A 272,347-nucleotide genomic window follows, 5' to 3' on the forward strand; every position below is an offset into this window, starting at 1 on the left:
CTGAGGCAAGGTCCAGGTAGTATGGCAGGGGCCAGACCAAATCCAGGTATACATATGGTGGCCAACTAAAAATGAAGGGGGAAAAAAACTTGGGTAGCAGGGGAACAGGGCACTAACCCACCCAAGGGGAGGGTGTTGTTTATATTTCCACAGGGAAAGAGGGACCAGACTTCAACCCAGTGTGCCAAGACGTGAATGCAACATACTGGCACGAAGCAGGGAACCAATAGAGAGGTCTGAGGGGCCGGCTCCAATCCCAACTAAGTGGACATCTCCCCCTCCTTGCAGAAGAATTCACTTCAGAGGACAGCAGTGAAGCTACCGCTCAGGGAGAGGGACACTTCTGATCAGAAAACACAGGCGCAAACGAAGGAGGAAGGAGCAGAGCAATGAAGTCCCCAGGAAATACCAAAACTAGGCTGTGGGGCCAGGGTGTGGCACCCATCAGACTAGACTAATTGGGAAGGGTGTAGGAAGCCTGGTAGGGCTTGATCAAGGGCAATGAAACTGAGAGGAATTACTGAAACCCAAATGAAGGCTGAACATGATAGTGGGACAAGAGTAAAATAAAAGGAAATAGAGGAAAGAACTAGGAGGCAAAGGGCATTTATAGAGGTCTAAATACAGGCATGTACATATGTAAATATATTTATATATGACGATCGGGAAATAGATCTATGTATGTATAAATATAGGTTTAGTATTAAGGAAGCAGATGGAATTGGACCTCTACTCAAAACTCCCTGAAACATTTAGTTCACCCCCTGGAGCACTCCAGCAAGCCCAAACCACATTCACTGCCATCCAGTCCATGCTGACTCACAGTGACCCTATAGGACAGTGCATAACTGCTCTGTGAGTTTCCACGACTAACACTCTTTATGGGCGTAGAAAGCTTCCCTTTTCCCCCACAGATTAGCCAGTGATTTTGAACTGCTGACCTTGTGGTTAGCAACCCAGCACATACCTACTGTGCCACCAGGGCTCACAGTGAGTAATAAATCCGTCTCCAATTCAGCCCCTGGCTCCAGGGCACTCACGGAAAGCGTCCCGCCCCCTGAGATGCGGTCCTCCCAGGCCACCCCTCCCCTGCCTGGAGCAGGCCGCTCCCTCGGGTCCCAGGTGACTCTGCGCAGCGCGGTCGGCAGGGGGCGGCGTAGGCGCGGGAAAGGTGCAAGTGCCGCCCAGCCGAGCTGGGGAAACCCGAGAATTCGCCAGAAAGACTTTTTTTATTTCTTTTTCTCCGCCACCGTGCAGTGGTGTGCGCTCCGGGTTTTGCCTGCTCCAGGTCTTCTCGGTCGGTGCCCGCGGCGGAGCGCAAGTCCCGGAACGCGGCCGCGCGGCTGTTTCGCCCGCGCGGGAGCCTGGCAGCGGCGCCCTCCCCCGGGGCCGCCCTGCCTCGCGGAGCCGGACGAGTGGGCGGCCGGAGGGAGTGGGTGGCCCAGAAGGCCAGCGGCGCGACTCGAGCGGCGAGGCTGCGCTGGACGCCGCGGCCGCGACGATCGGAAGCGAACGAGGAGGAGGAGGAGGAGGAAGAGGGGAACTGGAGCCGGAGAGGGGGCTGTCGCCCAGTAGGGAGGCGGATCCTTTGGGTGCCTCCCGGAGCCGGCTGCCCGTAAGGTGCTCGCCAGGTAGCGCTGCTCCCCGAGGCCCCCGCCCTCACCCCTCCCCGCGAGCGCGCGCACCGGACGGAAGGAGCTGGGCGCCCCGTGGAGCCCCAGCGCGCCGCGCAGGTCGGCGGGCCGCAGAGAGGAAGCGCGGTCCCCCGGCGCCCAGCGGGGCGCCCCCAGCCCTCGCCCCGTCCCCCGGGCAGCCCGCGAACGGCGCGGCCACGGAGGCGCCGCGGAGGGGCGAGCCGCCGCCCGGGAGCGGCGTGCCGCCGGGCGAGAGGGCGCCCGAGAGGAAGCGCCGGCGCGCCGGGGAAGGCGCTGCCCGCGATGGCAGCTGCTTAGCCGGGCGCGCGCGGAGCAGCCCGGAGCTGTGGCTCGCCAGACGGGCCGGCGCGGCGGGGGAGCCCGCCGCCGCGCCGCCGGGAGCGATGAGTGTGGAGGCGAGCGAGGGCATCACTTTCTCCGTGCCACCCCTCGCCCCCTTGGGCTTCTGCACCTTCGGCGAGGGCGGCAGCTGCCGGAGGGGAGGAGCGGCGGCGGCGACGGCGACGACCGCGGAGGGCGAAGAGAACCAGCTGGAACCACCGCCACCGGGCAGCTTCTGGAACGTGGACAGCGCCGCCGGCCCTGGCACCAGCTGCCCAGCTGCCAGCTCCGCGGGCAGCGCCATTCGGAGCCGGGGCAACTCTGGTGGCGGGGGTGGCCGACGCACCACCGTGGCATATGTGATCAACGAAGCGAGCCAGGGGCAGCTGGTGGTGGCCGAGAGCGAGGCCCTGCAGAGCCTGCGGGAGGCGTGCGAGGCTGTGGGCGCCGCGCTGGAGACCCTGCATTTTGGTAAACTGGACTTCGGGGAAACCATGGTGCTGGACCGCTTTTACAACGCAGGTGCGTAGGAAACCCCTGCCCGTCGTGTTTGGGGCCGCTGGCCACAGCTTTCCTTGTTGCCCTTTGGAATCCTTCCTCCCGACCGCCCCAAGCAGGAAGCACACTGGCTTGCTACTTATTTACTTCTTGCCCCACCTTGGGGACAGCGAGGAGGGGCGTTTCGTGACGCTCCTCGTGGCGCTGGCCGCAGCTGGAAGAGAGAGCATGCGCTTGTGCAAGAGCTTGTGCGTGTTTGTGCGAGAGACCTGTTGAGCCGGCCAGCGCCGGGCGCAGGGGCCCTGCGGTTCCCGGGTCCGTCCTGGAGACCAGTTCTTCCCCAGAACCAGACGTTGGTCACCGCCAACCCCGTCTATTTGGTGGCTCGGTTTCGCTTCTGTTAGGTTTGCCCCTTGTTTTACTTCAACCTGTTTTACCGCGCTGCGTTAGCCAGCGTTTCTACAGAATCTAGTCATTCAAATTTGCATGTCATGTCATGACCTTCCCAACTCATTTTACCTCCAACAAGTTCTAATGATTTGAATCTGCCGTCTCTTACTACTTCCCGACGGGTTTCATTCACAAATTTGTGCTGGGCGTTTGAAGGGAGAGCCAAGACCTGTTTTTTCATTCCCAGGCACACCAAGATGTGTGTTTGTTTCTTGGGCTGGGAATATTTGCAACTTTGTTGCAAATGCTGATAAGCTATCTTGATAACTAAAATTGAATTGCCCAGTAAAATGATTGCTAGTACCATCTATTAAAAAATGCCCCCCTTTCAACCTGTGCCAGATTTCTGGAAATGTTAGGCCAAGTGCTGGGATCTGAAGCAATAATGACCAGTTAGCAAATGTCAGGAAGAATAACGTGGTATTGCAAAGAGCCTTCAGTACCCTTACAATCTATGGAGAGCATTTTCGGATCTCGTTTTAGAATTACAGGTGGGAAAGTTGATTTAATTGTGGTTTTGAAGAAATAAGGTCCTGCGGCAGAAAAGGACTTTCTTTTCCAATCCTGCTTTCAGTTCTTTTCCTCTGCAGTCTCTTTGAAGCACCTGAAGTTGGCTTATGCCAGTTTGGGAATTCAGCCAAAGCGGAATATTTTAAGAACAAGAGGAGCTTCATGTAAGGAAGCCAGACTAAATAAACCCAGGCTTTCTGGACTGGGTTTATTTTGTACAGCCTTAGACTTCATAACTGAACATGAGTGTAATATATTATATCTTGCTTCTTGGGGTGGTTTGCTATAAAAGTTATATAAACATAACTTTCCTAAAAGTTATAGCACCCTTATTTTGAAGTTCTCATTTGGAAACTACAAAGGAAGCATCAAAGATGTGGGCGAAAAGCACCAGTGATGGATGTGCTTGAACCTATTTTTATTGCAGTGAGAGGTAGGTGGTGGTTGTTGGGCCCCCCACTTCTTTCTTTTTAAATAGGCCTCTGCAATCAATCTTAAACCTTAAGCTAATTCAAGCAAGTTTCCTAACAAGATTCACTTACTGTTTATCCTCCAGAGAGAGGAGAAAGGACAAGGAGAGAGGAAGATTCCAAAGGCCCTGACATTTCAGCTGTATTTTATTTAATCTCCCAGAGCAGCCTGTGAAGGAAATACTTGTTACGCCTGTTAGATGAGAAAAATGAGGGACACAGACCCAGTTTGAGGGCACAGTAAGAATCCTAGGGGTACAGTGGTCAAGGGCTTGCCTGCTGACCTGTAACAGATGGGCAGTTTGGACCCACCAGCCGCTCCATGGGAGAAAGCGGAGCAATTTGTTTCCCTAAAGATTCCAGCTATGGGAACCACCTGGGGCAGTTTCACAATGTCCTCTAGGGTCACTACGACTCAGAATCAACTCGACATGCCTGAGGTGTAGACGACACCTGCTGTCAGGGGTCAGATGGAGCAGGATTCCACCACAGGTGTCGTCCCCGAAGATTATGCTTGGGCCATGTTGCCTGCACCGAGATGGGCTCCTGTAGTCCAAGAATCCTGGGAAGGGACTCGTGGCAGGACCTTCTGAGCCACTGAGGTGCAGTAAGGAATAGTAAGGAGGGCATCCCTGGGCAAGACCCCCAAGACTGGGCTGCTTCTGTCCCATTGCTTCTGGTAATCTACAAAGGCCCCAGCTGGCCTGGGTGACAGGAGCGCTGCAGCCTTTGTTCAGCATGAAGATGTGACAGCCAGGTGTTTGTGATCCGGTGTGTTTTTCTAAACAGAGGGCTGCCGAGTTTGAAGTAGAACCGATCCCCTTCTGCCTTCTCAGATAGAGCTTGCTGCTCTCTGCCAGGGGTGGACAGGCTTTGTCCCTGGAGGCTCAGACTGAACGGCAAACCCACTGACAGTGAGCTGATTCTGAGGCACAGTGACCTCGTAGGACTGAGTGGAGCTGCCCCATCTGCTTCCCTAAGGGGGAAGACTGCCCCGCCTTCCTCCCACGGAGGGAGCTGGTGGGTTGGAATGGCCAGTTTTGTGTGCTTCACTGTGGAGCGCGTAAGCTCCTTTGTGGGAGCACAGTTGGGCTTTCCTACTCCGGCAGGTACTCCTCACAGCTACTCGACTTGGCTGTTCTGAGAGGAGCCAAAATAAGACCGGAAAAAAAAACAAAAAACCAGTGTTGTGTTTGAGTCAAACATTGGAACTTAAATGTCCATGGGTGATCAAATATGACTCTTTTGATCTCCAACCATTTGAAAATGTAAAAGTCACTCTTAGTTTATAGGCCATGCCAAAATGTGTCACCTGCTGTGTTGAGCCCGGCCCGGGGGGCAGGGGGAGGGGTTAGGGGGAGGATGGAGGTGGGAGCACAGAGCACAGGGACCTTTGCTCTTCACTACCTCCTCCTTGAAGGCGGAATCATTATGATATGGTGGGAGATCGAGCCTCTGAGTGTTGCTCAATTCGCTCTGAATGTTGAGTAAGGCCCTTCATCTTTTCAAATGGTGGTTCTTTGCCTGTAAAATTGACAGGGGATGGAGATCAGTGGGGAATTGCACTCAGTTTACAAGCTTGCTTCACATCGGCCTGGCACTTAACAAAGGCATGGCAGGCGCCACAGTGCTGGGACTGAGCATAGCAACTGGAGCTTCCTGGATTTTCTTTCTTGTGGAGCAAGTCACTAGATTGCAGGAAGTAGTGGAGGGTATATGACATTCTCTCTATCTCTGAAAGCCTGCACTTGAAAATTACAACATGATTCATATTGATGGGAGGACTCTCTGCTCCCTGCCCACTCCCCTAGGAGCTCCCAGTGCCTGGGAAGGGCAGGCTGTGTGTAGTAGAGTCGTTATGCGGGTCCATACAGAGTGAGTGGAGGGCCGAGGTCGTTGAGCTTCTGGAATAAGATCGAAGGTGGACTGAGTTTGAGGGCACCTACTCAGAAGAAGTGACCTTCGAAGAGAGTTTGCAGGGAACAAACGTAAGAAAGACTTGAACCCTGGATTTAGAAGGGAAACAATGGTGCTGAAAACTCAAAGCGGTGAATAAGAACACGAGTCTTGGCTATGTTTTCACAAAACCAAATGCCGTACACAAAAACATACCCTATTTTTGTTATCAACCAGAATAACCCCAAACCTGCTGACATCTAGTTGATTGAGTCATAGTGACCCTGTGAGACAGCATAGAAGTTGCCCTCCCCCGTGCCCCCCCCAAGGGTTTCCAGACTAATCTTTACAGAGATCATCTGGTGGGTGTGAAGTCTGAACTGCCAACCTTTTGGTTAGCAGCTGGGCACTTAATCATTTCGCCTCCAGGGCGCCTCTTATCTTTGTATATTGATGTATTTTACTAAGAATAAACTACCTTCTTTAATGATTTTCCCTGATTCTTCCCCATTTGATTATTACTGAATTCTGCTCCTCATTTCCTTGACTTTCTCTTTCGTCATCATTCTGAGAAAATGCTTCTGCTTTGTTGGTGCTTCTGTGAACACGCTGCGTCTCTGCATATGTAAGAAACTGTGACTCAGGCGGCAAAAGCCAGGACAGCAACACCTCTTCCTAATCCCCAGCTAAGAGAGGGGCCGATCTTGTTACAGGTAGGTAGACCCCAGCTGACAAGATCTCAAGATCTCAAAAACAATTTTTTTTTAATAAAGCGTCTCTCCCTTCCTGTGAGGAATAGCTAGGATGTTGTTGAGTTGGATGGAGCTGCTGCGTTGATTTCCCTCAGTGAGCCTATGTCTGACAGCATGAGTCCCAGTTCTGTACTGTCCTCAGTGACGTGTGAGCCCATTGCTGCAGCCCCTGTGCCAGTCCATCTCCTGGGGGTGGGGACTTCCTTTTTCCCTGAGCCTCTTCCTTACTGCCATGCTGTCCTTCTCCCGGCACAGGTGCCCCCTGCTACCCTGTCCAAAGTACCAGGAGCCTAGTCTCACCGCCCCAACTTCTAGGAGGCATTCTGGCTGTACTTCTTGCAAGAGAGATTTGCTTGTTCTTCTGGCGTCCACTGTACACTCAAGCTGGAATTGCCTTTATTATTCTCTCATTTCACTGATAAGAAATATTGAAGGACAAAGGGTTGTAGTCATTCATTCATTCTTGTGAAACCACTTAAGGTTGATTCCTGGAGCCTGGAGCACATTTGTCCCAGGAAATGTATTATTGATGGGAAATTGTGGGGTCTGGGAGGACCAATGGGAAGCTTTGTTAACTCGGTGTACTCCAACTCTGGGACACATTTACTGTTTTAAACTGTGTTACTATGGAAACTTATATTCCCGGCCCCCAACTTGGAATGCACCCTTTCCTGTGGAGGCATTGGTAGCTTTTACTTTGGATTTGCTATCAGAAGCACATCGGCATGATGCAGGAGCATGAGCTTCGTTTGATGGTGGTGAGGTGGTGAACAAAGCCCTGGAGGGGGAAAAGAGTGTTCAGGGAGGATGCAGGTGGACGGGATGCCAGTGTGAGTTCCGTTGAGGGACCTGGACTACCCCCTTGTCAGTGCTGTCCTTTCTGCTCCTAACCTAATGATTGAGCCTTCCTGCTGATGGGGTGTGATCCAGGATCACTGCTCTGCTCAAGGTCACCTCCCTCCCTCTCAGTGGGCACGTGGATTCCATAAGACTGTCACCAGCGCGTCCATCCCCATCACATCCTCTTTCTTAGCCCTGCTCTCTGTAAACTTCAATCCCACACTCAGTCGCCTGCCCTCTAGCAACAGTGGACAGGAAGGAAACAGGCGGGTTGAAATGTTAAGAACTTGACTTTGATATTGTCACGCCAATTATTTTCCTCTCAGGTTCAGGATAGAAGTGGGGCGGGGCTGGGGTGGGGCAGGGTTGTGTGAGGCCTTCACTTGGACTTGGACTCCACCTGTCCCCAGCAAAGCATCTAGGCCTTCCCATCTTATTTGGTAACAAAAAAACGAAACAAAACCCTGCTACTGTATCCCCCCAAATTGTGAAGTTCTTGAAGGTCTCCCACCCACTCCTGCATGTCCTGCTTTCAGATCCATGGAGGGTTTTGTATGGCCTCAAATGCTTCCAGGGGGAGAATGAAGTCTATGTTTCCCAGCTAGTGTTTTCCTTGGGCCACTGCAATTCAGTGAAAAAAGACAAATGGGAGGACTAACATGTTTGTCAACCTTTTCATTGTTCCAAGTACAGATATAGAGAAAGAAAAATTCCTTAACTAATCAGCTATGCAGGAGCCCTGGTGGTATATAAGCCCTGGCGAGGTTGACAAGCACGTAGCCAAACAAATGTGCAAGCCCTTCCAGGGCACCTGCCAGCCGTTTCTGTCTCCCAGGCTCCTAGGTGGTGTAGTGGGCATTGAGTTGTTGAAGGCAAGGTCAGCAGTTCAAACCTCTCCGCTGCTCAGTGGGAGACAGATGAGGCTTTCTGCTCCTGTAAAGATTTACAACCACGGAAACCCCAGGGAGCCCGATAGGGTCGCTGTGCATTGGAATTGTTCAGAGGGCAGTGGATTGGGTTTTCAGCCATCTGTTGCCACCGTTTCTTAAAAAAAAAAAACCCAACAATCTTATGTTAAGAAAAGTAGAGAGGACATAACCTTAGAAAAGCAGTTCCTGGGCGTTGTAAACAGTATCTACTCTTAGCCCTAACCAAAAGGGTTGGCATTTGGCTACACTCAGGGGATAGGAAGGTTGGGTTAGGAAGAGAAAGGCAAGGTCATGGTTGAAGGAGGTGAAACTATTTGTGGAACCCCTGCTGATGTCCCTGAGGTGGGGGGAGCATCGGGGCTGTGCCCCCCCCACTCATTTTTCCCCCTCAGCCTCCCAGCCCTTCTTTTGCATACAGGAAATGTCTCAGGGCATGCCAGTCACCCTGGCAGTGTGAAACTAGCACACAGTGCCTCCCGCCTTCATTCTTGTATCCCTTCTTCGGTCCCCCAAGAAGCCAGCTCTAGTTAGAGTTGCAAAAGAGCAAAAGTGCAAAACCTCTGGAGAGGAAGAAGTTAAAAAGAGAAAGCTCCCAGTCCCCCACACGGCAGCTGCGGGCCACCCCACGTGAAGCCAGCGCTCTGGGCTGCCTCTTGCTTTCTTGGATAAGTTGTCAGTTGAAGCCCAATCAGGATCTGTCCAAAAGAACTTCAATAGGGAATCTGGGAAAACAAAAGGAAAACCCAAAGCCCCTAAAACAGACTCTGGTTTTCTGAGTGCCCGTCTCTTACCCCATACAGTCAACTACAGATGGTACTGACTGGCCCGCTTCCTGGCTCCTCGTGCCTTGTTTGTTCGGCTTGTCCATGGTTGGCCGAAGTGAGGCATCCGTTCATGGTGGTCCCACCTCTACGGGAAGCTTGTTTCTGGGTTGGCATTGTGACTGGTGCCAGCCTGCTGGGAGTTCTTGCTACAGTTCCCCTCTGGTGGCTGCAGACGTTGCCTCCTGCTTCCTGTTTCTGAGACCTGGTTAGGGGCCTGCTCAGTTCCTGTTTCTGGTTTGCAGGATCGAGTTGGCTTGCAGCCCCTTTGCGGAGCTGTGTGAGATTGACAAGCACAAAGCCAGATGAATGTGTAAACCCTTCCAGGGCACCTGCCATCTGCTCCTGCCTCCCAAGTACGACTTGTCCCTAGTTGACCCTTCAAGCGCCACTCGCAACCTGGAAAATCGTCACAGCAGAAAGCATGTGGCCAGGGGCTACAGGCCTGAGAGAGGCCGGTGCCACAAGAGAAGCAGTTGCAGGGCACCTTATCAGCCTCTGCGTTTTCCCCTGGGCCTGCGAGATAGGCCAGCCACTTCTCCACTCTGCCCTGAGCAAGATGAGAGATGGAGATGTGCTGGCAGTGGGCACCGTTGCAGGAACCCCCAGTATATGGCTGTCGGGGAGATATGGGGACCCTATAGCTTTAGGAAAGCAGCCTCACTTGCTTGTAATTTGTACATAGGTAAGTTGGGGAAACTACCTGCATTTAAGAAAGATAACCTTGATCTTCTGGGTGCCAAGTTCAGTCGGCAAAAAATGTATTAGTGATGATTTCCACTGAGCTATTAACTCAATCAAACATTGCGGGAGTAGAAAGCCTCATATTTCTCCTGAGAAGCAGCTGGTGGTTTTGAACTGCCATTGTTGCACTTGGCAACCCAACACATAAGCAGGGGTTCAGTGCTTCGTCAAAGAAAATAACAAAAAGAAGTCAAGGCAAGACGATAAATGATTTAAAATTCCCAAAGTTAATCGTTGTTGTTGAGGAGATACACAGTAGAACATGCACCGATTTGGCACATTAATTTCTTGACTTGTGTTAGTCAACTTTTCTCTCAGGCTCGGGGTGTTGACTGGAGAAGTGGGTCCGAGGACATACCAGATGGTTACAGGAGGAGGAAGGATAGGAGATGAAATTGATTTTAAAGTACGGTGTAATTATTTTTTTTAAGTTTTTAGAAAAATGAATGCTTATATTTTAGGATAGTTTTATAGAACGCAAATATGAAAAGCTGCACAGCTCAAGCTACACTGATAATTCTCTTAGGGGACCCAGAAGGAAGGAGAGAGAACTGACATTAAAAACCACGTCCTACTTAATAACATCCTAGCTGAGATCTGTGCCACTTCAATTCCACAGGAGTGACACAGACGACAGTAAACATTCTGTTCCAAGCAGGCATTCCCTGTGGTACTAGTTCATCAACAATGAGGAAGGGGATTTCTTACTGGACGGAGTTAAATTCCTTTGTACAGGAAGTCTCTCAGAGTGGTTTGTAACCCGTCATATCAGCATCTCCAACACTTGTAGTGGCTTCTCTTCCTCTGAACTTGGAAAATGCGGAAGCACAGGAGACACCTCCCCCAGTGAGTGTGGCTGTCAGGGCACCTGCCCTTGACCTGCACACCATATACAGCCAAGTGTTTCTCTAAGCCAGAGGATCCCCCCACCCCATTTAGGAATCTTGATTTACCCATTTCTTAGTTTAAAAAACAAACAAATACCAACAAGCACAAGTAAACACCTGCATCATAGAGTTTTGGGTTTTTTTACTCACAGTCTCTGGTCTGTTTATTGCACCAAATCTTAACTTCGAGGTCTGGCAGCCCGAGGGCTGGGAGCATGACTCTTGATGTTTTTCCCTCCAGCTGGGTGCTTTCCAACTCAGTGTTGGTCAGAAAGGCACCGAGGCACTGAACGGTAGCATCGGTGTCCGCCAGTCGTCATTACTCTGTGGCGGTTGGTTTGGGGTGACCCAGGTGTGCAGGGTAGACGAGCCTCTAGGGTCTTCAAGGCTCAACATGCGTAGAGCGGCCTTTGTGGAGCAGGTGTGAGTGTGGGTGTATGCGTGGTGTGTGTGTGTGTGTGTGTGTGTGTGTGACCTGCTAGACTTTCAGTTCGCAGCCAAGCTTTCAACTGCCTGCACCACCCAAGCAGCCTCCGTGCCAGCTCACCCTCCTCCTTGGACAATCTTGCTAACTGCCTAAAATAAATAGATGTGCTGTGTCATTGCTTGTACTCGACCTTTGAGGAATTGGGAAACGCCTCGTTGGAGAGTGAGGGCATGTTTGAGCCACAATTCCCCGGTCAAATGGTTGAGGAAGACTAACTCTGGTCCCCAGCTTCCCGGTCCTCCAAGTGGCCTCCCTCGTAACACTGTCCCATTGCCCGTGCGACCGTGTCAGAGCACGTGTTCTGCGGAAAAGGATCAGTTCTATACCTTTGGGCCCTGAGAGAGCCAGGGTCGCCTCTTGCTGACGACCTTGCGGTGACTTCTTGTGAGCCTGTAGCATTAACCATCAGACAGCTGACTTGGCTATTTCTGCATCGATATCAGTGAAGGAGCCCAGTGGCCCAGCCAGGCCCTGCTCGCCAGGCTCTGGGCCTGGAGAAAGATGGGGCTTTCTCCAAACAAGTCTTTGGCCATTTGCTCCGCAGAGAAGCGAGAGCCAAGTCAGAGACTTAACACACCTTTCTCCAGTGACAGAGAGAGCTGGCGTTGCAATAACATTTGGGGGCAGTTCTTTCCGTTGACTCTTCTGGAAAGTTCTGTCTTCTGAGTCTGACTCGCTTTCCCCTGATGTGAGAGCAGAATCAGAGTAATTGAGTTCTGGTCACACTTGTCAGTTCACTCAGTAACTGCGCAGCAGATGCTCTGCAGAATGGAGGGAACGAAAGCGTGGGTCTGAAGGTGGTTTCTGACATACATCTGTTTCCATGGATCTTTCCGGATGAAGTCAGGGGGCATCAGCTAGATTCCTCGCTCCAGCTCATTACTTTAAAAAAAAAATCTTAAAAAAGTTGCAAGGGCTAGCACAGCTTACTCCTTTGTTAGAAAGTGCAGACAGGAGTGCAAAACCGACACTTGGATAGCCCCTCCCAAATATGAGAGAGGCGTTAAACACTTTGATGTGCTTGTGTTGCCTCTCCTAAAAGAAAAGAAATGCTTTGGGTACAACCTAAGGCTCCTTTCTACTTTATCAACTTTATTTCTTGTTCTTTATGATGTGAGTTACGTTATAATTTTCAAAATGTTAAAATTAGGAGTAAACATTATAAACTCTGAGGAGGGCTTCAAATATTTGTGGACAGATGCCATTATCTTGGAGTTCCATTTTTCCAGAGAGTTTTTGATGCCTCCTCGGATGGGTCAGTTACCCAATTTTTATATGAAATTACTGCCATACCCATTGAAAGCTATCTTAAAGAATGTGCCTCATTTATGAGAAAAAGTTTAAAATCTTTTACAAATGCTGATAGGATCTCATTGTAGTGACTTTCAAAAATGTATTATCATTTTTTAATTAAGGAAAAATCTAGCATAGTAACTCGTATGGAAAATGTAGTCACTGCCTGAACTTTCGAACTTTTAATTATATATAATATATATTTACTAAATATATAAAATATTTATTATAAATATATATATCTTACTAGTTTAATTTGACCTGAATTCAAATTCTCATATTTATCTTTTCACTTTATAAAAATACATATATAGGCCAATTTAGCTCATCATAATATGCCAGCAATACAATTTCAATGTAGATTTCTTCAAGCCTATTGTCTATCATACACTTGTGTTGCTTCTTTGTTGATTCCAGGAGCTTATGATCCTTGACCAACAGGAAATTGTCACCCCAAATACCAAGTTCTTGAAGGGTTAGGCCACAATGAAAATAGTAAACCTAAAACCAAACTTCCACCTAGTTCTTAGATACAATAGCTGTATCGGAGATACCGTTGGTAAGGACCCGGTGGTTTATATAACAATGGAATGAGGTGGAAGCTGGACTGTCTCTGATGGCTCTAAATAACATTTATGAATGTGTACTTTATATAGCACTTCTTTAATTTTGAATCATATATATATATCCTTAGTGTAGATTAAGGAGCCCTGGTGGCATCGTGGTTATACATTGGGCTACAGTCTGCAAGGTCAGCGGTTTGACACCACCAGCCACTTCCAGGAGAAAAACAGAGTTTCTACTCTTGTGAAAAGTTACAATTTTGATATTGAACTTGTTGGAAGAGGAGAGGCCCATCTCAAAATAAAGGGTCCTGGTCCAAGGCAACCTGAGCAGTTGTGAAAGCTGTTTATTGATGGTCTGAGCTTTGAAACTGCAGCTGATCATCTAAGAGGACATTTTGAGCAGTGCAGCATCCTCAGATTGTGTGGTGATGGAGACCCCGAGCAAAATGGTCCGGGGACTGTGGTTTTGTGACTTGCTCTCAAGTTGCAGAGGTAGATAAAGGCACGTATGCCCGGCCACACGAGGATGATGGGTGCGTTGTGGATCCTAAGAGAGCTGTGTCAGGGGAGGGTTCTGTAAAGCTGGTGCTCAGTTAGTAGGGAAGACGAGTTTTGTTGCTGGCTTGAAAAATATGGCCCCATTGAAGCCATAGACGTCATGGCGGACAGGCAGAATGGCCAACAGAGAGGATTTGCTTTTGTAACTTTTGATGATCACCATACCATACAGTTGGCAAAATAATTGTTCGGAAATCTCACACTGTAAATGGGCATGCTTTTGCCAAGGACCCTTTCAAAATAAGAGCTGCCATCTGCTGGATCACAGAGAGGCCGTGGAGGTGGGTCTTTGCTCCCTAGTGGTCTGGGAGGGAATTGGTGGAAGAAGAGGCTATGGTGGTGGAGGTGGTGGCAGCAGAGGAAGTTAGGGAGGGAGTGGCGCTGGCAGCTATGGTGGTGGTCCTTGCTACAGTCGTGGAGGGGCTATGGTGGTGGTGGAGCAGGGTATGGAAAACAGGATGGCGGTGTGGTAGCGGTGGCGGAGGATAGGGTGGTTCTAATGAAAGAGGAAAGTTTGGCGGTAGTGACTACGGTGGTGGTGGGAACAGGTTTTTGGAAATTACCGTGAACAACAGTGATCACATTCTGAGCCCACGCAAGGGTGACTTTTGGTGAAAGACGCTCAAGCAGCCCTTATGGTGGTGTTTATAGATTGAGAGGGGAAGGGGTGACTATGATAGAAGGTTCTAGAACTTCAGCATGAAGAGCAGCGGTTCTTTGCAGGAGAGAGGGTGCTCGGAGCTGCGAGGAAAGCCGCAGGTTGCTCTGATACAGTCGTCCCAGATGCAGGAGAGGAACTGTTAGTCTGCCAGCAACGAAGTGCTCATCTGTAGTTGGAAACATCACTGGAGCTTCACCAGGAAACCCCCCTTGTTGAAGGGTTTTGCATAAATGCAATGTAATGTCAAGTCCATGTCATTCCTAAGGTCTTTATCTGTTGTAGCTTTGTCTTCCCATCTCCTCAGGTATATGGCCCTGGGAATTATGGTAGTGGTACCAGGAATCAAAAGTAAGGAATGTTTAACTTAAAAACAGGTACCATCTCAGAACCCCGCAGGGGCCGTTCTGCCCTGTCTTAGACGGTTGCCCTGAGTCAGCATCGACTCAATGGCAGTGAGGTGTGTGTGGGTGGGGGGGAGGGGACTCAGTCTCTACAACTGACCAAGTCCAAGGGGCATTTGTCTAACTGAGGGATAAATTAAAGGAATAACAGATAAGACACACAAGGGCTCACCTCTCCCATGGCAACTGGAACCAGAGTGCGGAAGTAATATATTCTCTCAGACTTATATAATCTCGAGCATGCAACCCATTGCAAGCACATACGTAACCGGAAAGGGTTGTATGTAAGGCATACACGTAACAGGAGGGGATGAGCTAGGGCTATATGCGCAACAGGAAGGGGAGGTACTGGGATCATACCCGTGACAGGAAGGCACATGAGATGGGCAGGAAGGCATAAGTTAAGATGGCGGCCTTACCTTGGTCATGTCTGAGCTGGCTTGACCTTAGGTGTCCCTGAGTTCTTCTCCAGGGGAACTATCTATGATCCTTTTCAGAAGGGAGTGGGCCCTCCTTAGGGTGGGACAGACAGTAGGGTCTCATTGCTCTTCTTGGCAGACAGCCTTCAAGCAATTTCACTGTCAAGCATATATAATAGCAACCATGAGCTTGCAGGCAGCACCTTAAAATTGACATTATCATGGGAGACATTGTGGGGAACGACTTTTACTTAGGAGAATGTGTCTGGGATGCATCTCTAACCCGTGAGTGTGAAGGCCTCCCTCCAGGAGAATCCTGGCCTCCCAGTTTCTTAAATACGAGTGTCGACAATTTGTCCACATCCGCTCTCTTCCTGGTCCTCAGTTTGCCACCGAGAGGGCGAGAGTGAATGTCGATTAGCTCTATCAAGAGCACTCCTAGACTTGGGGGATTTCATAGATTTGTTTGGTCCAGTGAGCATTCCTATCCGAAGATGTCTAGGGTAGGATTTTAGTTTCAAAACTGACCCCTGGTCACTTACCCAGATATCTTGGCTCGGGGTTTACTGTTTACATACAATCAGAGTCGGACAAGGGACAGACCATCTGGAGGATCAGGGAGACTGTTTTTCAGACTTTCCGCAGGGTGTGCGTGCATGTCACTCGCTGCAGCGTGTGCCTGGGGTACAAGCTGCGAAAGTAGAGAACAATGCTGTAGCTTGCGCGTGAATTCTGACAATTGTTGGCAGGGTATTTTCTTGCCCAGCCACTCAGTGCTGCCAATATTTTACGTGCTTCAAGTACTCTTGGCAGTTGGATGATCTGAAATGAATTTGGAAAGGAAATCTAAGCTCAGACTCTGCTGAACAGAATTCCAGACTCTTCTTTCCTTTATAAAACCAGTGGTGTAGAAAACTCATTTCATCATTCGCTCTGCTACAGGAGAGGGTTAGCGGGGGCCTGCCCCTGCTGTGATTCACAGAAACGCATCCTGCAGGTCTGGGTGTTGGTTCCCTGGTCTGAACTACAGAGTTGCTGGCCCTCTGAAATCTTGGCCCAGCCATCGCTGCTTTTGAGTTGACTAACAGTAACTGTCTAGGTGTATTTTGTTAGTATCTGTATGCCTCTTTCCCATATAAGAATCCCTAGGGGGCTAATGGCTAAGTCCTGGGATTCTAACCCGAAGGTTAGAGGTTTGAGCCCACTAGCTACTCCAGAGAAGAAAAGGCCTGGTGGTCTAGTCCCCTAAACAGGACGACAGCCTAGGAGAGTCATAGGATCAGTTCTGCTTTGTGACACGGGCTCACCATGAGTTGAAAGAGACTCAACGGGTGCGCATACACACACACACACACACACACACACACACACACACACACACACACATTTAGCATATATTCAAATGAGCGACACCTTTGTTTCATCGTATTTCATTTTGATTAATTTATAGTACAGCAAGGTGTGACACAAATCTGTACTTTGCATGAACAAAGTGTGTTTACAAATTCCCTTTTAAGAAGTTCTTTTGAAGAAATGAATTAGATGCAACGACACCTTCATTCAGAAGGCAAGTTGTAGGAGCCCTTAAAAGCTGCTGGCCTGTGTAGAGCATGCACTATTTTTTTGTAGGGCGGTGAGATAGTTAAAGTCTATTTTGCCAACCTGGCCGATAAACACACGTGGGGTTAATTGAAGGGCAGAGGGATAAATGGCTCAATGGGCCTTGCCTTTCTAGTTCTCTATTGCTTTGTGATGATCAGACCGGGGTGCAGCTGCCTTAGCCAGTTCCCTGCTTCAGCTGGCAAGGCTCACTTCCTGCAAGACATCCCCAAGGAGACCTTGATGCAGCCCTGGGTGCTGGAGCAGCCGCATGAAGACCCCTGCCAGCACTGAGATGCTTACACATTCACTGACTCGGCTTTCCTCCTGCAGTCGGCGTCATAGTGTGTGTTTTGTGAGATAGAGGAGGACTTTGTGGATTGGTGTCGGACATATGGGTTAATGTTGGATTTGTCGGCTCGGGCAGCACTGGGTTGGGATGTTTTCTTGATGTGCACATAGCAATTACATAAAACTCTCTCCTACCTGGGTTTCTGTGGATTTGTTTCTCCAAAGTACCCAGACTAACACAGGCAGTGACACTGCTTGGTTATTTTGCAGCAGAGTGGTACTGTGAGATGCCTATATTGCTAGGTCTGCATTTCCCTCGTTACAGCTGTTTTAGTAGATTTGTGCTTTCCACTGAAAGTATGTCTCAACATACTGGAGTTAGCTTGCAGGGGCAGATACATGAAGCCACCCTGGTTTGCTGACTCCAAATTCCAATGGTCTTTGGTTTGCTCTCCTGGACTTATTTGCTGGGGGATTCAAGACCATGCTGCCTAAAGAGAGCTGGGAGTGTAAGTCACACTGAATTTGAGAAGATGTCCCAAGATCATAAAAGGGGAACTCGCCTTTGACCGGAAGTCCAGGCCCTAAACTGCTGTCGGTTTTTGGTTACCTGCCCTAAATGCCAGAGGCTCAATTTGAGACTTGAACTTGGCTGCCAGCTTTATATTTAGACTCTGAGAATTACCTTTTCAAAGCCTATCATTATGCCCCATTTAGCCACAGAAGACGGCATCACCCAATTCTCAGCCGTAATGTGTGCCTAACACGTGGTCACCACGGAAATTTCGTCCGGAGCCCAACATACTGCATCATTATTTAGGAGCTCCGGCGTTGAAGCGCAGCATAACCACGGAAATATTTCTGTTGTTTCTTTTTTTTTTGAATATTCATAATGAATGTATATATATACATATTCTTAAAATTTATTTATTTATTTATTTATTTACATTTTATTAGGGGCTCATACAATTCTTATCACAATCCATACATATACATATACATATACATATACATATACATATACATATACATACATCAATTGTATAAAGCACATCCGTACATTCTTTGCCCTAATCATTTTCTTTCTTTTTTAAAATCTTTTTATTGGGGCTCATAAGGCTCTTATCACAATCTGTGCCTACATCAAATGAGCAAAGCACCCTTATACATTCGTTGCACTCGTCACTCTCATAATTCACCTTCCACTTGGGTTTCTGTTGTTTCTTTAAGAGCTACACAGGTCCTCTCTTCTACCTCTTAAAATCTCTTAAGCCCTATTAAATTATTGAATTGATCTTGATTGTCTTTAAAGAGTCGGTATCCAAGGCATACTTGACTTGGTGGACACACACACACATGCGCACACGCACACGCACACAGAAGTTGTTCTGCAAGCATTGCATCATATTTGGTCTGACTAAGAAAGAGCAACTGACAAAGTCAAACAAATGCTACCGGGTTATGAGAAATCCTTTCTAAGAATTTGCGACATAGAGAGCAGTTTCAGGTCCTGGAAAGGATCATTAAATATAATTCCACATCTCTTTTTTTTTTCCTTTTTGAAAAGTAGTTTCGTTGGCATGTACTTCACATGCCATACAGTTTAATCGTTCAATCAGATAAGGAAGATTTGTGTGATCATCAGTGCAATCCATTTTGGAACATTTTCTTCCTTATTCATTGTTCTTAGCTCCCCATTTCCCCTCATCCTCCCCTGCCATGCCCCTAGGAAATTATCCATCCAGTTACTGTCTCTGTGGAGCTACCGTAATGACTAGATAAACATAGGAAAACCAGTTAATAGCTTTATAGAACTCACTATCCTGGATTTCATGTACAGAAAATCATACAAAACAGACAGGAAGCCAACCAACCAACAAAACCCCAACAACAATGACTAGACAACATAGACTAACCTCAGCCAAAAAGAAATTAAAAACTGAATGAGTAAAAATGATAAGGTTTCTTATCTGTCATGTCTTCTTAGTCTCTCTAATACCCAAACTGGGGTTTGGTCCATGTTGTTGGGTGCTGTCAAGTCAATCACAACTCGCAATGGCTCCTCTGATACAGAGCAGCTTTACATGGTCTCCAGGGCCTCACTTCTGGAAAGCAGATTCCATGTCCGCCTTCCTAGCTCCTTTCGGGGGCAGGAGAGGCTTTCCAGTGGTCAGCCTTTTGGCTAGTAGTTAACTGGGTTTCTCTACTCAGGGGCTTCTGCTTGACGCACACTAGCCACTTGATACATATTGACTGATGGAGTGTGTGGGAGCATGTTCATCTCCTGATATTTTGTTACTGGTTTGGATGTCTGCCTTTCTTGCCTAAGTGTGAGTTAAACTCCTAGGTGAAAAAGATCACATCTTACAGATCTTGATAACCTCTCTGCCCGCCTGTGCCCTTTCCCCCTGCCACTGGCCTTCTGTATCTGTGCTTCATCCATAGAAGACACTTATGGAATAGATTTCAATAACACTAACATCATCCCTTCCCCGAGAGCCTGAGAGGCTCAGTCTGATGTGGGAGATCTTAGGCCTCACATGCACTCATTGTTGTGCCAAACCAGTTGTTGTCTAATCTGTTGTGACTCACAGACACCACAGAACTGTACTTGAAAGAGGGCGGACCTTTCTTCTCAGGGGCCTCTGGCTGTGCTCATACCCCTAACCTTTTGGTTAGCAGATGAACAGTTACCTGTTGGCGCCATTCAGGGACACCCAGTTGCTTTAATAGACGTCTATATGAGGAAGCTAATTTTGAAGCCCTAATATAAAGTGCTCTGAGGACCCAGCTGATGGGAGATTCTTGCAGGGGAGAAGGGAGTGTGGACCAGGTTCGAAAGGTGGTTCCATTTGAATTGGGCTTTGATCAGACCAAACTCACTGCCATCGGTTCGAGTTCATAGTGTTGCGGGTCCAAGTAAATGACAGCCCCTACAATGTCTTGACATTTAGAAGAGTCTTTTACTCAGCTAGCTGGGCTGCAAAACACGGAAAGTGTTTCTCAGGCGTCAGCGGCCAGAGAAATTACTAGCCAACTTATAAAGGCAAAGACCATAAAGATAATTTATCAGGGGCTTTCCTATGAAGCGAACAGCGGTAACAGAGCAAGCTTAGTAAAATTTATGTTAATGTTCTTTAGATCATACCAGGGTACATCTGCCCCCCCAAAGAAAACCCCAAACAACAAAATAAAACATAATAGCAGGATTGATGATAACATCCTGGTTAACAAAATAAGAATAGTAAGATTAATTATAACATTCTGAAAAAAGAATAATATTAAAGAATAACAAGATTAATGACAACATCTTGATCCCAGGCATGCATGAGTATATTTTAAAAACAATCACCAGCGGGCCTTTTTGAGATGGGAGGGGGAAGTGGGCAGGGCATCTAGAAGTCAACAAAATGGAGTTATTTTGGTCAATTTGCCTCAATAGCAACCCAATAGGACCAAGGACTACTGCTGTAAATCTTTCAGGAGCAGGAAGCCTCATCTTTCTCCTGAGGAGCAGCTGGTGGGTTTGAACATGCTGATCTTTTGTTTGTCAGGCCAACACTTAACCTACTATACCACCAGTGTTCCTGATCATAGTGAGAGCTAACATTAATGAGCACTTACTATGTGCCAGGCCTGGAACATCATGGGAATCAAGAAGACCTGCCATAGGAAGGGAGTAGACTTTAGAGGGGACTTCATGATGGAGCACTGCCAAATAGCAACATTGAAAGGTGGACAGAGGAAACCATCAACTAGTGAGGCCAAGAGAGGACACTGAGGGGGGGACACTGAGTGGGATGGGGCCGGACTTGGGGGAAAGCACGAGAGCAGGTGAACCTAGAGTTCCGAAAGCCCTGCTCATCCAAGAGCCAGTCGGGTTGAGTGTTGCAGAGAAATCGGTGGATGTGGAAACGAGAAAGCATGCCTGGGAATCCCTGGTGGGCAGACTAATAAGTGCCACGGATCTATGGAAAACCTGGAGGTTTGGGTCTACCCAGAAGAAGGTGCTTTGGAAACAAATCTTGGGGATCTACTTCTGGAAATCGACCCTTGGAGACCTCTGATGCACATGAGATCCTCCCAGGAGTCAGGATCCACAGCCTGGCAATGGGGTTGGTTGCTTCTTTGCGTTTTGGCATCTTTGCCGGCATGCGGTCCAGGAGATGAGCAGAGGTGATCTCAGGGGACAGTGGCCTGAGAGGGTGCTGTTAAGCCAGGAGGCACGGCCTGAGGAATCTTATTTCAGGAGGAGCGTTGGGGAGAGAAAGAAGAAAAAGCAGCCTCCAGCCCGGCCCTGCACTGTTGTGATAAGGTCAGAAGGCCGTTGTGGGTTCAGGTTTTATTTAAGATGGCTTCGGTGGAACACAAATGCCTGGGTCCTTTCTATACCAAAAAAAATTGGGGGGATATGACCCTCTTGGTACCTGCACAAGAGATCTTCAAAAAGTTCCTGGAAAGTGTCCTTCACCTTTCAATTCCTGCTTCCCAGGAACTTTTTGAAGCCCCTCACGCTTGCTCTCGTGAATCTGAAAGCCCCACGCTCGCTCTCCCGTGGTAGCGTGGGGCTCCCAATTCACATTGCGGGGGTTGCTGGGTTGGATTCAGTTTGCTAACCAGGAAGTGAAAGCAGACGTCAAGGAATGGACAGCACAGGCTTAGAAAAAGGTCTGCTTTCTTTTCTCCTCCTCCTCCGTCTCCAGGGGCCCAGTTTCACAGCCTTTTGAAATCTAAAGAATAGGAAGTAGAACCCCAAATGCTGTTATTGTTGTCTCAGCACAGGACCACCTGGCTACGTAAGACCATAAAAATTGCTACGCTTGAAAAAGTGCGCAAAAGAAGATTGTGTGTGTGTGTGTGGCTCAGCCTTACTTTGTAGACTTAGAATGGCAACATGGTTTTGTTATCCCCACCCCCCACAAGGGTCTGTTTGCTGTTGACACATCCTTCTTTTTATCTTCTGGACCATGGTAGGCAGGGGCTGGGCTAGTTTCCTGGAAGCGACGCACAAAGTAGCCCAGACACTCTGACGAGTCTCTCATTTCCATCAAGCTCATTTATTTGTACTGCCTGTTCATTTGCAAAGAAAAAAAAAAAGAATAAATAAGTAAAACCATCTCCTGAGAGACTCACTTGCTTTACTGCGTGTCTTGGAGTTGGCTCCCTTATCTTGTGCACCAGTTCTATGTTAGAAGTATTTTAAAGAGTCACATCTGAAGTATTGACTTGTTGGCTTGCTAGCAGCCAGGTCGGCAGTTTGAAACTACAAACTGCTCCTTTGGGGAAAGATGAGTCTTTCTTTTTTTTTCTTTTTTTTTTTTAAGATGAGTCTTTCTACTCCGGTAAAGAGTTACAGTATCGGAGACAGGGGCAGTTCTACCACGTCCTCTAAGAGTCACTGTGAGTCAGTGTCCACCTGATGGCAGTGAATTTGGGTTTGGGTCTGGTTTTCTGGCGTCACTCCAAATGGAGGGGGAGTGTGTGTCTAACTTTTGTCATATCTCCCACAACAGCGAAGGGAAGACATACATTTGCTAAGGGATTTTTGTTGTTGTTGATCCGATTCTTTTTCCAATGTTTATTTATTTGTTTGTCTATTAATTAATACTTTTATTGGGGGCTCTTACATCTCTTATCACAATCCATACATTCATCCAGTGTGTCAAGCACATTTGCATATATGCCGCCATCATCATTTTTTAATAAATCATTTTATTGGGGCTCATATAACTCTTATCACAATCCATATATACATCAATTGAGTAAAGCACCCGTATACATTCGTTGGCCTCATCATTCTCAAAATTCACCTTCCTCTTGGGTTCCTGGAATCAGCTCATTTTCCTTTTTTTCCCTCCCCCTCCCTCCCCACTCCCCCTTCCCTCACGAACCCTTAATAACTTATAAATTATTACTCTATCCTATCTTATACTGCCCGGTGTCTCCCCTCACCCACTTTCCTGTTGCCCATCCCCCAGAGAGGAGGTTGCATGTAGCTCCCCAATATCGGTTCGGGATTTTTTTTTTTGTTTAAGTAAGAAATTACGGTTTTCTTGGGCTGCTAGTTGCAGGATCCCCAGTTTGAAACCACCAGCTACTTTGGAGAACAACCTCAGAAACCCACAGCGGCAGGTCTGCCCTGCCCTCCAGGGTTACTGTGAATGGGAATCAGCTCAATGGCAGAGTGGAATTTACTAAGAACTGTGAGGTTTTTCCTCCCAGCCCTATATGGGGATTATAGATCATTACAGAGCCCTAGTAGTACAATAGGTGAGTGCTTGGCTGCCAACTGCAAGGCTGTTGGTTCGAGCCCACACAGCCACTCCATGGGAAGGAGACCTGGGGATCTGCTGGTAATGACAACCTCAGAAACCCAGCCATGGAGTCTCTGTGAGTCTGAATTGACTTAACAGCAATAACGATGACAACAACAACAACACGGTCGTTTAAACTGTTTTGGCAATCAGCTTTCTGGGTGAAACTTGAATCTTCTAAAAGATCGTTTTTAAAGAGAGCAGGTATTTGAGTGTGGGCTTGTCAGGATAGTAGGGGACTTTCTTGGGTAGAGTCATGATCTCATCAATAAGCGCTAATGAGAAGATTAGGATAGCAATCTAGTTGTGCAATTTTCTAGCAGCAATCTGTGCGAAGTGCCTCGGTTTCCTTCCTTGTGTGCCTGTGAAAGTGGAGTCAACATGCTTTTTTGAAAATCAGATCATTTAGAAAGGGAGTTTGTGGTCCCCGCGCCTCACGCGCAGACCTGTGGGCGCATCTCCTGCTGTTCCCGCCATCTGGCTGGCTCACGGGACCTGACGCTGGTTTCCCTGCACAAACGACTTCCCTTCTCCAGCTCCTAATAGCACACCAAATCACTCGCAGATTTCAAAACCAGCAATGTGTTCTAGATTCCTCTGACATAATCGTGAATGGCTGGTGGTGTCTTTGCTTGTTCTTCTTGATTTGTGTACATATTAAGGAAAACATCTTTCTGAGAGACTTCTGGGAAGGTGGGGTCCAGGTAGCTCCCCTTCTATTCTTCCTTCCCCTTGCTCTCCAAACCTGACCTTGACTCTTCCGAGACATCTCTGAAGTCCTCCAGCCCAATTAGCAAGAAATACACACTATCGTGTAAGACCCTGAGTTACTGCTTACAGCTGTGCCATTCCCCCCAACCCTGTTACCCTGCCAACCTGATGAGAATGTGCCTGCTAGTTGGAGATCCGGAGCAGGCCAGAGGGAGATCCATGAGCTGGCCAGAGTGCCGGAGCAAGCTGGAGATTCATGAGCACGCCGGAGTTCCGGAGCAGAGCTCTTGTCTTCCCTTGGCTGTGGATACCAAGCTAAGTCAGTTTCCAAGAACATCCTCAGCCAGTGGCAGCCAGGTGGTCAAACTGACCACCCTTGTATCCCCTACCAATCCCAAACATCAGAAATACAGCCAGTGTGACCCTGAATCTCCCCCCTCCCCCACCAAAAAAGAATGTACAAATTGTCTATAATTTTCTGTACTGATCCTCAAAACAACTAATAAAATACCAGTTACCAATAAAAAAGAATAACATCTTTTAGAAAGATTCCTACTGTCTTAGAATTTCAGGTGAAAATTGTTTCAAGATTTATTTTAAAAAATTAAGCTAGAATTCCACAGAACTTGAACTCTAAAATTACAGTCTTTGTTAGTTTTTTTCCTTTGTTAGTTTTTAGTAGATTCACAGAACTGTGTAACTCACCGATACTTGATTCCAGTATATTTTCATCACCTCAAAAGAAAACGATACTGTTAGGCGTCACTCCCTGTCTGCCCTCTACTCCGCCTCTGGCAACCATCCATCTGCTTCCATCCCTATGAATATGCCTATACTGGACATTTTATATAAATGGAGTCATAGAGTGGGCCAGCCATCTAAGGTGCAACTGGTGGTCTCTCTGCTTCCGGAGGAAAAAAGAATGATCAAAATGGAAAATCATATGGAAACACGAATTTCAATGGGCCACGCAAACACCTCCACCCATGAGCCCAGAAGAACTAGATCATGCCCAGCGACAGCTGTCCCCTGCTCTGAAAACGATCACATTCGAAGGGCCTGAATAGAAAGCATGGAAATGTAGAACAGAACTCAAAGCCATGAAAGAAACAAGGCTTATACTACGATCCTGAAGAATATAGCCTTTAGCCCTCGGGTGTGTAACTGAACTCACCTCCTTGTTAGAATACCCAACGATTTAAGAGAAAGGGGGCAGCATTTAAACAAGGACAAAGTTCAGAGGGTTAGGAAAGAAAGGAATAGAAACAAAGCCCAGGGAAGAAATGGGATAAGAATGGTATATAGAGATTATAATGGACGTGTTGAATCATAATGTGTATGCAGTGTTGAATATGAAACTATGATCTGCCCTGTACACCTTCACCTAATTCACAATTAAAAGTTAAGAATGAATAAATGGAATTGTACACAGATGGCGTATTGTATCTGGCTAGTTTAGCACGGTGTTTTTAAGGTCAATATAGCACATCATTCCTTTTATAGATAAATATTGTTCTGTTACACAAACATAACCATTTCTGTTTAACATTCCCTAGTTGATGGGAATATAGGTGGTTTCCTCTTTGGGGCTGCTATTAATGCTGCTGTAAATATCTATATACAAGATCTTGGATAGACATATGCTTTAAAATCTCTAGAGTATATACCTAGCAATGGAGTTGTAGGACCAGCAGGTAACAGCTCTGTGCCTAACTCTCCGAGGAATTGACACTTGTTTTCTGTGTGACTGTAACACGTTCGAGTCTCGCCAGCAATGTATGAATGTTGTAATTTATACACCTTCTCACCAGTACTTAGTACTTTCCTCCTTTGACTACAGTCCAGTCGAGTGGTTATGAAGTGGTACCTCATTGTGGCTGTGTTTGAGTTTCTCCAGTGACTGATAAAGCATCCTTGGTGGTGTGGTAGGTTAGATGTTGGACTACTGACCTAGTGGTCAGCAGTTGGAAACCACCAGCCACCCCCGGGAAGAACAAGGAGGCTTCTACTCCTGTAAAGGGTTACAACCTCAGAAATCCACAGGGGTGATACTTCATCCTATAGGGTCGCTGGGAGTTGGGATTCACTAGATAGAAAGTCAGGTTTTTTTTGTTTAATGACTAAAAATGATCAAAGACCACATTCAGACTTTAGCATGGATTACACCAATGTAACCAAAATAAAAACTCTCACAACTGGGCCAATAAACAACATTATGATAAATGGAGAAAAGATCGAAATTGTCAGGGATTTCATTTTACCTAGATGCACAATCAACGTTCACGGGAGCAGCAGTCAAGAAATGAAATGATGGCTCTGTATTGGGCAAATCTGCAAAAGCTTTATTTGATTAAAGTGTTAAAGAGCAAAGATGTCGGGCTTAAGTGGAGAGCAAATGCTTTGAAAATGATTAAGGCAAAGAATGTACAGATGTGCTTTATACAATGGATGTATGTATGGATTGTGATGAGTTGTATGAGCCCCTAATAAAATGTTTATAAAAAAAAGGAGCAAAGATGTCAGAGGACTAAGATATGCCTGGCCCAAGGCATCGTGATTTCATTGGCCTCGTGTGCATGTGGGAGCGGAACAGCAGGAGGAAGATCGGAGACGGTGGATGTGTTCGTCTTGTCATGCTGATGACGACTATTGGAAGCACCCCGGCTTCCAGAAGAACAAACGAAGCTGCATCATGAGTACATTTGGAATTCTTCTTCGAAGCTTTAAGCATGTTATCACAGGGAGGGCCCAATCTCTGGAGAAGGACATCATGTTTGGCAAAGTACAGAGTTGGTGAGAAAACCTCATTGAATTGCATTGACACAGTGGCTGCAGCAGTGGTCTCAAACATCACAATTGTGGGGACATCACAAATGCTGCAGTGTTTTGGATTTGTTTTTTATAGGGTGGATGTGAGTTGGAACCTACTTGATAGCACCTAACAATAGTGACTGATGATATTGATCATTATTAATGTGCCAATTGAGCATTTCTATGTCCTATTTTCTGAATTCAGTTTGAAACTGAGTGCTCTGTGGGAGAAAGACGGCTTTTTTACTCTGGTGAAGAGTTACAGTCTTGGAAACTCATAGGGGCAGGTCCACGCTGTCCTGTGAGGTTGCAGTAACTCAGTGGCTTTGATTTGCTCTATTAAAATCCTTAGCTCCTTGGCATGGATTCAGTTGTGTCTGTCCCTACCCCCACCCCCACCCCCAAGTATGTGCCAATTTGACCAGGCCATGATTCTCAGCGGCTTGGTGGTTTTGTAATGCCGTAGTTCAGCTGTTACATGATGCTGTAGTTTAGCAGTTCTGTAACAACAAATGGCACCCACCCCAATGATGTGTTCTGCAACTGTTGCCCTCCCTCCCTTGGTAATGAATTGTAAACCCCGACTAGTATATCAATGAACCTCTCTGTGAAGAGCAAACATCTGTTTTAGAAGAAGTACAGCCAGATTGCTCCTGGGAACTGAACATGGCAAAAGTTTATCCCTCGTACTTTGTAGAAACCAGTCCCTGGGAAAGGACACCATGCTTGGTAAAGTGGATGGTCAGTGAAAGAGAAAGACACCCAGGAAGGCAGATGGACGCAGTGCTTGCAGCAGTGAACTCCAACATAGCAACAATTGTGAGCAGGGTACAGGACAGGGCTATTTTGTTATGTTATATATGGGACCCCTATGATTTGGAGCCAACTCAATAGGACTTGACCCATTTCATTACCTCAGTCCAGTGTGGGAGGTTTCCCTGTGGTATAGCCTCCATGGCCTTTTATCCTACAAGAGAGCCGAGCAGAGAGAAAGATGGCTGACAGCCACTAATACAGAAGCGCAAGGAAGACAGTCTTTGAACCCAGAGTCCCTGCACTAAGCACCCCCCACTCCCAAGGGAAGCTTGATGCCCAGACCCGTGGAGATCTCCAAGGAACGGTGGGCTCACAGGTGCAGAAGGAAGACAGGGCAGTTCCTCCAGAGCCAGCAGAGAAAGATGCCGTCCCCTGGAGCGACGCTCTCAATTTGGGCTGCTTGCCTCCTACAGTGTAGTGTGACTGTTGGATTTGTTCGTCGCAGCCATCCACTAGGGTATTGCTTTTTAGCTGCGCTCGACAACTAAAGCTATCACTTTAGCAATTGTCTTCTTATGGTTGAATTGTAATGGCTCTTCATCTGTCTTGGGTACAAGACCCCTATCAGATCGATGATTCGCAAATATCTTCTCCCCCTTGTGAGCTGCATTCTTCATTTACTTGAGCGTGTCCTTTGAAGCACAAGACTTTAATGTCTACAAAGTCCAGTTCATCTTTTATCTTATTGCTTGTGCTTTTGATGTCCTATGTAAGAAACCATCGCACAATCCAAGGTCATCAAGATTTGCAGTGAGGTTTTCTTCTAAAAGTTTTATCTCTTAGCTCTTCCATGGAGTCGTTCAGGTATGCTGTTGTTGTTTCATACGGCACGAGTGAGGTTCAGTTTATTCCTTTGCATATGGAAATCTAGTTATCTCAGTACCATTGTCGAAGAGGTTTTTTCTCTCCATTGGCTGGACTGGCACCCTTGTCAAATATTAATCGGTCATAATTAACGAGCTCCTTCCTATTGTCTCCATTTGATTCCATTGATGAATGTGATCATCATTGTGCAAGTTTTGCGAGCAGGACATGTGTCTTCCATTTTCCTTCCTTCCTTGTCAGTTTGGCTCTTCTCAAAATTATGGGTGCTTATTACAGAATGTCATTTTAGAAGAAATGAGGCATCAAACTGCTTTTGTCTACTTATTCCCCCAAACTTAAAAAAATTTAAGTAGAAAGTAAAAATATTTCCCCAAAGGGTCATTGTGATGATAAACTTCTCCTTTCTTCCCTGGTTTCTTAGAGAACAATATGTTTTGATACAAAAAATAAGAATTTCAATTAACAAAATGAGCAAAGAAATTTTATATAACGTATTTAGTATTATTAATTCACGTTCTTTTAAAAAGGAATTCCTCTCTGTATAGTTCCAGGGGAGTGGTTTATCAGTCTGTATTTTGTAGAACTATGCATTTTAGGATGAGTATATTAGATGGAAATGGAGTTTATTATAGATTTAAATTGCCCAGTATAACCTTATGTTGATCTAACATGAGGCTTTCTCTGAAATGCTACTTTTATGTGGGAGATTTTATTGAATGACATGTTCATTGCTCTGTAAATCTTTTAATAACCTGTGTCCCCAACCATAATTCCTGACCTGTCCAGTTTGTCTGTTTTTAAAAAAATTTTTAAGTCCAGATAGCTTACTACCTCATACCACACAAAATCTACTTATTAACTGTTAAGCTTGTGAATAAAGGAAATCTTGTCAAAACCTCAGGTCATCCACCGCTCTGCTTGTTACTGTGGTTGATTTGAGTTTAAGTGGGCATGGGAGTTTGAGCCTGGCAGGGGCCACAGCCTTGGCCTACTTGGCAATGAGACTGCTCAGTGGTGCCCAGCTATGTTCGTTTTAAATGATGAAGCGACTCCAGAGGTCACCCTGGTAGACACGTCTTTACTGAGTTCTTTCTGGGCCAAGTTTTGAAAGGTGAACTGGAGCATCACCTCAGCTATGAATTTATCCTGAGGACCAGTTGGTACGGGCCTGCTTGTGAAGTGTGCATGTCATCAGTCTCTGACTGCTGCTCGGGGTGGGGTGAGGCTGGCTTAAGTCCTGGCTTCCCCTGCAGCACCATGGTCTCATGTCATACTGGAAAGATTCTTGTCCACCTGTGGTACAGCTAAGATTTCTGGGAGTGTGGCTGATCTAAGCATGTCTACATTGGGACTTGTATCTCTACTGATAGAAAATGAGAAAGACTTACAGTGTAACCATCCCAACTTGGAGTGTGGACCTGATAGACCCCCATGGCATGGTCTCCTCTAATCCTCAGTTTTCCCCATTTGTGTGATGAAGCTGAAAGTATAACTTGGAGTTTCAATGAGCTAAGGAGGCGGAGGCCAGGCACTCTGCACAGTGCTTGGAAGGCACAGACTGTTGGAATGAACAGGATCTTACCCCGCCATGGTTGAGTCTACTCTGACTTGCAGTGAGCGACCCTTTAGGACAGAAGAGGACTCTCCCATAGGGAGATCCTTATAGTGGAGCCCTGGTGGAGCTCTGGGTAAGGACTCGACTGCTAATTGAAAGGTCACCAGTTTAAACCTACCTGTTGCTCAATGGGATAAAGATGGGGCAATCAATGTTCATAACAATATACAGCTTTGGAAATCCCACGGGGCTATTCTGCGCTGTCTTATCGAGTCCCTATGAGCTGGAATCGACCTGACCACAATGGGTTTAATGTTGGAATGTTAATCTTGGTGGAAGCAGGTTGACACACTGTTCTCCTTCAGAGCCACTAGTGGGTGCCAACTTCTGACCTTTATGTTAGCAGCTCAGCGCTTAACCCCCGCGCCACTGGGGAGTCTTCTCAAACCAAACTCACTGAGTGGGTTCCAGCTCGTGGCTGGAGGTTTCAGAGAGGCAACCCTTTATGGGAGGAGAAAGCATCTCAAAGGACTTTAAACCCAGCTAGCTTCTCCTCGTTTGTGTGATTTATCAAGGGGTATTTAGAGGTACTTTGGTATTGAACATTTCTTTGCCAATTTGGGTGCTTTCTTCTTTACCAGGGCAGCAGTAGTGAGAGGAATCTGACAGTGAGTTTCCAAGTTATGGTTAGCTGGTGTTAAATGATGATCTTCACTGTCAGGGCATGATGGGCTGCCTGGCAGAGAGACGGAATTGTGGAAGTGGCAGTAGATTATGTAACTGCCACACAGGCTAATGCTGGAGTGGAGGAGGCAACCAACAGTTTCGGAAGTCCTGTTTATAATTGAACTAGTCCATCTTAGCTCTCTTGTTTCACACACAAGTCAAGATGATTGACTTTGAACCACACAAACAGACCAAAAAAACCCCCAAACAAACCAGTCCAGCTTAACTCGTAAAAGATATCTCCCCTGAGCATTATATTCTTAAAAAAAAAATCATTTTATTGGGGGCTCATACAACTCTTATCACAATCCATCCACCCACCCATCCATTGTGTCAAGCACATTTGCTACCATCACCATTCTCAAAAAATTTGCTTTCTGGTTGAACTCTTGGTATCAGCTCCTCATTTCCCCTCCCTTCTTGCTCCCCCCTCATGAACCCTTAGTAATTTATCAATTATTATTATTTTGTCATGTCTTACACTGTCCAACGTCTCCCTTTATCCACTTTCCTGTTGTCTGTCCCCCAGGGTGAGGGTTATATGTAGATCCTTGTAATCGGTTCCCCCTTTCTACCTCACCATCCCTCCACCCTCCCAGTATCACCACTCTCACCTCTGGTCCTGAAGGGTTCATCTGTCCTGGATTTTCTGTGTTATCAGTTCCTATCTACACTAGTGTACATCCTCCGGTCCACCGGATTTTTAAGGTAGAATTGGGATCATGATAGTGGGGGAAAGGAAGCATTTAAGAACTAGACTTATTACAGGGCAGTTGTATGTTTCATTGTTGCTACACTGCACCCTGACTAGCTCGTCTCTTCTCCGTGACCCTTCTGTAAGGGGATATCCAGTTGCCTACAGATGGGCTTTGGGTCCCTACTCCCCCCTCTTTCACAATGATTTGATTTTTTGTTCTTTGTTGCCTGATACCTGATCCCTTCGGCACCTCATGATCACACAGGCTGATGTGCTTCTTCCATATGGCTTTGTTGCTTCTCAGCTAGATGGCCGTTTATTTACCTTCACGTCTTTAAGACTTCAGATGCGATATCTTTTGATAGCCGGGCTCCATCAGCTTTCTTCACCACATTTGCTTAGAGCATTACATTCTTTTACAAAGTATCTATGTGGGATCAAATTGACGAAAGCAGCCCAACAACAGATTAGAACTTTAGGGAAGGGTAGGGAGAGTGAGTTTGTGTTCACTGGGGAAACAACCATTCAGAAAGGTAGGGGTGGTGGGGGGATGATGGTGAGAATGGCTACTCAACTTGAAGAGCAGAGTCAGTATCACTGAGCCATCCATGCCGAAATGCACAATGTACAAATGTATAAAATACACAGTGCTTATGTTGCTGTGTACATTTCGACAGCGACAAATTAGACAAATGAACATGCATCTGCAATCCCCTCTTCCGGGGGTTAGCTTCTTTAGTGTGAGGACAAGGATGGTTCGGGGGTTGATTTCTTGCTTTCCAGACAGGAAACCCAGGTTCAATTCCCGACAGTGCACCTCATGGGTAGCTGCCACCTGTCTGTCCATGGATCTTGTGTGATGCTAGGATGAGAAATAAATTTAGCATATCTTCCAGCAGAAGGTGATTGAGGAGGAAAGACCTGGTGCCCTATGCTGAAAGCCAAGCAGTGCACACCCTACTGAGCCCAATGTGCAGTTCAACTCTGTCCTCCTGGGTTGCTCTGAGTCAGAAGTGACTTGCCAGCAGTGGGTTTGGTTTGGGTTTGCGCTGCGTGGAGGGCAAGCCAATGAAGGTCGATGTTTACAGAGGGGACCCCATCATGGCAATAGCATCTAACCAAGAGGGAAGGAGAGAGGCGCTTCCTGGGGCCAAGGACAGACAGGACATACAGTTCATGGACCTGTTTCACCTGCAGACAGCCTGCTTATTCCCGGAGTTGTCTGCAGCCCATACTGAAGGGGGGGGGGGGGGGAGAGAGAGAGAGAGAGAGAGAGAGAGAGAGAGAGAGAGAGAGAGAGAGAGAGAGAGAGAGAGAGAACAGGAGGTACTTTCCCCTAGTTTAGTTTCCCAGGGTGTTTTCCCCTTGGCGATCACACTCAGCTTTGGAAATGCAACCACGAGGTTGCTGTTTGGTTTTGCTAGTACTTTCTTCCAGTCCTGACCCCTCCCTAGTCTTTGCCCACAGAACGAGCACCTGAGAGTCACGTGCAAACACCGTGGGACAGTGCTTGGCTGAGTGCCCTATCAAATGTACCGTGTCTGTTTGGAAGCAACACTGGCTCCTGTTGTAACCGTGACGGAGCCAGAAATGCTGTCTGCTTCTGTCTGCTCGTGCTCCGACCTCAGTCCCTACGACCGAGCGCTGGAGGGTGGCCACCAGCACAGCTTTTCCTCCCAGATTTTAGACACTGGTTCCAAACGGGGTTGCCCTCTGTTCGAGTGATGAACAGCGTGCACAGGACTTTCTGTCTGGATTTTAAATCTTACAAGACCGGAGAGTTTCATTCTATGTGCTTCCCCTTTAGAGTGTTTTTCTGGTGAACCAAAGGAGCCTTGGTGGTGGAGTAGTTACACATCGCGCTGCTCACGGCAGTTCCAAACCACCAGCCGCTCTGAGGGTGAAGGATGAGGCTTTCCACTCCCGTACACAGTTACAGTCTCCGAAACTCACAGGGGCAGTTCACCTGGCTTAATGACAGTAGTGTGAAGGGAGGGGAGCGGGCTTGGTGAACAAAGACCCTCTCAGACTCTTTAACTCTTGGCAGGCAGGCTGGCTGGCTAGGAGACCTTGCCCACTCTTGCCCAAGTGGGTCATGCCACTGCCAGGAGCCAGCTCCAATTCCTGGCAACAGTCAGTGTAAAAGAGTCTCTGGGTGGGCCTGAAACTTACACGCGGGTTAACCTCTGTTGATACCACCCAGGGATGGCCTTGTGTCTGCCTTAAACATGAGGTCCTTTCTGTTGTCAGACAGACAGTGGGGTGGCCTGGACCTGCTCCCCTCCCCTCCCCTCCCCACCCCTTTGCCCTTGGACTGGCTGAAGGACATGGTTTCCGGATGAGCAGTTTTATTCTGGGAATTCACCAGGGACTCCTGACTTGAGACAGGCACTGCCCAGCCCTGGGGTGGGATGTCTGTTTTCTCCCAATGCCGGCTGCAGGCTCTGGGCCGCTGTCCCTCTGCGCTTACCTTGCCATGGCCATTCCCTCCTCGCCCATTCTCCACTCTCACTGTGCTGACAGTTGAAGAACCGACCATTTGGGAAGTGATGGGATTCTGCTGTGCTCCCTCCGGCTCATCTCCCTCACTCCCTGGGGGAGCTCCTTGGGAGACTCCAGGGAGCTGTGAGGAATCTCCTTCCTCACTGCGCCCCAACCAGAGCAGTTCTCCCTGCTCACGAGCAGCGTCTTCCTGGGCTGTGCTCCTGTTCGCTCTTTTTTCAGTTAGAGTGAAAAAAATTTTTTTTTTTTTAATTTCGGTGGCCCTCATGTTCCTGTTGCAAGGGCTCCATAAATCTTGGTTGCGTACGCAAAGTCGCACAGCATGCATTCCGAGAACTCAGGGGACGTAGAAAAGCCACGACGTGATCACCTCGATCCCCTGAGTTCAGAGCTGCCTCCCAGGATCCTTTGGTTCTAGTTGTAGCTTGTCACTAACTAGGAAAGCTCATGAATATGTGAAATGACCTGGGCCTTGATATTTAGGGTAGATTTCTTCGTTGTATCAGTCTTGGAGTACTTTACTGTTGCTGAAATCCTCTGTGTATTATACATATGTATTGCTGATAGTTGGAACCCTGTGGGTGTAGTAGGTGGTTACGTGTTGCTTGCTGCTAACTGCCAGCTCGGCTGTTTGAACCCACCAGCTGCTCCCTGGGAGAAAGACAGGGCTGTGTGCTTCTGCCCAGATTGACAGACGCAGAAGCCTGAGGGGTCCAGTCTGCTCGGTCGTGGAGGATCACTCTGGATGGACTTGGTGGCATCAGGTCCCTGGTATTCTTAAGAATGAAATGAGTTCAGAAACGAGGACATAATTTTAACCCTGACTTAAACATCTGCTTGGCTTTAAGGCAGTGGTCTCAATCTTCCCAATACAGTTCCTCATGTGGTGGTGACCCCCCAACCATAAAATTATTTTCGTTGCTACTTTATAATTGTAATTTTGCTACTGTTATGAATCGTCATGGAAATATCTGATATGCAGGATGTATTTTCATGGTTACAAATTGAACATCATAAAAGCATAGTGATTCATCACAAAACAATATGTCATTATATATTGTGAAACATTTATTTCTAATGACAAATCGATGAAGCATGGTGTAGCATGGGTAACAGTCTTCACACTGGGTACTCGTATGTCTTCACACTGGGTACTCGTATGTGAGCGGGTCTGCATGTGGGCAGATCTGCCTGGAGACATAGAGGAGCAGTGTCTTGGTTCCTAAGACCATCAGAAATATGTGTTTTCTGATGGTCTTCGGTGACCCTTGTGAAAGGGTCATTCGACCCCCAAAGCGGTTACAACCCACAGGTTGAGAACAGCTGCTTTAAGGTATATAGACAATTAGGTGAAAACCTAGGGGGGAAAAAAATCTACTCTCTGCCTCAGCAACACAAAATGTGTAAAAATATAATTTTAGTTTTTCTTTTTTAAAGGTTGGCTTGTTTTCATTGCTGCTTAAAGTATTTTTTGACTTTCCTCATGACAGTAGTAAAAACCACCAACACCAAAATCTGCCATCTTTCCATTCCAACTCATAGTGACGTTATATAGGGTGTCTGAAGAGGAGTCCTGGGAGTGTAGTGCAAGGTCAGCAGTTCTAACCCACTAGCCGTTCCATGGGAGAAAGATGAGACTCTGTGCTCCTGGGAAGAGTATGGCCTTGGAAACCCAGTTTTACTCTGTGCCCCGTAGGGTCACTGTGAGTCACAATGCACTGGCCCATCAGCCTCGAGGTGGACACTTGAGTCATTGACGATCTAGTCTCGATCCCTGGCCCATGTTCTTCACCGGTTTCTCGACATAACGGAAGTCTTTTGAGCAAGATCGGCGGATGTCAGACATGAACTAGACGAGCCTTAGTTTGGTCTCTGTCGTCCTGAGCCTTTCGGTAGCTTTCGATGGGACTGACTGATGGAACTGCCTGCTCCCTTTCCCTTGGAGTGTTCTCTTCGTAGTTGAAGTGCCCGGGACACAAAGATACAAGGTGCTCAGTACTTGAGTAGTCTACTCCGAGGGAGAGAAATTTCAAGAGATCATTTCAAGCACTCTGACTTAGCCATAGACGCTCAGCTCCATGAAAGTGACTTCTAAATCCATACATTTTTTTCCAATCCACTCCTACATCTTTAGCTCCATTTCCACAGTTTCAACAGTCTGTTGAGTATCTTTTCCACTTGAATAGCCTCTTCCCTCTAACACCCTTTGCCTGTCAGCGGTAATACTGTCTTTTCGGCTACTTAGGCTGGAAACCATTTTGACCCCTTGCTGGGCCCTTCATCCCGTGAGTGCTTTCTCTGTTCAAGACACGGTGCGGGCGGGCTCCTCAGTATGGAATGAACCGCCCAGCCCCAACTCTGAGGGAGCTAACCGAGGGGGAGCGTTGGGGCAAAAATCTTCCAGCTACAAGGGGGCTTCGGAAAGTGTGTGGGGAAAATGCCATGATCTTCTCATTCCACTTTCACACAAGTTCTTGGAGCACTTTCATATTCTGCTGACAAGATAGCGTCTGAGGACTTGGGGAGTAGCCTGCCCTATTCTGGGGGCCTGGGTGAGGACGTGGGGGGGGCAGCAAGCACCACACTGTGCCTGACCATTCAGGAGGAAGCCAGAGTGGCAGGGGCAGAGCTGCCAGAGAGGAGCTCACTGTGGCTGGTGCAGAAGGCCAGAGCAAATGGAAGCAAGATGAACCGTCAGCTGAACTCAACCCAACTCAGGGTCATTGAGTCCATTCCAACTGCTAGCGATCCTCCAGGACCGAGGAGAACTGCCCTTGTGGGTTTCCAAGACTGTAACTCTTCGCAGGAGTAGAAAGCCTTGTCTGTCTCCTGCGAAGCCCCTGCCTGATTCGAACTCTAGGTTAGCAGCCCAGCTTGTGAGCACTGTGCCAGCAGGGCCCTGAAGCACAAGGATTCCAACCTGGTCAGAACCCTAGAGGCCTTGTTCATGCAAGAGCGGGTCATTTTCGGCTTAGCATTTTTACAAGACCAACCTGAATATCAGGTGGCAGGTCGACTGGAGATGGGTGAATTAAGAAGCCAGATGCAGAGAAGCAAACATGATTAAACAGGAAGTGAAATCTATGAGAGTTGGTGTCTGGGAGGATATTGGGAGAGGAGGAGAGAAAAGGTTCAAAGATAAACCCTTAAGACTTGTGGCCCCAAGCAAGTGGGTGCCTGGAACATCCAGTTAGTTTCCCGTCTTGCAAATGGAGCCCAGGGTTATGTCTCCAGCCTGGTCTGGTCCCTTCTTTCTGCTGACACCGCCACCCCTGATTCCCACCCTCGGTTGCTGTGCCCCGTCCTTGCAGTCTCTTCACCTGTGCTTTTGCTCTCCTCCGACCAGGTGCCCGGATAGTGCTCAAAAGCACTCCAGTGCGGCCAGATTACTGCCCTGCTGCAGAACTTGGGGTGCGCCCCCATTTCCCAGATGGGCATATTAAAATGCACCTTCAGACTGTTTTCTAAAAAAATTTTTTTTTAGATCTCCCACCAAATTAAACTCATTGCAGCCTCTGACAAACCCTTGCATTTCTACTTCTGCCCCCATGAGTCTACATGCTCTAAAGCCCTCTCTGCTCAGCAGGGCCACCTTCTCCCCACACTTCGGGACCCCTTCCCACACTCCTGGTCCCCTGGGGCCTTTCCTTTGCGTCTCTCGCGGCATTTGGCATTTTCAGTCTCAGTATTCTTATGATCGTCAGCTGCTTAAGGTCTGGCTCATCTTGGTGTCTTACTCGGACCTAACCCACATGCTGAAGCAAGACTGGCATTTTTGTGGAAGAGGGAGGGAGCACTTGTAGGGGTTGTTAGGCGCTGCTGAGTGGGTTTCATCAACGAGATGCTGCGTGGTCCTTCACCAGCCTCATAGGACTGTGGTGCTTGAGCCCGCTGTTGCAGCCACTGTGTCAGTCCATCTCACCGAGGGCCTGCCTCTTTGTCGCAGACCCTCTGCTCTACCGAGCTTCATGTCTTTTTCCGAGGACCGGTCTCTCTTGGTAACACGTCCAAAGTACATGAGGTGAGGTCTCACCATTCTCACTTCTAGGGAGTTTTGTGGCTGTACTTTTTCCAACACGGATTTGTTTGTTCTTCTGAAAGCCCACGTTCTTTTCCATATTCATTGCCAACACCATAATTCAAATGCTTCAGTTCTTCAGTAGCCTCCCTATTCCGTGTCCAACTTTTGCATGCGTATGAGACTTGAAAGTACCATGGCTTGGGGCAGGTGTAACTTAATCCTCAACATAGCCCCCCGGCTCATCAACACTTTACAGAGATACTGTGGGGCAGATTTGCCCCACTGTGCGGCAGAGTGTCCTTTGATTTCTAAACTGCTGCTCCCACGAGCATTTCCAGGATATAGTTCCATCTGGCGTTAGATTAATTAGTGATCAGGCAATTTATTCTGCGTCTTCATAGAAGATCTTGCTTTCCTTCTTGTGTGCAGTATTTGAACAATGATGAAAATGCTTTTTAAACCTCTCAGACTCGGGGCGGGAGGCTAGTGCTCCTTCGCTGCCACTGTGGAGGTCAGGAGAGGCACCTGCCCTACCTCACCATCCTGCACACTGTAGTCAAGGTGTTTTCACTGCCCTGGCGGCGGCCCGGTGCGCATGGTGACCTCAGCTGCGTCAGAGTGGAACTGTGCTCTAGGGTTTTCCAGGGCTGATGTTTCATAAGTAAACCGCCAGGCCTTTCTTCTGAGGCATCTCTGGGTGGACTTGACCCTCCAACCTTTTGGTTAGCAGCCGAGCATGTTAAGCATGTGCTGCATCCTCCCCACTGCCAAGCCCACCCCTGCCCCCCAGGACTTCTTGTTTAACCCAAGGAGGTATGATTTAACGGTGAGGGAAGGTAGGAAAATTCAGTGTTTATATAATGAAAGCAAGTAAGGCTTTCTGATCATTTTAAGGGCTGGTAAGTCAGCTTTATTTAATCACAGAGCCCCATATATGAAAAATACTTTAGATGTAGATATTCTTTATGTACCACCAGCTGGTGGTGTGGTGGGTTATGTACTGGGCACTAATCACAAGGTCAACAGTTTGAAACCACCAACTGCTCAGAGGGAAAAAGACATGGCTTTCTACTCCCCTAAAGAACTAGTCTCAGAAACTCACAGTTCCACCCTGTCTTCTAGGGTCCCCATGAGCCCGACTTGACTCGACGGCAGTTAAGGGTTGGGAGAGCGCCTCAGAAAAACCTCACTCATGTTCTTGGCTACATTTGCCAGGGAAACCTGAGGACAACCTTCTTAGAGTAATGTGTGTAAGGGCCGGAGGTTGGTTCCTCTCTGATGTTTCCTGTGGGAGCCGTGCGGGATGTCAGAGCCTGCAGACTCTCGCATATCCACAGAGGCAGTGCTGTGCTTTGGAAGTCAGTCGTTTTCATCACAGGCCAACTGCAGATGTGCCGGGAACCAGGCCGCACCGTGGGAGCTGCTCTGTCCGCAGTGTGGGGTGGGAGACAAGATGGCAGAGCAGAACTTAAGTCCTGTGCTGCCGTCCATGGGGAGATGACCGCACCGCACCTGCGGTCCCTTCTCTCCGTGTGAGTCTCCGTTTTCCAGGCTGCTGCAACAAAACACTGCAACACGGTGACTTTTCCAGAAGAGCAATGGATCATCTCCCAGTTCTGCTGGCTGCACCTCCAAAGCAGGGCATGGCCCTGTTGGTTTCTGAGAGCACAGCAGGCGCATGATTGGGGACCACAGCTCCCACGGTCGGCAGACCACGTGGGTCACCAACTCCAGGCAAGCAGGTGGGCGCAGAGGGTCAAGCAAGAGAGAGAGTACTCCATAGCAGCTCTTATTAGACGGCAACACCCCACGGAGAGGTCATCAGGCCGTGACCTTATTGACTCCTCCCCTACCTTCACAAAGGTGCAACAAGTTAGCCCAGAACCCTAGGCACCAGATTAAGGCAACGTTTGTGAGCATTTGCAATTGCTCTCCCTGCTGTGCTTTCAGATGCTCATATGGGGGCACCACTCGGGCGCGGTGACAGAGATGCACCTGTGTGTGTGCACCCTTGGTGACCCCCTTTTCCAGGCTTCTCTTTCTCAGAGTCCGTGGTACTCCACTTAGGTTGCCTTTTCCATCATGGAGCTCTCCTGGAGTCAGGAGTTGAATGAAACAAAAGCCACACACCTGATCTACATACGTTTGCTTCAGAGTTCAGCTGGTGCGACTCTGTGCCGGGCACAGCTAGGTGGCTGCTCCCAGGGCCAGCAGGAGTCATAGGTGCCCGGCCGCACTTGCTTGTGATGAATAACCAGCTGTGTGGGTGACTCGTCCTTTCAAGGCTGGGACTGACTTCAGAAGCAGATCCGGGTTACCTCACCAGCTTTGCACGGCACCACGGGGAAGACTCGCAGGCCCAGTCACCGGAGTGTAGATTCCTTCCAGTGCAGGCCGAGTGCTACTTGTGCCTCAGGTGCTTTCCAGATGGCTCCACCCCCTAGGCTGCCTCTAATTTAAGGTAGGATTGTCTGCCTGATAAGATCAAAGGTTTGGCTGGAACCAGCCTGAGTTCCATCCCCCATCTCCCCCCTGCTTCTTGTGTGATCCTATGCCTTTGTGTCTCATCTCCAAACCGTGGGATGATACTATCCACTTCCCACAGTTAAGTCAATTAAGTGACAAGGCCAATTCCTAGCCCAGCCCCAGGCTCATTATCCACCCCACGAATGCAATCTCTCTCATTAAGTCCTTCAGGCAGAATAATGACCCGAGAAAGAGAAGGTGAATTCTTTTGAAACAACTGCTCTCTGGGAACAATGCTAGAAACCAAAGTAGAATAAGGAGTGTGATCAGTTTGTAGGTCAGTGCTGCAGAGATCACCTAGTGTTTGTTGATTATAATGGTAGAAAATACCTGATCCAGACACAAAGATTCAAAGAGGGGATATGATGTCTCACATGTAGTTATCCTCTAGAAATAGGGGTACAATTCCTGGAAGCCATTTTTACCACATATGGTCGTTGGCATGAGCTCTGGTGATGGTGTGAATTCCATGCCAGGCCGCTGACCATGAGGTTAGCAGTCTGCAGAGTCGCCAGTGACTTCCTACTCCATACAGAGTCTTGAACACTAAAAAAAATAGCCTTGGAAACTCACAGAGGCAACTCTACTCTGCCTTGTTGGGTCACCACAAGTCAGAATTGACTCAGTGCCAGTTAAGTTGAGGGGGTTGTTTTCATAGTTATTGGGCATTATGCCCCAAAAGTCATTGCGGCATTCAAGAATTACCACTCCACGGGTGGGGGCGGGGTGCTGTTTAGACGAATACCACAGGGCGAGCATGCATTTTTAAGTGAGTTGCAAAAGTAGGCTCCCTGGTGGCCCAGTCTGTTGAGCAATAGCCTGCTCTGACATGCTTCCCCCCACAGCACGCTGGTGGCATACAGGCACCAGGAGTGGCTCAGCTACATCTATCTCAGATCAGCTACATCCCAGATCAGCTAGATCAGCTAGCTACACCCTGGTGGTGTACTGGCGACAGGCTGGGCTCAGCTACATCCATCATCCATCGTGCTCGCAGATCTGTACAAAGGCTGCCAGGAATGCCCTGAAGGCCAAATCCAAAGCCAGTGCTGAGAAAGACTTCCAGCCACAGCGTGAAGATTGTGAAAGTGAAGCAGGACTAAACCCCCCAGACTGAAGTTTGAAATGCCACCTGACCAAGGTGAAGGTGTGTGGGCACATCTGGGGGCAGATTGAAAATGCTCTCTCGGGGGTGGGGCTGTCTCCGTGAGAGATAGCTGGGACAAAAGAAAGGAGAATGGTGGTTCGAACTCACCAGCCAGCCGCTCTGGAGGAGGAAGTGTGGCAGTCTGCTTCTGGTCCAGATATTACAGCCTGGATGACCCTGGGCAGCTCTGCTCTGTCCTGCAGAGCCACTGCAATGGCAGTGGGCATGACATTCCTCAGGGATTCCACTTTCAGTAGTGTCGGACATACACAAGCAGTGCGCCGTTATGAACGAATTGAACCGAACAGGCCTAGATGAGAGTTTGTGGGGAAGTCAGCCCTACAAAGACCAGCAGGGTCACCTGACTTCCTGATCCTAGAAGAAGAAAATATGGGTGGCTGGTTGTGGTTTCAGGGCCGAAGATTCATGCTAACAAATTATTTCGGCATTTTTTTTTTAAGTATGCCCTTAGCCTAGATTCATGGGATTGCTCTTCGGTCCTCCTTGATGGTGTAATGTGGCATGTCTGTGAGGAAGCTCCTCACTGAGGGAGCCACAGCCTGCGGAAGCTCCCAAGGAAAAATCTCCTTCCGAAGGGCGCCCTGCCTCCGGAGGGATCACTCTCTGGCCAGTGTTGCTGTGTGCTGTCCAGTCGATTCCGGGGCTCGGCGGCCTTGCATGACTGCGTGGCATGCCCCGTGGGGTTTCCCAGGCTGCGATCTCTGTGGGAGCAGATGTCCAGGCCCTCGCGTCTGCAGGGCCACTGGGAGTCCAAGCTGCCAACTTCTGGTGTAGCAGCCAAGCCCCTGGGCTTCTGATCTGTTGAATAAAAGCCACCTCCCACCCCAAACAGACCTACTTCCATCCAGTCGATTTTGACTCCCCGCAACCCAATGAAGGGTGTCTGTAGATCTTTCCGGGAGCAGACGGCCTCCTTCCTCCTCCTCCTCCTGCAGGCGGCTGGTGGGTTTGAGTTGCCGACCCAACATCTAACGCACAGAACCTTCCCTTCTTCCGGAAAACTCCACAGACTGAATTCATTGGGCCTGCCCCTCTCTGCCTCTGTGGAGTCCCCACGTTTTCTTCCTGCGGGGCCCTCCCTTGGGATGCTTCCAGCTCACCTCTGCCAGCTCTGCCCTCTCCGCCTCCCAGCGGGGGTAGGGCAGCACCACTCTGAGAAGAGTTCAGGAAGGGAGGTGATGGGTGCAGTAGGTGGTAAGACTCCCTGAGCGTGCCCGGCCCACCAGAGTTGCCCCTTCGGAGGAAAATGGAAAGGACCATGTTGCCGGGGGAGGAATGAATGGAAGGCGGGGCCACACCAGGCAGGCCAGAGGAGCTGCTTGTACTTAGGCCAAGGGAACAAAAATGAACAGAAGTAACAATTCAGAAGTATTTGTCACTCAATGGACGAACACACCTGAGGCCGACTGTGCTCCTGGCGCTGGATTGTGATCCGGATAAAGCGCTGCAGATCAGCTCCGACCTGATGATGGGGGAGGAAGTGGACCAGCAGACAGATAGGTCCATCTGGACTCCTGATTGGGATGAACCATCGAGCATCCCGGGGTCGAGGTGGGTTGAGGATGAAAGGTTGCAGATGGACGGCTAAGAACTACGAGGAAGTGGTGTTGGGACAGGGCTTGCAGGGTACGGGGGAATGACCCTGCAGAGATCTGGGGGGGATGCCCAACATTGGTATCTGAGTCCCAGACCCCTCACAGTTTTACCTCTCCCGCCTTTGCCTTGAGCCGCCCCACCATCCCCAGGCCACACGGGACTCCTTCCCTTGCACAGGTCTAGGCTCCGCCTTATTTCCTGTCTAGAGTCCCCTTCTTTCTCTTCCTGTGGTGAAAACGCACTCTAGAACCCAGCTGGAAAGTTTATCATTCTCCTACCCACCCACCGTCCGCCCTTGCCTCCCTAGCCTGTGTCTGCCCCCCCCTGCCCCCCCCCCCGTGCTTCCTAGTCTCGAACCCTATTTACAGTTGAGGCTTTAGTGGATTGGCGTGTGGGGAGATTTCTCAAAAATTTCCCATCCTTCCTTCCGTCTAGACTGGAAGCCTTTGACAGCAGGGACTATGACCGGATCATCTCAGGGGTACCCGCGCCTGGATCCATGGGCGCCACCCAGAGCCTGTTGCCAAGTCAGCTCCACTCATGGTGACCCCATGTGTCTTGAAGTAGAACTGCACCCCGGGGTTTTCAGTGTTTGACCTTTCCTACAGGAGGTCGTTAGCTCAGTTGCCTATGTGTGGACTCCAACCTGTGACCAATGGTTAGTGGCCAGGCACTCGACCTCCGCGCGTCCCAGGGATGCTGGGGACACCCGTCGAGGTTGAGGTTAGGTTCCAGGGCAGAGCGGGGCCTTGTACAACAGAACGAAACACTGCCCGCTCCTGCACCATCTTCACAATGCCCACGTTTGAGCCCACGGTGGAAGCCACTGTGTCAAACCTTCTTATCGAGGCTCCTCTTTTCCAATGGCCCTCTGCTTCGCCAAGCACGATCTCTTCTGCTAGCATGACCGAAGGACATGAGATGGAGCCTCGCTTTCTAGGAGCCTTCTGGCTGAGCTTCTTCCAACACAGAGTTGTGTTTTCTCCTGGCAGCACATGGCATTTGGCACGTGACAGGTGTTCCATCACTGCGGGATATCCTAATGAGTGAGAAAGAGGAAGGGCAGGGCGAGGGGCAGGGCATGAATGTGAGGCCTTCACCCCTTTCTGCGCAGGTGTTTCAGGTGGAACTAAAAGTCAGAAGGCATGAACAGAATACCAGAGACGGTTCCCTAAATGTAGCCAGCCTGAGTGCTGCTGGGCGGCCGAATCAAAGTGAAACTGCCTGGATGTCTAGGGTGGCACCCTTGTGAAAGTAGGAGTGGTTCAGCTTTGCTTTCTTAAGTCAGTGTGTTTTTGATAGTGCACAGGCTTAGCACATTAGACTTCACGAATGCAAACCTGCAGCTACTTTCTGCATAACCACTTCCCTTCTTCAGCAGCCTGGGTTGGGAAATCATTCTCCTCCCCTGAAAACAGAAAATAATGAGAGGCCGTCTTCTTCGCAAGCTGTTTAAACAGCTTTTTGAGAAGACTGAGCACACATTTTTTTTAAAGCTTCAAGACCATTCATTTCTGATTGGCGGGCAGGGTTGTGAGGGGGCGTCTCATTCAGCACCTACGGGCGATCGCTGGCAGCAGATTCTTCATCCAGAAGCACCCTCGTATTTTGGTGTTCACTGGCTGGGAGAAAGAAGCAGAAATAAACTTCATCTATCTGAGTGTCCGTCGTGAAAACCCTCAGATTTGACCGGAATTCTTATAGTTGCTACTAGGCAGCCTACTGGAGGCCTTCTGCCCCTGGAAAGAGTTAGTTTTAGAAACCCTGTATGGGGCACTATGAGTTGCAATCCACCCAATGGTAGCAGGGGCTCTTTGGGTCTAGTGTTTTTTAGTGCTTCTCGACTGCTCAAATGTGGACGAGGCTCCCTCGTACGTGTTTTTATTATTATTTTTGTCTTTATACTAATATGTTCTTATCCTGATCACCTTAGTGCGCGTTGCCTCGCACTGTTTTCGGTTGGGGTTCCCAGCTGTGGAGCACACGGAGCGTGAATGTATAATGATCATAACCGGCACACGGTGTGCCAGGGAATGCGGGGGTGGGGCGTGGGCGATAGGGAGAGAAAGGGGATTTCGGGAGTAAATTTCGGGAGCGCGGAGGGAGCACTGGAACTGATCCTGATGGCACAACTCCGTTTAAAGGAGATTTAATCCCGGGGCTTGGCTCTAAGGAGCGGTTCTGATTGTGCAGTTCCCCTTGAGAGGATAGAACGATTGAACTGGGCAATCATATGATATGTGAATTATGTGCCAATAAAACCGGTGTGAGTAAAACAAACAGGCTCCAGCTCTCACACAGTCCTGCCCCTGGGTGACCGCACTGCCGACCCGAAGTCAGCTCCCCTTCCAACCCTGTGGTTTAGATGACAGAAAGATAGTGTGGTGATCCCAAAATATACAACATGTGTGGGAAGATGCAGGGTTACAGGGCGCTTGATGACCTCACCACAAGGGAAGTTGGCAGATTTCATAAGCCAAAAATTGCAGCCAGACCCCAAAGGGAAGCCAAGTTTGTGAGCGGATTGCTGTCCAGCACTTGAATTAGAGCAAAGGAATGTGGCTTTGGACAGACTAACCAATCAAAAGGGGGGAGAAACAAAGCCGGAGCAGAACTCATCCACCGGGTTAGAAGTCATGAGAAAATGTGGCCAGCCAAGAGTCCCCACAGAGGAATGAAATTCTGTGTCGTCATTCAGACAAACACAGTGGAAAAGTCACATCAAGAAAAACCCCAAACTTTCAACATCCCTGGAGACTAAAGAAGAGGTGCAGTGGACCGTTGTGCAGGAGACCGTTGCTTACATACACTGCAGGTCTACAGCCTGGGACTGCCGTCTTTGAAAAGAGGAAGGAAAGGAAAGGGGAGAGAGACAGACTTGATCAGTTTAAGGCCGTTTCCAAATAAACCAACAAATAACTCTTTAAGTCTAGAAGTACCTGTTAAAAGCAACACGCCCTGCATCGATGTAAGGATTTCACGGGAGCTTGTCGAAGAAGTTCTTTTGACAATTATTTTATTTTTTGACAACTATTTTTAAAAATCAAAATACCAAAACAACCCTTCCCCCCAAAAAACCCAAAACCAAAATACCAGGGTGCAGTTCACCCAGTCAGACTGCGAATTACCCGTGGGCCCTGGGTAGGCCTTTGCAACACCTAAGCAGTCATTGGACACGTTTTCTCATGACTTCTAACCCCAAGGAATGAGTCCTTCTTTCTTTCCCCCCTCTGATGGGTTAGCTCTTCCAGAGCAGCATTCCTGTGCTCTAGTTCAAACCCTCAAAGTCAGAAGTAGAGGGATGAGTTTTCTCTTAGGCGTCCACAAGGAGCTCTGGTGGCCTAGTTAAGTGTTGGGCTTCTTCACGGCAAGATCAGCAGCTCCAAACTAGGAGCTACTCCTTGTAAGAAAGAGAGAGCTTTCTACTTCCGTAAAAAGTCGCAGTTATGGAAATTCACAGGGAGGTCCTACCCTGTCCTGTAGTGTCACTACCAGTCATCTGTGATGCCATGGCAGTGAGTTGGTTTGGGGTTTTGTATATAGGGCCTACAGGAAGTGTTTGGGGCCCCTTCTACATTGGCTTATCAAAACCCAGCAGGCTGAGAGCTGAGCCTTTCAGCAAAGTCACAGAGAGAAGGGAACCACATCACCTTTGTCCAGTGTCTGCCTGGGTGAGCTTGTTGGGGAAGAGGCATTTGAACAGTGCTTGCCTGTTTGTGTGTTGGGGAAGAGGCATTTGAACAGTGCCTGGCTGTTTGTGTGTTGATAAGTTGGAGGAGGATGGATTTGAAAGGCTCATTAGCATCTGGCGGGTTATCAATAAACCTACAAGACCCGAGATACCTTAGCTCAGAGTGAGAGCTCACCATGAACAGCAAAAGGCCCCCTCCGTGGGCTGTCCCCAACCTCTGACCTCCACGCAGCCCCTCAGTGGACATCCATGTGGCTTAGTGGGGCCAGATAAATGAGATCTAGTGCCTGCTTTAAAACTCGTGTCCTATTAGACATGACTGATAGTAAGTATAAGATTTATTTCTTAAGGAGTCAGTAGTTAGTGATGATCGCACCTCTTATGTTGTAGCTGGGAGGAGATCTCATCAGAAGTGCTATTTGAGTTCCGTCGTTGATGCAGCCTAAGCGAGCCTTCTCCCAGGGGCTGGAAAGCCTTGTGAGCGCTGCATCTTGTAGTGGTTGGCATGGCAATGTGGCTGAGACATTCAGGTCAAGCTTCTTACAAGAGAGCAGCAACTGCCGGCTGGGCATCCCAGAGGGAAGGCACTTTCAGGGTGGCCCGAACATGAACCCTTGTAGGAGGCCCCAAAAGGGCCCTAGTGGAACTCTGCGTAAGGGTTGCACTGTAACCAAAGGCTGCTGGTTCAGACCCACCAGTCCCTCCACTGGGGAAAGATGAGCCTGCCTGTGCCTGGAAAGGTGCACAGCCTCGAAACCCTCCCTGGTGTTTCAACGACGCAGCGTCGACTGCGTGGCACTAGCTTTAGGGTGGGGGCCCTTGGACAGTGGCACAGCTTTTGACCATAGCCCACGACTCCCTCTGCTGTTCCACCTTTATTTCTTAATGAAGACCAATAACTTGCTCTTGTGTCTGAAAAATAGTAATTAAAACCTCCTTTCTGAATTATTCTTTGCCTTAAATATACCACACACACATACACGAGGTTTCCAAAAGTTCCTCGAAAATGGAATGAAAAGTTTATGTGATACTTTCCCAAAAAACTTGAAGCCCCTTCCTATGTGTGTTATGCTTAAAATAAAGCCATCTTATTTATATCTCCTTCTGTCACAGCCATGAAGTCGATTCTGACTCATAGCACCCCTATAGGTCAGGGTAGAACTGCCGTGCTAGGTCTCTGAGACTATAGATCTTGATGGAAGCAGAAAGCCTCATCTTTGCCCAGGGAGCAGCTGGTGGGTTTCAACCACTGACCTTTGGGTTACATCACCTAGTCTTTTATATGTTTCCCAAGGCTTTGTTTGCCCCATTTTCCTTTGCTTATGTTTCATAAAGACCCTCATTTCCCCTCCCCCCAAAGAAACATTTCCTCCTCTGTTCTTTCTAAAAGAAATATGTCTGTACACATAAATAAGTGTGGGGATGTTTTTATGGAGAGTGACAGGATCCAGATGTAATTCTCTGTTTTCCAAAAGCTTCCTTCATCTGATCACATTTCAACAAGCTTAACAGCTAAGTCACTCCCTGCGTGACATGGTACACGTAGCTGAGCGGAAAGGCAGTCCCTAGTTCAGTGTGCGTACACTCTCAGTTCTTTTTTTACTACTGTAGCATCAGTTACTTTATTCTTTAAAAAAAACATTTTATTAGGGGCTAATACAACTCTTACCACAATCCATGCATACATCAATTGTGTAAAGCACATTGCTACATTCATTGCCCTTATCATTTTCAAAACATTTGCTCTCCACTTAAGTCCCTGGCACCAGGTCCTCTTTTTTGTCCCCTCCCTCCGCACTCCCCCTCCCTCATGAGCCCTTGATAATTTATAAATTATTATTTTGCCATATCTTGCCCTGTCCGATGTCTCCCTTTACCTCCCCCCTCTGCTGTCCATCCCCCAGGGAGGAGGTCACATGTAGATCCTTGCAATCGGTACCCTCTTTCCAACCCACTCACCCTCTGCCCTCCAGTATCACCACTCACACCCCTGGTCCTGAAGGGATCATCCACCCTGGGTTCCCTGTGCCTCCAGCTCCTATCTGTACCAGTATACATCCTCTGGTCTAGCCAGACCTGCAAGGTAGAATTCGGATCATGATAGTGGGGGGAGGGGGAAGCATTTAGGAACTAGAGGAAAGCTGTATTCTTCATCGGTGCTACATCGTACTCTGATTGACTCATATCCTCCCCTAGATCCCTCTGCAAGGGCCTCTCCAGTGTCCGACAAATGGGCTTTGGGTCTCCACTCTGTACTTCCCCCTTCATTCACTATGGTAAGATTTTTTTGTTCTGATGATGCCTTATACCTGATCCCTTTGACACCTCGTGATCGCACAGGCTGGTGTGCTTCTTCCATGTGGGCTTTGTTGCTTCTGAGCTAGATGGCCGCTTGTTTACCTTCAAGCCTTTAAGACCCCAGACACTATCTGTTTTGATAGCCGAGCACCATCAGCTTTCTTCACCACATTTGCTTATGCACCCGTTTGTCCTTGGCGATCGTATCATGGAGGTGTGCACCCAATGATATGATTTTTTGTTCTTTGATGCCTGATAACTGATCCCTTCGGAACCATGTGATCACATAGGCTGGTGCGTTCTTCCATGTGGGCTTTGTTGCTTCTGAGCTAGATGGCCGCTTGTTTATCTTTAAGCCTTTAAGACCCCAGACACTATCTCTTTTGATAGCCAGGCACCATCAGCTTTCTTCGCCACATTTGCTTGTTCACCCGCTTTGGCTTCAGCAGTTGTGTCGGGAGGGTGAGCATCATGGAATGCCAGTTTAATAGAAGAAAGTATTCTTGCATTGAGGGAGTGCTTGACACTCTCAGTTCTACAGACGACTCAAGGAGTGCCACTCATGAAAATCCCTCACTTTGGGACAGAAAATGGAAATGTGCTTTTTTCAGAGATAGGGGATTTTGAAATCTATTCTTTAGATCATGATAACAGACAGTATGTCGGATAGAGCTTAAAAGAACACCACCACATAGCAATAGACTTGGTTAACCCCAACCTCACTGCCATTGAGTCACCTCTGGTTCATGGCAACCCTACAGAGTGTTTCCAACTGTGAACATTGGCCGGAGCAGACAGCCTCATCTTTTTCCAAAATGTGGCTGGTGGTTTGAACTGTCACCTTGCAATTAGCCGTTCCAAAGCTTCTCCCATTGCCACCAGGGCTCCAGGACATGGTTCAATTGCACTGCCATGTATATTTTAGATATTTCTTCAAGTTGCTTTGGCGGATTTATAATGAGTTCATTGTGTGGATATCTCTTGACAATAATCTACACCCCGGCTACTGGAAATGCCCCTGTGCCATCACCTGGGTGCTTCTGAGAAAAGCTGTCTCATCCCCAACCAAATTGAATCAGAATCTGCATTTTAACATGATCCCCTGGTGATGTATGCACCCAGGAAAGCTCAGGCACTCTATCTGCATTCACCAGTTTCCATAACCTCCCATTCACCCTTCACCTACTGTTTTTGCATTCACCAGATTGGCAAGACATATTTAATATAATACTTATAACAAAACTCGCTGCCTTCCAGTCGATTCTGACTCCTACCTACCGAGCCTATAAGACAGAGTAGAACTGTCCCTGTGGGTTTCCCAAACTGCTAACTCTTTATGGTAGTAGAAAGCCTCCTCTTTCTCCCATTGAGTGGCTGGCAGTTTTGAACTGCTGACCTTTTGGTGAACAGCCAATGGGCCATTACTATGCCACCAGGGGTCCATCGAATCCCATACAAGGGGAATCATATAAAATGGGACTTTTTGTGCCCGTTTTCTTAGCAGAATGTTTTGGAGGTTGCCCTTGTTGAAGGTATCAGTGCCTCTTTTTTGGTTTTTTTTATGACCTCTCAATAGCTAAATATTAACATGGAAACATGCACACCACCTCTCCACCATTCTCTTACATTTCAGCCCACACCATCCTAATGGTTCCTCATCTCCATTAGGAGTTACACTCAAAAGTAATTAAGACTTGTTTCTCCCCAGAAAATCCTTTTTGCAGCCTTTGGCGGGCCGTGAGCTCCTTGCGCAGAGTACATCCAGAGTGCAGGCCACAGGTAAACAGGGCTTGTCATCTGCTGGGACTGAGGATAGGTAACCTGACGAAGGAAAGGTCAGGGGCATTACAAACTGTGGTGCTCAGAAATCTGAAAGCTTGGGACAAAGAGAAAGTCTGATTTTTTTAAAGTTTATCATTAGGAAGGCAGAAGTAGAAGCAGTGAATGAGGAGAAGTTAGAGAGAGAGACTGTACCTAAATAAAGAAGGGTGTTAAAGAAGATTTGAATAGTCCATTACTGAAGGCGGGTTTTGCAAGTTGTAACACACCGAACATCTGTGCACAGAGGTGTCCAAGGCGGGACAGGGTGGGGTGTGGCCACCACTGGTGAGAGAGAGGGCTTGGGCATCTCCAATCCTTTCCATCCATATTGTTTTTATTTTATTATTTTAATTTTTAATCAATTTATTGGGGGTTCTTACAGCTCTTATCATAATCCATACATACATCTATTGTGTCAAGCACATTTGCACATATGTTGCCATCATCATTTTCAAAACCTTTTTTTTTTTTACTCGAGCCCTTGATATCAGCTCCTCGTTTCTTTTTCTTTTCCCTCCTTATTGTTTTTAAAAAGAAAAATACGCTACTCAGATGAAATTCACATAATGGAAAGTTAACCATTTAAACAGTTCCGGGTCATTTAGTAGATTCATGATGCTGGGCAACCAATCCCTGCCCCTGACACTCCCACAGCCGCCGAGTTGATGCTGACTCATAGGGATCCTATAGAACAGGGTTGAACTGGCCCTGTGGGTTTCCGAGACTGTGACTCTTTACAGTGTAGAAAGCCTCATCTTTCTCCCGCAGAGCGGCTGGTGGTTTCAAACTGCTGACCTTTCGGTTAGTAGCCAATGCATGACCACTACACCATCAGGGTTCTACCTCTGCCTAGTTCCAGAATATCTCCATCCCTCCAAAGTAAACCCCTGTACTTGGTAATCAGCAGTTCCCTACCCCACCCTCACCACTGTAACCATCAGCCGGTGTGTCTTGACTCTAGTCTCTATATTTCATAGCAATGGGATTACATGTGGCCTGTGTTTGGGGTGCTCACCCACGTTGTAGTATGTATCAGTGCTTCAGCTTCGCTGACTAAGTTTCCATGGAGGAGCCCTGGTGGGCCAGAGGCTAAGTGCTTGGTTGGCAACTAAAAGGTTGGCAGTTCAAAGTCACTAGTTGCTCCATGGAAAAAAAGACGGGGCAGGCTGCTACTATAAAGATTTATAGCCTTGGAAACCCAGTGGAAGGCAGTTAGTTCTACTGTGTCCTATAGGATCTCTATTGACTCAACAGAAATGGTTTTTTTTTTGTTTAATATTCCTATATATCACAATGTTTATATAATCAATCTATTAATGGACATTTGGCCTGTTCGTTTTTGTGACTAGTTAGGCTGTTGTGAATAGTTGTACAGTGAGTGTATACTTCATTGGACACCTGTTTTTGGTTCTTTATTACTATAACTTGTGAGAACCGTCAAGCTTTCTTCCTCGGGAATGGATTCATTTCACAGTTCCACCAGCAGTGGGTTCCAACTTTCCACACGCTAACCAATACTTGTCATTTCCATTTCTGAAAAATGATTATAGCCATCTTAAAGCCCGAGCCAAACCCATCGCCAGTGAGTTGATTGTGACTCATAGGCACCCTATGGCGATTAGTAGAGTTGGACTGCTGACCTTGCTTCATAACCTTGCTGTAGCCATTTCTAATGGATGTGAAATGCTGACTCATTGTGATTTTTGACTTACACGTCCCTGGTTATCTAGTGAGCCCTGGTGGCGATTCTAACCTGCCAGCAACTCCAAGGGAGAAAGACCAGGCATTCTGCTCCAGTCAAGATTTACTGCCTTAGAAACGTGAGGCAGTAGTCCTACTCTGTCCCATCGGGTCCTTATGAGTTAGAATTGATTCAATAGTAGTGGGTTTGGTTTAGTAACCAATGATGTTGAATATCTTTTCTTGCACGTGTTGAGTGTTTCCATCTCTTTGGAGAAATGTCTATTCAAATTTTTTGCTCTTTCTTTTTAAGAAATTGGGTTGTCTTTTTTCGCTGTTGAGTTGTAAGAGTTCTTCATAAATTCTGGCTATTAGATCCTTATCAAATATATGATTTACAAATATTTTCTCCCATTCTGTAAGCTGTCTTTTCAATTTCTTGGCAATGCCCTCTGATGTGGAAAAGTTTCCAATTTAGATAAAATTCAACTTCTCCAATTTTTCTTTTTTTTATGTGTTGCTGTTGTGTGTGTGTGTTGGTGTCATATCTAAGAAGGTTTTGCTAAATCCAAGTTAAGGAGGACTTAGCCCTAAATCCTTCTAAAAACTGGGCAGTGTTAGCTCTCATATTTGGGCCATTGATTCACTTTAAGTTAATTTGTGCATGTGGTGTGAGGTATGGCTCCATTTGTAGTCTTTGCATGTGGAACTTTGGTTGTCCTAGCACCATTTGTTGAAGAGATGGTTCTATTCCCAGTGTATGTGTTTGATACTTTTAAAAAAATCATTTTATTGAGGGCTTGCACAGCTCTCATCACAATCCATCCATCCATCCATTGTGTCAAGCACATTTGTACATTTGTTGCCATCATCATTTTCAAAACATTTTCTTTCTACTTGAGCCCTTGGTGTCAGCTCTTCATTTTCTCCCCTTCCTTCCTCCACCCTCCTTCATGAACCCTTGATAATTTATAAATTATTACTATTTTTTTCATGTGTGTTTGGCACTCTTGTAAGAAGTTAGCTGATCTGGGATGAACCCATACGATTAATTTCTGACTCTCATTGCTTCTGTTTCAAAAAAGAAAGCATATTATTGTGCATGCTTAGATGATTTACTATGAGTTTTTTCCTCATAAAAATTATCATATTGTATTTCTTGCTTGGCTACTAGAACCCAGCATGATTTCCTTTGTGTTGGTGTGCTACTCTGTACACAGTTGGTGACTAGAAAGAAGATATGTTCAATATCTTCTAGAAAGAAGTTTTATGTTCAATATTCATTCTGTGATGCTCAGTGATTCACTGGTCCTTTTAGCCTAAATATTCCATTAGAGAAAATATCTCCAGGGATCAGTCCTTGGTGGCTTCTGGGCCTGTAGCTTAATTATAACTAAAAGAATATATCTTATTTGTGCAGTCTGGATTTTTTCTCCTATGTATGTCACTTTTTCACAAATCCATTAACAAACACATTTGTGTTTTTCTCTTCACCCAAAAGGCCATGAGATTTCTTGCCTTTGACCCCCTCATGGCCAGTTTTTAATTTCATAGAGCTCGAGAGAATAAATGAAATAGTAGATAACAAGCTTACTGCATTTATCACGGCTGATGCCAATTTTGCTGGTGAAATTGAGATGGTAGCTATTTCCTCATTTTTTAGATACAGTATCTGGTCTTCTAGAATTTGTCGTGAACCAGCATGACTGTTGCTACGTTCCTTCAAGATCATCCTCTCCTGTCTGAGCCTGCGCCTCTGCCCCTCACTCTCCCACACGGCGCGCCTCACAGCTGTCAGCATGGCCTTCACACACTCCAGTGCCAATCGGCCTTCCCAGAGTCCGTCTGGGACGGAGAGGAAGAGAGTTTGGAGGTCAAGCTTCGTTCCTGGTCGGTACTGTTGAGTTGCTCTGACAGCACAGGGAAGCTCTGCCTGGTCCACTGCCATCCTCACATGGGTGGCCGTGTCGGAGCCCATTGTTGCAGCCGCTGTGTCCATCCAGCTAACTGAGCCTCTTCTTCTTTCATTGACCCTTTGCTTTACCAAACACGATGCCCTTTCCCAGGATCCCGTCTCTCCTGCTAACATGCCTAAAGTACATGAAGGAAGTCTGGCCATCGTTGCTTCTCAGGAGCATTCTGGCTGTCCTTCCTCTAAGCTCTGGACCATGGGCCCTCAAACTACGGCCCGTGGGTCACATGCGGCCCGCCAAAGACATTTATCCGGCCCGCCAAGTGTTTTTGCCCCGTTTTGTTTTCTACTTCAAAATACACTATGTACAGTGTGCATAAGAATTTGTACATAGTTTTTCTTTTTAAACTATAGTTTGGCCCTTCAATGGGTCTGAAGGACAGTGAACTGGCCCCCCATTTAAAAAGTTTTAGAACCCCTGCTCTATACTGCTTTTATGGTATTTCGCATGAAACTAAGAAATCACTGGATGGCACTGGCTATTCCGGAAATGGATTTGTTGTTGTTAGGCGCTGTTGCGTCACTCTGGCTCCCCGTGAGCTGCCTGGGCCTGTGTCACCATTCTACTCCTCGCTGGGCTTGCGCCCCTTTGTTTGCGGCGTCATTCCACCTCCTTGAGGGTTTCCCTCGCTTTTGGTGACTGCTCTGCCCAGCATGCTGCCCTCCTCCAGGGACTGACGAGGGTCTCCTGATGAAGAGACTGCAGCAGTGGGCTCCAACATGAGCACAATTGTGAGGATGGCGCTGGACGGGGCAGTGTTCGTGGTTCGTTCTGTTGTGCCTAGGATCGCTGTGAGTCAGAACCATCGCACCTGCTAACAACATAGAGGTGTATGACAACACACATTCTCAGGGGGTGGGGTGAATGTAATTGAATTCATAACTTCCTCATGTAGTCCAGGCGACATCACCTGCTACCAGAAAGGATGTGTGCTCTGCTGACAATACCATTGTAAAGCGGCACCTGAGGATTCTTTCTTTTGAGTGTAGCTGTCAATCCTCCTGGAAGGAACTATCCCAACAAACAACAGCACATGCAGGACACCTTCAGGGAGGAGAGACAGGGTGATGGCAGGAGTCAAGCTCATGAATAAAGGCATTCTGTGTTCCATGTTCCCTGTCAGCAGGGTTTGTGATGTTCACCATCCGAGCTGTTTGGGGAACTGGGAGTCTCCTGGAGAAGGGGAGGAGAGACCTTCTCTGGGGAGCAAGGTAGTGGCCGCACCCTCCCTCCCCATTAACTCTAGGTGTGCGCTGGACAAACAGATATTCCAGGTGGTGTCAGTGTTGTTTCCTTATTAGAAATTGTGTTCATGTCTTGAGGATGGGAAGTTGAAAAAATGCAGGGAAACTAGCTTTCCCTCTTAAAAATGGTGTGTGTTGTTGACAGTATGCGTCTAATTTTGCTTCTCACGTTTTTCAGTAATCTAATGGAAGAAATGGGAAAACTATTCCTATCTCCAACCAGGTCTTTACAGGAAAATTTCCCCAACAGGATGCATAACAGATGCAAAAGTTGCAATTAAATTGCTCAAAAATAAAAATATTTAATAACTGCCAAGTGTACGCCAGCTGCTGCCACGCCAGCATTCTAAACAAGGGAAATGGGCCCCCTTCCAAATTCCGCTTACACGCTGCTCCACTATAACAGTGAGTTATCACATTAGCATGTAAATGGGGACTTGTTGCCAAATTTCCAAGGAGCATGATGGGGCGGAGGAAACGCTGACGTAGGCGGCCTCTGTGTTGCTTCTAGACACACCGCACAGTGGGGAATTAAGTGGGCATCTTTTGTTTTGTTTTCCCTTGGAACATTGTAGTTTGGGCAAACGTTTACAGAGCAAATTGGTTTTCCATTCAACGGTTGCCTTCCTTTTGCTTCATGACACCGGTTGGAATCCCTCAGTGCACCAGCACTCTGTCTACCTCCTCCTCGAGCCCCGCTCCTCCATCTTTCCTGCCCCTTCCCACCTTTCAAGTTTTGGTTTTCTGTAAATGCTGCCCTGGTAGCCATGGTATTTCCAGTCACCTCATAGGCACGAGATGGTTGGACATTGACTAAGAATCGATGCATTTGAAGTTTAGTGTTGGTGAAGAATATTTAAAGTGCCTTGGGCGGATGAAAGGAGGTACCGATCTGTCTTGGAAGAAGTGTGGCCAGAGGGCTCCTTAGAGGCAAGGATGGGGAGACTTCATCTCACATACGTTGGACGTGTTGCCAGGAGAGACCAGTCTTTGGAAAAGGACATCATGCTAGGTAAAGGAGGGGGTCAGCGAAAAATAGCAAGGCCCTCAACGAGATGGAGGGACACGGTGGCTGCCACGCGGAGCTCAGCACAGGAGCAACTGCGCAGGTGCAGGACTGGGCCAGATGGCATCACTAGATTGTACCTCACTCAGAACAGCAACATAGTCGGTTCTATTGAGGAGTCTATTCCTCCTCATTGCTAGTTGTTCACTTTATGAGGGGGCTTCAAACGGCTCATGGAAAAATGAAATGAAAAGATAAGGGCATTTTCCCATGGACATATGAAAGCTGCCTGACATAGGCCTACCCATCTGTTGTTGGCTGAAAAGTGATCCCCATGGTGGGTGGGTTCATATTCAGTTTCTTTTTTAATTAGGAGCTCATACAACTCTTATCACAATCCATACATATACATACATCAATTGTATAAAGCACATCTGTACATTCTTTGCCCTAATCATTTTCAAAGCATTTGCTCTCCACTTAAGCCCTTTGCATCAGGTCCTCTTTTTTCCCCTCCCTACCCGCTCCCCCCTCCTTCATGAGCCCTTGATCATTTATAAATTATTATTTTGTCATATCTTGCCCTATCCGGAGTCTCCCTTCACCCCCTTTTCTGTTGTCCGTCCCCCAGGGAGGAGGTCACATGTAGATCCTTATAATCGGTTCCCTCTTTCCAACCCACTCACCCTCTACTCTCCCAGTATCGCCCCTCACACCCCTGGTCCTGAAGGTATCATCCACCCTGGATTCTCTGTGCCTCCAGCTCCTATATGTACCAGTGTACAACTTCTGCTCTATCCAGACTTGCAAGGTAGAATTTGGATCATGGTAGTGGGGGGTAGAGGAAGCATTTAGGAACTGGAGAAAAGCTGTGTTCTTCATCGGTGCTGCGTCGCACCCTGACTGACTTATCTCCTCCCCTGGACCCTTCTGTGAGGGGATCTCCAGTGGCCGACAAATGGGCTTTGGGTCTCCACTCTGCATTTACCCCTTCATTCACTATGGTAAGGGTTTTTATTTTTTTAAATTTTTTTTATGATGCCTTATACCTGATCCCTTTGACACCTCGTGATCGCACAGGCTGGTGTGCTTCTTTGATGTGGGCTTTGTTGCTTCTGAGCTAGATGGCCGCTTGTTTACCTTCAAGCCTTTAAGACCCCAGACACTATCTCTTTTGATAGCCGAGCACCATCAGCTTTCTTCACCACATTTGCTTATGCACCCGTTTGTCCTTGGCGATCATATCATGGAGGTGTGCACCCAATGATATGATTTTTTGTTCTTTGATGCCTGATAACTGATCCCTTCGGAACCACGTGATCACATAGGCTGGTATGTTCTTCCATGTGGGCTTTGTTGCTTCTGAGCTAGATGGCCGCTTGTTTATCTTCAAGCCTTTAAGACCCCAGACACTATCTCTTTTGATAGCCAGGCACCATCAGCTTTCTTCGCCACATTTGCTTGTTCACCCGCTTTGGCTTCAGCAGTTGTGTCGGGAGGGTGAACATCATAGAATGCCATTTTAATAGAAGAAAGTATTCATGCATTGAGGGAGTGCTTGAGTAGAGGCCCAAGGTCCTTCCGCCACCTTAATATTAAACCTATAAATATAGACACCTAGATCTATTTCCCCATCCTCATATATATATTTGCATGTGCATGTCTTTGTCTAGACCTCTATAAATGCCCTTTGCCTCCTAGCTCTTTCCTCTATTTCCCCTGACTTTCCTCCTGCCCCACTATCATGCTCCGTCCCCACCTGGGTTACAGCTATACCTCTTCTTTATGTTACCTTACCCTTGTTCATGCCCTACCAGGCCTGCCACTCCCCCCTCACCACCAATTTGGATCCCATGTTGTTCCCTTGCCCCTGGGTTATTTAACACCACTTCCTTACCGCCCCCCACCTCCCCCTATCCCAAGTCCCCCCAGAACTGTCGGTCCCATTGTTTTTCCTCCAGATAGTTCATCCAGCCTATCTTATTTAGACAGACCTGTGGAGATAGTAACATGCACAAAAACAAGACAGAGGAAAACAAAGCAACAGTATACAACAAAACAACAACAACAAACCACTGATAAAGAACAAAACAAAACACATCAAGAAAGAAAAGCTTGCAGTTAGTTCAAGGATCGTTTGTTGGCCTTTAGGAGTGTTTTCCAGTCCAGTCTGTTGGGGCACCATGCCCTGGCCCCAAAGTCCACTTTCAGCATTCCTTGGGACTTTGCCACTCCATTCCTTTGCTGTTCTGCTGCACTCCCCCAGTGCTTTGCCTCGGTGTGGTGGGATCAGGTCACGTGCAATTCCCACACTGTCTCCAGTGCTGTCCCCTGTAGCGCTAGTGGGGCCAGCCATGTTGTCCTCTCTGTGGACTGGCTGCTCTACTCAGGAGCATCATCCTCACGGCCTAGTGGGCCAGGCTGTGCTCCACTCTCTCCTCCTCCATATTCAATTTTGAAGCATTCTAAATTCTAAGTCAGTCTTGACTCAGAGAGACCTGAAGGACGGGGTAGAACTGCCCCTGCGGGTTTCCAAGGCTGTAATTGTTTGTGGGAGTAGAAAGCCTCATCTTTCTCCAGTGGAGCAGCGGGCAGTTTCTAATCGCTGAACTTGCTGTTTGAGGGGCGAGGTATCAATTCAATGGCAGGGACTTGAAAAGTTAGCTTCCAAGTCAGGGGTTCTCATGCTTGATCCAAAACACAAACAAAAAACACCTCACTGCCACTGAGTTGATCTCGACTAAGAGCGATAGGGCAGAACTGCCCCTGGATCTGAGACCGTACCTCTTTGCAGGAATGGGGAGCCCCAGCAGCTTGTGGTTTTGCAAGCTGGATGGGAAATTAAAACCACCTGTGGAGATGTAAGCCTCCTGCTGCCCAGGTCACACACACTACCAAGCAAATCAAGATCTCTCTGGCTATCAGTCACAAGACAGTGCAAATAGTTCATACTCTTGTCTGCAAACTGCAGGGTTGCTGATTCGAGAACACCATAGGCCCCAAGGAAGAGAGGCCTGGCTATCTGCTTTTGAAAATCAGCTGTTGAAAACACCATAGAGCACAGCGTTACTCTGGCATGAGGTGGCCATGCGTTGGATTGGCCCTGCCAGCTGCTGGAAGCTAGGGACGGGATTACACTGTGGGCCATTCTTTAAAGGTGAATCACTCTTGAGATGGCAAAGCCTCGCAGCTGCGCTTCCTCAAACCAGGGCTAGCAGGTGTGGGGGGTTGACATGGGGAGGTGCGTACCTCTGCAAATTGGATTGGGTAGGGTGGAGGAAAACGGTCTGGTGGCGAAGTGGTTAAAGCACTTGGCTGTGAGCCAAAGAGCCCAGGGTTTGAGCCAGCAGCTGCTCTGTGGGGGAGAGCCATGGTACAGTGCTTCTGTAAAGATGGCAGCTTGGAAACCCAAGGTGGCGGAGCTGCAGGGTCTTACATGGGGCTGGAGTCAGAGCAGACTTTCGGCAGCGGGTGTAGGGTAGAAAGTGCAGTGCCCCCCGGGCCAAGCGCTGGTAATAAGGACTGGCTTCAGCTAGTCAAGGGTGTCTGAGGTCGCTCTGTAGCTTCTGCCTGAGCGTTAAGAAGTCTTCTTTGTTACCCTGACACCATGAACACAGAGTCTTAGGATCCGGACTCTACAGCCAGTCGTGGACTTCCTACTCACACGTCCCAACAAGGGGCTCAGTCATGGCGATCCTTGTGAGGGCGGTGCCGGACCAGGCGGGGTTTCAGTCCACTGCACATCGGGTCTTGGTGAGTCGGCACTGACTGAATCCAGACCCCTTTTCAGAAGTCTCTTTTGTTAGTGACAGTAGGTACAGCTGGAAGCTCTGGGGTAGTACGAGAAATAATATAACACTCTCACCCAAAGCCAGCAAATATCAACAACTGACCTATGACTCCTAATAAAAAGGAGTACTAACTATGGGATTATGGATGAGGGAATTTTGGGGACATTTTTATAAATGATGTTAATCTTCATCACACAGGGGTAGAGGTGGCTGGGGAGAAGCTAGGCTTTTTGGATTTGGCTGCCCAGTTCAAACCAGTTCCCCAAAAGTATTTGGGAACTTTGAGTCCAGGGCTCTGGGGACACGTGGTCTTCATAGTAAAACCGGCTCTGACTTGTTGATTGATGGCCGCGAGAACCATGTGCCTTGCTTGGGCATTTTCAGGAAGAAATGCTAAGTAAACAGCTGAAACACGAGAGACCAGAGGTCAGTGCTTTGATGGAGATTGCGGATAAATCCAAATTAAAGGTGAGAGAGGGCAATATGAGACAAAACAAAAAAACCCAAACCCCAAAGAGACAAAGAAAAGTTACCCCAAAGCAGAATTTCTAAGAAGCAGGGCAACATGAAAGCATTTCACTGGAAGAAGCAGGAGGCTGACGCCACTCTGTACCATTCATACCACTTGCTTCATCACGCGGGCATTCCCAGCGCCCTCGGAGGGACTTGTAGCTGGGGCTGTATGATTCCACGCGAACCTTGAAAGAGTGACGGCAAATGCCTGGTCGTTTCCATAGGGCTGCGGCCCACTCCTGAAGATGTTTTTTCACTAGAGATGTCGTCGAGGCAGCAGAAGTATCCACGGAAGAGCCTGCAGCTCCGAGGACCGTCCTGTAAACGAAGTACAGGGGCCTATGTGGGAAGAGAAGAGGGGTCCCTGAGGTGGGAACAAGTCGTGGATGGGTGTCCAACACGACGGACTCACTCTCTCTAAGCAAGGCTGAGAGTCACACGGGCTGACGGTGGTTCAGCACTTTCTGTGACAGGCTCTATTTCTGATCTGAGTGGACAGGTGAGGAAATGGGCTCGGGGGGCTCAGGCCCTGGCTTCCCAGGAGCCCTCCCTGCACAGTGGAAGTGCAGAGAGAGAGAGAGAGAGACTCCAGGCACCGTGCCTGGGCTGAGGAACATGGTCATTTGTGAAGCTGGGCTAGCACCGACTGTGAAGCCAGCTGCCGTTGAGCTGATTCTGGCTGATGCAGACCCCGAGTGTGTCCGAGCAGGACTGCACTCCACAGGCTTGTCCTGGGCTGAGTTTTCTAAGGTAGGTTACCAGGCCTTTCTTCCGAGGTACCTCTGAGAGGATTCCAGCAGCAACCTTCCAGTTAGAAGCCCAGTGCTAAACTCTGTGCGCCCTACAGGCCCTCCGCAGACTGCCAGCATGACCCTTTATTTCTTGGCCAGTTCCAGATCTCAGAGCCCTGGGTATAACGGGTTGTTCATTTGGCTGCCAACTGCAAGATTAGCAGTTTGAACCTACCAGGTTGCTCTGTGAGGTAAAGATGAGGCTTTTTGTCCCCAGGAAGATTTGCAGCCTCAAAAAGGGACCCTATAGGGTCACCTCTCTGCCCTATAGGGTCACCATAGGGTGGCTATGAGTCTGATTCAACTCTATGGCAGTAAGTTTGGTTCTTTTGTCTTCAGGTCTTAGCCCCCAGCCCACAACCCCGCCCCCCCCCCCCCACTAATGAGTTTTCTCTGTTGTACTTTCTAAATGCTCTGGGTTTGATTACCCAAATACTTAACCATCCGGTACAGTGGTATTTGTGTATTCATTCGATTGTCTGGTTCCCCATGACATCATCAGCTCTGAGACAGCAGGACCAGTATCTGTGTAGCCGACTCCCGTATCCCTGGGGCCTGGCACAGAGCAGGAACCAGATAAATACACTTGACCTGCTGGCTGCTCTGATTATATGGCATGTCAGAGTGCAGGAACCTGTATGTGGTTTGCAGTCTCTGACAGCGGGTTGTTCTAAAGATGGGTATACGAAACCACAGAAACCAAGCAGACGGCATCTCTCCAATCCTCCCTCCCAGCAACCCTATAAGACAGGGCAGAACCGCCCCGGGGGTTTCCGCGCCTGTGACTCTTCACCCGAGCAGAAGGCCTCCTCTTTCCAGCTGGTGGGTTTGAACCACTCACCTTTAGGTTAGCAGCCGTGACACCAAGAAGTGTGTGGGGAAATGGGTTGAAGAGATGATGGGGTTTGCCCCCAGTCTGTTTTGAAGCCCACCGCTGCGTGTGCTACCTTGAGAGGCCGCTGCTGTTTTGTCTTGCTTTCCTTCTTAAGCACCTCCCCGCCTGTCCCTGCAGAAACAAATGCCCGGCTTCAGGAGCCGCCTGGCTTGCCTGGGAAAAGGGATGGCCTTTGTGACTGCTGCTGTTGGCAATAATCCGTCGCGTGTGTGCATGCCTCCCGCCTCGGTGTTCTCCCGGTTGCTGCGGTGATGATTTGTGTGTAGCCTTCTTCTCTTTGGGGCTGAGTGCTACCTGGAAGACGCCCTTCTGTTACCCAGAGGCATGTCCCGTCGTCAGGTTTTGTTGTCTTGTTCTTGCTCCTGCTGCAGCAGGCAGAATGAAACGTCGTCTCCTCCTCCTCAAACGCCTCCTCTCGGGGCTTTGCTGGGAGACCAGGAGTGCCCTCCTGGCGTCTGAGGGATCTCAGGCCTTAGCTGCAGGCTCGCCAGCCAAGAAGGGTCTGGAAAGGGTGGGAAAGGGCTTTGGACCCAGGAGGTAGAAACACCCAATTGAGTGACCCGTAGGGAAGTGGCTACATTCGGCGGTGCAAGTTGGGATGTGCAAAGGCTCACACGCAACAGAAATGCTTGCTCGGCTCTCCTACCCACCTGACGACTGGCTAAATGGATGGCAGTTGAACCCCTCCAGGAGCACCTCGGGAGAGAGGCCTGGAGATCTGCTTCCGAAGGACCACGGCCTTGAAAACACGATGGAGCAGTTCTGTCCTGTGTACTGGGTCACCGCGAGCCCCAGGCAACTAACGGCCACTTGGACAAATCGTGTTTATGAGAATGTGCATTTTATTTCCCTCCTGGTAAGCTTCCTGAAGGAGCCCTGGGGGTGCAGTGGTGAAGCGCTCCCCTGCCAACTGACAGGTTGGAGGTTTGAAGCCCCTCATTGACTCTTGGGGGCCACCAGTGAGTGGCGTAGCGGGTTACACATTAGGCTGTTAATGACAGGTTGACCGTTCAAACCCACCCGCCATCTCACGGGAAAGAGAGAAGGCTTTCTACGCCCGTCAGGATGTATAATCCCAGGACGTCCCGGGCAGTCATACCTGCCTTAGTCTAGGGTGTTGTGAGGCCAAGCAGATTCCACCGCAGTGACTTTGGCTTTTGGAGCAGCTCCGCGGGAAGAAGACCTGGGGGATTGGCTCCCCCAAAGAAGACAGCCTGGGAAACCCTGTCACTCACTGCCCGTGACCCTGGAGGACGGGGGACAACTGCCTTGCGGTTTCTGAGTCGGTAGCTCTTACGGAAGTAGAAAGCCTCCTCTTTGTCCCACGGAGCAGCTGGGGGTTTCCAACTGCCGAGCTCTTTAGATGGGCAGTAACCACTCGGAACCCTATAGGGCAGTTCTACAAGCAGCTTCCTGTGAGAAGGCCGATGAATGCAGTGATAAGCCTTTCCTCATTCCGCGGCTGCCGGTGCCCCCGTCCATTCTTCAGTGGCGGAGCAATGCTGCTCTGCTGGAGGGAAACTCGGCTATTCTGAAACATTACTGCCCCTCAAGACTTCCCTGACACCCCCAGCAGAATTAGTCACTCCTTGTTTTCTGCTACCATGACACATTAACTGCATTTGACCTTGGACTCCGGCAGCTCACAGGGCTGGCTGTTGCGTTGGATTATAAACTCATCGCAGGGCTAGTGCGGATTTCTCTGGCTCCTGTGCAGTAACTTGCAGAGAACAGACAAGAAACCCCTGCTGGCTGTGTGTGAGCCCAGCAAAGGATGCCTGGGATTGGAGCAGAGGCTAAGAAACCCGAGCCGCCCCTGTAGAAGGGTTCTCCTGGTGCCATAGCGAGGGCTCATCTGCCCACCCCGAGAGGCCGGTGGTTTGAACCCACTAACTAGCTGCTCCGTGGAGAAAGACGTGACCATCTGCTTCCATCAAAATTGTGCCCTTGGAAACCCACTCCTTGGGGCACTTCGACTGTCCTGTGGGCTCACATGAACTGGACTAGACTAGCTGGCACCTAGCGACAATGTAGTGTTGTCGTCTGTTCAGGATGGTGGTACCATCCGCCTTCTTGATCTGTCCCTGCATCGGTCGGGCAGGCTGATTCCACTTTTCTCCTTGGTAAAGGAGGCTTTTCTGCCTAGTCTCACCTCTGGGTGTACCCAGTGTACCGAAAGACCCTTCCTTGTTTAAGTGACCTTTAAACAGCCGTCTTAATCTGCTGCATTTCTTGTTAAGCACCTCAACTTTCTTAATGAAAAAATGAACTTCTTAAGACTGATGTGGACTTTTATTTGCAACAGCACAACAAGAAGACCTCCAGAAAGCCAGCTAGGCTTGGATTTCAGTCAGTTAAGGTTAGCCCTTTGGGGCTGTCAGCCGCAGCAACAACAATAGTAAATCTCTTTAGTCCTTCCCTTTCTCCCTCATGCCTCAGCCGCAAGAAAGGATCTTTTAACACTCACAATGCCAGAACACAGCAGCGAATGGAGTCACATTTACACATCTGTGTGTCAACAGCATTGCAGAGGCTCTTGGCAGGGTACGAAAATTCAGATACAAATGAGTGTCCATTTTGCCCAAGTGCCATTTACTTTCTGGGTGTTGAAAGTGAGTTTGATCTTTGCCAGAAGGAGGGGACACACAACCTCCCCTAGAGAGACTGATGTGTCAGGACCCTGGTAGCAAGCTTCTATTTGTTGACTCATTGTGAACCCTAAACCCTGGCAGGCTGCGGATGCTGAAAGCAACCCTGCTGCAAACTAGCTGGCTCACTGCGGTGTCTACTTCTGCCAGTAGTGTGAGAGCAAGACTGCACTGGCTTGACCACCCGTCTTCTTTCTGTAGCAGGACCGTCTAGCAGTTATTGCTTGCAGTTGCATTTCTTTCTCCAGGAGGAACGGCATTTTAACCATGTGTATTTATTTACTTATTCTGTGGTGAAAATATATGTATGCCAAAACATTTGCCAAACCCATTTCTGTTGGATTGGTTCTGACTCATAGCAAACTTACAGACCAGAGTAGAACTCTCCTCAGAGAATATCTGTGTTAGGCTGGGTTGACTAACGAACCCAGTGCCACTCATGTGTAAGAAAGAGCTTTATATCAAGAAGTATTTGTATATCGGGAAAACATCCAGCCCAGTCCAGTTCAAGTCCATAAGTCCAATAGTAGGCCATAGATCTGTCTTCAGACTCAGGCAGCCACAAGAAATGATGCAAAATGATGCAGGAAGATGACAGGCCAGTGGATGCAAAGTCTTGTGGATCCAATGGTGGCAGATGCATCTCCAGGGCTCCCACAGGTCTCAGCGTGCGACTCCTCAACAGGGAAGTGAAGGCAAAGAGAGAGGGTTGCCCACCCCTGGAGAGCCATTTATCTCAGTGATACCTCCAAATGAGGTCATCAAGCTGTGACTTGAGTGACAGGCTACATCCCACCCATATCTTCTTACAGGTCTCAGGTCAGCACACAAAAAAACCCTATCACAATATCCAAGGTTGCAAATCTTTATGGAAACAGACTGCTGCATTTTCTCCTTAGAGTGACTTATGACTGGTTAGCAGCCAAGCTAGGACGAGGACTTTTGAAAGCATTTGCAGGTGCAACAGTTGCTGTATTTACAATGCAGTGACATTGACTGCACTCTTCCTGCTGGGTAGCCATTCTGGCCATCTCCCAAACCACCCTACTATCCGCCATTATCATAAACTCAATACCTCCCCTAAGCAAAATGTTCCACTTTCCCCTTCTTGCCCATGCCTGGTAAGCCATTCATGATCTTCACTCTCTTTCTTTCTATTTAAAATCAGTGTATTGGGAGCTCATACAGCTTGTAACACAATCCATGTGAACATCCATTGTGTCAAGTACATTTGTTGCCATCATCATTCTCAAAACATTTGCTTTCTACTTGAACCCTTTATATCGGCTCTTCATTTTTTTCCCTCCCTCACGAACCATTGATAATTTATAAATTATTATTTTTTTCATTTCTTACACTGACCCATCTCCTTTCACCCACCTTTCTGTTGACCGTCCCCCTGGGAGGGGGGTTCTATGTAGATCATTGTGATTGGTTCTCCCTTTCTCCCTATACCTTCCCCTTCCCCTCCTGGTATCGCTACAATCAGTATTGATTCTGAGGGGTTTATCTGTCCTGGATTCCCTGTGTTTCCAGCTCTTATCTGTACCTATGTACATGCTCTGGTCTAGCCAGATTTGTAAGGTAGAATTGGGATCATGGTAGTGGGAGGTGGGGGAGGAAGCATTAAAGAACTAGAGGAAAGTTGTATGTTTCATTGGTGCTATACTGCACCCTGACTGCCTCGTCTCTTCTTTGTTACCCTTCAGTTAGGGGTCGTCCAATTGTCTACAGATGGGCTTTGGGTTTCCACTCCACACTCCCCCTTGTTCACTTTGATAGGACTTTTTGTTCTGGGTCTTTGATGTCTGATACCTGATTCCATCAACACCTCATGATCGCATAGGCTGGTATGCTTCTTCCATGTGGACTTTGTTGCTTTTGAGCTAGATGGCCACTTGTTTATCTTCAAGCCTTTAAGACCCCTGATGCTCTATCTTTTGATAGCCGGGCACCATCAGCTTTCTTTACCACATTTGCTTATGCTTCACTTTCTATCTGTGCTTACTTCCCTATACCTGAGCTCACCCAGCATCATGTTTTCAAGGGTCACCCAGGTTGAGGCATGCATTTCTCTGACAGGCTAAGTGATTTCTCCATTGTAGGTATACTCCTGCTGTTGGTTTTCCCAGGCATCTGTGGATGAGCAGTTTGGCTGCTTCTACCTCTTGTCTAGCATGAAAAGGTATAGTCTCCTTTTGATGAAGAATACGTGCATTTGAAGACATCATGAGTGTTTTTTCCTCCCCTTTCCCTCTGCCCCATGATGTTTTAGCCTAAGATTAAATTACAGTCCTACTCTTTAATCTCCAAAAGATAAGAGGCCCTACCACAGTTATTTATCAGACTTAAGATCACTAGTTTTTAAATATCATATATTCTGTCACTTGGAAATGTTCAGTTTCTCATAAATATTGTGATTTGGATGGAATTGAAGTTTAGGCAGGATCCAAGTAAGTCAGATACATGTTTTTAAACTACCGTATATACTCGAGTATAAGCTGACTCAAATATCAGCCAAGGCACCTGATTTTACCACAAAAACTGCATTAGAAATGTGCTGAAAAACTTGGTTTATACTCGAGTATATATGGTACCTCCTGCCAGTCTCCTTTAGTATCTAGTCTCCCCTTCTGAGTCTCATTTGAAGAAGACACCAGGTCAACGTTTTTTTCTCTTTTGGCAGGATTCTCCCGAATTTGGACTTTGCTCATTGCATCCCCATGTGGCACCACTTTGGTAACCACTGTCACTCATGACAGGAGCCCTGGTGGCACAGTGGTTAAGTGCTTGGCTGCTCACCCAATGGTTGACCGTTTGAACCACTGGTCACTCTACAGAAACCCCCAGGGGTTGCTGTGAGTCAGGCGGGACCTAACCGCACTGACTTTGCGTCTGAGCCGCTCTATGGAAGAACAATGTGACCCTCTGGGGGAGTCCTCTGCTCTCTAGGGTCACTACGTGTGGAAATCAACTCGGTGGCTGTGGGCTGGATGTTACTTGGTTGTAATGTTTATGGTGGCATCCCTGAGGGATGCAGACAGACTTGGCTGCAAACTTAAAGGTTGAAGGTTTGAGTCCACGCAGAGGCGACTCAGAAGAAAGGCCTGGTGATGACCTTGTGCTATTTTCAGAAGCTGTGTCTACATGAAACACAAAATGGCCATGGAGTCTATGCAGACACGTGGAGAGAGACCTCAACGGGTGTCACAGTGGAACTGTTTTCAGCGGCTGATTTTTCCAAAGTAGCTTTCCAGATCCTTTGGTTATCAGCCAAGCAGGGTCACTGCCCCACGCCAGACTCACCATGCACACATCATCGAAGGGATACACCCTTGGGAGCCAGTGCCTCTGTAGGGGATCGTTCTTGGTTCACCCAAAGAGAGTCATTGCCCTCATTTCCGGCGGTGGTTTCCTGCATTTCTCACTGACCAAGTGGTAGGCTTACTTCCCCTCCTTGGTTGCTTCTGTGGCGCCTTTGATGCACGAGGACGCTCATTTCAGTCTGCGGGTTCTGATGTTGCAGGTAGCCGATGCTGTGTCTGAGCCGCCGCCTTCATTCTGCAGAGCATGCAGCGCTCAAAACCTGCCTGTCTGTCCCACCAGAGAAGGCAGAAGCCATTTCTGTTTTTTCACTTTCGCCTCAGTATTTTCTATTACAGAGAGTCAGGTTACCTGTGGGGTTGAATGGTCCCTCATCATTGGACTGGGTCTTTCAGTATAATAGCTTGCGATGTTTTTGTTCATTCTGGAATTTAGGGCACCTTGGGGATGCTGGTTTGGTTGTTAGGTGCTGCTGAGTGTGTTCTGACTCGTAGAGACCCTGTAGACAATGGAACGAATCACCACCCGGTCCAGGCCATCCGGTCCATCCTCATGATTGTTGCAAAGTTTGAGCTCACTGTTGCAGCCCCCTTGTCCGTCTATCTCATTGCACACCTTCCTCTTTTTGTATACCTCCCCAGTGTTCTTGTTCCCCTTTTAGGCCTATTGTTTGGCTGAAATATGAGCGGCAAGGGTGAGCTGACTTCAGAGACTAAGGGCTATCGTCTGGGGATCCATCTATCTTTTGCTACCCAGTCCGCCTGGTCTATTTTATTGTTTTGAATTCTTCCCACTATTTTCTTGTACTCTGTCCAGTGCTTTCTAGCAGGATCCCAATCAGAGCAGGTGGCAGTGGTAACTGGGCGTCATCTCGTCCTTCTGGTCAGGGAGATGGTGACGAGGTTCAGGTGGCCCACTCGGCCAGTGGATGGATTGTTCCCATGTGCCTTGGAATTGCTTTTCTCGTCTTTGCTCTGGACAGGCAAGTCCAGTAGTTGTATCTTCAGTGGCGTCTCATGAGTTTTTTTGTTTTCTGAAAATCGCTTTTTGTTGTGAATTGGATGAAGGTTAATAAAGCACACTGTCAGCTTTATAGTCAACCACACACACACATTTTGGTTTATATTGTTACTAACTGCAATTCCACATAATGTAAGATCACTCACCCCACCTCTTCCCCGTGCTGTTTATTTCCATTCCTCCTTCTCCCACCCCGTTGGATCTCAAATGGTTGATTATTCTTTTTTTAATATTAATTATTAAAAGATCATTTTATTGGGAGCTCTTTCAGCTCTTATAACAATCCATACATCGCTTTTTAAGATGCCCCGCCATTCTTCACTAAAGTAGGACGTAGACCATTTTTCTTGGTGAATTATCGTATGGCAATTGGCTTTGGTGTCTCTAAAGACCATGGTCAAAAGGTAACTCACGATTAAGTCCTCCTTCAACTTTGTTTTCCACAAACGGTAGCTACTCAAGTGAAATACTTAACTGTATTCCGAAGGGAAATTAAATAAAGCAGCACCGACCATGAGCCACTGCTGTGGGTTGGAGTAATGATGCAAGCAGGCAGAACAGTTTTATTTTGTTGCCCTAAAATTTTATTATGCTTTCATAAACCTCGGCGCTGAACCTAACTCTATGCTCCTTTTACCACAAACAGTTGAAACAAGGAAACAGAAACGATACCTTAGGTAAAAATGGGACAGGTTCTTGTATTGTTGCCTATACTTTTAAATGGCAGACCTGGTGTAAAATTTCAACAGTGGCAGCTTGACTCGCAATATTGTCACCGCAGCTGAGCTTAGCACTTACTAAGAACATCTGCTTGTGAAGTACAAGACCGGAGCAGCACACGCTGGTCACTAACTTGATTTTCGCAGCTCATTTGTGCTTGGGTTTTGTGAACCTGTCTCCCAAGAGTGCCGGGTCTGGCTCAGTTAAGAATTAAAAGATGGACTTTAGAACCAGGTGGCCTGAGTTCAAATCCTGAGGCCACCATTTTCTAATCGATCTTGGGCAGATTATCTGGAGCCTCTCTGCCTCCTTCCTGCAATGATCAAATTACCTGCCGCCAAGGAGCAGCGGCGGTAGGGAGACTGAGTTAATATTCAAAGCGCCTCCGGTGGTTGTTTGACGCATACTGAATACAAATTCATGAAATATCGTGCATAAACTGCCCTTCACATCAATGGGGTTAAGAGTGGGGCATAGAAAGTACTTATTTATTGTAATCGCTAACATTCTTGTGCATTTTTGACATGCCGTCCGTAGCTTACTTAACAAGAAAGGTCATTTTCACCGGTTTGCGGCTTCTGGAGAAAGTATCCGTCAGAGTCAGATGATAGCCCTCACAACTTTATTTTCTTTGGTGCTGCTCTGCACTTGGCGTTGGTGTTTCTCTGCACTTGGCATTGGTGTTTCTCTGCATTTGGCGTTGGTGTTTCTCTGCACTTGGTGTTGGTGTTTCTCTGCACTTGGTGTTGGTGTTTCTCTGCACTTGGCGTTGGTGTTTCTCTGCACTTGGCATTGGTGTTTCTCTGCACTTGGTGTTGGTGTTTCTCTGCACTTGGTGTTGGTGCTGCTCTGCACTTGGCATTGGTGTTTCTCTGCACTTGGTGTTGGTGTTTCTCTGCACTTGGTGTTGGTGCTGCTCTGCGCTTGGCGTTGGAGGGTCCTGCGGAAGAAAGACAAGGCCATTTGTGCCCGTAAAGATGGACCATGTCGGGAAGAGAGGTAACAGAATGGCCGCTTGGTAGACACGACACTTGGAGCGCCCTCAACCGCGACAGATGAAACAGGTGCAGATGGTAACCCCAGAAGCCTGAGATTCAGAGGAGAGGATAGAGAAGTGACTAGAAGGAACTGAACAAAGTCGGCCAGGGAGGAGACAGTGAATTGTGGGCTGGCCTGACAAACTTTCGCCAGCAACTGTCCAAGAAAAACGAGACAAAATTTGGCAGTTTCTGTAACCCTCCGTGTGCTCTTACTGTGGTTTGGAATCGACTCCGTGGCCATGGGTGGGGCTTTCTTAGTTGAGATATGAAATATTACTGTTTCAAAATGCTGATGACTGAAAGCGTAGCAGTGCACGAAGGCAAAGAGGAAAGACCCCAAGAGACATAAGCAATAGAAAGGAAGAAGCAAACCATTTCTTCCCAGTGGTTCCTAGCTTCCAAGTCCCTGGGTGCCGCCAGTGGTGCCCAGTCAGCTGCCGTCCTGAAGGCTGGCAGGTGGACCCTGCAGACCAACACGGGAGGCGAGACCTGGCGAGCTGCTCCCGTAGAGTGTTGTGAGCTGCCCCCAACTCAGCTCCACTCGCAGCCTTCCACGGTACCGCAGAGTGAAATACTGCCCAGGACGGCGTCATCCTCACAGGTGCTGTTAGGTTTGACACCGTTGTCGCAGCCTCTGTGTCAGTCTGTCTCGTCAGGAGTCTTCCTCTCTCTTGCCGCCCTTCTGCTTTACCGAGCATGTGGGCCTTCTACAGGCGCTGGTCTCCGCCGTAGGTAGGGGAAGTCTCAGCAGCCTCTCGCGTCTAAGGAGCCATCAAGCTTACGGTCAAGAAACCCTGTGGGGTAGTTGTACCCTATGACCCATGGGGGCCACGGTGAGTGGGAATCAATTGGACAGTCATGAGTCTAGAAGATTCCCCAATGGATCTATTCCTGAGTGGATGCTGAGTTCTAATAAACGGCTCTTATCTTGCTTGGTCCATGTATTTTGTGCTTTCCGTTTCTGTCCGTGGCTCTCTAGGGATACCACGAGATGCTAGCTGAACTACTGGTGGTGTGACCCCCACCCCCCCGAGAACAGCTTGGCCGTCTGCTTCTATGAGGATCGCTGCCCGGCGGTTGTGCCCGGGCCCGGAAGGGCGCTAGGGGTGGAATCAACTCGATGGCACCAGCAACGGCCAAGAGCACTGCTCTCAACATCTGAAAACCGGCCGCAAGATCTGATTTAAGGATGATTCCCAAGAGTCAGTTTGGTGGCCCTAACCTGTCCCCCTCTCTGTGTCCCTAGTAGTAGTCTTTGCCCTCCTCTCACGTACTTTCATCAGCCAGCGTTTGGCTTGGTTTCTTCCAGCCCCGTTTCAGCGGCCTCTTGGCTTTCAAGCAGCGTGGCTGAGTCTGAGTGGCTGGCGTCTGTGGGGGACGAAGCCTGGTGGGCTCAGGAGACAGATGGTTGTGGGGCCCGTCTGAAGTGATTCAAGTTTTGCTTTTTTTGGTCCTGCTGATCTTTGAAGCAGACATGTTAGGAACCCCCAGAGAAAACTCTTTTTCTATCAAAGAGACCTTATGTCCCTTTGAGACCCTGAAAAGGGTACCTTGGAGCTCTTCGTCCCGTCGAGAAATTCTGCCCTGTCCTTAACCCGATTTCTTCTGGATGACTTCCCTCTTGTGGGATGGGAGCTCTAAATCATGGGCACTAGACAAGGCAGACTCTGCGCCAAGCAGCTTCCCCAAAGTCTCAGCTGGCCTCTCTGCCTTGAATGTAACTGGGCCGGCAGGTCCCCTTGGAAGATACAGGGTTTTATTTATTTATTAATCATTTTATTGGGGGGGAGGGCGCTCTTACAATCCATCATTCAGTTGTATTAAGCACACTCGTACATACGTTGCCATCAACAATTCCAAAACAATGCCTTTCTACTTGAGCTGTTCGTTTCAGCTGCTCTTTCCCCCCCCCCTCCATCCCCCACCCTTCCCCCCTCCGGACTCCTTGATCAATTGTCTATTATTATTGTCATTTCGTATCTTAAACTGCCCATTATCTCCCTTCACCCACATTTCTGTTATTCGTCCCCCTCGGGGGATGGGGCTGTATATCCAATCTTAGGAGGGGTTCCTCCTATCCCTACCCCCTCCCCACCATCCCCTTACCCTCATGAGATTGCTACTCCCACTGCTGTTCCTGAGGGTTTTATCTGTCCTGAATCCCATGTGTCAAGATCTCTTATCTGTACCAATGTGTATGCTCTGGTCTAGCTGGATTTGTAAGGTAGAATGGGGTCATGGTGGTGGCAGGTGGAGGAAGACACAGTTTTGATTGGATTTTTCTATGGAAGGCATCATAATGAGACTAAGACAAGGCATGCATATTATTGAGACAATTTGTTGGCAGCCCTCTACTCTCCCAGAGACACTTAAAAAAACAAGACCAACAACAAACTCGAGTGTGTGTGAACTGGAATCCTGGTTGCAGTCCTGTGTCACTTACCTTTGCAGATCTTAAAAGAGCCTCATGCCCACGGCAGACATTCTTTACCAGTTAAACGATTGTTTGGTTTAAGACGTAAGGGGACACTTGGGGTTTAAGGTTAAAGATAAGGTTTAGGAGGGTGGGGGGTCTCCAGCCTCCATGGCTTTATAAAGTTGGGATTCCATAGGAATGTGAAGTTTTGTACTGTTTTTCTCCCCTTTGATCCTGACTCAGTTTTAGAATTTGGATCACAATGTTCAGTAAGGGAGTCAGGTATCACCCTGTTCTGGTCTCCTGACAAAGAAGGAAGTTGTTCATGGAGGCAATTAGCTGCTCCTTCTGTTTGCTTGTTCCATTCCTCTCGATTGCTCCAGGCAAATAGAGACCCTTTGCTGTGCCTCAGTGCCTGCCGGCAAGCTTTAAGACTGAGGCACTGCACATTGAAGCAGGAGGTAGAACAGAGGCATCAAACACATTTCAGCTCAATTACCTGAGATGTCCCGCAAAACCATGACCCTTAATTTCCATTTGAAGGAATCGAATCCCAAGAGTTGTTTGGTTGTCCATAAGAAACTTAAGCAGATTCTATTTTGTTGTCATGTAACTATATCTATCAGTCAAATTTTGGCAATGCAACTTTTGTAAATTGGCTATGTAGCTGTATCTTTAAAAGTGCAGTTTTTTGGTTATCATATGTCAAAGCCACCACTTGTCAAGTTGTGGTGGCTTCCATGTTGCGGTGCTGGTTTACACTGTGACACTGGTACTTCCAACACCAGTGGGGTCACTAAGGGGCAACAGGTTTTCGCAGAGCTTCTAACCCAGTGGTTCTCCACCTTCCTAATGCCATGACCCTGTAACACAGTTCGTCAACCATAAATTATTTTCATCGCTACTTCACAACTGTAATTTTGCTACTGTTATGAATTGGGTGACCCTGTGAAAGGGTCTATATTAGACAGTGTTCTCTAGAAAGACAAAACCAGGACTCTAATGATTATATATATATATATATATATATATATATATATATATATATATTATATATATATAACAAAAGAAACAGTTCATTAATCTATAAAGCAGTACAAATGGCTCAGTGCAACTCACTTCCATGAGACAGCTAATACACTGGCAGCCCTTCAAGTCTATAGCGCATTTCCGGCACAGGCAGCAAACCGCAAGGCAGGTCAGCAAGAGTCAGCCAGATGACAGGGTCCGCTCAAGTGAGGTATACTCTAGTAGCATGGCAAAGCAGGTCTTGAAGGAACCTCAAACTGCAGCGACAGTCTATGGGTTAGGTGTCCCACCGGTAGTATAGCTTGCAAAATGAGGCAGAGAGCAAGCTATGGCAGCTGGAAAGGCGAGACCCACTGAGTTGTTTATCTCTCTGCCCCTGAATTAATCCCTCATGTGTTCATTGGCCATGTTGGCACAATGAACCTACCTATCACAATCCACCCCTTGGCAGCTTGGCACCTGTACACAATTCTTTAGCCATATATAATTTCCAGACATTAATGAAATCACACTTAACCTCAAACATCTATCATACATATAAATGAAAGCACACTGAGTCCAATTGTATCCGATACATCATACATGAACAAAGGAAAGATATTCAATAAGCACATATAAAAAAAACCCTGACAAACCTCACTTTTGCAATTGATCACGTGGTCGTAACTGATAGGTAGAACTACCTTCTTCTACTACCCATTCTGAATTACCTTTGCCCTTGGCAAGCAGCTGTGGCTGCTTTGGCTTTTTTTGCCGGGTGGGGTGACTCAGACCTTCATTCCTGAGGGATCTGGGTCATTAGACGTCCTGTCAGGATTGAGTTGCTGTAACTTACCATTTACTTTAATCCCAGGGCATGGTAGCACTAAGAGTCGGCCTATGGGATCTCCTGGATTCCAGACATGTTCTTCTTTACCTCCATATGTACTACCAGTCCAATTTCTCCTTGGTAATCAGGATCAATTTCACCACTCATTACAGTAATACTCTTCCTGACCTGTTGATTCTGAGGCATGAGAAGCCCAAAGTGGCCAGGGAGCATTCTCAGCTGCCGGTTCAGTGGAATCCATGCTGTGTTTCCAGGTGGGAGAGTTCCTTTCTTCGGGACCAGGACCTCCAGGCCTGAGGAACACAGGGTTGCTGGGACAGGAAACAAAAATGCTGCAAAGGGATCACTAGGAGTAACAGTGAGTGGTGCCACTCCAGCTCCCACCCCTTGATTCCTGGACCCATGAATTCTGGCTATTGGAGACACAGCACCACATATTGGCCGCTGGTTTAGAGCTTATACAGCTTCCTGGAGAACATTGCCCCAGCCCCGCAAGTTGTTGCCACCTAGTTGGCGCTGTAATTGTGTCTTTAGGAGCCCATTCCATCATCCTATCAAGCCGGCAGCTTCAGGATGATGAGGAACATGATACGACCAGTGGATTCCATGGGAATGGGCCCATTGCCGCACTGCATTTGCTGTGAAGTGAGTTCCTTGATCTGAAGCAATGCTATGTGGGATGCCATGCCGGTGGATGAGGCATTCTGTAAGTCCACGAATAGTAGTTTTGGCAGAAGCATCACGTGCAGGGAAGGAAATCCATATCCAGAGTAGGTGTCTGTTCCGGTAAGAACAAAACGCTGCCCCCTCCATGATGGAAGTGTCCCTATATAATCGACCTGCCACCAGGTTGCCGGTTGATCTCCCTGAGGAATGGCCCATATCTTGGACTTAATGTTGGTCTTTGCTCCTGGCAAATGGGGCACTCAGCAATGGCAGTGGCCAAGTCAGCCTTGGTGAGTGGAAGTCCATGTTGCTGCGCCCATGCATAACCTTCATCCCTGCCGCCATGTCGACTTTGTTCATGTGCCCATTGGGCAATGACAGGAGTGGCAGAGGAAAGAGGAGGACCAGTCTCCCCACAGCGCGTGTCATCTTATCCACTTGATGGCTAAAGTCCTCCTCTTCAGAGGTAGCCCTTTGGTGAGCATTCACATGAGACATGATTACATTTACTTTCTTGGCCCATTCAGAGAGATCTATCCACATACCTCTTCCCCACACCTCCTTGTCACCGATTTTCCAATCATGTTCCTTCCAATTTCCTGACCATCCAGCCAAGTCATTAGCCACAGCCCATGAATCAGTATACAATCTCACATCTGGTCATTTCTCCTTCCAGGCAAACTGAGCAGCTAGGTGCACTGCCTGAAGTTCTGCCCATTGGGATGATTTCCCTTCACCACTGACCTTTAGGGAGATGCCAGAAAGGGGCTGTAGTGCTGCTGCTGTCCACTTACGAGTGGCATCTGCATGTCATGAAGAGCCATCAGTAAACCAAGCATGGATTTCTGTTCTTCAGTTAAATTATCATAAGGAACTCCCCAGATGGCCATAGGTGCAGACTGAGAGAAAGAAGGTACTGTGACAGGAGTGGAGACTGTGGGCATTTGGGCCACTTCTTCATGCAGCTTACTTGTCCCTTCAGGTCCTGCTTTGGCCCAATCTTGTACATATCACGTCCAGTTAGCAATGGGGTGTTGCTGCGCACATCCAACTTTATGACTCTGTGGATCAGACAATACCCAGTTCATGATGGGCAGTTCAGGCCTCATGGTGACTTGGTGGCCAATGGTGAGGCGTTCAGTCTCCACCAAGGCCCAGTAATAGGCCAACAGCTGGTTTTCAAAGGGGGAGTAGTTGTCTGCAGAGGATGGCAGGACTTTCCTCCAAATCCCAATGGTCTACGCTGTGATTCACCAATAGGGGTCTGCCAAAGATTCTACACTGCATCTCTATCTACAACTGACACCTCTAGGACCATCGGGCCAGCTGGACCACATGGTCCCAGTTCCAAAGCAGCTTGCACGGCAGCCTGAACCTGTAGCAGAGCCTTTTCTTGTTCTGGGTCCCACTCAAAATTGGAGGTTTTTCATGTCACTTGAAAAATAGGTCGAAGTAGAACACCCAAGTAAGGGATATGTTGCCCCCCAAATCCAAAGAGTCCCACTAGGAATTGTACCTCCTGTTTTGTTGGTGGGGGGAGGGGGACCAGATGCAATAGCTTATTCTTCATTTTAGTAGGAATGTCTCGACATGCCCCACACCACTGGACGCCTAGACGTTTTACTGAGGTGGAAGGTGCCTGCACCTTCCTTGGGTTGATTTCACAACCTCTTGCCCACAGATGTTCTAACAATGAGTCTAGACTCTTTGATACATCCTCTTTAGTGGGTCCAATCAGCATAATGTCATCAATATGATGGACTAGTGTGACATTTTGTGGCATGGACAGGGGTTCAAGGTCCCTTCGGACTAAATTATGGCCACCTCTGGTAGCCACTGAGGAACTTTGGTCTCAATAGATTTGTGTGCTCTTGTCATTTTATGAGTAAAATTAAAGGTATTTGTCCTTGTGTGATTGAATCATCGTAGTGTACTCTGCAAGCTTCATCCATATTGTAGCGTGAATTAAGTCTTCCTCTCACTTGCTGACTAAGTAGCATTCCACTTTATGTATGTCCCACATTTTCCTTATCCAGTTATCTGTTGAAGGGCAGTTAGGTTGTTTCTGCTTCAGGGAAATTGGGGATAGTGGGACATTGAAAATCAGTATGCAAGGATCTGTTTGTGTTTCTGGCTAGCTGCCTAATGGAGCTCCTGGGTCATGTAGTAGTTCTATTTTTAGTTTGAGGCCCCACCACACTGTTTTCCACAACACAGTACCATTTTGCATTCCCACTGTACCATTGCCATTGGCCCTGGCAATGCAGAAAGGTTCTCATCCCCCTCATCCTAGACAGCACCTGTTATTTTGTGTTTTTGTCATTGTCGCCATCCGAGTGGGGTAAAATGGCATCTCTGTTGGTTGTCATTCATTGGGCTTTGTTAGGTATTTTAAAATCTCGGCCCTGTTGATAGGCAAAAGAAAACTACTACTTGATAATTGATATAATGTGCATTTATTAGTAGTGAGGGGTAGAATATTTTTAATGCTTTATATACTCTTACTTTGCACTTGTTTATCATTTTATTTATACTTTTGCAGATTTGCAGCTTATATCAATAGCCTCTTTTCTATTGAAATGTTTTTGTAGTTGACTGCTTATTCTAATTGCCCAAGAAGAGGTGATTTAGAGAATTGTTAACCTACATATGACACATATTTAACAAACTAGTATCCTCTGCTCATTTTGTTACAAATTTCATTGTGCTTTTAAGTAGGGTTTTATAAAAAAATTTACCATTATGTTTTATAAATGCTATTGAAATTATAAAGGATGATTTTGGTTTTCAGGATAATTTTTCACCCTGACATCTTACAATATCGTATTAGTGTCATGAAGAGTTATTCAGCTTATTCTGTTGGGTTTTTTTGTTGTTGATGATGACAATAATGTCTACAACTGAAAATCATCATATTTTATTTTTAAATGTTTTCTCTAACTTTAAAATAGTGGATTATTTTGTCCTGTTTTGTTCCTTTTAAATTTTCACTTGCTGGGATTTTTAGGAAGCCAATTTCTTTTTTTTTTTTTTCCCCAAGAAAGAAAAGCTTGTAGTTAGTTCAAGGATCATTTGTTGGCCTTTAGGAGTGTTTTCCAGTCCAGTGTGTTGGGGCACCCTGCCCTGGCCCCAAAGTCCACTTTCAGCATTCCCTGGGGACCTTGCTGCTCCATTCCCTTGCTGTTCCGCTGCACTCCCCCAGTGCTTTGCCTCGGTGTGGTGGGATCAGGTCAGGTGCAATTCCCACACCGTGTCTCTGGTGCTGTCCCCTGAAGCGCCTTTAGGAAGCCAATTTCTAATGGGAATAGTCAACAGCCTAGTCTTGTTTCTGATTTTCCTGTGAATAAGCATAAACTTGACAGTTGCTATGACATGTATATTATTCTTCATATTAAGAAGGATCCTTCTATTTTTAGTTTTCAATTACTTTGAAATGGAAATGGGACATCTCTAGAGATCCTACGGGTTTTCCATCGAGTAAGGTTTACACCCGTGGCTGTGTGTTCTTATAATGTATTTTAGTATATCTTTCTTTCATCAAGTCATTCCTACATTTCCCAAATAATTTTTAAACCCCTGATCTCATATTCTTAGAGTATAATGCTTGATACTTTTTGTCAGTTTTTGCTCATAAATGAGTGTGAGATGAATTTTGATTTCATTTTGTGACAAGACTGTTAAATTTCCATCATCTGGCTTATATTACCTGGGTACTCGTCATCACTGAACTTTCACGGATTGTGTTTCTTCTGTCGTCATCTTTTCCTACACCTTTCCCCAGGGACTTGCCATTACTATTGTTCAGTACCATCCAGTTGGTTTTGACTCAGCTACCCCGTGTGACAGCTGCCCCACAGCATTTTCTAGCACGTGGTCTTTATGGGACACATCACCCTTGGAGCCTCTGGGTGGGTTTGAACTGCCAGCCTTTTGGATCACAGCCTAGCACTTAGCTGTTGCACTACCAATGCTCCTTAGGCATCTGGTAATCTGGGTGAGTTCGCAAACTAACCCTTTAATAAAACCTCATTTTATATTAATCACTTAATGGTATTGTCTGTGGATCTACCTTTTAAGCCTTTTAGAGATTGAAACCTATATAAGCTTTCTTAGGGGGTTCTCTGAGGGTAGAGTGGTTACACCTATGGCTGTGATCTAAAAGGTTTGTAGTTCAAAACTATCAGTTGCTTCTCTGAAGAAAGACGAGGCTTTCTACTCCCATAAAGTTACAGTCTCGGGAACTCACAGGGGCAGTTCTACCTCTCATATGGGGTCTCTAAGAGATGGTATTGACTCAATGGATTTTTCCCCCTTTTAAACCTATTTTAATGGTGAACCAGGAGCCCTGGCGATGTAGTGGTTACGTGTTGGGTGCGATCCTCATGGTCGCTAGTTCGAAAACACCAGCAGCTTCGAGGGAGAAAGACGGGGCTTTGTAGTCCAGTAAACAGTTACAGTCTCTAAAACCCACAGCGGTTTTGTCAGCACTGACTAGATGGCAGTGAGTTTTGTTGTTTTTAATGGTGAAACAGCAGCAACATTGGCCCCTTTTCCACCATTGCAGACTCCTCTTCATTTCCAGCAACTATAGAGCCCCTTCCTTCTCTTTTAAGCAAGTTTGTGGGCATATGTGTAAAACCACATCCGGGTAGAAATGCAAATTCAAAATTCAGCGATAAGTGAAGAGGGAGAATCCCTATCATTTCCTCTCTGACTACTAAGTTGTTGTAACCAAAATGTGCTTACGGGACATGATACCAATGTCATCCTCTGGGGCCTTTGTTTTCTGGTTCCAGACATTGCAGTGGTGGAGATGAGCGACGCCTTCCGGCAGCCCTCCCTCTTTTACCACCTGGGCGTGAGAGAAAGCTTCAGCATGGCCAACAACATCATCCTCTACTGTGACACCAACTCAGACGCCCTGCAGTCCCTGAAGGTACCTCCCTTGCTTCCTCAGCGGTTTGTCCCAGCACGGCCTTTCAGGGTACCTGGGTGTCCACAAATACCCATGGAACTTACGCTTGTGAAGGTGTCAGATCTCACACAAGAGCTTCGACCTTTTCAGCTACTGGGTTTGATAATGCATTCTCACACAGAACTTGTATCATGTTCATGATTAAAGGCTTTATTAAGGAAGTGGACAGGCAAGAGTTCAGGAGACAAATACTCAAGATACAGGCCATTCAGCCAGGACATGTAATGAAGGTCTTCTGGGCTGCTGATAAATGGCCAGAGGACAGGCCACTCGACGGTACCTCTCAGCTCCAAGGCAGGCAGCTTTAGCTCCAAGGGCCAGACCCCAGCTCCCCAATTTAAGTGTCCTGAGGCACCACACTCTAGCAAGCCTCCATGTGGAGGGACTCAGCTCCGTTTCTGGGCAGTCACAAGACTCGACCTCCTACCCCAAAGTATTCCGCTCTGCTTGCACTGTGGGCTGGGAAGTCCACCGCTCTCGCAAGCTCTGGTTCTGCTGCTGCTCCATCTTTGTCACTTCTCAGGGATCAAAGCTGTTTTTGGATCAAGGAAGTTCACTGTTCAGGGATCTCAGGGTCCAGAGGACATGCTCTACACTTGTCTTTACATGGGGTTTCCAAGACTGCAAATCTTCATGGGAAGTCCGCCTCATCTTTCTCCTGCGAGCCACTACTGGGTTGGAACTGTTGACCTTGCTGTTCACAGCCCAACACCTCCCCCGCAGACTGCAAGGCTCCCTAGAAAGCCCTCCTGGGCAGTTCCACGCAGTCAAATGTGCCCACTGTGGGTTGGACATGGACTCAACAGCACCAGTGCAAAACACCGATGATGCCATCTTTGCCGACACCACTCCTGTTTTCCCTCTAGTTTTTCTTTATTAAAAGAAGAAAGTGCTTTGATTTACCTGTGACAGGGGCCAACCAATTTTTGAGACAGAAGAGCCAATCCTGTCCTGCCCACAATTTAAAAATTATTTAAAAGCCATAAATATATTTTTATAAACAAATGAAATCACCATTATCTGATTAATATTCTTTAAATAAAACCATAACAGCTTCATTTTCAATTTTACTTCAGAGCCACTTATACCTACCAAAAGAGCCCCATAAGGTATGAGAACCTCAGTTTGTTGACCCCTGATCTATGATTATATACATATACACATTTATATTTTATTCATTTTATTGGCAGCTCGTACAACTCTTATCACAATCCATGCATCCATCCATTGTGTCAAGCACATTTGTACATTTGTTGCCTTCATCATTTTCAAAACATTTTCTTACTACTTGAGCCCTTGGTATCAGCTACATGTTTGATGTGTACAACTGAGTGAGCTCAACCACATTGCCCCTGTGCAGCCAAGGCCAGTGCCCTTTGCCAAATGCCCCATCCCCATTCACAGAGAACACACCGCTTCCTACACAGCTGTGCCCTCGCTCCACACTCGTAACCACTGTGACTCTCTATACCTTCACGATTTCCCTGCCTCATGCTAGCAAGATCCCAGTGTCTGTGATTGTTTGATTTCTTCAGCATTGTTGGCAAGGTTCCGTTATAAAGGACAGGTGATAGAAACCTCCAGAATGTGTCTACAGAATCCAACCTGCCTTCATTGCATTATCTCCATTACTCAGAGCTCACGGGTTGGCAGGCACTTCCTGCACTCAAGAAGGATGCCTAAAATGCTTTCTCCAGGCCAAGGATTTTATGCTCTGTGCTCTCTAAACTCCTGCCGAGCTGAATAGGATCCATTTCTATGTATGAAGCTTCCAGCCAGCTGCAGGTGGCTTTTTTTCCCTTTTAAAATCATTTTATTGGGAGCTTGTACAACTCTTATCGCAATCGATCCATCCATTGTGTCAAGTACATTTGTACATTTATTGCCATCATCATTCTCAAAACATTTGGTTTCTACTTGAGCCTTTGGTATCAGCTTCTCATTACCCCCTCCCTCCTCCTCGACTTTTTTTTTTCATCTGTATCTTCCAGTTCCCAAATCAGAGCCAATGCAGGGATGAGCAGGCCGAGAATCCAGTCATATTTCTCATTGATATATGAAGATGCCTAACCCAAAATTCATGTGAAAAAAATTTTAAGTCTTTTGTTTTTATCTGCATCTCTTAAGCATGCGTGAGGTTCTCGGACAAACCTGCAGTATCTCATCCCAGCTACATTTGCTGCATGGCAGCCATTGTGCTGGGGGTGGGGGTGGAGGTAAGCATATCCCTTTCTAAGAGAGTTGCTCATATTATACTCTGCCTAAATCTGTTTTGAATTGGAATAACCCGTTTAGAAACTCCTACTTAAAAGCCACCTAAATTACACTTTTAATGAATATATCACAGGCTATTTGTGTGTGGTGGTTATATATATATATATATATATATATATATATATATATATATATATATATATATATATATATACACAAACACATATATAACATTTCCACTTCAACATTGTTTAGGTTTATAATTCAAGGATACTAATTGTGTTACGGAGCCCTGGTGGCGTAGTGGGTTATGCACTGAGTGACTAACAGCAGGGTTAGCGGTTTGAATCCACCAGCTGCTCTGCAGGAGAAAGATGAGGCTTTCTGCTCCCGTAATCCTTTTCAGTCATGGAATTCCACAGGGACAGGTCTGCTCTGTCCTGTAGAGTCTGTCTGAGTCATGGCTGACTCGATGATAGTGCGTTTTTGAGTTTTGGCATCGCATTAATCATGCTGCCAACCATCCCCTGTAGTATGCATCACCACGTTTACATCACCCCAAACAGACTCAACGGCTCCAAGCTCAACACCTCTGTAACTGTGTCATTCTAAAGAAACACTTTGATAGGCTGCTACTTTTAGCATGTGTTAGTGATTGATAAAGAAGTGTGATGACTTACTCTTGCTCGTCTTCATTTTTCTCAGGATTAAATTTATTTTGAAAAGGCTGGGTTGTGTCAGAGACTTCTCAATCTTTGTGGTTTTTATTCTCACCCTGCTGCTTTCTGGAAATTTAACTACCTGGTCGCTCTTTGTTAGGAGACATCTGTATGGGATGACAAGCCTGGCCAGGTTTAATGGCTGCAGTGCCCCTCTGTATGGGAGTGTTCTTGACTAAAGAAGCTGTTTAAAATGGCAAGCAGTCTCTACAACACGCTTTGTCTTGAAAACAATAGCTGCTTATCCGTGAGTGCTCACTCTTTGCTAGGCACCAAGAGTTTCACTCATATCCCCACTTGCACTTAGTTCAGAGTGGCGCCAGGCGAGGGATTACTGAATCACCGTTTTAGAGAACGGCAAACAGCAGTTCAAAGAACTCTCATTGTTTGCTCAAGGCGATAGAGCTGGTAAAAGCTGGGTCCAGAGCTGTGTGGCTCTAAAATCCATGCTCCTTACCCGCTGACTGTATTCCTCGGTAGGTCTAATTCCAGGCGTATTGCACAGGTCTGTCTGGTGCTCATTTAGCACAACCCCACCCTGCGGACCTTTCCTCCACCCTCTCCATGTGCGCTTCACGTGTGTCCGAGTAGAGCTCTGTGCCACTGGAATATTAATAGCTGTTTTTTCAGAAGTCAGTGGGCAGGCCTTTCTTTCGAGGCACCAACCCTGTGCTTCGCAGCCAAGTCCATCAACTAAACCATCCAGGCACTGCTTTCTTTACAAGGTTAAGTCAGAAAGTATTGCTCTGAGCTGTCCATCCAAACAACACGTGGTTGAATACACTCCGCAATCTGCAGACGGCTGCAGACACGTCTTCTCAGTCAGACACTGGTTTTAGTTTCATTCGGGTGCCTTCGAAATGAAACACAAAAATGTCCAATCAGAACCCTGGCTTCTGAGAGAATCTGCTGGGCCAGGTACATTCGAGGGAGAGCGGACAGCTCCGATGGTTATGGTGGCTGATTTGGGAGGATCTCAAAGGGCTCATGTTGGTAGATGTTCTCAAAGGACCGGGTGATCCCAGAGGTTTATGATGAAGACATTCATGCTCCAGTGAGGGAAAGGCCAGGAAAGTTGCCCCAAGGAAGGTTTTGTCCACATCATGACCATTCTTCTGCTGACTCTTCGAGGGTAGCCGCAGCTGCCCTGTGAGCATGGGGCATGGAGCAGGGAACTCCCTCCCTGGACAGCCTTGATCTTGCCCCTCTGGACAGGGTGTTGATACAAAGACGCAGAGAACTTCTCAGAGGACCATGCTTTGAGTCCTTTGTGAGGGCCTTAAAACTCTAGGGATCTTACAACTGCCATTTTTATGCGGTTTAAATGGAAGCGCATAGAGTTCTTTGGGGAAGGTTAGAAAGAAGCACCATCTTCAGAAATACATAGATCCAGATGTACATGATGCTGAGAATCAATAACTTCACACCTTGAGGTATTTGTTTAATAAAGGTTTCCGTGCTTTTGTATAGCAATGCCTTTTGATAGAGCCTTTTACTTGAGCTTAGCTGTTTCTTTATTTAGCCTGTTTCCAGGCAAGCAGGCCAGGGTGACTGGCTGCAGAGGGCAGAGATATCGGAGTGGGAAGTCATTATTTCCAGCCTCACAGCCTCCTGAGTTCCCCAGAAGTTCCTGAGAACCGCTGCTGCGGAGAAAAGTCTGGATGTGCTTTAAGCCGCTAGCCTCTCCTGCGGTTATTAGTCCCTTTCTTGGTTCCCACCATCTCCCACAAGAAAGGACGCGACTGCGAAAGAAAGGAGGACCAAAGCTATCTGCAAAGAGCATATTTTGTAAGGATTAGTCAAATGAAATAAAAATGAAATCCCAACCCTCTCCCCTCCCCCCCCAAAATTGCTATTCTTGTCACCGATCTAGCTTCACTAGGGTCAGTTCTTTGGACACTCAGAACAACTGCCGCGTCCGTGGTACTTTCAGTCCCTATTTTTTGTTCAAGAGGAGCATTTTCTCTTCAACAGGTTATTTTTAGGAAGAAATCATGGAAAAATAAATGCAGGTTGATGCTGAAGTTTAACCCCTTGGAGAATAACTGATAGGAACTATCAAAGTGTAGGAAAAAAAAATCTGTGACTGAGTTTTTATTTGAAAATGTATTTAGAATCGAGTCAAGCCATGTGCTTTTATTAAGAGTTGTAGTCATTGTTTTATATCAGGAATTCTGTTCTAGTAAGAATGAGATGTTTTGTTTATCAAAAACAAAAAATCATTATTGCCCCTTTGAGAGAGGGCAGTTGATAAGACGTTCGCTGGTTTTTTCGTTTTGTTTAGTACAGTGCTACAGTTTTCACAACGTTCTTCAGGTCAGTGTCATGAGAAGGTCATGAGAAGGTCATGAGAAGGTCTCGTGTCTTTTTAAAGAGAGTCTATGTTGGGACTTACATGTCCTGCAGATAAGAAAATGCCCAGTAGCAATCCTTTGCTGATTCATTTTCTGCATTGCAGACTCCCTCCCCTTGGGGTCTCTCAGTGAAGGGGAGTCTTGTGGACCCTGTGAGCTGCGTGGCAGAGCAGGGTGCGGCGGCGCAGGTGCAGGCAGTTCCCTGAAAGGCCTGGGACAAGGGCATGGCGGCTGCTGGGAAGAGTGAGGGTCTGGTGACTAACTCACGTGGGATTTCAGCGCAGATGCTTGGGATCGCCTGCTCCCCGACATAGACTCCTCTAACAAACAATGCAAAAGAGAAGGGTGAAATCGTTCTTCCTACCATAAGAAAACCAACAACCCCACACCCTGATAATTCCTAGGGCCGGGCGGGGGCGAGTGGGAGATGAGCACCTGCTAGTGGGGCTGCATCTCTCCCCCAAGGAGCAGCTGGTAGGTTTGAACCAGCACTTCCCCAGGTTCCCCATGTGCTCAACAATTCCTTCCATATTTAATTTAAGAATGAGCCTTGTGCATAAGGAATTGTCATCAAGAATGTTTACGTTAAGGTAATTTGAAATAGCCTTTAAAAAAAGGCTGTGAAAAATGATGTGAATAAATATCTTGAGATATTATAGATCACTTAAAGTGAATGAACTTGAGATTGTAATGTATTTCCCTTTGAATACTTCTCACAAAAACAACGTTGAGGAATAAAGTGACAACCACACGTTCAGTTTGATACCATCTACATAAAATGTAATCATTTGTAAGACAGTAATTTGTCCACATCTGTGTGGTGTAGGAGGAACTCCAGTGGCGTAGTGGGTTATGTGGTGGAGAATTAACCGGAAGGTCAGCAGTTCAACTCCACCAGTGGCTCCCATGGGAAAGAGACGTGGCTTTCTGGGTTTAATAAATAAGGTTAATTTTTCAATATGTCAGCCCTATAAATACCAGCAAACATATATTCGTATTTATATATATATGCACATATATGACACATTTTAGAACTAAAACAGCTATTGTTAAAGATTCATTTAGCCTTCCCAACTCTTCCCTTTCTCAGTCTAGCCTTCTCCAGTCATCTGTCCAGTACAGACTGCCAACCTCAGGAGCCCACGGGGGCCGTTCCACCTGTCTACTTGGGTAGTTAGCTACGAGTTGGAATTGCCTTGGTGACACTGACTTTGAGTTTTGAGTGTTATGAAAGAACAGAAGTGTACATGGAAATCATAAATAATAAATCCAGAGACAGTTACCTCTTAGGAAGGTAGGAGTCGAATAGAATTGGGAAGGTTGAGGGAGTCTTCAGTGATTACTATTTTATTTCTAAAGTTAGGCCATAGGTGTGTATTTGTGTGTGTGTGTGTGTGTGTGTGTGTGCCTGTGTGTGTGGAGAGAGAGAGATGTTGGCTGGTTCTTATAGGCCTGACATATTACATAATCAACTTTATTTGTTAAATCACTGTATTACTTGTTATATTTGTAGCCATCAGCATCAATTATACACACATCGGGCATTTGAATCCCCGGGGAGTCTGCGGCTCCTTTTCTCCTCATGTTGTAGGTGTGGCTGAAAACCTTGGGTGTTGCTCCCTCTCCACTCAGCGCCCGGCGAGGCTCTGTTTCTGCCTCATCCGTGCTTCTCTGGAGGTGGATATGCACATTAGTTTGCGGTGACTCAGCTTGTGTGGAAGCGTTGTAATTATGCTAGATTATTGCTTGTTCAAGACATTTAGTTGCATGTTTCTCTTTCACCATTGCTTGAAAAGACGCACTTCACAGATGAGATTTTCTGTAACCGACTCTTCTTTAGGGCCATCTATCTCTGCTGCCCGCTCCTTCAGGTCTCCCTGAACCCGGTGTGTAGATGCGTGCTGACTGAACCCCGGCCACTTCTCTGCCTGTCTAGATTGGATCTCTGGAGGCCGTGAGATGGTCACTGCACAGACCAGCAGTTGTAGCCCTCGTGCTGGACGAGCTCTGCAGAGATCATAAGCCTTGCTGAGCATTTTAAGGGCGAGAGGAATGAAACTCTAAGCCTAGGAGATGAATTGAGCGTCTGATTTGGTGCCTGCCTCCCGTGGATGCTAACTCAATTAATTGCTCCCTGTCCAGTTCACAGGAACTAAGTAAGGGTGACTTGTCTGGGCGTTCATCAGGAGGCCTTGGTGAGTATGTCCACAGTCCGCACATTTTGAAAAATTCAAGTCAGACCAGCTGTCAAGGTCTTTGGGGCAACATGGTAATGAGCGCGTCGACAGTGCCCTGAGCGGCACAGGACTAGAGTGGGAGGCTGTGCCCCTCCTAGTCATGGACCACTGAGCCAGCCCCCTGCCTTTCCGGTTGTTGACACACCGAGTGACAATGACACTGCCTGTGCCCTTTCCACATGGGAGTGTCGGACGAGAATATATGTGTAAACGTCTTTTGGAAAGTAATGAAACGATACAAGCATCATGCCCTTATTTAGCTTTAACCTGTTGCTGGCAAGTCGTGTCCAATCCAGGGCGAGCCCATAAATACAGTAGAACCGCCCATGGGTTTTTCAAGGCTGGGACCTTTTATACCAAATTGCCAGACATTTTTTCCCCAAGGCACCTCAGGGTGGATTCGAACCACCAGTCCTCTGGTTAGGAGTGGAGGGTTTAGCCATTTGTTCCACTCAGGGACTTCTGTTTAACCTGAGTGTCTACCTGTGAAACTAGACCCCTTCCCTTTCAAAGATACCCAAGTATTAAAGGAGACTTAGCAAATGCATACTTTGGGAACCCATTGGATCACATTTGGCAGCATACAGAAGATCTTATGTGATCTGTTATGTGCCCTGGCAAACAGTACTTGTAAAACTAGCCGAACATCTCATTAATTAAAAAAAATAGTTTTTTAATAAACAAAACAGTCTTTTTCGTCATCAAGATTTTAATATCACATTTAATTAAAGTAAGCTGAAATAAAATTCCAGTTATTATCTGCCCTGGATTTAATCTGTTTCCATACAGCATCCTTTGCCACCCACTTCAAAGAGTAACAAATGCAAGGACTCTTCAAAGAGTGAGTGGGAAAATCCCATCATCTTTTAATTCCACAACCTTTCTTAAGTGGTCACCCAGTCTCTCTCCCACTCTTTGTCTCTCAGCCACATGGTCCCTCGGCCTTGGCCTCCACGGGCCAGGCAGCCAGCCCACCTGTTACTTTGTAGCGCGGTTTCCATGGCCTCCGGCCAGATGAGGAGACTGTACTGCATGGTGTCGCCGCTGCTCCTTGGAGTCCCTGTGCCCATGAGTGATGCACGGAGCTGCACTCGGGCCTCCACCGCTTCAGGCCAAGATCTTGAAAGTGCTCGTTCTTGGTCCCCGGGGTTTCTCTCTTGTCGACTCCTGCTTCAAAGATGGCTCATCCTTACAGCCAAAGGGCTGGTCATGAAAACAGACTGATCCCTTCCCTTAGTGTGCATAGTCCCTCCCAAACTTTTGGTGGGAGTTACAGATATATGGGTGGAAGAGCCATAGTAAGAAATTTCACTCCACTGCTTACATGCATGTAGAATTCAGTCTGCTTAGCGGGGAGAAAGAAGCTCCATGCTGATAGATGGCTGTCGGCATGTACAGAACACGGTCAAGAGTATCCCCCTGGGCTTCCGATACAAGATGAGGTCCCTGCATGTTCACACCCCCATCAGCATTATCCTTTGGGAGAGCAGGCCTTTGGCGGCATCAGAAACTTCTTAGATGTTCGGTTCAGTATCTCAAGCCCAGAAAGGTGAGTTATTCTTGAAGGAGATGACATGGGATTTAACGGCCTCAGTTCATCAAGCCACAACAATTAAAAAGCAAGAATAGCAGAAAATGTGGATAATATCTATGTAGCTGAAGAGAACCATTCAACAGACCGATGATTAAGATCTAAGAATGGTCCTGCTATAGAGATGACACGAGAAGATTCTGAAAACTTTACCGGCAAACGTTTGATACAACAAAATTTGTCTGTATTACCAAAAAAGGTAGTCTAACGATTTATGAACCGGAAGCATTGGCCTTGCCCACTGTGCTAGTCTAGGTTGACTAGAGAAATAAATCCATAGACACTGACATGTGTGAGAGAGAGCTTTGTATCAAAGAACAGTAGCACATTGAGGAAACATCCCAGCCCAGTCCAGGTCAAGTCCGTAAGTTCAGTATTAGCCTATGTGTCTGATACCCGTCCATAAATTATTCTTTAGACTCAGCACATGTAGTGATGCTGAAAGCAGGAAGATCACAGGTCAGTGGGTTGAAAGTTTTGTGGGTGCATCACAGCGCTGGCCTCCACGTGGCTCCTCCAGCCCAGGGCTCTCACTGCCATCAGCTTGGCTCCATGTGGCTTGTCAACAGGGAAGTGAAGCAGAGTGTGTGTTCCGCCTCCAGGGAGGAAGACAGGAGTTTCTAGAGACATCATTGGCTGTGCCCTAATTGACATGCTAGACTCCACCCCTTCACTCCGGTTGATGGAAGGTTATGTAACTGCCACACCCCTTTTAATGGCACAGCCTCAAATTGCTCACTTACTTATGGCCAATGATGGATTCATGAGCTGTATAATCTCTTGGTTCAACGTCACCATCATGAATTCTTTTTATCATTACTTTATTGAACAATATTTTCCCATTGAGGGAAGAAATAATCAGTTTTTAAACCTGTAAATCTTAATATTATTTCATATCAGTAATCTTTCTGTTACATTCATTTCAGAAATGATATAACTTATCTAAGACATAAACATTTGTGGTAGTCTGGATAGACTAGAGAAACAAATCCACAGAAACTCATATATGTATGAGAGAGTTCTATATAAAGGGTAAGTGTACATTAAGAAAGCATCCCAACTCAGTGCTGTCCAAGCCCATAAGTCCAACATTAGCCCCATGTCCAACACCAATCCACAAAGCCCTCCTCCAACTCACAAAACACACACAATGACACTGACTGCAGGAGGAAAGCCGAGTCGGTGAGCGTGTAAGCATCTCAGCGCTGGCAGGGGTCTCCAAACCCAGGGCTGCATCAGGGTAGGTCCATGTGGCTTCTCCTCAGGGATGTCTTGCAGGCCCAGCTGAAGCAGGGCCATTTATCTCTCCGCCCTTCAATTAATCCCACATGTGTTTATCGACTGGGTTGGCACAATAAACCTTAACTATCTCAACATTCTGTCTCAAATTGGGGAAAGAAGGAGAAAAGAAAGCAAAACAGGAAGGCAAGAAAATCCCAGGGAAGAGCAATAAGAAATAACAAATGCAAGCCCTGCTTCTTGAAGATGTTCTCTGAAAATGCCAGAACTTACTAACTGGGGAGAGTAATTTATTGAACAGTTGATTTGCCAGTTGTCGACTTCTGGAAGTTTAGAAAGATTCCAAGACTTTCCTAAGGCCAGTATTTATGTGACAGCAGTATTATCTCTTCTAAGGGGTGCTTTGTGGCCTGGGCCAACTGTTCCCTTGCTTTGCTTCCTAAGCCTTCCCTCGCCCTCTTTTTCCCTTTCTTACTACTGTTTTGTCAGGGGGAAAGAGACATCTGTAGTGCACGGCGAATGGGCGATGTCATCACGATCGAGCCATTTGTATGGACGATTGTCACAGCCCCATAGCTTGAGTTCCTGAAGGAGTGAGACGGAAAACCTGGGACTCAGGATATGTTGGTCTAGAAGCCCTCTGACTTTCACGCTAGTGGTGCAAGGCTTGCTGAATTTGATTTCTCTTTGGCCTCTCTGAAAGAGATGCTGCTTTAGAAGTTGGTCTTTGTGACATTGTAGTTCATCAACCTTTTAGAATGCGTCCTTAAAATTATTATCGAGCTTAAAATAGAATTTAGTGTACGGAAGTTTGTTTTACCTGTAACTGTTCACAAGACAGATCTTTTCTAAAAAGACATACCTGCCACTGACTACTAGAGCCCAATTAGACGTTGCAGAAGGAAACAGCTAGTGCCAAAGAAGAGGGAAGTAATGATCGCAAGGACTGCGCAGCACAAGGTGAAGTGCGTGCTGAGGAGCTTTGTCAAATGCTGTCTGGATACAATGTCTCCGGGCAGCAGCCCAGCCCAATGTAAACTTTTGTCTTAAACCAAAAGCCTCATTGCCACCGAGCTCATGCCTAGCACAGCGGCCTCTGAGTTTCTGAGACCCTAACTCTCAGCAGGCAGAGGAAGCCCGTCTTTCTCCCATGGGGTGGGCGGTGTCTTTGAAGTGCTAACTCAGGATCACAGCCCAGTGCGCAACCACCATGCCCCCAGGGCTCCCTGGCTATGTGGTGATGCTCTGCTAGAAAATAGCACCCATGGCTGACTAGTCAACAGACACGGTCCCTCTCGCAGGTTTGCAGCGCAGGAGCCTGAAGGTGTTTGCTTCCCTTCAGCCTCGGCAGTGCCAGGGTCCTTGGCAGAGTGGCATGTGTCTTGGCAGCAATCTTCCCCTGAGTTTAGGAAGCTCCCAGAGCAGGGTCCCGGGGTCCAAAGGACACGCTCGGTTCCTCTATTTGGCGCTTCTTTCTTGATGGTAGTGGGTCTCTCTCTCTGCCCTCTTTTGCACCTTTCGTCTCCTGGAAGGTAAAAGCTGATGGGGGCCACACCCCAGGGAAGCGCTGTACCCCACATTAGGGTGGGATCTGGTGACGGGTGTTATGTCCCACCTGAATCTCCTTCCAGCTGCCTGGCTGATCACATCAGGTCCCCTCTTGGGGCATGATTACCCCTTGTGGAGCAGCTAATCATGGCCCAGCCACGCTGACACATTTGGGCAGTGGCCCAATTCAATCCATGGCATGCGTTGTCTACCTTAAAGGCTCAGCTGCTAACTGGAGGTTAATGGTTTGAACCCACCAGGGAGCTCTGGGGGAGGCAGACCTGGCAATCGGGTCCTTAAAGACCGCAGCCAGGAAACCCTCGCAGCATTTCCGCGCTGCTCCAGGGGCATGCTCCGAGCTGGAAGGACCCCCTGGCCCCTAGCAACGACGATCTACTTATTTCAGAGTCCGCTCACGCAGGCATGCTCATTTAAATATGACACCATGGCAGTGAGGCGGGAGAAGAAGGGACTTGGGAGTTTCTTTGAGGGTTGTGTTCCAGCACCTCGGGGTGACCCTGAAGGGCAGAGCAGAGCGCCCTAGGATTTTGCAGCTGTACCTCTGCAGCTGTGCACCTGACTTGCTGCCACAACTTCACACCAGCGGCTCTGCTTCCCCCTTTTCTCTAGCTGAATTTTCCTAAGTTTCAGGGACACAACTTTTTCCTATTTTGGAGACATTCATTTATTTATCTTTAAGACAACTTGCCCCATCTCCCCGAGTTACATTGTCCCAAATAATCTTTGTCTTCCCTTTGACTGAGAATTTGATTGCCGAGTACTTAAAAAACAGAAAAATTGAAACACATTTTTGGTGTGTTTCTGGTATAGTCAGTGAATGTGTTTGCCCAAAGATCCCTGAAGACTTCAAACAAGTGGGATGTTGTGGTGTGATGATGTAATACACTGGGCTTTAAGAGGGGGTACCCCCAAAAACAAAATTCCTACTAAAAAAAAAAGCTATTTTGTTGTTTGGTCTTTTTTAACCAAACACCTTATCACCTTCAAAGTACTCTCCATTACACTTACTACATTTGTCAAATCTGCAATTCCATCTTGGAAACATTTCTCAAACTCATCTGTGTGGATGACTGACAGCACCTCCCTCGTTTTTTTCTTTACCTCTTTTACGTTGTCAAATCACTGTCCTTCCATGTCGCTCTTCATTTGTGGAAACAAAAAGAAGTCACATGGAGCAAGGTCAAGTGAGTAAGGTGCTTGGGCAAGAGAGGCATGCTGTTTTTTGCCAAAAACTGGTGCACTGAGATGATGCATTGTTGTGGTGGCAAAACCAGTGCCCCGTCTGCCACAAATCAGGCCAATTTTGTCACAGAGTGGTATGCAATCTTTTCAGAACCTGTGAATAGAAAGCTTGATTAACAGTCTGACCTGGTGGAATGAACTCCAAATGCACTATGAGTGGACATTTTTGTCCCTTCGGGAAGTTGGCAGGTGTCCAGACGAGGTTTGTCATCAGTTGACATTTCACCATTTTTGAAAAGAGAAAACCACGCACACACTTGAGTTTTTCCCATAGTGCTGCCCCTGTAAGCTGTGTTCATCGTCACAACGGTTTCTGTGGTACTTTTCCTGAGCAGGAAAACAAAATTTCACAGCTACAGGGTGTTCTCTCAAATCAACCATCACAAAAAACGAGGTTTGAGCAAAACTGCTTTCACAAAAATATTCACTGTGACCAGAGAGAACCTTCCCAGGCAACGCCACTGGGTGCACTAATTCAGAGCGAGCTGCTTAATGCTTGCTTAATGATAAAAATCCATACTACAAAAACTCCGCTCTGCCCAGAGCAATTCTGTTTTTTTTTGGGGGGGGGGGGGTTACCCCTCATATGTTGATTTTATCTTTTCAAGTATAGGCATTTTGTACCATTTGTGTAATGTGGCATTTAGCAGTTGTGGGAAGCAACAACGGAGAGCCATATCTGACCTCCTCTGTTTCCCTGTTGCCATGAGACAGGCAGGGGCCAGACAAGCCTCCGTGGTCCAGCCTTCTTCACCTATTCTGACACCAAACATTCCTCCCACACCACTCTGCACTGATGCTGGGTGTGATGATTCATTGCAGTGGCCACCCAGAACCCACAGCCAATACTCACAATTAAGGGGGTTTCTTAGGGAAGTCAGTAGGTTACCACAGGTCAGGATCAGCAAACAGTAAGAGTTCACCATTGATCTCCGCTGCCAGCAGCCAAATCTCTCTCCGCCTCTTAGCCATGCACTAGCCGAGCTTGTGCTGCAGCCCCTGTGCAGTGATGTGCACATTTTCCCCGAACCAGCCCTTTGCTTTTCCTAGGTGCCCAGTCTGGACCCACCCCTGCCGGCATTCCCTTTGCAGGTCCTCTTGTCCCCATGGCTCATCCCGAGTGCCATCTTCTGGGGTGCCTTCCTAGGTGCCCTCAATCTGTAGTAACGTTTTCTTTCTCTGGGAAACCACAGCCCCTGCCCCCGACTTGATAATAGTGTTTCTTTTTAAATGTGTCCATACCCTTTTATCAGTCCATCAGAAGGTCTTGATAGAGTTATCAGTTAGGATTGTACATGGGTCTCAAAATGACCCAGGACAATACTTTTCTTTATAAAAGTTTCATCGATTCCTCTGTTATCATCAAATATTCAAAAATCTTACTGCTCTGAGCCAAAGCCTTCACTGGTTTTTCTTGGCTCCTCTGCTCAGGTCCAGCCCCAGTCCTGGGCTGAAGGAGGCCGCCAGGCAGCAGGGCCTGACATCACCACTCTCTTACCCCGCTGGACCAGGTCCTCTTTTTAGCCAACAGACCCACCTTTGAGACACCACGAATGCCTTCCATTTCCTGTTTCCATGACAACATACATGCTATCTTTTCTGCTCTGTCGACCTGTTTTCTCCTTTCTCAATGAACTGTCCCACCTCAGTGAAATCCAATTCCTCTATTCTTTCTAGATCATTTCCCCAAGCTCTCTTCCCTTTAGCCTCTAGGAATCCTGTCTAAGCCAGCTTCCTGAGTCCTGACCTCGAGTTGAGCCTGGTGGTCCACTTTGGAAAACCAGGCATTGAAACCCCTGTGGTGAACAGTGTGCAGAGGCCCAGAATTAGAAAACCAGCCTCATCTTACATGCTGTCAGGAGAGACCCGTCCCTGGAAAAGGACCCCATGCTTGGTCAAGTGCATCAACAAAGAGGAAGGCCCTCAACACGATAGATTGGCACCGCGGTTGCAGCGATGGGCTGAGGCGCAGGACCGTGCAGTGCTTTGTTCTGTCATGCATGGGGGCGCTGTGAGTCGGAACGGACTCGATGGCACCCGACAACAGGAACAGCAGCAGCCTGGTGCACAGTTATACTCCGACCCAAAAGCATCTGCTCTCTTTTTTACTGTGTGTCAGACGCGACATGGCTTCATTTCATCCATGACCCAGAAGGTGGTACCGTTGCCCACTGTCCTGCACTGATCTCATCTGAGTCCTCTGTGCGCGTGATGCCCAGGGCTGGGGTTTCTGGAGGTCCCCACCCACCAGGGCTAAGGGGTGGTGCGTATCCCCTCCCAGGGTGTGAGTGAGGTGGTGCTTGGGGAACAAACAAACAACAAAACTGTTTGGAACCTTTCCCCAAAGATATTGTTGCCCATCGTTGCCGATCGCTTAGCTCTTTAGCATGAATATCGGATCACTTAATTCTGCAGCACGAATATTCAGCAGAATGGATTCTCAGATTAGTCAGTTTGGGAATTTTCCGTGTGTGCTCTTTTCCTTCAACCACAGACGACGCGTTCTCCTGTCAGATTATAAACGTCTCCAATGCAGGAACGCCTTCTTCACTGTGAAGTCTCTAAGTGTTCATAAAATGGTGAAGGACCACTTTCCCACATAGAACAGTTTGATCAAGATTAGTTAATTGGGGAGGCTGCCCGGGATGGCGGTGTCCAGCGGGGCCGTGCACAGCGTGCTGCCGGGGCAGAGCCGGACTGAGCCACGGTCCGGGCTGTGGGGGTTCCGCGCTGGCGCGCGACGGTCACCCCGAAAGGCAGAGCCCAGGAAAATATTTGGATTGATCGTTTGCCACCCATCAAGAGTACAGACGTGTTTCCATCCTTTCCTTCTGTAAGCTGCCACCATGACGCTGACCCGAGGGTCCTTCACCTACTCCAGTGGGGAGGAGTACCGTGGCGAATGGAAGGAGGGCCGTAGGCATGGCTTTGGCCAGCTGCTGTTTGCGGACGGTGGCACCTACCTGGGCCACTTTGAAAACGGGCTGTTTAATGGCTTCGGGGTCTTGACCTTCTCAGATGGCTCAAGGTATGAGGGGGAGTTTGCCCAGGGAAAGTTCAATGGCGTCGGGGTCTTCGTTCGGCACGACATGACCTTTGAAGGGGAGTTCAAAAACGGCAGAGTGGATGGTTTTGGGCTGCTGACTTTCCCTGACGGCTCTCACGGGGTCCCCCGCAACGAGGGCCTGTTTGAGAACAACAAGCTGCTGCGCCGAGAGAAGTGCTCAGGGGTGGTCCAGCGGGCACAGGGCGCCTCCAAGTCAACCCGGAGCCTCACTGCCTGACGGGGCCTGGGCTCCCACTGGCAAGCGGAGGGCAAAGCAAAGGCCCCAGCAGTTCCCTGGAGTTGGACCGATGGACCGACCCATGGGCTGGCAGCCCTGTGACGTAGGTGCCCATCACCTGCCGGTCAGGAAGTTGCCACCCACAGAAAAGACACAAGGAGCCTGGCCCAGAGAGCCGGCGGCCCCTGTTCCCAGTTCTGCCCCTCCGTCTGTAAGTAGCCCAGATGTGCGTGTGTAGACGACAGAGGCACCTCCTGCTCTCACCTGTTGGTCCCCTTCTGTCCCCCAAACCTTGGGTTACCGAGGGTGGGCCCCATGCTGCCTCCACGTCATCATCTGCCTGGTTGTGCCCAATGTCTTCACCCTGCCCACATTAGGGGCAGAGCGTCCTGGCTCCAACTCCGGGCTAGTGCTTTGGGCTGCCCTGGAGAAGTAATAGAAAAAGAGGGTGGAGGTGGGGGTAACTTCGTACCCCATGGTGAAGTCCCCAGTCAGAGCTGCCCGGTCTGGGGGGCCTCATGCACGACTGGTGGGAATCCTGGCTCCACACCCTCTACCTTGTCTGCAGCACTGGTCCTCGTTTGCGTCTGCGCCTCGGGAGGGCTCTGTAGAGTGCAGTTTCCTCTCCACCCACTGTACAAGCCGCCTTCCTTACTGGGATTCCAGCAGAGAACCCCCAGCCGGGCCTCCCTTCCTCCTTCGACGTAGCAGGGTCCCTTTACAGGATGTCCATATCTTTCAAAGGCGAGGGGAAGGCCACTACAGGCCACGCCTTGGGGAGGGCTTGGTCTCATACAGTTCCTTCCTGGGTGCCCGACAGGTCACACCAACCTCAGCCCCCTGAGATTTAGGTGGAGCTGGCCATGTTGGGCCTGCCGTGAACTTTGAGGACCCCCGGCTCACTGCATCGAGCCCTGGCCATCAGGCCCAGGGACCCAATCACTTCACGTTACGTCTCAGGACCTGTGGTTACGTGGTGACCAGACCTGCCCCCTCACCCCTGTAGCCTCACTCTGAACGTCTCTTCAGCCGTTGTGTGGAATTCAGCCGTGTACCTATGTGTAACCTCCAAGCTGTACTGTTGGTACGGAATAAACGAGTCTCCAGAAAAAAAAAAAAAAAGATTAGTTAATTGGTAATTTTGGGTATTAACTTTTGTTTCACCTTTTTCTTTCTTTCTATTTTTCAGGAACTCATTTGCCAAAAGAATACTGTAAGTATTGTCTTACTCTATTTTTTTTATCAACTAATCCTGGGCATTTCCACCCCATCTTTACAAATCATTAATTCCTGTCTTGGCTATTTCTGTTTAGAGTTTGTGGCATAGTCGTATAAGGACCCGTTCTCACTGGGTCCCATGAGTCGTTTCCGACTCATAGTGGCCCCCCAGGCAATAGGACCAAACCCTGCACCATCCTCACAACTCCTGTCGGGTTCCAGCCCATTGTTGCAGCCACTGTGTCAGTCCATCTCGCTGAGAGTCTGGCCAAAGTATGTGAGATGAAGTCCCGCCGTCGTCCCTTCTCCACAGCAGATTTGTCTGTTCAGCTAGCGGTTTATCGAACTTTCAGGATTCTCTACCAAACCACATTTTAAATATTCTGCTTTTGTAAGACTTACTTCTAATATAATCATATTTTGGGTGGGAAAAGTTTATATCCAATTCTGTGGAATCATAAGTGACATGAAAACAGTATATAAACACACACAGGCATAAGTATTTATCTCTTTATGGATGTGTTTATGCACGCATTATGCAGATACAGGTAGAGAGAGAGCACAGACCCTCAGTATTGCAGTTTTCCTTTGCGATAATGCTTTAGAACCATCCCTCCCACCCAGATTTAAAAAAGTAAAAACCAAGAATTAAAAAGTTAAAATTTGAAATGCTGCGTAAAGGGAAAACGTGGACAGACGGTGGAAACAGCCTTGATAAACCCTGGGTCTTGTTTTCATTGTAGAAAGTAAGCCAGTTATTTTAAATCCTCCAAGAACATTTATCTTCAACTTAGGGTGGAAGTAATATACTACGTGAAGGCCTGCGCGTGATTCCATTTAAGACAGAGATGGAAAACACAGTGGGTAGGTTTTCCTTGGACCCACAATGAAAACATTTATTCTTAGGATTTCACTGGGACTGGGACTCTCGGCAGCATAAATAATATCCCATTATAAATGTTTACCCTGCACATCACAAGAGGAAATAAGCAGATATTACTTCATACTTCAGTTCAGGGTCGCAAAGCTCATTCAGCAAATATTGATTGAACATGTCCTCTCTGCCAAATTGTGGGCTGAGTGCCACCAGGGACGCCCAGTTCAGTTTGATTTGGAGGCTGGAAGGAGAACAACCATGTTGATAATTGCCCCATGATTTCACAAGAGAGAAGTCTCCCGGTCTAGTTGGGGAGGGAAGGTCAACAGGCAGAACAGATAAGAAAGCCAGCACAGGCGCTGTGCTACAGCTGGGTGGACAGTGTAGCAGGTAGTTGGTCGTTGAAAGGAGGTAGCATTTAGCCAAAGCGTTGCTGGGAGTGGCAAATGGTTAGCACACATGGCTTCTAGCCAAAAGGTTGGATGTTCTAATCCACCCAGAGCTGGGTTTGAAGAATGGCCTGCAGATTGCCTTCGAAAGAATCAGCCATCGAAAACCTTATGGAGCACAGCCCATGCTGACCCAATCCTGAGGTCCCCTGGAGTCCTAATGGACCCAAGTCAAGCGGCCTGGTAGTGTTTACCATCTGTAAGTTTCCCTGCATTTCCCCTCACAGACCCCAATTCAAAGTAGAACCCCACAAAAGCATCCCTTCCAGGCGGGCAGTGACATGAGGCCCCGGATGCAGTTGAACACGTATTTAAGCATATTGGAATACTGAGAGCATTTCTCCCCAAGAACTTGATTCATTTTTTCTGTGCATATGTGATACACTTTTTTTCTTTTTTTCCGTAGATGTAGCTTCTATCAATTTAAAAACATCCAGAATCATCATGATTAATTTTCATAGTGAAGACTAGGTTTTGAACAAAGGGTTTCTAAGCAAGCATGAGCCAGCGCTCCCTCTTTGTCTGGAAAAGTCATCATGGTTTCTGTGTGGTGCACACGGTCCATGTGATTGGCTGCTAAACCACCATGCAGAGAGCCCTGTCTGCCCGAGCCTCCTCTGAGGGGCCCTGATGGCGTAGTGGCTTGCGAGTTGGGCAGCTAACCACGAGGTCAGCAGTTCAAAACTACCCACTGCTTTGTGGGAGAAAGACGAGGCTTTCTACTCTGAAGGACTTACGGTCTTAGCAACCCACAGGGCGGTTCTACTCTGGCCCGTAGGTGCCGTTGTGGTCAGAATCGACTCGATGGCAGGGAGGGCTTCCTGAGAAGCTCTTCAGCGCATGGTCTGGGCATCTCTCCCCGAAACTCTGCCCTTGGAAACGCCCCGTGGCACTGCTTTACCCTGACATCATGCAGTTGCCCTGAGTGGAGTCATCTTGATGGAAACTGGAAATGGCTGGGAATTGGGGTGGTGGTGAGGGGTCAGTTGCCTCCGGAAGAGAGTCCTGAATGTGGGGAGAGGCCAGCAAGGTGGGTAAGTGTGACGATTTTCAGCTAGGCTTCTGAGGCCTGGAGCCTTGGGGTTGGAATAAGACCGCTCCAGGATGGGTTGTTTATTGTCTGTCATGACCCTGAACTCTAGTCCCTTTACCCCCTTGCCACTCAGCACACACCGGACATCAGCCAGCCAGCCTCTCCCAGAAGCAGCTGGACACCGATGGATTATCCCCAGGGTCACAGGGTTTCAATAACAACAACAACAACAACAATAATAATAAATTAGATGTCTTGCCTCACCAAGTGCAGGTTCCCATGGTGCTAAGGCTTCTGGGGGTGCAGCAGCAGGAGCAGAATGTTCTAGCACTTTGAGTGACACTTTTCTGGTTTCTTGGCTTTTCGTTTATTCTCATTTGGTGACTTGGAAGATTCAGAGTATTTTTGGTTTCTGATTTTGAGTTTTCGTACTTCTCTCAAATGGGAATGTTTGGTTCCGTCTTTTATAGACCACTCACCGTGTAAGCTCTAGAAGGCCCATGGCTTGGATAGCAGGATTAGATCCGGTGGGCCTGCTAGAAGCAGAACGTAGTCATTTTCCCCACTTCCTGACTGGTCTTCCAGTTATTACTTCCGAAGTGGCACTTGGAGAGAGCAACAGCGGAATGTATTTGACTTACAAACACATTGTGAGCTCTGGGTTCTTCTTAGGCTTCAGTCGGCAGTCACGCCCTGCTTCTGTTTCACTCTCGGCCGTTTATACCACCAGTGCCTTGGTGAGCAGTGTGTTCAGAAATTACATCTGTCAAAAACAGATACATAGATAGATAGATAGATAGATAGATAGATAGATAGATAGATAAAAATTGCAAATAAATAATTTAAAAGTTTTTAAAGACACGGTGCTTAACCCTCCTGACTGCTTGCTCTGAGACAGTGAGCTGGGCTGGTGAAGGGTGGACGGTGGAAGGTGACCTGAGGTGGAGGGTTGGAGAACAGGTATGCCAGCCAGGAAGGCCACTGCGGAATGTATGGGACTCCCTGGAGGTCATGGCATGCCAGAGAGAGAGAGCGCGCGCTCTTGGGGTTGCAGTCTCAAACAGTGTCGACCAGTTGCAGTCGCGTGGCCTCTCCAGCCTCTCCTGGTCCCACAGTTGAAAGGCGTCGACAGCCATTTTCTCCATGCGTGCTTGAGCCCCCATGGCATTCCTTGGTGCGGGCGCGGTGACAAAGGTTCGCTCTGATTAGTTTGGCTCTAAGGGTAAAAGTTGTGCGTTGTTCTCCAGAATGCAGATGTGGCCAAGTAGTCCCCCGCCCTTTGTTTTAACCCCCTGGTTGCCATCAGGTCAGGTCCAGCTCCGGATGCCTCAAGGTGTGCCAGGGTCGGCCTGTGCTCCGTGGGCAGTCAGTTTTTCAGCAGCTAATGCAGGGTCTTTCTCCCCAGCCACCTCGTGTTGGACTGGAACCCCCCACCTAGCAGTCAGTGGCCGAGTGTGTGAACCGCGCACTGCCCGGGGAGCTCGGGGACCGACCCACGGGGTTGGCCCATGCCTGTACCCTCACTTGCATCTCTCCCTGAGGCCTTTCCCGCCCGTCCCCTTTGGTTTAGCCACAGCCGATCCCTGGCGACACTGCCCTGGTGACACTGCTGGGGAGGCACTGGGCTGCTAACCACCAGGTGTGCAGTTCCAGTCCAGCAGCTGTCAGGCGATCTGCTCCCGTGAAGATAAGCAGCCTCAGAGCACCTTTACGGGAGTGGTTCCCCACCTTCCTAATGCCGCCACCCTTGCGGACAGTTCCTCATACATTTATTTTCGTTGCCACTTCATAAGTGTCATTTTGCTACTGTTATGAATTGAGTGACCCCTGCGAAAGGGTCGTTCGACCCACAGGTTGAGAACCACTGCTTTATGGGGTTGCTGTGAGTCAAGCCACTTGATGGCTGTGGGTGTGGCGGCTTGGGGTATACAGGGGAGCTTCTCAAAGTAGGGACAGATTCCAAGGTCTTTTGTTCTGTCATTTTGAAGCACTCTTATATTTTTGAAGTGAACCTCTTTTTCATTCTACTATTGGACCCTTGTACTTAGGTGTCCTGTTTCCCTTCAACACCGACTTCTCCAGAAGGGGCGTGCCGGCCACCCCGCAGTGGGTTGTGCTTGCTGAATGCTCTCATCCAGTTAATGATAACAGGAGTGCTTGCAAATCCTAAATTTGATGTCAGAGCCTCGGTATCTGAGGGGTGATTCCATCTGGGAATGGGTGGTCTCTGTCACCCCGTTGAGGTGGGACTCGCAGAGGGTGTGTCTTGAGTCAACCTCGCTCAAGACACAAAATAAACACAAGCTACAAGGAGGCTGGGAACAAGAGATGCCAAGCACAGGGGGCTTCCCTAGGAGCAGCAGCTCTGCCGGGACCAGAACCTTCTTCCAGAGGTCGAAGGGAGAGAAAGTCCTCGCCTACTGCCAGCACCCTGAGCTTGGGCTTCTGGCCTCTTCACCTGTGAGAAGACAGGTTTCTGTTTGTTGCAGCCGCCCGCCTACGGGGTGTCTGTGTTATAACAGCGCTCTCGCTCAATCGTGAAGACAGGTGGGGATTAAATAAGTCAACGACAGAAGTTGTTCCACGCTCTTTTGTTCCACCTGTAAGTCTTCATTGTTTGAAGTGAGGCATTAAGGGAATTAGGGAAGCGTCCATTCTCCGAATCCTAAATAAGAGATGAAGAAGTGGGTCGCCCCCCCATTTTCTCTTTGCATACAGACATGTTATTTTAAAAACGAGCCACGGGAGTGAGACCAGGGATTCTGTCCCTGTGGCGTCTCCAGGCTCACCCCTCAGCTCCAGGTGCCTCTTCTCTCCACAGATGTGCACTGGGAACTACACCTTCGTTTCGTACATGATCACTCCGCACAACAAGGTCTACTGCTGTGACAGCAGCTTCATGAAGGGGCTGACGGAGCTCATGCAACCCAACTTTGAGCTGCTGCTGGGACCCATCTGCTTGCCCCTCGTGGATCGCTTCATTCAACTTTTGAAGGTGGCACAAGCAACTTCTAGGTAAGTGTTCGTGGTGCCTCTCGGGGTAGGGTGTTGCGAGCTGTTATCGCGCCAGCTCCGACCCACGGCCACCTTGGGTACGTTCCGCAGAACCGGACACTGCCCCGTCCTTGCTGGCTGCATGATCACGGGGGTCCTTGAGCCTCTGGGATGGCTGTGGTGTCAGTGCAGTTCCTCATGGGTCTCCCTTGGTTTCCTCGGCCCTCTGCCTTGCCAGACATGATCTCCTTATGTAGTGATTGGCCTTTCCTGACAGCATGGCCAAAGGCAGCAAGTCAAAGTCTCGCTATCCTTGTTTTTATGGGTAATAATGGAGGGCTACTCTATTCGTGGTTGGAAGTCTAATCAGATGTACTTATCCATTCACCACACAGTTAAGAACCAGGGGAAAAATGCATGATATCCTCGAAGTGGGTAAGATAGAACCCGTACAATCCACATGCACCATTGTGTTAGTCTGGGTTGACTAGAGAAACAAATTCAGACATTCATATGATGGGACATTATATCAAAGAGCAATTGTACATTGAGAAAATATCCCAGCCTCAAGTAGAAAGCAAATGTTTTTAGACTGATGATGGCAACAAATGTGCTTGACATAATGGATGTATGTATGGATTGTGATAAGAGTTGTAGGAGCCCCTAATAAAAAAAAGAAAAAGAAAACATCCCAGCCCCATCCAAATCAAACCCATAAGTCTGATATCACCCTGTATGTCAGCTCTAGTCCATCAATTCCTCTTTAGACTCATACATCCGTGAAATGATACAGAACACAGGAAGATCACAGGCCAGGGGATGGACAGTCTTGTGGATCCAGTGGTGCTGGAAGCATCTCAGCTGGTTTGGGTCTCCACATGGCTCTTCCAGCTCCAGGGCGCTTGCTCTATCTGCATAGCTCCACGTGGCTTCAACTCTCTCTGCTTCAACAGGAGGGTGAAACAGAGAGAGTGTGTGCCCTGTCACTAGGGAGGAAGACAGAAATTCCCAGATTCTTCAGAAGAAGGCCATGCCCACACGGAGGCCTCATTGGCTACGGCCTGATCGACAAGCTAAACCTCACCCCTTCGAAAGTTGACAAGAGATTATGTAACTGCCACAATCATTTTGTTTATTTTACTCAAAGGAGAAGAGATGGCTCCCTCTCCACACACACAAAAAAAAAAATTAAAAGGAAATGCTTGCCAGTATTGGTAGAACTGAAATGCATGTAAGGAAATACCACCACCCCCCAAGAAAAAAAATCGCCCACCGTTAGAATAACTATGCAGGAACTTTAGTGGAAGTTCTCCGCAGAAGCTGCCAAGGGCATTAGGGTGCTCTAGTTACGAACAATCACTTGTATTAATAAATGATGGTGCTGACTAACAAAGGGAAGGAGCATTCTGTTCAGAGAAGAGGCACAGCTAATCTTTTCAGAACAACTTCTGGAAATATTAAACCGCAAAAACAAAGCTTTGACATTTTTAAAGGCTAAGTTGCAGCTTCTTGGTGGAAAATGTATGACTACAGAGCAGCTCCATCTTGCAATGTTTCTGAAGCCAGAAAGGGTATTGACAGAAGTCAGCGCTCCCTTAAGAGTCTTAGCAAGGCCCAGTGCCCGGGGCGTTCGCTCTCTGTGCCTCTGAACATGCCAGCCACGGCCGGATGAAAACCCGGCCCGACCTGCCTCCTTGAGAGCCTTTCTTGCTTGCAGCGAGTGACTGTGAATTGGTTGCAACGTGTGCTTTCTCACCAGCCAGTATTTCCGAGAATCTGTCCTCAACGACATCAGGAAGGCTCGGAACCTGTACTCCGGCAAAGAGCTGGCAGTGGAACTGGCAAGGATTCGGCAGCGTGTGGACAACATCGAACTCCTGACGGCAGATATCGTCATCAATCTGCTGCTTTCCTATAGAGACATCCAGGTGAGAAGATGCGCGGGCCCCACTCATTGTCACGCGGCTTGTGGGAGGCACAAGGGTGTGAGCTTCACCACGTGCCGTGAGCTATTAAGGAACCCGGGTGTGCTGGTGGCGGACTGGACCGCGTGGCGCGTGGGGCTGCCAACTTTAAACCCCCCTGTGGGATCCATGGGAGAAAGACGAGGCTTTCTGCTCCCGTAAATATCTACAGCCTTGGAGGCCCACAGGGGCAGTTCTGCTCTGTCTTTTATGGAGTCAGAATTGACTTCATGGTAGAGAGCTTTGGTAAACGAATATTCCATATTTCCGGTGTGATTTCGTCGTCGTTACAGACTCTCCTAGCTGTCTAGCCCTTGATTTGGGGACCATGACTGGGGGAAAAAGTGAGGTAATCACCAGCAATTTGTGGGGGCCCCTATGGTAAAAGTCGAAAGTCTCCTCTGAGAGAACGGACAGCAAGGCTTCAAGCCCCTCTCTCCCCTGTGCGTAGCCTCGGCCACGTAAGCCGCCGGTCCAGCCAGACAAGCTGTGCTTTGGCAAGTAGCAGGCATTTTTAGGGCTTGCTCGGCATATTTTTTTACCTCTTGAAAATGTGTTTCTTGAAATTGATAGGGCTGGGTCGAACTAGCGAGAAGTTGGTAGGAGGGAGCTTCAAACGTTTGTGAGAAAATTCTATCTTTTCATTCAGTTTTATGACAACCTTTTGAAGTCTTGTCTGCAACTGATTAATTACAAAGATAAAACTTTACGTGTGTACATTGCATAAAAAATGCTTGATCACATCATGTTATGTCATTTTCGTCGTTGTCTTGGGATTTTTAAAGAGTAAGGAGAAGCAAAGCTCTGTGGTTTGCCCAGCGGGTTTCTGCAGGAAAATGTCATTGGCTTCGAGCTTCTTGCCCCAGGGGCAGCCTCTCTGGGCAGCGAAAAGTGTCATGGGAGCAGGAGAGTTTCATAGACCACAGGCATGTGGGGTTCCGGATCCATGGCAGGCCTCATGCTGAAATGAAATGAAATAACAGTTATAACAGACATTCAATCAATCATTGCAGGTCCTTGAGGCGCTTTCCCTGCAAGTAGTTGATAGGAGACTGGATACCTAGGACTTTGACCATACTTGGACCACTTAACATTCGCATGCTTTCCCCCACCCCCATCCCCGATGTGTTAACTTTCTATTTAATCAGATGTGGTAATAAGCACATGCACATGCTAATATGCTGTTATTGCTGCTCACTGCTGTCCACTCGGCCCTGTCTCATGGCAGCCCCATGCAGGATGAAGGGAAATGTTGTCCCCCTGGGCCCTCCCCATGATCTGCTGCAGATCTGACCTCTGTGATCCACGAAACCTTCACTGGACGATTCCAGACATAGACTGCACGCTCCACCGAGCTTTCCCACCATCATAACAATACAGTTCTTGACTGGCAGTTGGGTGGTAGCTGGCTCTACATGAAGTGTATCAAGTAAGAATTAAACTGAGGCTCCCACACAGAAGGCAGGAATCCTACCAGTGAACCACCACTGCCTGGAAGTGCATATGTACATGGACATGACAAAAAGCATGGCTACTAGGACTTCATATATACACGGGTTTCTTCCAAACGAAGCACGTGGAAGCGTGTCTCTGCAGCCCGTGAATGGCTGCAGACACGCTCTCAGAGTACTGCACTTAATGTCCTTAGTGCCTCCAAAGAACAAGCCAGTCTAAGCAGTAGCTTCCACGGGGAGCTGTGCCATCCAACATCAAGGCAGAGGTCAGCACAGAAGGTTATGGCAACTGTTTTCTGGGATTTCAAAGGCGTGCTCTTGCCAGGTTTTCTCCAAGACCCAGGAGGGTCTTAGGGGATTATTGGGAAGAAGAAAATAGAAGCTGCATTGCTGAGGAAAAGGTCGGGGAAATTGCACCAGGGAATTTTTTCCCCCATCATGACAGTACACCTGCTCATTCTTCGAGGGCAGCAAGGGCTAGCCTGGGAGAGCTTTGCTTGGAAACCTTACCCCACTCACCCTTCAGCCTGACCTTGCCCCTTTCGGACTTCTTTTTCATTCCCCAAACTCAATAAAGAACATTCCTAAGGAACACAGTGTGATACCCTCTCAAACCCAAGCTAAACTCCCGGCCAACAAGTCAATTCCAAATCATCGTAACCCTATAGGACAGGCTAGAACTGCCCCCTCAGCGTTTCCAGGACCGCAACTTTTGGGGGACTAGAAAGCCCCATCTTTCTCCCATGGAGCAGGTGGTAGATTTGCACCAATGACCTTGCAGTTAGCAGCCCAATGCATTGCCACTGTGCCTTCAGGGCTCCTGGTTGAGACCCTCGGATGCCCAACCGTCCTCTTGATGTGGTGTAAGTGGAAGAGCGCACAATCCTCCAGAGAGAGGTTGGAGACGGAGTCACCACCTTCAGAAGTACTACTGTAGTACTGCTTTTTACTTACCCTCATAAACACACACACACACACGCACCAAACCATCCCCACCGCCCCAGCACCCTCCAACCCCTTTATAAGAAAAAGCAAAAACAGTTCGGCATTCTTCAAAGTGGTTCCTTGGATTCAAATTTCTCTCTAATGCCTGCCTCAGATTCCGTGGGTATCTGATTGTCAACAGGTATTTTATTGTCAGAGCTTTCTCCTAAGGTTTGATTCTGTGTCATTCTCCTCTTGTTTGAAAGGATTATGACTCCATTGTGAAGCTGGTGGAGACACTAGAAAAACTACCAACCTTTGACTTGGCCGCCCATCGCCATGTGAAGTTTCATTACGCTTTCGCACTGAATAGGTAAGAGATAAACATTCTCTTCCAGGATGTGCTAACACCTACTTTAGCTGCAATTCTTGATAGGCGCGGCTTTTATTGAAGCATTGCAGCTGCTCCTCATTACAATGCCACATTAACACTTCTGTGGAACGCATTCCAAATATAGGAATTTCTGATTTTCTGTCAGTATAAGAAGCTCTCCACTATTTTTGTACTTATATTCTTCTTTTGCTCCTCTGGCAAAGCTTGCACTTTTGAGTTGGACCTGACAGCAAGTAACAACAGACAGGAAGACAAAATAGAGCAGCCATCGAAGTTAGGCATCAGCTAAGTCCACTTGGAAGAAGCACATCAGTCCTTGTGATCCGAGGATTGTAAATAATAAAATCCAAACCCAGAGGAGGGAATGCTATCAGAGCTTGAATTGTGAATACCTGGTTTACAGAAGGAGGCATGTGAATAGCCTAGTCAGATTATGGTACAGATAGTTGGGTTAAAATGTAATCTCATTTGATCTCCCTTTTGATCCATTTCAAAGTTGGTTCAGTTGTTTTGTTTTTTAAGTGAGGAGGAAATACACGTGGATTAATCCTCTGGTGAATCCCCTCTGACCATGGACCATGTGACTAGCCTTGTCATGCCGAGTGCATTGGAAAGTGGGTTGTTGCAGATGGAGTTAGGTTACAATGTAACACTTTCTCATTTGAGCTCCCTTTTAACCTGTTTTAAATTTGTTCTGGTTTTTAACATTTTCTTCTTTCCTTTCAGTTGAGGTTTTTCTGTGTTTTACTTTGTTGTTGTATGTTTTTCTGCATGTGAAACCCAGGATAGGTACATCTATGGAATCAGTAACTAGATGAATGACTTCTTAAGGGTGTGGTAGGGGAAGTTGAGGGGGGATGGGGAGATAGAACAATGATTCCAAGAAAGGAGAAAATATTCTAAAATTGATTGTGGTGATTGTACAAGTCTTGATAGGACTGAGCTACTGAATTGTATGACGTGTGAGTTAGGTGCCAATAAAGCTGTTTACAAAACCAAAATCATAGCATTATAGAATTGCCTCTCAGCAAATCTGCTCAACACCAAATGATTGTTCACAGAAAAATCTAGAGAATAGTAAAGACAGTTATATCTGGGTGAACATATACCTAACGAGAGAATGTTTTCCTTGGGACGGCCCTGAAATTACAATCAAAACTCTATTGTCTCCATGTTGGAATTGGATAGGACCAGGCACGGCCTGCCTCCTTCCGTCCTCAGGTCTGGCCTCTGCGCCTTCTCCCAGAATCATGGCACCTCTAAAGGCTCCTTCCTGTCCAGAGTCACTGTGGTGAGCCCACAGTCAGTACTTCAGGTGTGGGACGGTCCTAAGCAGTGAGCTTTCCAAAGTTTAGTTGCGCTACTCCTCTCTGGTGGAGGGCGGATTACATATGTAATGACCACAGCGAATGATTTAGGAAAACAAACTTATGTGCTGGTACCGTGTGTCAGGTGGGGCTCGATGGTTCTTTTGTAGATGAAGAAACTAGAGTTTGGGGTGGTTGAGTAGCCATTCTTCAAGGCTCATGAGTAACATGTCGCAGAACATGTCCCAAACCAAGACCCGTGGGACACAGAGCCGGCGCTCTTCATCGTTGTGTTCTGCCACCTCTGACTAGAGCCGTGGTTCTCAGCCTTCCTCCTGCCGCGGCCCTGTCATACAGTTCCTCGTGTGGCAGTGACCCCCCCGCCCACCCAACCATAAAATGATTTTCATTGTGACTTCATCACTGTCGCTTTGCTACCGTCATGAATCGGACAACCCTTGTGAAAGGGTCGTTCAACAGCCAAAGGGGTGGTGACCCACAGGTTGAGAACCGCTGGTCTAGCAAGAAAACAGCCACCCTGGTGCTCACCCAGAGACCATTGCTCTCCTTTGTAGCCACACAGCCTGCAGAGCTTGCTCCCCTGCACCACGCGGGGGAGCCCGGCTACATTCACCACGCCTCTCACTGTGCTGGCAGTGGGGAGGTGACATGGAATTGGTTCCGATCTACAGACAACACTGCTTCTTGAGCATCCTTTCTTTTTACCCTTTAGATGTACCAGACTTAGATGAGCCTTCCAGAAATTATCTACCTGAACTGGCTTTCAAATAAGCCATTTCTGAAAAGTGAAATATACTGTGCTTTATTTTGAAGCAAAAGTCCATCAGAGCTTTCCTGAACATATGACAGACGTGTTTTATGAACCAGGATTCTAAATTCGAGGCATTTAATGCAAAGGGAAAAAGGGACATCATAAACAAAAATAGAAAGTGGGAGCTGAAACTTATCTTCTTTTTCTATAGCACAATGTTGAAATACCATACTATTTACTCATTCGAAGATGTTCTTGGTTTTTTAGTATATGCCCAGAGTGGCGTGATTGTTATACCAACAGTTTGGAACATTTGTATGCCTTGAAAAGAAGCCCCTACCAGCACCCGCTCCTTCCTCCCCAAGTCCTCCGGTCCTGCCCAGCGACCAATCTACTATGCGTCTGCTAGGTTTGCCAATCGTGAATGTTTCCTATAAATGGAGTCATACGTCAAGTGGTCTTTTGGAGCTAGCTTCATTCACTTAGCATAATGTTTTCAAGATTCATAAAATAACTCTTTGAGAACATTTCTATATGCTTTTGAGAACTGCCTACACATGTTTGCTATTTTAAAATTGCCTGCACGAAGCCAATTTCTTTGATTGTCGATGGATTACACTGAGATATTAGGCAACTCCTGGGTTAATCTGGGTCTGTGAGTGTGGTCTGTGAATGAAATTGTCGCCGTTAAAGTCCTTGGTCAGGCTTTGGTCCTGACTTAGGCGAGATGAGTTGCCACCACTTAATTTCACTGGGAGAAAGATGAGGCTTTCTACACTGGTAAAGAATTAAACAGCCCCGGGAACCCATAAGGGCAGTTCTACCCTGTCTCCTAGGGTCCCTGTGAGTGAGCATCGACTCAGTGGCAGTGTTTGGTTTGAGTTTTGTGTTTTTGAATTTTGCAGTTAGTTGCAAGTACCATGGGGAAGACTGAGTTGGCAGTAAACACCCAGCATTTTTACCAGAAAGCATCTCGGGAGAGATCCTTGTTAGACCCAGTGGACATACACTAAGATTAGCAACAGAATGCTTATTCAGGACAGAGGACTATGGAGTACCCTCAGAATCTGATGGTTTTCAGCCCAATAACCCTGATAAGAATCAATATATTAAATAAGCATTAAAAGAGATAATGGACCCATTGTTTCTGGGATTTGTATTGAAACGAGATGTTTTTACCCCTGTCTTAGGAGAAATCTCCCTGGAGATCGAGCAAGAGCTCTTGATATTATGATCCCCCTGGTGCAGAGTGAAGGGCAAGTCGCTTCTGATATGTACTGCCTGGTGGGGCGGATCTACAAAGATACGTTTCTGGACTCTAATTTCACAGATACCGAGAGTAGAGACCATGGAGCCCACTGGTAAGTACACATGATGGAAGTAAGGAACTCCACAAGCCGTGGCATGACCTGCGTGTGCGTGTGCAAATGCGATTTTGCATTGTATTTTTATGAACTCAGTCTTAGATTTTAGAGCTTTAATAAATTATTTGGATGAAATTTATGGAGTATGGCACAGTAAATTAGTGTAAAATTAGATGGAAATATACTGTATATATTACCATATTTTAAAAAAATATCTGATCCTTAATATGTACTGCAGTAGCTACATATCATTTTGGGGGGGGTATGTATAGGTTTACAGACAGATACTAAATATTACCTGAATGAATGGGAAAATATACCAAGTTTGTGGATGAACAGACTTGATATTTTAAAGATGTTAGTTCTCCCCTAGTAGGGTTTTTCATGTATCTCGCCAAAGAGATTCTATATTGTATTTGGAAGAATAAAGGGTCAAGAAGAAGCAAAGCTGTTAGATGTCTTGCGCTTGGCTCCGCGTGAGAAAGAATTCACGCCGGAGCCTGGTTTGTGATCCAAGTGAGTTTCTAGAGCATAGGGACAGCACCAGTACTCGAGAACTCCAGGGCAAAACCTCGTGCTTTTCAGGGCCCCCCTTGGAGGCGTGGTCAAAGATACTGGTCGACCCCATTGTGTGCATCAAATTCACCCAGCTTACATGGGCCAATCAGGTGTAATGCCTACCTAGGTGTACCACCCCTTCTTGGCCAGGAGCTAGAACCTAACAAAGCTATTTTGGAGCAGAGCAAAGTGGAAGGAGCTGGTCTACCAGATAGACATTATAAAGCTGTAACGGTTCGGGCAGTGGGTCTGGGATGGGTATAGACAGGTCAAACATTGGAACAGCAGCGGGATCCTGAGGAGACTAAATTCGTGGCAGAGTGAGCTCCCGCTGAGCCACAGAAGAAAGGATAATTACTCAATTAGGGGTACCAACAAAATTTATTTATCATTTTGGAGACTGTAAAATAAAATTGGGTCCCTGTCTTACACATGCACAAAAAAATTAACTCAAAGCAAATTAAGGACTTAAATATGAATAAAAAGATACTTTGGGGGAAATACTTCTATAATAAAATACACAAACTTATGTTTATTGGCTTTGGAATCAGAGAGAATTTCTTAGGGAAAGCTTAAATATAACATCCATCATAAAATAAAAGATTATGGAACTCTTGTGTATTAACGTTTCTTTCTGCTTATCAAGACACTGATCTATGGAAATATTAAGGTAGTTTTGGTATTATGCTAAACCTCCTGCCAATAATTATGATTAGATGAACATTCACTTTGAAACAAAGCCTGAAAGTGTTCTTCTCAGGGCACCGGTCCTTCCTCACTCTGTTTTTCTGCTGGGTTTGAGATTTCACTGCCAGGGCTCCCCAGAGCTCACTGTTCATGAATCAGGAGTGATTCAGGAAGTGAGGAGGTTACACTGATGGGAGGAATGCTCAAGGGACAGCTGTCCAGTGAGGACGTGCGAGAAGGTTCTGTTAGGGCTGCTAATAACCACACAAAGAGCACACCACTCTGCCATAAGCCTCGGCCGCAAGTTCTCCAGCTCTGTGTCAGCAAACCTAGGTCCCCCAGGGACATGCACAGCACCCCACGCCTTTCTCAAAACACTCAGATGCCCTTGTTCTGCGGGTCCAGCCTGGCTTCTGCTCCTGCTGCTCTGTGACTCGTTAGCTGTCCCGGCTGCCCTCCTGGGTCAAGGTGGTGCAGCGCACCGGGCTCTTGGGGTCCAAAGGCCCTCATGCAGTCCGCTCCTGCTGCTCCGTCTAGACGCAGTCGGGTGAATCCTGCCAGTATCTTCCCCCACCTTCTGCAGGAAAAGGTGGTTTTGCTCAGAGTCACCAAGACTGACTGGAACTGCAGAGTAAGTAGTGATTCAAGGCGTCAGAAATTGAAGGGCTTCTGACACTTGTTTGAAGAGCACCACACGGAGTAAGATTCATATGTAAATGACTTTTCCCTTGAGGCTCTTAGGTCTGTAAGGTACAGGCGGACAGAACCTCATAAACAAAAATCATCAACTGAGGAGTCAGAGGATGGGGTTTGTGAGGTCAGCCTGGCTAGAAACTGAGTAGGCTGTCCCCCAAATGAGGGACCCCAGAGAGGGGAGCTCCCCCAGCTATGTAGAGAGAGGGGAGAGTGAGGCATATATATATGTATATATAATTCTAATGCCCTAAAATGTTCCCGTGTGAGATAAAACCCAAAGATATCCCAAGAGAAAACTGAAGAGAAGCTGAAAGAGTGGAGGACTGGACAAATATTTTAGCAACTGTAAGGGGGGTTTGGAGTTCGTTCAAACTGAACGCAAAATCCAGACAGGCACCCTAATAAACCCCAAACCAGGTCTCACCATCGAAGAGAACTAAGTAGATAATTACTTGCCCGTGAAAACAAAACTCAGTCCTCTGTAAGAAGAGACCAACAGGACCCAGAGTCCCTACAGTATATCATCCAAAATGTCCAGTATGGACATGTGACCCATAATTGAAGGAAAGAAGCCACAGAATTTGAATTATCAACCAAGGACACCAACGTAGCAGTGATCCCGGTGTGGGAGAACCCACTGTTAGAAATGACTCCAGCGGGAAAGACACAGGCATGGTAAGAAACAGAAATGGAACAAGAACCAAATAGCAGCCTTAGACCTGAGTAATACTACATCTGACGTTAAAGGTTCATTAGATAGGATCGACAAAATAAAGACAGCGATACAAGAAAAAGTAAACTTGAAGCAGAGGGAAAGAGACGTGTAAGAAAGAAATGGTGAGTTCATGATCGGTGGCTCCATATTGAGGCCTAATCTAATTGGAAGAGAGGAGAGATGACAGCAGGAAAATGCTGAAAGAATTAGTGGTTAACATAATAGTAAACAACAACAATTCAATTGTAAACAACAACAGCAACAGTACAAAACAATAGCCACAGATCAAGTAATCTCAGCAAACTTAAAGTACAATAAATCTGTACATCAGCACACCAGAGAGCAATTGCCGAAGAGAAACAATGAAGTCATACATTCAGCCTAAGGAAAAGCTCCCAGATATGTGGACTTTTCACCAGACGGAAGACAAAGGACAATGGAACGACATGTTTGGAAGTGTTGAACGGAAAAAACAGACAGCATTCTGCGTCCAGTTAAATAGCTTTTACAAATGAAGCTGAAAAAAAAGTATTTTAGATAAACACAAACTAAGACACTTTGTTGCAACAGACCTTCAATGCAGGAAATATTGAAGGGAAGAATGCAGGCTGAGGAAAATGATACCACATGGAAACTTGGATTTCTAGGAAACTATGTAGAGCACTGGAAATGGTGAACAGAGTCAGTAAACAAAGTGAAAACAGAAACGGTAGTCAGGGAGCAGTATACGTACTCAGTAAAGGACGGGGACCATAATCCGAGCCTGTAAATGACTCCTACAAATCAGGGATTGCACCTTCAGAATTGATTACAACTCAATGTAAAGAAAACCGAACTCCTCGCAACTGGACCAATAGGTAACATCATGATACATGGAGGAAAGGTTGAGTTGTCAAGGATTTCATCTTGCTGGGCTCCACAATCAGTGCTCATGGAAGCAGCAGTCAAGAGATTAAAAGATGCATTATTACACTGGGTAACTCTGCTGCCCAAAACATCTTTAAAGTTTTGAAAAATAAAGAGGTTATTTATTTGAGAACAAAGATCCATCGGATCCAAGTCATGATATTTCCTTTTTAAAAAAAATCTTTTTATTGGGGGCTCATACAACTCTTATCACAATCCATATGTCTAGCCATTGTGTCAAGCGCATTTGTACATTTGTTACCTTCATCCTCAAAACATTTGCTTTCTACATGAGCCCTCAGCTCCTCATTTTTCCCCTTCCTCCATGCCCCTTCCTCTCATGAACCCTTTATAATTTATAAATAATTATTATTTTGTCATCTCTTACACTGTCTGATGTCTCCCTTCACCCACTTTTCTGTTGTCTGTCCCCGAGGGAGGGGATTATATGTAGATCCTTGTAATCAGTTCCCCCTTTCCCTCTTTCCCTCACCTTCCCTCCTTCACTCCACCCTCCTGGTATTGCCACTCTCACCACTGGTCCTGAGGTGTTCATCCGTCCTAGATTCCCTGTGTTTCTGATTCCTGTCTGTCCCAGTGTACATGCTCTGGTCTAGCTGGATTTGTAAGGTAGAATTGGGATCATGATGGGGGTGTGTGGAAACATTTAGGAACTAGAGGAAAATTGTATATATCATCATTACTACACTACACCTGAAGTCATGATATTTTCAATGGCCTCATATGCATGCGAAAGCTGGACATTGAAAAAGAGACTGAAGAAGAACTTACACTTTTGAATCATGGTGCTGACAAAGGATATCAAAAAGACCATGGACTGCCAAAAGAAACCTGTCTTGGAGAAAGCAAAGCCAGAAAGTTCTCTAAAGACAAGAATGGTGAGATTTTGTCTCTCATCCCTTGGGCATGTTGTCAGGAGGGACCAGTCCCTGGGGAAGAGCATCATGCTTGGTAAAGTAGAGGGGCAGCAAAAAGATGAAGGTCCTCAACCAGATGGATTGACACAGTGGTTGCAACAATGAGCTGAGACATAAGAGCCACTGCGGAGATGGTGCGGGACTGGGCAGCGCTCGTTCTCCTGCACATAGGGCCAATGTGACTTTGACCCGACCCACTGGCTAACACCACCACCGCTGAAAATCACGAAGAAAAAAGAGCACATGAAATATGAGCAGGCCACTCACAAAAGGCAAATATTTTTAAAGACTTGTAAAAAAAGATTCTTAACCTTCCAGGTAAACCATCGGGATCCCATGTACCCTCCAGGAGGAAGTGCCTGGGTTCTGAAAGAGATCAGTGTCTACCTGTATCTTTAAGTCTTCAAGAAGAATTTGTAGGGGCAGCCTCAACGCCATTTCCATGATTTAAACATTGCATATGCAACAAGTGAAGGCCACTGTACTGTTTCCTGTAGGCATTAGGTCAGTCTTTCCTCTGTTCCCTTCAGCAACTATAAATGGCTTCCTCTTCACAGCCACCATGTTACTCTTTGGGGGGTAAGGGAGGGTTAAAGGGGAAGAAATAAGAAGAATGCAAGGAACTAAGGGAGTGAGGGCCAAGTTACATAACATGTAAAGCTAACCACAAGGTTAGCAGTTTGAAACCACCCGCCGTTGCTCCGGGGAAAGACGAGGCTTTCTCCTCTGGTAAAGCGTGCCAATGCTGGGGACCCACAGAGGCAGTTCTGCCCAGCCTGCAGGGTCACTGTGAGTCGGAATTGGCCGGATGGCGATGTTGACTGTGCGTCAGATGTTCGTATCTGGGACCCGGCTTTGCCGCTCCTTATATATGTAGAGAAACTGTTGAGGAAGTCACGCAGCAGAGCGGCTGCCGCCTCAAACACAAAATAAGAAATGTGAGCAAAGCGAGCAAATGCAAGACGGACCCGTGAAGTACGGGATCATTTTTTAAAGCTGTGAAACAATCATGTGTACTTAATAAAAGTATGCGTTGATGGGTTCAATTACTGCGGATTCATGGCCGTCTGCTAGGAGGGAAGCATCAGATGAGATCTTGAGTCCCCTGCAGCTGGCCCTATTGTCCACGATGCTTGTGCTCCAGCACAGTGGTCAGCACCTGGTGTGGCCTGTCCTCTCGTCATGCTCTGCAAACCTTCTAAACGACCTCCTCATGCAAGCACAGTCAGTGAGATCTATTTGGCTCAGGAGTTCCTTGAGGATAGTCTTTAAAAACATAAAAATAAAAGTTTTAATGATGGAGGGATAGAGCCATTGACCGCATTGATGATTGGATCGTCCCACCCGGTAGGACTGAGCCGCAGACCTGTACGGGAAGGGATATATTGGAACGAATAATAGATGTCAATAAAAACATGATTCAAAAAATAAAATGAGAGTTGGGGGGAAAGCATTTACAAACAAAACAAATGGCTTTAATGGTGTAAGACCTCAGTCTTAACCTTTGAACCCGAGTCACTTGGAGCAGCTGAGCAGATGGTTACTTGGGGACAGTGGTTTCCCGCGCCCTTCCCGGGGAGCTTTGGCTCAGACTCGCTCATTGATACTGCAAATCTTTACCATGAGGCAGAGAAATCTTTTTTCGTGGCCAATTTTTTCTGCCGTCACAAAAGAATGTAGCTAGGCAGCATATGATTACCATTGGATGTGTACTTGAAGAAAATTCTTTAATAGTTGGGGAATTTCTATCTGATATTTGGAAAGCATCCTACCCAGACTAAAGTCTTTGATGATGATAGTGTTAATAAAAAAAATGTACCAGGAATCCAGAAAAGCCTGGTTTTCACGGTCAGTGAATTCAAATGGAATTCAAGCATCTTCTAAGGAGCAACGTGTATACAAATCTTTTCCCATTTGGAAATAAAGCAATTTAGAGCCCACATACCTTTTAAGGTTGCATAAAGTTAGGGATCACTGAATTCCATGGTTTCTTGATGTGTTTTAACTCCTTTACTTTCAGGTTCCATTTTCATGAATCCCGTGTAGCCTAACACCCCTTGTCTGTCAACATGTGCAAGACTTTGACTTAAAATGCTTTGAATATTTTGTCTGGGAGGCCAGTCCCTGGAGGAGCACATCGTGCTCGGTACAGTGGAGGGGCAGCAGAAAGGAGGAGCCCTCAGAGAGCCGATTGGCACGGCGTCTGCCACAGTGGGCTCAGACAGGGTGTAACTGTGAGTGCGGTACAGGACCAGGAATCGGAGCCAACTTGACGGCACCGGACAATGACATTTAGCCAGGCCACGTGAACTGTCTTTCTGCAGAGATTTGGATTCAAGGTCTTCTTGTTAAAGTGGTAAATCACCAAATTGCTGCCATTTCCTTCCCGGGGACTCTGTAGTTTCTTTCTAAGACTGGGTAGCTTTAGAACTCCAAACCTTCCCATCAGCTCCTTAAGAGGTGGTTTTCAATGGCCACTCACTGACAAGTCACTCTTAGGACAGATGAGCTATTCCTGACCTGTCACCACTGCCATTGTCTCCATCTATCCTGAAGCAGGACACTAGGATTGCCTCCCCACCCCACCCCTTTCACACTGACTATCAGGAAGGATGTGTTTAAAGACCTTGCGCTGCTGAAGCTGCTTCTCTAGCTGTATGAAGCTGTTTCTTAGAAAGTCGTTTCTCAGTGTTTTGACCCAACTTTCACAGTGGTAGGGACACACACTCATGGTGTCATTGTCCCTAAGCGCCCTTTCTGTTGGAGCTGAGAAGGAAATTCACCCAGGCCGAGGAAGACCGCGCTGAGCTGAGACACCCCCGGGATTAGCCCTCTCCTGAGTCATGGGCCCCTCTCCGTCTTCTTGGAATGTCTGCGCACCGTGTCCTTGCCAGGCACAGTGCTGGGGTCAGGGTGGGATGGCCATGTGGGAGGCAGTCTCTCACTCTTCCGAGGGGACACTTCCCATGGCCTGAATCCGTTTCTTTTGACGCCAATAAGCAGTGACTTAGCGATCGCGGAAAGTTGAGGGATCAGAGCTTGGACTGCACAGAAAAAGGAGCTCAAGCAGTTGTGATTCCCGAGGCTCATAGGAACCTTTCTTCGATTCCCCACTGTTAATACCAACTTGAATAAATGTGCCTTTCCTCTAATGCCGCGGTTCTCAACCTGTGGGTCGCGGCCCCTTTGGGGATCAAATGACCCTTTCACAGGAGTTGCCCGATTCATAACAGTAACAAAATTACAGTGAAGAAATAGCAATGAAAATAACTTTGTGGTTGGGGGGTTACCACTCCATGAGGAACTGTGTTCAAGGGCCGCGGCATGAGAAAGGTTGAGAACCACTGGTGTATAGGCAGGAGAAAGCTTTACTCTGCCGTGAACATACAAATTCTACGGGTCTAAGACACCCTTTTATAGTCTGGTGCAGGTCTGCTTTCTGACAGCTTGATTTGGGTTTGAGGAAGCGGGGCGACAGGGACAGGGAGAACATTTTCTGGTTAATTATGCACGTTTGCAGAGCCGTGGCACGCTATGACGACAGCACACTTGGGTTGTTGACTCTTCTCCGGGTTGGGGGGTGAGTCATGTGAGGGACCACATCCTCCTGATTGAAGTACAGAAACTGTGTTCTCTTCTGTTGGATGGGTTGTTGTGTTTGTTTGTTTTAGTGTCATGTTCTTGGTTATTTTGTCAATTGAAATAGTCCATCTTTTCTGTGTTTAAATGCTTATCGTTCATGTTCCCCACAAACACGGGCCCACTGCCATCGACTCAGTTCCAGTTCGTATGATGCTAGGCAGGAGTGCCCATTGTTCCTAGAGCAGCCCGCCTTAGCTTCTTCCCTTGGAATGACAGGCGGGTTCAAACCACGGATTCAGGAAAAACCCCTTTCTCTCGTTCAAGTCATTATCCTGCGTTGAGCTTTGGCAGAGTGGCTTCCATGTGGGCTTCTAGCCACAAGGTCAGTGGTTCAAAACCACCAAACTCCCTACTCCTAGGAAAAGTTCCAGTCTTGGAAACCCACCGGCACAGACCTGCAATGTCCTGGAGTAGGAATCGACTGGCAGTGCGTTTGGTTCTTGGCTTTATTAGCTGAAGGGTGTTAGAGGCTGGACCTTTGTTAGCGCTGCTCTCTCCAACATTTCCCTCCGTTACGAAGGGCAGGGGTGGTGCTTCTCCCGTGTGCTGCTGACAGGGCACGCAGGCTGATGGAGAAGAAAGGGCAAGATGGGGGAAGAAGACGGCGGGCAGGCGTGCGGCCTGACCCCAAAGCTCAGACTTTCCTCCTGCAAAAACACACTTTCAGAAGTGACCTGCATTGCAACCGGAAGGCCCCGGGAACAGTTCTAAAGGAGGCCCAATAGCACAGTGGTTGACGTGCTTGGCTGAGCGCTACCCCCAAGGCTGGTGGTTCAAAGCCACCAGGAGAAAGACGAGTCAGTCTGCTCCTTTAAAGCTCAGAGCCTTGGGAACCCTGGGGGCCAGTTCTCATCTGTCATAAGGTCACTAGGACGCGCAGTGGGATGGGATGGAGTCTCATTGGCAGGGTTCCCGCCATGTGTTTTTTTTTTAATCCTAATCTCAAAAGAAGTAGCTGTGAAATGGTTATGATCAGCTTGTATGCAGTGGGATTTAGAACAGTTTTTTATGCAGCTTTCACTTAGGTAGAAATAATGACCAGTTCCTTAAACCTCTGAGCTCACACAGGGTCTGTGAACACCTTATCAACTGCTGGAGCTTTGCAACAACCTTGGAAAGGAGGAAAAGCTGACTTCCCGCTTTGCAGCTGCGTGTTGGCGTGTCACCTTCGTTCGCACTCCAGTCAAACACCACCTCTTTGCCCTGCTCCATCCTCCCAAAGTGGTCTATGGTTAAGCCCCTTGTTAGAGTCACCTGTCAGCCCACCTTGTCAAGGGCCTTCCTCTTTTCTGCTACCCCTCTTTGACCAATCACGATGTCCCTCTCCAGGGGCTGGTCTCCCCTGGTAACGTGTCTACAACATTCGAGACGATGTCACCCCCATCCTTGCCTCTCAGGAGCTTTCTGACTTCGGTTGTAAACTGAAGAAGTGAAAGCTCAAAGAACTTAAGTGAATTTCTTGATACACTCTGATTATCATGACTTTGAACTTATTTTTTTAAGGTCCAATGTTCTTTTTTTTGCATTCCAGACATGTAATTTGGATTTTCTAGGATTTGTTGTTCAATTGAATGGAAAGGGCATGGAGTTTTGGTTCAGCTGACGTGTGATTAGGTGTTGACTCAATTTATTGTTGCCTCAAATTATTTAAAGACGATGTGACATCAGGGAAACGATATAGCCTTTAGGAAATTTAGTTTTTGTATTCAGAAAATAAGAATAATACCCCACTAGGTGAATTAAGATGTGCTTGGCAAGCTAAAAGCAGAAGAAAGCCTTGCTTCCATGCATTTTGTGACATGCCAAACCAGAAACAGGATCGATTTTTGTATAGGCTTCATAAGCAGCTTAAGATGCCACCCCAGGTCCAGCGCGTGTGCTCACTCGCGCTCTCTTGCCTTAAGGGGCTCAGTGCTTACTCTGACATTTTTAGGGTTGCAAGGTGGCTGTGGCCCTTTTAGGGATCAGTCCGCCTAACTACACCGACGTCAGGAGGAAAGGGGAGGCAGTCTTTTTCTTAGAGTGGAAAAAGACATCCTCCTAAAAAGTTATTGGATGCTCCTTGCCTTTCTTGATATACTGCCAGGGTTCTGTCATCTACCCAGGACTCCGCAAATAAATCCGGAGGACAATGGGATCCTTACAACTAACCGGTTTAAGCTAATTGTCTTGTGAGGAACAGGCTCTGTTGTGAGGATTACATGAGGCAGCTTGAACTAGAGCCTTGGGATTCAGCAGGCATGCAGTGCTAGACCCTTGGTGTGTAATTGTACAGACATCTTGTCTATCTTAACATGTTTGTTAAGTTGACCATGTTCAACAGAGACTTTGATTCAATTTCACTATTTCTTAAAATAGGCCTAGGACTTCTCTCTCTCTCTCTCTCTCTCTCTCTCTCTCTCGCTCTCGCTCTCGCTCTCGCTCTCGCTCTCTTGCTCTCCTCTCTTTTCCCCTTGTGAATCTTAGAAAACATTTTAGCAAATGGAGGGAAAGTGAAAAACCAAAACTCAATGCCATCAAGTTGCTTCCAACTAATAATGGCCTCATAGGACTTAGAACTCCCACTTCAGGTCCCCAGGTCTTAATGGGAGTCGAAGTCCTAATTCTGCAGAGAAGCTGTTAGGTTCAAACCGTTGACCTTCTGGTTAGTAAGCCTACATGGAGCACGCTGTATCACAGGGTTCCTTAGAGAAAAGGTATAGAGTCTATATGATACACAAGTTTTATACAAATACCTTGTGATATGGCAATCTCTCTACTTGGTATATCCCTTAAAGAAATAAAGAACAGATGTATGCACACCCATGTTTATCGCAACAATATCTATAATAGCAAAAAGATGGAAGAAAGCCAAGCACCATCAGCTTTCTTCACCACATTTGCTTATGCACCCATTTGTCTTCAGCAATTGTGTCAGGAAGGTGAGCATCTTGGAATGCCAGATTATTAGAATAAAGTGTTCTTGTGTTGAGGGGTACTTGAGTAGAGGCCAATGCCCATCTGCTACCTTAATACTAAACCTATAAATACATGCACAAGGTCTATTCCAAATCATCATATATAAATAAATTTCCATATGTACATGCCTATATTTAGGTCTCTATAAATGCCCCCTTGCTTCCTAGGTCTTTTCTCTGTTTCCTTTAACTTTCCTCTTGTCCCACTATCATGTTCAGTCTTCATTTGGGTTTCAGTAATTCCTCTCTGTTACTTGCCCTTGATCAAACCCTACCAGACCTCCTACACCCTCCTCGCCACTGGTTTTCAGTCATTTGTTGTTCCCTTGTCCCTGGGTTCCTTTCCCCCACCTCCTCCTTTTTCATGTCCCCTGACCTGTTGCCTGTTGTTTTCTTCCCCAGATTGATTATCCCACCTATCATCTAATCTAGATAATAATATGCACAAACACAAGACCGAACAAAACAAAGCAACAATAGAAAATAAAACAAATAACAACAACAACAACAAAAAGGCAAGGATCAAAAAAAAAAAGAAAAGTTCAAGGTCTGTCTGTTGACCTTTAGGAGTGTTTTGCAGTCAAGGGTGATGGGGCGCCATGCCCTGGCCCCACACTAAAGGACAAGGTTTTAAAGATTAGGGTGGGGCTGAGGCCAAGGGAGAGGGGCAGAGGGAAGGAACAAAAGGTAAGGGAAGAGGGAGGGAAGGGGGAGACAGAGGAAAGAGGGAGGGAAGGGGGAGGCAGAGGAAAGAGGGAGGGAAGGGGGAGACAGAGGAAAGAGGGAGGGAAGGGGGAGACAGAGGAAAGAGGGAGGGAAGGGGGAGACAGAGGAAAGAGGGAGGGAAGGGGGAGGCAGAGGAAAGAGGGAGGGAAGGGGGAGACAGAGGAAAGAGGGAGGGAAGGGGGAGACAGAGGAAAGAGGGAGGGAAGGGGGAGACAGAGGAAAGAGGGAGGGAAGGGGGAGACAGAGGAAAGAGGGAGGGAAGGGGGAGACAGAGGAAAGAGGGAGGGAAGGGGGAGACAGAGGAAAGTGACGTAAGGTACTGTCACTGTTTTGAGGAGGGGAATGGGCTAGGCAACTACATAGGATATGTTTTTCTTCCTATGTGTTACATTCCACAAACAGAAGGGAAAAGAAAGAGGACAGGACAAAGGGAGAAGGGTCACGGCCTCAGGGAACCCTCCGTACTTCCACGTGTCAGCTGCACAAGGGACTGCTGGCTGGAAAAGGAGGGAAACGCGACGCTGACTTCAATTCTTCTGTCGCGCACAGGCTCGTTTCAAACTGAAGTGTGCGTGCTTACACAGGCCCTGCTTTCATTGCACGTGCCAGGCTGGCCGGGGTGGGTGCCCTGGGGAGTAGTGAATTCTTGACGTTGCGTTTGGTTTTGTAGGTGAGGGCAGTCTCGTTCGTAAGGGGAGATAGGAAGTCATTTCAGAACCTGGAGAGGAAATGAGGTACCTGTACTGCATTAGCATAATCATGGCCTTGCCTTCGTACAGCCCCCAAGGCACAGAGCCAGGAAACGAGAAGCTTTGTGTTTGTTTGTAGCGCATCCATGTGTTCATTTTTCCACAGTGACTTAGGAAAGAACAGAGAGTCCCTGCCTTATCCTCTGGTCCGTTTACGTCACTCTCCAGTGCTGTTCAAACACTACTGTGTGCTTAACGAAGATTGGGTTTTTACATTATTGATGGGGTTGACCTCACTCTGGCAGTTACGTAACGAACCAGTCAAGATACAAGTAGATACCAGTGCCAGGTTTTCTTTTTGCCAGGTTTGCTGTCTTCCTTTGCCTTGTCTTTGAGATTCTGGCTCCCCTCCCTCCTCCCTTCATCTCCCCTGATGTTCTAGCACCCCCACACTCACTGACCTAGGCCTTGTTTTGCTTAGCACTTTATTGTGTCTATTATGTGTACTTCTGCATTTGGGGCAATTTTATTTTTAGAACTATCCGCTTGCATCATTCTCAGTAATTCAGCTTGTTGGAGCCCAGTACAGATGGTTTCTGTGGGACCAGCCGGGCCAGAATGACCTGAGATCTTGGGCAAAACACTGAGTACTGAGATTGCTTTGCGAGCAGCTGCTCAGGGACACGGGCTTTGTGCTTTGGCCTTGATTTAATACCGTGTTCAGCCGAGGACGGATTGGATGGAGCTCTTTTATGGCATGAGCACACGGCAGCCCCAGAATGAGAACACATCTCGGGCCACGGTGGGGGCTTGCTAACGTGGCTCACAGGCATGGAGGCCCAAGGGAAGCAAGGAGACATGCCTTCTGTGGCCAAGGATGAGCCGGAGCACTAGATGGCTGCCAGATTCGGAAAAGGACGCAAGGTGTGGAAGACTAGAAGTTACTTCACTTAGTGAGCCAAACCTGATGCAACGGCTCCTGAGCCTTTCCGGCGCGCTATCAATCTTTGCCTCTGAATATGCTGCTCTGATGGGTCCATTTTACTTAGTAGATGACCCATAATGTTTACTTTGTAGTGATTCACTACACTGACCAACACACCTGCTTGTGCCTCAGATGTGGGACCCGTTTCTGTAGGTGTTTGACATGGTGATTCCAAACCTGGCACCAGTTTTCTCCTGTCCGCTCTAGCTTTTGATATTCAGAACATACGCCACAGACTCCTCTGCTCGGTCATTGAAAAATCAGGATATTTTAATGTAGTTTTAGCTAGCCTGATATAGAGGAAATTCACATGGGCTGTATTTAAAGTAGTTTATATTGTACTAAATATTTGGGGTCAAGTTCTACTTCACATGGTATCTTTTAATCCAAAATATGTATTTGAACAGGGCGAACTACATGAACTTGGCATTTCTCCCAACTATCACTTTACTTCTCTTAGGAACTGAATAGCAGGCAGTCCAATTTGTTATCTTTGAAGGGGCCCCGAAATAAGAGTTACTATACAATAAATAAAGAGTCCTAATGGCCTAGCGTTGTAGGTATTTGACTGTCAACCGCAAGGCTAGCTATTCAAGTGTCCCAGCCACTCTGTAAGAGGAAGATGAAGCTTTCTGCCCCACGGAGATTCACAGCCTCAGAGACCCACAGGAGAAGCCCCAGTCTGTCTGATAGAGTCACCATGAGTCATAATTGGCTGTCTGCTAGTGAGTTTGGTACGATAGAGATTCAAAAGTTCAGAAATCCAAAATGGCTTTGTCAGAGTTCATATATATTGTACAGCCTCCCATATCAAAAAAGAAAAACTGCCATCTAAACAATTCTAACTCGTGGTGACCCTATAGGATAGACAAGAGCTGTCACTTTGGGTTTCCAAACTTTTATGTCTTTTAAAAGCCATAGAATGACTGGTGGGTTCGAACCACTGACTTTAGGATTGGCAGCTCAATGTGTAACCAACTAGCCACCCTGGGCCCAAATACCATATACCATTCCCGTGGAAGTCCCTTAATACCTCACGCTTTTTCAAATATTTCTTAGACTTGTTTTTTCCTGTAATTTGTGGGTCAGAGTTCTCCCATTTAAAACTATGATGATCAGTTAATAAATCAGTGTAACCTATTAGCTGAAAATATAATGGAATGCCATATCTAAGAAACCAGAGCTGATGTGACCTAGCTGATGTACCCTTCTGAATCAGTGCCCATACAACCCCAGGACACGTCAACAAAACCAAGACACCAAGAAAAAAATCATTGTTGGGCTGTGTTCTTAAATGTTTAGACTTTCCCCACAGTCATTCCCTTACTTCTCAACGCTTCCCCGTCTTCCCACCCTCATAAAGCGCTCCACTCTACATCTCTGCTGACCGACCGACCGTCGCCCTCCTTCCTCCACCCGGACTCTTCAGAGCGCTCTCAGCTGGGTCTGTCTGCTTCCCACGCTGTGTGACCTACGAGTGTGGCATTGTAATTTGAGCCTTCGTGGCACCGTGGTTCAGTGCTTGGCTGCTAATGGGTCAGCTTTATCTAACTCACCAGCTGCTCCACAGGAGAAGGGTCTGGAGTTGGCTTCCATAAAGATTTACGACTTTGGAAACCCTACTGGCCATTCTATTCTGTCCTACTGGATCACTATGAGCTGCAACTGGCTTTAGGACAGTGGCTTGGATTTTTCGTGTGTTACTCTGAGAGAATTGTCTGTTCTTGGAAGGAGGAGCCCTGGTGGCATAGTGGGTTACATGTTGGACAGCTAACCCCAAGTTGAGTAGTTCAAAACCACCAGTAGCTCTGAGGGAGAATGAACATGGCGTTCTTGTCCTATAAAGAGTCACAGGCTCAGAAACCCACAAGAGCAGTTCTACCCTGTCCCCTAGAGGTGTCGCTATGAGCCAGGCTTGATGTGATGGCAGCGAGGGAAGGATGAAAATAGATTGATGATAAACATGAAAATATTACCTTATTGGGACTCATCAAATAGGGAAAGTTAATATCTCGAGTTACACCCTTTTTTTGGGTGGTGTTGACAAAGAGGAACGTGCTTGATACGATGGATGGACATCCCCTTACAGAAGGGTCACGCGGAGGAGACGAGCCAGTCAGGGTGCAGTGAGCAACGATGAAACATACAACTTTCCTCTAGTTCCTAAATGCTTCCTCCTCCCCTCCCCCCACTATCATGATCCCAATTCTACCTTACAAATCTGGTTAGACCAGAAGATGTACACTGGTACAGATAGGAACTGGAAACACAAAGAATCCAGGACAGATGATCCCTTCAGGACCAGTGGTATGAGTGGCAATACCGGGAGGGTGGAGGAAAGGTCGGGTAGAAAGGGGCAATCGATTACAAGGATCTACATATAACCCCCTCCCTGGGGAATGGACAACAGAAAAGTGGGTTAAGGGAGACATCGGACAGTGTAAGACATGACAAAATAATAGTAATTTACAAATTATCAAGGTTCATGAGGGAGGAGAGGTGGGGAGGGAGAGGAAAAAATGACCTGTTACCAAGGCCTCAAGTAGAACACAAATTTTTTGAGAACGATGATGGCAACAAATGTATAAATATGCTTGACACAGTGGATGGATGGATTGTGATAAGAGTTGTATGGGCTCCCAGTAAAATAATCTTTAAAAAGAGAGAGAGAAAAAATAAAATAAATAAAAAAAATAAAAAGAGAGAGAGATGAGAATATTGTTTCAGCCTGGTGCAATGAGAAGGTCACTCCTGGGAATGTACATTCATGAGACCTTCCAGGAAAACAATGTATTTCAAAAGGCTTACAATAATTCATGCCTTTTTATTCTGATGCAATTTTATCTTTTGGAGCTATCCTAAAGAAATAGCAAATACAAAAGGAAATTGATATTTTCAAAAATGTTCGCTCCTCTGAATTTTATGGCGACCCGACACTAAAAGAAACCACGTGCCCCCAATTGGGGAAAATTGTTGGACAAGAATAACATCCCCTTGTGGTGGGCTGTCTTCCAAAGCATGGGCTTGAGACTACTGAATAGTGACGTGTATCTTGATAGAATGTCATGTAAGAGAGGAGTTATACATATAACATGATTACCTATTTTTTTAGAAGTGTGTCTAGTTAAATAGTAGAAGAATATACTGTATATACTCATGTATAAGCCAAGTTTTTCAGCACAAAAAAATGTGCTGAAAAACTGGGGTTCGGCTTATACATGGGTCAGTGGCACCCCAGCGAGGTGTAACATCTCGCGAGTGATTGCCGTACCACTGCTGTTCATTCAAAGCCCCACTGACACTGCAGGGCTTTGAAAGTTTGTTTACTCACATCTAACCAATCAGAGCCGTCCTATGACGTGGACAGCTCCAATTCGCAGAAACACCCATAGTGATTCACTTACCCCGGCAGCTGAACTGGTAAGGATGTGTCTGTGGCTGCGCTCCGTCTCTCCCCTCTGGTCTCTGTCTTAATTCACATCCTGCATTTCCCACCCTAGGCTTATACTCGAGTCAATCCGTTTTTCTGGTTTCCCAGGTAATAATTAGGTATCTCGGCTTATACTCAGGTCGGCTTATATTTGAGTATATATGGTAGTTAGAAATAGTGACTTCTAGCCTTTAAGACCCCAGACTCCAAAGCCCACAAAAAAGAAGCATACCAGACTGTGTGATCATGAGGTATCGAAGGGATCAGGTATCAGGCATCATCAGAATAAAAAATCTTATCATCGTGAACGAGGGGGGGAGTGCAGAGTGGAGTCCCAAAGCCCATTTGTAGGCCACTGGACATCCCCTTACAGAACGGTCTCGGGGAAGAGATGAGCCAGTCAGAGTGCGATGTAGAACGATGAAAAATATAACTTTCCTCTAGTTCCTAAATACTTCCTCCACCCCCCTTCTGCCTCCCCACTATCATGATCTCAATTCTACCTTGCAAGTCTGGCTAGACCAGAGGATGTACACTGGTACAGATAGGAACTGGAAATACAGGGAATCCAAGGTGGATGATCCCTTCAGGACCGATGGTGTGAGTGGCGATACTGGGAGTGTAGAGGGAGGGTGGATCGGAAAGAGGGAACCGACTACAAGGATCTACATGTGACTTCCCTGGGGGACGGACAACGCAAAAGTGGGTGAAGGGAGACGTCGTACAGAGCAAGATATGACAAAATAATAATTTATAAATTATCAAGAGTTCATGAGGGAGTGGGGACCTGGGAGGGAGGGGGAAAATGAGAGCTGATGCCAGGGGCTTAGGTGGAGAGCAAATGTTTTGAGAATAACGAGGGCAGTGAATGTACAAATGTGCTTTACACAATTGATGTACGTATGGATTGTGCTAAGAGTTGTATGAGCCCCTAATAAAATGATTTTTTAAAAAGAAAATAGAAAAACTTTAAAAAAAAAAAGAAAGAAAAGAAATGGTGATTTCTCCTTTGTGAGTTTTATGTTATAATAGGCAGCCAGTCCTTGGACCAGAAGACTATTGCTTGGAAAGCTTGAATGAGAATGTGTTTGTTATAAATGAAGTACTGAATTAAATATAAATTTCTTCCCTCAACAAATACTTATAAGTAAATAGAAAGGAAAAAATTTAATGGAAATAACTCCATGTCCATTATTTAATTGTAAAATTCTCCTGAAAATATGAATGTCTAATTCCCTCCATAAGATTCATTTCATTAAGTCTTTACTTTCCCTTTCATCATGACTAACCAATCTTCTATATTTATAGATACTTTTGCCCTGCTAATCAATGTTTATAGATTTCCTTAGGCAAGGGCTTTCTACATTTTTTTAATATCCATTGATCCTCATCCTTGTGAAACGATGATATTTCAAGGCGTACACCTTCTCTGGTGCATTCCCTTGGATTCATTTCATAAGTATTGCCAAGACAACTGCTCTTTGAAATATGAACATTCAGTCTAGTGAGACTGACCCAATATAGTTTATGAAAAGTCCCATTCTATTTTATGTACACTTTATCCCTTACACAGTTTTTCTCGGCTTTTCCTGCTCCTTTTGGGTTTTCCTATGTCTCCCAATTTCCTCTTACTAAAAAAAGAAAGAAAACGATAGGAAATGGGGGTGGGGGGTTGGAAACAACAACTGAAAGACAGCACACATACCGCAGAGTAGAGAGCAACGATGCAGAGAAAAGGGCTCAAGCTTTGGGATCTGTCAGAAGCAGGTAATGCTGCAGCTTAGCCCCTTCTAAGCCATGTGCCTTAAATTCTGAGCTTCACATTCCTGGTACACTGGAGATCATTCCATTTAACTTAAAGAGCTGGGAGACCCGGAAATACTATGCTGGAGGCCTCACACCTAGTTGTTCTTTAGGCATCAAAGAATCTGTTGTGACCAAACATGGTATCTTTCTCGGGTCAGTATTTTCTTAGCCATCCATGGTATATTCAGTGTTCTTCATCGGTATTGTAATTCAAAGACATGTAGTATGGCTCATGCCTCAATGTAAAGAAAATAAAAATCCACAGCTGGACCAAAGACAACGTAATGGTAAATGGGGAAACAGATCGAAGTTTCCAAAATGTTTGTTTTACTTGGAGACACAACCAGCACTCAGAAATGCAGCAGTTAAAACATCTAACAATGTGTTGCATTGGGCAGATCTGCGTCCAAAGACATCTTTAAAGTGGCAAAGCGTAAAGATGTCATTTTGCGAACCAAGGTTTCCCTGAGCCGAGTCCTGGTGTTTTCTGTTGGAAAGCTGGACAATAATTAGGGAAGACAGGGGAAGAATTGATGCATTTGGATGATGTTGTTGGTGTACAATGTTGACTATATCGCTGACTGCCTGAAGAATGAAGGAATCTGGCTTGGAAGAAGCTTCGCCAGAATGCTGTTTGGTAGTGAAGATGTTAAGACTTCGTCTCTCATGCCTGGGATGTGCTATCCCGAGGGAACAACCCCTGGGAGGACAGCATGCTTGGTAAAGGAGGGTCAGCTACAAAGAGAGAGCCCCTCAATGACACAAGCGGACACAGCCTCTGCCACAGTGGGCCCAGTGTAACAGCGATGGCGAGGTCGGTACACAACTAGGCGCTGCTTCCGTCTGTTAGCCTTGGGGGTACCAGGAATCAGAAGCGAGTCAGCGGTGGCTACCCACCGCCAGAGACCGAGAGGAAAGTGTTGGTTCATTGAAGCCACCCACTTCTCATACAGCAAGCAGTGCATGCTGAAAATACCTCCCCGTTTTGGTTGGTTGGTGTTTGCTGCCAAGTCCACTTAGACTCGTAGCAGCCCCGAAGGACAGGTCGGCACTGCTCCGCAGGGTTTCCTACACTGTAAGGTATACACAAGCAGACGGCGCGGTCTGCTCTCCTTCTAGCAGCTGATGGGTTCCAGTAGCTGCTCCCACTTGATACTGCGCCCCCAGGTCCCTGACCTGGTCTTGCGAGTGCTGTTGGGTCAGCACTTTGACTTCAGTCAGTTTGAACTCAGGGAAACTTCCTGTGGCGTCCTAGAACATCCTCAGAGTATTTCTATCAGTTCTCAAGAGTTATGTAATTAATTTTAACTAATTATTACTCATTGAAGTTAATCCGTATATCATTCCATAGTTCCGTCGCATCCAGCAGCATGTACAACGGCTCCCACGTCAGCTTCCACACATTCTTTTCCTTCCTGGACTCCTTGACGTCCTCTCCCTTTGACCCCCCTCCCCACACCACTGTACGCCCTGTCCCCCAAGCCCCTTATTCTAGTGGCTGCCCCTATAGGATCTTCTACCCTGGTATCATGTACCGAGAAACATATAACACAGCTTCAAGAGGGTGACCCCCGAAGTGACTGCCAGTTTCATTGGAGCTCACCAAGTCTGTCTTCCAGAGAGCGCTGGGATCCATCCAAGCAGCCTTTAACTATTGCACTACCAGGGCTGCGTTATCCCCCCTGTAGGAAATGATCCCCACCACATAACCCCGGGTTCGGCCACGTCTTGGTTCATGTGCAACCTAACCCAAAGCTTGGAGCCTTTGGAAAGTGTGCCATTTCCCAAGGAGGGTCACTCGTTCAGAGTGGAACAGAAATGGGCCACTGTCCCAGAACGGTGGCAGGAGCAGGAGCTGGAGCTCCCTGCCACTGGGATTTTCCAGTTGCTCGAGATTGCAGTGCAACTCAACCTGAAAACATCATCTTTCGTGAAACTGGATAGAGAATATTCCATTTCATTAGTTTCACATAGAGAGGGCCTGGTACTTTTATGTAGTTTGAATCTTAAAGAAAATATCTCATTGAGTTTGCACACCTATTACGTCTATTCCGATGGCCCTTGTGGGTTTCTGAGATGCTTAACCCTTTACAGGAGTAGGGAGTAGAATGCCTCATCTGTCTCCTGAGGAGCGGTTGGCTGGTAGTTTTGAACTATTGACCTTGTGGTTAACTACCCAGTGCATAACCACTGTGCCAGCAAGGCTCCTTCAAGAAAACAGAGAAGAAATTAGGAGCTTGGGATGGGACAAGAGAAATGATGACCAGGATTAGGACCATCATTGTTGCTGTTACTGAATGGTACTCACAGATGGAGAGGAAGCTCCTTTCTCCCCAGCAGTAAGTGAAAGGAAGTGCTCATGGAAGTCGCCATGTAGGTACCAGGGAATTATATATCTATTCCTCAGATTGTTATGATAAAGTAGTGGATTCCAATAATATTAAGATGTAGCACAGTGAAGGTGCTGTGCAAATCACCAATGTGGTCCAAGGATGTAGCGTTCTGATCCTATGCTTTGACCAAAATCAGGGTTCCGAACACTGAAGAAAGTGGATGGGAGAGAGCTAGGAAGCAAAGGGCATTTATAGAGGGCTAAATACAGGCATGTACATATGTATATATAAATATATTTACATATGACAATGGGGAAAGAGATCTATGTGCATATATTTATAGGTTTAGTATTGAGGTAGCAGATGGACATTGGGCCTCTACTCAAGTACTCCCTCAATGCAAGAACATTTTGTTCTATTAAACTGGCATTCCATGATGCTCAACTTCCCGACACGATTGCTGAAGACAAAGTGGGTGTATAAGCAAATGTGATGAAGAAAACTGATGGTGGCCGGCTACCAAAAAATATAGTGTCTGGGGTCTTAAAGGCTTGAAGATAAAAAAGCGGCCATCTAGCTCAGAAGCAACCAAGCCCACATGGGAGAAGCACACCAGCCTGTGTGATCAGGAGTTGTCGATAGGATTAGGTATCAGGCATCAAAGAAAAAGAAATCATTGTGAATGAAGGGGAGTGCAAAGTGGAGACCCAAAGCCCATCTGTAGGCAAATGGACATCCCCTTACAGAAGGGTTTCAGGGAGGAGACCAGCCAGTCAGGGTGCAGTATAGTACCTATGAAACATGCAGCTTTCCTCTAGTTCACTAATGTTTCCTCCCCCACACCCCACTATCATGATCCCAATTCTACCTTACAAATCCGGCTAGATCAGAGGATGTACACTGGTACAGATAAGAAGTGGAAACACAGGGAATCCAGGAGAGACAAACCCCTCAGGACCAATAATGAGGGTAGCAATACCAGGAGGGGAAGGATAAAGTGGCGGAGAAACGGGGAACGGATCACAGTTATCTATATATAGCCCCCTTCCTTGGGGGAACGCACAACAGAAAAGTGGGTGAAGAGAGACATCGGACAGTGTAAGACATGACAAAATAATAATAATTTATAAATTATCGAGTGTTTGAGAGGGAGGGGAAAAATGAGGTGATATCAAGGGCTCAAGTAGGAAGAAAATATTTGAGAATGATGATGGCAACAAATGTACTATGTTCTTGACACGATGGATGGATGGATGGATGATGGATTGTGATAAGAGTCGTACGAGCTCCCAATAAAATGATTCAAAAGAAAGAAAGTGGATGGGTTGTTTGTATCTTCTATGAGCTTCTGTGCATGTCCCTTCTCTCCTCTTGGCTGTTGGTAAGGGAGGAGCGTACGTTCTCCTCATTCTTAAGTGTGGATCTCGGACTCTTCTACTGTAGGTCAGACCTTCTCCTCCGTCCCCGCTCTCCCCTCTCTCTCGCTCTTTCTTTTTCTGACGAGCAGTCATCTATTATCGGTTGTATTAATCTTTTCAAAGAACAAACCTTTGACACTATTGATTTTCTCTACTGTGCATCTGCTTTCTCATTCATTGGTTTCTGTTCTATTCTTTTTAATTCACTGTTGTCTCCATTTGTCTACTTTGGGGCTAGTACGGTATGCTTGCGCTAAAGGGAAGCTTAGAGCTTTGATCTAGCAACCATGCTTCATTTCCAAAATATACATTTAAAAGCATAAGTTATTTTGCATCCCACGAATTTTACCACATTGAGCCTTTTATTGTGATTCAATTCAAATGCTCTGGTTTTCAGTGTGATTTCTTCTCTGGCCCCTAGGCTCTTCAGAAGCGAGTAGCCCAATATTCAAATATTTGGGATTTTTATAATCACCTCTCTCTGTTCTGGTGAGAGAATGCCCCTAGTCTTATAGAACTATTCTTTGATATGTTTTTAAATGTTCACCCTCAGTGTTTTATATATTTTAAGAATTTAAAGAAGAACACCAAGAAATGAACTTCTTTTTAATATGTGCAGGTTCTCATTTTTTAAAAAAAATTTTACTGCCTACAAACACATACAAACACACATTCACAGATCTTTGGTAGATTGCTGAGAAGATTTTAAGAAGGCTGGCAGTAGCTGGGCAAGGGTGAATTCAGGGGGAGAATGCCGTGGAGCTGGGGGAAGGCAGTTGCTTAAGCATTAAATCCTAAATCAAATAGCACACCAGAATCTGGGGTGAAGGCCAGTGGAATATTTTTACTTACTCAGGCACTGGAGTTATGTAAACAGAAGCTGTTACACACCCAGGGTTTCGTGACTGAGAAAGTGAACTTGTGCGTTTGTGTTTTTTTTGTAGGTTCAAAAAGGCATTTGAATCTGAGCCAACACTACAGTCAGGAATCAATTACGCGGTCCTCCTCCTGGCAGCTGGGCACCAGTTTGAATCTTCCTTTGAGCTCCGGAAAGTTGGTAAATGGGGCTTGTTGTTTCACATGGAAACCCAGACACGGAACCCAATTGGGTGCCGAGAAGAAAGACCAGCTCTGACTTCCTGGTGGGGGAGAGAAGGGGACGGGGTTATTACATTTTCTTCTTTCTAAAAAATTATATTTTCATAGTATCTCACCCTCTGGGGCAGAAACCTGATAGGAGGGTGAAATTCAATGGTCAATGTATTCCCCGTTTCTAAAAGTGCCCCCCCCACCCTAACTTAAAGTAAGCGGTATGAAAGGTAACAGGATGCTTTCCTTTCTGAGCTTCTAAAGTAGAAAACGCGTCCTGCTCAGGAGAGGCCCCGTTCCCCGCAGTCAGTGGGTGAAGCTCGTGCTGCAGTCCGTTGTCTGTGTGGTTGGTTGTCATCAAGTTGGATCGGCGGTGACCCCACGTGCGCAGAGAGGGGCTGCTCGGTGGGGCTGCCCGGCCTGTGACGCGCATATGCACATGGTACCACCGTGCCACTCCCAGATCGCTTGTTCGTCACCAAGGGACGAGCATCCCTTCCCACGGGCGGGCCTGATGGCCAGTTGTCTGCTCAGCATCACTGATAGCGGGGTGGGACACTGCCTCCTGACACAAGGAATATGAAACACACGGCCTCTAGGGCAGTGGTTCTCAACCTTACTAATGCCTCGACCCTTTCATACGGTTCCTCGTGTTGTGGTGACCCCCCAACCATAAGATCATTTTTGTTGCTACTTCATCCCTGTCATTTTGCTACTGTGATGAATCGGGTGACTCCTGTGAAAGGGTCGTTCGACCCCAATGGGGTTGCAACCCTCAGATTGAGAACTGCTGCCTGGGAGGTCACCCACAGTGCTTGACCTGAATCTGATCCACTCTGTCGGGCTAGGGTCCAATCGGTAGGAATCACAGTGTATAGAGAAGTAAGTTCAACACCCATGAAGAAGTCGTCAGAGAAATCCAGGGAGCGAGGACCCTCTGTAAGGCAGCTCTCCTGCTCGCCTCCTTCAGAAAGCCAGTGTCAACAAGAACAGGGCGGTGGTTTGGGTCGGTTAAAAGAGATTTAGAGACAATTAAAACCAAATGCAATGACTGATCCCTGCCTCAAAGATTTGGGAATAGTCGGGAAATTTGCATTGGGACAGGCTATTCCCTATTAAGGAGCCATTCGTATAGTGGTATAATCGAATGAGGCATTGGTGGCCCCATGGTATAGTGTTTGCCTCCTTTGTGGGAGTGCTGGGCCAGCGCACTTCAGACACAGCCACCACCCAGTGGTCAGTGGTGAGTTGCTGGTTGCTATGACACTGACCACATGTCAGCAGAACTTACAGACTCACACAGACTAGGAAGAAAGACCAGGTGACTTATTGCTGAAAGTCAGCCCATGGAAACTCTAGATCACAGCCATCTAAGTCACCATGGATCGTGGGGAAGGCACAGGACTGGCCAGCAGTTTGTTTTGTAACACATGGGGTCCCCGTGAGTTAGGGACCAATGGCCAGCAGCTGATGACAACCATGATAGACTAGGGGTACGTAGGAGAGTGTATGTTGCAGAGCTTTGGGGTGAACTGTCATGGTGCCTGCAACTTAAAATGGTTGAGCAAAAAGGATTCAGGAAGATGAACCAATAGGAAAATGGCCCTTATTAACAATTGTTGAATGTCCAAGTATGGCATTGGTATGTATTCATGGTACAGTTTCTCTTTGTATATGTTTGAAATTTGTTGTAGCAGAAACTTAAAAGAAGCTATCTCATGTCCATCACGGACAAGCTGAAGCCATCTGACATTGTTAAACTGCGCTGAGCTCTATTCTTCTCACTACAAAGGGACATCATCCCTAAGTCATTGTGTTGTATGAGTTGGGAGAGTGAGCATTTCCACGATGTCATGTACTGTGATTAAAAAGCCAATGCCTCATCTTCCTCCCTCAGAGTAGCTGGTGCGTTCAAATGCCTGACCTTGTGGTTGGCAGCCTAACACATAGTCCACTATGCCATGATGCCTACTGGTAGGCATACAGTAGTGCAGTTAAAGCTCCGTGCCCTCGTTTTCTACATTAAAATAGCCTCTAGGAATGGCTACAGAGTGATAAACTATATTTGAGAGTAATAAACTATATTTGAAACTAAACTATTAAAAGTATGAGATACTTCAGAGGTTAACCGATTCTAATTAGACTCTTGTTAAAATGCTAATGGGTTCGACAATGAGTCTAAAATTGATCAAAGAATTGGTAGTTCGAACGGCAGTGGTATATTATTTATTGTTAATACATTTAGCCAAAAAAATTTTAAAGACAGAAAAATGTAGAGCTGTTAAGAGCTCGGTAAGCCAACCAGTGTTGTTGAGCCAACTCCAGCTTTGCCTAACCGTGTGTCAGCAGAGAACTCTGATTCCTAGGATTTTCAATGGTTAATATGTTTTGGAAATAGATCTCCAGCATTTTCTTCCAAAACGCCTCTGCTGGACTTGAGCCCACTAGCCACGTGGTGACGCCACATTCTTTATCTGCTGGCACCTCCAGGTACTGAATGGACTTGGGAAGCAGCTCCTTTCCTGACAGGTATACTTTGTCCATCAGAGATCATGTTTTAGCCATTTGGCCTTGTAAATCAAAAGCCTTAAACCTGCTCTTGCCCTGAGCCTCTGTCTGACAGAAATAATTTGATGCATAGGAATGCTTCCAAAGTGCAAACCAAACCCACTGTCATGGAGTCAGTGCTGACTTAGAGGACGGAGTAGAACTGCCCCTGTGGATTTCCAAGACTGCAGTTCTTTATGGGGGCAGAAAGCCCTGTCTTTCTCCCGTGGAATGGCTGGTAGTTTTGAACTGCTGACCTTGTATAACCTATGACACAGCGCAAAGCATAACCACTGCGCCACCAGGACTTCTCTCAGGAGAACTCTTGAATGTTAAAAATGAGAGCCCATTCTTAACGCCGTACTCAAAAGCGCTTAAGCATTTCTTGAGGGAAATTTGGCAAAATGTATCAGTACATGAAAGGGGCACATCGTTTGCCTGAGGCAAGTCTGCCTCTAGGTCTAGGTGTCTCCCTGATGCTCCTGGGCAGTGTCAACGGTTCTGCTGCTAACCAAATGGTTGATGGATCAGGGGTGCCTTTGAAGAAAGATTTGGTGAGCTACTTGGTAAAAAAGATAGTCAGTCATAATAATAATAAGAAGAAGAAGCATATGTAATAAGAATAAAAAGGGTTCCTGGAGGAGTAGGGTAGAGAAGGGAGGGACTAAATGGGAGCTGATATCAAAGAGTTCAAGAAGAAAGAAAATGGTTGCAAACTGATGGTGGTAGCAATTGTATAATTATGCTTGATCTAATTAAATTATGGAATTCTATAATATCTGCAAGAGCTCCCAATAAAATGATTAATTTTTAAAAGATTCTAAACAACAACAAAAATCAGTCATTAACAACAAAGCCTACATGGAAGAAGCACACCAGCCTGTGTGATCATGAGGTGTCGATGGGATCAGGTATCAGGTATCAAAAACCCAAAACAAAAACTCATATTGATGTGAATGAAGTAGAGCACAGAGTGAAGACCCAAAGCCCATCTGTAGACAATTGGGGATCCCCTTACAGAAGAGTTACAAGGAAGAGACGAGCCAGTCAGGGTGCAGTATAGCACTGACGAAACATACAACTTTCCTCTAGTTCTTTAATGCTTCTCACACACCCCACACACACACACTATCATGACCCCAATTCTACCTTACAAATCTGGTGGCTTGACCAGAGCATGTGCACAGGTACAGATAAGAGCTGGAAACACAGGGAATCCAAGACAGATAAACCCCTCAGAACCAATAATGAGAGTAGTGATACCAGTGGGGAGAGGGGGAAGGTGGAGGGAGAAAGGGAAACCTATCACAATGATCTACATGTAGCCCCCTCCCAGGGGGATGGACAACAGAAAAGTGGGTGAACAGAGACATCAGTCAGTGTAAGACATGAATTTTTTTTATAAATTATCAAAGGGAAAGGGAAAATGAGCTGATACCAAGGGTTCAAATAGAAAGAAAATGCTTTTAAAATGATGATGGCAACATATTTACAAATGTACTTGACACATGGATGGATGGATTGTGGTAAGAGCCCCCCAATGAAATGATTTTTTTAAATCAGTCATTGTTTATCAAGGAGACCTTTTGTTTTTATGAAGTGGCCTACAGTTCCCATGGGTGAAGGAGGAAGAGTTTTTGGTGCGAGGGCGTTGAGTTTATGTCAATGGTAGTGGGACGGTTTTGGAAAGGACATCAGTAATGTTACACCGCATGAAGAGTGTAATCAATGGCACTGAGTTATACGTGTAGAAGTTGTTAAATTGGAGAATGTTTTGTTGTGTATATCTTTGTCACAATTTTAAAAATTTCACAAATAACAATGAGTACAAGGAAGAAGAAAATATTCTAAAATTGATTCTGGTAATGATCGTACAACTCTTCTTGATTTGATCGAACCATTGAATTGTATGATATGTGGATTTTTAAAAAAAATCAGTCATTGAACATCCTCTGAGCATTTTCTACTATGACATACAGGGGGTTGCCATGAATGGAAATCAACTGGACATAACTGGCTTACTTCACACACACACACACACGATTAAAAAGATTTGTAGAAACATGGAATTAAACTCGCTCTCAGCTGTCGGGTCAATGTCAACTCATAGCAACCCCGATAGGACAGGAAGGACTGCCCTGTGACTTTCTAAGACTGAAACTTTATTGAAATAGACAATCCGGTCTGTCTTCTGCAGAGCAGCTGGTAGTTTTGAACTGCTGACTTTCCAGATCACAGCCCAGTGTCACCAGGGCTCCTCGGGGATTAAAATGTAATGGACAAATTCCATAAACTTTTTGAAATTGTGTGTGTGTGTGTGTGTGTGTGTGTGTGTGTGTAAAGCTTGAGTCACTTTTGTGATTAGAAAATCACCAAGGTCATTTTCATCTGAAAGAGAAAGTGTAACTTTGCTCGTTAGGAAACAGTCGGCTGCCTGCTGACGGTGTGCTTGTAACACTCCACCCTGTTCATTGTTTAGGGGTGAAGCTAAGTAGCCTTCTTGGTAAAAAGGGAAACTTGGAAAAGCTCCAGAGCTTCTGGGAAGTTGGCTTTTTCCTCGGGGCCAGTGTTCTTGCCAACGACCACATGAGAGTCATCCAAGCATCGGAGAAGCTCTTCAAACTGAAGACGCCGGCCTGGTAATATCACGCCCCATACACTGCTCCTCTCGCTGGTTTTCCTGTTACATTTGTTGAACTGAAAATTGGGTTACTTACTTGCAGAATTAAATGCAGATGCTATCAGAAAGTGAGTGCTTATAAGGAAAGGAAATGTGTTGACTATAGACTTTGATGACTGAGCATAGTTTATTTGTAATTGTAGCATTTTGCTGTGATAACACAATAGTACTAACTACCACTAAAACAATGCTTTCCGTTTCCATTGTCTTAATGGATACGGAATGTTAACATAAACGCTTATATGTTTATAGTTGACAAAGTGCCTGCCTGTCTAGTGTACCCCACCCCCCTCGGTTTTCCCAACTCTTCCCTCTGAGGCCCCATCAGTCTTGTTAGATTTAAGGAGATTTGTAAGATATATACATTGAGTGACTTCAGAGCAAAATAGAGACTCCTTCCTTACGAAGGGTCTATTTGCAAAAAAGCCCCTTAAGGAAGAGTGTTTGAAAGCAAGGTCATTACTACTTCCTTGAATAGAAGGTAGATTGTCTTTTAAGTGCCTTATTCGACGAGGCTGCATGACTCCCAGACAAGTTTTTTCTGTTCTCTACGTCTCCATTTCCACATCTGGGAAGCAGGGATAAAAATGGTCCCCCTGGACTAGATTTTTGTAAGATTTAAATGAGATCATGTGTTAAAGTCCAAGGCTTTGGGAAGTGCCCACCTGCAGAGCACATAATAGACGATGAATACATGCCTGGTCACACACTTGTTAAGGCCAGGTTTCACACACACCTAGAGAAGAATGCTGGGGTGTGCGGTACCAGGTGGCTCTCAGTTGGGCCTCTTTGTAAGTTTTGTGTGTGTGTTTAAACCTTAGGTACCTCAAGGCGATTGTGGAGACCATTCTGATATATAAGCATTTTGTGAAACTGCCCACGGAGCAGCCTGTGGCCAAGCAGGAACTCGTGGACTTTTGGATGGATTTCCTGGTGGAGGCCACCAAGACAGACGTGACCGTCGTTAGGTTTCCAGTGAGTCCACTTCCGTTGCTCATTTGGTTTCTTTCCTTTTCCGTTGTGGCATCTCGCTCCGTCACTCATTACCGTGCAGTCGATTCCGACGCAAGGAGACGCTGTCAACCGAACAGAGCTGCCCTGTGGCCTTCCGAGACTGGACATCTTTACGGGTTTAGAAAGCCTCATCTTTCTCTTGCAGGGCGGTGGGTGGTTTTGAACTGCTGACCTTGAAAAGTTAGCAATCCAAAGGGCCGCTATGCACCAGGACCCCTTGTAGTAGTTGACTTTCACGTCCCAGGGGGACGACCATCGGACTCAGTAGTTTGTCATTCAGTGCAACTGATCTGCAAGAGCTGGCTTCTAAAGCTACTTCAGCAAGCCAAGGTGCATGTGTGTGCACTCATTTGCCACGGGATGTGTGCACTTTCTTTTGTGTGCCCTGGTCGAGTGTGCTTCCCAAGCTACTCAGTGAGTGGACACAGCAAGTCAAGATGGCTCTGCAGACTGGGCAGGTGGATGTGTTTGATGACCAATGACGTTTCGGATGCGACATCTTAGCATGTCTTAGCATGTGTTCAGAGCTTCCCTTCTCTGTGGTAGGATGATACTGCACTGTATGTGCGTACATGTGCCCATTCATCTCTTGATATGATTGCCACGATTGCTGTAACAACCCCACACCCCTGAGTTTTAACTCTGGACCCACCATGTGGGTCACTACTTTCAGTGTCTGTAGGTCATGAGAAATAACCTGTCTCGGATTCTGTCTGCCTTTCATTTGTGGCTAGTCTTTAAACCAAAAGCCAGACTTATTGCCACAGAGTCGATTCCAACTCAGAGTAACCCTGTAGGACTGTCCCAGAAGAACTGTCCCCTGTGGGTTTCTAGAAAGTTCCATCACTCAACCATGGAGTGACCGGTAGGTTCAAGCTATCCATCTTGCAGTTAGCTGCCCATGGGTAGCCACTCACTGTGCCACGAGGGCTCCGTAGAGGACATTAAACCTGCAAGCGTACATACACATATGATGAGTTTTCCAAAAGTTCATGAAAACAAACAAACAAAAAACCCAAAAAGATCATGAAAAATTTTTGCAGACTTAGTAAAGTACGTGTGTGGATGCATGTGCATTTAAATGTACAGCAGACATGCGCATATATATTTTAATTTGGATTAAATGTCTGTAGCAGCACATTTGCCAGTTTAGCCGTTTTATGCGTACCCTGCACTGGCATTCTCTCCCCCGTATCGTGTGCCATCCTCACTGTTCGTTTCCAAGAGTTTCATTGCCCTCGGCAGAAATCCAGCAGCCCTGACGCAGAATTCCCCCTCTCCTGCCTCCCACCTGCCTCTGCGCTTACCACGAATAGACGGTGGTCCCAGTGCATTTGCCTCTTCAAGAAATTTCATAAACGTGGGATCAGACAGTGGTAGTCTGTTCTCGTTCGACTTATTTTACTCAGACGGATATTTTCCATGTCCATCCATGTCTTAGCATGTAGTGAGAACATCCGCTCTCTTTGGGGTGGAAAATTATTTCATTTTTTTGTGTATACCACCTTTGATTCATCCAGTCGTGTCTTGATGGATGCCTGGCGTACACCTTGTGACTCTGCTGAGCGACGCTGCACTTGAATATATTGCCATCATCACAGGTGGTGCTGACCCCGTCCTGGTGGTTCTTAGAACACCATCCAAAGCAATGTGGTGTTGGTGTGCAATTGGAGGACCCCTGGCAGCTCACTGTGCAGCCACATTCCTTTGCACTCAGACCGATGCCATCCAACGCTCCCTAAGAACTCTCTCGTCTCAGAGGTGGTGACGAGTCTCAGTTCCTGTGGTAGAACTTGTTTGCTAGTTCCTGTCCAGAGGATCAGCCGCTTCCTTCTTTAAATCCCTTACTGGCGTTGGTACGATTTATTTTCTCTGGCTTCCAGGTGAGGCTTGAGCTCAGTAAGATCTTTCAGTGAAAAGTCTTTCCAACAGAAACACTTGGTTATTTTCTAGCCCTGAAAATGCAGAGCCTGGGACAATCCCTCTTGTCCAGCTGGCCTTTAGCTGGCGGTCTGAGCCGTGATAAAGGAGGACAGGGCTGAAGTACTTAACTGACCATGTGCTAACGAGAAATCAGCTATGAAAGGAAGTCACTCAGATCGGCTATTCTGAGCTAATCCAAATTAGTTTACTGTGAATTAGTTTGTCACAGTGTAAATAAATGGATGTGAAAACTAAAAGCAGAAAACATTCAAAATAAAGAAGTGAGGAAACGTGTAGGTCTGGTCACCAGGTGAAAGAGGTCGGGACGGAGGGGAGAAAGATGTGACCATCTGCTTCCGTGAAGATTACAGCCTGGGAATCCCGAGGGGAATGCTCACCGCTCTCTTGTCGGGTTGTTGTACATCAGAAGGGACTCAACAGTCATGGGATTTTATCCTGGAGTTTGCAAAAAGAACACTAGGAAAGGAATCTGTCCGTATCTAACAAAGTTCGAAGTGCCTGTGTCTGACCAGCAATCCTCCTTGAAGGAATGGACTGACCCTACAGAAATCAAAGCACTAATTTCCCATTGCCTCCTTATTTGTACAGGCAGAACTCGTGAAACCGCGCCTGTGCGTAGTGAATGATTGAGCCAATAACAACACAGTCCTGTGTAGAATCTGACGCAGAAGGTTGAGCGAGCTCTACTGTGGTTACGTGCTGACTCCTTTGACGTTGCCTCCCAGGGACCCTGTGCACAACAGAGCAAAGCCCTGCCTGGCCCTGTGCCATCCTCACGACGGACGGGCACCATGCTTGAGCCCATTGTTGCTGCTGCTCTGTCGATCCACCACATGTGGGTCTTCCTTGTTTTTTGACTGGCTAATAAGCATAATGCCTTACTCCAAGAACTAGTCTAGTCCTTCCTGATAACACACCCTAAGTATATGAAACAAAGCCTTGCCGCCCTTGCTTCCAAAGAGCATCCGGGCTGTATTTTGCCCTTGACAGATTCGTATGCTAGCAGTCCAGGGCACATCCAATTGTCTTGGCCAACATGATACTTGAGACACATCAGTTCTTCAGCCTCCTTAGTCACTGTCCAGGTGACTGGAAGTGCTATAACTTGAGTCTACATACATCATGCAGCATGTTACATCTTTGCTTGTTAGCACTTTTAAGGAAGCCCTTGGCAGCAGGTTTTCTCAGTGCAATATGTCATTTGGTCGCACAGTTGTGTCATCTGCATATCTCTGGTTATTAATGAGCCTTCCTCCAGTCCTGATGCCGTGTTCTTCGTAGAGTTCAGCTTCGTAGGTGATTTTCTCCGCACAGAGAGTGAACAGGTATGGTGAAAGGCTGTCACCTGACACACACCTTTGCTGATTTTACTACCCAGTATCCTCTTGTTCTGCTCTCCTTCTATGGATGTAGCTTGTCTTGATTCCTGTGTATTATGCCATGAGGTGAGGCCCAAAGTATAAAGCTTATGTGATTGAAAAAAGGTATGTCCCATGAATAAGCCACCAGTCTTGCAAAATTCTGCCATATCATTACCAAAGTCATCTCTATCACCAAGGCCATATATTCCAATTGTTGATGATTCATTGCTTCTGTCTTTTGCATTCCAATCACCAGTAACTATCAATGCGTCTTGGCTGCATGTTGGATTGATTCAAAATGGTCAGTGCTAGACTGTCCCAGCTCACCAGTGGGTAGGAGATCCATTTTTATGCCATCCACTTAATTTTGAAAACCTCCAGTTTTCCTGGATTCAGACATTGTATATTCCAAGAACCAGTTACTAATTGATGTTTGCAGCTGTTTCTTCTCCTGGGAAGGTCCTGGAAGCTTTACCCCACCAATGACGTCTTTAAGGTCAACTCTGCTTTGAGGAGCTAGCTCTTTTGAGTGCCTTCCAGCTATGGGGCCTCTTCTTGTGCCCCTCTGTCAGACAATGTTTCACCGCTATGCACGTTTTTTCAGAAGTAGACTTAACGCTCTTTCTTAGCCTGTCTTAGTCAGGGAGCTCTGCTGAAACCTGTCTACCATGGGTGACCCTGATGGATTTTGAAATACTGGAGCCCTGTCAGTTTCACAACAACATGCGAGTCACCACAGTGTGACCTGCGGCAGTTTGCAATGGTCTGTGTGTATGATCCAGTGAAAATACTTACGGTACAGTGCTGCGGTTATTCGTTGCTTGCTTTATTTCCCCACCATTTCTTTCTTTACGTTTAGAATTAAACTCTCCCACCTACAGCCATGCCCCGGAGGGAGTTCAGATTCATAGCAACCCTGCAGGGTAGCAGGGCAGAAGTGCCCGGAGGGTTTCCAAGGTTGTAATCTTTATAGGAGCGGACAACCTGTCAGTCTACTGCACAGCCGCTGGCTAACCTTTCTGTCAGGGGCCACGCGCTTTCACCATTGCACCCCATGGCCCCTTGCATTTATAACATCAAGAACCTTTATTGTGCAGTAGATGCTGGAGCTGTTCTGCATGATTCTGTCTCACTTTGCCACCCACGAGCTGTGTGATCTTCAGCAGGTTACTTAACCTTTCTGAGCTTTGTTTCCCCATCTGCAGAATGGGTAGTACTTCATTCACAGGGTGCTGATGCAGATTAGATGAGTATATTTTGAACTGTTGTCATGGTGCCTAGCATGTGCTCCAGAGACTATGAATATTAACTGTTATCGTTATTATTTCTTCTTTTTATTTAAAGAAGAACATTACTTGGAGTGTTCTATACTTTGATTATTTTTTCACTAAGCAATGTATCATGGAGATTTTTCTAGTAATTACTTGGAAACTTAATTTGTTTTTAAAAAAAACTGCCAGGTATTCCTATATATGAATGTATCATCACTTATGTAACATATTGTGTTGAGTAACTTTCTATCCCATATATAAAAAACAGTTTTGTTGGTGCATCTTTGCAATATTTTACAGTTAGAAATAATGCTGCACTGAATGTGTGGCGCATAGACGATTTGTACCCATGCAAATATACCTGCATGATAATTCCCCAGAAGTGGAATTGTCTGAGAGTTCTCTGTTGTCCCCCCCTCAGGATTGTTACCTAATGCTATTCTCTCCGGCAGCACAGCCTGTTCAATAGAATGTTTTCATCCCATGGATGCTTTGGCTTTACTGGTTCAATGGAAAACGGGATGTCAGGGCCATTTCAATGAGTCCCTCTCTTGTTATGGGCGAGGATGTCTATGTGATGAAGTTTGCTTATTTAAAAAACCAGGCACTGATGAACCAAGAATAAAGGGAGAGAGACCTTCGGTCCTCGCGCTGATGAAATAAATGGCATTGACCCTCCCCTCTTGCTGTAAATAACTGTAATATCTGAGCAAACACAACTGAAGCCACTGCTTGCCAGCATTGGACAGCCATCCCTGCAGGGCTGCATTCTTTGAGAAAGAAGAGGGACATGCGTAGACTTCCACCCCCTCCATCTTGGTCCCTGAGGCCATTGATCTGGCCGCTGCACAAGAGGGTCCTAGGAGGTGGTAACCTTCTGCCCTGGCAGAAGAGGCACAGATCAATGGTTGGAACGCGAAGGCAGCAATAATATGGGGAAAGAACATTGGACACGTAGAGCCATGAGCTGTGACTCCCAAGCTTTAACCTGGCTTTTTCTCTTCAGCCCTAGGCCAACCCTAGCTTGTTACTCCGGGGGTGACATTCTAGGAGGCCTGGGAAGAGAGTAGCTCCTGGGAGGCTGAGAGCTGGACAGAGATCGCAGCGCTTGGACAATGCAGGGATCGGGTGTTTGAGATGAAATAGCTCACAGTGTAGCGATTTTTGAGAGCCCCCTCCCTGCAAGCTTTTGGCTGAGACACAGAAAGCCCACGTGCTGAATCAGAGCAACCCTAAAATCCTAGCCAAGTCTAAATAAAACTTGGTTCATCTCAACAAGATTAAGATGATCACTGGTAATTTAACTACTAGCCTGGAAAACAAAAAGACCTCAATCCTCAAAGATTGCTAGACTTCCTAAGAAATGGTAGAGCGGTGCCTGTCATAAAGAGCTGTCATAGTGGATAGAGGCAAACCCAAGAGTGAGCCACATTTAGGAATGAGAAGATAAGGATGTCAAATAACTGATAAAGATCTCAAAGAATGATTAGAAGATAATGGATGAAAAGCAGACTATTTAAACTGGTAAATAATCTATGAGTAAAATCTAATGAGAAACAAAGATATTTTACATAAAATACACATTTTTTACTGCTCCTAAAAAAAAAAAAAAGACTGAGTCGATAGCAGATGGCATTTTAGATTTCAATTACACCTCCAGCCACCGTTCTTCATTCATTGACTTTCCCTCCCTCCCCTCCCAGAGGTGCCTCTTGCAGTGGGGTGATTTGCTTCCCACCCGCCCCTCCTGCTGCAGGGCACAGAGAAAGGCCTCTGGGGCTGGCGTCCAGCCCTCTGCTCCAGTGTCATCCTGTGGTCATGCTTGTGAAGGCTGCAGCAGGTCTTGGTTGGAGCGATGACGTTCTCTTAAGTGGATCTGACTGCAATCCAGAATGATGCACGTTAGACAGTATTGACTAGCTTGATGGTTTCATCAATCGCACCACCACATTCTTTTTCATTCCTTCTGGAAATAGCCCTGACTCTGGGCAAAAGGAAGAAGGGGGCCATTTATTTGTGAAATTATTTGAATGATTCTATCATTTATTATTTGGGCTCAGTTTGAGTTTATTCCTTGTATATTTGCATATTTCTTTTCTACATTGAAAAGTTAGGGTATCAACCCACTGTCCAATGGGCAGAGAGAGGAGGAGGGCCCTACAGAGTCCCCTGGGCCCCTTGCAGTGTAGTAGGGACTGGTTGGGCTGCTCACTGAAAGGTCAGCAGTTCAAACCACCAGCTGTGCCACAGGAGAAAGACAGGGCTTTCTGCTCCTTTAAAGATGTTACAGTCTTGGAAACTCAACAGGGGCAATTCTACCTTGTCCTATAGCAGCGGTTCTCAGCCTTCCTAATGCTACGCTCCTGTCATACAGTTCCTCATGTTGTGGTGACCCCCCCAGCCATAAAATTATTTTTGTTGCTACTTTATCAGTGTTATTTTTCTACTGTTATGAATCGGGTGACCCCTGTGAAAGGGTCCTTCAACCCCGAAAGGGGTCACGACCCACAGATTGAGAACCATTGTTCTATAGGGTCGCTGTGTGTCGGCATCAACTCAGTGGCAGTGAGCTTGGCTTTGGGCTTTGATTAAAGTCGTCTACTCATTGTAGACACTTGCACATGAGACCCCGGTTTGTAGCTCCTCTCCATGGGCCTTGCTGTGCCCTTCCTGCTGCAGACACCTCAAGTTAGCAGTTCCTGGTGATATGACCACTGGGAAAGACTAGGAATTAAAAGCAAGACAATACGGAGATTTCTCCATGAGCTCCATCTAGCTGTATGGTTTTGTCAGATTGCCTCCTCTCACTTTCTTCTCCTTAGCCTTTCTGCATCTCTGCTGTGTTTGCTAGAAATCCTTCATGCTGCGTCCTGTCGAGGGCAGATCAAAGGGCTCAAAAATGTTCAACAGGGTGGGGAGGGAGGGGAAAAAAAGGAGCTGAAACCAAGGGCGCAAACAGAAAGAGGCTTGGAAAACGATGATGGCAACCTATGTACAAATGTGCTTGACACAATGGATGGGTGGATTGCTGCCAGAGCTGTAAGAGCCCCCATTAAAATGATCTTTTCCAAAAAGTTCAGCAATGACAATTCCGTGTAAAATGGTGTGGCAATGGTGTCTGACCTCCTCTCGCTTCAAGAGGGAAAGAGAATCACCATCAGCCCAAAGCTGAGTCCTCTGAGACACGCACCGTGCATGACTCACCCACCACCAACTCGTAGCCTCCTCCCTGCTCTCGCTGCTTCTCTGGGGGCATTGGATAACTCAGTGTGGCGACCACACAATTCACGAAGAACACTCAGGACCATGGGGATCATTTTGGAAGTAACACTGCAGTTCAGGATCAGAAACCACTCAGGGTGCAGTTCTTCAGTCAGGACAACTTGCCTGCACCCAGGGGCATGCCTTTCTCTGGTCCTCGGCCTTTCAACCTGGGAGCCCCTCAGCCTGTGCCCTGCTGGGGCAGGTGCTACAAAGCTCTGCAGCTCCACCAGCGAGTGCTGGGAGACGTGCCACTCTGCCAGGGTGCCTCCTGCCCCAGGTCCCAGAGCTTTCTTCCTCCGTGACTCAGGAAGCCCACTGGACTGTTCTTGTCAGTCTCTTGTTTCTGCTGCCTCCGCTGTTGCTTCTCGCCATCTCCCACCGTCTCCAGTGTTATTTATTCCTAATATGAAATGTTAGTGATAATATAATACATTATGCAAACTTGGGATGAAGATTCTCAACTCACTTATCACATACCCTTCACACGGCTAAAATAGGCACACGCTTTAATTTCTCTTTTCCTTCCATGCAGCTAAATATATCATCGTTGAAGATACCAATTTTATTTTGGAGACAGCACAGAAACACATTTGCTGCCTCATATAGCTAGCTATATTCATTTCTCTGGTTTATATATAAAGCTCTTTCAGTAATAGCCAAAAACCATCTCCAAATCCATTTACGTGGATATGACTATACAAAGTATGATAGCTGGGCCCTGGATTATGCAATGGGCTGCTAACCACAGGTCAGCAGTTCGAAACCACCAGCTGCTGCTTGGGCGAAAGCTGAGCCCTTCAACTCCCATAAAGAGTTAACAGTCTTGAAAGCTCACAGGGGCAGGCCTATGAGTCAGAATTGACTTGATGGCACTGAGCGTTTTGGAATATGAGATCCGGAAAGTTCAAATAAGTATGTGAGAACATACAGATGAAGTCTTGTCTTTTTTTGTGCACAAAATTACTGGTTTTATCATCTCTTCCTTTCTCAGACACAATTATATTTGTAGAAGCACTTTGTTTTACCTGCTAAAACAGTAAACTTTTAGAAAGGCACCTTGGTAGACAGCCAAACCAACCTATAGATTACAAAGCATTCTTATCAATCTCTGTATCAGTCAAAGGTGATAAGTGTGCTTTATGATCATCACGCACTGCCATAAAATGCGTAAGGAGCACCCAGAATGACAGCCCTCAGACACAGTGGGTTTTTCTCCTGACTCTGCCTGAAGAACCTCCTACAGGTGATGTGGGTCTTGTAGCAGCTCCTGGTGGTTTAATTCCTAAGCCACTAATATTTGTGTCTTTTCTTTATGTTTCAAGGTGTTAATATTAGAGCCAACCAAGATCTACCAACCTTCTTACTTGTCGATCAACAATGAAGTCGAGGAAAAGACAATATCTATTTGGCATGTGCTCCCTGATGACAAGGTAAATGATGAAATTAAGATAAGAGAGCCAGTGACACAGGGCTTCACACTCTCCGGCATTTAAATTTTCAGCCAATATCCAAGTTAATGGCAAACAATTTTTTACTTAGTTATGTATTTTTGGCATAAATATATTTCTGTAGTAGAAATAAAAAATTTGTTACCTGCGTTATGAATTTTACTTACCATATACTCGTATGCAATTTTGAAAAGTTTTGCTTGAAAATTTAGGGTCAGCTTATACTCGAGTACATACAGTATTTAATAAAATATAATTGATTTCTATTTTTTTAATTATTCATTGCATAACCATCCAAAGTCTCTTCCATATTAGAATATGTCTCTGATGTCTTGTAAATCCGTGTTATCGGCTATGCACTGAAGAACCAGTATTTAAAACAGAGGATTTTTGAAGTTCTTATCTTGGTTCTCAGAGGCCTGCCAGAGCAGCACTCTGAATCTTACAGTGGCACTGTCCTAGTCACCGTTGCATTTACCCAAACCCAGCACAACCCAGGGGGACCCAACCCATTCCACTCTGAGAGACCCTGTGGGCCAGGGTCGAACTGCTCCTCGGGGCTTTTGAGGCTGTGTATCTTTCTGGGAGCAAACAGCCTCATTTTTACCCGAAGGAGTAGCTGTTGGGTTGGAACTGCCAACCTTGTGATTAGCAGCCCAACATGTAACTCACTCTGACCCCAGGTCCCTATTTAGTCATCTAAGTCGCTGCCCAATCTCAGATCAGTCACTGGCTGTGTCCCCACTTGTTTTCAGAAGGATCCCAAACACCCATAGCAATGACCTTTTCCACTTTTATATTTCATCATTTCTAATGCATGTACAGGGAGGCTTGGTGGCACGGTGGTGTTAATCCAGTTCAAAAGGTTCCCAGTTCAATCCCCACCAGCCACTCTGCAGGAGAAAGATATGGCAGTCTGTCTGTAAAGAAAATAGCTTTGGGAGCCGTCAGGGGCAGCTCTACTCTGTAGGGTGGGTCCCTATGAGTGGGAATAAATGTGATGGAAATGGGTGAATATGTGCACAAATCAATCCACTGTTTAAAAAATGGTTGTTTTTTAAACATTTTATTAGGGGCTCATACAACTCTTATCACAATCCATACATATACATACATCAATTGTATAAAGCACATCTGTACATTCTTTGCCCTAATCATTTTCAAAGCATTTGCTCTCCACTTAAGCCCTTTGCATCAGGTACTCTTTTTTCCCCTCCCTCCCCACTCCCCCTCCCTCATGAGCCCTTGATAATTTATAGATTGTTATTTTGTCATATCTTGCCCTATCCAGAGTCTCCCTTCCCCCTCTTCTCTGCCGTCCATCTCCCAGGGAGGAGGTCACATGTGGATCCTTGTAATTGGTTCCCCCTTTCCAACCCACTCACCCTCTACTCTCCCAGTATTGCCCCTCACACCCCTGGTCCTGAAGGTATCATCCACCCTGGATTCCCTGTGCCTCCAGCTCCTATATGCACCAGTGTACAACCTCTGCTCTATCCAGACTTGCAAGGTAGAATTCAGATCATGGTAGTTGGTGGGAGGAAGCATCCAGGATCTGGGGGAAAGCTGTATTCTTCATCGGTGCTACATCGCACCCTGACTGACTCATCTCCTCCCCTAAACCCCTCTGTGAGGGGATCTCCAGTGGCCGACAAATGGGCTTTGGGTCTCCATTCTGCACTTCCCTCTTCATTCACTATGGTATATATATATATATATATATATATATATATATATATATATATATATATATATATATACCATATATATATATACATACATACATACACATATATATATTGTATGATGCCTTATACCTGATCCCTTTGGCACCTCATGATCGCACAGGCTGGTGGGCTTCTTCGATATGGGCTTTGTTGCTTCTGAGCTAGATGGCCGCTTGTTCACCTTCAAGCCTTTAAGACCCCAGACACTATCTCCTTTGATAGCCGAGCACCATCAGCTTTCTTCGCCACATTTGCTTATGCACCCGTTTGTCTTTAAAAAATGGTTTTATGAAGCAGCAGTCACTGGAGACCCCACTCCAGTTCTAGGATAGCCCACAGAACGAGATCAATTCCAGAGAGTGATTTTGATGCAAAGTAGAACATTTTTTTTCCTTGTAGTTGGGTTGTTTTTTTTCCCTTGTAGTTGTTTTCTAAAACCCACTTATAATGTTCCCTAAAACTTTCTTCATTGACACCTTCCTGCCAGTGCGTTAGGCTCTGCACTGCTGGCTGTGTGCAGACAGACCCCTCTCGCGGCTTCCGTCTCCTCGGAAACAGAAGCAAACCCGCAATCCCTCCAGCTTTGCCAGGGGGTGGTAAGGAAAAGTTAAAGCAGGAGAGGAACTCAGGAAGAATATTTGGGGGGCAGAGGGCTGCCATTATTAAAAATGTGGCGCCGAATCAACCGACTTGGGTTCACATCCTGTGACTGCCCTTGGACAACTTGACTCCTGCGACCCTCAGCGTCCTCCTCTGTAGAATGGTCCGTTCATCGTAAAAATTCCAACCTCACAGAGTTGTTGTGGAGACTAGGTGAAATCATGCATGTAGAGTGCTTTGCACAAATCCCGGCATATCAGAAATGCTCACTCTATTTTAACCATGGTTAACAGTGACGACAGCAACAACCAGAAAGCTACTGGCGTGCCAGATTACGCCCTGGGCTGTGATGCTCAGGGTCTGTGGTTCTAATCCACCTGCTGCTCCACAGAGAAAGCTGAGGCTTGCTAGGCCCAGAGAGTTACAGTCTTAGAAACTCAGGGGCAGTTCTACTCGCGGGCAGTGAGTTTGGTTTGTTTGAGTGTTAGTTAGATTTACCTGGACAATCTATCCTTTAGAAACCCTAAGGCAGTGGTTCTCAGCTTGCCTAATGCCGTGACCCTTTCATACAGTTCCTCATGTGGTGGTGACCCCAACCGTAAAATTATTTGTGTTGCTACTTCATCACTGTCATTTCGCTACTGTTATGAATCGGATAGCCCCTGTGAAAGGGTCGTTGGACGCCCAAAAGGGTTGCGACCCACCGGTTTAGAACTGCTGCCCTAAGGACTTAGCCTCACTTAGCGCTCTCTTTCAGTGACAGAGAGGAGTCATGGTTTGGAAGGCTATTGGTGTGACCCAGCTGTGGGTCAGAACCCCTGAGGGGCCCTGACGCCCTGTGGATCCACTGGGTGGGCTCCTGCTACACTCTGCATGTAGCGTGGGCACATGCGTGGTCATGAAGGTCTGTGTGGGACTCTGATGTTCAGTCCCGGTTGGGGCCCACTTTAGTAAGGAGTGTCGCCGCTCCGTCTTCACTGTGCGCGGAACAAGACGTCACCTGCTGCGGGTGCATAGTTTCTGGGAGAGACTGAGCAGCACCCTGCCAGATGCAGTTGTGTTTTAGGTGTTCATGTGTTTGGAGAAAGCCGGTTGTGTTTAGTCTGGTAACTCAGTACTTCAGTAGCCAGACTTTAGGTGGGGGGGGGGGGGGATTACATAACAGGGGGTGAGAGCAGCACTTCTCAGGACCACATCTGCCTGAAGCAGGTTTCAGAGCTGTGGCCTTTCCCAGTTCCAGTCTGTGAGACACGATCCCTGTCAGGGATCCTAGTCATTGGCATCTCTGCAAGGGTTGCACCTGCTTTTAGAGACATTCTACCAGTAGTCAACATATGTTTACCCAACCGGCCTCAAAGTACACATGCCCAGTGTGAGCATGCTCAGAAACGTGGCTTTTCTTTCATGACCAGGAGTGTCCATTAATTGGATAAAGCTGAGAAAAGTAATTACTTACACTGGCTCATTCATAACAGAAAAATTTCTCGTGGTGATGGGTTTTTTTTGGTGGGTGGTGGTGGTGGTGGTGGTGGTGGGCGTGGTGATAGGTTTTTGTGACGGATGTTTAGCCGAGACTTAGTTGTCCATTGTCATCATGTTGGTGACTCTGTGACATTTAGCGCATAAGTGAAAGGCCCCTGTCCAGCAGCATCACCCCACCCAAGGGAAGGACTGCCGAGGCAATGGCAGAGCACATCCCTCTCCAAGCAGGCTCTCAGTTTGGTGGGCCTTGGGGCTGTGGATGGGAAAGACTCTATGTGACGTTCAAAGAGGGGGAAGAGGGACGAGGCGTGGAGTCTTTAGAGAATGTTCCCTGGAGAACGTGAGAGGTGGACCTTGACTATGGGCCGGGCTGGAATTAGGAAGGGGGAAAGCGAAGATAAGCCCGATTCGAGGAGCTAGGCAGGATGCCAGGAAAGGCACGGGAAGGAAATGAGCAGGGAATGGTCAGGGGCTGTAGTGCTTGGTGCCTGAGGGCAATGTGGTGAGTGTGGTGGGATGGGCAGAATGATGTGTCTCCAGGCAGGGCTCCATGAGTTCAGAGTGAGAGCTTAGACCCTTGTTCTCTCACTCACTGCTGTTGAGCTAATGCCGACACATAACAGCCCTGTAGGACGGGGTACAACTGCCCCGCTGAGTTCCCGAGACCAGTAACCTTTTCCACTGGAGTAGCTAGCCCCACCTGTCACCCATGGAGTGGCTGCTGATTTCGAAGTGCTGACCTTACAGTCAGCAGCCCAGCCGGTAACCACTACGCTACGAGGGCTCCCCTTAGACAGGTGTTGGTGGACACAAATGACCGCTGCGGTTTCTTGAAAGCTGAGGGCTGCGTGCAGGCAGGCAGAACGGTAGTTCGGAAGGCAGACTTCACCGGTTGTCAAACCACATAGGTGTGAAGGCTCACTCCAGCTCCTGCTTGCTTTGTGACTTGGACACGCCATTTACCTCCCCATAGCTGAGTAATAGGAGAACCGTTAGTACCTCAGAGAGTTGTGAGGATTTAAATGAGATCAGGTAAATCAGTTAACGGAATTCCTGCTCAGTGATTGGTAGCTTTCACAGCTATAAAAATGTGTCTGGTCTTGATGTTGGCGTTCCAAGATCTTCGATGTAGAAGGGCCACAGAGAAGACTGTCAGGAGAGCCTAGCTAGACACGAAGTAGGCAGGTGCCTTAGACTGAAACCATGCGATTGTGGGAAGGGGAAGATCGTCTAGCAAGAAAAATGTATGTTTTCATGATCACGAGCGAGGAAAAAGGGGGGAAAGAGTGTAAAGTGGCTTAATTGCATTGATAACACCGCTAAGCTAGATGGTGGTTGCTGTCCTTGAGCCACCTGACTCATGGGCCGCACAGTTGGTACCCGCGTGGCAGCCACTGGGCCCGCCCATCTCCTGGAGGGTCTTCTTTGGTTGCTGGCTCTCTATTAAGCTGGAGGTCCTTCTCCCAGGACGGGCCCTCTTGAGTATATTTCAGAGTACACGAGATGCTATTTGGTCATCCTGACTTCTAAGGAGCATTCCGAATGGGCGTCTTCCAAGACAGATTTGAGCCTTCTTCAGGGAGGCCGCGGGAATGTCCACGTCCTTCTCCAGTGCTCCAATGGCAGCACGTCAGTTCTTCACTCCCCCGTTGGCATCCTTCAGCATCCCAGGGCTCGGGCCAGGTGCGCCTTAGTCCTCAGAGGGACAGCTTTGCTCTGCACCACTTTCAAGAGCTGTGGTGCAGCAGATGGGAAAGTAGTCCGGAACAAGCTCTGGGGTCGCCATCAGGGGAGCACCCAGCGCCATTTCAAACCCCCAGCCACTCCCCAGGAGAAAGCTGATCTTGTGGAACTGTCCAGCCTTGCAAAGCTTATGCAGGGCGGCTATGCGTTAGAATCCATTTGACAGCAGTGAATTTGGTTTGTTTGCTTGTTTGTTTAAGATGGTTAGAAGGAAATTCTGAGTTATGGAGGAGCGAGAAGGACTCGTTGTGGACTTGCTTACTGGGAGCTAATGGAAGGACTCCATGTAGAATCGTCCAGAGACAAAATGGGAAATCATCTCTATAATGATCTGACATGGACAGACTTTGGAAAGTACACAGTGTGCGGAAAAATGGGAAACGGGTAGTAGGAATAGTTGCACCACATAATGCATGCAACCAACGTCCCTGAAGGTGCGCGCACAAATGGTCAACCTGGCGAGTATTTTGTTACATCTGTATATTTAGCACAATAAAAACAAAACGAACAGCAACAACAAAAAAGATGCACTGCTTTATTGACACTTTTTAGGAGTGTATGAACATATGTGTTCTCACATGCTGCGAACAAGTTAGGAGTCACCTGCATTGAAACCACGCCAACGCAGAGAAGCTGGGCGACACACACATTATTGTCCTGGGAGAAAAGGTTTTCTGAGGCTTGACTGGAAGGAGCAAGGTCATCCGAGGACACTTGGAAGCGCAATGGGGCTAAAGGAGTTAGCAATTAGCAAGGCCGGAGAATGAACGGAGAGCCAAAGAAATTTGGAGGTCAGAAAAAGGCTAGCATGTAAGCCAGAGCTTTTGGGGAAAGGAGCCCTATTTCCTGCTGGTTGTCATCCTTTTCCCCCTTCCTGGAGGGTCTTCAGTCAACAACATGAGCCTTGTGTGAACTGTCTAATGGTTCGTGGTCATTGTGGGGACAAGAGCACTCGCTCTCAGGGTGCTGAGTACAACGTATGTTGACCAGAGTAGCACAGTCAGGCTGGGAACTGCCCAGCTTGCATTTCTACCATCTTTTGATCGGGTGCCCCTGGTCCTTATGATCTTTTGTGCTAAAACTGCTCCTGGTTTGAAAAATTTAAGCTGCAATACAGTGTTTCTTAACTGTGAATTTATGTTGAGTTCTTTGCCAACCTTCACCTTATCCAAAGTGTAATCTCTACCCTGGCTCTTTTCTTTATTCTTTAAAACAGGAGTGGGACAATTAGCAAGACGCGCTGTAAAATAAGGAAGCGCTGTTATTGCTGTGTTAGTTTAAAGAAGCAGTACTACTTCAAATTAGCGTGATCGGCAGGTTTCATAGGCCCCATGTTAAGCAGAAAATGGATTGTTTTTTATCACTGGGTATATTTTCACTTTGTTCTAACAGTTCAGGAAGCGATAGAAAGTGTTGCTTCTCGTTTGTTATGTTTATTTCCGTATGCACACCCTCTCAATATTTTTATTAGAAAACATTGAATGAGCCATTGTTTCAATCAATTTACCTGCAGCTTTTTATATGTTGAGTTCATGATATGATCTCCACGAGCTCAGGGATGCTTAGAGAGCTATGTTCTCTATTCTGGGACAACATCAGTTGTACATGAGAGCTCTCCCTGTGGTGTAGTAGGGTAGGTGTTGGGCTGCTAACCACGGGGTTGGTGGTTCAAGCCCACCCGTCATTCTGCTGGTGAAAAATGACACTTTCTACTCCCGCAATGATTTTCAGCCTCATCAACCCGCTGGGGCAGTCCTGCCCTGTCTCTGTGAGTTGTATCTGACTCCGCTGGCCGTGACTGTGAGTTTTGGGGTGTTTTTTGGGTGAGCTTTTTAGTCATTGTTTGTAATCTGTTCAGTGGCTGATTGCTAGCTCCAGCAAAGTGGTTCTGGAAGAAAGTCTGCGTGTATTCATGAGAGAAACTTAGAGTGCGGAAGACGTTACTTGCCAGCTATTCGCAGAGGAAATCCCCCGTCTGAGGTTTAAACAAGTTCAGGCTCCCGTTTCATTACCTATCTGGAGTCTGAGAGACAACGACAGCAGCCCACCTCAGGGTGCAAGACGCCCCCAGAGGGCGAAGAACAAAGTTTGCATGCACTGGGGGTCTGAGGAGGTGACCTGTGGTCCAGCCCGGAGGGAGACAGAGGCAGCAGGGCCTCAGGGAAATTCTAAGTACCAGCTCCCCTCCGCCCCCTGCTGTAGCCAGTGGCTACTCAGAGAAGACCCGAGAGCTGTATGGGAGGCTCGTGTTGACCCCAAATTTCCGAGCATGCGCATGGGATGATGGTGTGTGACAGCGATTCTTCTGTCCCTCACAGAGCTTTCCATGTAAGCCAGGCAGCCGCTTGCCCTTGGCTTGACTGACTGCAGCTCACTCCCACTTCGGGTCTGAGCACTACTGTACTTCTTAGAGTTTTCCCCCAGAAGTAGATCACCAGGCCTTTCTTCCTGAGCACCTCTGGGCGGGCTCAAACCTCCCCCATTTCAGGGAGCAGCCGAGTTTATGTACTGCACTGTAAAAGGACTCCCCGACTCAGAGGGCGCGGAATAATAGCAGAGTGTTGTCGCAGTTTGGAATGAGTTGGGAGGTGAGGGTGATTTCAGTGGACTCGCAGTGTCCACATTCTGAATGGCTGTCTCCGTAAGAAGGGGTCCGGGTGGTGCAGTGGTTAAGTCCTCAGCTGCTAAACAGAAGGTTGGTACTTTGAGCCCCCCAGCCGTTCTGTGGGGAAAAAATGTGGCAGCCTGCTTACAGACAGATGCCCGCCTTGGGAGCTCTCTGGGGCAGTTCGGCTCTGTCCTGTGGCGTTGCTGTGAGTGGACAGCACGTGATTAACTCTCTAATGCTCTCAGTTTCTTTCCTCGTGTTCTTAGACAGCAGTTCTAAGCACCACCGCCACCCCACCCCACCCCCACGCATACACACCGTCCAAACAGCAGAGCCAGGCCTCCTCTTCATACCGAAAGCTTCATCCTGCGTCCCTGCCTAAATGGCACGTGCTGTGGCAGATTGACTACGGTAATCACATTGCACTTCCCTACGCGTATTGCCACCTGAACCTGAACCAGATTCGTGGGGTTTTTTTTATTATCGGGAGAAGGAGAGGATGGTGGTTGCCTAGGGAACCAGCAGTGCCTGCCACAGTAAAACTCCTACAATCTTAGCTTAGAATTTAGCTCCTGGTCCCTGTTCTAGCCATCTAGCTGGTGCACAGGCTCCCAGGCTCTTAGAAAATGGGCTTCTGTGGATTGCCTTGGGCTTTGCGCTGGCTTTCCTTCTGTGTTGGTCGTGGTTGGTGCTGTCCATTCCCGCTCATAGTGACCCCAAGCCCATCGGAACGAAACACTGTCTGGCCCTGTACCATCCTCACACTTGGGCCCATTGTTGCAGCCACTGCATCCACCCGTCTTGTCAAAGGTCTTCCTCTTTTTCGCTGCCCCTCGGGGGACTGGTTTCTCCTGGTAACACGTTCGAAGTACGTGAGACAAAAATCTTGCGGTCCTCGTTTCTAAGGGTACTCTAGCTGGGCTTCTTCCAAGACAGGTCTGTTTCTTCTTGTGGTCGCCCACAGCCCTTCCAGTGCCCTCAGCTAGCACCATGGTTCAAGTGCATTGATTCTGCTTCCATCTTCCTTGTCCACCGTCCAACTTTCACAAGCATACGAGGCGATTGACAATACCATGGCCTGGGTCAGGTGCACCTTAGTCCTCAGAGTGACATTCCCCCCACCCCCGCTTCAACACTGTGGAAAGATCTTGTGCAGCAGATTTACCCAGTGCAGTGTGCCATTTGATCTCTTGGCTGCTGCTTCTATGAGCATTGATTCCAGGAAGGGCCCCTGGCTGCCAGCATTGTACTCATCTCTTGGCTTGGTAGCTCACCAGCGCCTCTATGTGGTGAGTCCCAGTAGGAAGTGAGAGAGGAGGGAGGCTGCCCTAATTGCTCCATCTGGCCCCGGCCTTTCCACCACTGGACTGGAACATTCACTGGCAGCACCTGTAGCCTTTCAGGAACCTAGACTCTGGATGCGCTTTACTTCTTACCCACCATCTAGCCCAATCGATCTAGGAAATCTCTCAGGATGCTCTGAGAACAGGCCTTCTGAGAGAGCTTGTCCCTGGGCTGCATACTTGGCTCTCTGCCTGCTCTTCATCATGGAGAGGGCTTCAGAAAGCAGATCAGGTGCAGGCTGGGAGAGAGAGCTACATTGTGTGCAGGGAGCAGACAGGTAACAGTCAAAGCTGCTGGGTTGTCTGTGCTTAGAAGTTCACCTGAGGCCAATCGGATTTAGAACAACTTTCTAACCTCCTCTGTGCGCTGGCTAATTGGCCCCGTAGTGTGGTTGCTGGCGGGGTACTGTGGGTCAGAGCGCTGCATTTAATGAGCATCTTGCTGTGGTTGCCCGCCCTCCCTCCCTCCCCGGGCTGCAGGCACAGCATCTCCCCTAGATAACTCAGGGCACATCGCATGACCTAACCAATGTGTGCTGGCACGAGATTTTCTGTAACTCTGCTCTGGGCCTGAGCCGATGGACTCTTTTAAAGTTGCAGGGCCCTAGCAAAGAACCAACGAGCGGCTGTGGATTAAAAGTGTGGCCACAACACCCCCCCCCTTTTTTTTTTCAGTTGCTTTGGCCAAGATGAGAACTCTGGGCCACCTCAGCGCCACGGCACTTTTGCATGCCCGGTCAAGACCTCAGCCTCTTGGCAGCAGTTTAGGGGGCGGCTCAGAGCTCGGGCTCAGCCGACGGGGCTGGATTTACTGCTGTGCAGTACTTGCTACGCCAAGGCACGCATATCAGCTTTTTCTTATTTTTGGATACAGTCCATTTTTCACGAAGTTTTAAAGTTTGCAATCCTTTTAGATTTACAGAGTTGCTCATCAACTACTCCTTACTGTCAGGTCAGTTCCCACCCCTGGCCACCCAGTGGGACTGAGTCGAGTTGCCACCCGGGGGCTCGATGGGGGAGCGATTGCCACCCCTTTCTCCCACGGCTGCGGGGGGGCTTCACACCGCCAGTCCTTCACCCCTCCGCTGGGTGCCTAAACTCTGCGCCCCAAGGGTTCCTTCAGCTATCTTAGTTACGAGTCAGGTGCATATGCTATTACTTCCATATTGTTGTCAGATTGATATTTTTATAGGGAAGGCAGCCCATCTGTCATGTCGTTCATTTAGATCCGTGTACATTCTCATTTTCATTTTTACCTTTGTTTTAGTAATAATCTCAGGAAATAAGTCCCCCCCCCTTTTTATTTCACCTGCTTAACACATGACCATCAAATCATTTATGTCCATCCCTCATTGGCATCTTGAGTTTTGCATCAATGAGGTAGTGGCCTAACTACATGTGTCGTGGTCACTACACGTGTGTGTGTGTGGGGGGGGGTGCTTGCATACCTGTTTGCGCTGTTCTTTTCTGAATAAGTAGGACCACGGGTTTAGCTAGAAAATGTCCCTAAAGGCAACGCAGCACCAAATCACTTTCTTTAATCCCTGCAAAGATGTTATTCAAATGAATGGTGTTCTTTCTCAGGAAAAGAAGTACTGTTTAGTTATAATGAAATTACTTGGCTGACTGGGTTTACTTGATATGAAATGAATGTAGAACAGTTAGTGGTTAGTGTAGGTTTATCTGCTGAAAGTCAGATGTCAGAAGACAATGAGACTGCTTCTCCCAGGGAATCTTAGGGGATGCACACGGTTGAGGTCTTGCCTGCTGGAGAAAAGATTAGCACCTTGAGCCCACCCTGAGGCCCCTTGGAGGACAGGCCAGTGGTCTTCCCAGGGAGGTCACCACCTGGAAACCCTGTGGGGCAGGTCTCCTCTGCACACAGAGGGTGGCCATGTGCGGACTTGACTCCACGGCTGGTAACACTCATCTTCTTCGCCTCTCTGGAGACCTGTGCTAGTCTCAGGCCTGATGGGAGAGCAGGAATTAGTTGGTTGAGTGAACATTCCCCTGATGACTTGCGGAAAAAATGGGCAGTTTCCCTCCCGATAACTTATTCGTGAAGCATGATGCACCAGGGGAAAACTACCGCGCACCTGTTACTTAAATAGCGATCGACCGAGATCATCATTGTTTAGGTTATGCTGAATTCCCATGCGCGTGAGTCAGCGTTTTGACTGTCGTTCCTCTCCTCTGTTGCAGAAAGGTATCCACGAGTGGGATTTCAGTGCTTCTTCTGTCAGGGGAGTGAGGTAAGTTTGCTGGGTACACTTTGTGGACATGCAAGACCTTTTTTCCGGGCTGTTCATGGCTCGGAGAGGGCTTTTTCGTCACGATGCAAAAAGAAGGCAAAGAACTTCAAGGATCCTGCTGGTCGTGGAAATACTCACCCTCTGCCAGTCTCGCTGTCTTCCTTTTGACTCCTTCTGCCCAGGATGCTCACCTGCAGATTTTGGCTGCTAGTAGAACTTGCTGCCACCTACTGACTCGGTGCTAACCGCGAACAGTGAGCCCGAAGCCGGGGACCATCCTAGTGAGCTGTGTGGGCTCCCGTGGCAGGCTGGGCTGCGCCGAGCATCGTGGAGGGTGGCTTCCAGCTGCTTTGGGCACCCCAGGACCTAAGCTCCCTGTCAGGTGGATTCACATCAGGTTTTTCCTTCTCCCTTTTAATGAGGTGAGACCACGGGGGATTCACCGCCTCATCCCCTTCCACCATGCGGTCATTCTTGGTGCCGTGTTGAGAGACGACCCTGGTTCTCTGCCGTTCAGCTCAGGTCTGACATGGCCGTGGCCGAGACTCAGACGATGCCATTTTCTGGGATTCACCCTCGAGATGGCTTTTCCGAACCTTTGGTTGAGCCTTTGAATGTTTGTTCTCTCTGAGCCCGTCCTGAGCCACCACTTGCAAATTTCACACCCAAGGCCTGGAGTTTAGGGGTGTTTATCCCCACTTCAGAGAACTGTGAGCAAACAGGAGCCGGTGCCATAGCCGGCTGCTCCTGGAATCCTTGGGATTGGCTCTACCAGAGCCGAACTGCTCGCGCAGGCTGAGTCGCTGATCCTTGGGGTCCGCCGGTTTAAACCACGAAAGATCCGAACAGAAACCAGCGAGATGACGGAGTGACTCATTCCGTCTCTTTCCAATCGATGCTGTCTCTCAACTGGAGCTTTCCTATTGACTTTTCTCCAAACCAGCCACCCGCGGGGCACTACCATCCCCTGCAGTGGGTGTAAGCAAGCCGCCCAGGAGAGCCTGGGGATACAGGTTCCTTCAGTCACCCTCACTCCCAGGGATGAGAATGAAGTCCCTGAATGAGGATCGTGCCCCACATGGCACGTTTGTTGAGATTTAGGACATTTATATCGAGTGCCTATAGGTGGCTTTCCAGCATTTGCATACCTATCAGGAAATTGAGTTCCACAGGGAGACTTCAAAGACAGTTCGTTTTCCTTGTTCCCTCCTCTAAGGAAATGATGACAGCCGTTGGGCATTTGCTGGGCACAGCCAGGGCTCAGAGGTTAGGAATAATGCTATGGGCACAAGCAGGAGTAGGCCACAGACTGCAGTGAGAGAGCGCTCAGCCCAGAAGGGGAGAGAGGAGCCAGGAGGGCAGTACGTTCAGAGAACAGAGGCGCGAGAGGAGAAGTTGGGATGAGGGAGAGAGGGAGGGGACTGTCTAAGCTGGTTCCTAACTGATGAAAGGCATTTCTTTAAAAATTCAATTAGAAACGGGCTTTCGCCAAAAATGGACATCAGCAAGCTTTGGCCCGCAGGTGGAACACGGCCGGCTGCCTGCCTTTACAAATAAAGTTTTATCGAAAAGCAACCTTGTCCATTCGCTGAAGGTTTGTCTAAGGCTGTAAAGTGTACGACTGCTTTCACACCCCAGTGGCAGAGCTGAGTAGCGTGGCCCGCAAGGCCTACCATACTCACCCTCTGGAGTTTGTAGGGAAAGTTTTGACAATCTCTGGCGTGAAACAGGGTAACCTGGTTCATAAACGCTAAATTACCCCACACTGCTGTCCTGGGAGCCACGTGTTCAGATCAGGCCCAGTGCTGTTTTCTCTGTTTCCATTGCTCTGCGATGGGTGGGGTCCTTCGTGGGTGCCCCCCTTGCCTGTGCTCCCTCAGAGGGACACAGCGGTGTGTGCTTGCACCCACGCCCAGATCTGAGCAGGCAGACTAGTCCCACAGGGGGAGTCCCCTTCGGATGTGGCACAGGGACCTTCTAAAAATGCCGTTTCTCACGTTTTGTCACAAATGACCTTGATCTCAGATTGGATGCAAACAGTATTGACTTTTCATGGCAAATCTGTGTAATTATTGGTCTTTCCCGAGTAATGTTTTTCTTTGTTCGTTTTAGTATTTCTAAATTTGAAGAGCGATGCTGTTTCCTTTATGTGCTTCATAATTCTGACGATTTCCAAATCTACTTCTGTACAGAGCTTCACTGTAAAAAGTACGTATGAGTCATTGTTTATGTGCGAAAAAGTCTGCTCTTACCTGGTGGCTATTTTTAAGTGCGGCGGGAACATGGAGCTCTTGGTTATGTAAATATTTCATTTGGGTTAATATTCTGTAATTATGTGGTGTGCTTAACAGTCAGAGAACTTTGGGGGCTCTTTTTACTACAGTAAGCATGTGCTGAGTCATAATGTACTTGTCCAAAGATTTTTTTTTTAAAAAGAGTAACCCAGACTTACTGGTTAATGGTCAGATGATTTCTTTTTGTTTTAAAAGTACTCACTCATTACTGTTATTTAACTCCTGAGTTATTTGAATAATGTCACCATTGTCTGCACAGTAGTTCTTGACCTTGGCACCTATTAGAACCATCTGGTGCACTTGGAAGGAAAAAGTCCTGGGCCCTGTCCCAGACTGATAGGATCCGATTTTCTGGTGCAAGGATGGCATGCAGTAAGAGTCAGTGGTGTGCTCTGCAGGACCCCTGTGGCCCAGTGTTAAGCACGTGGCTGCTAACCAAACGGTCTGAAGTTCAAACTCACTAGTTGCCCCATGGTAGGAGAAAGAATGTGGAGTCTGCTTCCATTCAGATTTATTTACTGCCTTGGGCAGTTCTACTCTGGCCTATAGGGTCACTGTGAGTGCTGGAGTTCTCCCGCAGTACAAGGAGCCTTGGTGGTGACACAGCAGGTGGTGACACCTGATGGCATATGCGGGTCACACATTCGGTTGCTAACTCCAAGATGAGCAGTTCAAAACTAGTAGCCCCCTCCCTGTGAGAAAGATGAGGCTTTCTATTCCCATAAAGAGCTGCAGTCTCGGAATCCCGTCCTCGGAGTAGGCTCAGTGCAGCGGTTCAGAGCTTGGATGCTAACCAACGCCGCCCCCACCCCCCCAGTCACTCCTTAGGAACACACACCTGGGGATCTGCCCCCATCAATTTTCCTGCCTCAGAAACCCGGTGGGCTATTTTCTTCTCTGCCCCCGTCGGGTCTTTGCATGTTGGAGCAGACTCCACGGCATGCGACTGTGACAACGTTCCAGAATATAGCTCTTTGTTATGCCCCACTTTACCTAGTGCCAGCCACAGCAAGACAATAGGAACCAGTGTCCTGTGAGTGCCCCGCACACATATGACCTCGGGGCATCTTCACAGCCCCTGTGGGATCCCCCGATGCCCCCGAGTCCGTGCTGACACATAGTGACACCACAGGGCTTCCTAGAACTGTCCCACTGTGTGTCAGAAGCGCAGTCTGTGCAGAAGCAGATCACCGACCACTGACCTTTCAGCCAGCAGCCAAGTGCCTGCCCACCGTGCCTTCAGCATGAGCTCGGTCTGGTATGTCTTCTGCTTCACGATGGAGGGCTGAGACTTGGAGGAGACCCACCGGCAGACACTGTAACCGCGCCCTTGCATCCACATCCACGTCCACACTCTTCACCCTGCTGCCTCTGCCTCACTCCGCCGTGCCGCTTCTGTCGCTCGCATTAGTTGGAGTGAGACAGTTGATCAGAGATCCCCAGCCCACCCGAGCTGGTCCTTCAAATGGTGCTGGTTTTCCCCGTGACCTGCTCTCTGGAATGGTTGTCTGGATCCCCTCCCAGCCCCCATTTCTTCTCTCTGGAGTCACTCTGGGATGCACGCGCCCGGTCTGCCACCCCAGGTGTGCTCGGAGTGACCAGAGGCCAACTTCCTTCGCAGGTTCTTTGAGATGGTGAACACCATCACTGAGGAGAAGGGGAGAAGTACCGAGGACGGCGACTGCGAAGGGGATTCCCTGGAGGTACGGGCTTGGGCTGAGCTGTTGCTGGGGGAGAGGGACGGGGTGGGGGTGGGGGAGGGGCAGGGGAGGGGGTGTGTCTGTGGGTGTGTGCGCTGTCAGTGACTGGGCTTCAGCCAGAGTCTGCAACCTTTCCCTCCATACTCAAAGCTGCTTCTGGGAAAGAGTCTCTGGCCAAGGAGGCTCAGAACCCCACACTGCGGAATCGCTTACTCTGGCTTCCCTGGCCTGGGCACTTGACTTCTCTGAGTCTGGGGGCGTCGTGGTTGCGCACCGGGCTGCTAGCCACAAGGTCGGCAGTTTGAAACCTGCTCTGTGCGGGAGAGGTAAGGCTCGCCACTCCCGTTAGGAGCTGCAGTCTTGGAAGCCCAGAGGTGCAGTGTTCCCCTGTCCAGGGGAGTCGCTTTGAGTTGGGATGGCCTTGATGGCGGAGAAGTTGTTCTGTTTCTCGGTTTGGATGGTCAGTACCTCCGCTTCCTCTAGGAGGGTGCAGGTCAACCTGAGTGCAGGCCACAGGGCGCTTGCACGTTCTAGATTCTGCTCTGAAAGTACATATCAATGAGATACCCATCTGTGTCGTGTGATACTGGATTCTGGAGCCCTGGGAGCATCAGGACTTAGCAGTCGATTCTAACTGAAAGGCCCATGGGTCAAACCCCTGTCTGTTCTCATCAAGACGTACACTTCCGGAAACCCAGAGGCGCCGTTCTGCCCTGCCCTGTAGGGCCGTGATATACCAGAATGGACTGGATGAGAGTGGGGGGTTGGTTGTCTAGAACTCCCACCACAAAGTCCTGCAAACCGGTGACTTGGAGAAGCAGGAATGTATTGTCATCTCCGGACTGAGACTCCAAAACCAGGTGGCTGGCTTGTTGATTCCTGCTGAGAGCGCTGGATGGAATCTGTGGGACACATGCAATCCCAAATGGCTGAGAGTAGCAGTGAGTGAAGAGAACAAATACGAGGGGGTTAGGCAGGTATGGATGTGGGGTGTGTGTGTGTGTGTGAGACTACAGGCCTCACATCAGTGCAGAGATGAAATGAATTAGCTACTTTGTTTGGCCAGGGTGTGTGTGTGTGTGTGTGTGTGTGTGTGTGTGTGTGTGTGTGTGTGTGTGTGTGTGTTGTTTGGCCAGGGTGTGTGTGAGACTACAGGCCTCACATCAGTGCAGAGATGAAATGAATTAGCTACTTTGTTTGGCCAGGGTGTGTGTGTGTGTGTGTGTGTGTGTGTGTGTGTGTTTGCAAGCCTCTCATCGGTACAGAGATGAAATGAATTGGCTACTTTGTTTGGCCAGTGTGTGTGTGTGTGTGTGTGTGTGTGTGTGTGTGTGTGAGAGAGAGATTGCAGGCCTCTCATCGGTGCAGAGATGAAATGAATTGGCTACTTTGTTTGGCCAGTGTGTGTGTGTGTGTGTGTGTGTGTGTGTGTGAGATTGCAGGCCTCTCATCGGTGCAGAGATGAAATGAATTAGCTACTTTTTTTGGCCAGTGTGTGTGTGTGTGTGTGTGAGAGAGAGAGAGAGAGAGAGATTGCAAGCCTCTCATCGGTGCAGAGATGAAATGAATTGGCTACTTTGTTTGGCCAGTGTGTGTGTGTGTGTGTGTGTGTGTGTGTGTGTGTGTGAGAGAGAGAGAAAGAGAGAGAGAGAGAGAGAGAGAGAGAGAGAGAGAGATTGCAAGCCTCTCATCGGTGCAGAGATGAAATGAATTAGCTACTTTCTAAGCTGGTTGTCTGCCCAACGCTCATTTAGATGGTTCTGGGTAGGCAACAATAGAGGCATGCTTCTAGAAGTATCCCCATCTTTGCTCCAGCATGCAGTTGGTGTTTCGCCTAGCAACAACCCGAGTTGCTAGCCGGTCGCCATAGAAATGGCATGCACCATCTACAAGCAATCTGCCTTACTTTTATTTTCTAAGATCTCTCCCTCCTGCCCTCCGCCCTCCACACGCACAGCCGCCTTCCCTCCATAGTTGTCATTGAATGGACCCTGACGCGTCCCGGGCTCAGTTCCCCTTTCCGTGGTGCTCACATAGAGACTGCTGGGCTAGAAGGGTAGGCCAGGCCCGTCTGCTGGTCTCTGTTCAGCGGGAAACCTGCGCTTTCAATAATGTGTATCCTATAGGAATAGAAAACAGAGAGAGAGAGAGACCAAGAATTAATACCACGCAATAGTTTTATTCCAGTCCCATTGATGTTATTCAGCGTCCTTTTTTTGTCACTGTGACCACTTGGTTCAGCAGGGATCGGCTTCTGTACCTGATAAGCGATCTTTTTAAAGAGGACAGGCTTTGTCCATTGTTGACGAGTCCTCGCTCTCGGTCCCTCTTCTCAGCCAAGCCGAAACTCGGACTGGCTCTCAATGCTCTGTCTGGGCCCCTTTTAAAGAGTCCTCGTCTGACTTCTATAGCCCGATTATGTCTTCAAGCACAGACTACTGAGCATCGACTAGAATACACGCCAGATACCACTAAGTTTAAGGGCCGAGCAGGTAAAGCCCTTTGCTGCAGAGGCTCCTCAGTGGACAGAGTGGACAAGCGGGGTAGAGTGGTCCGTATGTGAAGGAGGAAAGGCAGCAGGAAGTATGTGATGACCAGCCCCTCGCCTGGCTTTGGAAGGCCATGTGATATTCTTGGGAGCTTAGTTTTGAATGGGGGAGGGGGGAAGACTTGGTAAATCTGACTGGGCACTGACGAGAGAGGCGATAGGCCACATGGGTGACAGTGAGATTCTGACTGGTGCTTCTGCTGTTCTCAGACGTAAACTCTCTCCCAGAAGCAACGGGGAGCAAACAGAGCAGAGGCAGCCACGCTGACAGGCTCACTTCAGAACTTTGTCGCTGGACTGGAGGGTGGCACCACCAGTGAGAAGCGGGCATGAAAACCAAGTAGGGGGTAGGCGTCTCCAGGGTTAGCATAGAAGTAAGGCGGGTAGGGAGACCTCGAGGGGTCCCAACGTTTGGTTCCCACCCTTCACTGCTAATGGAAAGGTTGGAGGTTTGAATCCACTCAGGGAAACCTCAGGAAACAGACCAGCTGATGGACTTCCAAATAATCATCCAGTGACAGCAGAGAGATTTCATGTGTGCATGAAAGGAAGTTATGTCTGCGTGCAGGGTTCTTGCCGTGTTAGGTCAAACTTGTCCGTCAGGCTGTCTGGGCCTCTGTTTTAACATTTCCTACTAAGTGTACCAGTTCTGGACATGTTCTTTTAAAACCTATTGTGGTTTATACTTGTGTGCTTCTTTCTGTCATCTTACCAGTTTCTACTTTATATGTTTTAAGGCTATGTTGTAAATGAGTGTAAAAGCCCGTGTTCATTGTCTTCTCTGTAGAGCATCTCCTTGAGCAGAGCTAATGCTTTATTCCCCAGCTTACAAATGCTGGAATTCATGTTTCCAGTGGCCGGCCCAAACCCTTTTATTTTGGTGAGTTGAGTGTTATGGGGCCAATTGGACACGCAGACAAGACATAGGTAATAGAAGACACTTGCTCTCATGGTCTCCCCCGCTGGCCTGTCTCTGCTTGAGAGTGGCTGGATCATTTGGTGACCCTGGCTCCCAGCGTTCCCGTCTGAGACGAAGGATGTGCTTTCTAGACGATTCCTCCAGGTTGGGGGGCGGGGCTGTGCCAAGCATAGTCTCTATACTCTCTGCACCATGAGCTTGCTTTCCATACGTGGTCGATACGCTTAACAGTTGGGCAGGGGTGTGGGGCTGAAGATACTTTAAAATACACACACACACACACAGTAAGAGCCTCCCAATAAGTGATTAATTATATATGTACATATAAAAGGCGTATTTGTTTTCTTTACTCATGAAAGATGTGTGGGTCTCTGGGACCTGGGAGTGAAGGAGAGACGATCTTTATTTGACCATTATTAATGAGGGTACTTCAAAGTTCTCTTCTGAGTCAAAATTGTTCAGGTTTTCTGACCGTGTGAAATCCTTCGCTGGCTCGGAAAGCTGAGAAGCCACAGGTGTGGTAGATGCTGACACTGATAAGCAGGATGGGTCAGAAATAGCATTTACTGGATGAAAGAAAGTGGGCTTTCTTGGCTTAAGTTGGCGGCTCCCGTGGCCGTCGTGGCACGTGTGGGAACATGGACACCAGCTCTGCTTCTGTGTGCAGACTCTGTTGTTGTTGTTTCCGTTCTGGGAGCCCCTCCTTGGAACGTCGTCGTATTGTTTCACTGGTGGCGACCCTAATAAAGAGAAAATGTTCTTTGAAAAAGTGAAGGTTTCAAATGTGGACTGCCGCTAACATTTGGGTCTTCTCTCCCTGTTTTCCTGTGGCAGTACGACTATGAGTACGACGAAAATGGCGACAGAGTCGTTTTAGGAAAAGGCACTTACGGCATAGTGTACGCGGGGCGAGACCTGAGCAACCAAGTCAGAATCGCTATTAAGGAAATCCCGGAGCGGGACAGCAGGTACGGCCACGGTGCATAGTACAGAATGCATTGCAGGAACGATTCCCGTGAACCTCTGATTCACGAGACCCTGGAAATGCCATGCTTTTATTTCGTTCTCTCTGAGCACTCGAGCAGGGGCTCTGGCGGGGCTGCTGGGTAAGCATTGGCTGGAAGCATACCCGCAATGTGTCCTGGATTATGGGCTATAGCACGAGCATTTTTTCCTTGATGGGGACACTGAGTCATTTTTGTTTTTCCTGAAAAGGAGAACAAGTTTGGGAACGTATGGTCGAAAGCCCTCAGATTCATCAGGATTCTTCATCGTTCATACCCACACCACCCCCTAGTCTCTCGTCCCCCCCTTGTCGTGTGGTCAGACTCTCCCTTCCTCTCCATCCCAGGACCCCAGCACTAGTGTCGCCCTCCAGGCCTCACGCTGGTCTCCCTGCCTGCTGCTGCTGCCTCCTCCCTGCCTTTCACCTTGTTCTCTCCAAGCACATGCAGGGAGAGCCTGCTGAAGTGAAAATCAGGGTATGCCACTCCAGCTGCTTAGGATCCTCCGAGAGACTCAGTGCACTCGGCATCAACCCAGTCCCTTCCCTCAAACCATGGCTATCCGCGCTCTCTGGGATCTGCCCTCCCCTCCCCTGCCCCTGCACACTAAGATCTGGCCTCCGTGGTGTCTGCCTGGCCCATCCAGCACAGCCAGGCTCAGCCCCCAGGTCAAGTCCTCAGAGAAGCCTTCTCTGAGGACCCCAGGCTGGAAAAGACACCCCGCCCTTGCCGAAAGACAGACCCCCAGGTCTTTGCCCAGGTCTCCTCCTTAGTGCATGGCTTTCAGGGGGGCTGCTCTAACCCCTGCCTCCCTAGTGCACTCTAGGCCGGAAGCAGAAAAGGGAAACCATGCTTTCCAGAACCCAGAACTCTATAGGTCCAAACTGGGCATTTGGTTTCTTCAAGCTTGAAATTAGAGAAAGAAGAAAGACTGGCTTTCCCGTGGAAATGAGTGGTTAGTGTGTATGGTTCCAGTTTTATAGATCTGTCATGACTTTGTTTCTGCGATTTTGCATGGTTAATTCATGATATAAAAAGACATTCTTTTCTTTCTTTCTTTCTCTTTTTAAAATCATTTTATTGGGGGCTCGTACAATTCTTATCACAATCCATACATCCAACCATTGTGTCAAGCACATTTGTACATTTGTTGCCATCATCATTCTCAAAACATTTTCTTTCTACTTGGGCCCTTGGTATCAGCCCCTCATGTTTTCCTCTCCCTCCTCACCCACCCTCCCTCATGAACCCTTGATAATTTATAAATTATTATTATTTAATCATGTCTTACATGGTCCAACATCTCCCTTCACCTAATTTTCTGTTTTCCATCCCCCAGGGAGGGGGTTATATGTAGATCCTTATGATTGGTTCCTCCTTTCTCCCCCACCTTTCTCTGAGTCTCCTGATATCGCTACTCTCATTATTGGTCCTGAGGGGTTTATCTGTCCTGCATTCCTGTGTTTCCCACTCTTATCTGTACCAGTGTACATCCTCTGGTCTAGCCAGATTTTTAAGGTAGAATTGGGATCATGATAGTTGGGGTGGGTGGGGGGAAGCATTTAAAGAACTAGAGGAAAGTTGTATGTTTCATCGGTGCTATTCTGCACCCTGACTGACTCATCTCCCTACCACCCTTCCGTAAGGGGATGTCCAATTACCTAAAGATGGGCTTTGGGTCCCCACTCCACAGCTACCTCGTTCACAATGATAGGATTTTCTGTTCTGATGATACCTGATCCTATTGACACCTCATGATTGCACAGACTGGTGTGCTTCTTCCATGTGGACTTTGTTGCTTCTGAGTTAGATGGCCGCTTGTTTACCTTCAAGCCTTTCAGACCCCAGACGCTATATGTTTTGATAGCTGGGCACCATCAGCTTTCTTCACCACATTTGCTTATGTACTTGCTTAAAAAGGCATTCTTATGAAACAGTGATAGACATTATCTATAATGTGTCTAGAGTGATGTATATATAAACTAGTTATGGTTAACATTTTAAAAAAATATTCCCGTAGGTCCTCAAGTAGTAAATACATTGTAGATTTTAAAGCCACTAAAATTGTGAGGGATCAACTATTGGGGAGTTTGAGTCATTGTTAAAACTGCTGATGATCTGAAATGTAAGCCACCACCTACTTTACAATAAACACTTTTCATTTAAAAAAACTGTATACTCTACTCAGTGGGACCGAACAACAGAATTGTGTGTAAATGGATATATCAGATTGTGTAAGATATGCCCCCCACAAAAAAAAAACACCCTTTAAATTTGTTAGCCAACAACACTATTGGAAAAAAGATAACATGCTTGCCTGATTACCCCTGATTCTCTAGGGAGGACAGCTTATCAATATGTTTAGTGCTACTGTGAAACTCTCCAAAGATGTCAATGAGGCTGGCTGACATCAATCCATAAGATCTGCTGAGGAGAGTCCTAGTCTACCTACAGGTAGCGGTGGCCACTTTGGGCCAGTGGCCATTTCTGGGGAGGATTATTTTCTTTTTATCTTTACCATCTGGAATGGAGATTAGGAGACTGGAAGCTAACTTTGAAAGTCACACACTAAAGGTGGAGAGGCAGAAAACTGGCTGGGAACTGGGGTACTAATATCATGAGACCCATTGTCTTTAAATCAATTCTGACCCCTGGTGAACGTATGGGACAGAGTAGACCTGTTCCTCGGGGTTCCCGAGACTGGAAGTCCTTATGGCAGTAGCCTCATCTTTCTCCCCTAGAGCAGCTAGCAGGATTGAACTTTTGCCTCACTGTTAGCAAGAGCCCGATGCTAGTCTACTGTGCCACCACGTCACCTGATTTCAGAAGGGATGCCTTCTTCAGCGTGGGGGTAGTCCGAGAAGGCCTCCGTGACATTTAATTTGAGACCTGAATGATGACAAGCAAAAGTGATTGACCAAATAGGTGGTCATGTCATGATGTTTTAGTGCTTGGCTCTTAAACTGAGTGAGACAGGTGTTCCCAATGATTAGGCAGAAGCGTTCTTCCAGGTAACTAGGTTGAGTCCTGGCTCAACTCCAAAACTCCGTGCCATCCATGCTGACTCGTAGTGACCCTTTAGCACAGGCTGGATCCGGCCCTCTCTGTTTCTGAGACTATAACTTGGCGGGAGTAGAAAGTCCTTCTCCCTGGATCCTGGCTGGTGGTGTCATTTGGAATGGTCCTTGAATTAAATAACGCAGAGGGAGTGGGCAGGAGGCAGGCGTTTGCGTCTCAGGAATCTTAAGTAGAAGCATGACCATTTGATTGTCAAGAGGCTCCAGAGGTGACATCCTTTGGTTCATGCTTCTCAGAGTTAGCATGGACCATCTGGATCTCAATCTGTAGGAGAGGCACAATCCTTGCCACTAATTTCTATTCTACAAATGAAAAGTAGCCATGGCCTAGTAGCCCCAAAATGTGATAAACCGCATGTCAGTGTCCCCATTGCTGAGAGCACTGCTTCACCTTCTCCTGTTAGCAGTGTGTTTGACGTGGTGTCTCCTTCGAGCAGTTACCCAGAGGGCGTCGCTGCACCTCGCCGCGCAGTACCGGCTCTTCAAAATTCCAGGAGCGATTCTAAAGGAAATTAAAAGAATGAGATCTAAAATACAGCCCTTTTTTCATAGGCTGTTCTTGGTGTAAGAATTCACAGACTTTAAAACTTCGTGTACGCAGGAGAGCGGATATCAAGGAGGTCAAGAAGGAGGAGGATGTTTTGAAACTGGCAGCAAGTGTACGAGACTGCTGGATGTGACTGAACTGTGGAATGTCACGTATCTGTAGGAGTTCCGATTTAAACAAAGTTTGTACAGTGTTAGTCCGGGTAGTCTAGAGAAACAAACCCGTAGACACTCATATGTGTATAAGAAAGAGGCTTATATACAAGAATAGTAAATATTGAGAAAACATCCCAGCCCTGGCCAGATCAAGTCCTAAGTCCAATATTAGCCCATATGCCCAATACCAATCTACAAAGTCCTCTTCAGACTCACGAAACACATGCAGTGATGCCAAATGCATGAAGATCACAGGTCAGTGGGTGCAAAGTCTTGTGGATCCAGTGGCAGTAGAAGCATCTCAGTGCTGGCAGGGGTCTCCACATGGCTCCTCCAGTTCCCAGGGCACAGGGTCTATCCATGTAGTGCCATGTGTCTTGTCATTGAAGCATCTCTCAGGGAGTGGGTCTTGTCAGTAGAGTCTCCAAGGGAGTGAGCAGAGAGAGACCATGTCCCCTGCCTCCAAGGAGGAAAAACAGGGTTCCCAGAATCGTCAGTAGAAGGCCATGCCCACACAGAGGCCTCATTAGCTATGACCCGATCGACAGACTAGACTCCACCCCTTCACTCTTAATCCTCTCAAGTCCCAAATTGACACCAGATTATGGAACGAGCTCATAATTTGGATTTTTGTAACTTTCTCATGCTTTACCTTATCAAAACCACCGAACCAAGCTCTCTGCTTTAAAGCCAGTTCCGGCACTTTCTGTAATCTTGATGGGAGCAGAAAGCTTCATCGTTCTCCCTCCGAGCAACTGGTGAGTTTGAACTGCTCACCTTGCAGTTATCCATTTGTAACCTGCTACGTCACCAGAGCTTCACGCGTTACCTTACAGCTTCCACTAAGCAACAGTGAATAAAACCCAATAGCACTAGGGAGACTGTGGCATTCCAAAACATCCTCTGCTTATATGGGTTTGCCCTTGTGGGACCTGGGCGTTTCCTATCTGTAAGACTGCAGCCAGGCACCGGGCTTTTAGTTAACACTGGAATGTCAGTCGGTGCCTTTCACGGTGTACCATCCATTCTACAACAACAACAACAATAATAATAAAGTTTATGTGTGCCTTGGGGGTCTTTGTTTTCCCTGGCTGACACCCTACCATGTACGAGGGGATACCCCCTCAAATGGATTCCACCCCCACAAAGCTATATATTAAATTTTTTTACAAAACAACTTTAACACTTTCAAAGTATTCTCCATTATGCTTAATACATTTGTCATATCTGTGATTCCATCCTTGGAAACATTTTTCCAGCTCATCTGTTTGGATGGCAGACAGCACCTACTCCCTCGTTTTTTTGGGTTTTTTTTCTTCCTTGCCAAACCACTGTCCTTTCATGTCCCCATTTGCAGAAACAAAAAGAATTCGCTAGGAGCAAGGTCAGGTGAGTCAGGAGCCTGGAGCAAGAGAGGCATGCAATTTTTAGCCAAAACTGGTGCACTGAGATGGCTCCGTGAGCAGGTGCATTGCTGTGGTGGAAACACCTGTCTGCTACAAATCAGGCCTTTTTTGGCCACACACTGTTATGCAGGGGTCCTCAAGCTTTTTAAGCAGGGGGCCAGTTCACTGTCCCTCAGAACTGTTGGAGGGCCAGACTATAGCTTTAAAAAAAATTTTTTTTAACTATGAACAAATTCCTATGCACACTGCACATCTTATTTTGAAGTAAAAAACAAATGGGGCAAAAACACCCGGTGGGCCCGATAAACGTCCTCGGCCACCCACAGGCTGTGGTTTGAGGAGGCTGCTGTTACGCAATCTTTTCAGAACCTCTAAATAGAAAGCCTGATTCACAGTCTGACCTGGTGTGACGGACTCCAAACGCACTACAGTCAACCTTTTCATCGGTTCAGGCAGGTGACAGACATCCAGACAAGGTTTTTGACATTTTACCTTGTTTGAAATGAGGAAAACACTCGAACACTTTTGTTTTTCCCACAGCGCTGTCTTTGGAAGCTGTGTCAACATCACAACCGTTTCTGCGGCATTTTTCCCAAGCAGGAAATAAAATTTCACAGCCACACGCTCTTCTCTTAAATCAGCTATCGTAAAAAATAAGTTTCTAGCCGAACTGCTGTCACGAAAAAACTCAGCGTGACAAGACAGGACCTTCCCAGGCGATGCCACTGGGCAGAGAAGCAATACTTCGAAAGCTCTGCTCCACTTAGCACAATCCCGGGTTTGGGGGGTACCCCCTCCTGATTCTTACAGAAAAAGTATATTAACGCTATATTCAGTTCCTGAATGTTAGGAGTACAAGCTTTGCTTTACTTCAAGTAATCATCCAAAGTGTTTGGTGTGTTCCACAGATATAAAAGTATTTCTGTGATTTAACTTAATACAGCGACATCACCATACAGATGGCCGTGAAATCTGGTTTAAAACTGGTCTTTGGAAGCAGGGGCTTAGTCAGGCTTCGAGGAAAGCCTTGCATGACAGCTAGAAAGATGGACACAAGCAGGGGAAGATTTGGAGGCAAGGGCCACTGAGAAACGTGGCTTATAAATGGTTTTATTTCATATTTTTTATTCAAGAGTGGCTGGGCCCTTCCAGAAGTTCTGAAATGCACATTGGAACAATTTGCGGTTTTTATCTTTCTGTGCCACGGTCTCCCAGGAACAGTAATGTTACATTAATGGATATAAAGCCTTGTTCATGTGACAGTAAGCTGGGTGATGAATTCCCTTCTCCTGTGTTTACATATTAGCTCTGTGACTTCAGAGGTTTGTGATTTGGGGCAGGTCTAGTCCTCCTTTCTAGGAATCAACTCGCTCATCTGTCAAGTAAGCATCCTAAGAGAACCTTGCTCAGGGGCTTTCTGTGAGAAATGAGGTAATATGTACAACAAAAGGCTTGAGACCGCGCCTGGCCCCTAGCGCCTCAGATCCCACTGTCGCCTCAGCATCAGCGCTCCTCCTCCGTGCTCACGTTTTGACGTACACGTTGGCATCTCCCTTAGCTAACGTTTCACATGCGGCTGTGTCAATTTATAGGCTGATCTGGTCTGGCTACACTGATAGCTAGCTAGTGTCTGATATCTGCATGTCTTCTAGATACTCCCAGCCACTCCACGAAGAGATTGCCCTGCACAAGCATCTGAAACACAAAAACATCGTCCAGTATCTGGGCTCCTTCAGTGAGAATGGCTTCATTAAAATCTTCATGGAGCAGGTCCCTGGAGGTAAGAGCTATTTTTCTTCCTTTAACAAAAATATAAATTTCATTAATATAAACATAAATTGCTGGGGCCTTGACGTGCAGAGAAATTGGGATTTCCTGGGTCACAAGCTTTTAATTGTCTGAGTTGAAGAGAAAATTAGACATATGACATTACTTCGGTATTTAGTAGGAAACAGTACATGTTAGAATTAATTTCATACCAATGATTGTAGCTTGGATTCATGGAAATAATAAAGTCCATTTTTACTTCTGCTCTATCTGCTAGTGAAGGAGCCCTGGAGGTGTAGTGGATTACATGTTGGGCTGCAAGCCAAAAGCTCAGCAGTTCTAATCCACCAGCTGCTCCTGGGGAGAAAGATGAGGCTTTCTACTCCCATAAGGAGTTAGTTTTGGAAATCCACAGGGGTGAATCTATTCTGCCCTCTAGAGTCAACTTGATAGCATTGAGTAGATTTTAGTATTTGATGATGGCCTCCTTGGGACCAGCGACATTTTCTTCTTAGGTTCCAGCCCCAAGTATCCAGTACCATGCCTGGGCATCTGTGAGTGCCCAGTGTATATCAGCACAAGTCAGTGTTGTACCACTGTCATTAAGTTCCAGAGTACTGTGGGCCTCTGTAGACCAGAACCAAATGCTGAAACAGCCTCCCAATGGGGGCTGTGTTTGAACCCATTGTTGTAGCCCCTGTGTGCTTTGAAGAACTCATTTTCCTGTAGCTTACCGATTTTATCCACCGCTTCTTCCCACTCTCCAGGGAGTCTTTCTGCTCTCCTCCGTTCCAAATGGGGCCCATTGAAAGACAACGAGCAAACCATTGGCTTTTATACAAAGCAAATACTTGAAGGGTTAAAATACCTCCATGACAATCAGATAGTTCACCGCGACATAAAGGTAGGATGCACTAGACTTCATTTCCATTCTTATTTGCAAGAATTGTATTGTGTTTGGAGTACTCAGGTGGGATGGCAAATAAATCAGCCTTTGCCAGGGCAGCAAGGAGAGCTGTTCACTAACTCTGCAGCATTAGGGCTTTCTGTCCATGTCGTCTGTTCTACCCACCGGGCTGACTCCTGGGCATGTCCCGCCCAGCTGGAGCTGCCATTGTGGGGTGGGGCTCCGTGGGGCGGGAGTGCAATGGCACAAAGGTAAACAGGACTCAGTCCCTGCGCCTGAGGCGCCTACAGGCCGGCTCCTCTTTCTGCCCTTGCCCAGTGCTGCTCCCCAGAAAGCACGTGTCCCCTCACTAGATGCATGGTTAAAAGGAAGAAGGGAAAATCCTCTGTGCTCAGAGGTCTCACATACTTGTGCATGGAAATAAATCCAGATGGCTTCCTAGCTACTGTTTTCAAAGAAGGTTCAGAGCTGATGAATTTTTGACGAAGTATGTTACTATTGAAAGGCGCCCTGGTGGCGCAGTGGTGAAGTGCTCTGCCACCGAACAGAAGGTCACTGGTTCGAACCCACCAGCTGCTCCATGAGGGAAAGACATGGCAATTGGCTGGCATGCAGGTGGACGACTCTGGGAGGCCTGTGCAGCAGGTCTTCTCTGTCCCACAGGCTGGCTGGGTGGCAGAATCCACAGCTGCGGGTTTGAAGTGTAACTCTATTTCCCCAGTGTCCCAGGACAATAACTAAAACAAAATAGAAAATGACTGGCGAGTTGTGAATGTCATAGTTGAACATATCATAGACCTTACTGAAACCCAGACTGTGTGGGCTGCAGCAAGTCCTTTTAGGTAATCACTTTGTTGGGGGCTCATGCAGCTCTTCTCGTGCATCCATCCATGGTGTCGAGCACATGTGTGCCTTCGCTGCCACCATCATTCTCAAAACATTTTCTTTCTACTCGAGCCCTTGGGATCAGCTCATTTTTCTCTCTCCCCCACCCTCCCCCCTGAACGCTTGGTAATTTATTATTATGTTCTCCATGTCTTATACTGACCGATGTCTCCCTTCACCCACTTTTCTGTTGCCCGTCCCCCTGGGAGGGGGTTATTATATGTAGATCATTGTGATCAGTTCTCCCTTCCTCCCCCCACCTTCCCCTTCCCCTCCAGCTATTCCCATTATTGGTCCTGGAACTGCAGCAAGTTCTAAGGAACTGGGAACCCTTTTTGATCTTGTTATGGGAGTAGCAGGTGGGGAGCAGCCGTGAGATAAGCTCTTAATGAAGAGCACAGAATCCAGGCCCGTGTGCACGCAGCGGACGCCTTGTCACAGTGGCCTCGAGCCAGCCACTGTCCAGAAAGAGCAGGTTTTGATTAAAGTCTTCTGTTCTCTAGGGTGACAATGTGCTGATTAACACCTACAGTGGTGTCCTCAAGATCTCCGACTTCGGAACATCCAAGAGGCTGGCTGGCATAAACCCATGTACTGAGACTTTCACTGGTACGTGTTCGCAATCGTGAGGCCGGGCCTTTGTAAGGAAAGCAACTCGATGCCAAGTTGGAGCGCCAGGTGTGGCAGGTGTGAAGGAAGCAGGTAGTCTAAGTCAGCAGCTTCACAAACCACGGGGCCTTCTGGCGCTTGCTGGAAAACCTGACACGGAATTCAATCTCGCCCTTTTCTTTCCTCAATGCCACCAAAGTTGTTTTTTTTAAAACTCTGGGTTGATCACTTGGTTTTCCTCTCATGACTTTACTTTGCTCTTGATTCTCTAACCACTGTAATCCTGGTAAGGTTTAGAAAAAAATTTTTTTTTAATTGAACATTTCCGTCGTTTAAGCCCTCTGTGATTCAGACCTTAATCACTTCCCATTTGGACCGAGTTCCCTTGTTCCCAGTCTTGTTTACTCCCTGTGGCTGACGCCCCTACTCCACCACATAAATAAGTCTGGTTGGATTTCAATTCAGAAAAGAGGAAGTGACTCAGCAGCTCAGGAGTGGGCTGGGGAGAAAGCGTTTCCCTGAGAAGTCAGGCCAGGTGGCCGCCAAAGCTCGCTCCCCAGTGCAAGGCTGGGGGTGGGGGGGGGCGGATGGAGGAGCTCTCTAAAATGGTCTCAGGGCCCAGAGGAAGCACTCAGCAGTGACCTGGGGCACAGCTGGGACGTCACCACGAGTCTGACCCCTTCTTGGGGCTGATTCTCACATCGGTCTTCTCCCGCTGGTTAGAAGGTGCCCTGACGGCCTAGTGGGTTCTGTGTGGGCTGCTCCCCAGAAGGTTGGTGGTTGTGGCTCCACAGGAGAAAGATGAGGCTTTCTGTTCCCATGAAGGTTGACAACCTCTCCCCCGGCCGTAGGATTTCTGTGAGTCAGCACTGATTTGATTGTGCAGTGGGTTTGCATCTTTTTAAAACATTTTATTAAGGACTCATACAACTCTTATCACAATCCATACATACATCATAAACCACTTCTGTATATGCTTTGCCCCATCATTTTCAAAGCATTTGCTGTCCACTTAAGCCCTTTGGGTTTACGTTTTTTCTGTTCTTAGTTTTGGTTTTCTGAGAGGGAATATTTAGCAAGAAGAGTCAATGAGTCATGTTGGGGCTCACAGAAGGCCATTGATGAATCCTGCGAGGTAGGCACGGCTGCATGTCTTCAAGCCAGTCTTGAGTGCCTGGCATACGCGCACGGGATGGGAACAGAACACCAGAGATTTGCTTCCCCTGAGCCCCTGGTAGGTTTGAACTACTGACTTTTCAGTTTGCAAGGGACCTTTAACCACATGCCACCCAGACGCCTTCTGAAGCAGGTGGTTTTGCAGATGAGGAAATTGAGAGAAAAGGACATCTTATAAATGGCAGAACTCGAGGTTTTAATTTACACGTTGCTCTCTGCTTCAGCCTTTGTGTTTCAAGTTCATCGCTCTCTCCTCACGCCATTGTCTGTTGGGTAGCCTGGGTGGGAGACAGCCTTAAGGTTCTTCTTCAGAACATTCCGTCGGCAGTACCTCCAGCCCAGCTCCCATCCCCATGGCAATGGCTATTTCAGGACCCAGAATTAAAGACATGAATAATATATTTTTGAGCACACTAAGTACCAGCCTATTAATAATTTTAAACATCTTTACATTTCCTTCCTCATATTCTGCCAATTTGGCAAGAGAGGTTTTAGACGCTGCCAAGTCTCCACTTTAAACACATTTATGTGGATATTAATCACTGCAATCCTGAAGGAGCCCTGGTGGCAGGGTGGTTATGAGTTGGGCTGCTAACTGCAAGGTCAGCAGTTCAAATCCCCCAGCCACCCCTCTGGAGGAAGACAGCTTCTCAACCTTCCTAATGCAGCGACCCTTTAATTCAGTTCCTCATGTTGTGGTAACTCCAACCATAAAATTATTTTCGTTGCTACTTCATCATTTAATTTTGCTACTGTTATGAATCGGGCGACCCCCTGTGAAAGGGTCATTCGACACACACACACACACCCCACACACACAGGGGTCGCGACCCACAGGTTGAGAACCACTGGCTTAGATGCTCTGAACCTCTCAGGGGCAGTTCTACCCTGTCCTACCGGAGATCACTGTGAGTCAGCATCAACTTGATGGCAGTGAGTTGGGTTTTTTGGTTTGAAATCCTCAAAGGGGTTGCAGTAAGGTCTGTCCTCCCATACTCTTGCCACTGGCCGGAGTTCAAGGTGATGTGTGTGACCAGCCCTGCAGAGCATAGCACACAGCCCTGAGTCAGAGCTAGTGAAGGCTCTGTGGCCTGCTCGACACTGGTCAACGGAGCTGAAAGGTTGTATTAGTCTGGGTAGACTAGAGAAACAAATCCATAGAAACTCATATGTATATAAGAGAGAGTTTTATGTAAAGGATAATTGTACATTAAGAAAGAATCCAAACCCAGTCCAGTCCAAGCCCATATATCCAATACCAGTTTATAAAGTCCTCTTCAGACTCAAAAAACACATGCAATGACACCGAATGCAGGATAATCACAGGCCAGTGGGTACAAAGTCTTATAGATCCAGTGATGGCAGAAGCATCTCAGCCCTCTCCGGGGTCTCCATATGGCTCCTCCAGTTCCCAGGGCATGGGGTCTATCAGAATAGTGCCTTGTGTCTTATCAGTAGAGAATCTCCAAGGGAGGGAGCCGAGAGAGACAGACTCTGTCTCCCACCTCGAGAAAATACCAGAATTCTCAGGAGGTCATGCCCAATTCTCAGATTCACACCAGATTATGTAACTTCCACAAAGATGTTCATCTGTTTCACCTCCTGGTGATTTTGGTGATGGAGGCAACAGCAACCAGCTTGTATGGAGTGCTTGCTGTATCCTTGGCTCTTGGCTACACACGGGACATAAGACATTCATTCCATAGAAATTCAAACATGAGTCAAGTGGCAGGTCTCATTACCCAGTTTATGATGAGAAAATTAGGTTCAAACAAGCCAAGTAAGTAGTGATCGAGCTGGGGTTCAAACTAGACTTAACATGCCACGTGCATTTATTACCTTCTCCCCAAACCTGTTCCTGATCTCTCTGGATGGCAGCTCCAAACTCCGAGTTCCCCAAGGCGCCTCTCACTCTTCATCCTCCAGGCCAAGCCAAGCCATCGAGGAGGCCCGGTGACTCCGACTGCAATGCCTCCAGAGCGGGGCCAGTGCTCGCCCTCCGCAGCTACAATTACATCTTACTTTTGTAACCTCAGTAGCCTCTACCTCTTCTCCCTGCAGCCACGTGGCCCCCTACTGTCTGCTCTCTGAATAGCAGTCAGAGAGACTCAAACCCTAGCTGCTTGAGCTAAGCTCCGTGGGCTGGCCGCTCAGGCCTCAAGCTGGTCTGTGGTCCTTCTTCACCTGTCAGACTACATCTCCTAGTGTTTTCTCCGGTGCTCACCCTGCTCTAGGCACTTACATGGGCCTTCCTGTATTTCCTCCATTAAACTCAAAACCCAAACTCACTGCCATCGAATTGGTTCCAACTCATTGCCTATAGCAGGGGTGTCAAACTGGTGGCCCGTGGGCCACAGGCGCCCCCGAGGCCCACGATGCTCTGAAATAAAATGTAATGAGGGAATTGTGTGTACGGTATTGCCTCGGTCTCCCCTAAGTGCTATTTTCTTCATAACAATTTTTTTTCTATTTTCATTTTATTTCAGAGCATCATGGGCCACAAAAACTTACCTCGGGGGCCGCATGGAGTCCATGGGCCGCCAGTTTGACACCCCTGGCCTATAGGATAGGGTAGAACTGGCCCCGTGGGTTTCTGAGACTAGGACTTTTTTACAGAAGTACAAAGCCTCATCTTTCTCCTGTGGAGCGGCTGGTGGTTTCAAACCTCTAACCTTGCAGTTACCAGCCCAGTGCATAACCCACTACACCACCACAGCTCCTATTTCCTCTCTTACTCCAGGACAATACTGTGCTACTGTTACCCCATTGGTCCACACCAGAGACCAGGCAGATAATGGCATCAGGACCCCACTACCAGAGTGTGGCATTTGCTTTTCCTCTTGCCAAGAACACTTCCCACAGCTGCTTGCACGGCAGACTCGTGCACAGCCTTCAAGTCCTAACTGCTCCATGAGGCCCCCCCATGACCACACTGTTCCCCAGGGCAGCCTCCTCGGGCCGGGGCACTCTGGCCCCCTTCACCCTGCTCTTTTTATGGGGTGGAGAGGGTGGCATAAAGCTTGTCATCTTCTAACATACTACATCACTTACCTATTTTGGATGTTTATGGCTTATTGTCTGCTCCTTACGCAATGTAAGCCTCCGGACAACGGTCACTACCATTTCTCCCTGTTCTTTGTGCTGCTGAATCTAAGAGCCTTCAACAGTGGACCCTGTAGGCCAGCCTAGAACATGGGGGGCAGCGGGGAGGCTTAATCTGGACGTGTGGAACTAATACGGGCATGAGATGTAATGTCAACACTGACTGCTCACCTAACCTGCCTCCCCAGATAGCAGTACTGGCAATGTAATCCAGATTAAAAAGTTCAAGTTTTGTTTTTGAAGGCCTGGAATGCAGTAGGCGTTTTAGGGTTCATGCTCTCACTTGGGTTGTGTGTTTGATTTTGGCTTTTTAGGCTAATGTTCCCATTGCTTTGTATCTTCAGGTCATCTCTGTAAATCACTATGTACAGCATTATGTGCGTGTGTTTGTGTAGGAAAGAGAAGCAGATAGGAATGATCCCGTGGCTAACCCGGATTTTTTTGGCCCTTGCTCTGTAGATCATTAAAACCCATTGCACATAGAACTCTTTAAAATATTATCTGATGAATCAAAAGATACACACATTCGATTGTCTAGACCGGCAGTTCTCAACCTGTGGGTCGAGACCCCCTTGGGGGTGGAAAGACCCTTTCACAGAGTTGCCCGATTGATAACAGTAGCAAAATGACAGTTATGAAGTAGCAACAAAAATAATTTTATGGTCAGAGGCTCACCACCACATGAGGTACTATATTAAAGGGTGGAGGCTTTAGGAAGGTTGAGAACCGCTGGTCTAGCTAGACATTGGTGGCCCCTTTTTTTTTCTTTTAAAATCATTTAATTGGGGGCTCATATAACTCTTATCACAATCCATACATACATCCATTGTATCAAGCACATTTGTACATTTGTTACCATTCTCAAAACATTTTCTTTCTACTTGAGCCCCTGGTATCAGCTTCTCACGTTGTCCCTCCCTTCCCGCCTCTATTCCCTCACGAACCCATGATACTTTACAAATTATTATTTTGTCATGTCTTACGCTGTCCGATGTATCCCTTCACCCACTTTTCTGTTGTCCGTCCCCCAGGGAGAGGATTATATCTAGATCCTTATAATCAGTTCCCTCTTTTTACACCACCTTCTTTCCACCCCTCCGGTATTGCCACTCTCACCACTGGTCCTGAGGGGTTTATCTGTCCTGGATTCCCTGTGTTTCCAGCTCTGATCTGTACTAGTGTACATTCTCTGGTCTAGCCAGATTTGTAAGGTAGAATTGGTGCCATGATAGTGGGGAAGGGGGGAAGCACTAAAGAACTAGAGGAACGTTGTATGTTTCCTCGTTGCTATACTGCACCCTGACTGGCACTCCGCACTCCCCCTCTTTCACAATGATAGGAATTTTTGTTCTTTGATGTCTAATACCTGATCCCATCGATGCCTTGTGATCACACAGGCCAGTGTGCTTCTTCCATGTGGGCTTTGTTGCTTCTCAGCTAGATGGCCGTTTGTTTATCTTCAAGCCTTTAAGACCCCAGATGCTATCTCTTTTGATAGCCGGGCACCCTCTGCTTTCTTCACCACATCTACTTTTTCTTCAGCAATCGTGTCGGGAAGGTGTGCATCTTAGAGTGCCAGTTTATTAGAACAAAGTGTTCTTTCATTGGGGGAGTACTTGAGTGGAGGCCCAATGTCCCTTTGCTACCTTAATACTAAACCTATAAATATATGCACATAGATCTATTTCCCCATTGTCACATATAACTATATTTACATATGTACATGCTTGTATTTAGACCTCTATAAATGCCCTTTACCTCCTAGTTCTTTCTTCTCTTTCCTTTTACTTTCCTCTTGTCCCACTATCATGTTCAGTCGTCATTTGGGTTTCATTAATTTATCTTGGTTACATTGCCCTTGTTCAAGCTCTACCAGGCCTCCTACACCCTCCTCACCATCGATTTTGGATCACTTGTTGTTCCCTTGTCCCTTGGTTTGTTAACACCACTTCCTTTCTCCCACCTCCCTCTCTCCCATGTCCCCCTGGATCCCTTGGTCCTGTTGTTTTCTCCTCCAGATTGTTTATCCTGCCTATTTTACCTAGATGAAGTGCAGAGATAATAATATGCACCAAAAAACAAGACAGAGCAAAACAAAGCAACAAAAGAAAACAAAACAACAAATCAATGACAAAAAAAGAAAAGCCTGTAAATAGTTCAAGGTCTATTGACCTTTAGGAGTGTTTTCTGGTCAAGTCTGATGGGGTGTCAAGCCCTGGCCCCAAAGTCTATTTTTGGTATTCTCTGGGGACTTCCTTGCTCTGCTCCCCTTGCTGTTCTATGGCACGCCCTTAGTGTTTCCCTCGGTGTGGTGGGGGGTGACCCATTTTTTTATATGGCCTCTTACTTGTAATCCATTGTAATTCCTACTTAGTACAACTTAAATAGCAACTGCCCTGGGCTATCTGTCTGCTTCCTCTCTTTAAAGTGAAAATGTGTTGGCTTATTCCCAGGTACCCTCCAGTACATGGCACCAGAAATCATTGACAAGGGGCCAAGGGGCTACGGAAAAGCAGCGGACATCTGGTCTTTGGGCTGCACCATTATTGAAATGGCCACAGGAAAACCACCCTTTTATGAGCTCGGAGAACCGCAAGCAGCCATGTTCAAGGTCTCACTTCTTGCATGTCTTGAGAACACGTGTATGAAGCTCTTCATCATGTTGTTACTGGGTTCCGTCCGGCTGATTCCAACTCAATGGGAACAAGGCAAAATATACGGCCAGCAATTGGGAGAGGGATAACAAACGATCCTCCAATGTCCTCTGTCTCAGACCTCCGCTTTGCCCTTGCTTTGGGTGTGGTAGGGTCTGGAAGGGGGTTGCAGGAAACAGAGGCAGGTATTCACCTGCCTTGTCCCCGGATGCAGACCTGTGGCACTGGGCCCCTGTCGAATAATTTTCCTTATTGGGAGCCTGCTACTCTCAAAAAATATAGTAGGGGAAACCACAGGCTGGAAAAGTAGGGATAAGAAATAAGGTGGATGCAGTTAAAACAGCAGTTCGTTGCCTTTTCAATGGTTGCAGGGTTTGCAGTCAGGCTCCACCATGGTCTAGCCATGGAATGACTTTGGGCAAGTTCCCCAAACTTACTTGTTCCTCAGTTTCTCTATGAATAAGTGTACAAAGAGCACCTCATAGGGTGCGTTTTATGACGGTTGTATGAGAACACGTCCAAAGCAGTGTCTGGAACAGTGCCTGGCAGACAGGAAAGGCTATCGAATTGTTCTACATAATTACCTATTACCATAGACCCTAATAGGAACCCTGGCGGTGTGGTGGGCGGTGCGTTGGCCTGCCAACTGCAAGGTCAGCAATTGTAAACCCCCAGCCACTCTGTGGGGGAACGAGGGCCTTTGTCTCCTGTAAAGAGCCACGGCAATTTTACCCTGTCCTATCGCTCAGTGGCGGTGATACATATACATATATTAATTTGGGAGTATTTCTCAACCCTAAATACACACAATCATCATCAGAAATTAAAATGTAAGTGGCAGCAATGAAAAGGAAATTCTGTTATGAAAACACCTTTATTTAATTTCAAGGACTTTTACATATTTCCGTTAATGTAGGAGATCCAGACAGGGAAAGTATTTACAAATCACATCATAGAGAAAAGTGTACCAGCTTTGGACCAAACAACCTTAAGGTCTAAATCCCAAATGTAGCTTCTCATAACCATGTAACCTGACCCCTTCTCAACCTCAGTTTCCTCGTTAGTGTAAGATGAAGAATGCTTGTTTAAAAGATCTACATTGTTATTGTTCTTGAAAATATGCACAGCAAAACACATGCCATTTCAACAGTTTCTTCATGTGCAATTCAGTGATTAAGCTAGCCTGTTATTTGGTATAAAGAACATTTAAGGGGGTATTTTGGTTTACAGTTTAAAGTGGATCTCGGGGCAATAGTTTTGGGGGTTTCCAGCCTGTGTGGCTCCAGAAAGTCTGGATTCCATGAGAGTTTGAAATGATGTTCCACATTTTTGTGGGAATATGTCTTCCCCTGGATTTGGGAGGAGGATTTGATGAGATTCATTTATGCAAAAGGCCTAGCCCCCGGCACACCATTCTTGTGCACACCCCAGTGGCCTCCTTGAAAAACCATCATTTTGGTGCGCTAATGTGGCCTAAAGCTGCGATGCGATCTATTACTACGCAGTGCGCTCTCCTGTCTGAAAGGGGAAATGGGGAGGCGAACCCAGCTGTGAGAGCAAGAAGAGCTGCTCAGGGACTGCTTTCCGTGGTATGAATCGATGCCTGGCTTTTGATGGCCAATGAGTAAAGCCCTGCCTCTACCGCCTGCGTCCCTGGTAAAGTGACAGAAGCCCTCTGTGACATTCCATCGCCTGGAAATTATATCCTACGTCATGTTCGGTAGAGACAATGTGTGAGGGCGACTTCCTGCGGTAGAGGACCACAGTATGGGAACCCGCCTGCCTGCATGGTCACTCGCAAGACCGCACGTTCATTTGTATTTGTGTCCCAGGTGGGAATGTTTAAAGTGCACCCGGAGATTCCTGAGTCCATGTCCGCAGAGGCCAAGGCATTCATACTGAAATGTTTTGAACCCGATCCAGACAAGAGAGCCGGTGCTAATGACTTGCTGATTGATGAGTTCTTGAAAGTGTCGAGCAAAAAGAAAAAAACACAACCTAAGCTCTCAGGTACGTGGTTGCCCTGAAAGCTAAATTCTAAACCTCTAGGCTACATGGTACTTCCAGAAGTGAGTGCATTTGATATGTGGATCGTTGGCACTGGGAACTGCCGTAGACCTCAGACATTGGGTCCCAGTATCAGGAGCAGCTGGTGCCAGTTTCACAGATGAGGACACCTTTCTTACCTGCCCCAGAATCGTCTCCCATCCTCTGGTGATTAGGCAGTGAAATATATCAGCATCTTCTGCTGATGTTGGGTTTCAGGTGTAACCACCACCACAGGTCCCTAGAGAGGGCCTACAGAGTCATCTGACAACACTGTGAATCCCAAGCAGTAGAAACCACTGCTGTCTCCTACAGAATATCCTTCTGAATAATTGGCCTGAGGTTGCCAGTTATCAATACAACAGCAATACAAAAAACAGTGTAAGTAAACTGTCCTTTCGGAATAATCTCCGTGGCTCATTTCAAAAGGGAAAGAAAAAGGAGTGGGCCATGTGCGCTTGGCACGAGGGGCGTTTGTATTGGAGGAGGGTGAGCAGATGGACCGCGTTGATCCCGTTTCCAGCTTTTGTCTCCTGCTGACTTCTCCCTTGAACAACAGAGCCCGGCCGTGTGCTTACGCCCCTGTTTGCTTTTCTCTCCACAGCTCTCTCCGCCGGATCCAACGGTGAGTTTGTTTGTGCCTCTTCCCATGGAGCCGCTTGGGATAAACTCGAGATTTCCCACCCAACGGCCTCCACCTCGGCTTCCCCCTGGCACAGGGTGGGGCAGGGGCCTTCATGGGTAGCCAGGGTGTGTGCAGCTGCCAGCCTGGCTGGGCGCATTCCTTGGGAAACCCCGCCCTTTTCTTTTTCATGAAAAATCAGCTGCTGCACAGTTGGTTTCCACTCTTGCTACATTTGTTCCTCAGCTTGATGGCAGGGGGGTGGGGTTTGGGTAAATGCCAGTCGGGTGGGTCCGTGGGGGTGCACATGTTTAATACCTTAAGTTGCTAACTGAAGGTTGGCGGTTCGAGTCCACCAAGAGACACCTCGGGTGAAAGTCCTGGTGATCGACTTCCAAGAAGTCAGCTATTGAAAACCCTGGGGAGCAGTCCTGCGTGTAGGGCTGCCTGCAGTCGAAGCCGATGTGACAGGAGCTGGGTGTTTTTGTTTGTTTGATTTCCTTGTGTTATGATTTGATTTAATGGTAGATGGGAGGGAAGTCTATTCTTTCTTTCCTGAAACCATTTGGCCAATTCCATGGATTTCTTGTAGATCAGTTCAATCCCAGGCAGTTTCCTCGGTCATCCTTGGAGTTGCATACTATCCTTATTCTTGCTGGGTCAGGAGTGATTGTATTTTTGTTTTTTCTGATGTTGGCCCCTGCGGACCCTAAGTAGGACAGTAACTTTGCTCTAGCAAGGTCAACGAATGCATTGTAGAGAGTCATGAAGGAAGGAACGCCATTTTAGATTTCGTGGGGTTGGATGAATTGTTGATCAAATAGTTATTGTTGTTAGGGACTGCCAAATTGGTTCCAGCTCATAGTGTTGCTGTTGTTAAATGTCATTTACTTTATTCCTACTCAATGCATGACAGAGCGAAACACTGCCTGTTTCTGTATCATCCTTACAACTGTTCTTATGTGTGAGCTCATGGTCGGGGTCACTGTGTCCGTCCGTCCTTTGAGGGTCTTCTTTGATGACTCCAAATTTGCCAAGCATCATGTCCTTCTCTAGGGACTGGCCTCTCCGGATAATGTGTCCAAAGTATAGGAACGGAAGTCTTAGCGATCCTCACCTCTAAGGCGCATTCTTGCTATCCTTCCTCCAAGACTGAGGTGTTCTTCCTTCTGGCAGTCCGTGGTACTTTCCGCCATCCGTCCCAGCACCATAATAATTCACATGCACCCCTTCGTCCGCAACTTTCCTTGTTCACGGCCGACTTTCAGATGCATCTTAGGTCATTGAAAATACCGTGGCCTGGGGCAGGTACACTGCAGTTCTCAAAATGCCGTCTTGCTCTTCGGCCCTTTCAAGGTGTCTTGTGAGGAAGAGTTGCCCAATATGCTGTTTGGTTTCTTGACGGTTGCTTCCATGAGCCTTGCTGTGGACCCTCGCAAGATGGAATCCTAGACAGCTGCTGTCTTTTCTCTTTTTATCATGATGCTGTCTGTCGGTCTAGTTATGAGGGTTTGGGCTGCAATCCATGCTGACGGCGGCAGCCCTGGGTTTTCATCAGCAAGGGCTTCAAGTCCTTAAGAGTGCAAAAGGCTATTTGTTATGTTTAATATAATAGCAAGGGTTCTTTGGGGATACAGTGGGGGAGGGTGGGGATAGAGGGGAGTTGATACCAAAGAGTGCAAGAAGAGAGAAAATGTTCTGAAAACGATGGTGCCAGTGATTGTCCACTCAGGCTTGATCTAATTGAATTATGGATTGTTAAAATATCTGTCGAGCTCCCAAGAAAATGGGGTGGTGTGGGGGTGGGGGACAGTGCAAAGGCTTACTGTGCATTTTACCTGGGGTCCTAGGGGATGAGAGAATTGTCCCCACCCACCTTAGAGCATGTCTGCCCACGGTCCAGGTAGCCTCTTGCTGTCAGGTCAGTTTGGGCTCGTGGCTCGTGGTGACCCCGTGTTTGCCAGCATCGTGCTCAGTGCACCTGAGGGTTTTCAGTGGCTGATTTGGGGGGAAGTAGGTGGTCAGGCCTTTTTTCAGAGATGTTTCTGGGTGGGTTCCGACGTCAGACCTCCCACTTAGCAGCCGAGCACATTGAATTTTTGCACCACGCAGGGCCGCAACCCAGGGTAGAGGACTGTGCGTCGGGGTTTCCTGAAGGAGCCTCTCCAGCGTGCCTTCTGATGTTCTGAGGAGAACTCTGAAGAAGAGGACCCCCACCCTCACCCCTTTCGTCTCTACAGTTAGCCTAGAAAGTGAAAGGCAGCCCTGAGACTTTCAAAGTGTGAGGTCTTGGGGGTGTCACAAAATGCCCCCTGACTTTGCAGCTTTTGAGAAGTTGGTTCTGATCACAACTGGGCCACTGTATGTGTGACCCGCAGCAAGTTCCTTGCTTTATCAGGCAGTCGGTGCTGCTAAAAAACCTCCTTCATAGACTTGGTCTGGAAACCGAATCAATGTACTGGAAGAGCCTGGAGCTGGGCCCAGAAGCTTAATCCCCAAGAGTTTATCCCTTCCACGTGATTTGGCGTGGTTGGCAGGAAGTGGATTCCCATCACAAACATTTGACTTTCGTGAACTTGCTGGGAGGCGGGGAGGGGAGGGGATGGGGTGATCACTTCATCAGGCCCTTCTGCCCGGACTGCTTCTCGGTGGAAATCGGCCTTTGCTGGAGCATGGGGTGGAAGGCAAATCTGCTGAGCCCTCGGTCAGTCACAGCGCCCCCTTGCCCTCTCAGCTCCCGTGCTCAGGGTCACGCAGGAGTGACTTGGAATCTGCGTGGACTCAGGCTCCACCCTGCTGGAGCGAGGCCTTCGTTTCTCCCTCAGAGCATCTGGTGGCTTCGAGCAGGCTGGTAACCAGCGTATTGGAAGCACAACTCCCGGCAGCTCATCTGACAGCTGCGTGATGGATGGTTGCTTTATCCCATTCATTTAATAGAACGGTTTGCACGTTTCATTAGGAGATACGTTGCCATGTCATCTCAAGCTGCCCTTTGAAATCTGTTCAGCTCTTGTACGTCATCATTTCTTCTTTTTGCTTTAGCTAGTTGACATTCAGGAGCAAGTTGCAAGTCTCTCTGGACATCCAGTTTGGTCTTTCTTTCCTGGTCTGTAAGGACTTTTTACTTTCTTCATGTGTGATGTCCTTGACTAATCCCACAGCTGTCCGGGTCTTCGGTCATTAGTGTTCACTGTATCACAACTGTTCTTGAGGTGGTCTCTAAATTTAGGATGGGTGTATTTTAAATCATGCTTGGACTCTCTTGGACTTTTTTTTATTTGCTTCAGCTTCCATTTGAATTGGTGTAAGCTCAAGGATGGATGGTACAATGTTTGCTTCTCTTCTACCCAAGGTCGCTATGAGTCGGAGCTGACCAACATTCAGTGCAAATGTTTAACTTACACTATGCAATGAGCACTAGGAACAAAAGAATCAGACAGTAAACCCTGGGAATACAGATGTGACTATGACAGATCTAGATCCTCGTTAAAAACTAAGGTTCCTGGTCCTACCGGAATTTGAGGGAGGTGTGCTCTGGGGTTCTACACCAATTAGTAGACTATCCAAATGAGTCTTACAATCACTAAAGTGTGACACCGTTCGTCAAGGTCTGGGCAAATGGGGACTGAAGACAGCATGACGAGGTAGGAGACGCTGTACTCAAGCTGGGCTTTGCCTGTCACGTTGTGCCGGAGAAGGACCATGTAGGTCCCTGATGATCGTTAATAGCTATTAGGATCTGAAGTCGCCTTCAAGGTGACTGGAAGAGTTTTTGGTTTTTTTAAGTGATGGAGATTTTCTGGGTCTGGCAGGCATCAAAGTCATTATACTCATTTTGATATTGTACCAGGGTTTTACAGGATTTTCTCACTAAAGGAAACTAGGTAAAAGGTGGATGAGATCCTTCTGTACAATTGCATGTGATAAATACATAAAAATCAAACATTTACCTCCTAAAAAAATAAAAATAACTTCGCACTTTCCCAAAGCATGGACATGACCCGCTCCCTGAATCAGTCATCTCTCCCACAGACAGGTGCTCCCAGCGCTCCGGGGCCACAAGAATGAACCCCTCTTGATCCCAACCCAGTCTACACTCACCGGTAGAGCCATGTCTTTCCCACAGCCCTCCCTCCCATCATTCCCTAAAGTAAAGCAGTGAGAATTCCCTCTCTAGAAACGCCTCTGCCCTTTCCTAGCCCCACAGAAGGTAAGAGGTTCATCCGGCCTCGTTTGTGGGCAGCTCCGGAGCAGAGGGCTTCTTATTGTCAACCTTTCGCGCCAAGGATGCTGGCGAATGAAAGGACATGTCTGCCAGGCCGCCCTCTTGCATCCCAAAGCCCCAACCACTCACGTCTGTAAGATGATATCAAAGGGACTGGTGACCTCAATGCTACCCAGAAACTAGCAACACGCTCCTCTGGAACTAATTTGTACTTGAACTTCTCCCCATTTATAGTTACAAATATCACACACGGAGAGGCACTGAGCTGTCTCATATGCCAGGGAGTCTTTTTCATAATTTGAAAAGCTAAAAATAACAGGAGTGGATGTGACAAAATTCTTATCACAAATGTGTGAACCTACCTGCCTTAGAGGAGCCCTTGGTGGTGCAAGCAGAGGCTTACTAGTCACTCACCAGAAGGCTGGATGTTCAGATGCACCCCATGTGCCTTAGCAGAGAGACGTGCCGGGTGATCCACTTCCCGAAGGTCACAGCCATTGAGAAGCTAACACATGGAGTCGCCACACATTGGAATCAACTCAATAGCGATAAGTTTTGTTCTCCTGCCTTAGCATCCTTTCCCCTCTGTGACAGGGGTGTCAGACTGGCGGCCCCCGAGGTAATTTTTTGTGGCCCACAATGCTCTGAAATAAAATGAAAATAGAAAAGATTGTTATAAAGAAAATAGCGCTTAGGGGAGATTAAGACAATACTGTACACACAATTCCCTCATTGCATTTTATTTCAGAGCATCATGGGTCACAAAAAAATACCTTGGGGGCCACCAGTTTGACACCCCTGCTCTATTACATCTCCATATAGTTTCTTATAGAAGGCTACACCCCCCCCACACACACACACACATACACATCCACTCAGGTTCTAGACTCTACCCCCCCATGCCTTTTTCAGTTGTTTCTTCAGCTTCTGTAGGTCACACACATGATCTAGTGCCTCCTGTCATATACTCATCTGTGTCCCTCATCCTTCCGTGCCACCTCACTGAAGAACACCCCATTGTTCATTCTCCCCATCATAGCTGCAGACCTTGGTGCCCAGGCCTTCAGGTCTTCCCCTCCCCCATTCCATCCATTTTAGCATCTGCTCCACCGCTTGGTCACAGCCTACTTTTGTCACGGTCACCAGCGACCTTTACTCAGCAAAGACTCTTCTCAGCGGACTCAGTCTCCAGTGGTGTTCAGCCCAGAGGGTCATGCTCCCTGGCCATAACCCTCTCCTGTGTGGGCTCCCAGGACTCCCCATGCTCCAGGTTTTCCTCCCCTTCTCCCTGCTGCTCCTTATCCTTATCCTGGGCTGCCTCTTCTTCCTCCTCCTCTCCTCTCAGCGATGGTTCTTCCGGGCTAAGTTCTTTGCTCTCCATCTTTCCCTAAATTAAGTCAGCCTTTGCTTCCAAGACCATCCACAGGCTGTGGTCCACTAAAATTCCATCTCCAGCTCCGTTTTCTTTTTCTAGCTCTGGACTGAGTTGTGAAGCCGTGTCCCTTGTCCAAAAAACACGAGCAAATGAAAGACCCTTTCCTTTCAGCCTGAATTCCCTCTCATCTTAGTATACAAAGAATGCATTCGTCCATTGCTTTTTTTAAAAAAGCGGGAAGCCTCAGACTCAAGTTTTATACTTTTCTTTCATGCTCTTCATCCCAACCCATCAGCAAGTCCTGTTAGCTAATCAAAGATTATCGATGCTCAGTAAACCTAGGCAAGATGAATGAGTCCTCAGGTTGACCTCGCAGAGGGTGAATTAATCTAGAACACTTGTTCACTGATTTAAATGTAGGTAGATGAGGGAGTCAGGGCTACGCGCGCAGGACATTGCAAACATCTGTGAGTCCTTTCGTTGCTTAGATGAGCGTAGTGACCGCTGCTAGGTTCCATCTCTAATCACATGCAGTTTTAGCTCATTAGACTTCCTTTTGGGCAATTGGTATCCATAGCAACCCTAAAATCCACAGGCCACTGTGACACTGATCCACTCATTGCTGGTTACCAAACCAGATCCTGCAACCAAAAAGCAGGATAATCCAAGTCCTCACTCCCCAACACACACACACACACACGTACACACACACAATATGGGAGCTCATCATCTGGTACCACTCTAGCGAAGATCAAATCTCTTTATTCTCAAGAAATAGCAATTTTATCTTTGCACTTGAAACAATGCCGGCCTCCGCTTCCGGGCGTAGCCTGTGTTTGAAAGGCGATCCCCAGTCTACTAGCTGCAAGGTTCTCCCTGAGTCCCGGAGATTAGCAGTGAGCATCGCTGACCGGGCCTGCATGTCTGTCTTCATGAAGGGGACTAAAGCCAGCCTTCATCATCTATTTCTCCCCGAGCAGCCCTTGCCGCTAGGGGGCTGGGCTTGCATGGCAGTGGGACACTTGTTCCAGAGAGCGGTTCTCAACCTGTGGGTGGCGACCCCTTTGGGGGTGGAACCACCCTTTCACAGGGGTTGCCCGATTCATAACAGTAGTAAAATGACAGTGATGAAGTAGCAACAAAAATAATTATATGACTGGGGGATGGGGTGTCACCAGAACACGAGGAACGGTATTAAAGGGTGGCGGCATTAGGAAGGTTGAGAACCACTGTTCCAGAGTCTCAGAGACTGTCGTTGGCCCGACTAGGAGCTGCTTTGTCCATTCTGAAATCTTCCCCCCTTCAACACAGCTGGAAGGATCTCTGAAGCCAAGCAAAGCACACCTTAGAGCCTGCCCACCCCTCGAAGTGTCCTCTCAAAGGCAGTCTTGTGTGTGGGCTCCCCCTCTGGTGAGCCCCTGAATCCCTTCTTAAAAGGAAGGGCCCACGATCAGGGCAATGGGAAATCTTTACACCAGGCACTTTCTTCTGCCTTGCATCTTTTCCATCTTCAGGGGAGCCAGCTGGTATTCTCTCTAAGCTTACGTAAAAGGTTATGGCATTCAGTTGGTAAACTCTAAGCAGTTCTTCATTACCTCATCTTGCTTATATGACTTTATTCCACTTCATGACCATACCAGTAATAGCCAATGGGTCAATAATTCATTATCGGAAAACTCTCTAGTTACTGACCAGTAAGATGGTGTTCTCAGAGCTGCCTTGGAAGCTGCAGCTTCCCCCACCTGCCTTCCTATAGGTCAAATGATAGATTACCCCCTGCTGCCAGGTTGATAGCTACTCACAGCAACAGATAAGCCTAAGTAGAGCTGCCTTTGTGGCTGGAGGTCTCATCTTTCTCCCATGAAGGGGCGGGTGTGTTTGAACTGCTGGCATTGTGATTAGCAGCCCAGTGAGCAACTCATATGCCACCAGGGCGCCGTAAGTCAAAGAAGCTGGGTGCCCCTCTACTACAGACTTTCTGCACCTGGTCTACAGGTGGGAATAACAGCACGGTCCTTGAAGCATCTTGACTTACCCACACGGCTATCTGATTAAAAGGCTCTCCTAGAAATGTTTAGAGCATTCTATCCAAGAGGAGATTTCCAGTGATAACGTGTCAAGGTAGAGAAATGCCATTTCCTGTTATGTGGTGGGATGCTTTTCAGTCTTCCGAAATATCGCTCAATAGAGGTGACAAGTACTGCAGACTCAGTCTCCCACTCGCTCACCACTGCCCAAAGCAGCCCTAAGATGTCAAGGGGAGCCCTTCAGACTCTGAGGAAGACAAATTAAAAACCACAGACCCAGCCCTTTATTTGATTAGCGTGAAAGCTGAGTCCTACAAATGAGCTTCGTAAAGTCCCATGGGAATCAGGAACAACGAGGAGCTAGAACACATGTATGGCTGGCCGGTGCTTCTCATTCTGCGCACCCAGCCAGGTGCACCTCCAGGGCCCAGGGAGCCTCTGTCCCTGCCCCAGCCACCGGGGTCCGATGGAGCAGTGAGCTTCATGTGACCAGCCTCTTGTGTAGCGTCAGGACGGCATGGAGACTTTGACAGATAATGCTCGCCATCTCTCAGGACATGCCCTTTCTGGGAAGGAGTCCCAGGGTAGCGCAGACAGCTAAGCACTTAGCCATTCCCCCAAAGGTCGGTAGTTTGAGCCAATCTAAAGGCTCCTCGGAAGATCTGCTTCTGAAACGTCACAGCCTGGAAAGCCGTCTGGGAAGCGGTGTTGCTCTGCCCCTGGGGGGCTGGCTGGGGGCTCGGGGGTCGGACTTGATGGCGACCAGCTGCCAGCATGCTTCTTACTAGTGTTCCTCCTCTCTCCCTGTGTGGTCGCCTGCAGAGTACCTCCGGAGCATCTCCCTGCCGGTCCCCGTCCTGGTCGAGGACACAAGCAGCAGCAGCGAGTACGGCTCGGTCTCCCCCGACACAGAGTTGAAGGCGGACCCCTTCTCTTTCAAAACAAGGCCCAAGTCCTGCGGCGAGAAAGACGGCAAAGGGATCCGAACGCTCTTTTTGGGGTAAAGGCTGCCTCCTTGTGCGTGAACAGCGTCGGTTGCTAAGCGGGCCTTTTCACGCGGGGCGCTGGGACTGATGCCACCTACCCTTCTTGCAGCATTCCAGATGAGAATTTCGAAGATCACAGCGCCCCGCCGTCCCCGGAGGAAAAAGACACCGGATTCTTCCTGTTGAGGAAGGACAGTGAGAGGAGGGCCACCCTGCACCGGATCCTGACGGAAGATCAGGACAAAGTCGTGAGAAACCTCATGGAATCTTTGGCTCAGGTGACACCTCGCTCAGACACGCTGCGGCCAGTCGCTGGCGTGCTTTTTAACGGCCTCGTCACCCCCCCCCCACCCGGGGAATCATTATAGCCGCATTTGGAGACGCAGGAGGCCGGGGTGCTCAGATGGGAAAATGCAGAGCGGGGTCTGGGGAGTCAAATCCCCAACTTTTCTGAAACCGCGTCCTGGGACACGGGTTTCTGTTTCCTATTTTTTAAGTCGGAGGCCAGCGTGGAGCGTCGGGGAAGTTCCAGCTAGCCCCCCACAGTTGAGGTTGCAAGGCAATGACGCCCAGCAACCAGGCCAGCCCTGGTGGCGGAGCACCCGCGTCAGGGTTCTCTGTAAGGCTGGGTGGGTGTGCCTGTCTTCACCGTGCCCAGAAGCACCGGCAGAGCACCCACTATGGGCCACTCCTGGGAGCCGTGGAGAAACCTGAGCACGGGTGACAGAGCCCCGTGCCATGGGGCTTCTTGAGGAAGGTGGGGCACAGGCAAGAGGCATGCAATCTGATGAGTAAATGACTGCAGTTTGTTAACCACCCCGTTCCCATGACGCCATGCATGCCAGGGGAGAACTGCTCCCCGGGGTCGAAGGCTTCTTGGCAGCCCATCCATCCCCAGGCTCTGCTTTGAGGGACCTCTGGGGTGGACTTGACCACCATCTTTTTGGTTAAAGGCCGAGTGCGTTAGCCCTGTGCACCCCCCACTAGGTGAACTCAAAACTCGCTGCCACCAAGTTGGTTCTGATTCATAGCAACCCAGGAGACCGTGGGTCTCTGAGACTAGAGCTCTTTATGGGGACAGAAAGCCTCATTTTTGGTGGTTTCTCAGGTGGCTTCAAACTGCTAGCCTCGTGGTTAGCAGTCTGACACGTAGCTCACTATACCACCAAGCCTCCGCTTAGAAGGCAACAAGCATTGGGGGGTGGGGGGTGGGGGGTGGAAGGAGGGGAACAACAGGTCCGTGGGCCTATGGCTCCCTGGGCAAATGAATTACAGATGTGCTCTGGTGTGCTATTGGGAAAGCAGTGGACTCGTAACCAGGTAGTTGGCCGTTCAAATCCCCCAGCTCCTCTTCAGGAGAAAGATGAGGCTGTCTGCTTTGGTCACCGTGAAGATGTGCAGCCCCAAATCCCTAGCCAGGGTCACTCTGAGTCCACATCAACCTGAGAGCAATGGGTCTGGTCTGGGGGTACAGCTACTGCAGAGACACTGCCCCCGGCTCTGAGTCTCCCCAGCTCTGGGCACTGAGGATCACTTCCGAGCCTAAGGCCCTCCTGCCGTCATCCTGCCCAGCTAGCCTCGATCCCAGCATTCTCAGCCTTTATCTTTGGGGCCCAGCTGTTGCTGCCGGTCCCTGCGGACTGCGTGCAGCGTCTTCCCTCCCTCTGCCCGGAAAGACAGCTGCGACAGGGAGCGAGCCGGAGGGGCTGGCGGGGCTCAGCTTCCACTGTTCTCTAATTGGACAGACTAGGCTGGCTGGTTTTGAGAATCCCATGAAGCTTCTTGGCTCTCTTATGAGCCTGGCATGCAGTTCTGTTGCATCAGGAGTTCTCAACATACCCTGATTTAGATGATGTAGAAAGAGCCAAGCGGCTATCCTTGTGCCGCTCTGACAACGAGGGGCAGCCCCTCTTTATTGGAGAGTGCTGAGTCGGTCCTATAGGTGCTCAACTTGAGGCTGCCCCAGAGGGGTGGGAGATGTGGAAGAGGTCTGAGGGCAGGGAGCAATTGGGCAGCCCCTCCCGTTCAGTCATTCATTGACAGCTTACTCTCTAACACATCAGGCCTTGTTCTATGGACTATACTCCAGTGACCCAGCTTTTACCCCAAGTCTGCAGCCTATCAAGATCAACATTCTAGTGTCAGAAGAGTAACAATCAGTCACATATAGAATGACACTCCCAGTTGTCACACTGCACTGCCTACCTGGTGACAAGTGCTGGGGGACTTGAAGCATGGAAGCATCCACGGCAAGTGTGGGTGGGAAGGAGAAGCGAATGGCAGTAGGCACTGCATGGGGAGGGCTCATTCCATGGGCACTAGTTTAAGTTGCCCGGTGTGGTACTGTGTCCTAGGAGACAAAGTGGAACTGCCCCTGTGGGTTTTGTGAGGCTACAGTGTTCAGAGGAGCAACGTCTCATCTTCCTCCCTGGAGTGGCTGGTGGGTTTGAACGGCTAGCATTGTGATTGTCAGCCCAGGGAGTAACCCACTATGCCACCTGGCTCCTGAAATCGAAGCTAGGGACTTTACTCTAGACTCGACCACAGACTTTCTGCACCTGGCCTACAGGTGGGATAGAATCACAGCATCGTCCTTCACAGCATCTCACTGCGTAGCACCAGTATTTTACCCACTGGGCTCGATGATTAAAGGGCTCTCCTAGATATGCTAGGAAAAGCCTTTCCCAGACTGAGCAGCACGGGGGAGAGTTCCAGTTACGCGACGGTCAGAGTTGGGATATATGTCGTCAGAGAAATGCCGTTTCCTGCTGTGTAATGGGATATCCCTTTCAATCTTCTGAATGACTACTTCTTAAAGCATACTTCAGTGAGTGCTCCTTATAAAAAGGAGAAATGAAAGAAAACCTTAAAATTAACTGTTAGTTTGCAAAAAAAGGAAGGAAGGAAGGAAGAAAAAGACCCCTGTCAGGGGCTTGCCCTCCTGTGCCAGCAGGGACCTGTCAGTGAGGACCGGAAGCTGCTGTCGGAGTGGGTGTTACATCCAGATTCCTCCAGGGGTGGTGAGGGGTCTTCTGTTCAGGGCATCCCGAGTCACTTTCTGTGACGCCACACTGCGCTTTCGTGCTGGATCAGGAGCTGGGATCCAATCCAGGTGGTCGCTGGCCATTCTCCTCACTGAAGAGAACGGTGAGGAGCTTGGACTCCCCCTTCAACTTGCCTTTGCTTGACGTCTGGTTCCACCACTGGAAGGCAGAGTGAGTCCAGCAAGTCAGTCACCTTCTCTGAGCTTGAGCTTCATCTATAAAGCAAGGGTGCCCTCCCCCTGGTGGCGGTCAGGTGGATCGCTGTTTTCCAGCGCTGCTGTGGTAGAATTGCTGCCAGTGGAAGGCTTTAACCAGCAGGCATTTCTCTCACAATTTAGGAAGCCTGAGAGGAGGGCAGGGAAGTCTTTCTCTGTGTGCCAGCGTCTGTGAGAAGACCCTGGCGATCTGCGTGTGGCCTGGCCTCTCCCTGTTCCCATTGGCTCCCCTTTCTTCTGTGTCTCATCTGTCCCTTATGTGTTCCAGAACGGTTGGTTAAAGATACACCCGACCCTGATAAAGCCTCCTTATCACAAAAGAGTCTGTCCCCAGATAGGATTGGGGTTGGGATTTACAACAGCTGCTTTGGAAGGACACAGTTCAATCCATAACCTGGAGCACTTGAGACCATGGGCGATTGTGGCCAGAAGAGAAAGCATTCCACCAGCATGGACTCTTGTTAGGGCTCATATTTTTCTCAAACAGGCTAGTAATATGATCTAGTACCTCCCCCTCCCCCACCAGATACAAACAGTCCATTGTGTTGCAGTATTAAATAACTGTAGCTTTACATTAAAGCCTGCTCGTCGTCACACAGCCGAGGGGGACATGTTGGTCCATTTCTCAAGCTATTTTCAATCTATCTCGCGGATCCTTGGAATCGGTCACCCTCCTGAAATCCATCATCGTTGCTCAGGGCATTTAAGCTCTGACTGCTCTTCTGTCAGCTCAGCAAAGGTGCTGGCTGAGTTACCTAGTGCAGCTGTAACAAATAGCACCAGCAAGTGGCTTTTAAGAACAGAAATGTATTTCCTCCCAGTTCAGGAGGGTGGAAGTTTGAATTCTGGGTGTGGCTTTCGGGGAGTGGGCCATCCTGGTTGATTTCCGCTTCTGTTTGCTGCCAGCAACCTTGGCCCTCCCTAGACTTGGGACCCATCATCTAAGTCGCCTGCCTTCCTCTCTCTTCCGTGTGCCTCCGCATCTGCTCTGCTCTTTTCATACGGCAGACACAATTAGGTTTAGAACCCACCCTATTCTCAGGTGACCTCACCTCTGTAAGAGAGGGAAACCGCCGTTCGTTGAAAGGATGGCTTTATAGGCCTTGGAGTTAGGATTCCAACATATCTGTTGAGGGACACACTACAGCCCCTAGCATGTGCCCTGGAAAACGTACCTTCTGTTACTGCGCCAGCCTGTCCGGGCACCTGGGATGCTGGTTTAGGAAGGCAGAGAGGGCGACTGCCGAGAGGGAGACAGACCGGAAATGACGCTGACAATGGCAGGAGGGGCCTCCCGGGGACGTCAGCACGACCAACCACTCCCAGAAGCCACATGTTTCCCTGTTGTGAAAACAAAGCTATTGTGAAAAAAATTTTTTAATAACTTTTTTAATGTCTGTTAGGCACGAAACTGGTTTTCCACTGGGGTGAACGTCCAGTTTCTAAATAGCTCACTTCCACCCCCACCCTTGAGCATATTTTCATTTAGTAAGGATGTTAGTTGTGATGTCTTCACTTGGGGTGCAATTTAGTTTAGTTTATGGGAAGAGGGAAAGCAAACCCCAGGTTTATCATTGTACCTTGTCTGATTGTAAAGCAGTCCCTTGGTGGCGTATAAGCTTTGCAATATAATCTTTGCTTCTGAAAACACACACACACGAGAGGCAGCCTCCCCGGGCAGGCGCACGGAGAGCAAGCACCCGGTGGTGTGGTGTTCCTTTTATTACAATTCTGGAAGGTGTCACTGTCGCAGCCAGCGGGGGAAGTTTGCTTTCCCGGTGCAGGATGAGATTAACGTGTGTCTTCAGAGCCCCGTGGTTTGGTGCAGTTACATGAGGATAAGTGACAGCCTACTAGACGTGTTTTCCACAAAGGAGAAATCCTGCCCATCCAAAGGAAGACATTCACACTGAGAGGGACCTGATGCGTGATTGCACTCTATTTGTGGTGTGTCAGACATCGTGGATGGTGACGGAATAGTTTCAGGCATGGAGTTTGAGATTGTCCTCGGTGCAAAGAACCCACATGTTCTAGAGCAGGGTTTCCCAAAGTGGGTGATATTGCCCCTTGGTGGTGGGGAGGTGGCAGGGGGCAGTGAGGGGGGATTTGGATGCATCAGAGGGGTTGTAAAAGCAGATACCTACACCTTATTGTGGATTATGGGTTGTAGTACAAACGTTCCTGTGTGCCAGGAGGATGCTTTTTTTTTTTTTCTGGAAAGGGGGCCAAAGAAAACCAATCTCACTGCCATCAGTAGATGTGGACTCATAAGGACCCTCTAGGACTCTTTCCAGGAGCACAGAACCCCGTCTTACCTACAGAACCGCTGGTGGTTTTGAACTGCTGACCTTGCAAACCACAGCCAAATGCATAACCCCTATGCCACCAGGGCTCAGTGGGCCAAATATGTTAGGGAAACTGGTCTAAAGCAATCAAAGTGCCTGGGATGTGGTTTGCAGTAGGATAAGCATGGAGCTGCAGGGTGGTGCTTCAGACCTCTGAGGCCGCCCTTGGGGAAAGGTGAGACAGTCTGGTCTAGTGAAGATGTACGGTTTGGGGAACCCTGGAGAGTGTCACTATGAGTGTCACTAGGAACCAGTGTGGGGGGTGTGGGTTTGGTTTTTTGTTTGGGGTGTGTTGTCCAGGGACATGCACACAGTAGATGGACAAGCGAATGCGGTCCCAAGGAGCTTCAGGCTGGACGAGTGTCTGCATCTTCCCTCCAGCTCGGTTGCTCTTGGCTTTCTTGGTTTGCTGTTTCGCTCAACGACTCCCCTCCCTGCTGAGTATGGCTCTCAAGCCCATTGATTCGGTTTCCTTTTTTTTTTTTTCAACCAGATGCACACATGACCCTCGTTTATGACATCTCACTCAGGGCCAACCTTGAGCTTGAGATCCCATGACTTACTGCCTGGTTCTCTCATTCAAAACCCAAACCAAACTCATTGCCACTGAGTCAATTCTGACCCAAGAGGACACAGTAGAACTAACTGCTCCTTGAGGTTTCTGAGCCTTTAAATCTTGACAGGAGCCAAAAGCCTCATCTTTCTCCTGCAGAACAGCTGGTGGATTTGAACCGCTGACTGTCGTTAGCATCTCAGTGGCAGCCCACTGGCCACCACAGCGCCTTAGTTCCCTCATTCCTTCCAAAGTACAGTTTTCGAGGGCAAGAATCTTAACTGCCTCGGCCCTACCAGGTTTGGACAAAGCTTTGTTTGCTTATCTGACTAAAACCAGTTTCAGCAATGAACTGCAATCCCTGGCCACCCCGTGCCTCAGAGATCAGTACTTCCTAGGGTTTACAGTGGTTGATTTTGTGGGGCTAGATCACCAGACCTTTCTTTTGGCCTGGTGCATATGTCCGGCCTCTTGGTGCATAGCCCAGGGCATGGTTGGCACCACTCTGAGACGGCACCTGCCTACTGGCCAGCACATGAGGCAGGTGTCCTTCTCACTCTTTGAAAGCCTCTCCGAAATCTGGTCTCTTCCTTTAGCAGAGGCATTCTGAAGGGATGTTGTGCTCTTTGTTTGTTTGTTGAGGAAAGACTGTGGGCACGGCACAGCAGACCCCTGGCTGCTTGTGCGGCACTGACCATCTGATGGGCGGTCCTTTTTCCCCCAACAGGGGTCGGAAGAGCCTAAGCTGAAGTGGGAGCACATCACGACCCTCATCGCCAGCCTCAGAGAATTCGTGAGGTCCACGGACCGAAAAATCATTGCCACCACTCTGTCAAAGCTGAAGCTGGAGCTGGACTTCGACAGCCACGGCATCAGCCAGGTGCAAGTGGTCCTCTTTGGCTTTCAAGATGCTGTGAGTATGCCACTTCAACCACTGCTTCCGACAAACGCACACTCAAGTCAGCCAGGAAACCTGAAAGCCTCGAGCATAAGCTCTGCCAGTTTTCCCTGCTTTAGTCATGCCAGTGAGCTCCATTGCCTGTGCGTGATCGCTGTGAGATGCTTGCCTGTCCTCGTGTTTGTTTCTAAGTGGCAGCTATGCTGTTGGGGTCGTTTGTGTTCCTCAGAGTTAGATACCCAAAGCTGAATCACTCAGGACAAGAGCAAAATGTACAAACATCTCCTACTGCTGACCTTTGTTCTTGGGAAACTGGCGACTTGAGCAACCTAACCTACTTCTGCCCTGCACTTCCTAACTCTATGTGTGATCGCCATCTAGTGGCTGTCGAGAAAAATGTAAGCGTACATTTTCGAATTTGTGGTTGGATGCCTGTCAGAGACAGCCTGTAGTCAGCAGAATGAAACTCTCCCGGTCCTGCACCAGCCTTACAGTTGTTACTAGGTTTGAATCCACTTTTGCAGCCACTGTGTCAACTCATCTCATTGGAGGCCTTCCTCTTTTCGCTGACTCTGCTCTCAAGCACGGCGTTCTTTGCCACAGACTGGTCTCTCCTGAGAAAAGGTACAAAGGACATCAGAAGAGATCTCACCAGCCGCGTCTCTCAGCAGCATTCTGGGGGCATTCTTACCAGACGGGCTTGTTTGTCCTCTGGCAGTCTTTAGGAAGGGGCCTGGGAAACACTGCTGGGTAAATGTGGGACTGCTAACCAGGTCAGTCGCTCAAGCCCACTGACGATGGGGTGATCTGCAGGGTGACAGCCTCAGAGACCATCACAGTGGCAGTGATGGTGCAGATTTGGAGTAATGTGTTCATTGCTCCTGAGTACATGTCTGGACAGTCGCGGTCCCTGCTCTTGACAGGCACTGGTGTTCTCTGAGACCTGGTGTAGGCCACCTGGGCTTTGTGCTGTCCCAGGAGCCGAGAGCAGACAGCTGTGAGAGAGGGCAGAGGAACTAAAGCTCCTTCGAGAACACATCACGGCTACTGAATGCCAACCGCACACACTCGCACAATGCGGGAAGCCCAGCCAGCCGTCTGCGACGAGAATGAAATCACTTTGCTAATTCGCACCTGCCCACGGTTGGCTTCCATCCGGGAGGCTGGAAAGCGTAATGGCCAGTAGAGTTCAGGCTGAGAGCTGTTTCCCGGAAGCCCTGGGCCCAGGAGGCCGACAGGCACGCTTGCAGGCACTCAACCCCCCCGCACCCTGCACTCACTGCCCGGGATGGAAAGGGCCTCAGAGAATGGGTCCCGTTTGCTCCCATTGAAGAGTTCATAGAGGTGCATCATGGGACAGAGGTGCTGCCTTCATCTTGGAGAAATATGTCAGATGATTAAATGCCGTCCCCGCACGTTACTCAGCTATATGCAGGCAACTCTACAGACAGAAATGGAGGGGCCAGGACAAACCACCAGAAAGGGTTTTCTAGACCATTCTAAATTGGGGTGTTTGGATGCGGCCGCACCCAGAGGAAGAGCTGAGCAGTGGAGCTCCCACTCCTCGGTGCATGCCTTGCTGCGGGCCACTTTCTCCCAGCATCCTCTGCGCCCCCCCCCCTTTCCAAAGCCAGATAGAGAGTGGCAGCAATTAGTGAAGTTCATTTAAACCAGTCTCTTAAGCTGATGATAGATAAAGGGTTGCCAAAAGGTAAAGCCCTTGCTTGTTTCGGTGTTTATTTAAACATAGAAGATATGATCAGGCCCTTTAACAGGTGCCCTTGCACCAGTGATTTTTAACATGGAGAGGCTTTGGGACTCTCCCAGCACCTCCCAACCCTGTTTACAGAGGGACAGAGCAGGAGGCAAAGGCTAGAGGAAGGAAAACAAGGGAGGCTGCTCCAGGCAGATCTCTAGGTAGCAGGGAAGTGCTAATTTCCCCTCTTTACCTGCTGGTTCACCTCACCAGCTATTCCGAAGCCCTTGGCCCTCTGAAACTGCAGGTTTGAAACAGTAGGTTGAAAGAGCGGGATTTTTTTTCACTTTTGTTTTGTTTACACAAAAACTCCTTCATTCGCTGAGACCAAAACTAAAATCCACACTCCCTGCTATCCTATCAGTTCTGATCCCTCACAGCCTCCTAGGGCAGAGCTTGCCCTGTGCGGCTACCAAGCCTGTGCATCTTCACCTGTGTTGGCAGCCCACCTTCTGAGGAGGGCCTGGTGGTTTTGAGCTGCTTGCTGCCTTTGGAGTTAGCAACTCACTGTGTTACCCAGCACACACACACACACACACACACACACACACACAGCCTTTGTAGTTAGCAGTTCACTGTGTTACCCACCACACACACACACACACACAGCAGCTCACTGTGCTACCCACCACACACACACACACACACACACACACACACACAGCAGCTCACTGTTACCCACCACACACACACACACACACACACAGCAGCTCACTGTTACCCACCACACACACACACACACACACAGCCTTTGTAGTTAGCTCACTGTGTTACCCACTACCTTCCCCCCACCTTTGTTCAGTAGCCCTGAACTTGGAACCCACCCGGTGAAGACTTCCATGTAGTAGACTCCCTCCCATATCATGGGATTCAGAGCTTTTAAAAGGAACCAACTATCAATAATGGGCAACAACCTGGATGAATCGCTAAAGAATTATGCCGAGTGCAAAAAGCCAATCCCAAAATGTTACCTTCCAGAGGGCTTCAAAAGGCCCAGGAGGAATTTCCCCAAGTGCCCCGAAGCCCCATCGTGTGTGTGTGTGTGTGTGTGTGTGTGTGTGTGTGTGTGTGGAATATATCCATATATTCCATGTATATCCCATTCTTGAAACCACAAGGCGATAGGAATCAGGAAGAGACAAGTAGTTGCTAAGCAGGGAAAGTGGTGTGAGTGTAAAGGGGCACCGAGGGGCCCTTGTGGTGGGAATGCTCTTTCTGCTTCCTGATGTGTCAGTGCTAGGACCCCAGCTGTGCTGTGGTGCTGTGCTTTTGCAAGCTGTGACCCAGGGGACACCAGGTAAGGAGTACCTGCGGTCTCTTTAAGGCTTTCTTTTACTGTGAAGAGCCCTGCTGCGTGGTGGTTGTGCAGGGGGGTGGGGGGCGGAAGTTGGAGGAAGGTGGACGCTTTCTACTTCCGTAAGGGGTGAAGGGCTAGGCATCTCACGAGGCAGGTCCACTCTGTCCCCTAGGGTCACTGTGAGCCGGCATCCCCTGGATGGCGTCAAGTTGAGTAGAGGCGTACAGATGTAACAAGATATTTACCCTCTCAGTGATCTTCACACTGTTAAATATACTTAAGGCCTCAACAAACTTTGCTTTCTTTCTAATTGTGAAAAAGAATTGCTTTCCTTTTAATTGTGAAACATACACAAGCCTGCGTTCAAAAATGTTGGTGGAAACGTGGCATTGCGAGATGATGGAATTTCCCCCCAAGCTGAGAACCGCCCTCGCGGACGAGCCACACCACCAACCACTTCAGCAATCTTCCGCTGGTCTCTTTCTTCTCCTCTGCCATCTCCACCATCGTGCGTACTGCACACGCCATGGGAGCGACATACTGTCTTGGACCCCGTAGAAGTGGCATGCCCAATATACCAGACGGCCCCTCTTTAAATGGCTTGTCTTGTTCTGTGGAGCTCACTAAAATTAAAGTTGACGGGAAGAAATGGCCCAGTTATGTTTTTAATGTATGTTTAGAGGCATATGCATCAATTCAGCTATTTCTACATTTCTGCTTCTGTGATCTGAATTATGTTCGTCAGGTTGTACATCCTCCGTTCACACCCCTTTCTGAGTGGTTCCTCCTGGCCGAACGTCAGCTCATTGCCTCCTGACTCTCCTGTCTAGTCCTGCGAGCTGCTCTCGTCGATTTGACTCTGGATACATAGCTCTTTAAGTAGTGCTTTCCTGGTTCAACTGAACTAGTCCTGGGTTTTGAGGTACTTTCCGGAGATGTTTTTGGTCTACAGTTAGCATATCACCCCAGGGAAATCTTTTCAAGGGTTTATACAGCCTCCTTGACTCCAGAAAGTGTGGAGTCTTACAAGATTCTGAACTTCTGCTCTGTATTTGTCCCCGCTTTTGATAAGAATTCATCTCCAGGATCTTGAATCGGAATGCTCAGGAGTGGGAGCCAGGCACCACTCAATTCTCCGGTCTTGCAGCAAAGGGCCCAGAGGTTTGTGGAAATGACTCACCACTCATTCCACATCCTCCTATTGCTGACGCTCCTTCTAGGGATTTTATAGACAAAGGTTCTTCCAGATGCACAGATTTCATGAAACTATGTTAGACAGAGTGCCAACTCCTTTACAATTCGAAATGAAAGGAGATGAACGGGCCAGCCAGGGTACAGTGTAGCACCGATGAAACACGCAACATTTCTTTACTTCTTTAATGCTTCCAGTCCCCTTGCCCCCCCACTATCATGACCCCAGTTCTACCTTACAAATCCAGCTAGACCAGAGCATGTACACTGGTACAGATAAGAGCTCTCGACACACAAAATCCAGGACATATAAACCCTTCAGGAACAGTAACAGGAGTAGCCATACCATGAGGGTAGGGGGAAGAAAGAGGGAACCAATACCAATAATCACTGTATAGCACCCTCGCCCCCAGGGGCATGAACAACTGGAACGTGAGTGAAAGGAGACAGCAGACAGTGTAAGATATGAGAATAACAATAATTTATAATTTATAAGGGTTCACAAGGGTGGGAAGGGCGGGGGGAGGAGGGGAAGAAGAGGAGCTGATACCAAGGGCTCAAGTAGAAAGAAAATGCTTTGAAAATGATGATGGCAACAAATGTACAATGTGATTGATACAATTGATGTGTGGATTGTGGTAAGAGCTGTGAGCTCCCCCAATAAAATGATTGCGAAAAGAAAGAAATGAAAGGATATTAAGCCTCGCTGTCTTTCTGCAGGTCAATAAGGTTCTTCGGAATCACAACATCAAGCCCCACTGGATGTTTGCCTTGGACAGTATCATCCGGAAGGCCGTGCAGACGGCCATCACCATCCTGGTGCCAGGTCAGAAAGCCTATGTTGAGTCACTCTCCCAACTATTTGGTGCATGATGCTTGTGAAAGAAATTGTGAGTTGGGGACAAAGTTGGAGACGATGCTGGAGATTGGTTATTTGATCAGCCATTCGTGGAGTGGGGGCCACGCAGCTTACGTGTCTTGTGCCCGTGGAATCTCACAGCCTCCGGGGTCACAGCCCGAGTCAAAGGGCACACAATCCAAGAAGTCGGTGGTTTCAGCTTGTCCTTTAGACGGTCATTAAAATGTCCATCCAACCCCTTTCTCCTCTGAAGTGTTAGTTTGCTTAAGAGGACAAATGTTATTTTTTTTTCAGGGGCAGATAACCAGGCGTCGGCCTGTCTGGAATGTAGACATTAAAGGGCAAGAAGCGTGGGTTATACATACGTCTCCAGAAGCAGGTCACTCACTACGTCTGCAAGTCGGGTTACTCACTGCTTAAACCCTTTGCCCTGTGAAGCCAGGCCTGGCATCGGGAAGGACTCCAGATTGGGTGTAGCTCTCAGAGGCACACATCTAGAGCAGTCTTGGTAGATCATTTCAGAGGGTTTCCAAGGGACTAGTTCTCACACCCATGTTAGAACGGGTTTCCCATCTTTTCAAAGCCACCAAATAAAAGCTAGGTAGTGCATACTGTCTGAATGATGAGACACCGAGCAACATGTTTAGCATGCCTGAAGAAGACTCCGTTCCAAGGATCTGAAGCACATCTTTGCATCTGAAGGGAAAGGGAAAACCGTACAGGAGCAACACATCAACATGCATTTTCGTGCTCGGCTGTCTGTGTCCACAGACACGTACACCTGCATCATCCTTCTCTGTGGCTCCTAAACCTGCCAGAGCTGTGTCCATTTCAACTGACAGCTTTCTGAGCCTCAGCCCACACCTAGTGAGTAAAGATTCAGCTGGGGAGACAGCCCGGGAGTGTGATTTTTCCTACTGCTCCCAGGTAATCTTAATGCTGCTCTCAGGTGTGCAAGTCACTGGTCTAGTCAGACTCCCGTTATGTTGGCAGTGAGCCACCTCCCTCTCCCTCTGAGTGGTGCCTCGTCCATTCATGTCAACTCACGGCCCCTGAGGTTTCTTTTTTTTTTTTTTTTTGCCCCTGAGGTTTCTGCCTCATCTTTCAAGTGGCTACATCAGTAATAGCTTGTTCTGAAAAGAGGATAATCTTCAGGCAGATCTTTTCTTTTCTTTAGTTAAGCTAAACTGTTTGACCATAATAAGACTTAAGGGGATACTTTTTTGCTTAAAATTTTAAAATGGTCTCAGGGCAAAAGTTTCAGTCAAACATAGAGTTTTCTGTCATTGAGCAGAGATGTCTCCTGAAAGTCTAGAATCCACGAGAATTTGACATTCTGTTTGCCATTTTGACCCTTTTGACCAGGATTCTTCTGTGGAATCTTCTTTCAAAATATTCAGTAGCCAGACAGCATCCAGTTCTGGATTCATGGCAAAGGAAGCAGTTGTTCCTGAAGTTGATTAGCTACTCATTCCATTTCTTCCTCCTCTACTTGACTCTCTTTCCTCTCTTGTTCCAAGTGAATAAAGACTAACTGTTGTACTTGGCTGGCCACTTGCCAGCCTTTAAGATCCCAGCCACTATGGGTGCATAAGCAAATGTGGTGAAGAAATCTGATGGTGCCTGGTTATCAAAAGATAATAGTGTCTGGGGTCTTAAAGGCTTAAAGATAAACAAGTAGCCATCTAGCTGAGAAGCAACAAAGTCCACTTGGAAGAAGCACACTTCCCTACATTTCAACTCATCTGGCCTCTTCCGACCCTCCGACTAGTCCCACTCATCCCAGCTAGACCGATGCTTTACGTCTCAGGTTCCAAACAACTCCTTACACTTCAGACCCAGCAGCCTTTCCTCTATTCTACTCTCTAGTCTTTGTGGGGCAGGTCAGTGGGTGCCAATGGATCATGTCCAAATACACTCCATCTCTGTATTGGTACTTCCCCCTGCTTCCACTCAACAAGTGACCCAGGGGGCCACCCAGTGAGCATACCAGGTTGCTAGCTCGTTGTTGCTAGGTGCCATGAACTCGGTCCCAACCCATAGCAACTGCAAGCACAACAGAATGAAACACTGCCAAGATCCTCGCCAGTAACAGCATGATTCAACGGCGTATGTGTTCCTTTGGTCCTCTTTATTGATTGTCCAGCTTCTACCTGCACACAAAGGAACTGAAAATACCGTAGCTGGAGGCAGGTATATGTTAGTCTTGAAAGTGCCATCTTTGTTTTATAGTACTTTAAAAAGTATTTTTAAAATGAGTTTAAAGCAGATTTGCCCAATCCAGTCCTTCATTTGATTCCTTGACAGCTGCTTCTGTGAGCATGACTGTACTCTCAGTAAAAGGAAATCGTTGACAACTTAGTCTTTTCCACTTACCTTGGTGCAGCTCATCGGTTCAGTGATGAGGCTGATTGTTTCCTTGATGTGGAGTAAAATCCGCACTGAAGGCTGTCCCCTCTGCTGTTCGTCAGCAAGACTTCACGTCCTCTGCACTCTCAACAAGCAAAGTTATGTCATCTATAGATCGCCGCAGGTTGTTAATGAGCCTCCGGTCCAGATGCGACATTTTTCTTCATTTCATCCAGCTTTTCAGACTACTGACTCGGCACACAGTGAAAGGGATGTAACCTTAACCCAAGCTCATGACTGATGACAGAAAGAAAATAGTAACTTTGTGACGGAGGAACTCGCACGCACCCCTTTAGCCAAATGCCCCGGGTGGTCCTCACTAGTAATCAAACACATGAGCACGATTATCTCCTGAGACAACACACGGAGGAGGGCAGACCAGCACTTCTGTGACGTTCTTGCCCCAAACGCAAAGCCTCCTACCAAATCATGAGATGGTATCGGGCAAAGCCCCAAGTGAGAGCCCAGCCATTAAATAACTGACCTGTGCTCCTCAAAGGAGCCCTGATAGTGCAGTGGTTACTCATTGGACTGTGATCTACAAGGTCATCAGTTCAAAACCATCACCTGCTCCTTGGGAGGAAGAGGAGGCTTGCTACTCCCATAAAGAGTTGCAGTCTCAGAAACCCACAGGGCCAGTTGTACCATGTCCTGAGGCCAAGGTTGCCACGCGTCAGGGTGGATTCGACAGCAGTGAGGTTGTTTGGCTGGTTGGTTTTGGCATTCCTCAAAAGCCTGAAGTACCTAAGACTGGGAGAAGACTAATGAGCCTAATGAGTTCATGGGGGGCAGAATGGTTAACCCCTGGACTACTAACAAAAAGGTTGGCTGATCAGACCTACTTAAAATGCCTCAAAAGTAAGGCGTAGCAATCTTTTCCGAAAGGTCACGGCCTTGAAAAACCCGTGGAGTGTGGTTCTACTGTGCACACACAGGGTCACCTTGAGTGAGAATCCACTCAACTACAAGTACCGCCCACAAGGAGACTGACGACTAAACGCAACCTGGGATCCTGGGCTGGATATAACTAGACAGGAAAAGAATGTACCCCACCCCCATCAGGGGGACAAACAACAGAAACCGCGGGGGGGGGGGGGAGGGGGGAGGCAGATAGCAGTCGATGTTAAGATATGAAAATAACAATAATAATTTCTCATTTATCAAGGGGTCATGAGGATGGGAGGGGGGGGAGCTGATAACAAAGACTCAAAAAAGGAATGTTAGTGAAAAGCTGGTGAAAGTCCATAAGCTCTCTAGGTCAGCTAACAGCACCCTGTCAGTAGGAGCATCCAGACTGAGAAGCTATTGCCAGTGCTCTGTAGGGTGTTAAAAGTTAGAGCAAGTGTTTGAAGGGATGGTAGATGGGAATGTTCTGCATCATGTTTGCAACTTTTGTTACCCTAACATGATTTCAAAGAAGGGTTTTCAGAAGTGTTCAGTCTTCATCCTTCTAGCAAGAGCGTACAGAATAGAGCGCAATGCAAGCCCATAAGTATTTCTGTTTTGTGTTTCGGTCTCAGGTGGTTTCCCTGCCTGTCATTGAGACTTTAGATCACAGTAGTGGCTGCTGTTCCTTCTCAAGCATATCAGGACATGGTGACTAGACTGAGAAACACTGTGCAGAGAGACCATGATGGTGTTGGGAGTTGAGAGAATTCGATAGGCGTGCTTACTCAGGCATCAAAGAAAGAAAAATCATATCATTGGGTGCACACCTCCATGATACGATCGCTGAGGACAAATGGGTGCATAAGCAAATGTGGCAAAAAAAAAAAAAGCAGATGGTGCCCGGCTATCAAAAGATATAGCGTTTGGGGTTTTAAAGGCTTGAAGGTAAACAAGTGGCCATCTAGTTCAGAAGCAACAAAGCCCACATGGAAGAAGCATACCAGCCTGTGCGATCACGAGGTATCAAAGGGATCAGGTATCAGGCATCATCAGAACAAAAAAATTTACCATAGTGAATGAGGTGGGGAGAGTGGAATGGAGACACAAAGCCCATTTGTAGGCCACTGGAGATCCCCTGGCAGAGGGGTCTTGGGGAGGAGACGAGTTAGTCAGGGTGCAGTGTAGCAATGATGAAACATACAACTTTCCTCTAGTTCCTAAATGCTTACCCTGCCCCGCCCCCCACTATCATGATCCAAATTCTCCCTTGCAAATCTGGCTAGACCAGAGAATGTACACTGGTACAGATAGGAACTGGAAACACAGGGAATCCAGGGTGGATGATCCCTTCAGGACCAGTGGTATGAGGGGCAATACTGGGAGTGTAGAGGAAGGGTGGGGTGGATAGGGGGAACTGATTAAAAGGATCTGCAGAAGGGTGGGTGAAGGGAGATGTCGGACAGGGCAAGATATGACAAAATAATAATTTATAAATTATCAAGGGCTCATGAGGGAGGCCAGAGCGAGGAGGGAGGGGGGAAAATGAGGAGCTGATGCCAGGAGCTTAAGTGGAGAGCAAATGTTTTGAGAATGATGAGGGCAATGAATGTACAAATGTGCTTTACACAATTCATGTATGTATGCATTGTGATAAGAGTTGTATGAGCCCCTAATAAAATGATTTTTTTAAATGTTAAGAACTCAGCTGCCATCAAGTCAGTTGTGTTTCACAGTGGCCAGAAGGCTCCTTTGGAAAGGTTAAGAGAGACCAGTCCCTGGAGAAAGCTATCCTCCTTGGGAGGATGGAGGGGCAGTAGAAAAGAGGAAGACCGTCTGTGGAGATGGATTAGCCTAGTGGCTGTAACAATGGGCTCAAACATAACAGTGATTCTGACGACGGCTCAGGATAGGGCAGTGTTTCATTCTGCTCTGCACAGGGTCACTGTGAGACTAAACGGATTTGATAGCCCCTACCAACATCCTGGTCTTGCAGATATAGAACAGCTCTCCAGGGCTCCCCGGTCCAGTTCTTGCACTCTCCGGGCTGCTCGGATGCGGTGTTGCTAGAAACTTTGCCACTGGCATTTCAGATACCAGCAGGTCACGAAGGTGAGCGGGTTTCAGTGGAGCTTCGAGACACGGAGCAGACTGTCAAGAAGGAATGGGTTGCCCACTTCTGAAAGATTAGCCGGTGAAAACCATACGAATAGCAGCCGAATATCATCAGCTAGAGTGCCGAAAGATTGGTGCCTCTGGTTCACAAGTGTTCAAAATGTGACTGGGGCTCAGCTGCCTCCTCACAGTAGAGTTGATCATCACAGGGATGGTACAAAGCTTTCAGGAGCTTCATTTGCTGATGGGGAAGGACTTAAAACGATAAGAAACCACTACTGTAAACATGCTTCCATTGACAGAATGTGAAATGTTCAATGTACGAACCTGGGAAACTTGGAAGTTATCAAAATTGAAGTGGAATGCATACAGAGAGGTGGTCTTTATTACAGTGAATCCAAGTGCGTGTCCCCACCCCCTACGCCGTGAGTGATACAGGCAAAGAACATCCTGCAGGCTCAGGGTTGTGAATATAATTTCTCTGGATCCCATTTTCCTAAGTTCTAATTATAGATTGTCACCTGTTATGTAATTGCAAATGAAAATAATTTCACTTGTATAAGCAACTTTTTGCCTTTAAGATATTTTAAAATAATCACATTTCTTTCAGGTTTTAGCATGTCTCCCCCATATGTTATAGACACTGTAGATACTTTCTTTCCATTTAAATTAGATTATTCTGAGTATATACATTATGTGAATTTTGCACTTTGGGAAAAAAATTCAGAAATTACATGCAGAAACCCATCCTCACTTTTGGAATAGCAGTTTAGAATATTACATATATGTACATATATGAATAAGGGAGTTAAAATGAGGGATAAATAGAATTGGAAGATAATAGAATTTTTCCAGAAAATTGCTAGGCTCTCTTTCATGTATTTTTATGTATGTACTAATGTGTGTATCATGTCTGTACTATATGTATTATGTATGCACGTTCTGATCTACACACTCAGAACCCTGGTGGTGCTGTAGGTGAAGCACTGGGCTGTTAACCACAAGACTGGCGGTGTCTGGTGTTTTTTGGTTGATATGTATTACAGATTGTATGATGTAGTTTCGACTACTGCAAATGCCCACTGCCACTGAGTCAGCCCAACTCCTAACAAGCCTATGTAGCATCTCCAAGACTGTGAATCTTTACAGAAGCCGATCACGTCATTTTTCTCCAATGAGAAGCGGGTGGTTTTGAACTGCCGACTCGTGGTTAGCTCATAAAGCATCACTGGAGCTTCATGCACTATAAGGACTGCGTAGTCTATGTTGATACTCAGATCTTAAGAGGGGATGTTGTTCACATCTTAAACTGTTACAGTAATCAGTCCTAGCTTATTAATACAGCTGTTGATATTGCTCCTCACAGAACTGCGGCCACATTTTAGCCTGGCATCTGAGAGTGACACTGCTGACCAAGAAGACTTAGATGGAGAAGAGGACCGTGAGGAACAACCTTCAAACCAAAGTGCCCGAAGACCTCAAGTTGTCGTGGAAGACGCTGTGGCTACTTCGGGAGTGAGCACGCTCAGTTCGACGGTGTCCCAGGACTCCCAGAGTGCTCACCGGTCGCTCAATGTACAGCTTGGAAGGATGAAAATAGAAACTAATAGGTGAGTCCTATTCTGTCGTAGGAGTTCCCGGGCCAGCAAACACTTAAAGCACTCGGTTGTTCACCAAACGTTAGAAGTTCCAATCCAACCAGAGGTACCTCGGAAGAAAGACCTAGGGATCTACTTCCAAGGAATCAGTTTTTGGAATCCTGTGGAACCCAGTTCGACTCTGACACACTGGAGTCACCGTGAGTTGGAGGTGACTCGCTGACAACTTTTACTGAGACTTATTTTCCCCTTTCTTTTATCTGAGTGCATATACTCTGGGCCTACTTAACAAGCTTCATCCATAGGAAATACAACATTTCATTCCTTTATCCATTCGTGCACACTTGATTCAGTGCCTTCCTTTATCAGCAAGAGGGATGTCTCTTAGCCTCATTGGTCAGATACCCTTTCTGCGTCAGCCAGTTCAGTGATCTTTCCGCACCAGTTGTGTGTTCGCTGCTGCTTCTCTGTGCACACGGTGACTTTCTGAGTAACTGGGGGAAACCCACAGGCTCTCTAGGAGTCAGACTCAGAGCAGTGTGTACCTTCCCACAGACAACTGAACGGCAGTCCAGGAAGTCCATGCCCGAAAGTCCATGATTAGGAATATGAAGTTCTCCCCGAGAGGAAGATCTTGGAAGGGATCCAGCTGATGGGACTCAAGATTTGCATTTTAGAAATTTGAAATGATGATTGCGTTATAGTCATTTACAGTATGTTTGAATTTTATTTTTACTACCTGGGCCATAACTGGCATTTACACTGAGAATTTGATAGCATAAGAGTCACATGATCAGGTCATTAAGTGAACGGTAAATATTTCCTGTTCTACAGATGTTAGCACGGGTCAAGGTCTGAATCTGTATGATTTATAGCTTCCTGTACTGGCAACAGTTGGCAGGTGGGCACCTGACTTCTTTATGACTCTGAGTTTGCACTGAACACTCTCTCTCTCTCTCTTTGTTTTTCTGGAGCGAATTGGTAAAAGTTGTCAAATATTTTGGAACCTTGCTTGAAAATTCTAAGTTGTTGACAAGTAAGAGAAAACATATCTTCTTTGTAGTCATACATTTAGGTCTCTAAAGTTAAACTTGAATTGTCAGCTTTAGTAAAAGTAATACCAGACTCATCTTTTCAGAAGCTTGAATTCTGGTTCTGAGATATAGTGAACCCCCACTTTCCTGTGCATGATTTGAATACAGGCATCTCCCTGAATCAGGCTTCCATATCCCGATCGTGTCCTCTGAAATTCAGCTCTCTACTTGTGGGATCCGACTACTTTCCTGGAAAAGGGTTGTGCTTCCGAGATAAGCCCTGGGACTGCGCTGTCCCCCATTTCCTCTTCTCAAACAGCATCCCATCAAAACACCCCAGCCTTTAGAGCAGCTGCTAACTTTAGCCATTTCTTCTTACTTTACTCTCAATGTTTCAGTACCGAGTGGAGTTGCTTTGGGGTCCTGCTCAGCCCTGGTGGCACTGTCGATCAAGCAGTGGGCTGCTAGCCTCAAAGTCGGCAGTTCAAGCTCACTTGCTGCCCTGCTGGAGAGAGATGAGGCTATCTGCTCCCATACAGGCTTACAGCCTCTGTAACTGCATAGGGGCTGCTACTAATTAGAATGGCAGTAGAGGTTGGTCTTTGGGGAGAAAAGATCATTCACTACTGCTTTGGTCCAGCCTGTAGACAGGACTTCCGTTCAGAATGACACAGACAATAAAGCTACTTTAGTTATCAAACAGCCGGTATACCGGCTTCCCTGGCCTTCTATGTACACACGCTGGCTTTTGTCAATAGGATACACTAATCTTAAAAGCAGCCTAGATGCTTACCCCTTTGCCTTGTCCTTGTTAACTGCAGTAGCCTCAGCACGCCACCCCATCGTGCAGTCTGTTCCCCACACTTGTGCCGTCTGCGTCCTCAACGACTGCTCTTCTCTAACCTCTTCCCTGCACCTCCCTCGTTGGAGACGCTCCTTCTAGCAGGGGCTCTGCTTCCCCGAATCTGCACAGCTGTGGGATCAGACTCAACTGTGACACATTTCTTTGTTCTCTCCATATATAAACATTTGCACAGCAGCCCCCACATTGTTTCTTTCCTACATTTCCACTCTGAATCTGAGAAATGTATAGGACTATCGCCCTCCTCCTCCCCCACTGCCTGCCCAGAGATTATTTTCCACAGCGTAGCCATCTCAAGAGCAGTAATAGCACATGTACTTTGAGTGTGAGCAGCTGAATAAGAACGGCTGCATCCATATTGCTTTTTGCCATTTTCCGTGGAATATGATCATATGATTGCAAAAGCTGGACAGTGAATCATGAACGCCCCAAAAGCATGAACGCCTCTGAACCATAATGCTGGTAAAGAACATTTCGTCCGCCGTGCACTGCCAGGCGACCAAACAGATCCGCCTTGGAAAGCGTAGAGCCGGAATTCTCCGGGATGCTAGGATGCCAGGCCTGTCTTGCATATGCTGGACATGCTCTCAGGAGAGACCAGTCCCTGCAGAGTCATGTCCTGCTTGGAAAAGTAAAAGGCCAGGAAAAAAGAGAAAGACCCCCAAGGAGACGGATTGGCATAGTGGCTACGACAGTGGGCCCAGGCAAGGCAAGAGGTTAGAGGGTGGCCTAGAACCAGGCATGTTTCGTTCTGTTGAAATTACTATCACTGTGAGTTGGAATGGGCTCAGTGGCTGTGAGTTAGAACCGATTCCACAGAACCTCACAACCACCACAAACTATAGAACAAAAAAGTTATTATATATAAGTGTAAAGGTATTACTATGCATACATTACAAAATGAACTCTTTCAGGTTAATGGGATTTTAGGGAAGACTATAGCTCTTATTAAAAAATCTTACGCTAAATATTTAGGCTGCTCCATCTTACTCTGATTATTAGATTATCGATGATACTAAGTGGCAAAAAGTGACTTTGACTTTAGAATGTATTTAAGTATGTACTTACTTAAAATGTTCTGGAAATTCAGGGACATTGTCCATAAGACTTAGAAGGAGCTGGCTTGTTTCCTAATTTCTGTACCCTACAATTCTGGAAGTACCCACCGGTACCCCCCACCTGCCTCCTGTTTTTGCATCCTGACCCACTACTCCTGCCTAACCAATCAAAAAAAGACCTGCGGGCAGATGCTTGCCTAGCTTTTGTGAAACACAAAGAGTCTGATAATTGTATTGAATTCAAAGTATTTCCCTAACTGATGGGACACAAGTACAAATACAATTAATGGGCTGAGTAATACGTTCTTAATAGAATTCTGAGAGGTAGTCTCTCAATACTATACTTCCCACGTGAAGCTGCAGCTTTTAAAGATAAGGAGGAAATAGGGAGCCCAGATAAGTGTAAGTTCATTGGAACAGGTGTAAGAAAACACCGTGGCATTCTTTGAGAATTCCTTAAGCGTATGCCCCCTTGATTCCCTATGTGCAGCCATGTAAACAGAGTGGGAACCCTGCATGTTTTAAAATCAGTATTTGGGGTTGTATCCTTTCACACTACTTATTCAACCTGTATTCTGAGCAAACAATCCAAGAAGCTGAACTATATGAAGAACCTGGCATTAGGATTGGAGGAAGACTTATTAACAAACTACAATATGCAGATAATACAACCTTGCTTACCGAAGGCAAAGAGAACTTGAAGCATCTATGAAGGTCTTCAAAAGAGGTGTTGGATAAATGGAGTCAAGAGATAAAAATGTAAAAAGATAAACTCCATTTCTCAACATAAACTCCATCAAGGTTAAGACGCATTAGAAAGTGATGATGCCAGCCATGTAGTCCACCCGAAAGAGCTAATGGTTCTGGGAATTTAACTATAGCCAATACACTTTTTTTTGTTTTACTTTATCAAGTGACGAAATATGGGTGCCCTTCAAAGGTTTTATAAGATGAAGAAATAAGAGTAAGTCAGAAGGAGCCAAATCAGGCCTCCGTGCTGGAGGTCTAGTGATTTCCAGGGAAACGCTTGCAGGATTGTCCTTGTTTGATGACACTGAGCTGGAATGTCGTCTAGGTGGAGAAGGACAATGGTGAAAGTTTCCTGCTTGTTTTTCTGCTAAAACGCTGAGTAACTCTCTAAACACTCCCATAAAAAGGTGGGAGCTGGGAGGGAAGGAGGGGGAAAAAAAGGAAACTGAGTTGATTCCAGGAATCCAAGTGGAAAGCGAATTTTGAGAATGACGAGTGCAACGAATGTATAAGGGTGCTTTGCTCAATTGATGTATGTATGGATTGTGATAAGAGCTGTATGAGCCCCAATAAAAAGATTTAATTTTAAAAAAAGTAGGTGCTAATGCTCTTTGCGCCTCCAGAAAGTCAATCGACTTAAATGCCTGGAGCGTTCAAATACGCTGTTGTCAAGACTGTCCCTCCTGACGGGTCAGCTTTTGCTTTGACTGGGCCACTTCCAGCTTAGTAGCCATTGCGTCCATTGTGCTTTGTCTTCAGAACCTTGCTTGGAAAGCTATGTTTGATCTCCTGTCACAATTCTGCCAAGAAATCTTTTGGGATCTTGATCCTACTTGTTTACCTGTAAATCTCGGAGTCATTGATACATCTTCTGAGTAGGTCTAATTAGCATAATGTCCTCAATGTAATGGACCAGTGTGATGTCTCTGGGAGTGGAAAGGCAATTTCATGCTAACAAAATTGCAGAAAAGTATCAAATTCATGATCACGGAGAGCAGGAGGAGGCAAGCTGTTTCTACTGAGGGCCATCATTCAAGGCAGGCCCTACTGGTCAAGCATTTAATTAACTCACCCCTAATGTGATGGACCAGGAGCCCTGGTGGCGTGGTGCTTACCTGTTGGGCTGCTGGCCATAAGGTCAGCAGTTCAAAACCACCCAACACACCTCGGGAGAAAGATGGTGCTTTCTACCCCTGTAAAGAGTTACAGTCTCAGAAACTCAAAGGGGCAGCTCTGCCCTGTCCTAAAGGGTCCCTATAGACTCAGCATCAACTCCATGGCAGTGAGTTTGTTAAGGTGATGGCTAGAAATGGTTCTGTTTGGTGATAGGTGTGATATCAGCTGGTATTGATGATTTTGCCGGCCTTATACAGCCCATAGGCTGGACACATTTCCTTCCCTGACTAGAGCCTCATTTCCCATCAATACTCAGTCTATTAGTGTTGATATTTTCATATGTATATTGTTACTTCCTGCCATGAATTAGCAGAATCCGCTTTACTAATGGAGACAGTGTTATCGGTGCCTTTACAACTAATCAGACTTGAGAACCAATTTAGAAATATATGCTAATGATTTTGTTTCACTACAACTACTCCTGGTGCCAAATCTCTTGGGCTAGGTTCTGTAAAGAAGCAAAACTAGAGAGAGAGAGAGACAGAGAGAGAGAAATTTATATCACAGAAATGGCTCACACACTGGTAGAGGCAGGCAAGCTCCAAGTCTATGGTTCAGATGTTAGTTTTGAAGAGGCGTCTCCAGGTTCATGTAGTTGATGAATCGAATGTCAGCAAGCCAGACAACTGGCTTCTGGCCACTGAGGCAAATGAATCCAAGACCAGCAGGTAAAATGGAAGGAGCTGACAATTCCCAGGTTCAGCAGGCACTATGGCAGGCTTCTGACTCAAGTCCAGAGAGTTTGAGTTATGCAAGGCAGAAGCAGAATCCACATCCGGCAAAAAGCAAGTACGAGTTTCTACAGTGTTCACTAAGACTGGAAGCAATCCACACCGTGAGGAGATTTCATCGTCGTGAAAAAAAATCACTGCGTCTGAACTGCCAAACCATTGGGATTCCTGGCGTAACCACGTTGACACAAAACCTTCAATTAACTATCTCACCTGTCTTGGATCCGTTTTCTCTGGCTGCCTTTCCGTGGGCTTTGCTTTTGCCCCACCTCCTGCTACCTACTTAAATATCATCTTTTGTCCTCCCAGAGGATTGTCGGGAGGGAGGGGTGGCTGAGCCAAGAAGTGAACCTTTCTGGGTCCCTGGATTGGAGGAATAGTGTTCTCTAGAGTTGCAGGCTGGAGGCTGCAGAAGGGGCAGTAGAGGGCTTCTTTTCAAGGCCAAGCTCTGCGCTTGGCACTTTACTGTTGTTCTCTTCTGTACTGTTCACAAAACTTCTCAGGAAGTTTTATTTTCTCTTTCTGCAAGTGAGAAAGCCGAAGCCCCGAGTGGTTAAGTAGTTCATCTAAGATCAACACAGAAAGCACGTAGCTGAACCAGGATACAGGCTCAGGTCTATCTGTCAGTTGTCCATCTGCCTTCAGAATGTGTCAGCTGAAGCAGAAACAGACTTTGGGGGTGGAACCTCGTCCTGAGCTAAGTCTATCAATATTCCACTTCCCCCCAAACAGATGCCGCTCACTAAGAGTTGTGGGGCATACAAGGATTTATATTGATTTTTCTTATTAATAATTATGTTAAATTGTTACAATTCTTAAGCCAAGTCACTCAGATGCTTTCTAATGGATCTCTATGATTTGGAGCGTTTTCTCTGAGAAAGTGTTGAAAACGGTGAGTGGGTTGCCATCTGGCTCCCACCTGCGTAGCGAACCTTTCCCGGTAAGAACCACAGCGGCACTGATGTTCCTCCTTGTGGCTCCGAAGAGTGCTTCGATGCCATCGAGGAGCCAGGTGTGCCAGAACACGTCTTTCCTTTTGTCACTTCGCCTCACCTCACAGTGAGAGGGAGACAGGCACAGCCACTAAGACACTGAGTGCTTGCTCTGTGCCCGCTACTGTATACAAGCTCACCCAGCATTCGCTACTTCTCCGCGTTTTACCGTTTGAGAAGAGTGATTCACTTTCTGCTTTGCATGGCTTAGTATAGGATCCTTCTTTCTTATATATTTTTTTCTTTCTTATATTTTTGTTACCAACTTATTTTTTAGTTAATCATTTGATTGGGGGGGGCTCTTACAGATCTTATACACAATACGTCATTCAATAGTATTAAGCACAATTATACGTATGTTGCCATCAATATTTCCAAAGTGATTTCTCTCTACTTAATCTCTTGGTATCAGCTCCTCTTTTTTTTCCCCTGCCCCCATCCCCCTCATGAATCCTTGATCAATTATATATTATTGTTGTTATTTCATGTCTTACACTGTCTGTTGTATCCCTTCACCCACCTTTCTGTTATTTGTCCCTCTGGCACCGGGGGATGGGGAGACTATATATCCTACCTTGTAACGGGTTTCCCCTTTCTTCCCACCCCAACCAATCCCCCTGCCCTCGTGATATTGCTACTCCTACTACTGTTCCTGAGGGTTTTATCTGTCCTGAATTCCATGTGTCGAGAGCTCTTATCTGTATATTGCCAACTTTTTGTAAATTAAAAAATCAGTATATTTTTATTGTGAAAATAATTTTAAAATCCAGACAAATATGAAATCAAAATTGAAAACACCACTAATCCCATTATCAAAAAAGTTTTGTGCTAATATTTTGTTGTGTGTTTCTTTGAACTATTATGTATATATGCATATAATTTTGTTTTTTTAATTTATTACCAACTTTGGGGTGAATTACTAAACATGTAAAATATCAATAGGACTCCTAACATCCCAGATTTCTATTTCTATGATTATAGTCATACAAATAGACACTAGAACAACCATTTCTGAAGACTTGGGCAATTTGGGCTGGAGGGTTTGAAGTCTTTTGCGGAAACACCACATGGGCTAGATTAGAGCTCGGTTACCTGGCATGGGTGTCTGTGTCTCACATCGTCGGGGGCTGGCTGAGAATGCAGCACCTCAGCGCTCCCCAGGGCCCCAGACACAGAATCTCCACTTCCATCAAATCCCCACAATGCGTGTGCATGCTCCTCGTCCCTGAGGACCCCTTGTATCTCATTCAGTCTTGGTCAACTCAAGTGTCCTGTCAATCAATCTAATTATTATTCTTATTATTTGTAGATTACTAGAAGAATTGGTTCGGAAAGAGAAAGAACTACAAGCACTCCTTCATCAGGCTATTGAAGAAAAAGACCAAGAAATTAAACACCTGAAGCTGAAGTCCCAACCAATAGGTACAGAGCAGAAAAATTTAAAGGAAATTTAAATTAAAAAATGTAAAGGTGGGGCTGGGTGGGTTCAAACTGCCTACCCTTCAGTTAGCAGACGAGTTCTTCACAGACTGGATGACCGGAGCATTTTGGAGTCATGCAAGGGTGTTGAAAAAGCTCATGAGCCTGAAAGATTTTCCACTAAGTCTCTGAATTTCCCTCTTGGTGTTCAAAGGGTCTGCCACACACACAAAAGATGATTCGTGAGCATCTTTCCTCGGATTATCTATTCTTAAGACCTTTAAGTCTTTCTCTTAACATTTTTACTAGAATAGAATCCTCTATTTTGTAATTTTGCATTGGCATTTTGCATGTTTCCCCCTTGCAATATAAAGATGCTTAAATAAAATACATAGTGGGAAAGAGTCGTCAGTTGAAACTTTGAAGCACTCTATTCTGTGAGGAATTAGCTGTGAAACACCATCTTGAGGAGCCTTGCTCAGCCCTTGTGGAGGAAAAAAGAACTCATAGGTTCCGGACAGGTAGATATACCCTTCCAAATGACTGTCCACAGTGGGGGCACTGGGGTGCACTGGTCACAGGTTGTGTTCGCATCCCTATGGAAACCAGCAGCATCTCCTCTGGAGAGAGCCTGGGCTCTCTGCTCCCATAACAGTGACTTTCTCAGAAACCCACACGAGGGCCCCTTTGAGTCAGCCTTGACTCATGGCAGTGTTTGGTTGGAGTGAGAAAAGAAAGCCTTTTTTCTTTAATCATTTTATTGGGGGCTCATACAGCTATTATCACAATACATCCATCCATCCATTGTGTACATTTGTTGCCCTCGTTATTTTCAAAACATGTTTTCTACTTGAGCCCTTGGTATTGGTATTAGCTTCTTATTTTTTCTCTCCCTCCTTCATGAACCCTTGATAATTCATAAATTATTATTTCCTCATGTCTTACACTGACTGATGTCTCCCTTTACCCACTTTTCTATTGTCCATCCCCCAGGAAGGAGTTATAGGAAGATTATTGTGATCGGTTCCCCGATCTCCCCCACCTTCCCCTTCCCCTCCTGGTATGGCTACTCTCAATATCGGTCCTGAGGGGTTTATCTGTCCTGGATTCCCTGTGTTTCTAACTCTTATCTATACCTGTGTACCTGCTCTGGTCTAGCCGGATTTATAAGGTAGAATTGGGGTCATGATAGTGGGGGTGGTTGGGGGAGCATGAAAGAACTAGAGGAAAGTTGTATGTTTCATTGGTGCTATACCGCACCCTGACTGGCTCGTCTCCTTCCTACCTCCCTTCTGTAAGGGGATGTCCAATTTCCTACAGATGGGCTTTGGGGCTCTACTCCACACTCCCCCTCATTCACAATGATATGATTTTTTTTGTTCTGATGATGCCTGATACCTGATCCCATCGACACCTCATGAGCACACAGGCTGGTGTGCTTCTTCCATGTGGACTTTGTTGCTTCTGCGCTAGATGGCCACTTGTGTATCTTCAAGCCTTTAAGACCCCAGACACTGTATCTTTTGATAGCCAGGCACTATCAGCTTTCTTCACTACATTTGCTTATACACCCACTTTATCTTCCGCAATCGTGTCAGGAAGATGAGCATCATGGAATGTCAGTGTATTAGAACAAAGTGTTCTAGCATTGAGGGATTATTGAGTAGAGGTCCAATGTCCATCTGCTATGTTAATACTTAACATATAAATATATGCACATAGATCTATTTCCCCATTGTCATATATAAATATAATTACATATGTACATGCCTGTATTTAGACCTCTATGGATGCCCTTTGCCTCCTACTTCTTTCCTCTATTTCCTTTTACTTTCCTCTTGTACCACTATCATGTTCAGCCTTCAATTGGGTTTCAGTAATTCTTCTCGGTTACATTGCCCTTGATGAAGCCCTACCAGACCTCCTACACCAGTGGTTCTCACTTCCTAATGCCACCACCCTTTAATACAGTTCCTCATGTTGTGGTGACCCCCAACCATAAAATTATTTTTGTTGCTACTTCATAACTATAATTTTGCTACTGTTAAGAATCATAATGTAAATATCTGATATGCAGGATGTATTTTCATTGTTAAAACCTGAACATAATTAAAGCATAGTGATTAATCACAAAAACAGTAATTATAATTCATGAACTGTCATTTTACCTCTAATACTGCTGCTTTCAACACAGCAACTGCTCTCTACATAGGTGACTAGTCTGAATAAATACATTATGGCGCTAACCCTGTCACATACACCTGTATTTGTATCGGGTGTATGTCATGGGGTTGGCATGATGATGACATCACGCTGGTACTCGTATGTGGGCATATCTGCATGTGGGTAGGCCTGACCTGGAGACGTGACTTGGTTCCATTGAAAATAATGTGTTTTCCGAAGGGCTTAGGCGACCCCTGAGAAAGGGTTGTTCGACCCCCAAAGGGGTCATGACCCACAGGTTGAGAACCGTTTGCTCTAACCCCCATGCTGCTGCTCATCTATGCTACCTGGCATATCAGTACCCAGTTGGGACAGTAAACTTTGTGCCCCTCACACCACCCCCATCTTTTGGATAATTCAGCCCACGAGGGCATGTTTCTATTTGTGAGAGGAAACCAATAAGGAAGTCTGATCTATTGTTTTAAGTCATTTTATTGGGGCTCATACAACTCTTAGCACAATCCATACATCCATCCATCGTGTCAAACATATTTGTACATTTGTTGCCATCATCATTTTCAAAACATTTGCTTTCTACTTGAGCCCTTGGTATCATCAGCTCCTTATTTTCCCCCTCCCTCCCCACTCTCCTCTCCCTCTTGAACCCTTGATAATTTATAAATTATTATTTTGTCATATCTTATACTGTCTGATGTCTCCCTCACCCACTTTCCTGTTGTCCATCCTGCAGGGTGGAGGCCATATGTAGATTCCTGTAATCAGTTCCCCCTTTCCACCACACCCACCCTCCACCCTCCCGGTATCGCCACTCTCACCACTGGTCCTAAAGGGATCACCCATCCTGGACTCCCTGTATTACTAGTTCCTATCTGTACCAGTGTACATCCTCTGGTCTACCTAGATTTGTAAGGTAGAATTGGAATCTTGATAGTGTGTGTGTGTGTGTGTGTGTGTGTGTGTAGCATTTAGGAACTAGAGGAAAGTTGTATGTTTCATTGTTACACTGCACCCTGACTGGCTTGTCTCCTCCCTGCGACCCTTCTGTAAGGGGATGTCCAGTTGCATACAGATAGGCTTTGGCTCCCCACTCTGGACTCCCCCTTATTCACAATGATATGATTTTTTTGTTCTTTGATGCCTGATACCTGATCCCTTCGACACCATGTGATCACACAGGCTGGTGTGTGCTTCCATGTGGGCTTTGTTGCTTCTGAGCTAGATGGCCGCTTGTCTATCTTCAGGCCTTTAAGACCCCTGACGCTATATCTAGAAAAGGAATTCTTAAAACGTATATAGTTCCCTACAAGTCATCCTGCCTTTGTTGCATGAGAAGGACAAAGTGTCATTTTGGGGCACAAAGAATTCTGATAAGAAGCTTCAACATAACATGAAAGTATAAAATAAGTTGTCATTATACTATTACTTCTGGTTCTCGTTTTACTAGATTCGTCTTTTAAGAATGCTATTTATATTGTTTATTCTTCCAACCTCATTTGTTTCTTTTAATTATCCCCTGATAGAGTAAAGACGGTGAAAGTCTCGATAAAATGCTGCTGGCTGCTTTCTCAGATGATCTATGCCAGGTGAAGCTAAGTGTCTCTCCCAAATTCTGTTGTAGATATTCCTGGGTTACCTGTGTGTCACCTCAATTCTCCTGGCACAAATGCTGAACATTCTAAACTGACTGACTGGCTGAGAGAAAATGGAGCTGATGAAGACACTATAAGCCTGGTAAAGAAAACTGTCTTTGGGTCAAATATTCTTTCACTTCATTTCACTAGAGGAGCCGCTTGGCATAGTGGTTAGCCATTGGGCTGCTAACCACAACGCCAGCAGTTGAAATCTACCAGCCACTCCATGGGAATAAAGAATTACTGTGTGAGAACCCCAAAGGGGCAGTTCTACTGTCCTGTAGGGTCTCTGAGTCGGCATGAATTCAATGGCAGTGAGTTTGAGCTCAGTATGGTTAGGGTTGGCTCACTGGTGAACTTATACCAGTAAACAGCACTTTCTCTATGCTCTTGTTGCATGCAAGTGAGTCCATTCCAACTCATAGTGACCATGGCACAGAGCAGAAGAACTGCCCAGTAGGGTTTCCAAGGCTAAGTGTTTATGACAGCTGGTGTGTTCTTGCTGACCTATTAATTGGTAGACAAATGCTTAAATCATTGTACCACCAGGATGCCTTTAAACCCAAACTGAGCCGCCTGCCACCAGGCCTGTTCCAGTTAGGGTAGTGTAGAACTACCTCCGGGGACTTCCCAGGCTGAGCCTGTTGACAAAAGCCAATCGCTACCTCATTCTCTGCTGAGTGGCCCATGGATGCACACCCCCACCCTTTCGGGTAACAGCCCAGCTCCTCAACCTCTTCCTACCAGGGCTCCTTCTGGGGTCCTGACTCCCTAGGTGAAGGGAGTCCTAATTCCTCTTGGCTCCTTATAGGCGCAGGCAATCAGCATGAAGAACAGTTGTCTAGAGATTACATGTAGGCTGTACACAAATGCACATGTTTGGAAGTTTTATTACCTAATGTTTTGTGGAGCAAATCAGACCTGGCCCTGCCTTCACCCATATTTTCTTGTTTTATGTTACATATTTAGATATAAAAATAACTTAGAATAAAGATGGATTGACTTGACAGTTACCTGACCACTAAATAAAATGTAGATTTTCCTTAGAAATCTGCATTTAACCAGTTACTGCTATGTAAATGTAACTAATTCTCTTAATAATGGGAATCAATGGATCTAATTGAGTTCTCCAAAACATTCTTGCCTCTAACTTGGACTCCATTCAGAACTGAGGGTGCTGTTGAAACCAACTGTTGGCAGTGGTTTTGATTGGGCCGATTGTTGCCCAACCCCACACCAGCCTCGTAGCCGTTGGTATGCGGGAGCCCCTGCTGCAGCCAGTGTGTCAGTCTGTCTGGTTGAGGGTCTTGCTTCCTTTCACTGACCCTCTGCTCTGCCCCACACGGTGCCCTTCTCCAGGAATGCAGAACAGACAGGCTCAGGAATGGGTTACCCACAAAATCGCTTCCACTGTTACTCATTTTTTAAAAGTAAAAGCTCCAGTATAAATGTTCAGCACTCTGGTTTTGAGATGTTCAGGAGATGACCTTCATTATCTATGAAAAATAAGTTTAGGAGTTAAGTGGAAGCCACACCTTTCCAAGAACACATTTTATCCATGAGAGTAGAATGAAGCTACACAAATGTAATTGCAAGTGAGTGCCAGCTGTCCATTAGAAAACCATCCAGAAATTCTGAGACGCTTATGATTGGTACGTTATGCATTTGTGGAAGTCAGATGGGTACATTGCTTTGCAATTGCTTTGTTCTGAGAGTGCCTTTCCCTTAATAATTCTAGATTATGTATCTTAACATAATCCCTTTTTTATTTGTTTGTTATGGTTGCCATGGTTTACATTTGGGGCAACTGGCTGCTCACTGAAGGGATAGCCAAAGTCTTACTTCTGCACACATTTTCCTCTCTCCACAGTTTCTGGCTGAAGATTACACACTGGCGGATGTTCTGTACTACGTTACACGTGATGATTTAAAATGCCTGAGACTAAGGTACCATTTTCTTTTCTGTTAAATTGTCATGATGGAAAGAGCCCTGGGCTGAGTTCAAGACTGGGGTCCTTCCTGGCTGGGTCCGTAGCTCACTGTGACATCCTGGGCAAGCTAATCTCTCTAGATAGTAGGACCAGGACCAGGCACTTACTGGGGGGGCGGGGGGAGTCTGTTAACTAACTATGCTTTCTACATGAATAAATACAAGTCACCTGGAAGACTTGTCCTTCATCACCAGGGAGACCTCGGCCATGCAGATACACTAAGGATGGCTTCCACAAATGCTCTAGTTTAGCTCACTGTGCCAAACTTATTAAAACAATTAGGATGAGATACTAACTCACCACCCCAAAGCCTGATAAAATTTCTTAAGAGGTAACAGGCCAAGCATGTCCATAGCGAACACTCATACCCACCTCTCTCAAGGCATATTTCAAAAGTGCTGACGCTTTGAAATGATGCTGGTAGGTTGTGGGAGTAGGGAGGGAAGGAAGGGGTGAAGGAACGTGAGGAAAATACAGAAAAAATACGGGGTGACCGATAAGATGGTGGGATCTTGATATTCTGATCGGAGCGGCCAGCGAGCTAGGAAGTCATTTGATACTGCAGGAGCAGGGTGTCAGCTGAACGGTTCCCTTCACCATGGTCTGTGTCTTTCCACAGAGGGGGGATGCTGTGCACGCTGTGGAAGGCCATTGCCGAGTTCCGAGACAAACAGCCTTGACTGCCACTGGACCATGTCTGACCTCGGTGGAAATGCTAAACATGAATCCAGCACGGATCTTCTTGCAGAAGGGGGAAATCAGAGGGAGAGGAGGAAGAAGCTGCACTTTAAATCCAGTATTTGTTTACTGATGTTAGGAAGGAAGATGTAAGGAGGGAAGGGAATAGACAAAACACACTGAAATTTCCTAATTGCTTTTATTTCTATAATTCAGAAGGACTCTCTTCAAAGAATATTGAGGATTATTTTTGTCTAAATCTTTTTTTTTTAAACCTGGAAATCTTAACTCCGCAGCTATTGCACTTCAGCCAATGTTTATTTTACACAAGACAGACAGACCCTTTCATGTGACTGTGTACCACTGGAACCAAACCAAGATGTGACCGTGACTTTTGAGGCTTCTTGTGTGTCTGTACTCTGTCCTCGTCTTGAGTAGGAAACGCAGACCGCCAATTCTGTATACAGCTCTCTCCTGCAGTGTGCCAACTCTGAGCGCAATGGTTTTTACTCCCCTGTATTCACTGTAATATTGACCGTGGTTTTGTAACGTACGTTTCCGGCCTGGAGTCCATTCGTGTGAGTCGTTTGTGTTACTACTGAACTGTACCAGTTGCACCTGCCTGAACTATCGTAATGTTAGCTTGTTCTAAAGCTACCCATTGTGTCATGCACCCGCAAAAGTAAAAGAACCCTCTCAGCACATTGTTGTGGCCCATTTCGAAGGGGTCTTCTTGTGTCAAGCTCATTGAAGTGGGTGTCCAGTGTCTGGTCATTTTTTCAGCTCTCACATTGAGTCCCATTTTACACTTATTCAAATCATAAAAGAACTACCGACCGCTGAGCGGTTCCGAGAGGCTGCAGAAGGGCTGGAGAGATGGAGATGAGACACCAGCTAGCAAAAAGCCCGGAATGACAGGCAGTGTATTCCCACAGGGCTCCTTGACTGCTGATTGTAGGTCCCAGAGGATTTGTAGATAGCAGCCTGATGGAAAGCACTGAGTTTTCTGTCTTCTTAATTACAGTTCTCATGTTTGGGGGGATATTTTTTATTTTATGAAGATTCTGATATCTGTGAGCCTGCCCACGTGCGCTGGAATGGAGTCAGAAGCTCTTCGATGGACGAATAAAATGAGTACATTTTTTGAATGTGTTTATTACACAAGATAGAAACAATATAAGCTTGCTCGTATATCTTGACTCATATGTAACACTCTTCAACAAAGCTGGTGTATTTCTTTGTGAAAATCAAGGTACGATCCTAGCTCATATTGCATTATAACTTGCAAAGCATTCGCACGATATTGTCTCATTTGTCATTTGCAACAGTACGCCCTCGTCCTGACGAAAGATACGGTGGTGGCTTGAAGGAGCTAGATTGTAACTTATGCTGAAGGAAGGGCAGCTTGTTTATGAAGCCATGGTGTGTCGTACTGGCTAAACACTTGTTTCGCTCCTAAGTAGGGTCAGGTTACCTGAAAGGATGTGGGGCCACGTCCAATGTCCTCTGACTACACAAGGGGAAGGAGACGCCAACTCCACAGCTGCCTGAGGGCGATTCCGATGAGGCAGGGGGCAGACAAGTGTCCACTGTCCGTCCTTTGTTTTCCTTTTCAGATACCCACTGCCCCTCCCACACCATTCTGCTCTGCTGGCTTTGGTAATCTGTTGCCGTGGCCAACCAGAACTCAAAGACCCAGAACTCAGGATTAGGAAGACAAGTTACAAAATGATAAGGATACAGTTCTTTTGTCCACAGCGCCTCTTTTCAGCGGGGCCAGCAGGCAGGTCTTTCTAGGGCTCCCAGCTTCTCAGCCACTCAGTCCCTCGGCCTCTGCCCTCTTTGGGCAGGTGCAAAACTCCATCAGCACTGCCAGTGCCTGCAGGCACTCTGCTTTACCTGTCCCGTGGGCCAGGAGCCCGCCACTCTGCGCCACAGTCTCTGCTGCTACTGGCAGGCATCTCTCGCTACTTCTGGTATGGCTCACTTGATACCCAGTGGAAGGGGCAACTGGCCAATCCCATCTTTGGAGTCCACGTCATCTTACTGGTACGATCTTACCCAGTCATTTGATGGGAACGAAAAAGACTGATAGACGAGCCACACCAAGTCATCTTACTCCACTGCATTACCCATCCTCTAAGGCCCCCTAGTGACTCAACTGTTAAGCACTCTGCTGTCACCTGAATGTTGGCTCCACCAGGCAAGACCCGGGGATCCGCTCCGATGATGATGACCACCTAGAAACCATGATGGTACTTCTGTCAGTCATATGATGTCGTTATCAGTCAAAATAGATTTAACAGCGCTCAACAGCCCATCTGAAACCAGCTCTCCAACAAGACCATCTTTCCCGGCTGCTACTCCCTACTCAGTTCATAAAGATATTCCCAGGCCAGCATCACGAGGATTTTGTCAGATCTCTGATCACCAATCAGAGAAGGAGGCAGTTCCATCGTGTCTCAAGGTTCACGGAAGCTCTGCACTAAAGAGACCTTTAGCAGCAACAAAGACAGTGGTTCTCAACCAAACATTAAAATGACCCCGGTACTTTTTGATAATTATTGATGTCAGGTGTCAGGACCCCACCGTAGAGAAACTAGACTTTGTTTTTTAATAGTATCACCAGGAATTTCACATGTTCTAGTCTCGGGTAGGAGCCCTGGTGGGACAATCGGCTACATAGCCACTGGGTGATGCATTGGGCTGTTACCTACAAGTTCGGCAGTTTGACCCCACCAGCCTGCTCCACAGGAAAAAGATAAAGGCTTCTGTTTTCATAAAGATTCACAGCCTTAGAAACCCAAAGAGGCGGTTCTACTCTGTTCTAGAGGGTTGCCTGATGTCAGTGGGTTTGGGGATATAGTTCTGCCTTCTATTGACACCTGGGGAGGGAGTGTCCTTTTCCACACAGGGGCTGTTAAGATGGGTACGATCCAGTTTCCATTTAGTGTAGCCAAAGGTAGTGTCGCACATAGGCCTGGCGCAACACTAGTGACCTTGGGCAACTGACTCCAGGGTCTTAGTTTCCTCCTCTGTGAAATGGGGAAAATAATGCCCTTTCTCTTTGGTTGCTACAAAATTTGACTAGCAAAATGCAGGTGGGATGCTTAGTATAATGCTTAGCATATAGTAAGCACTCACATGCCGCCTGCTCTTGCTATCATTCATTCTACATTAAATGTCTAATAGGTGCTATACTACAAGTGGTATGTGACCATGACACAGTTTGTGATACATTTTGTGACAATTTGACTGGGCCAAGACTCAGTTTGGCAGGTGAGGCCTCCCCATTGATGTGACCTAAGAGGAACTCCTTGAAGGGATTGTTGTGTGACCTTGTGGGAAATCAGGGCGGAGTGCAACCCCTTAATCAGGTCACGGCCTGACGCTATCTCCTTGGGTGAGGCTACATCATATCTGTCCATAAACAGACACTGCGGGAACTCCTTCCCTTTTTCCTGCTGGTCTGGATCCTGCATCTGGCTTGTTGAGTAGCCTGCCCTATGGACTGGGGTCACTTGCCATGTTGCCAGCTATCTTTCGATTCATTTGACTCAGCCTCTGGAACCGGGGGAACTGGTATCGGGGAGGACATCAGCCTGCATCTGGGCCTGGCAGGGAAGGTAATTTTTAAATATGGCAGAGGGCTTTAGTCACTTTAGGCAGAGGGCTCCGGAAATGAAAGCTAAATTTGTAGGTGTTCTGGAGAAAATGAGCAACCCATTGGCTGGAAATAGGAGGAAAAGAAGTAAAAAAATACAGCCGGCGGGGTGGTGGTGGGGGGGGCGGGGCGCAGGAGTCACTGGGGCAGTGCGGAGACCAGGGACGGGACTGGACTTCAGCTGTCAGGTAGAAATGGGAAACGTGTCAGGCTTTGGAGCCATGGGGAGGGGTGTGTAGAGTGCTGGAGGGACAGTACATTCAGTTGCTGAAACAGGAGGGTATGCTAGAAACTGTTGAAGATGTAGGATGGAGAGGATGGATGCAAAGCAATGAAATGACAAACTTGGGGACTGCTGGGATAGGAAAAGATCCATGCTGAGCCCCGGTGAGGAAGAGAAGTCATACCAGGATAGTGTGCTGGGGAAGCTGGTTGGAGACACGTTGCCTTTGTATTAATAGCAAGGAATCGGGAGAAATAGCCCCCTGAGAATCTAGTGGTACGAGCTGGTTGAGATGGGATTCTTTGAGTGTGAGCCCCAAACACATTGCCATCAGGGTTCCAATTCATACATGCATAGGTTCACTCCAAAGTATTTTGAAACATGTCTCTGTGCTGATGACTACAGCAAAGTCCTCCCAGTAGCATATGCTTCTTAGCCTCTTTGGGGTACCTTAAAAAAAGAGGGGGAAAAGCACACCATGGAGAAAAACAATTTTGAGTTTCAGGATAATGTCTAACAACAAAACCCAAGTGAATAGCTTCCAAATCGCAGAGGCATTAGAACATGCCTACAGGAATGCTGACCCAGATGAAACAAGTTTGCAGACCGAGCGAGCATTTTAAGGAAGGGCAGGACAACCCCAAAGATAAGCCGAGAGAAGGAAGACAATTAACTTCAATGAATGAAGCAACTGTGACTGAAGTTCTTTAAACAGGTGGAAGGCCTCAAAGCAGCATCACTGCTGTGATCCCTACTGACGTCGGGTCCTCGCATGGCGAGGCATTTTCCATTGTAAGGGAGCATCTTGGCCTCAGCAAGCCTTCCATTCAGTGGGCACCCAAGGCATTGTTCTTCTTTTTTAATCATTTTATTGGGAGCTCTTATAACATCCCGTACATCAGTTGTATCAAGCATATTGGTACATAGGTTGCCATCATCATTTCCAAAACATTTTCTACTTGAACCCTTGGTATAAGCTCCTCTTTTCACCTCCCTTCTTTGTATATCTTTGATGAACAATATAGTTATTTTGTATCTTACACTGTTCGTTGTCTCCCTTCACCCACATTTGTTATTCATCCTCTTGGGGGGGGGGGGGGTTATATATCTTTTTCTTTCAATGTTTTAAATCCTTTTATTATGGGCTCATGAAACTCTTATACCAAGCCATACATCCATCCACTGTGTCAAGCATATTTGTACATTGGTTGCCATCATCATTTTCAAAACATTTGCTTTCTACTTGAGCCCTTGGTATCAGCACCTCATTTCCCTCCATCCCTCTCCCACCCTCCCTCCCTCCCTCATGAAGCCTGGATAATTTAGAAGTATTATTTTTTCGTGTCTTACAGTGACCAATGTCTCCCTTCACCCAATTTTCTTGTGATGGGTTTCCCCTTTTGCATCCTTCCCCCTCCCTGACCGTCTCCCTACCCTCGTGATATTGCTACTCCCATTACTGTTCCTGAGGGGTTTATCTGTCCTGAATTCCATGTGTTGAGAGCTCTTATCTGTATCAATGTGTGTTCTCTGGCCTAGCCAGTTTGTAAGTGAGAACTGGGTCATGGTGGGGTGGGGTATTCAGAAACTAGAGGAATGGTGTGTGTTTCGTAGCTGCTATACTGCACCCTGGTTGAATCAGCCCTTCCTTGTAACCCTTCTGCGAGGGGATGTCCAATTACCTGCAGATGGGCTTTGGGTCCCCTCTCCAACACCCCTCTTTCACATCTATATAGTTGTTTGTTTGGGATCTTTTGATACCTGATGCCTGATCCCGTCAATACCTTATGATCCACAGGCTGTGTGTGCTTCTTCCATGAGGGCTTTTTAGCTTCCCTGCTCGATGGCTCCACCCATTTTGTCTTCAAGGATCGTGTCGGGAAGGTGGCATTTGTTCTTTTAGGATTCCCAGTGGGTAATTTTGATAGGTTTTCTCCAAGGACGCAGGATGATCACAGGGATTTATTGTGAAGCAGTTGTCCAGAAGACTGAAACCTGCAACAGTGAGGAAAGGGCCAGGAAAGGGGCACCAGAGACTATTTTCCCACCACAGCGATGCACCTGCTCATCTTCAACGGCTGTCCTACTAACAATTTCCTTGGGAAACCTCACTCCATTCATCCTATAACCCCAATCTTGCTTCTCCGGATGTCCTTTCAATGCCCAGAACTTCAGGAAAGAATAGTTTAAAGGAATATGATTTTAGACTCTTGAGGATGCCCAGCATTCCTTAGGCAAGTGTTAATCCATTCCGGAAGTGCATAGACCCGGGCGGAGGATATGCCAAGAAACAAGTTTCCCGTGTGGACATCTTGATGTAATAAATGTTTTCATGGTTCTTGTCACTATCCTTTTGACTTCTCCTGTATTGGGGATTGGGGGAGTCATCTGGAAAGAATAGTAAATGAGGGCTGTGACTCGGGGGTGGTGGGAGTGTGGGTTGGGAATAGAGATTAAAAGGCTAAGGTCTAGAAATTGGGAAGAGGGAATTCAGAGGGGTGAACCCTTGCGAGATAGTGGGTCATGTGGATTGTGAACTAGCGCTGCTTCTGGGGGAGAACAGTGACGCCTGCTACTTCCGTTAAGTGTGACAGTCTCAGAAACCCAAAAGGGCATTCTCTAGGGTCCTTATGAGTCAAAATCAACTCCGTGGCAGTGAGAGGTTGCTTTTGTGTGTTGTTTTATTATGCAACTGGGACGGAGGACGACTCCAACTCAACAGAGGGGACAAAAGGAGAAAGAGACTCATGGAAGCCAGCCGGCTGTGGAAACCAATGGAGGGAAGCAATCTGAGGGTGGGGCGCGCAAGTCTGGGGGAATGATGGCTTAAGGGATGATTACAGGTAGTTTGATTCTGTGGTCTCAAACACAGGGCTGTAATAAGAGGCAGGAACGTCAAGAATGGCAACAAGAGGCGACATCGTCACAGTCATTATCTTTGAGGGCTGGAGTATGGCGAAAGATGTGGGCAGGTGAGAAGGCAAGGGAAGAAAATTTCAGAATCAAAGAGACCTAATGTGCTGGGGTAGAGGCCCTGGGCAGGGAAGCATTTAGGAGAGGAGAGGAGAGGTGGGAGGTTTAGACACAGGCGAGAGAGAGCAGATGGCTTTAGGAGATTGCGCTCTTCCTGGAGAAAGGGGAGCAGTGAATTCAGGAGAACTTTGATATGGACGTGGGGGCTCATGAGGCACAGCCTGTGAGTTCTGAGCACAACAGTGAGTACAAGGTGCTGGTGCGTGCGTTTAACAGATGGTGTTCATTCGCTGCACGTTCGCTCTGCAGGCCGCCCACTACGGGCACCACGCGAGGCCTGAAGGCAGGGGGTTTCTTGCAGCATTTTTCATTGAACTCGTGGCAGATGGAAACATAGCTATCGAGGAGATTTAGGGGGTGAGTGGTGGAGTGGATAAAAACACAACACACAACAAACGCAGATACAAATCACAATGTTTTAGTTTCCTAGTGCTGCTGTAACAGAGCTAACACAAGTAGGTGGCTTTAGCAAATAGAGATTTCTTTTTCTCATAGTTTAGGTTTCTGGAAGTTCGAATTCAGGATGCTGGTTCCCGGGGTAGGCGAGTTCTACTGGACCTGCAGGAAGGTCCAGGTCTCTTAGAACTTCTATGCTTCAGATACCTTCATGTGGCTTTGTATCTGTCTTCCGCCATCTCTGCTTATCTTAGGAGAGATGGATTCTGGACACACTCTTGCAATGATACCGCTTCACTAACATAACAAAGAAAATCCATTCTCAGCTGGAATTATAACCACAAGGGTAAAGCTTGGGATTTACATATATCTTTGGAGGGGGGGGTAGGAAAAAATAAATCCACAATAACCAGCAAGTCTGGACATTCTGTGCAGATATTATGGGGCTGACCAAGCAACCCATATCTGGGAGTTGATTCCAACCCTATGTTGTTGTTCTTAGGTGTTATCAAGTGAATTCCGACCCTATAGCACAGAATATAATAGCCCTGTGGGTTTCCAGGGCTGTGATGTTCATGGAAGCAGACTATCATATCTTTGGCACACTTGGCTGAGCATTTAAGTAAGGTACCATCAGTCCTTCGCACCAAACACCAGGACCCAAGCCAAACCCACCCCCATTGAGTCCACTCCAACGCATATAGGGGCCCTACATAGGGTTTCAGAGGCTGTACATCTATGGGAGCAGAGCAGCCAGCCTCATTTAACCTCCTTTGGATGCGCAGGTGAGTTAGAACTGCAGCTCATCATATAGGTAACCAATTTCGCCAGTCGGCCCCTCAGGTTGGCAGTACATCGTCAGGCTGGAAAGGAATCACTTTCCCAGAGTTCTTCCAGAGAGGTTCTTTAAATTCAATGGAGAGAATCCTTCTGGTATGTGTTGAAATGCATCTGGAACTGATGATTTAATTTAGGCAAAAAAACATACAATAACTTTTTTTTAATTGAGACCCAAGCTGAGGTCCAGCCTTTCTCTCTTGCTCCATTATTTTTATTAACTAGAAGCCTGCGCAGGGATCCCTCTGGAGAGGTGGCACTAAGGGGAAAGCCATGATCACAACCCTTCACAGAAGGGCCCCACAGTCAAAACGTTGCCTCCCCAGCCCGTGAACCAGTAAACCAAATAAAAACAGGTTCACTCCTGGGCGCAGGGCGGGCATGTTTTATATGCAAGGACCGTGAGAATTGTCCCAACAGCAAGAAATCTGACACTGTTCTCTGACACCGCTGGGTGTCCAGTAGACGAAGTCCTTGAGAAAGTTTAAACTGCAGAGCATGCTATCGTGCTCAGCCAACCACAGCGGTGGGAGCGCACTTCTGAGGGACAAGGAGGTACTCGGCCACTGAGCGCTTTTTGTTCCTACTGTTTCCATTTGTGCAGGCAACCTTTCCCCCACAACACTTTGTAACTCCTCGCCTGTTTATCGGGCCATTGCAGCAGAAATTGTTTTCTCGTCAGTTAATCATCTGTCCGTGAGGGAGAAAAGAAACTGTTGACGATTGCTCTTTTCCTGATCTTTGCAAGCAAGCCCCTTCGGCTCGCACAAGTTTCCATAGCTGGCGTGCTCATCAGATTGGAAAGCCTGCGGAAGAGACAGGCGGAGACCCAGGGCCGTGGAATCCACCTAGTGTACTTCGGCTCTCCACGTGGCTGCCATTGACCGTGAACTCCAGCCGGGGGGGGGGGGGGGGGGGAGGGGGGAGCTGACACTGACCCGGCTGCTGCGGACTTCAGGAGGGACTGGCCTCGCATGGGCTCTGCCCCGAACTGTCCCTCGGCTCGGGCTCCAGTGCCCCCGGGCGCTGCCAACTCCCGCTCCAGACCTCGAGGAGCCAGCCGCGGGCCCGCCTAGGGGGCCAGCCAGCGCGGGGCCGACATCGGCCCACGGGCTCCTCCGTCCGTCCGCCCAGCGCCAGCCGCGCCCGTCGGGCGGCTGCTCCGCCGCACCTGCCCGCGAGGGGGCGCGCCGGGGCCCGGCCGCTTCCGGCCGCGCGCGCGCCCGCCCTCGCCTCGTCCCTCCGCCCTCCCTGACGGCGCTCACCTGTCTGGGCCGCGGGCTGGGAGGCGGGGGCCGGCGGGAGCGGAGCCGGGGAAGAGGGCGGAGCGGTTCTCGGGCGCGTCATCGGAGCACCATGGCGGAGCTCGGGGCTGACGGCGACTGCCACAGGGGCGGCGACGACGCGGTGCAGAGGGAAACAGGTGACTGCGCGGCGGGGGCGGGCGGGGGTCCCGCGGGAGCGGCGGGGGTCGGCCAGGGGTGGTTGGGCCCCCGCCCCGCGGCGCCGCCCCCCCCCCGCCGGCCGCGCGGCCCGGAACGGCCGTCGTTTCGCCCAAGGTCGCGGGCCGCGGCCGGACCGCCTCCCCGCGGCTCCGCGCCACAGGTGCAAGCCCCCCGGGGCGCGCGGGCGGCCGGAGGAAGTGGAGGGAAGCCGCGCACGCCCCCCACCCAACGGCCGGCCGCGCTCCGCCCGGTGCTCCCCGGGGGGTGGAGCTGCGTCGGGGTCCCGCTCCAGCCCTCGGGGGTCGCACCCGGGGCGCGGAGCTCCCCCCAATGGGCCGTCTGCGCGGTGCGTGGCGCTGGGCTCTTTGGATCGGACCGGCTTGGCCGAGCCGGGGTCGGGGGGCCGGGGGCGGCCGGCAGTGGGGGGCCGGGCGGTGGCGGTGCGGGGACCGGCAGGTGCGAGGCAGAGTTTTGTGGACTTGCGAGGTCTCAGTGTACGTGTGTGTGTATCTCAGTCCGTGCTTCAGCTCACGGGAGGACGGCGCTGGGAGCCCGGGATTCGGGCATGAGGCCACGGTGCTGCGGAGGCTGGGCGTCCGCGCCACCCGCGAGCACCGCCAGACTCGCTCTAGCACGCACGTCGCTTCTTCACCTGATGCTCACCCCGCCACCCATCCCCTGCTCGAGTTGGTAGTTATTTCTCATAGCGTGGCCATGGCTTCCCCCACCCCCAGGAGCCCGGCTCTATAATTTGAACAGCCCTCCCCCGCACACAACTCGTGGTGCCTCACTCCCCTCCCCCTTGAGAATCTTGCAAATCCGTCCCTCCTCCCTAATCCCCTCTTCTTTTCTTCTATTCTGGGCTGGTGAACGGTTTCTCCAGGAGCACTTTCCTACGCTTGGGGTGGGGGTGGTAAGGCAGCTTTTAAAAAAGAAATGCAAATTGCAGACTTTCCACTGCAGGTCTTTTTTGTTTTGTTTGTTTTTGCTTACATACACGCACCATCAGAAAGTTGTTGTCTCACTGTAAGCATCACTGCTTACCCACCAAAAGAGTAAGGCGGTATTACTTTAGAAAAATGCTTTTTTTTTTTAGTGTGAGAAGTTCACAAGAGCGAGAACAGTATTTGCAAATTATGCATCTGCTAAGTAAACCTTGAGCTGCTAAACTCTGATTTAACCCTGACAGCCAAAAGACCTGAGGTTAAGAGGGACAAGGGATCTTGAACTTGTTTGAGGTCAAGCTGCTTCCTGGAGAGTGGTTTGTTTGTCTTAATGTGTTTGGAAGATTGGAAGGTTATTGGTCTGGTTGGGGTGGGGAAGATGGTGGCCAGTACAAAGTGCTTTAGGAAACATTTGTTGAGTTGGGTGCCTGAACTGGACTCTCCCCAAAAGAGGGCAGCAGGAGAGGAGGCCCCTCGGTTGTAACCCTTGGTGCCTAAGCCCCACAAACTGCCTTGGAAACTGGTTTCAGGAAGTTCATACATATCAATTTGCTCCACCCCCTAAATAAACATATTTTATTACCAGCTACACTTGGGCAACTTGTTCAGATCCGTGGATTGCAAGCCATATGGGATAGTCAGTGCCTGAACACGTTAATAAACGATCCAGGCGTCTAAGAATGAAGGTATGAAACACCCATGGGATTGCCAGTGGCACGTTCTTATTTGACGAGTGCAAGTAAATCGTTCGCCACCTCCTTCATCGAAAACAAATCTTCATTTCCAAAACTTGATTTTGTTTAGGGTTTTTTGAATAATTTTCCTTTATAATAACCAGAAACTTAATTTTGGTCTCATGTCTCGTTCCTATTTTCCTAATCCTCAATTACTAAGAATGTTTTTAGCATTCAGAAGCAACTGTCAGCAGCTGCCAATGGGAAAATTTGTATTAAGTATACATATTTATAAAATACGTGCGTATATATTTTAATGTAGCTAATACTATTTCTAGAGAAAGTTGATCTGTATGATGACTTGTAATCTTAAAATAAGTGAGAATTAACAGCACTTCTCCCCTCTGTATAAAACACGTGTCATGTATCTGAACGTGTGACTCCAGCTTAGTCCTTTACTTTTATGACACATCCAAATGCTGCGAGCCATTATTTTTTTTAATGCTCACAGGTTTGTAGGGAGGTGTTTGTTGGGGGGGGGGGTGGTGAAGGAAGGACTGGGTCCTTTATTGCCATGAAGAAAGGAAAATTGCTACCTCAAATGGCAGCGTTTGCTGAGATACATTTAACTCCCCTTTTGGATATGGTTATATGGCAGAGCCCTTTCTTAAAGGCTCTGTGGTTCCTGTGTCCCTATGCAAAAACCATGGTCTAATTCTAGAGCAATTTAGACTTGAATCGTGGGTTCTCATAAAAACACCTGGAATGTATTCATAATTATACACATATAGGTGTGTGTGTATACAAAGATCACAGGTTGTTTGCACATTTGGTAGTACACGGCCTATAAAAGGAGACCTCTGCAGAGAATATTGACAGGTACTATATATAAATCTTTGTATGCCGGTTAGTATGTGTTTATCTTCCGTTCCAGGTGGTCAGATCACATTGCTCAGGTAAAAGGTTCTTTTTCTTGCAGAGGAGTGGTTCATCCAATGTAATACTTCTCTGTAGCCAAACTAAGCCCGAATTGAGAAAAACAATGGACTTGTAAAGACTTTTTGAGTCAGCCACTGGAGGACATCCAGTGCTTCTTCAGGCTATGGTTTTGAGTAGCCAGTTAGATGGAAGATGTGCACAAAACTGCCTGCCCAAGCTCTGCACATTCCACTTCGTGCGCATGGTCAAAGCTATGAAAAGTGAGTGTGCAGCACTAATTTGACAACTTTAAAAAAAAGCCCGTGAGTTTAAAGCAAATATGACACTGTTTTTGATTAATTCAGGAGGCCAACTTTTCATACGCAAAGGAATAATTTAATACTTGTAATCTGTGAATTGAATTCCGCTGATATTCTTTTGAGGGAATCCACTTAGAATCTGGATTTGTGTTTTATCTCTAGCAGTCTGTATAGTGGAATAACAATTCAAGGGAACCCCGAAGGTCCTACACAATTTGCAAGGCACTGACCTTGCAGAATTTCAAAAGCGGATCACCACACCTTATTTCCAAGGGACCTCTGGGTGAGTTTCATTCTGTAGTTGAGCATATACCTGCTCCACCCTGGAATGCAGTGGACGAGCTTGCTTGAGCTTAGAATCCAGGGCTCTCTTAGTAACACTGGTGACATCCCGTCACTACATTTCTTCAAATTAAAGGTTGGCTGTAAAGTCCCTGTAGCTTTGAGGCCCCCACAAATATCTCTGCCAGTGAAGACGGTAAGCTATAAGTTAGAGGAATCACTTGGGGGCTTGTTAAAATGTCGATTCTCATTTAGAGTATCTGGGGTGGAAAGATGGAGCCTGGTGGCATAGTGGTTGCGTATTCAGCTGTGGTTGGTTTGCCAAGGCCGAGGCTGGAAACCACCTGCCGATCCTCCAGAGAAGCATGGGACTTGCTGTGCCACTAAAGGGTTAACAGTCTCGGAAACCCACAGGGGCAGTTCTACTCTGTCCTGTGGGGTTGCAGTGAATTAGAATGGACCCCATGGCAGGGAATCTGAGTTTTATTTGAGATGGAAAGGCAAGTTTTCATCAGCAGGCCCAACTGGAATGAACTGGCTCCAAGCCCTGCCTGAATTGTAGTGATGTGCTATTCAGGGAGGCAGGCTGGTGGTGCAGTGGTTAAAGCACCCAGCTTCAAACCAAAGGATGGGCAGTTCAAACCCACCTGTTACTCCACAGGAGAAAAATGGAGCTATCTGCTTCTATAAAGATGTCCAGCCTTGGAAGCCCTTTGAGGGTGTTTGCTCTGTCCTGTAGGGTCATTATGAATCAGAATCAACTTGACAGCAGATTTGGTTCCCTGGGACTTCCCCGTGGCCAGCTGTTACCTGTACTCCTGACTGAGTAGGAGGGTGTGTTGTTATTAGACTAGGCGATTTTGCTCATAAGCATGCATGTATTTGATGTCATTCACTAGGCATGTTTGGGAATATTAGTTCACTTTGGTACATTCCCTAAGAATATTTTTGATGATATATGCTGATAATGAAAAAAATCATCATTATTGAGGGTTATTTTTAAAAATTCAAGTCTCATATTCACCCAAGGTAGTGGTTCTCAACTTTCCTAATGCTGTGACCCTTTCATACAGTTCCTTATGTTGTGGTGACCCCCCCCAACCATAAAATTATTTTCAGTGCTTCTTCATCACTGTAAACTTGCTACTGTTACGGTTCACAGGCGACCCCTGTGAAAGGGTCATTTGACCCTCCAGAAGGGTCATGACCCACAGGTTGAGAACCGCTGACCTAAGGAATGACAACCTGGAGACCTAGAACAGCTTGACCAAGAAATGTATACTTTCTATAGATTACACATTATGGTGACTCAGACAAAACCAAAAGACCACAGTGCTATTGAGTCGATGGCAACTCAGCAACCCCAGAGGACAGGACTGTCACTTGACTGGAGTCGCTCCCTCACCTGCGGACCTTTAGCAGCCCAGTGCAGACCCACTAAGCCACCCGTTTAGAAGGTGACAAAGCCACAATTCTTGCATTTACCAAGAAAGACAAAACTCTGTAAACAAATATCTGCAAGTTAGAAAGAGGAGTTCAGTGAAGAAAATCTATTTTTTCCCCCTCATCATAAAGGAGGACACAGTGGGCATAGCACTTCAGTTCAAGCTCTTAAACATGGGTAAATATTTATCAGGAAGTGGAGGAGGAGGAAAATAAACAAAGATTAGGTGTTGAAAGAGTACAGTGTGGTCATATTGATGACCTGTGTGGGACTCAACATGAGTCAGCCCTGCAGGATCCAGTAGAGGTGCCATCGTGAAGCCAAAGATTGAAGACCGAGCTAAGAGGTTAGTGCATTCTTCTGGGGGCTCTGCAGAGCGGTTTTTGATTCTTGAGAAGGGTATGTCTTGACTAAAGCATAAGTAATGAGGTAATTCTGTACCCAGCAGCCTTGATTGCAGGGTCTAGCAAAAGAGCTCAACTATGCCTTTAATCAGTGCATGGCCCTGCTCCATGTCTGGGAGTCATGCTCTTCTAGCGAGGGGCGCTGCTCTGGGCAGGGCACCCAGGGGCTCTTGAGGGTACATAGGCACATCTTCTTGAAGCAGTAGGTCTCTACCCACCTTGTCCTACCCACACTCCAAAGAAACAATGCAGCCCAGAGGGCACCCTGAAGGACACATTGAGCCACACAGAGACCACCTTACATTTGCTACAGAGATTCAGGTAGGTACGGCCCTGAACTGTGGTCGTAGAAATGGGAAGAACATTATTAGTACAAAATTCTGCAGAAGCTCATGTCAAATGAAGGTGACACTCCACTCCGAGTGTAACTTTGGCTCATTGGATCGAGTGGCTTGAAAGTATGAGGAGAACCTACCTGCTTCGGAGAAAAAAACAACAAAATTATAGTGCAGTAAAATGTCCAATAGAAAAATGTCCAGCTGGAAGCATGGGGCTGGTGGAAGAGTCACTGGGATTCTTTCCTCAAGGGGCTAGTAATGGAAACCCTGAGTGTGGTAAGCACGCAGAAGGAGGCGGGAGTGGAGGAGCACAAGGCATTGAAAGCACAGGAGGAGGAAGATCCAGCCAAAGAGACAAAGGGAGAAACCAGAGAGGTGGGAAAGCATAAATGAGCAAGGCCACACCTGCCAGGGGAAATGGTCGAAGGGGCCACGGATTCAAACATGAAAAAGCTATTGGCCTGGTGACCAGAGCGTCAGTATCACCCCCAGAACAGAAATGTCAGTTGTTGGTACAAAGGAAGGGGTGCACCCAGGTCACACACAAAAACTAAACCCGTTGTCAATTCCCACTCACAGCGACCCTGGAGGACAGAGTAGAATTGCCTGGCGGGTTTCTGAAGCTGTCAATCTTTACAGGAGTAGCAAGTCTCCTCTTTCTCTAGCAGAGCAGCTGGTTGCCCAAACTGCTGACTTTTGGTTAGCAGCCCAACATGTAATAAACAGTTGGGGAAATAATAGTAGCTAAAAGACTTAAAAATGTTGATTTGCTGTTAAAAAAAATACAAATTCTTCCTCCCCTCTCCCCCCCCCCCCGCACTATCATGATCCCAATTCTTCCGTACAAATCCAGCTAGACCAGAGGATGTACACTATTACGGATAGGAACTGGAAGCACAGGGAATCCAGGAGAGATGATCCCTTCAGAACCAGTGGTGAGAGTGGCGATACTGGGAGGGTGGAGAGAAGGTGGGTAGAAAAGGGGAACAGATTACAAGGATCTACATAGAACCTCCTTCCTGAGGAAGAGGGAGTGGGGAGGGAGGGGAAAAATGAGCTGATACCAAGGGTTCAAGTAGAAAGCAAATGTTTTGAGAATGATGATGGCAACAAATGTACAAATGTGCTTGACACAATGGATGTATGTATGGATAGTGGTAAGAGTTGTATGAGCCCCCAATAAAATGATTTTTAAAATAATAAATTCAAATTCATAACCAGAAGGATTTGTCTCAGTGTAAATTTACATACTTTTATAATTTGTATACAAAATACTGCTTTTCCCTGTATTTATGTTATTTATGTTTTATAATTATTTGTGTTTTCCTGAGAGTATAGGGTCTTTGTAATGTAACCACCACTACAATCATGATTTACAAACTTCCCTCATCATCACCCCTCACCCCCCAAGGAGAACTCCTGATGTGGCTTCCTCTCACAGTGAGACTTGGCTTGCCGCACAGTACTGGCGAACATTTACCTGTTCGCCATCCTTCCAGCTTTGCCTTTTCTAGAATACCGTAAAATGTGATTATGCAGAGAGCATGACCTATCCAGCCTGCATTCTTTTATTTAGAAGGCATTATTTGAGAGTTATCAGGTTTGTTTTGCGTAAATTTTTCTTTTCTTTCTCCTTTTTCTTATCATGGGTGTGGCTGTACCAGTCCCACCTCGTGTGTGCCCCCCCCCAACTACCACTCCATGTCGATTCTGCCACACAGTGATCCTTGAGGACAGAGTGGAACTTCCCCCTAGGGTTTTCAGGACTGTGAATCTGTATGACCACAAATTGCCTTGTCTTTCTCCCAGGAAGAAAAACCACAGCGACTGGTGGTGGTTTGAACCACTTAACTCTGTGTTAGCCATGCAGTGCTCAACCCACTGTGCCACCAGGGTACCTCATGGACCTGCCACGGATCGTTTGTCCACACACCCAGTGAAGGCCATTGGGGTTATTCCCAATCTCTGGCAATTGTGACTAATGCCGCAGTGCACATTTGCCGGCACGTGTTGGTGTGCACACAGTGTTTGATAATCTAGGGTAAATACCTCTAAGTGGGATCGCTGACTCATATGCAAGCCTGCACTTCACTCCATAAGAAACTACCAAGCCCTCTGTAGGTGAATGTTCCTACAGTCTTGTGAATTCTAGTTCCTCCACGTCCTTGGCAACACTTGGTATTATTATTTTTGTCTTTCTTTTTTCATGTTAGTCGTTCCACCAACTTCTTTGAGTAAAACATTGGAATTGCCTCAGTATCTGAAATGACTTTTCAGATACCAAACAAGCTCACGTGCGTTAGGAAGTCCTCTGGCCATGGTCTTGACTCTGGAGCCCAGGTAGAATTTGGAATTTTTATTTAGCTCTAATAATCTGCTTCCTTGGTCCCTTGTAGTAGTTCGTGCGTCCTGCGGAGTCTGCATTCATAAGTTGATTATGAAGAGACATGCCAAAACAGTGCATTCCATTCTATTCCAAGTTCTCTTTTCCCGTTTAATGCCTACCTTCGATATTCCTGAAGTTACGGCTCTGTACAATTTAGGGAAAACATTTTTCATTTAGAAAATGAGGGGAGAAATGTGATGGTCCTGATCATGGATTCCTTGTCGGCACAGTCGGCACCCGCACATTTCACACTGGCTCGCATAGGTGGATGTGGACTGAAGGGCGTTGTTCCAGACTTGGTACCTGTCAGTGGGCGCTTCCTCAGTCATGCTGTGAAGTTCGTATGTTCAGGTGTGTATGATGTTTAGGTGTAGTCTTCTCTTCAAGTTCATCCAGCTCTCCAGTGGGCATTGCTTCCTCCGTCATCCGTATCTCAGCCCTGGCAGTTCTCTCGAGTTAACAGTTGTTTACAGATGTAGATGACATTGGATGATTTTCCTTTATCAATGCAATATCCACTCTGTAGTGCCTGTTTCATTTGAGAAGTCATTGAGAAAGAATCCATAAGATTTTCTTTTATTAGGTTTCTCTGGGGATTTTCACTTGAAGAGAGATTTCTGACACCAAGCATCAACTACTATTCAGCAATCTCTTCCCCTGTCACAGAAAGACTTGGGTGAAGATGCCATGGAGGATTGACACGTGGAAACAAGCAGGAAGGAAGAGGAGAGTGCTTTTGGAAGAGAGCTGAAATATCAAGTGTCAGTAAAATCATGGCTATGTTCAAAGTAGAGTATTGAGGGTTGGGGTAGTTTACGATTTATTTTGTGATTGTGTTAGTCTAGGGAGACTAGAGAAACAAACCATGGATACACGTGTGTATAAGAAAGATTTATAGGCGCGGTCCGCGTCCGGCCGCCAACATGTCGTTCTCCAAGTACAAGCCGTCGTCGCTGGCTACGCTACCCCCGACGCTCGACCCCGCCGAATACAACGTATCTCCGGAGACCCGGCGCGCTCAGGCCGAGCGGCTGGCCATAAGGTCGCGGCTTAAACAGGAGTATCTGCTTCAGTACAACGACCCCAGCCGCCGAGGGCCCATTGAAGATCCTGCCTTGGTTCGTTGGACCTATGCTAGATCAGCAAATATCTATCCCAATTTCCGGCCTACTCCCAAGAACTCCCTCATAGGAGCTGTGTTTGGCATTGGGCCCCTGGTGTTCTGGTACTACGTTTTCAAAACTGACAGAGACAAGAAAGAAAAACTTATGCAGGAAGGAAAATTCGATCGACCATTTAACATCTCATATTAAGTTTGGTGATAATGACTATGTATTCTTGCTTAAATAAACCTATCAACCATTAAAAAAAAAAAAAAAGAAAGATTTATAAACAAGAGCAACTGAGCATTGAGAAAACATCCCAGCCCAGTCCAGATCAAGTCCATAAGTCCGATATTAGCCCATCTGTCCGATACCAATCCATAAAGTCCTCTTCAGACTCATGAAACACATGCAATGATGCCGAATGTAGAAGATCACAGGCCAGTGGGTAGAAAGTCCTTGGATCCAGTGTCATTGGAAACAACTCAGCGCTGGCAGGGGTCTCTGCATCATGGTGGATCCATGTGTCTTGTCAGCTGCTATGTCTCCCAGGGTGTGAGCCGAGAGAGGGAGGTGTCTCCTGCCTCCAAGGAGGAAGTATCAGATTTCCCAGAATTCTCAGGAGAGGGCCATGCCCCCACAGACGCCTCAATGGCTATGATCTGATTGACAAGCTAGACTCCACCCCTACATTCTTAAGCCTCAAATTGGCAAGTGATTATATATATATCTACCACATTGATGATGATGATGACTTTTTAATTCTACACAAGCCTCTCTTGGATTGGCTATCCAGTGAAAGAGAACCATACCATACCTATGGTATGGTATGACCTCCCATGTAGGAAATTTCTCTCCCTAACCCTACAGTACAAGGAGAATGTATGCAGTGGTGTAGGATAGACTTAAATTCCGAGATTAAATTCTATAAAGAACCCCTTCTTCGAATCCCCCCAGCCTAGGCCTGCTTAGCTGATGGTCTGAAGCAGTGAGTGCAGTGAGACCTGGGAGAACTGGAATTTGATGGGACTCCCTGGTGTCTTCACAGGTCCCGAAAAGTTTCCATCTTTCACGCGATGCTCTGTGCATCCTTCTGTTCCTCTCTCTTTAGTGGAAATTGCATGTTTTCTTTCTCTGGCAGTGTTTTCTGCGTTGTACAGATTCTAGCTTTTCACAGGTTTTACTATCTACTACTTGGCCACAAGAGTTGTTCCTGTAGCAAAGTGCTTGGCTGCTTGTCAAGATTTTAATCCAGGCCTCTGGTTCTCAGAAGTCCTGACCTGACGACTCACCATGGTGGACACACCAAACTCAACCTGGCCTACCTGCTTCCTGCATACCGGCTAGGTTGGTTTCTATTTGTGGGAGATGCTCAAAATTAGCACGGTTGCCACCCTTTAACCACAGCCTTGGTGGGTTCATTTAAATACAGCTCACCTCTTGGGCATAAGGTTTTGTTGTCGGACGATTGCTGAGTTCATGTGCTGGAGCCACATTCCAGAACGTGGTTGGTTTTCAAACTTGGCGGCATGTTTGGCTCACCTGGGGAGTCCTTTACCTATCTGATGCCTGAACGGCACCACACCCTAGCAGTTGTCTGGGGATCTCTGGTGGCAGTGTTTTCAAAACATCCCGGTGGGTCCAGTATCCAGCCAAGGCTGAGAACAGGCTTCCATCAATGTGCGACGAGTGCTCTTGTACTGGCTCTTAAAGATTGAATTTGAAGGTGTTGACTGTACCTGGTGTATGGGAACCAGGTGGAAAGCTTCATAGCTGTTGTTCTGTATCCCAGAGGTTTCTAACTTTGCTCCAGTACCCTTTTAAAGGAAATTAGCATGAGGACACTCAAATAGCCAGTTTCAAGTGCACACATGTACTCAGGAACATATTTATGTGTGAATATGTGCACGTAGACAAAATATTCATCAGTGTCTCTTATTTTTCTTCTTTGCTTTGCTGCTGCACTGCACATCTGCCCCTCCACACCACCAAACAAGGACTAGATAATAACGGATTTCTTGGTAGATTGCATAGTCTCCCCAGACATCTTCCCAGTGCCTCCTGACATCTAACACCAGACCCTGGCTGTGGGCAGACCAGCCCTGGTTTCTTTTGGCCCATCTGTAAATATCCAGTCCAAGCGTGCCCTTCGCCTCGGTGCTGCATGACCTGATGCACGGGCCCTTTAGGTCCATATTTCTCCCCTCACCAGTTCTTGCCACTTCTCTAGATGTCATTGTATGCACGGTTTCTGCTCTTTTCTCTGCATTTTCTCCCAACCGCACTATTCGTACGGACATCTTTGAATAGCTTCTCAAATGAACATATCAGAACTTGTAGAGGCTGTGTGTGTGCGAGGCTCTTTGTGAGCGTGTGTGAGGCTCTAGGGTTCGTCAGCTGTAATCTGAAGCTTTTTCAGTCAGGACGTAGAACAGATCTGCTGCTTGCTTTCCTCTTCCTTGACCAAGGTCACATGAACAGTAGGAGGTGGGCTGGGATGAGATTGATCCCTAACGAAGACAGTCTTTGCTCTTCCTGCCAGGGCACAGTGAAACCGAACATTTGAGCTGAAGCTGAATGGTCTTGCTTTCAAAATTAGAACTATCTAGTTGTTAGGTTGAACGATTATCTGGCTGCTTGATTTCCTCCAGGTTGAGTTCTACCCATGGGATCTTGGGCAAGTCATTTAAGGATCTGATTCCTGATTCCTTCATTTTCAAATGGGGTTAGTGATAATCCCCTCCCAGGGTTGTTGTGACGACGCTCTGGTGGCGTAGTGCATTACACATTGGGCTGCTAACCACAAGGTCAGCAGTTCAAAAACACCAACCACTCCTCAGGAGAAAAATGAGGCCTTCTTCTGGAAGGTTCTGCAGTCTTGGAAGCCCACTGGGGCAGTTCTCCTCTGCCCTGTAGGGTGGCTGTGAGTCAGTTACCTCGATGGTAGTGAGTTTGGAGTCTTGTTGTAAGGATTAATGAGTTCAATCACATAAAGTACTTGGAAGAGTTGGCTGACACAGCTTAAGTGCTAAGTATTATAATTATTTTTATTATTAAGGATTGGTTCTGCACCAGTGTGAATATATGGGCCTACCCTGGCATGCTACACTTCTCCCTTAAGTGCAATTTTATTTACATCATACTCTGCCCATATGAGGGAAGAAGAAAGTCATGCTTGCTCATTCAGACCTACTGGTGCAGGCGTGAGCACATGGCTGTCGACTTGGCTCAGGTGTCAGATCATCATAAGAGACTCTGGATGGTTGCTGGTCACCTGTCAAAATGCTGCCACAAGGTGGCCTCTGAGGTGCTTACATGGTATATGTGACTGAGTTAAAGATCTGTGGAAGGCCTTCCTGGCTTATTCTTATTTCATTTTTGTGGTATCTAAAAGCATTCAGTAATATTTTCTAAAAGTCAGCGTTCTACATTTTGTTTTCTCCTAAATCGATATTACTGTTGCAGAAGTTGTTGCACTTCAAACAATAAAAATGGACATCTGGTCCCATTTTTTACTTTAAGTAGGTCACAGTCATCTTGGTGATTATGTTTCTCTACCAGTAAAATTGGGAGAAAGATGGGGCTTTCTACTCCCATGAAGAGTTACATACAGTCTCAGAATTCCCCAGGGGCAGTTCTACTCTGCCCTATGGGGTCACTATGAGTTAGAATCAACTCAAGGGCAATGAGGTTTTTGTTGTTGTTGTTTTTTAATTTGACAGGAAAATGGAGAAAGCATATACAACCTGCTGTCTACATGGTTTTCATGGGAAACAGACCCCTGATTGGTTTTCTTCAAAGTACACATGCATGGAATTAAAGCTATTAGTCTGTCTGATTTACTGCAGTTACCAATTTGAGATGAAATGTTATTAAATTGCTGAAGTCCATTTATTACAGTATGGTATGGTGTGTGTGTGTGTGTGTGTGTGTGTGCATGTGCGTACGCACGCGCATGTTATCTCCCTAATGAAATAATATCAACTATTCAAGTTGTAATAAAGTTTTTTACATATTAAAACTCTTTTAAACAACTTCCTAAATCTGAAAATATGTCACTTAGCTGAGTCTTGGGTTCTGATCCTCGAAGTAATGCCCTCAGATTGTCTTTATGGGGAGTACAGCCACTGCCATCCTTGGTTAAGTAAATATTTTTCATACTCTCCTTAGATATTAAAATTTATTATCATTCTTCAGTGAAAAATAAATAAATTGCTAATGTAAAAAAGTTGGTAGCATTACTATATACTCAGTATAAACACCCAACACTAGAATAAACGGAGGGATTTCTTTTTCTAAATCATTTTTAGGGGGCTCTTACAGCTCTTATAACAATCTGTACATCAGTTGTATCGAGCACATTTGTACATATGTTGCCATCATCCTTTTCAAATCATTTTATTTCTACTTGAGCCCTTGGTGTCATCTCCTCTTTTTTCCCTTCCTCCCACCCTTGTGACCCCTTAATAAATTAAAATTATTATTTTCATATCTTACACTAGTTGCTGTTTCCCTTCACCCACCTTTCTGGTGTTTGTCCCCCTGAGGGAGGGGGGTTATATATTGATCATTGCAATCTGTTCCCCTTTCTTCCTCTTCTCCCCCCTCCTTTTCCCTCCCCTGTGGTTTCGCTACTCCCATTATTGTTCCTGAGGGGTTTATCTGTCCTGAGTTGCATGTGTTGAGATCTCTTATCTGTACCAGTGTACATGCTCTGACCAGATTTTTAAGGTAGAACTGGTGTCATGATAGTGTTGGGGGGAGGAAACCTTAAAGAACCAGAGGAATGTTGTGTGTTTCATCGGTGCTATATTGCACCCTGGCTGGCTTGTCCCTTCCTTGTGACTCTTCTGTAAGGGGATGGCCAATTGTCTACAGATGGGCTTTTGGTCTCCACTCCAACTGCCCTTGTTCACATCGATAAGATTGTTTGCTTTGGGTCTTTTGATGCCTTATTCCATCGACACCTCCTGCTCACATAGGCTGGTGTGCTTCTTCCATGTGGGTTTTGTTGCTTCCCTGCTAGATGACCACTTGTTTAACTTCAAGGCTTTAAGACCCCAGACAACTGTATCTTCTAACAGTTGGGTGGAATTTCTTTTACAGCCTGGCCTTCCTACCTTCCCATAAGGATGCCCCTATTGAACAATGGAGAGACCCATCACCTGCTAGAGACAGTCCCTTTGTATAAGTCCCAGAATACTAGGAGCTAAAATAATTTAGCTCCAATGTAGTTAGATGGGTCTCACAAGAGAAAGATTATGTGCCCCCCCCCAAAAAAAACCCTTCCTAATAACATCAATTGAGCATTGGGGAATGGGGCAATTTTGAGTCAAGGACACTCATGAACAGGAGGGCAGGTGCCTATGATTAGGACAAGTCTCAGCCTTACTACCCCAGGAAGCTGCCTCAGGAAGAGCACCAGGTGGCATTTCAGATGCATCTGTTGGTGGTCCAGTTTTGAGAAGGTCATTTCATTTACTTGGCAAATTAATCAGGCTCACCATTTATCGGGTGTTTGAACACACCGAGAAACACATTGGAAAAAATGGGTCTCAGCCATCAACCAACTTACCGTTGTGAAGGAGTTGCAGGCGTCAAAGGCACCCACAATGTGGTAGGTAGAGTCCTTCAAGAAGATTCTGGGAGGCGGGGGCGGGGAGCAGGATGTCCACAGTAAGTGGGCAAGGCCCTCACTCGGGCCCCTGACTCAGAAACAGGATGGCGCAGGTGGCGTCCAGGCACCCCTGTGCTCCACACTCAGAAGCCCGTCCCGAAGGTGCTGCGATAATCCTTCCGATAAGCAGCTTTGGTTATACAAACGTCCTGCTTTTTGTTTGTAAACAGAAAGCAGGCAGACCGACCTTTCCCTTGAGCTGCTTAGAGCCCGGCTCCCGCTCATGAGGGACATGGATGCTGCTGGTTTCTGGGCCCTGGGGACAGGAGCGTGGAAGCAGGAGCAGTGTGGAGCCATCTCCAGGGAAACAGGTGGAGAGGGGAGAGGGCTTTTCATTGTGATCTAGACCCCTTCACTGTAACACTGCATGTGTCTCAGTCAAACAGCATTTTTGTTTGTTTTAAGCACACAGATTGTATTTTTACAATGACATGTAGCCATTTTGTTTTATGGGAAAAGACAAAATGGCCCTTTCGGGTTCCGGGTATTTTGGGAAGTTTGCCAAAAGGCTCCTTTGTCTTGACAATCCTTGCTCGGTGGCTTCCCGAAACTCTCAGTAGTTCAGACTGAGAACAGGGACATGCCAGGTGACGGGCTGGGCTCATCAAGGCGGCATCCTTCTGAGGGGTCGTTGCTGGCTCGGCCTGGGCTCAGGCAGGGCAACAGGTGTGTCTGGCCTTTTTGTTTCATTGGGTAGATACAACAACAAATCAAAACCAATTTACCAGATTGCTGTTGATAGCTCCTTTATGGAAATTAATGCTTTGCATCTGCATTTGTTAGTCGTTTTATTAGGGGCTCATACAACTCTTATCACAATCCATACATACATCAATTGTGTAAAGCACATTTGTACATTCACTGCCCTCATCATTCTCAAGACATTTGCTCTCCACTTAAGCCCCTGGCATCAGGTCCTCTTTTTTTTTCCTCTCTCTCCCCATTCCCCCCTCCCTCATGAACCTTGATAATTTACAAATTATTATTTTGTCATATCTTTCCCTGTCTGACATCGCCCTTCACTCACTTTTCTGTTGTCGGTCCCCCAGGGAGGAGGTCACATGTAGATACTTGTCATTGGTTCCTCCTTTCCAACCCACCCTCCCTCTAACCTCCCAGTATCGCTACTCACACCCCTGGTCCTGAAGGGATCATCTGCCCTGGATTCCCTGTATTTCCAGTTCCTCTCTGTACCAGTGTACATCCTCTGGTTTAGCCAGACTTGCATGATAGTGAGTGGGTGGGTGGGGAGTAGGAAGCATTTAGGAACTAAAGGAAAGTTGTATTTTTCATCATTGCTACATTGCACCCTGTCTGGCTTGTCTCCTCCCCAATGCCCTTCTGAAAGGGGCTGTCCAGTGGCCTACAAATAGGCTTTGGGTCTCCACTCTGCACTCCCACCCCTCATTCACTATGGTAAGATTTTTGTTCTGATGATGCCTGATACCTGATCCCTTCAACACCTCGTGATTACACAGGCTGGTGTGCTTCTTCAGTGTGGGCTTTGTTACTTCTGAGCTAGATGGCCGCTTGTTTACCTTCAAGCCTTTAAGACCCCAGACACTATATCTTTTGATAACCGGGCACCATCAGTTTTCTTCACCACATTTGCTTATGCTCCCATTTGTCTTCAGCAGTTGTGTCGGGAAGGTGAGCATCATAGAATGCCAATTTAATAGAAGATTCTTGCATTGAGGGAGTACTTGAGTGGAGGCCCAATGTTCTTCTGCTACTGTAATACTAAACCTATAAATATATGTACATAGATCTATTTCCCCATCCTCATATAAAAATATATTTGCATATGTACATGTCTTTATCTAGACCTCTATAAATGCCCTTTGCCTCACAGTTCTTTCCTCTATTTCCCTTGACTCTCCTCCTGTCCCACTATCATGCTCAGTCCCCACCAAGGTTTCAGCAATTCCTCTTTGTTACATTACCCTTTATCATGCCCTACCAGGCCTCCCACACCCTTCTCACCACCAATTTGTATCACTTGTTGTTCCCTTGTCCCTGGGTTTGTTAACACCACTTCCTTTCCCCCCACCTCCCCCTCTCCCATGTCCTCCCCGGAACTGTCTGTCGGTCCCATTGTTTTCTCCTCCAACTTGTGCATCCAGCCTATCTTATTTAGACAGACCTGAGGAGATAATAACATGCACAAAAACAAGATAGAGCAAAACCAAGCAATAATATACAACAAGACAACAATAAACCAATGACAAAAACAAAAGAAGAAATAATAGTTTATAGTTAGCTCAAGGATCGTTTGTTGTCCTTTAGGAGTGTTTTCTAGTCCAGTCTGTTGGGGCACCACGTCCTGGCTCCAAAGTCCACCTTCAGCATTCCCTGGGGACCTCGCTGCTCCGTTCCCTGGCTGTTCTGTTGCACCCCCTTAGTGTTTTGCCTCGGTGTGGCTGGATCATATTGGGTGTACTTCCCACACTGTGTCTCCAGTGTTGTCCTCTGTAGAGCTATGGGTCAGTGAGGGGCATCATGTCTCATAGTGGGGCTGGCCATGTGGTCCTCTCTGTGGACTGGCTGCTTTAATTGGGGTCATCATCCTCAAGGCCTGGTGGGCCAGGATGTGCCCCACTCTCACCTCCCCCTTCATCAGCACCCATGTACTCCGATCAGATATGTCCCTCTCCCTGAGCTGCAGATTCAGTGCTGTCTTTTAGAATAAATTCTTCTGGGGGGGAGGAGCAGGTGTCCACTTAGTAGTTTGGATTGGGGCCGGTCCACCAGACTTTTCCACTGGTTCTCTACTCCAATTTACGGGATTGCAGTTGATATCTACTTTATGGAAATTATTGCTTTGCATCTGCATTTTAAAACCCAATTGTTGCTTAGCATTTGCACTTTTTAAAAGCTGCTGGGCTGGCTGTTCGATCTTAAAAATGGAGTACACTGGTCTCTTCACTATGTAATTTAACTTAGGCTTGGGTACTCTGGTCTCTTGCTGATAATCACCATCAGTTACATGGTGTGGGGCTTTAATTGAGTGACTGTACAATACGGACTTCTCTTAGACGCTTCAAAGTACCTTAGTGACGCAATGGGCTAGAGTTGGGCTGCTAACTGGAAGGTCAGCCGTTTGGACCCACTGGGTGCTCCTTGGGAGAAAGATGAGGCTTTTTGCTCCTGTACAGGTTTACAGCCTTGGGAACCCAAAGGCAGAAGTTCTGTTCTGCCCTATAGGGTCACTCTGAGCCAGGATTGGGTCTCAGATCCTTCAGAGGAGCCCTGGTGACACTGTCGGGTAGGCAGTGGGTGGCTAAAGGTAAGGTTGACAGTTCAAACACACCAGCTATTCCTGAGTTGGAAGATGAGACTATTCCAGAAAGATGGTCTCAGAAACCTTGCATGAGTTGAAATTGACTGGATGGCAGTAGGCTTAGTTTTATTTGGATGAGATACTTCAAGGTGCCCTGTTGGTGTTGTGGGTTAAGCATTCAGTTCCCAGCTGGCTGTCCAAACCCAGCAGCCCCATAAAAGAGGAGAAAGGTGAAGCTGTCTGACCCAAACGACAGACAATATCGATCTGGGTACTAATTCAAACCATTTTCTCTTATCACCGTGTTCTCTTAATATGTTCCTATAAAACTGAGGTCAGGTTATCTCAGAGTAGACCTATTAAAACTTATTGAATCACCCTTTATTTTCACTAATGAACTCCCATGGAGAAGACAATACTAGTCAAAAGCATTGTCAAAGAGGTCCTCTCTACCATTATGTGTTAGACAGGGTTCTCTGGAGAGATTAAACCAGGTTGCTGATAATTTTGTGTATACATTTATAAAGATAGATAACACAAGAAATGACCTGTTAAATTATATACAGATAGATAGATAATACAAGAAATGAAGTTAAATTATAAAGCGGTACAAATGGTTCAGTGCAACTCCCGTGAGAGAGTTGTGAGACACTAGCAGTCCTTTAAGGTTTGAGGGCCATCAGGTAGTCCTCTGTAGAGAGAGCTAGGCTATCCCAGCACAGGCAAGGCAGGTCACCAACTGTCAGCCAGATCACCAACCATCAGTCCCCAGCTCCAGAGATGTACATTCCAATTATCTGTCAAGGCAAGTCTTAAAGGGACCTCAAATTACAGCAACACAGTTCACAGGTTAGGTGTCCCACAGGTAGTGTAGCTTGCAAATTGAGGCACAGAACAAGCAAGGCAGCCGCACACTGGTCCAATGATCAAAGAGTGAGAGACAAGAAAGGCGAGGCTCACCGAGCCATTTATCACTCCTCCCTTCAATTAATCCGACATGTGTTTATCGATCAGGCTGGCACAATAAACTAACTATCTCAATGATCATTATGAAAACTGACAAGTCTGGTTGTGTCAATATCAAATGGAAAGTACAAATGAGTAGACTAAAAATATGCATAATATGTTTTTAGCAACTAAACCCATTGTCTCCATTGGGAAAAACTAAAGTATGTAGATACGTGGGCTGGGGAAGGGAGAGATGAAGACATGCTTTTCATAAGGGAAAACTGGTGTTTAATTACTTAAGGTACTATTATCAAACTCCCTGTACCACAGAGTCAATTCTGACCCACAGGGCCATTTATAAGACAGCAGAAATGCCCTTTTTGGGTTTGTGAGACTTCAACTCTTTAAGGGAACAGACAACCTCATCTTTCCTGTTGAGCAGCTGGTGGGTTTGAACTGCTGACTCTGGGTAGCTGCTTAGTACATAGCTCATGGGGCGTTATTTAGTGACTGGAATCAACTCTGAAAAACAAACACAAAAGGAACCAAACCATTTTGAAATCAGAGAAATGAGGGGGGGAAGTCCCTAACACCACGTGGAGTCAATTCCAACGCAGTGAACCTGTAAGACAGACAGAGCAGCTAGAACTACAGATGGGCTTTCAGGTTTTCTTTTTGTTTTTAACTGTGAATTAGGTGGGTTTTACCTCTCAGATAATTGATTTGATATTCAATAATATCAATTACTAATCAGACCTTCCCGTAGTGTGCCGCTCTCCAGTCTACCTCCCTTTGATTTCTCGACTCCAGGTTAAAGAGTGCTCACCCTCTCTTTCAGAGTCCTGGAGGCCCTGTGGCATTGGACAGTAGTTTGAAACCACCAGCCACACCTCTGGAGAAAGACAGGGCTCACCACTCCCCTAAACAGGCACAGTCTGAGAAACCCACAGGCGCGGTCCTACCCTGTCCCATCTACTGGCTTCGAGTCGGCAAGTTGGAATCGAATGAATGGCAATGCGTGAGGCTCCTCCCTTCCTTCAATTTACCACCTGTCCGCCTCTGGCTTATTGCTTCCTCCCCACCCCCCTACAGGCGTGCTGCTTTCGGTAGGGGAGCCTTGGTCTTGTTCTGCCCTCTTGTGACTGACGGACTTCCCTCAGCATAATTGCTCCAAGTCTGTGGTGCGGTGGACTGTTGGACAGCACGCTTTCACATGCAGAAGTTTGACTTAAATGGGGATTGGAACGGGTCTCCTCCTCGAGCCACCGATATGCAGAAAGAAAATCAAGGGTCTTTTCCCAGAATCATGCAAATCAGTTTCATATTTTTGAGAGAAAATACAAAATATTAAAAAATTTTTATTGTATCTGCTTAAAACAAAGGCTACTAAACCTTATTCAATTAAAAAAATCTTAGAAGGTGTCAGTTTTAAGTTTGGGGAGTTATAGGAGAGAGAGCGATCCTTAAGGAGAGCACTCGGATGCTAATCGAAAGGTTAGAGGTTTGAACCCACCCAGAGTTCCTCAGAAGACAAGCCTGACAGTCTTCTTCCACAAATCCACCCTGGGAAACCCGTGGCTCCCAGTTTTACCCTTACCCCCGTGCGCTCAGCATGAGTCCGAGTCCTGGCAGCTGTTGCAGGAGAGAGGATTGGGAAGAGCAGGGAATGGAATGGAGGAGTCTCCACCCTGCAGGAAATGTTGGATCCGTTGTTTCTGACTTGTCTAAAGACTCCACTATCATTATTCTTGGAATGTCCTGAAGTACTAGACTAAATTGGCTTACTGCTGTTTTGCTCTGCGCTTCACTCACAAGTCTTTAGATCTTGCCCCGTCTGTCACATGGTCACAGCTAAGCACCCATAATACATTGTCTCCTTCCGAGAAAAACTGGGCATCTTACCCTATCAGTAGGTTTTCATTAAGTCGCCGGTGGCCGTGTGAGTGGGAGGGAAGCTGTGGGCACTCTCTGCAAGCTGCAGGAAGAGAAACCAGAGTCGCTCCTGGGGTTTCTGTGATTCAGCTTTCTGTCCCAAACCTCTGCAGGGCATCAATGGAAGGAGAACAACAATACAGCTGGGGTGCTAGCTGCAGAACGAGGCCCTGGGAGACGGGCAGGCGCAGTGACAGCCAAGGGCGGGGCCATCGGAGTCCTGCTTCCTGTATTTTTCCACCTCAGTATTCCCCCTCTGGGTTTATCACTGGTGTTTCCACTGTCATCAGAGGCATGGGCTCTCAGGGTCAGGAGAGAGTAAAGATCTAAAAATCCCACTGGTGCACACAGCCCGGGTCCCAGCTTGGTCTCCATCAAGCAGCTGACTGTTGCCTTCAGATACGGCCATCTCCCACTGCCTCCATCTCCCTCCTCTGTGAGCCGTCACTTGAGCTGCTGAGAGCCTTCTGGGCCTGATAGAACCCATCCCAGAGCTGCCTTCACTCTAGATAATAAGCCTTTGTGCTGGTCCGGGTCCTTTATAAAGACCTTTCCTTCCCACTACCTTCTTCTCTAGCTTTCCTCTGGACTAGGGGGGTCGGGGGATTTGCAAGCCATGTAAGATTATCAGCTAAATATTAGACTGCTCTATTTGGTTGAACATTTCATTAAGTCACCCGTGATGTGTTGGTCGGAACGGATTCTCTTTGGTGAGGTGTTCGATGTTGGCTGGTACTGATGACTTTGAGGCCTTTAGGCAACTCTTGGGCCCCATCCCTAAACTCTCGGTTCCCAAATGTATGTGGTTTACTGCCACCTTTCCAGAAAAATCAAATATTCAGTGCTCACCTGGCAATGAAAAATGTTTGTACTATAGCCCATGTTGTTGTTGTTAGGTGCCATCCAGTGGGTTCTGACCCATAGCAGCTCTCGGCACAACAAACGGCACTGTGTATGGCCTGTGCCTTCCTTACAGTCGTTCCTATGCCGGAGCTGGTTGTTGAAGCCAGTGTCAGTCCATCTCGTTGAGGGCCTTCCTCTTGCACTGCCTCTCCACCTGGCCAAGCATCATGATGCCCTTCTCCAGGGACTGCTCTCTCCTGACAGTATGTTCTAAGTATGTATAGCCCATAAGCCAGGTAAAGTGCTAACTAACTACAAGGTCAGTTGAAACCACCAGCCACTCCTTGGGAGAACAGCCTTGGGAATCTACAGGGGCAGCTCTCCACTGCCCTATAGAGCCTCTGAGTCAGAATCCACTCAAGTGCAGTGAGTTTGTTTGAGGTTGGCTTCTGAAAGCCCCCTCCTCCATGGTTCCAGCCTCCCCAGGGGCAGGATGGTCCACTTTGGGAAACACTGAACTTTTCTTTGGTCTATTGCCCCCTATTCAGGAAAAAAATTTATTAAGCTCCCCCACTTGCCAATTAGAAAGTTTTCTATCGTAATCCATGTTCCAGGATAAAGTGTGGTTGTCTGCTTTTGCAGCTCTCACCCCCGCCACCAGGGGGCAGTATCACCCACCTTGGGAAACACTCATTTCGACAAGATTTTGGAATCCACCCTCACCTGCTAGCCCTTGGAATATCTTGCACCTTTCTGGAGCAGTGCCAGTGGAGAATCTACACGAGACTGACTCTCAATAATTCTGTTTTTGCCATCGAGCCCCACAGCCTCCACCTGAGATCTACTATCTCTAATTGAATGAAGTAGGCCTTTAGAACTAGCTAGCCAGACCTTCTTAGTCCGTTAGTCTGGAAGCTTTGCTACCACCTACCTGATACCATAGCACCATGCGACAGCCAGCTGCTCATGAGGTGCATGGGTTGGGAATCGAACGCTGTTCTTCCACATGGGAAACAAGAATTCCACCACTGACCCACCAGCTCATCAGCCTATGTACAATTCTTGTGTTGAAGCTGGAGATTGAGTTCTTTGTGTGTATGTGTGTGGTTTTTTTTTTTTTAGAGATCAAGTTCTCTGCCCCATTTTGAATCTACAAAATTGGATTTCTCGTTTACTCTAAGAGTTTCCGTATTACAGGAGAAATCGTTTTGTGTATGTTCAAACTGTGTCAAGGAATCCAGTTCATGTAATGCACAGTAATGAAGTATTGGCCATGAGAATAGTGAACTCACTCAAAACTCCCACTGAGACCATTCCGACTCACAGGGAACCTTACATGTCCGTTGAAGTTAACATTTCATGTAGCATTTCACAATATTTATAACTCATCTTAAGGTTATGTGCTGTCCACTGGGCTCCAGAACATCCTGAATGCTTAGGATTTTAAGGAAAGTTTAGTATCCGCACCTTACATTCAGACAGACAAGCCCATGTGTTTACATTTGTTTGTCTCAAAACTCAAACTGAGTTGATTTCACCTCCTGGAGCAGAACTGCCCCTCGGGGTTTCTAACTGCTGGCCTGTGCCTGGCAGGCCAACCTGTAGCCCATCACGCCAGGCCTCCTTACATTTGATTATGATAGACCCCAAAATCAAGTAAAGCCCACCGCCACGGAGTCCATCTGACACCTAGCAGCCCTGCAGAGCAGAATAAAACTGTCCCTTTGAGTTTCTGGGGCTTTAAATCTCTGTGTGAGCAGACAGTCTCATCTTCTCACAGAGTGATGGATGGGTTCGAACCTGTGAATTTGCAGTTAGCAGCTCAATGCATAACTCACCATGCCACCTGGGCTCCTTTTATGGTAGAGCAGACCTGGGAAGATGGAATCTCTTGGCCCAGTGAAGTGTCCCCCATCTAGTGAAGATTTATGGAAATGTTATAAAAGGCACGGCAGGGCCCTCATTGTGCTTAGAGGACGTCATCCTTGCTATTGGAGTAGTATTTCCTGTGTCCTTACATGCCTGTTAAAGGCGGTCAGATAAAAAGGATCAAAGCGAACTGCCTTTTAAGTTTCCTTTCAAAGGGTCAGGCGGTCTTTCACTGCAGTCTATTGGAAGGGGTGCCTAATGCTGCAGGAAGGCAGAATGTGGTGCCTTTATCACAGCAGAAGCCATCAGTAGGTGGCAACATTCTGGAAAACACGGAGCGCCCCCATTAGCTTCAAGAAAGGGAACAGCAGAAAGCCAGCTGGGTCCCTGTGCTCGGCAGGGGTTGTTTGATTCTATGTCAACCTGCCCCACCTTTGTCATTTTCACATCATGGGAGGTTTTCAAGTTGCTTTAACATGTACATAGATTTCTATAACTCCTACTAGAAGCAAATTATAGGCTACTTTGGAGGAATGCATTACACATTTAAAAGATTACTAGAGTCCAGTGGCTTTGAAGAATTAATCATTTCCACTAATGTAGAAACGGTGAAAAGGATTTGAGTGCTTCTATACAAGTAACTTACATGTGTACAGAACTTGTAATTCACCATGACTGGCCGTTCAATCTGGCCGTAATAACCCCTGTGTTCAACTGCAGATTTCAAGTAATACCCATCAGGTGCGTCCCCATTTCAGTATATTTTGGTAAAGCTCATTGGGCTTTTGGAAAGGGAAGTTTTAGGTATGTTTCTTATTGGTTAAACAGACTTCTCTTGGTAAGCGGGTAGCCTTAGACTCACTCAAGGACTTTGCTTTTTCCCAATGTTTTTTTAATCATTGCTTTTTCCCAATTTCAAGGTCACAAAATAAGCTTACAAAGTATAAAAGTGCAGAGAATCGGAGAGTAGATGTGTGTGGGGCCTCCTGCTTTTAATCTTTCGTACAACACTGTGACAGCTCGTTTTGAGTTGACATCCCCTAAGAGCCATGCATTGGGCTCTCATTTTCACCCATCTCATGGACTGTAGCTAGGTAGACCACAAGTACCAGGCTTAAAGGGAACAGCCGTAGCTTAAAGGCCTACTGACCATGGTGAATGAGCGGCACTAATTTCATGGTCACTACCTCTGACTTCAGGCATTTTGTGGTTACAGTGCAAGCATGTCTTTTCTGCCTTTAAAGCCAGTCTAGCTGAACACACACCTCATTTGTATAAAATCTCCATCAAGAAACTATTTATTATTTTTAAAATGTAAGCAAAGTCCTGGCAAAGTCTTATTTACTATTAGAGATTGTCTTAATTCCCCGGTGTGGCTGTAACAGCAATACTGCAAATAATTGACTTTAAAAACAAACTTACTTTTTCAAGACACCGGGGGCTCACAGTTCCACTCGGCATGCCGTTTTCTTCCCTGTCAATGCCCGGGTGCCTGGGTTCAGGTGTTCTTTTGGAGACACCCCGGGGGCTGCAGCGGAGGGTAGCTGGAATCCTTACAGAAGCCAGTCCGTCTTCTGGGCTGGCGCTTGTGGGGTTTGAAAGCCAATCTTTGGGTTACTAGTTGAGCACCAACCATCTGCACCATCGGGACCTTTCCAGTACACACATCCTAATGTTGGTCTACAGGCCCAGTGCCCGTAGGGCTGAGTGAAGATTACATGCCCACGAAGACAGCTGTGGCTGTCCGTGAAAGTACCAGTCTGCGGAGACTTCAGGAGTTTGTAGTAGGAGTCACTTTCCCGTGGTGACATTTGAATGATGTCTCTCATCTCCTTGCCCATACTCATTTGACTTTGTTTGGGATCAAAGGGTAAGAGAAGATGGGCCTTGCGTCTCTCCAGAGGCCAGGCTTCCTGCCTCCTGGACTGACGTGGAGTTAGCCGTACCATCATTGAAGACTAGACTTGAGCATTTAGAAAGCAAAGTTCACATGCATTTATTTGTTTTAAATGGGGTGGAAAATGTGTACATTCTGAGTAGAAAACACAAAAAGTCCTTTGTTAGATTATTTGCTGGTGGGATGCTTGGGTCCCGGCCCTGATTGGGCCCCAGCTGCTTGGAGTTGCATTAAGAATTTAGCAGGCAGCAGCATGAAAGCATTTGGCTTCAGAGGATTTAATCCTGACTCCAAGCTGAATTGACTGAGGGCAGGGGGTGTGGTTTTGGTGAACTGTGACTTGATTAGTAGTAGGTCAGCAGTTTGAACCCGCCCGCAGCTCAGCGGAAGAAAGAAGAGGCTTCCTGCTCCCATAACGATTTACAACCTTGGAAACCCACAGGGACAGTTCTACGCATTGAGTCCTGATGAGTCAGAATTGACTCGATGGCAGTGAGTTTGGGATTTGCTTCGGGTAACTATGACTTGTGCAGGCCTCCTAACTCCTCTAACTGATGTGTCAGATGATGATGACACTCTCTCATGGTGCTGTGGTGACTAACAAGGGGATGGATCGACCCCTGCCTCGCACATCGACCAACTGAAAGTTGAGCATGAGCTAAAATGATGGCCGTTACTTAAAAATAAAAATAAAAATTTTAACATTACCACACTGCCTCCTGGCTTGTATGATGGGATTGGCTTCTGGCTAGCTCCCTTTCTGCCAGGAGATGGTTTTAAGCATAGGATATACTCCTTTGAAAACACCCCTGTTTGTTTTCACATTTTGAGGCAAATCAAACTCCTCCACAAGATCCTTCAGGCTAGTGAGTGAAGAATCCCATCTTTCTCATGAGGGAGGTTCCAGGAATGTACCAGAGGAGGGACTCCCATTAACTAGATGGGCTCAGTGCAGGAGGACACAGTTCTGGTCTTCCTGGTGGCCTCTGTCCTGGGATGCCTCCTGAGAGCTCTCCTGTTGAGATGCCAGCAAAGAGGGCACCTTTGTGACGTTTGTATCCTTACCTAAAAAAGCAACACTCACTGATGTCTTTTGCCTTGCTATTGTATGTCTCCTAATACACGTGATAGCCATCCAGCTACCTTTGAACACAACAAAATAGATACATCTTTTGCCGAAGTCACTTGAATTTCAGCTCTAATTTTGCTTTTTACAAGCCAGTCTTGGTCAGAGTAAGAAGAGGATATGGATTGTGTAGCTCCTTGCCTTCCATTTTCAAGAGAGGTCAAAAGAACTAGATGGTACCTGGCCACTACTACTGGACATTTTGATCAAAGATTCTATAGTAGAATCCCGATCAAAGTGGGGGAAATGGGGAACAGATTTCAAATTATCCCAGACTCCAGGCTTTCAGGAACCATGGAGGGTAGATGAACTCCTGAAGCTATTGACCAAGATAATCTTTAAATTTTTATTCAAAAATAACCACTGAACTCATTTTACCACCAAACAATAGTTTAGTCTCACTAGTGAAAAAAAAAGGCCTGTGTTGGTCATTATGCCATTTTCCGAACTATGTATACAGAAACAAATTGACAACAGCAATGGGGAAGTTTAGGTAAGAACGCTAGGGGCTAGTGAGTGTGTGTTAAGGGAGGAACAGCTCAGAAAAAGAGAGTAAGCATTAAGAGTAATGGATGTACAACTTGAAGAATAAAATCAGTGTCGCTGAATTGTCCATGTGGAAACTGTTGACGTGGTGGATATTTGGCTGCATATATTCTCAACAACAACAAAATAAGATTTCAGGGGAGGGGGAAAAAGCCAGCCATAGGAAAATTTTCCATTTCCTGTAGGATACCTCACAAAATGTTGTTGACTCACTATTTTTATTGGAAGGCGGGGCAAAGGCCGCTTGTTCCTTAGCTTTATCACTTTCAAGAATAATTTTTTTATTCTTTATCCAGATTTTTTATTTGGCATCATTGTTAACCCAGTGGAGGTGATTGGAATGGTGTTTATTTTGGATGAGGGATATTTCTGAGAAAAACTTGTCATTTGCCTGACGTAGGTTTATATTCTTCCAAAAGGTCATTTTAATGTGTTTTTGTTTACCTGCGGAGGTAGGGAAACTAAGTCAAAGAACAAATTATCTTAATACAAAAAGAATTTACCCAATGCAGAGACTCACGGGAGGAGGTACCCGATTGGTAGGTTTTTAAGTAAGCTCTTGAATCTCTCTGTCTCTCTCTGTAGCAGTTGGAGAGAGGATTCTTGGAGAAGTGTACAATGTGTCGGTAGAAGCACTGGCCTTGGAAGGAGAGCATCTGGCCTTCAAGCTGACTAACTTTTCACCCAGGAGCCCAGGTGACGTAGTGTTTCCTTGGGCTGCTAGGTCGGCAGCTCAAAGCCACCAGCCCCTCCATGAGAGACAAGTGAGGCTTCTCACTCCCATAAAGAGTTATAGTTTCAGGAATCCACAGGGACAGCTCTACCCTGTCCGTTAGGGTTACTACGAGTTGGAATTGACTCAGTGGCAGTGAATTTGGTTTGTTGGTTTAAACTGTTGACCTAGGCAAGGAATTTCACGTCATGGCCTCAGTTTCCCTGCCTTAGAATGATACTTATATTCGGATGCTTTCTGCAATCTTTCCGGTTGTCAAACTCCATTCTTTGGTCTTCCAAATGCCTAGAATACAGATGACTGTGATTTTAAAGAAACCTTGTATCTGACATTGCCGTTAACATGAACTGAATTCCCCTGTTTGGGGGGAGAAAATTCTCCAAGTGGGGAGGCCCTCAAGCATGATCTGCTCACCATTTAATGCATTTCCAGAGCAGCCAGGAGGAGTGGGCTGCAAGCCCTGTAACCCCTTGTGTCTGAGTGATCTGTACTTGAGAGGTCACCAGGGACCGGCGTTCGGGAGTCCATCACCCTTTTTGATGAGATGCCTCTGGGTGGACTTGATCCTCCAGGCTTGGGGTTGTCGCTGAGCATATGAGCCATGTACAGCGCTCAGGTGCTCGTACAGCGCCAACATGTGGAAACATAAAGCATTCCCTGAAGGAGTGATGGCTGAGCTGGAAACACCTTGAAAATAAGCACAAAGTAAAAATGCAACATTTATATTATAAAATATAATAGCCTATTTATTAAGCACTTCTATTATTATTATTCAGCACCTCTTCTTTACACCCCTCCTCGTGTACAAGTGTCAATATTAAGTAAGCATTACACACATTTACTCCTCACCCAACCCTGTAGAGTAGATGGTACTGCACTCTCATTTTACAGAAAAACTGAGGGGTCCAATGAATTATCCAGGTGGATCCTCAGCCTTTGCGCTTAGTACTGTTCCACCAAGATTTGGGAGCGGGGATTAAGAAGACAGCAGCGATCTGTGACGTGGGTAGCATGCAGCTCAGGGTGATCTGTGACGTGGGTAGCATGCAGCTCAGGGTGATCTGTGACGTGGGTAGCATGCAGCTCAGGGTGATCTGTGACGTGGGTAGCATGCAGCTCAGGGTGATCTGTGACGTGGGTAGCATGCAGCTCAGGGATTTAATGATACTGAAGTGGGCTGGGCAGTCATCTCCTCCATCGACTTAGAGCCTTTTCTTCATCTTGTGCTCGTTGCTAATAGCTCCCCATTACGTCCCAGCCTCCCTTGCTCTAACCGGAAGAAACCATGAACCTAGTTCCTGTCTCTAGAGAGAACAACCAGTTGCTCCATGGGAGAAAGACGAGGCTTTCTACCCCCAAAGAGTTACAGCCACGGAAACACACCAGGGAGGCTCTGCCCCGTCCTGTAGGGTCTCCGTGAGTCGGAATCGACTTGATGGCAGTGGGTTTGGTTCGGTCTCTAAAGAGGATGTGTGACTTACCCGGAGGCCCCTCTGGGATCCGCACACCTATGTCTGAGAAAAAGGAAAGGAAAGTTCTGGAGGGGGGAGACTTATGTTTTGACCTTCTCAGCAAACTCGATTTTGATTAAAACGTGAAAACACACAAAATGTTTTAAAATATTTGGCAGTTAAAACAA

At 47.2% G+C, this 272,347-nt stretch overlaps 2 protein-coding genes and 1 pseudogene across 2 annotated transcripts; all 3 read left to right on the forward strand.

Moving 5' to 3' along the window:
* Window positions 1–1,247: 1,247 nt before the first annotated feature.
* On the forward strand, window positions 1,248–234,622 carry MAP3K5 (mitogen-activated protein kinase kinase kinase 5). The gene is made up of 30 exons (XM_075554484.1): window positions 1,248–2,498; window positions 81,508–81,647; window positions 99,325–99,348; window positions 104,534–104,727; window positions 106,466–106,634; window positions 109,315–109,421; window positions 112,712–112,882; window positions 136,316–136,428; window positions 141,487–141,646; window positions 142,509–142,662; window positions 151,864–151,971; window positions 163,695–163,744; window positions 165,857–165,952; window positions 167,660–167,741; window positions 172,040–172,173; window positions 179,047–179,174; window positions 179,929–180,065; window positions 181,457–181,562; window positions 188,294–188,451; window positions 190,327–190,504; window positions 191,145–191,165; window positions 199,612–199,789; window positions 199,885–200,053; window positions 206,660–206,845; window positions 211,795–211,900; window positions 218,709–218,952; window positions 226,853–226,965; window positions 230,765–230,877; window positions 232,648–232,724; window positions 233,388–234,622. Exons 1-30 carry the CDS (start codon window positions 2,039–2,041, stop codon window positions 233,446–233,448), a joined length of 4,137 nt encoding a protein of 1,378 aa, XP_075410599.1. The 5' UTR covers window positions 1,248–2,038; the 3' UTR covers window positions 233,449–234,622.
* On the forward strand, window positions 97,498–99,237 carry LOC142453302 (MORN repeat-containing protein 4 pseudogene; annotated as a pseudogene).
* A 17,034-nt stretch (window positions 234,623–251,656) lies between the features above and the next one.
* On the forward strand, window positions 251,657–252,121 carry LOC142452688 (NADH dehydrogenase [ubiquinone] 1 beta subcomplex subunit 4-like). Its single transcript, XM_075553904.1, has one exon. It carries the CDS (start codon window positions 251,678–251,680, stop codon window positions 252,065–252,067), a length of 390 nt encoding a protein of 129 aa, XP_075410019.1. The 5' UTR covers window positions 251,657–251,677; the 3' UTR covers window positions 252,068–252,121.
* Window positions 252,122–272,347: the final 20,226 nt, after the last annotated feature.

The sequence above is a fragment of the Tenrec ecaudatus genome, chromosome 7 (genome assembly GCF_050624435.1).
Source record: "Tenrec ecaudatus isolate mTenEca1 chromosome 7, mTenEca1.hap1, whole genome shotgun sequence".
Lineage (NCBI taxonomy): Eukaryota > Metazoa > Chordata > Mammalia > Afrosoricida > Tenrecidae > Tenrec > Tenrec ecaudatus.

Coding starts and splice junctions, on each gene's coding strand:
- MAP3K5 (XM_075554484.1), top strand. CDS start 2,039: ATGAGTGTGGAGGCGAGCGAGGGCATCACTTTCTCCGTGCCACCCCTC. Junction 136,429..141,486: donor CTTTGAGCTCCGGAAAGTTG/GTAAATGGGGCT, acceptor TTCATTGTTTAG/GGGTGAAGCTAAGTAGCCTT. Junction 167,742..172,039: donor GCGAAGGGGATTCCCTGGAG/GTACGGGCTTGG, acceptor TTCCTGTGGCAG/TACGACTATGAGTACGACGA.
- LOC142452688 (XM_075553904.1), top strand. CDS start 251,678: ATGTCGTTCTCCAAGTACAAGCCGTCGTCGCTGGCTACGCTACCCCCG.